The sequence below is a fragment of the Lepisma saccharinum genome, chromosome 2 (assembly GCF_977018435.1).
Source record: "Lepisma saccharinum chromosome 2, izLepSacc3.1, whole genome shotgun sequence".
Taxonomy (NCBI): domain Eukaryota; kingdom Metazoa; phylum Arthropoda; class Insecta; order Zygentoma; family Lepismatidae; genus Lepisma; species Lepisma saccharinum.
Genome location: NC_139230.1, coordinates 160492108 through 160780465, shown reverse-complemented (window position 1 = coordinate 160780465; position 288358 = coordinate 160492108). Strand labels below are relative to the sequence as shown.

At 37.5% G+C, this 288358-nt stretch overlaps 1 protein-coding gene across 2 annotated transcripts; it reads left to right on the top strand.

The window, feature by feature from the left end:
* Positions 1-76835: 76835 nt before the first annotated feature.
* Positions 76836-248631, top strand: LOC145984158 (uncharacterized). 2 transcript variants are annotated; one of them, XM_083117645.1, is made up of 2 exons: positions 76836-77201; positions 243725-248631. In XM_083117645.1, exons 1-2 carry the CDS (start codon positions 77195-77197, stop codon positions 245437-245439), a joined length of 1722 nt encoding a protein of 573 aa, XP_082973771.1. In that variant the 5' UTR covers positions 76836-77194; the 3' UTR covers positions 245440-248631. The 2 variants fall into 2 exon arrangements, with proteins under 2 accessions (XP_082973771.1, XP_082973772.1); XM_083117646.1 differs by lacking the exon at positions 76836-77201 and adding an exon at positions 94163-94212.
* Positions 248632-288358: the final 39727 nt, after the last annotated feature.

Sequence of the window (288358 nt, the reverse complement as noted above, 5' to 3'; positions counted from 1 at the left end):
CAGAGAGGCAATAGTAAGCACGAAAGAAATTCGGGCATTGCAGACCAATCTGCGTTGAGATGTAAAAGGGCAATGACAAAGTAATTTGGCAAACTTCGAGGGCATACTAAGTCCTCCTTCACATCCTTGTTCTGGAGTTTCTTCCCAAGATATTAGATGCCGTTTGATATCTTCGAGATTCCTTTCCTCTGTTCATTCGTATATTGCAAATATTTTCCGTCATTATGTATCCAAACGCTTTTTACAAGCTGTCACTACCTTCCATTCTCTTCATAAGCCTCTATGGAAGCATACATTTAAAAAACAGTATGAAACGTTCTCATCATCAAGAGAGCACAGGACATTCTCTTTCTTACATTTGAAGAGGATGAAACCAGCAAGATCGTCCTCTGCATATGGTTGCACTTTGCACTGCTATGAACTTCAACTAGGTGAAAATTATCTTCAGCTGTAGTGTTCTTTGTGGAATTTTCTCTTACTAAAATTTATGAATTCATCTTTGAGGAGCTCGTCTTCATGGCCCTACGTTGTTTTGAAAAAGCTGCACGTTTCGTGTTGGTGTTTAGAATGAAAACTCCTACAAGGAACCTTGATATACTGCATCGTAAGATCCTAGGCTATGTTTTAAGGTAAACAGAAAAAAAGCAACGGAGAACATACACTGGAAGTTTGGTCGAAATAATAAAAGTGTGAGAATGTTATCAATAACAAATTAGTAGAAATGTTAGTGAATGTCATGGGCAAGAAGTAATGTCCGTAAAATATCTCATTTTAATTAATATAATTTTCTTTTACTGTGTTACGCTCGTAACAAACAACGCGAACATACTCCACAGTACCTTTTGTACCAATTGCGAAGATGAATTTGAGTTTTTTTGTTTTAAGTCCACTTTATGCACAGGAAGGCTAATCCGAACTAGGCCTACAGTTTAAAGTGGGACCGGAACCACTTGTGCCTCCACCGGGTATCGTACCTGGATCCCTTGATTACAAGGCGACAACGTTACCACTACGCCATCGGGGAGGCCCCTAATTGCGAAGATGAAAATGAGTGGTGATAAGATGAATAGATGAAGGGACAATCACTAACATATATGGACAGCACTCATCACAAGTCCCACAAAGGATTACACTGACCATGGGTCCAGGCGCCAGATCCTCGCTAGTCTGCAAAACGAAGTCAAGGGAAGTGAGGTTGATATTTGAGTGTCTTGAGAACAGTGACCCTTTACACCCCTTGTGCACAAGCAAGCTAATCGGGATTGCATCTACTGTTCAAGGCATAATTTGAATCCGAAGCACTGAAGAATGCCCCAGCGAGAATCGATCTTGGGACCCTAGGGAAATGGATACATTTGGACCCATTAGCTGTTGCTTCCATGCGTATAGCACTCAATGCCTCGCTGCTACGTTCTTTGACATCTACATATATTACACAATTGTATCACTAGATGGAATTAGGACATTTTATCAACGTATGTTAGGAATTACAAATATTAATTCATAAAAATGTGTATGCAAGGCGATAAAACACGTGCCCAGTAACAAACCTGAAAATCAAGGATAGCTGAGGGAACAAGAAATTTACGGTTCTTGATAAAAACAGCATTTTATTATTATTATATACAGGGAGGTTATTTCAGTCATTTACTGCGAGACCGTCGGCCGCTCAGCGACCCTTTCATGCAACAGGTCTCGGCAAATTGCGTTACAGGAAGTCCGTAACAGAAACAGCTTGTTTTGTAATATTTCCACCTTTCACAATTACAGTTATAATTACAATTGAAATAAGCACATACTTTGTTGCAAGGATGCTGGAAAAGGTGTCCTCTCAAATACAAATATTTCTGGTACCTTATTTCTGAAATCTAATCTTAGATTAGACATCGCTACTTTATCCTCAGTTGTCGCGAGAGCGCCGGCAGCTTATCGGGGTAGTTGTCAGCCGCGAGAGGGCGCTTCATACTGCACGAATGCGACACCTGTCGGCAGTGATGCCAACTGTAGGGACATGTCCTTACGCATAGGGACTTTTCACTATATTTCGTAGGGACGTTGGGACAGATTTGTGAAATGAGGGAAAACGTAGGGACTTTTTTCAATCTTGGAAAATAACATTTTATTGTGTAAAGGTGCAAAGTTTACTCGCCAATCAGTTTCACTTTCTTCGTGCTCGGTTTGGAATGAATGGATTAGTTTATCTGGATACAATTTTCTGCCAAATTGTGCTTAATTAGGGAATATAGATCATTTCGAGAAACAATGTGTACATAACTTTCCACACTATAATCATGGAACTGTGCACGAAATGTTACACCATTTGTTTTGTGCAGGTCGCATATTCTTGATGAGAATGGTAAAGAGTTGATTGATTGAATTGTCTTATTTTATTTTTGGTCAAGAATGAGTATACTAATATTACCTATAATTTGTAAATTCTCTTTGAAAGATAACGTGATCAGATCAGTTCAGAGCACCTGTTATTTTCTGGCACTTTTAATAAAATCACTGATAAGAAAGCTAGCGGTGTGAGCCGGGGCCTCCGAGATGCGTATACTTTGTGTATACTCCGTATACGGGCCGCAAAGGATGACGTCAAAGAACTGATGCCGTGAAAAGATTAGTCGTGTGTTTTGGCAAAATACATGTAGGTATTTGAATGAGAGATTTGTACGATAAAGAGTTCCTGTAAATCTATTCATTTCAGAGTAAGAACAATAATTGTTATCGCAAATTAAACATGGTTGCCTCCTTATCATTTACAAGTAAATTATGCGTTTGTATGTAGTACAACATTTAATTAGATGTTAGAAAAAAATCTATGTTCAATCAGTGCGACGTGTACGACATTTAGGAATTTGTGAACATAGCTGAATGGTAATGTTAATTACATGAATGCCGACTTTGTAACTATTATATTACTTATTTAACACGAAAACATGTTGATTGTTATATAGGTATACGTCCGTTTTATTGCTCATACGTTGTCTGAAATTGTGCAGTTTAAAGTGCAAGAGTCACGTCTCTAACACATTTTCTTTCCAGTCACAGTAAAGGATATTCACTTAATTCTTCAAGCTATGTTCCAGTTTACAAGAATTATGTGCTTGATATACATGACGTGATAGAAATACAATGTACATTAATAGAATTTTACGACTTTCTTAAATTTTGTTAGCATATTTCACAAATACATTGTGGATAATTTTGGAAAAATCGATGATGGATGTTATATTTTTGCTTTGTCGATTATTTCTGTCAAAAACGGGAAGATCTTTTTGATTATTGCGATGTAGTTAACAAATTAATTATATAAAAGCGTGTACTTATGTCACCAGCATTTAAGGTATTCGGAAATGTAGACATGTTGTAGACAAGTTGCTAAAGTGAAAATAAAATATACTATGTAAAGAATAACGATTATTACATTTGCATAGTCAGTCATTGTGATTTCATGTAACACATTTGATTGATTTACATTTATGCTCTGTGGAAAAGTAGGAGAGCGAGATATTATCTCAACCTCTCAACCTGTCCTAAATATCGCAAGAACAAGGGGAAAATATAATTATCAACTTATATGTCAGCAAATATTTGCATGACATGATTTCAGTACATGTCCAGGTACAGTTAGAACTAAATTGTCGTTATTAGGGATGAATGAAACACGCTGATATATATAAAAACTTTCGCCTTATCCTGAAAAATAACTTGGCTAACTTGTCTAACTTGTCTCTTGTTTCTTACCATTATCTAGCATGCATACCAAAAAGGAATATAATTATAAGGACTTTAGAATACGATATTATTTTTAAAATAATCTCCTGATAGAGCATGAGGTTTATTGTATTCTCTTGCTTTTTGCTTTGGGCTTCTTATTTAAAGTAAGTTGCTTGCATGTTGCATTAATATTCTCAACGAGTTTAATTTTCCGTGTGATCGAAAATCCCTTTCCATAGGCTTGAATTACTCTTAGGTTATATAAGATTGCCATTCCTAGCATTTAGGTATTACGAATAGGTTAGGCTAGACGTTTGTTGCATTACCATTTGTACACTTTCTCTCTTTGCTTGCATGTTAAGATTTTGATGCGAAAAATATTTAAAAAAAAGTGTAACCTACAACCAAACGAAACTTGTGCATCCAAATATTTACCAGATTTCTAGAAAATTAAACATTTATCAAATTAGACACGGGAATTGAGTTCAGAAAGTTGGAAAGCTTATTTAATACGAAATTCTGATCTTACAAGCTCTTTCCTCAACCATCTGTACTTAAACTTTTACAAAATTATCTTGCATACATAACTTGGACAGTAAATTCTCATTCCACAGCAAATTAATAGCAATTATATACTAACGACGAAAATTCTTTACGAACTTACAGTAAGTTCCAAATGTAGGATGACATTTTATCTATATCGCCTATTTTCCATTGCTAATTTGAAAATAAAGGTACTTTATGCAGAACGGTAAAGATTGGATATTTTTTTTATCAATATTATTAACGTATTTTCCAATGTCATATAACATTTGAAACGTTCTTCAGGTGAAAGCAACATTCTGAACGAATAAGAGAGGACTATTCACTCAGAAAACTAAGTATTATACTCTTACAATGCACTTTGTTAAATGTTGTAAATGGACTATACTTGACTAATCCTCTGACATCACGAAAGCTAGTGTGAGGCCTGTACATAAGTATAAGTATCTCTCGGAGGCCCCGTGTGAGCGCTCCATTTCTTCAGCACAGAGTATTTTCTTCATATTTTTGGACCAATCTGCCAACTGTCTCTTTGCAGAGGGCTGTCATGTACTGTACCAAATTGAGTATGGAACTTCCGTGGATCCCTGTCACAGTCTAAAAACTTCATCTCAATAATAAACCCGTGTGTTGTTCGCGATCTCACAAACTGGTGCGTACGTCTTTCTGTTCTCCCGATTCCGACTCGTGATGTCACCTAATATAATTCCAATTTTCTCACCCAGCTGCAACACTGTCAGTCCAATAATAGAATTTTGATTAGATATTTCAATGGTATGATATTTTGTGCACCACCCTGTAGAAAAGTAAGGGAATATTCAAAGTTTCCATTGAATATGGATATGCCTAATGATATTACTTGCGAACACAATACAGGGTGTATCAGATTTCCCTTACCACCCCTTGCAAAATCCGCAGTGATGTATTTTCATGGAATTTGATATGGGCGATATAAAATAGGCCTAGGGGGACACCTTTTGGAGTATGTCACGGAGACGGCCGCCATCTTGGTTCCGCCATCTTCAATTCAACTTTTTTATTTAAAATGATGGGTGGGTCATGTGATACATGACCATAGGCTAGAATTTCGTCAGTATGTCAAATCTGAAATCAGATTTCAGGTAACCTCATTTGGTGAAAAGTTATTGGCAACTGAAAGTGATGTTTATCTGTTACAGAATGTGCTCCACATGTTGTCCGTGCTGGGCAATGCACGTGTGCAGACGCTTCCCTCAATGTCTGTGGACACCGAGCAAGGAATCTGGTGAAATTTGCTCAAAGGCGATGACGAAGATCACGAATTTTCACACCATACACCATAGCCTTAACGTGTCCCCAAAGGTAAAAGTTCATTGGAGTTAGGTCTGGTGATCGGGCAGGCCATTCAAGTGGCCCACGTCGACCAATCCATGCCCCAGGAAATTGTTCATCAAGGTACTGACGCACCTGGACCCCATCTTGTTGAAAAAACCTTGGACATGTACTATCTTCTGACATCAGAGCTGGTGCTGTCTGTTCCTGTAGCATCCCCAGGTATCGTTCCGCATTTAAATTTTCTTGAATGAAAAAAGGAAATTTAATTTTTGCCTGCTCACACCATAATTTTACCTGCACCGGTCATCTTGGAGGGATTTGTCCATGCGGGGTTGTCATGCGACCAATAGCGCATGTTTTGCCTATTCACCTCCCCATTTACGTAGAAGTTCGCTTCATCGGAATGGAGTATCTGCATAGCGAAGTTTGGATTTAGCCGTAATTGCGCGATTGCACACTCGCAAAATTGCACGCGGCGATCTGGATCGTCCTCGGAGAGGTGTTGCTGCATTTGCACCTTATACGGATGCCACTTGTGCCTCCGTAGAACCCCTGTACACTGTGACTCATAGCACATTGCATTGCTAAACGACGTGTGCATCGCAGGGTGACGTCGAGAAGGAGGCCTTCACTGCCGTAGCTGTTGCTTCATCCGTGACTGTCCACGTTCGTCTACTACGCGGTCTGTCCAAGACCGTGCCCGTCTCCTCGAATTTGGTTAATAACTGTGCCACTGCAACATGTGACACAGGTGACGTTCTGGATGACGCAGGTTGAAAACGGCAGCCACTGCACGGCACTTCTCCCACCCCACAGTTCGACGATCTGGATGCGTTCCTCAGTCGTTAACGGCGTGGTTCAGCACCTGCAACAAACAGGTAAACATCACTTTCAGTTGCCAATAACTTTTCACAAAATGAAGTTACATGACATCTGATTTCAGATTTGACATCCTGAAGAAATTCTAGCCTATGGTCATGTATCACATGACCCACCTATCATTTTAAAGAAAAAAGTTGAATTCAAGACGGCGGCCGTCCCCGTGATATAGTCCAAAAGGTGTCCCCCTAAGCCTATTTTGAATCGCCAATATCAAATTCCATGAAAATACATAACTGCAGATTTTACAAGGGGTGGTAAGGGACTTCTGATACACCCTGTATATTGAAAACATGTTTGAAATATTAATTCTTCGTATATTTGAATTTGAATTTGAATTTAAAATTTTGGGTGCGTCAGCACTAAGGCTATTTTGCACCCGTCACATTATACGGGGTCCAGCCCCTTATTGTTACACATAACAACTCTAACGTTGCATAACTAAAATTATAAAATACTAAAATCTTCTGACTTTGGTTAAAAGCTGAGGCTGTAAAGGAGCACTCAGCACAAATAAGGACAAACCACAGGACAACACAAACAAAATTATACTGGCCATGGGGCCAGTCGCCAGAGCCTCGTTAGTCTGCAGTCCAGGGTGTACTACGTGGAAGTGAGGTTGACTATTGGGTGCACTACGTGGAAGGAGCACCCCTTACAACCCAATTCTTCGTATATGTAAGGTTTGTTTGTTTTGTTGATTGAGTTGGTGTTTTAAGTCCACTTTATGCAGAGTAAGACTAATCGGGACTGGACATACAGTTTAAAGTGAGATCCGTTACACTATGTACCTCCACGGGGTATCAAACCCGGTTAAGATTTGTTCTTCCTGTATAAACGGGATGATGTGACAAGAAACGTGCTTATTAAAATCCAAATGACCATTGCGAAAATAACAGAATCATATGAAAACGTACTTCTAACAAATGCAGAATATTAAGAATGAAATATAACTCGTATACGTCTATTATTAAGAACTATGAAAGAAACTGCTAGAGAGAAGTGGAAAGTTATCGCCAGAATAATAATAATAAATAATTTATTCCCAGAAAGGCAAGCTGAATTTTCATATTGTCAAATAGATACGGAATTTTTATTTTAAATATTCCTGTAACGTATTTCCTGGACCAGTAATAATAATAATAATAATCGTTTATTTTAAGTGTTGGCACAGTATGAAACCTAATACAGCACAAAGTCAAATACAAAAGTATAAAGTTACACGAATAAAATACGTAAGCTGTAGAATAACATGACAACATAACAAGTTTTACACTTCAAGTTACAGTTTTCAACGAGATCTATTATATCTCTTATGCTAATAATTGTTTATTGTTATTTAATATTGTGCAATTAACTGTGTATTGTTCTAATAATAATAATAATAATAATATTTATTGAAGTGATGATAACGATTAAACAACCAGGTATATCACTGTCAAAATTGGTTATACAAAATTAAAAAATTGAATACATAATTATAAAATAAAACAGTGGATCCTACAATCATATACATCAACAAGATCAGATACTAAACCTCTGGCCTTGTTTAGGCATGTGAGAATTGAGATATACCTATGGGAATATCTGGGAATTTTATAAGCTATATTATTCAAAAAGGATTCACTGTCAACTTGGAAAGTTAATATCTTCTATATAAAATTTATCCTTTTCATTTTTCTTCTTTCTTCTAAGGAAAACATATTCAACTGTGTTAACCATTCAGAGCAATGTTGGTCAGAGTATTTTTTTTTAACTTTGTGCGTAATAACCTGATAAAAAGTTTTTGAAGTGATTCAACTTTTTGAAGGTGACTGGTTGCAGTCAGAAACCATAATTCATTTGCATATTCAAGAATAGGACGAACTATCGTTTTATACAAGAATATTAATGTATCTTCTTTTTTAAACACTTTCTATGAGAAAAATATATAACCAAGCATTCTCTTTGCTCTTTTCCTAATTTCTGAAATGTGCTCATCAAATATGAGAGAGGAGTCTAATAATATTCCTAAGTCTTTATGACTGTCGCACACTTGGATTTTATTTTCATAATTAAAATAGTTGGAGACTATATAATGAACTTTCTTAGTACATCTTAAAACTTTACACTTTTTCAAGTTAATTTCCATTTCATTAATCTTGCACCAATATGTCATTCTATCGAGATCAGCGACATCATTATTTGTTAAAATACTCTTAATTTTTTTTATATCATCTGCATATAGTAAACATGTGCTAGATTTAAAACATAATGTAACATCATTGATAAAAGCAGCGAACAGAATTGGGCGAAGTGGCGACCTTTAAGGTACTTCACAAAGTATTTCTTTCTTAGAAGAAGTAGTTTCACCAATCTTAACAGAGAAATTTCTATTTACTAAAAAGTTGGAAAACCATTTCAGAAATCGTGGTGATAATCCCATTTGGTCGAGTTTGTAAATTAATAGCTAAAGACTTACACTATCAAAAGTTTTAGCCAAGTCAATAAATAAAATATCTGTCTGGGATTGCTTCCTAATGTTAGATTTAAGAGAATCTATTAAATCCAATAAATTTGTAATAGTAGACCTTTTTCTAAAAAATCCATGCTGATTTCCATCAATATATTGTTTAAAAGAAATAGACAAATAGTCAGCAATTATGTGTTCAAAAACCTTTGCCATGGAATTTAATATAGTAATTGGTCTATAATTATTAAGATCATTGGCTTTTCCATCTTTGTTTTTAGTTACAGGTACAATAAACACATTTTTCCAGATATCTGGAAATATTCCAGAAGTAAGTGACATGTTGTAAATTTTAGTTAACAATGGTACCAAAACATCTTTGTTTGCTTTCAAAATAAAATTAGGTATGCCATCAGGACCTATTGAAGACCTGCCTTTTAGTTTGTTAATTGTATCACTTACATCCTTTTCCAAGATAACAGGTACATCAAATACGTTGGTGTATGAATGAAGATTAATATTTTTGAAATTTACATGACTACTTTTTGAGAAAGATTTGTGAAAAAGCTCACTAAAAGCATTAGCAATATCATATTCATTGAAAAGTACATCATTATCATAAATAATTTCGGTGATAGTATTTTCTCCCTTCTTTCTATTAAAATGAAACTAAAACGCATTCTTGTCAACATTGTTTTCTAAGGAGGAGTAGTAATGCTCCTTTACATTAGAATATTCCTTTTTACCACCTTTCCTTAATTGGAAATAAGTACTGTAATATTCACACTTATTTCTAAGTTTAAATTTATCGTGATTCCTTCTCTTTTTATTAATCATTCTCTTTAGTTTCCTTGTCATCCAAGGCAGTTGATTGTTTGTTCTTTTAACGTTTGAAGGAATATTGTTCTTTAATATTGCATACACATTTCTAGTCAGTTCCATAACAGATTGTTGTACATCATTAGATATTTCAACTATATATGGTAAATGCAACAATTCATTATAAACATTCACATAATCACTTCTGGCGAAATTAAGACATCTATAAATATTATTTTTCCTTGTATCTGTATTGTCTTTTTTAGACCTATCCAATTTAAAATAAAATGAGAACGGTGGATGAAACTTATCAATTTTAGATAAAGGATGTTCATTAAAACTAATGTTACAAGTGGAAATGTTAGTGAGTAGAAGATCTAAAACATTAAAAGGCAGTGAGGGGTCATACGATACATTGTGCTGAATTAGATTTGAAAGTGTTGCGATTTCAACATTTTTTTCAGCCTTTCTTTTAACATAATAATTAGAGCAATACAAATTTCCAGTAGCCCAGTCAATTCCACCAGCATTAAAATCTCCAACTAATATTATTTTGTTGTGTTTATTATTATAATAATAATAGTAATAATAATACTGACAATATTAATAATAACCTTTATTCATCGGGCGAGGTGCTCAATCACCTAACCTTGTCAGTATCTACACGTAGAATAATTAATTATTATCTAATTACATTATAATATATATACATGAGAAACGATTAAGATAATTCAACCTACCATGTGTAGGTTTACATAAACAAGAGATATACACTTGAAATAGCGAGTAATGATGTTAATATGAATGTTATTTATGTGGTTGGGTAAAAGAGAAACTTGAATTTTGAATTTTGTTGGTAGTACCATTCATATGCTACTTAATATGTGCTAATGTTCTGCTGTTGCTTGCGCAGAAGCATCTCGCTTAGTTTGCTTTTGAAATTATTAAAACAAACACCACGAAAACTGTCCAGTCAAGGGTCAAAGCTTCCCCTTGCCTCCTCTACACCCCTGGCCCTCCAGGGGTGCCACACTACTTCTAAGCTGCTCCGTCGACACTTCGCGCTCTGTACGTATGCGGCCGATTGCGTCTTCGATGGTGTATTGTGTACGGATTATTTGATTTTGCATTCATTATGAATTACATTGAGGAGCAGCGACCTACGTGCGGTAGTGGAAATGATGGTACTGCACGTACCTGGCGAACGGACATTAAGAAACAAAGTAAGGTAATCATTGGAAACGTTCACAACTTTTTCAGAAATCTTGCATATAACGAAGAAGCAAAGAAGAACATCAACTTTGCACAAGTACAAAAACTGACGGTAGAAGCTTGTGGGGTTTCTGAAAAGTCTGTAGAACTTATCAGCAGTATTTTAACTTCGGCAGAGGCTCGAGGTGTGAACGTTATCTTGGAGTCACCAACAAAGAGTTGCAAACTGGAACGCGAAAGCACTGAAATGGACGATTTTAACATTTGCTTTGATGCAGTAGCGGCGGTCTGAACAAAGATCAGCGGCTGCTGTCTCTCTTTCGCCTGCATTGTTTTTAAGAATTGTTTCCCCTTTTGTTTATTCAGTCGGCCCGTTTGTCGTTTTCGGTTTACATTTTATAACCACTTTCTTGAAGTGAAACGTAATATATGCCATTGGCCTTCCATCAAATTTCAAAACATGTGTTTGTTGGCTATTTTAAAATCTTGCAAGAATGAACCACCGCCTCGGTGGCACAGTTCAATAAGCGGCCGAATTTTGGTCTCCCCACTGAAGTTCACTGGGTAGAGGGTTCCTGCCTTTTGTCCTTTGTAAGTGTCCATTCACATTCATTAATGTTATCCAATCCTTCATGCTAATTGTCGTGATTGGTCAAAGAAGACATAAAATCGGTGCTAAATTACACAAATACACAAAAATTAAGCCAATTGCTATGATAGAATTCACTTTCAATGGCATATTTTTATGGAAACCTTTTAAAAGTTGATTGGTGTTAACATCCATACATGTTTGTTTCATATTGTCTTTATTTTCAAGATCGTAACCCCTTAATTTGATTCCGCATTCCCCCCAGCACCCCTAGATGATTAATCCCTATGCCGCCACTGTTATAAAGAGAGATAGTGATGATTCTCATAATGCCTCATAATGTTCTTTACGTTAAGTAGTATTTTCTAACATTTTTTTCGGAATTATTATTGAAAGTTGAAATTGTTTCTTATTGGCCACACTGTACGTGGATGGTGTGACCTTGACTGGACAGTTTTCGTGACCTTTACTATAGCATTCCTTGCTGATGTTATATTGGTTGGCAGTGAATTTCATTCGTTTTGGGTCTACACTGAAAAATATGACTTATTCAATGTGGTCGAATGGTGAGGAATAGCTATTTCATATTACTGAGCGTTGTGTCCATGAACGTTAGTAGTTTTTCGCATACCACTGGTTTATGTTGAATTTGAATACCGTGTATAATGCATGGAAAATGAGGAGCCTCCTCTTGTCCATAGTTCAAATGTTATAATCGATTAAGGTAGGAAGAATGTGATCCCGTCTAGTTAGGTTAAAAACATATCTGATACCAGGCCCGAACCCAGGATTTTTTTTAGGGAGGGGCCAGATCCGAAAATGTTTATATATGTATATATATATATGAAGGGGTCAGTGAGAGATAGTCCTAAACCACACGTAGACACTTTTGAGATACAGCCGATTGAATGTTTGGCGTTCACCCATAAATCAGCATCGTAATTTATGGACGCGGGATTGAGATGAGATATACAGTGGGAATATGATCAAAATGTCCATCAGCTATTCATTGATTCAGTCAAAAGAGATAAATTATATAATATATTAGTCGAGTTTGGAGTACCTAGGGAGCTTGTTAATATGATAAAAGTATGCACCAGTGAAACAGAAAGTAAAATTCGTGTGGATATTAATATGTCTGACAAATTTACAATTCATGGTGGGTTAAAAAAAGGAGATGCATTATCTCCATTGCTCTTTAATTTTGCCTTAGAATACGCTGTTATGAAGGTAAAATAATCTAACGAAGGAATATATTAAACGGTGTGACTCAGCTGTTAACATATGCAGATGATGTAGACTTACTGGAGGATGATAAAAATACAATTAAGAATAATGCTAAAATATTTTTCAAAGCAGCTAAAGAGATAGGTTTGGAAGTTAGCTTACAGAACCAAGTGTTAGGTAATAATCAAAATCTAATTACTGATAACAACTCGTTTGAACCAGTTTCCAAATTCAAATACTTAGGAGTAATACTAATAAATGAAAATGATATTAAAGAGGAAATAAAAAGCAGGCTTAATTCACGAAATGCATGTTACTTTTCTCCTCATAAACTTTTGTCGTCTCGTTTAATATCTAAGAAACTAAAAGTGAAAATATACAAAACAGTAATTTTGCCTGTAATATTATATGGATGTCCCTTACATTGAAAGAGGAACATAAATTGAGAGTATTTGAAAAGAAGATCCTTAGGAAAATATTTGGACCTAAAAGGGATGAGGAGACAGGTGAGTGTAGAAGGTTACATAATTTAGAAGTACATAATTTGTATTCAGGTCCAGATATTATTAGAATGATTAAATCAAGACGACTTAGGTGGGCAGTCCATGTGGGACGAATGGGAGAGGAAAGAAGAGTTTACAGGATTCTTGTTGGAAAACCTGATGGTAAGAGACCAGTAGGTAGACCAAGACGAAGATGAAGGGATAATGTTGAGATAGACCTAAAGGATACCGGTAGGGATGGAAAAGAGTATATAGATTTTGCTCAGGATAGAAACAGATGGAAGGCCTGTGTTGCTGCAGCCATGAACCTTCGGGTTTAAGAAGGAAAGAGAGTTAGTTAGTTAGTTATACACTGTAATGTGTTGTTAATCATGCATTAAATCAGTAAACTTTCTGTAGTTTTCAGCCTAATAACTTGGCGAAAAACACGAATGTGGCTTGTGACTATAACCGACCGAGAAGTTTTGCGATGTGTTAAGAACGTGATAGGGAGTTGGATTAAAAGGACCATGAATTTCCTCGAAAGAGAGCATATTACTGCCATGTTTTATTTACATGTTAATTATTATGTTTCATGTATAGAATGATTCACGATACATAAAATAATTTACGAATATTACACAGAACTAGCCTGATACACATTTCTCTCAAAACAGTTCTACGACAGTCAATCCACAGCCATGTATACCGTAGTCTCAGGGTAAAATTTTTATTTTGTAAAATGCAGGATTAGCAGCAGATTTTGGAGTGGGAAATTATGGCGTCTGCCTGTCATGACAGATGGTCGTGGTCGGTTTCCGGGATGGGTGTTCTAAGGTCGGAAATTTTCCGGTCTTTTCTCGCATAAAAAGAAACTCTGGGGCTCACCTAGCCTCAAATGAATGGGTACCTGGAGGAAGGCAACCCTAGAGGGTGGGGGTAAAGGAGGATGAAGAGTGGTGCTGATCGCATCACCTCCTAAATGGCTGACATCGAGAATGTGTGGAGCCCTACCTCTACATCCCCTAAATGCACCTTCATGGTACGGTGCTGTGTGTATATATAGGAACTTTACTTAAAAATGCATGCTAAATATCTATTGCTATTACGTGATAATCTTGTCGATTTTCCTTTGCCAAAATGCTTGAATCCGCAATTAACTTTAACCCCTTGACAGCCTCTCCCAAATGGAATTCTTGTACATATTTATTTTTATCGATTTGCTCTGGAGACAGTTCTACGTAGATTACACATTGTTATCTGATATTTATGTAGATGATTATCATGTTTACCTCTCCATTCCTGTCTTGGTATTCTTAAAAAATCCTTTATTTGCTGTTGAAAATTTTTCACTTTTCGTGCATGGTTCTGCAAGCCATGGACAATTAATAAAGTTATTTTGCAGATTGATATTTCAACAACATGAACCTGTGAGTAGTACGAAAAGGTAAGTGATATTGTTGACGGTTCTTCATCTTTTTGCGACGAAACTCTTCTTTTGGCATCATTTTCATGCCAGCCATAAGTTTTGTATTCTGGGCATTAAAATCTCTCGAATCCAAAATATTGAATGAAAGAACTATTCTTCCTCCCTGAGCAATTTGTCGTAACTTTTTTCTTCGACAAGCGCAGCAAGTTCCTTAAGTGGGGAGCCTGCTGCGTCTTCTTTGTTTTATCTGATACACAACGGCGTCCTTCATTACTAGCCATTTTGTTTCCTCTCGGTTCTACTGTGGGCAATTCAGCTGCCTTTTCCTTCCATGTTTTGGGATTTTGTGGCAATATTTCAGCTGGTCGGCCAAATTTTGGATGCAATAATGAGGCAAACTCAGCACGAACAGCTTACGTGAGAGAGAGTCACAAGCCACAAGAAATAAATAATATAATACTGTCGTAGGCTTAACGGCACTTCTCACTTAATGAAACACTTTTGAATTTACTTGCTTTTTACGACAGATACATCATATTAAGTTGTACTATGATCAGGGGATTGTAACAATCAATGTTTTATACACTTCATTAACTGTCGGCGGAGATAGTCATAAGCCACAGCCAACATAACCATAACTGTTATTCATTTATTACACATACCGAAGGTTCATTTGACCCTGAACTGCCAGTTGACGGGTGCAAGGAATCTTGACTATCACTATAAGAAAGATCTGACTCATTTTTTTCCGTCACAATAGTCATCAAAATCCATGTTTTCCAACAAGGAACGTTCAGTCGACGTGGCAGGTGCGCCCACCCCCGTGTGTCTTAGGACTATATCACTACACAGATTAACACCTTGTGGGAAGGCCAAGAACTTCAGTCGTGTATTATACTGCCATTCGATGGGAATTATTGCAATGTCTGTCAATGCCTGGACATTGTAATGTGACAAGGGTTTGACGAGGTACGAGGGATGTCACTTAGGGATGTAGCAGTAAAACAATGTTCAACTGGGTTTTACAGGTTGTGGATAGACCTCCTTGACTCGGCGAAGATGTAGGAAGGCGGACGAGCAAGGTACACGCACCTAATCGGGCAGCAATCCATCTGGCGTCTCGGACTCTGGTGACGACCCCGGCACTAGCGAGGCAGTTATCCCAGGTAGCAGGCGCAGGCTGTCATCACCTGAACAGTGGCGCGCGTCGACCGCGCTAACACGATAACGTTTGCACTCTCCTGGTGTTTCCTAGAAGTCCGGGGGTACTTATCCGACTCGCCACGTGCCGTGTTTCTGTTGAGCTTGTCAGAAAGAGCGACCCGGTAGTTGAAAGCTGGATTCTGTCTAGCCAGAGTAATTTTGTTATTGTCGCTGCCTTAATTGGGTCAGTGTGCTCGAGTTATTTGGTTTTTACTTTAAGCTTTTGATGCTCGTTCACCTTCCCATGACAAAATATACATTGCGTCCGACTTAAAAGTACAATAAAAGAACATTTTATAAGTTTTAAGTTTATAAGATATTTCCATAGAGTTTTTTTCATTTCTACATTTTGAAATTACCTTTCAAACTACGTAAACCTTAAGGTGCTCTTGGTTAAATATTACACGTAATGTTTTTTCTTTTATTGTACTTTAAAGCCAGACACGCTATATACATATATAAATACATGCAATATATATATATATATATATATATATATAATATATATATATATATATATATATAGAGAGAGAGAGAGAGAGAGAGAGAGAGAGCGAGAGAGAGAGAGAGAATTTACAAAATAGTTGAAATGTTTAATGTTTTTTAAGTGTTAGATTTTATTTAATTTTTGCGTTCTGTTAATAATTATCAATACGATTTCACGCTTATATCAGTCTTGCACTCGTGTTTTATCTTTATTTTGTATATGTTGCTAAGATCCGTACCCATATCTTTTTTTTTTTAAGAAGGAGGGGGGTAGATCCGAATACCTGGAACAAAGAGAATATCAGAAATGCTGTGAGGTTGATTGAATTAGGTTGCTTTTCTCTTTCTGCCAAGTTTGCCTAATCCCGACGACGAGGATGAGCGATGATACGATGAAATTGATGAAGTTACACACTCACAAAAACACCTACGCGCAGGTTGAGATTCGAACCAGGAACCCCTTGCGTCGAAGTGAGCTTTTATAACCGCTCTGCCCCGGTGGTCGGAGAAATGCTGTTGGAGTATTAGATGTGACCACCAATACTATGGCAATATTACAGCTAGAGATAAACGTACAATTGTAGAGTTGAAATTTGTGGTCCAAAGTAACAGAAAAAAATCAACTTACGGATACACACTCTCATGCCAACAACATCAAGTACACAGTCGTTTACAGACAAATGTGTCACACAGCGTACAGCTTTGTGCTTATTGTTTACATTCAATTCTCTGAGGTATTAAAATATTTATGTATTCCGCAAATTAACAATGTTTTCAAATTTCCTTTAATTTTCTTACACCAGCACCATTGAGAAGACATGATAATTCTGTTTTGAAAATAATATATTTATAAATTTAATGTTGCGTATTAGCTATTATTATTATTACAATAAAGAACATGTCTAAATGTAAGTTAACAAAAAGAAGATACATTTTCGTATCACGACTGCAGTTCGAAAAAAATCGCGACAGGGATTAAAAGTAATGGACTTTCCCGACTAAATCGCTAAATCGGACGTCTGGTAGCCTTGCATCAATGATTGATATGTTGATTGATTGATATGTTGTTTTAAGTCCACTTTATGCACAGTATGGCTAATCGGGACTGGACCTACAGTTTAAAGTGGGATCCGAACCACTTGTGCCTCCACCGGGTATCAAACCCGGGACCCCTTGGTTACAAGGCGACGACGCTACCACTGCGCCATCGGGGAAGCCCCTTTGCAGCAATGATTATAAAACTAACACTACCCAATGTTGCAGACTACAGACTTCTACACAACAAACACATTCATTTATACAAGAAAAACATTGAATTTTTTTACAAATTTGCAAATTGTTGATGTTTTTTTCGTAGCTTTTTATAGGTTCATATTTAAATATTTCATGGTTCTAGAGAGAGCCATGGCCCCCATGCCCCCTCCCCTGGGTACGTACCTGTCTCATACATTTGACACAACTTCAACTTTACGAAACTATTATCCTGTAGAAGTATTGACATATCAGGGTTAACATAAACTGAATGGTGAATAATCAACCAGTCGGAACGTTTCTTATGAAAGAAACAATGCAAACAAGGGAAAGCAAAAACACGAAAATATTGACGAAGCCACGACAAAAAATAAAACTTTGTAACGAAGATGAACAACCGTACTGGTCATATTTACGAAGTTTGTCAAACTTCAGAATCGTTTAATAGGCCACAAACCCAACATAAACAAAAAGAAGTAAAAAAGAAAAAAAGAAAAGAAAAGATGGAAAGCAATCTAAGCAAATAAACTGGCAAGGTTGAACAGACAAAATCTACATGATTTTATAAGATAATTCTGTAGAAGTTAACTTCAGGCAATTCTAGATCACATGATCATCCAATGCGCACAGAAATACATGTAAATTCTCCGTCTGTAGTATAAGTTAAAATACTATAATATACACTACATTACCGAATGTTATTTGTGTATTTGATAAGCCCGCATTATTTTTAGAACGAAATCAACTTTCTCAAAATGATTCATTGCACATTTTCCACTTTAAAAACAAAGACTTAACATACTCCAAATATATATATATAATTTTAGAAACACTGCTTATAAAGATTAAATTTTGTGGTATAAATTAAAGATGGTACGTGTAGTTTATAAAAAAATCGATTTGTTTTTGAACTAATAGCCATTGTGCTCTAAGCACTGGTGATAATACGAAGAAGTGACATTACCAACATCACGAATTACTTTACTTTTTTTTAGCACGTTTTCTTTCAATGGCTACTTTCAATTTAGTATTTTTTTATGTTTCCTTGCCATATATGTCATCTTTGATGTTCCTCCATAATAAAAAGGTTAATTTTTGTTTGATCTGAAGGAGTGTGGTATTCAGCTATACCTCATCATCCAATCCATCTGGTCAGCAGATTTTCCTCAAGATAGGTCCTCACATCATGGAAAGGAGCTATGCTCTGCTGGAATAAAACTTTTTCTCCTCCTCAAAGATCTCTCAAATACATGGCATGATTGATTCATGAGACGTGTTTCAAAATTCGATGAAAGTTCAAGAGCCGCTTGTCAAAGAGATTTTTTTGTAGACTGACGCAAGTTTCCAGTAGGTTCTCTCGTGGATGACGTGAACGTACGTGGTCTTCTGGAATACTGTATATTGACACCTTAAACAGTCCCATCACCTTCAAACTGATCTTTAACTCGAGTAATGGCGAGTCAGATAGTGTATCTCTTTAAGACTCCCTTCTAAACCATCTTTGCCCTTCACGTAGATTCTCGCGCTTTCAGTATCACTTAGTAAGACGTATTTCCTTAAAAATTTGGACTCATTTCAGCAATCTCGAAAGAATTATGAGCTGAATAATTGTGTATGAAATGTTTAGTGGTTTAGCGTATGCATGGATAACGCTGTATTTTGTGTTCCTCTAAATGGTTTTAGCTCATTTCACTTAAATTTCTGTAATATTTTACAAATCTGAATTATGGGCAACTATAAGGTCATTTGGTTCAACTATGGATTGCTATAAAAACAAGTCCATGATGAAAGCTTTTAAAGATATGACTCAATGTAACGACAGTTATTACTGTTCTATGAAAATGATCATATTTTAAAGTCTCTAGTTGCATTAGTATGAAGTGAACTTGCAATTTATGATATTGTTATTTGTTTTTAAATTCAAGTGATTTAATTTGATATAGTTCTACCTTGATTTCACAATTTAACCTGCTGTTTAAAATATTCGAATTTATAATGTTTTTCTTGAGTTTGAAATATTTTGTGACAATTCTTTAATTCCATAATATTTAATGTTTTGAAAATTATTTATTTGCTTTATGATGGCGTTTCTCACAGAAGCGTTGTAAATTTGAAGTTAAAATTTATTACATCTTTCTTTTCTAAGATACTGTGCGTTGAAATAAAATAAAGTTAAGTTCCTATGGAATTTATCTTGGTTGTTTCTGTCTGTGCGGTACACGAACCGCACTTTCGCTCGTCTTGCGTTCTTCATACCTAGACTGTACATAAAAAGCGAAGACACTTATCCATCACTTTCCTCTTTGGAATCTCCAAGACTCCGGCACAAGAGTCTCTTCTTCCTTCGCGGTTTTTCTGTTAGCATAAAAAGTTAACACCTCTCCGTTTACCAGCCAGCTTCACAAGTTCAAACACGGAACTGGAGCATTGAACCTTTCAGCTCTTAACAAAAGGCTAACGGTTGGTTGGTTCGTTGACGTTCAACCACGACAGGACTCTTAAAGGTAAGTGCTACACCAGCAGCCAAAACTTTATAAAGTGACTTTTTTTTTGTGGATCATCATTACAAGCTGTTTGGTGGACAAGGGATATATCATAAATCAACGAAGGAGTTGGATCAGAAGATTGAGTCCTCAATCCTTAATGCCTTTCCCTTCCTTCACTTCATATATTTTTGCTTAGTTTGGGTCTATTAATATAATAATACAATTACTATATTATCAGCACTGTAAGTTGCTTAATGTCTACAATATCTGCAAAAGAATGTAACCCATGTTCTACATGTTACAGACAAATCGCTAGTGAGTCCACGGTAGTAGGTGTAACAGGAATAACACCAAGATGGCCAAAGATGATTCTATAATTCCATGCTTCTTCGTCTCATCATTAATTGTTTTTATGGTTCTCTGTAAGAAAATTTGTACGTAACTGACGGACACGGAAATTTCGTAAGGGGGTCTCATGACTTCATTATTTAATAGTAGACTTTTCATAGGAATATTTCGATTTTTCATTTTAGAAAATCGGTTCAAAGGAGAGTTCTTACAGTTATAATCACCTTCTCCCACTTTTCTGAGCATGCCTATCCATCTTTTCGATGTGGAGGAGATGTATGCTGTTTACAGGTCTCAAATGTCAGCTTTCTGTTCGTAATAAGTGAAATATAATTTCAAAATATCTACGGAAAATATATAAACAAGTTTTTATCATGATTTTACATCAACCATTTCATTGTCCCTACTACGTCAGTAATTCTACGAACAGAATGGTAGCCAATTTTTTATGAAGTTCACACATAGTGGTTCGGATCGCACTTAAAACTGTAGGTCCAGTCCCAATTAGCTTCTCTGTGCATAAAGTGGACTTAAAACAACAATTCAATCAATCAATTAATCAATTCATGAAGTTCAGTCACGGGTAATCATTTTTTATATGGTTACATTTTGCAAGTGTGTTTATTATTGTTTTTTGCACATTACATAGATATTAATTCCCACCAAGATATAAACTATTAGGTGTTATTGGAAATATCCCTATATATCCATAACAAATATTTTTCTAGCTATATAACATATCCATATTTACAACTATTGCTCAAACATAGATATTTTTATTTTATTTTTGTTATTTATCGTCGCTCTTCTGCTACTTTTGGCTAATCGCGACGACGAGGATGAGTGATGATATGATTAAGGGACACTCACACTCGAACCCGAGACACAAACATAGACACATAATTATCATTATTATAAATACTTCTAGCAATATTGCATATGTTATGAATATGGAGAAACAAATATGCTATATGGAGGAAGGGAAGAGAAGATGTTTCACAAAGGATCTGCTGAAATTATCTACGTACAATTAAATTTTCAGAACCTAGAACACCTAGAACACCTAGAACTAAATACCCCATGAAGGAAACTTCCGTGTTAACATTCAATTAACAACATGTGCAGTCACTAATTAAATAATACCCGACCAAGCAGGTAACAAGTAATTGAATTAAAACAGGCTTCTCCAAAATCCAATGTTTATCAACCTTTGAGCGAGGTTTACTGGTTTCCTTTGCGGTGAGAACAAATTTAACGGTTCATGCTTTCCTTGAAGATCTATCCCTTCTTAATTTTCCTCGCTCCACATATTGCACCTTAAGACTGAATTTGGAGAACCGAATAGCTCTTCTGTTTCCATATTAGTAACTTAGGTAGGCTTTGGAGACTTCGTATCGAAAAAGAAACTCTGCCATGATGCCAGTCATGAAAAACTTTCGCATTAACATTTGTAATTGCTGATGTTAACTGTTTAATAATAACAACGCTATCAACGAGGCCAGGGTATGGTTGCAACTAGGGATGGCCAAATCCGGATTTTTTTAAATCCGGAATCCGGATAGTAAAAACGGAGAATCCGGATTTCGGAGGAAATCCGAATTTCGGAGAAAATCCGGATTTCGGAGGGTATCCGAATATCAGGGAATCCGGATATCGGAGGGAATCCGGATTTCGGAGGGAATTTGTGATCAGTGTTGTTGCATTAGTATTGTACAACAGTTCTTTGTTTCAGCCAAACATGCCCACATGCTCGATGGCTCTGTCGTAGCAGTTGCACTAGAGCGATATTTTGGTAGATTGGACAAGTTCGTGCTTCAGTTTGAGGCGCAAGCACTTTCTGACGCCGAAAAATATAATCATTTCCATCTGCTCCCTCAGATTACATGTTTCGGAGCTCAAACAATGAAATCGTATACAACACAAAATGTCATATATATATATATATATATTTCTTTCTGCTTTCGACCAAACTTTTTTGGCCGGACCCTGTGGCCGAGTGGTTAGCTCATCGCGCTGCAACGCTAGGAGTCCCGGGTTCGAATCCCGCTCTGGCTTGGTTGTTTGTGAATGTTCATTCATCAATTTCATCACTCATCCTCGTCTTCGCAAATTAGCCAAGTAAAACCGCGAAGTAAAATAAACTAAATCAACCAATCAATCGACCATACTTTTCTTGCTCTCATGCATGGATGGCACGGGGAAGAAGGTACGAAAGGGTTTTTCAGCACCCCTTAATTTTCGTCCGCATCTGCCATGGTACGTTATGTATGACTTACTAAAACTTTGTCGTCACATTGGAGTAACACCGCTTGTAGATAACAGATATTGATCGTAATCTGAAAGAGAACCCGCATTTGCTTTCCTCTATTAGGGGGAGGGGGGAGTCTCTACAATTATTAGTGGCTGTTGTCTTTCTTCCACCATTATTATTATATTTTTTGTTACAAATTTATTTTTCTTTTCTAAGACACAGTATATGGTCATTGGCCTGAATAAACAAGCTTTGTTCTTTTAAAATTACTAAACATGCCCTTGTAGTGGCCAAAACAAACAAAATTACATCTGATTGTTGCGGAACTGATCTCATGTACCAACTTTTTCTTAGCCTGTACCAATTATTTTATGGTCAAAAATGAAAACATAAAGTAGTGCAATCATTTCATAAAAGTAGGGAAACCTACTATATTACTAAGCGCAGTCGGCTTCTATTATGCGCGGCGCCAGAAAATTTTGACCGGCTGGACAGAAGCCAAATACTGGATTGACAGATATAAAGTTTCACACACGGATATTCTCTCGCCCTCTCCCGAATTCCTTTGTATTTCCTTCACCTTTTCTCATGGCTATTGTACGTCTTATTCTTCCCTTCCACCATTTTTATCTGCTTGTATTATCCCCCTCTCCTTCTCTCTGTGTTTTAAAAGACACATCTGCGTGCACGGGTAATCCGTTTACCAAATCTTCTGATTAAAATTCTCTCTATCCCCTCCAGTCTAGAAAAAACAGCGAAAATACCGATATTGTCACCTGTTGGCTATCATTCCTATCTTTCGATCACACTTTACACTATAGGTCCAGTCCCGGTTAGCCTTACTGTGTATAAAGTGGACTTAAAACACCAACTCAATCAATCTATCTTTCCTGTGTGAATCTGCATATGGCCTACCTACTTCTCTCATTTATGTGTCCCTTCCCAGATGCCCTTCAATTGCTCAGTGTGTACTTCGCTTTGTACTGTCATGGACACTTCTGGGTTGTGACGATTCCATTGAAAGTTAATGGAATTGTTATAACCCAGAAGTGTCCGTGACTGTACAGGGGATATTTTATCTTATCCCTTTAAATTAAGAAGAAATTTTCATAGCCCATACTTTATTAGTTGAACGCCATATTACATTAATTGATTTGATTTATTTGTTGTATTTAACTTCGCTTTTCTTCCACTTTTGGCTAATCGCGAAGATGAGGATGAATTGTAATAAGATGAAGCAGACGAAGGGACAATCACAAACACACATGGGCAGATCACAAAACCACAAAAAAAGCTCCACGTAGGTTTGTACTGGCTGTGAGTCCAGACACCATAGTCTCGTTAGTCTGCTAAATGCAGTCCAGAGTGTACAACGTGGAAGACAGTCTGGCATTGGATTGGTAGATTAAAGTATATTGTTAAATTCATGAGAAAATTATTGAAAATATGGATGAAAATCCGTTTTCTCTCCAAAATTCGCTTTCCCTCTGTAATCCGTTATTCTTCCAGAACCTGTTTTGCCTCCGTAATTCTTATCGCTCCGAAATCCGGATAGTTTGGCCTTCCCTAGTTGTTACATGGTAGTGGAGAAGTGCAATTCTGTCGATCAGCCATCTGAAATATTCCGAAACGCAAAAGTGCTTTTAGTGACGACAGAAACGGTTTCCTGACTTTAGGCCTGGAAGAAACAACTCCGAGACAACATGTCAATTTATGTTATTCTTTTATCAAGTAAGAGACCAAGTTTCAAAATCGTATAATATTACGGGCATAGTGATTAAATATTAGAATATTCAGACATTTGCCTATGATGAGGCCTATTATTAGTTATACGGAAATGGTGTAAAATTGTTTTACAGGGGTGTGTGATCTATAAGCTCACCAAAACACCAGTAAGCACAAAACGTGTGTTTGAAGTGTTGCATCTTCGCCGAAACTTAACTTTTTGCAATCTAACAATGTCCTCTTTTTTAGTTTGTCATCTGGTAACCCTAAAGTCGTTGCAGTATATTATTTTTTTTAAAGTTCTTTGAAATATAGTCTACATTATGTGCAGGATAAGCTATACAAAAGTATTCTAGACACTGAAAACAAAAGCAGCAACCTGTTGCCGCAGTAACACGTTCTGTGTGACTGACGCAAACAGGCACGTATCCAGGGGGCTGGAAACCCCCGAAATCCTACAAATATTTAATTTAAATAGTGTATAGCGGTAATAAAATGTACATCCGTAGCAGGATTAAATATTAGATAGAAAAAAGTTTAGTGTATAATAGAGGAACAAGATTATACTTTTATATTCTACAATTTAATCCAAAGAATAAATGGATCCACAGCTCTCAAAATGTATACTTTTCTTTGTGAGAGCTCACACAATGAAAACTTTATGAGTAAAACTTGCCCTTAACCTTTGAAGCCTTTTTTTAAACGGAATGTGTAAAAATTATAAATAACAAAATCCAATAACTGTGAATTTAGAACACTAACTGTACAAAATGTAAGAAAAATAATAGACAACACTTGTGTTGGATATTCGCTCATAAATAATAGACAACACTTGTGTTGGATATTCGCTCATACGGTGGATCAAGTAACAAAGTCTCTCCATTTGCATAACAATAATAACAACAAATTTGGATTAAAATTGGTTTGTTTTTAGTAACTTATAATAGTTATTATTATAAAATGACAATTATAACCGTGGTATAATAATTATTATTGTCATTATTATTTGTACTAATCAAGTTTTAACAGTGGCCTGTCTCCCTCTCTACAAATATTTCTGGCGACGCCTGTGCTGATAAGGATGAGCTCCCCCCGCCGAAATAAAATCCTGGCTACGTGTCTGGACTCAAATCAACTCCTAGGCACTTCCAAAAAAGAGACTAGACAGCAGCGGAAGACTTTCTGCTGCTCCTAACATCAGCAAATGGACCGGTCCTTCCTTTTAACCCCTCGCTCCGTCACACCTCGATTCCGGATCTCCTCGTGAACTGGCTGATGTATTTTATCGTATGCCTTTAAATTAAAACCATACATTATTAGGTAAACGACAGACTACATTAATCGATATGATTAATTTTTTTAAAATTTTATTTCGCTTTTCTTACTCTTGTGGCTAATCGCGAAGAAGAGGATGAATTGTGATAAGATGAAAAAAGGAAAATAAAAAAAACACAAACACAAATTTGCAGATCACAAAACCACAAAACAAGCTCCACCTAGGAATTTACTGACTATGAGTCCAGCAGACACAGAGTCTCATACTACGTGGAAGAAAGGCTAACACTTGGATGGCACATTAGAGTATATTCTTTAATTCATGGAACAATTATTGAAAACATGTATTCCCTCCGAAATCCGGATTCACTCCGATATCCGGATTCCCTCCGAAGTCCAGATTCACTCCGATATCCGGATTCCCTCCGAAGTCCGGATTCACTCCGATATCGGGATTCCCTTCGAAATCCGGATAGCTAATTTTCCTAATCCGGATTTTAAATTTTCCGGAATCCGGATTCCGGATATTTTTGGCCATCCCTAGTTGTAACACCCACTTCGAACGATCTGGAAGTAGTTGGTTTACCTTCTTGGTTTTCCAGCAGCGTCACGAAATTTTACGTATTTGAAGTTTTCATTTTACGTCGTTTTTGTGATTCTATAGGCTAATTGTAACAATGGAGACGAATTATAAGTAAAAGAAATAGCTGCCCAGGCCAGGATTCCAATCCGAATATCTTCGGTGCCGGTTCAACGAACTCGGCTATTTTCTTCTCATGTATCTGTTGAACAGCTGAGCTACACCCCCTCCCCCCCACACACACACACAAATAAAACATAAAAACCAAGTTTGGTCTGACTTGTCGTTCTTCCCGCGTAGCGTCTGTTTGACTTTACATCTGAAACGAGGAAGATTCCTACAAGACAACAAGGAGCTAATGGAAATCAGAGAAGCAGTGCTTTCGCACATACTGTTACCACGTTGCAGTTTCATCCACACCATTCAAGTCTTACTAAAAATGCTTCCTTTGCAAACTTTTTTTGACAGTGATTAGTATGCTGAACATTCAGTTGTGGATTTCCATGGAGCAGGCTGCGTTTCCCCACCCATCCCCAAACGTTGAGATGACAGTAAATAGGAACAACGCTACGTGATTTCCGGTAGAAGCTCAACGTTCCACAAGAGCGGGAAGAACAACAGGTCAAGCCTACGCTGTTTAGTGCAGAAGGCGGACATGTTGAAAGTTCAAATGTGGGTAATGTAATACAAAATTACTAGTTTTGTTCAACTTGGAAGGTTCTCTTTCCTCATCTGCCCATTTTAGACTGTTGGTTTGGGATTTTGAGGGAATGTCTGTGTGTATTGAAGTAATTCTTGTAAATCACCCGCTTAGCAATTTTAAATTCAATGGTGGGATGTCATTTGGGTAGCGACAGGTAACAGGTGAACTCCAGTATTACGTTTTCTGGATTGTTAGAGGGACGCGGATTTTAGGATGTCCCTAAGGAAATACATTTACACTTGTATATTTAGATCTGGAATACTTTTAAAAAAATCATCACGTGGGTGACTGGCGAAGGGGGTGTTTTAACACCATTCGCAGGGTTCTGATATGAATCAAATTTATAATACTTTAGAATACTTTACAGATTCTTGAAACGGAGTTGTAGTGACAAGTTATACAAACCGCGTATACAAACGAATCTAAAGCAGGCTTGTGCATCATGTCTGCCTCTAGCGTGCGAAAGTATCCTATCGATTTTCATCGATTGATTCGTTCTCAATCGAAATCTGTCACGTGTTGCTTATCATCTCAGTGTGAAATTTACCTAAGATTGATTTCACATTGTTAACTAATGATTGGTACATGCAGTATTTCAATCCAGAAGTTGACTTTTTGGAATCAACACCGCAATTTCTATCCTAATGGTCCATTGTCTTTTCGGAGGTGTGAAATAATATATTTTTCTAATATTTACATACTATATCCCAAAATGTTCGGAGTTCGTTATTCGCCTGTTTCATCATCATGCATTTTCATCGTCTTTATTATCCAATGGAGTTAGGAAATCGATGATAAATAACCATACATTACTTACTATCGTTATAATTTGCCTTCCACACTCCGACTGTTTCACTTGTACTAAGTCGCTACTAGTTAAATTTCTAAGAATTGCAGGAAGTAACGTTTAGTTTCGCCGAAAGAGTTACGCAAGAGATAAAGACTCAGAAAATATGATTCTGTAATGAATTTGACACTCAATGAACATCAAGCTATCAAGTCGGAAATGCGAAACCAGCTACCTTGACGCAAAAGACAAGCAAACATCCTCAACTTTCTCTCGGAAGGTGGCGGCTTGTATGTAAATGCAAATGTGTGTCAACGTGGTACGGGTGCCGCTTTGGCAATAATGTAATTTTCGCTTTTCCTGAACTCCGCAGCGCTTACTCGCCGCTTACTGTTGCTTCAGCCCCGCGCGCATCCTTCACAGTTAACATCTCATGTGAAAATTGGTGAAATCACTTTCCTTTGCCGCATAACGACTACCTGTTTTATCACTGTGGTTTCAGAAGGAAAGAAAATGAAAGCTGAATAATGTGGAATATATTGCTAACGACTTGCGAACTTGAAGATCAATGCGATACTCAGAGCTTAAACCCTTTCTCATCTCCAATCACTTCCTACTTTTCATTGCATTGTTTGGTTAACCCCTTCTTCATTCACCTTGTTTCTTGTGCTGGAACATATATCCTATTTATTCAACCGCCATTTCTTGACATTTATGTTCTATGTATTTACGTGGTTTCTACTTAACGGCGCCCGCCAAGACTTTGCTCGTTGTCTGTCATTCATTCATGCTGAAATGTTTCTCATTGTGGTTAATGATTATGCAACGTTAACCCTTAAGAGCTATTCTATGGAACACCTGTCGAGTGCAATGTGCGGAACAAAAGAGCAGCAAGTAATATTTGCTACATGTGAGTATAATCGTATTATTTCCAGATTTGAAGAACCACAGTTCGAATCCCGAAAGAGACACGCAGGAAAACAACAACGAGAAAGTAACAGCAGTATTAGAAAACTAGTGACTAACTTTCAAAAAAATATCGGAGCAAATGAAACATTATACTGATTTCAAAGTGGGGTACATTTTGCACCTCAAGAAAAGATTGGATTGATCTTGCCCAGGATAAGGACAGATGGAAGACTTGTGTTCCTGCAGCCATAAATCTTTTGGTTTAAGAAGGCTAGAGAGCTAGTTAGAGAAAAACTATTTAGAAAAACATAAAAGAATGTAATTCTTCGCTCGAACAGACTGTTTTATCAGCATCTTTCTTTATCGTCTAAAGTAAGCTGTAAAACAGCTGACACCCAAGAGTCATAATTGCAGGAAAGCAAAAAACAAGACTGGGATACAAATTGTACTCCGCTTGGCTTTGCAAGGGTTAACGAGAGTATGGATACTTCCTTCCTTGTTTTTCCCTTCTATCTCATCCCATTTCGTCCTCTAATGATACTCATTTTGTTTAACCGAAGGTTACAAGTAAGCAACGTTATCTCATCAGTAAATAACTGTTACATGTTATGTGACCAGGTTATGAGGGTGTTTGACTTAGAACAATACAATTTTAATTTTATCTTGTAACTCAGTTCGTTCCTTGTACTGCCTTTTGTCATCATTTGGGCTTCACATTGCATCGTAGAAAATTTGTAAAACTCTCAATGTTACAATTGTTGACGGAGAAAATATCGAATGATCTGATGTCTCTACTTAATTTAAACACAACATCAAATTACAGGCCAATAATCAGGTCGCCAAAAATAATTACATGCCACACCATGCTCATGTCTAACTTTGTAGGTGACGTTTATTCTGATATTCACTCTGATATTCACTCATAGTCGCACTACTGACTATGTTTCTGTTGAAAGATAATTTTCAGCACAATGATCCTCACAGACAAGAGGTGGAGTTTGAGTGTGGATAACGCAAAAGGATTCATGGTGGTCAATAGGACCATGAAAAAATTCAAGTATAATTCCTGGTTTTCAAGGCGAACTTTCCAAAAATTCAAGGATACAAGCAGATGTTTTCTCTATTCCAACCTTACGTATTACCGACTCTCACCCTCCCTTCGGCACACAAAGATATTAACAACGTAAAGGGTTTGTATGATTCCAATGTACCAAAAAAATTACCTAATCAACTTCAAGATATATTATTTTGTAATAATCTTCCGTTTGTCAGATAGATTGTTCTGAAAAAGACACTATAAAAGTTAACGGATTGAGATTTTTTCAAGTAGCTTTCTTTTTCTTCCCAGAAAGATAAAATAAAATAAAAGCTAACCTGAGAGAAACTTTCCTCAGGGCATTTATAAACATGCATAAATTTATTGGGATTTGGATGAATAAAAGTTGCAATTTTTCACGTCTACGGAGAAAAAAATGGGACTAGAGAAAACATCCGGTTGTACCTTTTTTCATGTCTGGCCAAAATTCACTAATAATTTCCAGAGCAAATAATTCACGCATAATTCCCGGAATTCAGGGAATTCCAATTGAGTAGCCACCCTGATATTGTGCAGCAAATTATACATATGTAATTAATTTTTCATACCAACAAGTAACTTTCTCTAACAAAACAAGTGTATTATTATATGATTTGTAGATAATTTTGGAAATGATATAAAGAAATGAAAATTTGTTTAGAAAATTAATATTTGGTTATTACAGTTCTCGTGAAATTTTGTTTTTAACGATTGTATCTAATCAGTATTTTTCAGGAATTTTGTACCAAATTAAGTCTTTCTGCAACCTATTTCAGGATTTTTTTAGCCTAATTTAAGGTTTTTAGAACCTATTTTAGGATTTTTAGAGCCTTTTTAGGTACCTAAAAGCACATTTTTTAGAACCTAAAAATCCGAGGTCTATTCACTACCTACAAGAGTTGTTAAACCTAGTTTTATTGTAGTGTGGACAAATTACAAAATTCAAAATTTATGATAATGATGATTTTTCTGAATGTACTGAAATGATTGTTAACAAGTTTATAATGGGAAAGGGAAAGAGGAGAGTGTAAAAACGATAGGGTGGCGAGAAAATACTTCCCAAACACAACTTGAGTAGTTTGCTCAGATAATTTTACTCAAAATTGTCTCCCCCTTTATTGAACGAGGCACAACATGAAATTCTCAAGAAAGGCAGGTAAAGTGTAGCACATACCACAAAGGAAATTTAATGAAATTGGTGAGAGCTATTTTGAAATACACAGAAATTAGCCGACTGTGATTGTCTTACCAGACTGCAAATATCGTTAAGAGAAGATGGAGTGTATTTCATCCATATTCCTTAAGACCACTTTGTTATGTAAACGGGTCTTTCAAGATGTTGTGTACACTAACGAACTCTAGGGTTAAATAAAAGAAGTAGAGATGACGTCAGGCGTGATCTGATTGGTGCTGCACAAGACGAGCTCGAGTGTTCAAGAGCTAACAGGAAGGCTGAAGCACTCGAGTTCTGGGTAGCACGCCGATCTGATACACTGCACGTACACTAGCGTTATTCATGTAAGGTAGAGTTCGTTAAGTCTAATTGGTATTTGGTATGTGTCTGTAATTTAACTTCGATGAATTAATGGAACGATAGAATGGTTCCAAAAGATTTTGTTAACCTTATTATATTTTTATATTTGGTTTCAATACTTGCAATAAAACTCATGTTAATATATAACTTATCTGTTTTTTTTCGAAACATGCTGGTTTTAATTGTAACATCTGTATTTTTCAATGAACATTCTCGAGACGCATAGGACTATCTATAGCATGCTCCACTGCGCGGTTACATCAGCCTCGTTTCCTCACGGGAGTTTGGTTTTCTCGAAGGAACCGAGGGTGGTGATAAGAGAGAGCATGGTTGATCGTGTGTTTTCAGAGCCATGTTCATTTGACCTTACATACCAGCTGTCGGTTTGCTCGGCTCGTTACATTGAAAAATGCCAGTATTCAATCTGTTCATCGCCAAAGAAAAGGAAAATTTAATTGGTTATGGAACAGAGGGGGGGAGATATGAAAATTAGAATTTAGTATTAACGTATGTTTCTAATTACAGATACACTATTTGCAATATAAAGAAAATGGATGGTGTGAATTCTTTATTAACCTTAGATCAGGTGGGAGACTCGGATCTCACGCAATATCGTGAGCCCTTTTCTTCAACTCGTAACAGAGACCAGCGATCTGAAGGTAATGAGAATAATCCTATTAATGTACTCGACCAAAGAAATGTAGAGGTACAACCTAGTTATAGGGTTCCTATCAGGACTTCCTGGGTAAATAGACGCCCTCGTCACAATTTAATACAGTTCTCTGATTCAGACGAAGAAGCTAGGCTTACTATTAATGAAAGAAGTAACAATAGTGTTATTTTTCCTGATGGTGTGTTAAGCAAGCTAACTAGTCATATTGCTCAGAATACGTTAGTTCAAGCTATTGCTGATGTTCCGCCCGTGGTATCCGAATCTTCGGATAATATATTTCAATTTTTGCTAGCAATTGAGAAAACTGTAGAAAGGGGTTTGTTTCCTTTGAGAGAAATCATGTTGTCAGTGTTAAATAAAGTGGGACAAAGATTGTATAGTTTATGGTTGACTTGTATATCGAAGAACAGCATGTGGCGAGAAGTTGTACGGAAAGTACTAGATACTCATGTGACGTCTTTGGGACGTGAGAAGCTCATTACGAACTATGTATTACGCAGGCAGGATAATTGGGAAGACCCAGTACAATTTTTAGAAACTAGATTAAGGAGAGCCCGAGTTTTGCAAGTTGCGTGGACAGATGCGGAATTTTGTGCCTTGTTGGTCGAAAGACTGTTGCCTAGATATTCCGAGAAATTTCTTATAATGAGTGAAGTTCCTGACTCTCTTGAAACATTCAAATCGAGTCTAAAAAATATGCAAAAACATCATGTTATTGCAAGGGAATTTTATGCGGAAAAAGGACAGGAAAAACTTGTTTCCTTCTCCTTGCCTAAAGACAAAGTTCCTATGCAATGCCGATTTTGTACAAACTTTAATCATAAAGAATCAAATTGTCCCCTTAAAAGACAGGCTTATATAATGAAGAGAGATCTTTCGAAAACTATAAATAAACAGGAGATGCAAGCTGTTTTCATTGACTGTTCTGTGGAAAAGGTACCAGTGTTGGCTTGTATTGATACAGGTTGATCTGAGAACATTATTAAAGACAGTATTTGGCAATTAATTAAAGATAAAAGAAAATTTCACGAGCATGAGGTAGATATCAAAGTTACCGTGGGTAATTCTTCCAGTTTACATCTTAATAAGAGAGTGACAGTTGGAGTTCAAATTAATGAAATGTCGTGGCCAGTTGATATGTACATTGCTAAAAACTTACCTGTAGACTTAGTTCTTGGCCTAAAATTTCAAGTTCGAACTGGAATGAATATAAAGTTAAGTGATGGTGTAGTGCAGTTAAAAAGCAGCAATAAGATTGTGCCAATTAAGTGGAATGGTGATAGTTTACTTAAAGGATGTACAATATTTCAGGAAAGTGTTTCTACTCCTCAATACTCAAATGGGCAGACGATTCGTCAAGCAAGTGGATACGACGACCGCCGGGAACAAGTTGGAGTCCGGAAAAGAAGCAGACCAGGAACCCGAGAACACTTTGGCAGGCCTAGAAGACATCAAGGGACACATCTGGGAATGCAGACTGCAAATATATGTTATTATGAGCAAGAACTAGGTAAGCTGAAAAAGGAATTTTCTGACGTACTTACTGATAATGATATAGGATGTATAAGGGATTATGAATATCATAAAGTTAAATGATACAACTCCCGTTAGAATAAATCCATATCCAGTAACTCGTGAGAAAAGATTAGAAATTGAATCAATTGTTCAAGATTTATTAGAAAAGGGTATTATAGAAGAGTGCCGAAGTAACTATTGTTCACCTTGCTTCATAGTGAAAGGTAAAAACAATAAAAGTAGGCTTGTTTGTAACTACTCTGAAGTCAATAAACATATACTATTTGATGCCTTTCCTAACACGGTGTTAGAGGAAAGTTTGATGTCAATTAGCCAAGGAAATGTTTATAGTGTGCTAGACATAAAAAGGGCCTCTCATCACATTAAATTAACTGAGGATTCGAAAGCACTGACTGCCTTCGGGACCTCCTCGGGATTTTACCAGTACACTAGGATTCCATTTGGTCTTAAAATTGGCCCTAGTAGCTTAGCCCGAATTATGTATAAAATTTTGGGTGACTTGAAAGGTAAAATTTTGGAATTCTATGCAGATGATGTAATTGTGTTTAGCCCAGATAAAGAGACACATTTGAGACACCTTCGAATTGTATTCGACAGATTTAAGCAATGGGGGGTCACCATCTCTCCTACTAAAAGTCAGTTTATGAAATTAGAAATTCAATATTTGGGATTCATTGTTAAATCAGGAAAATTATGCATGGACCCTGATAGAATAAACGCTATACATAAACTTCCACCTCCTAAAAATATGAGAGGTTTAAATAGACTTTGTGGGTTTCTCTCTCACTTCAGCCGATTTATTCCAAATTTTCATGAAATAATGGCACCTTTGTATGATTTAAAGGTTAAAGGAGTTAAATTTCAGTGGGGACAGTCTCAACAGTCTGCCTTCGACAAACTAAAGCAATGTATTGAAGATTTTGTAGTTCTGAAACTACCCGACCTAACTAAACCCTTCACAGTACAAGTCGATGGAAGCTTAAAGGGGTTCGGATGCACGTTGTTGCAGGAAAATGAACAGGGTCAACTAACACCTGTTTATTTTCATTCCAAACGGTTGAAAGAGAAACATAAATAAAAAACTATATATGAAATAGAATTAATGGGTTTAATGTTAGCTATCGAGAAATTTGGTTTCTATTTAAAATTAAGACCATTTACGGTTCAGATGGATTCTCTCAGTGTTACATGGATGATAAGAAGAGCTGAGAAATATCCATTGTATGCTAGATATTTAGAAAAGCTTTCCGAATATCAGTTTGAAATCTCACACATTTCCACCACAGCTAATGTTATTGCCGATTTTCTCTCACGCATTTACAACAGTCAAGAATTTGATACCAAAAATTTGGAACTTGAAGAATTGCAACATGTTAATTTGGGAATGTATTTTCATCCATTATTCTCTTTATCATTTGATTTGGAACAGAAAAAAGATAAAGTATTGTCCCGAATAATAGATAAAATAAATAATAAAGAATTGGTTCCAGATTATAAGTTAGTTAATAATATTTTGTACAAGAAAACTCGTGCAATAAATCAAACGTTTAAAATATGTGTGCCAGAACATTTACAAAATTCGATAATCGATTATTTTCACTCGAATGTAATTGGTGGATCCCATTGTTATTGGGTAAAACACTCAAGGAAATACAGTCTAGATTTACGTGGGAAGGTATGAAAAATCACATTCAACGATTTGTAAGTAGTTGTGATGTTTGCCAAAAGGCAAAGAAGAGAAATGTATCTGCGTCTAATGCTTTGATGTCAGAAATCATAAAATTACTCTTGCAACGTATCTTTATGGACGTAATAGGTCCGTTACCAATGTCTGGTGGAAATAAGTTTATATTAATAATGGTAGACGCAGCTACTAGGTTTTGTGTATGTCACGCAATGGCTAAGATTAGTTCTAAAATGTGTGTCAAATTACTACATAAAACATTTATGTTACTAGGAGTACCTTACGAATGTGTAACTGATAATGCAGCTTATTTTAAAAGTCAATATTTCACCTCATATTTATACTCCATGGGAATTCGTCATATTACAATTTCGCCATACCATGCGGCAGCAAACTTGAGTGAAAGATACATATCTACTATTAAAAGTTCCATGCGAACTTATATACACAACAGACAAGACAAATGGTCAAGTGTTTTACAAGAAATTGTCTTTAGTATCAATTCAGTATATCATGAAACCTTAAAGATGTCTCTGGCAGAATTATTTTGGGGTAGGAAGTTGTACTCTCCTCTAGAAGTTAAGTGGCAATTTATCTTGTCGGATGAACATCTTGAAAAACAAGATTTAATAAATAAATGGGAACTTGCCATTGAAAATATGGTTAAAATGTGGCAGAAGCGAGACAAAATGTATAAAAAAAAATTGCAGACATAAGATTTTCCGTAGGTGACTTAGTTTTAGTAGAGACGCATAAAATCTCTAGTCTTGCACAAAATATAACGAAATCATTGAGTATGAAATATGCTGGACCTTATCAGATAATAAAATTTCTAGGGGGTAATAGTGTTTTATTAGAAAATGTAAATGACTCCAGGAAAGTTCGTCGAGCTCATGTTAGTCAATTGAAAAGGTATCTGTCTCGACTTCACGATTAGAACTCCCCAGATTTTTTTTCTTTATCGACGTGCTACCTAAAACACGTGTCAGAACTCCTGGTGTTGCGTCTTATCTGTGTAACCATCTGTTACTTGTAGAAGTCTGCTGTATAGGCATGTCTTTATTTCAAGTTGTACCTGCCTAACTGACTCAAGGTCAGACTTTTGAATTCCTTTCCGGAAATGTGTTACTGAACGAAGGTTAAAGATTACGTAATCTAAATATCCAAAAACAATGTTGCAAATCCATTAATGATGTGTCGACACATACATTTGTAAATAATTTGTATACTAATTATTTTTATATGTGGAAAGTAATCAAAATAATATACATATGTTTGATTTATAAATGTTATACAGGGTGTTCATGCAAGTTACGAAGATACTCTTCTCGATTTTGTATATTTCAGATGGGGTCTGTACGCCTAGCTTTATGTCGCGACACACAACACCAGATTTATTGGAATAACGGCGCTGGCTACCCAGAACATACTTAAATTAGAATGGTATCATAACTAAGGTGTAATTTTTGTAAATTACCCCCGAGTGGGGGAGGTTAAGACCACTTTGTTATGTAAACGGGTCTTTCAAGATGTTGTGTACACTAACGAACTCTAGGGTTAAATAAAAGAAGTAGAGATGACGTCAGGCGTGATCTGATTGGTGCTGCACAAGACGAGCTCGAGTGTTCAAGAGCTAACAGGAAGGCTGAAGCACTCGAGTTCTGGGTAGCACGCCGATCTGATACACTGCACGTACACTAGCGTTATTCATGTAAGGTAGAGTTCGTTAAGTCTAATTGGTATTTGGTATGTGTCTTTAATTTAACTTCGATGAATTAATGGAACGATAGAATGGTTCCAAAAGATTTTGTTAACCTTATTATATTTTAAATTTGGTTTCAATACTTGCAATAAAACTCATGTTAATATATAACTTCATCTGTTTTTTTTCGAAACATGCTGGTTTTAATTGTAACATCTGTATTTTTCAATGAACATTCCCGAGACGCATAGGTCTATCTATGTCTATCCACTGCGCGGTCACATCAGCCTCGTTTCCTCACGGGAGTTTGGTTTTCTCGAAGGAACCGAGGGTGGTGATATCCTTCCCAATAATGAAAGTTATGAAATAGAAGAACTTTTGAATTTTTATATTTTACGAAGAGAAATACTTATTCACCAGGTCACTATGACCACCAAAACAAACGAAGTAAATGAAAAACTATACTATGTAGTACTGTAATGTTCTTACAATTATACAAAATCACGTTAAAAAAGTGCAATATTTATTGGGAAAAAATAATAATAATGTATACTGCTCCTAGAAAGTTGAAGTGTATGAATCTCATTGAGGAAATTTTGTTTCAGCATAGGCTCTATGGATCTAACTCGCCTGAAATTTGCAGGTAATCACCACAAAATACCACTCCTTGAAGAGAATTCAGCGTAGAATCTTCTCATGAGTTCAATTTCGGTTCAAAATTATGTTTTATTCTTTTTCATTTAAATATATAGCCAATACTTATGCACATGTTGTTTGAATCTGTTGACAAATTTCGACCTGTTAAGGTAATGTTCCACTAAAATCACTCTTTTTCACTTTACCCACATAATCACTAGTTTCAAACCCATCAAATGCTGCAAGCAATCCACATTTGTCACAAATGACAGCTTAGTCAACAGATGTCTAAATATGATCATTCGACAATTGAAGACTAAAATTGGTAAACGCTGTAAGTGCCACAAGGATTCAAACACCGTTTTCCACGTTAACTGTGAAATGTGCCATGCTTTATAATGTGGTAAACGTGGAATGTGGCTGGTAGCCCTCTAAGTAGTTCAAAGGGCGAGTAAAGAGGTCACTAGTGTGCACGTTCTTACGGGCTGATGTGAGGAATGATGCGTTTTCCCAACACTTTCGCTTTTAGCACTTACAACGTTTACCACTTTTAGTCCTCAACTGTTTACATTTTTTCTGACCCAAAACTGTCGTCGTGGGAAAAAATAACGATGACTTCCTCCATTTATTAATTTATATAAGATCCTGTATGGAGTAAACTGATAATTAAGCATTGAAAATAAATCTCAATGTTAGGCTTATAATGCAGAAAAGCGGATTATCGCCTACATTTTCATGTTATAGTCTATAAAAAAATGAGTTGGGCGACTTTTAAAACACTCTGTGGTTCCAAAAGTACTTTTGTATAGGTTTTCGTCAATTTCCACTGATGAAGTTTCGAGGATTTGTGGAATTTTCTTTATTGTAAGGTATTCATAGAATACGTGAGCTCTAAGTCGAGCGAACAATATTTTCACGGCAAGAACCAAAGAATCAGGCGTGAATGCCATGAGCAGAGTATGTGCACAGAGTAATCAAATCTGTTTGATAACAATAATCCATCTGGAAACTAAAGATTACAGATTCCATAATATCGTTTAAACACCTACCCAACACATGAGAAAGATACAGGGGACGGTACCGATATCTTGGTAAGAGACAAAGCACAATTGAGTTGGAAAAGTGACTTGAAATCGATTACTCTAAATATTTTCTTCTTTATAAAATTTGGGTAATTCATATGAAAATGTCCAATGTTGAATTGAACGGTCGCATATCATTTTATAAAATTTTAAACTTTGCACATGATTTTACCTATGTATCTGTAGTTCAGAACTGATAACCTGTAGCCGACCTCCATTGCGAAATGGTTAGCACAGCGCGTTACGTCTCCAAGAGTTCTTGGTATGGATGTTCTATGTGAGTGTTCTTTCGTCAATTTCATCATATCATCACTCATCCTCATCTTTGCGATTTGCCGAAAGTGGCAGAAAAGCAAAGTAAAGAAAAGCAAATCAATCAATGATAAATTAATTATTAATCGTACTACGCCATTGTGGATGATATGGAAACTGTCTTCTAAATATGCGAAGCAGTGCACGCTGCTACGAAGGCTGGTAACTGCAGTCGCTCCCCCTCCATGCAATCCCATTCTCTCTAACATGTTCAATGGTAGAGCCATCTTGCGTCACTACTTGCGCAGAGACTTGTTTTTGTTCACTTGCTGCAGAGATAACCGAGACAAAGTTATAGTTTGCAAGCCTCCTCCTTAAGGAAGAAGGCTTGATGTGGTGAGGAGGCTTAGCATAAAAGGCATTCATCCTCATGCTCATCTCTTATCTTACCCTTCATATCATCGTCGCTTGTTGCTCAAATAAAAGTACTGAGGTTTAACGTTTTAAGTTATTGTTTTGCTTAGTTATTTGTTTTATATCAGGGTGTAAGGGGTAACCTCCTTCAGTGGTACCGAAGAGTCAATCTCTCTTCACGCAGTAGAGCCAGAAACTGCATGCTTGATGCTATGGCGTCTGGACGCACTGCCAATGTAATCATGTGTAAGGTAGACTGTGCCTCTTCACTTGTGAGTACCACTTCACAGCTACAACTTGTGCCAATGGGGAAGTGATAGTAATTTTTAGATGTTTTGCACCTTTTTATTTATTCAGAGTTCAGCTTTTATCAATGCGGAACTGATTTTAGTTTATCTGTGTGTTTCAATTGATAGGGAGTTCATTAAACAAATATTTGTTGCTTGAATGCACTGTCTTTTGAATTGACGAATTTTGCTAACTGCTAACGGACGTATGACCTTTAACAGAAGGGGCAAATAGTCTGAGCGCTGACGCCTCCATTACAATTGTTAATAAACAAAGAAGCAAATATAATTTCCTACCAAACAAGGGCAGGCTACGTAAGCTACCTATATGCATCCATCTGTTTCAAATTAATATTTATCACTGCATTGGTTAGTTAGTATTCCACTACTGGGCCTTCCACTCTGCGTCTTATCACTTCCGGTCCATCACCAGTCCCCCTCCCCTTCTCTCCTTCATAGAAGAGAAGCGGCCTCTACTCTTCGGGAGCCACGTGCAATCATTGTTAATGATAAATGGTAAATTAGTGTACTTGAATTAATGTGCAAGGAATTGTTTTAATGTGTGTTCTTACAGGAGTTGAAATTCCACAGTTTCATCAACATTCCCCTGAATTATAAGAAGGCCAGATACCCAATGGAGAAGATCAAAAGAAGCGCTGCTCTGTAATGTGGGTTCTTGCCAGCTGAGAGTATCGGAGATGAAATAACCGGAAATCGAAAGATTGCACCATCTTGGCGTCAGTGTGTGTGTGTGTGTGTGTATGTTTGTGTAGAAGCAAAAGAGAAAGGCAGCCAGGAATAAAACCACCGATTTTCAGGCTAGAGACTTCTTCAGGAGGATCTGGTTCCCTCGTGAATATCTTCAAGTGATCCGGGGCGTCAAGGGAGGAACAACTCTTTCAAAGCAGGTCGGAATATTCAGTTTGGTGCGGACATGCCTCGGAATTAATTTCGTGGAATAATTTCTCTTTGGAAGTACTTCAGCTCTTCTTATGCGATTATATAAACAGAGAAGCACTTAAGTCACTCTTTCGGAGCCTTGGTTTCTTCTCTCCAGCAGCAACGTATAAAGCATTCCATTCCTTGAAGTATTCCGCAAAAAAATTGCTCCAAACATCATTTATTATGGCAACTGTGGCAACTGCAGCACAAGCATGCCGCCACTTCAATTTTAGTAAATAAATAGAGAGAGGGAGAGAGAGAGAGAGAGAGAGAGAGAGAAGGGACCGGCCTCCGTGGAGGAGTGGTTAACACATCGCTCAATGACACCAGAAGTCCCTGGTTCGAATTCCAGCGCTGCTCCACAGATCCGGAGACAAAGTGTACAATACATTTTCAGTGTGTGAGGAACTTAATTCACAGCCGTTTATAGGGAATTTATTGTGCCACATTTTGCCTGCATTTTTAAAAATATATAACGCATAATTTATAAGGAGCATATTCAGTTTAAGAGAAAATGACCAACGAATTTCAAGAAGGTGGTCTGTGATCCTGCAAAAGTTTCGAAAATGAATTTAGCTGGTTGATTCTTTTGGAAATATTCTGTAGTTGCACCGTTGTCACACAGTTTTTGTACCTTTTATGCGGGATTAGGATGAATAATGATTCCATGAAATAAATTAACAAGAAATATATGCTTTAAAACACCCTTGCCTTGTCAGGGAAGAACCTTCGGAAGCAAACACTCAAGGCACACCTCGGAGGTGGTTTCCTCAACAGAGTCCCAGATCAATAGCTGGTGACCATTTATCACCTTATGATAAGCGATTATACCCTTATAAAAGTATTTGTATGTGGCTATAAAACTGCAAAATTTTACTTCATTGAAGTGCTAGCTTTATTTGAATGTTGTGTTTGTTCTGTATAGCGACCCATGGTAGATTTTTAATGATCAAACTTTCTGACGGACATTCTTTCAACATTTTCTCCTTTCGTTACCAATAGGGAAACATTGATTATGGCTGTTGAGGAATTTATATTTGAAGCTTCCTGAGTTTGTTAACATATTAAGCTCCTGGATTTATAGTGTCATTAAATGTTTGTACCTTTTATCTAAATATGCAGTGTACTAGTATAAAAGAGAAATCTTATTCTGATAAAACAGGTGGACTGTTATCTTACATCGGAGTGACATAAAATATTGCCTGCTTTAATACCGCTAATTAAATGATAAAAAGAAATAATAACACGGGTGCAGAAAATGAAACTGCCAATCTTGTACCAACACAGTCTACATATTCGGATGATACAAGACAAAGCTGAAGTAATTCCTTCGAAGTGTTGCTTGAAGTCAATAGAGCAAATATGAGAAGAAGAGCAGGTACGTCCATTCAGTGTAACCAAGTGGAATTTCAATCATTTCATGTATGGTTCATCCCACACCATTTCAACAAATTTTGAATTAATTTGTTGCTTTTCCATTTTAAAAAAATATATTAATAATTTAACCAGTTATTTTTGTATCCCTTAAGTGTTCAAAACATTTTTTTTCACGGGGGAAAAATCCCATGAATATTTTTTCATCATTTTTCATCTTTGTGACACAAGGTAGCCATGACGGGGAAAGAAAACTTAAACCATATTTCATATATTTACTGTGCAGTGCCCGGTAAGCCCAAATTATTATTAAACATATGAGGTGCTTGGGCCTCCATTTCATCTCCCCAAAATCGAAAATTTTGAAAAAATCGAACGTTTGGCGCTCTGTAACCCAAATGGGGAACGGAGAAAAAAATCTGAAATTTACACGACAATGAGATTTATTTAGATTCAATATAATACTAATATTTGGTAAATTCGAATAAGAAAGATGTTTAAGATTAAATACAGCTAAAATTAGCTTCTTCACAATAACAGAGAAAGTACGTGGAGCTGGGAATTAAGAAATTTCGAGATAGTAGATAGGTATAAATTCATTAGTAATATAGATTTATTTTTAAAAGTATAATAAATATGAAACTATGCTTGAAATGGGGATACAGGTTTTGATTATTTTTTCCAAATTTTCAGTTTTGTGGAGATGATATGGAGGTCCAAGCACCTATATTTAATAAAATATCGAACTTACCTGGGACAGTAAACATACGAAATATGGTTGAGGTGTATTTTATTCCCTTCATTGTTACCTTATTCCCCAGAGATGAGAAATTATAAAAAGTTCCCGTGGCTTGGAAACTTCTAATATGAGAGCAGAGTGTTTATAGACAAAAATAAGGAGTATTATTTTTGAAGAAAATGGGTTTTGAATCATTACATTCGGGATTTCTGAACAGATGTATTAACAATTTTCATAAACATCTGAAAACGTTAAAATCACGATATGCAGCAAATTTAAAATGGCCGCAAGATCCAAACACGAGAGTGTAAAAATATTCAATGTTTGGAACACTTGAAGGATATAGAAATAAGTTATCAAAATATTAGGCTAATATTTTTAAAAATGGTGAAGCGACAAGGGTTGGTCGAACTGGTATGGAGTAACCTACTAACACAAAACACACACATAATATTACGTTTGTAACTTATTTCCAATTTGGATCCAATTTCCCACCGTTTTATAAGTCACAAAAATTGATAGACAAGTGTGATACAGGGTGCTTCAAAATTATGGGAACACCCGTTTAAAACAAATATACCTGTATACACTTGATTACATATTGCACAATATTGTATAACATTTAACTTACTGAGGATAGTATTGTATCACAATGTAAACGAAAAGAAGAAGAGGTAATATATGAAAGTAATTAGGTACGTAAACATTTGACCATAATGAAAGTTTAATGAATGCCATCTCAAATCAGTAACCATATGAAATATCGGAGTGTACCATGATCATATTTGTTTTTAAAATGAACAAGTTTTGGATTTATTTTGTTAAATGGTAGAATATGCAATACATACACTACATTTTGTGGATCAAGTGGAAATAAAGTATACAAATGTATGAATGATGAACTTATGATATTGGTGGAAGGAAAAACACATTGATACATCCTTGCCTGACCAGGGATCGCTCCTGGGACCTCGAGTTAGATAACGGTTTACGCTGACTACTCCTACCCGGAAACTGGCGTATACAAAATTAAAACGGGAATTAGGTACTCTCGAATGATATCTTTTGTTATATTTTATATATATATATATATATTGTTTGTGGCTTTTAAGAATTGTGAATCGCTACTAAACTATAGTTTACCTGATTCCTTGTGTCCCCCATTACTAAGGGTGATTTCAGACCGCAGCGAAATGCGGGTTTCACACCGAGATGACAAGCAAACAAGCAACACGGTACCTTTCAGTCTATAAGAAAGCATTCACAACGTATCTGGAACCAACAGACAGAGATACAAAAGACCGATAGCGACAAGATACAAGGTATTGAGAAAACCATCCTGTGCGAACACACGTAAGTGACAATCGACTTTTGCAGCTTGTCGTCCCATTTTGGAATGAAAGTTTCCATTTGTTTCTGAAGGTTCGTTTCCAACTGACATGATCCCCTTGTTGCTTGTCTCGTGTCGCTTGTATCTTCGGTCTGAAAGCTCCCGAAGTACATTACTTTAGAATGAAATCCTTACAAACTACGAATACGTTTTTCATATTTTAAATTAGTGCTCAGATGAACACATATTTTTTGTAAGAAACATACAAAACAAGACAGTCAAGGTATAAAATTTTGAGCATATTTCTAACATTATTAAAAACTATTACGTCTTGAGCGGAGAAGGCACTCTTTCATCATGCTGTTTTCCCTCTAATTCTCTCTCTCTCTCTCTCTCTCTCTCTCTCTCTCACACACACACACACACACACACACACACACACACTACCTCTAGTTACATAACCCCTACCTGACTATAAAGCAAAAGTATTGTATTCACTAATAACGGATATACTCTTGAACTTGCCTGTTGATAATACTGGGACTTCAGGTAATTACACCTATCTCTAAAAGACGGTTATGTAATGTGTTTATCAACTCGAAGGTAGTTGTGAACTTACTTGACTGGATACTTGACTAATAGACTGGAATTAACATAGCTTTCTGTCCAACATGCGGCTATATTATATTTTTTTCATGTATGATATAGTTGGTCCTCCCAAATTGAGTAGTGGTAAAACTGTCGTCTTGCAATCAAGAGGTATGGGTTCAATTGCCGGTGGGGCACAGTGATTCGGACTCCACTTTAACTGACAACCTACCGATGCCCATCCTCTACAAGCTCGCTGGGTCTACCCAGCAAACTCCCTCTATCGTTCAATGCAGTCTCTATGAAAATCCCCTTTAATTTCGTTACACCTTCTAAATCTTTACTTCTTCAGAGAGCTAAGTTTTCCTTACCATGCATACATTTCTCTCAACTCTGTCTACCTTTTCATACGCCCTTTCTTTCTGACTTCCATGTCAATCTCATCCCTTATATTACTCTAACATTTTTAATTATTTTCAAATCTAAATACAGTGCGTTCGTTCTGGCTCTGGGCCGAGATAGCGGGTGAACAACTTTGAACAACTCTTACAACAAAGGTTAGTACTCGTTATGGAATACAAATATAATTATCTACATGCTAAAAATAGGTGCGTAAATAAGCGAGACGCCACGGGACGAAAATGCCGGCATCTACGCCATGTCACGCCATGTGACGCGCTATCTCGGCCCAGAGACAAAACGGACGCACTGTATAACATCATATACTCACCTATTCAAAAATGTCCTTTTGATATAACCGATCATCAATTCAGTGACCTTACTAACCACTTACAAGAAACTCCTATAATACTATCTGACTCCATATGTCCGTCGACCTCCGTGGCGGAGTGGTTAGCACAGAGCGCTACGACGCCAGACGTCCTGGATTCGAATCTCGGCATGGGCATCGATGGTCTTTATGAGTGTCCCTTCTTCAGTTTCAACATATTATCACTCATCCTCATCGTCGCCAGTGGCAGAAAAGCTACGCTAAATAACTAAAATCACAAGACTCCAATTAAAAAGCTAAATAAGAATACTTAATCACCTAAATAAGAATGTACCAAATTATAATGGTAACAGTAATGAGTCTCGTTTATAACCCATATACTGACATCATGTTACAAATAAATACTAAAGTATTCTTTGTAATCTACTGTATTTTACTAATTACACTAACACTTTTATACAAATATATTAATCTTTAGTATGAAGTTGTAAAATGAAATTAGTTAATAAATAGCTTAACACTAGTAGGGAACCGACATTATGAGGAATTCACATCGTGGTTTATTGTAAAGGTATGAGGACATTAAGCGAACAGGTGTATATAGGTAGCGGAGGGCCCTACAGGAGTTCTCCCCCTTTTTTGAGGGGGGTCTTTTTTTTTGTTTACTGCAGATCCCGTCTCGATTCGCCTAGATCTCTGGAATTCCTAAACCCGAGCAACATAATTCTTCCATCTATCTCTATCTTGGACAAGATCAATCCAATCTTGACTATCCATTCCATTTTCATTCAGATCCATCTTAATATTGTTATTCCATCTTCGTGTTGGCCTTCCCACACGTCTCTTGCGACCAGATTTCACAACAAGGATCCTGTGACTTTTCTATCCTTTCCCATGCGTGTTACATATACTGCCCACCGAAGTCTACTTGATTTAATTCTGCTAGGCCTGTATAGAGATTATGCAGTTCAGTATTATGTAACCGTCTCCATCCACCGTTTGTTTAATCTCTTTTAGGTCCAAACATATGATTCTCTTTTAGAATAAGAAATCACGTTTTTACATTCATATGAAACTATAGTAGTATAAGTGTTTAAGAATGGAAGGAAAACACGAATTCACTGAATTAAGTCTGATTTTTATTTATTCTTTAGTATCATTTTAATTTGTTAATATTTCCCCAAAGTATTTGAATTTAGAAACTGATTTATATAAAAAGATAAAGGGCTCCCCTGTGCATAGCACCACGCCATGAAGGCGTATAGGGGGTGTGGGGGTAACGCCCCACACTTTCTTGATCCGGTCGTGAGTGGGGGTGATGTGATCAGCATCACGCCCCTGACCGCCTTTACCCCCCAGGGTTTCCCCCAGGTACCCATGTTATTCGACGCTGGGTAGGCGCCGGGGCCGCTTCCACCGTTAGAAAAGTTCCCGGATTTGAACCGGCCGGGGATCGAACCCGGGACCTTTAGCATGGTAGTCAGACGCGTTACTTTATATAAAGTGCTATCTATAATTAGGTTTTGATCATTAGCTAATGCTTCATTTAGGTCTGTAATGGTGTTTTCAGTTTTCTCTGTTCTAACTTCTAAACCTGTATCCCTTGCTACTTTTAAAAGTATGTTAGTATTATTCTTAACTGTACCATCACTGTATTAACATCATTCCCTAGTTTGTCCATGTCATCAGAACATGCTAATAATTGAGTTACACCACTGGCGTTCCAATTTTAAAAATAACTAATTATCCACAAGTTTCTATAGTCAACATTTCTAGCAAGATATCTCACACATAAATCACTATATTTCAGTGTGAAGAATATAATTAATGATTGCGAGAATGGGTTTATACTCGGAAGATCCACAAGTATTAACCTGTTAATTCTGGTAACAGATGCTTTGCAAGTTGTCGGAAACAACAACCAGGTGGAGGTGATAAAATTATCTAAAGTCTTTGATAGTGTCAACCACAAATTATTTGTACCGAAACTGAAGAGTTATGGATGTATATTTATATTGGGCTTATTTCGATATCTAGCTTTTGTGAAAATATTAAATCGACTTCAAAGGAGTCCCGTTAGGTTTCCGTTGATACCTCTTCTGTTTTTCATCTATTTGAATGGTGTCACGATAGCACGAGAGATGTAAATACATTTCTGCTAAATATAATTGTTATGCTACAAGATATCAAGATTTGCCAAGTTAAAGTCAAATTTTAATGCAGTGACAAATTGGATGTATAATAACCAGCCTTAAGGGCTATGCAATGTTCTTGTAAAAATGTACGCCATTGAGATTGCAGGGAGGTAAAGGTGGGAAAGATATATTTGTTTGCCATAAATGGTTTCCAGCTCAGACAGTGGTTGTGAAACTACAGGAAAGTAATGAAGTGAAAACCAATTAAAGTGCATGTTGACTTGATCTATATGGAGAAAAGGGAAATAAGTCACTTATTGTTAACAAAGGTGGAATTCTAATATTTTGTTTTGTTGAAGACTGGTTTTTAAATAATTCATATGTTGCTTTGAAATGAAAATCACAGAATATTTATAATTTATAATATTAATATTTATAATTATTCTGTGATTATTCATATATTTGATCTTATTATTGGTAAAACATGACAAATATAAGAAATTGAGAAGTGTGTGTGATAAAATATTTAATGTTATATTTGGAATATAAAGAAGGAAGCAAAGTACTTTTGTATCTTTATTTGTTAGATGTTGAACGTATAACATTGGTTTCGTATTATTTGAATATTAGAAATTTTCAACAAAATGTTATTTTATTATTTTTTAAAAAGTACTAGCTTTACTTTTAAATGTATATACTCGGCTTTCAGAGATAAACGACTGTGCATAACGAGTTCCACAACGTTTGGAAATTCTGAAGTGATGACGTTAATTTAATTTTTCAAATATGCATGACATAACATCGTTAGATTAACTCTGAGCACATTGAGAATCTTTTATTCTGAGAATCTTATTTACGTTACTTCGTTGGCTGCAAAAACGAAACGAAGACAACAGGGCGAATGATAGACATAAAAGTGAGTGTCCGATGGTGATAAAAGAAACATTGCTTTAAAAACAGGAACCCCCAATTATTATTTGAAACACACAGGAGATGTACTTCGTAAAAGTGTTGACCTGTCAAGAAAAGTGAAAAAATACGATCTCTCAAGAGTAAAATGAATTAATTAATTTTCGGGACGTTGATGAAGCAAATGAAAATATCAATAAGTGGTTCTCTAGAAACATCATTTCTCAGTGTTCAGTTAAAATTTGAAAATTTTCTGTTGTCTGGTTCTCGTGACCAAAGTAAACTTACATGGTTGATTGTTTGAGTGATTGATTTGCTTTATTTTACTTCGCTTTTTGTGCCACTTTTGGCTAGTTTACGAAGATGGGGATGAGTGATGATATTGATGAATTGACACTCACAAATATCCATGCCCAGGCCGGGATTCGAACCTGGGACCTCTGGCGTTGTAGCGCGATGTGCTAACCACTCCGCCACGTGGGTGGCGTAAACTTACCTGGAAAACGCTCAAACTTTCGTCAGGGTAGGAGATCGCCTTAAGCAAAAATGCGAGGTCGGCCAGGACCCGCGATTGAGTCCTAGTTGAGCCTACATTTTTTAATTAAATTTCTCCAAAGAGGTTCCGCTTTCGAATAATTTTCAGTAATTTCTTTCTTATTTCAGTCCGATGTAAACACATCATCCCTTGCACTGGACGAAATGCAGGACCGGATTAATGATTTCATGTAAATAGTGAATTTTCTTCTAGTGGCGCTTTAAGGAGTCTCACAATTCATGATCATAAGCGTATTTTGAATTTTTTCGTTGATAAAGAAAGGCGGTTTTGAAATCACTATGCAACCCTTATAACACGATTTGGTTTTAATATTTAAACATTTTTAAGCACATTATACATAAGGTGTTAACAAGTGTGTCACAGTTCTAAAAGTATTTTACCACGTGTTTTCCTTGGGCTAAGCATGCGTCAATATGTTCTATTCCATGTAGATCACTACCATAATACCGACACAGAATAACGTAGTTGTGAAAATGGTGAATTGCAATTGATGACTATAAGTGGTAAACGCTGTAAGTGCGAAAAGCGAAAGTGTTGGGAAATCGCATCGTTCCACACATCAGCCCGTAAGTATGTGCACACTAGTGATCTCTTTACACGCCTTTTGAACTATTTTGAGGGCTACCAGTCACATTTCGCGTTTACCACATTATAAAGCATGGCACATTTCACAGTTTAACGCCAGCGCCAGCGCCAGCCTGAAATAACTGGGGGGCTACAGATTTTGGAGTCATATACAAGAGTACTTTTAGGCACGAATCTTTTATGTCAATTATATTGTTTCTTTTCCTAAATAAGCCATTATTGAGTGGAATAATATCAGAGACTTACTATTCATGGGAAGAGTGCAAAATACACCATAGAAACTACACTCATTATCATCTCGCTGGTTATACGTATAAATACTACACAAAACACTATTTCTATGTAAACAGTGTGACTAACTTGTTGCTAAATTGAGAAAATGAGCTAAAGCAAGAAACTACGATAAGATAGGTCTGCTTTATGAGCAGCCACAACCTTTTTTAAATCCAAAGATTTTGCAAGCTCTTCAAAGGACGGAACAGATAGGGCACTGAACCTCTTGTTACCAAACCGATTTCGAAGGTTTGCCGCAAGCAACCGTTGATGGGGGTATGAACATTTCAATAACCAAAACTTATAAAGTTCGTAAAAGGAAATTTTGGATGTTCCAATCATTGCAAGCAGCTGCTGAAAAGTCTTTATTTTGACTACCTTTCAGCTTCATAGTGTGCTATGACTCCAAACTGTCCAAATCACAACAGTATACGGAGTATAAAGATAGTGCCAATTTTCTGAAGCACGAAAAGCTACAAACTTAATAAAGTAGGCATCAAATAAGCAAAAATACCTTTGAAAGAAAGTGTATTAATATTGGATTGATTTTAAGTCCATTTTATGCACAGTAAGGCTAATTGGGACTGGACCTACAGTTTAAAGTGGGATCCGAACCACTATGTGCCTCCACCGGGAATCGAACCCGGGACACCTTGATTACAAGGCGACGACGCTACCACTGCGCCATCGGAGAGGCTAGAAAAAGTGTAAATGAGGGGGGGGGAGAAATATCGTCCACTTAGGACGTGCCACTCTCAAGGAACAAAAATATTTCACTACAAATTCACCTCCACTATACGAGACAATATATTGACACAAAATCAATGAATATATGTAGTTGCACTGAGCATTTTGGTTAGAGCAATTTTATTTTATTTCAGAATATATTATGCTCTGAATATTGATCAGAATTGGATCAATAGTTTTACAAGATGTACTTCAAAGATTGATTCTTCTACACTGGATCAAATTTGGTCACTTTGACGGTGCTGCAGAAATTATTTTCTAACATCACAAATAATAATGAATTATCATGTAGGCCTAGGCTTGCGAAGAATTGCCCATGCATGCTGATTTTTACATCGCATGCAAAAATGTTTCCTTGATTGGATTTGTATTAAGATCCAATATATGCACAGAAGCTAATTGGGACGAGACCTACCGCTTATAGTGGAATCCGACCCACTTAATGATATGTGCCTCCACCGGGGATCGTACCCGGGACCCCTTAATTTCAAGGTAGCAGTATTGCTGCTAGATAACCAGGGCGGGGAGGTCCAATTATAAATTTTCCAATTCTTAACATTTAAGAATTAGTTACTTTTTGTACTCTTTGATTTCTTAACGTCGTATTTCTCTCTCTTGAATATTTGAAACTATACGAATAGATATAACGATAAAAACAATGAGAGAACATCGATAACACTCGTACAATTGTTGGTACTCGAATGAGGAACTAACAAACAGAAATGAAACTTAACGGCTCTTTAGATGTTGAACGTTGTCCTACTTATAAAAATTCATTTTTAACATCTGTTAGACCTATTCCGAAATATAGCAATACGATTTACGGAGGCTAATATTGTTAGCCTAATGATGTACACGTTAGCTGCATATGCCAACAATTAATGAACAATCTCACAACCACTGAATACGTCGTCCACTTACGAGGCAGGAAACAGATTTCGTAGCAAGTTTGGCTGGCACTCATGATTGGCCCATTACATAGTATCAAATGGTTAGAGGCCAGTAGCCACTGCTACCCAGGCATATCTGCATCTAACCCCTCCCCTTGATTTTAGAACACATCGTATTAAATTAATTTGCGATCTAACCAAACTAGAAAATGTACTTGAACACTGTACTTGCCCCAATCGAATTTTTATAATGGAGAATGGAAACTTAAACATCTTAAGTTTTCGATCAAAATGCGTCTAACCTGCTACAAACATATAGGGGGAGACAGGGGTACTGAAGCCCCCCCCTTCTAGCCCCCCTGTAGCGCCGTCCCTCATTATAATATGCATCAATCTTACGATAATACACAAATAAAGTGATATAAACCCGCTTTCCCTTTTCGTTTATAAAACTTTCCAATGTTTCCTCTGATGAGTATAAATCCATAATTTCAAAAATCTACGTTTCCTCCGATTTCCAATTACGTACGCCAGTTTCGATCGAAGAACCGTATTTTCATTCTTTATGGAAATGCATGGAACTCGACTGTGCAGCCGTACAGAGCAATTTTATCTTTTTTATTTTTCCTTTCAGCATGAAAAGTTATCTTAATTTTAAACGAGCAATGCTCGTGTACAGTTGATTCATCTGTCTGCGGTGGCAGGTAGTTGATAACTTAAGTAACGGGAATCTCACTAATACCTCGTTGCAATCAAAGAGTGCAATCATAGCAATCTTAAAGTGCAACGATGTTTAGACAACGCAATCAGTGTTACATAGAGTTGCAAGTGATTACCAATAATACAATGATATGAAACTGAAAATATAATTTATTACCTAGTAATGTTGTTTATCGATTACTTAATATTTTATTTTGTGAAAATGAAAATGCTATATCAAATACCGGGTGTTTCATAAATAATTGAGGTCGTCGTCGCCTTGTGATCAAGGAATCCCGGGTTCGATACCCGGTGGAGGCACATGGCACAGTGGTTCGGATCCCACTTTAAACTGTAAGTCCAGTCCCGATTAGCCTTTCTGTGCATAAAGTAGTCGTTAAACCATAATTCAATGAATCAATCATAAATACTTGAGGGGTTGCAAAAAATTATTGAAAGTAAAGTATTGAACTCGTGTAAAAGAAACCAGTCCAGAACGAACGAGGAACTCAAACAATTTTTTTAACACCTACAAATGTTCAATGTACGCACCACTGGTGACACGGCACGCATCAACACGATAGGAACGCAAACAGTTTGTGCGTGCATATTTCGTTAAGCTGAGAGATCATATCCCTTCTGCTAGGGAACACTCAAATCACCCACATCACTCACAGTGTTTTGTGCAATGTTTTGGTCCTCAAGATCACGGGACCTTACACCGTGTGACTTCTTTTTGTGGAGTTTCATCAAAGGTAGCGTATCATCAGCGATAGACACTATCGACAGGCCCATGTTGATGCGAGTGTTGCAAGAAGTAGACTTTCGTGTTGATGCGTGCCATGTCACCCGTGGTGCATATATTGCACACAGGGCCGGATTAACCTATGGGCAACTGGGGCAATTGCCCCCTGGCCCCCACCAAATGGAAGCTGTGAAGGTCCTCCACAAAAATATATATATATTTTAACCATCTGGCTATGCTTGTGAAAAATTACATAAGAAGTTGTATTTGAAAAATAAAAAAAAACTTCAATATTGTCGTATGTCTTCACTCTTCTGGATCCAATTGTAGCACAGCTCTCAGTCGATCTCTTTGTAGATATCTGAAGCTCAGTATACGTACTTCATACCATGGATTGATTTGGCTGTGGTGTGGCACACTTATTCAAACAATCAATTCTCAGATATTATTAAGATAATAAATAATCCTACGAAGTACATAACTTTCTTTCGTTAATAACATCGTATTAGAACTGAGTTTTTCTAGAGAAAAAATTGTGGAGATACAGTATGCGCCAAAATATACAGTACTGAAATTATGCGCCAAAATATACAGTACTGAAATTAAAAGACGAACATTAAATTGTTGTCATCTGTGAGTTTATTTATCCTGAAAGAAACGCTACATACACACTATTAGCGAGTTATAACTTCCTTTTTACTACTGAGAACACGAGCTGCTGGAGCTATGCCCCATCGACAAACGCACATGCGTGTTCGAGGTGCGCGAGTTTCAGTACTGTATATTTTGGCGCATACCGTACTAGCGATCTCTCTCTGTGCATCAGTGAACTACGGGACACCTAACTAGATGAATTTTCGGAGAAAAAGACAAGAAAAGTGTGTGTACTATACGTGTTAAGCCTTTGGGAATTTTATTGAAGAAAGTGTAGTAGTTACTACAATTTCCACAATGAACCTGTCGGTAATTGTCCAGTAGATGGACCGTGCACAGGGGTTTATCCACAATTGAGGACTAAAAGTGGTAAACGTTGTAAGTGCCAAAAGCGAAAGTATTTGGAAATCGCATCGTTCCGCACATCAGCCCGTAAGAACGTGCATACTAGTGACCTCTTTACACGCCCTTTGAACTACTTAGAGGGCTACCAGCCACATTTCACGTTTACCACATTATAAAGCATGGCACATTTCACAGTTTAACGTGGAAAACGGTGTTTGAATTACTGTGGAACTTACAGCGTTTACCAATTTTAGTCTTAAATTTTCCGTTTGGGGGTGTAAGTCCAAATATAGGGGGTGTAAGGGTAAATTTGGAGCCAAAATGACCATAAATTGGGCCTTTGTGAAAACTTCTAGAGGGGTGTTTTGGAAATTTTCTGGTGGTGGTAGCGGGGTGTTGGGGTTGTGTGAATAAATCACTGGCCGTGCATATGTAGTGACATATTTTCTCTTAATTGTAAATAATATCATTTATAATAAATTATGTACGTAAGTACAGTCTACTATTCCGTTCTGTGTTTCCGTCTGAAAGCCCTTAGTATTTACTATATATTGTAGTTACGGTGTTCACTCTTCATAAAATACTGTAGACATTTAGACGCAGAATTTTACTGCTGCTATAGCGCTATAAGTTTCGTCCTGTAACTTTATTTTACTGCGCTATTCTCCCTGCAAACCTATTTGCTATATGTTCGATTGTGAATGGCTACTGATTCTAAAATCAGGTCTACTACTTCAACTGCTGAAAATTGGTGGTTATCATATTGAGCTAATAAAGCTCCTAGTAAAAAATAATAAAAGAAAGGGGGTCCTCCACAAAACATTTTACCCAGGGGCCTCCACAAACCTTGATACGGCCCTGATTGCACATTTGTAGGTGATAAAAATATACTGTTTGAGTTTCTCGTTCGTTCTGGACTGGTTTCATTAACGTAAGTTCAATAGTTTACTTGCAATACATTGTAACCTCTCAATTATTTATGAAACACCTGGTATTTCTTAATGCACACACATGTTAAGTAGTTGACTTTAAATATCAACACCGATGGTTCCGGGTTCGAGGTCCGGTCTGAGCATGGGAGTTCTACAGTTTAAAGTGGGATCCAAACCACTAAGTGCCTCCACCGGGGTATCGAACCCGGAACCCCTTGAGTACAAGGCGACGACGCAACCACTGCGCCATCGGGGAGGCGCCATTGATCAAATTCTCCTTAAAACCATATTTCTAGTCTCGATTAACCTAGTTGAGTTTAAGTGGAGTAATAACAAAAAAAATTGCATTGTTGGTGTCAGATATTGTTCACATTCGTCTTCCTTCACATTTTCAATTTTTTCCTCATTGAAACTATTAATCTCGAATATCATATTATGTGAGACAGGCAACACCGTGTGTATGTAGTCTCAATTTAACTTGCGTATCACTTTCGGAATAACGGTACCACTTGAGCGTTTCTTTGATGTCGTTCTCCCATTTCCGATTATCATGGAACAGTCAGAAACGCAACGTTGATTATCTAAAATTCACTCAAATGCAAAATTTAACATCATTGCTATGTAAGGATTTCTTTTCACCTAGTAATATACTAAAGGATGCATACATCTGTTAGTTATATAAATTCAAATTCCTAATGTTGAAAAAACGGCGCGTTCAGCAAATTCATTCGAATATTTAGCGCTTTAAGTAGCTTTTCTGTCATTTTTGGCTAATTGAGACGATGAGGATGAAATGAAGGACTTGGGGTGGGGGGACCAGGTAAGTCAACTTTCTTGAAACTCCAGAAAATGAACTTTTAATTGCAAAAAGTTACTGAACATGCAAATGAAAAGGTGAAAAGCACATATGTTTTGATGAATGGAAGTGCCAAATGTATGAAATGAAAGAAATCATGTAAATTCCAGTACAGTATGCACATGGCATGAAATGACACCACTTCTTTGCTTACGGCAGAAAATTTACTTACCTGGTATTTTCCCCTGACCCTTCAATTATGATTATATGGAATTCATGGAGTGATTTTCGAAGATAATACCCGTCGTCGCCTTGTAATCAAGGGGTCTCGGGTTCGATTCCCGGTGGAGGCTCATAGTGGTTCAGTCCCGATTAGTCTTACTGTGCATAAAGTGGACTTAAAACACCAACTCAATCAATCAATCAATCGAAGAGAATACCGATTTCCAGGTCGGGACTTGTACCCGAAACGTTTGGTAGCGAATGCAAAATGTTGTCAAGTGCGTTCACCAATAAGGTTTTTAATAAGTAGCTAAGGTTGTTGACTCGCTCTCGGTTTGGGTTTCAAACCCTGGCTGACATTTGCCAATCATTTTTCTCGCCTATTCCAAATAACAAAGGCAACTTCCGGTTTTCTCCTCAAACACTTCCCAACCCTTTCTTATTCTCATTGCGTACAACTTACTTACTTAAACAAATTTAATTGAAAATCCATTGATTGATTGATCAAATTATTTTACGTTACTTTTATGCCACTTTTGGCTACTCGCGAAGATGAGAATGAATGATGATAAGAAATGGATGAAGGGGAAATCACAACCACAAGGACAGCGCACAACACAAGCTCCACAGATGATTATACTAGCTCTGAGTATAGACGCCAGAGCCTAGTTAGTGTTCAAAATGCAGAATGCAAAAATTTACATTTTTACATGTTTTTTCCTTCAGGCTAGAACACGGATTCTGAGTTTCATTCATGATGGAGGCTCATTTCGGCGCCTCTGATTCGACTTGAAACTGTCCGTCAAGTCACGGTTTATCTACCTGTTAGGAATTAGAGTGGACATTTAATGGTTTTGCCATTGTTAAGGAAATTTTTGTCGTACTTCACACTATTTTGCCTTTGATCTTGTAGCATCTGTTTGTTTGTTTAAATCTGATTGTTTCGTATCGCTTTTCTACATGTCTAGATAAATCATGATGATGAGAATGAATGATGATTAGCTCAAATAGATGTCTTAACTGGGTCTCGAGGCAAGAAACTTGGAAAGCGAGATAGCACTCAACCCACTCTGTCATCACCGTTTATCTTTAGGTTCTGGGTTCGAACCAGGTCAAACATGAAGCTTAACAACATGAATATGTGTGTATGTGTCCTGGAATTACATAAGATGATGTTTTGAGTCACATTATTACGGTAAAATAGTTGAGGTTGTATAAACAATCAAACAAACCAGGAAGATGAAAGTATACAAGTCAGGTCTGTTCTTGGTAACGTGTAATGAAAGGCTTGCGAATATTGAATACGATTATCTCTGTACTTTAATTCCAAGTGTTCTGAATGTCATTGCCGCAATGAACTAAAAATACCTAGACTCTTCTGTTTCAAATTGGCGGACTGGAAAGAAAATATTTTCAGTGTGTTCAGTATCGAACGTGCTTTTCATCCTATTTGAATGTAGTTAAATATGTTATAAGCAGTGTTTCAATACCTTTACAGAGAAGTCTCAAAACACTTCGCTGTATCTTAAATTTTTCTCAAATTATTTTGTTAACCTCTTACACAAGATGAATAGAGAGAAAACATAATCACGAATAACAGGTGAATCTTAAATTTAACTATGCTTACTTGATTTATGTTGTACACAGTAAGAGTAGTATTGGTAGTATTGTTTTTCATCTACATTCTGTGTAAATTTTTGTTATTTTGCGTCACATTTATTTTTCTCCAGGTTAATGATGATGAGGAGGATGAAATGGGCAATGAAAAAACACGCATCAATAACTTCCAATGAATTTAATGCAGGGCGCCTGACTCTGTAAAGCGTTTCACTTGACACTTCCTGATCGTGCACTATATTAACCTTACACTAAACTGTTAAATACTTGGTGAAATTCTAAGTTCTTTACAGATTAATCTGATCAATTACTGTCAACATTACATAATAAACAATCCTTTACGTGTATGCAAATAATATTTTTTTGCGTTACAATAGAGCTACTAAATGGTTTGATATTTTTCAGATTTAAGGCTTACCGAACCAGTTAGGCGAGTGGTTAAAGTGATGATCTCGTATTCAGGAAGTCCTGGGTTAAAAAATAAAACTTCTATCATCGCGGTCAAGCTTTTCCCGGACGGATTTGCGGACGGATGCTAGGATAGCGTACTTGACAATATTTTTTGTTTATTTGAAGTCCACTTTATGCACAGTACGCCTCAAGCGGGTATCGAACCCAAGCCACTTGATTACAATGTAACAGCGTTTCCACTACGCCATCGGGCAGGCCCTACTTGCCAACATGGAAGTGCAAATGTCCAGATGTAAAGCTGCTCCTTGTGGACCGAGGCAATACAGGATTTGACACAGTCTCGTCTCGTCTTGTAAGTGAGGAGACCTACATTGTCCTCGCTCTTGTCTCGATATAAAAAATCTAGGAAAACAGTGTTTTGCTTCCGGTATTCTGAAAATGGACATTAAAAGTACCTAGGTACATGTAATTACTGGTACGATAAAGTCTCCATGTAGATCCAACCATATCTATCTCAGTACAGTCTACAATATAAAGTGTGTGAGAGGGGTGTTACAAACTAATGTAACACTATTGGCACCAAAATTCAAATAATTAGGATATTTTTCTATACAATTAACTAAATTATAATTTTAATTGTATGTGTATTTTTATTACATAATTTCCATACGATTGAAGTTAATTTATTCAAATAATTTGCAAATTTATTACGAGGATATATACATCAATTTTTATAATGAACATTATTTTGATGTAAAACATAGTTACAAAGTTACATTACAAAATATGGTACTGAAAAAGTGCAAGAAAATTAATTTGCAGATTAGCTTTACTACCTACATAACGCAAATTATATAGAAAAGGGAAATTAATTTGCTATCTTTATGTTACATGAAGATTTCTCTTTCGATTGCAATTACTTTCGACATTCCAAGTACAATGGTAATGATTATACACAATTCACCAAGTGTAAGACGGCCAATGTGGTTTGCTGGCCGCAATTTTAAATCCGCAATTTGGATCTTCAGATCTTTTTGGGAACTTCAGAAACTCATAATGCAACTCTTCAACGTGTGTCATTCTTATGCTATTGCTTTGTAAGGTCAAAACCTAAAATGAATAAGCTATAATGGGCCATTTTTTTCCATCTTGATTTTTGCTTTACAAGTAATTGCATGGTTTCTGTTGTTCAAGATACATTCATTAACTATACTCTTTAGTTATAGAATAACACACCAGCATGGATAATTAACTAATGAAAAGAACACTGATATGTTTTGAATTAAGGTTAGGCACTTCAAACAACTAATAAGCATAATGAAACAAAACTGTTATTATGTTTATAAAGAATGACGTTAACCATCCACATACAAGAATTGTCATTTACTCCTTCAGTGAGAGGACTGTGATTGTCTTTTCTTTACTAGCATGTCAATATTCGCCTTGAAGTTGGATGATGCTACTCGCAGACAGTTTTCAAGGTGTGTGTTGGTCAGTCGATTCCTCAACTTCGATTTCACATTTTTCATTTTGGAAAAGAGCTGTTCGCAGACATAGGTGGTACCAAATAGAGATGCAATGAACAGGGCCTGATTAAACAGAAAAGAGAATTCTAATGATCTCACATATTTGAAGTGAAACTCCATCACAGCCTCATCGTCAAATGTCTCTCTTCATTCAGTATTACAATGCAATTCGATAAGTTCAATTTTCATGTTATCTGGAGCATCTTTGACATCTACGTGGAAAGAGGTGGAGAATATCTTAAACATGTTGTTATGTCACCTGAGGTCTTGAAATCATATAACGTAGCCACATCTAATCAGTTTCAACCACTGGATTGCATTGTTTTAATTTATTTCATTAGCGGGCCGCTAAAATAAAGCTAGCTGACCGCGGGTTGAACACTACTGCTTTAGGGAGGTCACCAAAACCATACAAATCGGCATGTGATGACGCAAACACTTTTAATATATTTATGCTCTCAATTTTGAAAATGTTGAAACCCTAAAACAGTTTTTAGGGCGACCATTCGAAAACCGTTGACCAAACAAAAAAATGTTTCTTACAAAATTTTGTTTGAAAATATGAGCTCTATCAAAAAAAGTGTCACGTTTACCATTTGAAATTTATAAAATTACCACAATAGACCCCAATCACACTCCAGTCACAACCCCCGCACCAAATTTGGTTTGGATAGTTTTATTGAATGAGATTCGTTCGATGTCTCAAAGTGATATGTTGCCATTCGCACCTTTGGGAATCATCCACCTATGGAAAGATGGACTGTTACGAAGAATACTCCTTAGAAACAGTTGAAATATGAAAATTACAAAATCGACTTCAATGATGGGAAACTATCATCATTGAATGATAAAGGATTCAACATATTTCAGGAATTAACAGCCACACTATCTGAAAGTAAATTTGATTTATTGATTGATTATGTTTACTTTACTTTGCTTTTCTACCACTTTTCGCTAATCGCGAAGATGAGGATGAGTGATGATATTAATGAAATTGAAATTGATGAAGGGACACTAAGAACACACATGCCAAGACCGAGATTTGAATCCGGGACCCCTGGGGGAAAGTAAACTTGAATGCTGAAAAACATTTGCATGTAATTTTCCATTATATACGACTTCGTGTTGTGTTATTTTCAGACTCTGAAACATAACCATTGTTTTCTTTATGTGTATTTTGTAAAGAAAAAAATAACGCTTGCTTGCACTAATCATAAGAATGATAACAATATGGTATAGACGTTGTTGTATTTTGTTCGTTGCTTTTCTACCTCTTCAGGCTAATCAGCATGATAATAAATATGGGTGATGGTGGTAAAACGAAATTGATGAACGAACTCTCACCATAGAAGACGCGTGTTCATGGCAGGACTCGTATGTGGAATCTTCGCTGACGAAATCGTGATTCGACCATTCAACGAGCTTATTTACCGAAATGACAAGAAAAAATACAGATGAGGTAATTTCAGTCAGAGTCAACATGTGATGTGATGCAGAATGATGTTTGCCTTCGGAATTTCTCAAGATTTCTAGAATTCCTCCAACATAAATATCTCGCTGTATCTATTGCTCAACTTCCTTGTGGATGAAGAATCGATCTACCTGAGGTTTTATATGCAAATAAAACTTGAATGGTGAGTTCTGAATTTGATATTTAAAAGTTTTTCACCAGATGATGAAAAAGTGACCAACAGAAACTATTTACATAGTCATTGCACTATGTTATACATCAGGTTCAATGGAAGAACAAAATAATGAAAATTTATAAATCCCATGAGGATCAAATGTGTAACTGAGCCTATAATTTTAATAATAGGCTAATTTAAGGAAGTGGTAAAGAAAATATGCAAAATTACAATGACGTTGTTGACCTGTTAGCGCAGACATGCATCCTTTTCTTGCGCTTACCCTTCATTTGAGAGAGATTTACCTCGATAATTTGAAATAAGAAATCTGTTGGTTGCATCTTCTCTAATGTATGTTTCATAAGAAGTGGAATTTCCGATTTGTCTAAATTTTTTTAATCGAATTACTTAGTATGAATTTTTTTGGGTCCTTGTAGAACCGTATGAACACCTCATCCATGCAGACCACTGTTCCTCAACCTATGGGGCGCGATCCACTGCTGGGTCGCAAAGGGGCGTTTGGTGGGTCGGGGAGTAAAGATGTACGCGGAACGTGGCAAATTTTATAAATCTGAAAATTAAGATTAATGTTTGAACCCTTTGTGCGTGCACCATACTAAAATTTCATCACAACAGGACAACCTGTTTTTGGTTTACAGAATTTCAAAAAAATCGATCGTTTGAAAAACTAAAAAAAAATACCCCTTTTTGTTCTCACGACGATAAAAAATATAAGGTATACTCGAAAAAAAATTGGTTACCTTAGATTAACGCAGAATTGAATAAGCTAAATTTTTATGTAACTCGTATTTTTGTAGGTCTCTGGTTAATTTTTAATTGGAGTCCAAACTCGAGTTTCTATAATTTTTAATCCGACAGTAGTCTAAATTGCTCCAAAACTGCATTCGCAAATATTAGTTATTAAGGTCTATATATTTTGTTTCAATTTATGAAATTGACTAGAAAAACATTAAACTGACGAACTGCGTCACACGACGTGTGCCACTCGACTGCATTTCCCAGCTGCAATTTTCTTGGCACGGGAAAGTTACCACGAAAATAGGATATTCGTATTACACTTTCTATTTGTCCGTGTGTGAAGTGTAGATAATGGATTCGTCGGAGCTAGGTTTGTACCTCATCGAGTCGCAAACATTCAAGGGTCATTGGCTTGGAGAGTTATTCTACAATCACGTGGCGGTTCATGTGATCGTTAGCAACAAAGCTGTCCTACACACTCACTCTGTCGCCCATCGTATATCTCTCCTTTTATTGATATTCCTCCGAAGGTATCTCGTTCCCCGTTATCACAAGATGGATGTTCGTCAAGAATCCTTTCGGAGACTGGAACCTGACTAATCCGTGAACAGCGTGTCGGCTGGTCCATTGATCATGGGTCCAGAAGACATGTTCTTGGCACCAAATCAAACAAACCTTCGGCTCTGGAGGAGCCACGGACGCCAAAGATGAGTTCATCTTGCATGGAAACTTCTCCTATGAAGCACGCCGCCAGCCACATACGAGTGTTCAGTGGAGCTGTAGCAATATCTACAGTAAGTCCACGTGGTATGAGAACCTATTCTATCAGTTTGCAGAGGATGGGCGTTGTTACTCTGAAAGTGTTTTGCATTAAAGTACCTATTTCAGCCTGATTATGACCTGCCTGAATTTCTATATTTTCCCTCCATCTCTAAAAATCAATTCCACACATCTCCGAGATTTGACAGATTTAGACATCATTAGCAGAAGTTCAACTTCTGCTCAATAGTGCTGAGTGAAATGAGGTTTCCACTCTTCCAATGTCACAAAAGATTTGCATCTATTCGAACAGGTGTCGTCTTATAAACACAATTTGTATGTCACTTGACAACGAATAATTTCATGACTTGTGTTACAGTCATATTTCTGCAGTTCGTCCTGTTTCTACGACTATGCCCGCCTGGTCACTAAGCCAAGTTTTCCTTCTTCTTTTGTTCAGAGATTGATTGATTGAGTTGGTGTTTTAACTCCACTTTATGCGCAGTAAGGCTAATCGGGACTGGACCTAAAGTTTAAAGTTGGATCTGAACCACTACGTGCCTCCACAGGCTATCGAACCCGTGACCCCTTGATTACAAAGTGACGACGCTACCATTGAGGAGGCCCTTTTGTCCAGAGAGTCCGTGAGTAAGAACCGTGTACCATGGTATATCTCGCTCCGAGTATCGAAAGCCCACGGGTATGAGCCAGTTTCCAAATTCCCAGAAAACATATCGAGTACTAAGTACTAAGCATACTTTCATTCCGGCTATGCACTGCGTCCAGTCATGCAGCCACTGTTGCCAACTTTAGATTCTAAAAGCACGCACTGCTGTAAGGAGCATTTGAGTCAAGAAAGCATTTATCCCATTAAGATATGTTCATAACTTTTAATCAATTGAAATGCATATAAATACATTTTTAAAGTTAGATTTTTTCCACGGTTGAATCTTTGTACAGGTACTAACACCCAAAGTATTGTCGTCTCAGCATCCGGGCGTGTTGAGTGTTGGACTCATCACGTTGCAACAGACTCAAAGTTCGAGTCCTCACGCGGTCATGCTTTCTTTGATTTTCTTAATTATTTTCATTTTATCATTATTCATCGTCACAATTTGATAATTATGGTAGAGAAGCGACGCTATGTAACAACAACAAAGCAAATGAAAAATACCGAAGGTGATACTCGGTTCGACCTCATCTGTATCTGCGGGGTGGTTAGCATAGCGCACTACGACGCCTGGGGTACCGTGTTCAAATCCCGGCCTGGGCATGGGTGTTCTTTGTGATTGTCCCTTCATAAATGTCATCACTCATCCTCATCTTCGCGATTAACCAAAAGTGGTAGAAAAACAAAGTAAAATAAATCAAGTAAAATACAAATTTACGTAAAGCGAGTAAATAGAAAGGTATTATAGATTTCATGAAAAATAATTCATCTGCTATATTGCTGAGTTGTGCTTTAAGTTCACGTAATGCACAGACAGGCTAATCGTACTGGACATAGTTTTTAAAGTGGGATATGACCCACTATGTGTCTCCACCAGTTATCAAATACATGCTTTGTTATACATAGATTTGTAGAACATTTTTTTAAATTGTGGTTGTTATAGTAGTTTATTTTTCGAAAAACTTACTTTGAGAAATGTTGCTCCAGTTTCTCTGTGTGTGGTGCGATTTTGTCAATTAAGTATCCGAATTAGTTGCTCAAGATATCCCCTTCCATTTTTGTAAAAGTATGGTATTCGTGGCTTGCTTAGAGTAAGGCTCTAGGGCACAAACATAGGTTGCTTTGTTTTCGTAAAGTCCATTTTAAAATGAATTTTATTCTCAATTTAGGTACAATGTAGTACTTTTCAACCACTACATTTCTGACATCACGTTATGCTTAACGCTAGAGCACGGGTTCAATAAAAGATCTCATAAAAAATCAATATTTTACAGTACCATAGGTTTTCGAGTATTCTCATCTATTTCAACAATGGTCATTCTCTGACGTTGCGAGTTATCTGTTCTAAGGACTGTAGTGATATTAACACGACATAAAGTAATATTTAGTTAGTATCGTCAGACGGGTGCTAATAGTCGGCACATTTTAACAAACGACGTAAAATAAAAAGAAGTCAAACCGAGAGAAGATTTACGATTTGAAGACCAGCAAAAAGACGAAAAATAAACTAAACACACCCATAATTCAAGGACCTCAAAAAATGGAGAATATGTGGTGGTTTGTTCAATATAATCACGAAATATTCTTATGGAAAAATACTGAATTGAAAAGCTACAAAATCTAACATTCTCTTATCTCAAATCCCCTGTGACTAAAATAAAATTGAAATTTATCCATGTCAACATTGACATTGGTGTAAGTAACATTGACACTCGGATTGAATGAAACATCGGCTTCCATGTGACTTGTTCGTTCTTCTGCAAATGCTGGGTAAAGAGCTGGCAGTCACCGATGCCTGTGGGCTTAACGTCGCTGCCTTGTAATCAAGGGGTTTCGAGTTCGATACCTGGTGGAGGCACACAGCGGTTTAGATCCCACTTTAAACTGTAGGTCTAATGCCGATTAGGCTTTCTGTTTGAAGTGCGTGTTGTATATTGTATTAGGCGCGACTGTTTGTAGACTGGGTTCTTCCGGGTCTTGTTACATTCAGGAGCGAAAGTGTTTTGTAAGTAGATATAGAACTTATTTTTCTCTATCTCGTGTTTCCAACTTAAAACCCCTTCATAAGTAGATAACGTTGGTCACATGTTAACATATTTGTCCACTGATTGGACGACGCAAATCTAAAATTCAATTCGCTATTAAAATTAACCGTTATGCCATCTGGTGGGACTTTCAGGAACTAGTCTAAGTAGGATACGTTGTGTTGAAGTCGTTTAAAGCATGGGGAATATGCGAAAGAGTAAGGTCTACTGTTCAGGTTTTTTTGTGCTCTAAATAGTTTTATGGGTCAGAACAAATGAAAAGTTTTCATGTATTTCCACCCCGTGAAATCAACAAAATGAAATTTGTAAATAAATCAGGGGAAACGTAATTGATTGACAGAAGATTGGCATGGGGAATAACACTGTAATTCGGCAAGGAAATTACGAAGAATGCACGAGTCTATTCACTTTTATTTTTCGAGAGATTGCCATGAAAGTTAAGTTTTAAATTGTACTTTATAAATAGAACTTTTCTCTTTTACGAAAAGTCATGCAGCGACTTACCCAATGCATTCATGTATTATGTATGTGTGAAATTTGGAACAGGTGCAAGTCGATTAAGAGAGAATATGAAAATAGTTTGAGAATGAATTAATGTCAAATGTAACCAGAAAAAGAAAATGGAAATGCTAATGTTGCTGCTTCATTCAGTACGATGTCCTTTTTCAGTGAGGATAGCCTGGTCATGAAATCGTGAATATTATCGCGAAAGAACTGCAACGATATGTTCGCAATTTTCTCCTACCAGCTTTTCAAGTATAGGCCAATTTCAATTTCTTTATTTTCAAATAATTTCCGAGAATTCCAGTTACAACTTTAGGTGCAAATGATACAGCACTGCTTTGAAGAACTAGTGCGTATACATTAGTTTCGTCTGTGTTTTCCTTGTTATTTTTGCCTATCATAATTAAATGCTTCGTTCTCATCACAGCTTCACCTTCCTTAGAGTTCCTGGAATTCACATCGCATTCGCAATATTTAAAAATATCGCGTAATTTAAACGATTCTCCTCCAATAACAGCCATGACAACACGCTGCTGTTTCGTACTACTGCTGAATGTAAACAAAGAGTTATCCTACTCAGAGCGGCCATATTGGAAGCGACACTAGCGCTCAGGTGGTAATTTTAATCACGAATTACCTGCGATATTATCAGTTCAGATTTGACGTATACAATGGCTTCCGGCTATGCTTCTGGCCTGCTTTTCAACACATCTGGAGTTCTTTTTCCACCGAAGCTCGTCGCAATGACAATTTATCTGGACTTAACACGAATGTTGCTCAAGTGTTTTGGAAATCTTACATTGTTCTAGGGTTACACAGATTTATTTGCCTACAAAACGTAATTATACGATTTTCCATCAAGGAACGTTTGACTACATTTTTAAACACTAAAAAGGTAAAGTTCCGCGTGCATATAGCATCGTGCCATGAAAGGTAGGGCCCCACACATTCTCGATCTCTGGCATTTTGCAGGTGATGTGATCAGCACCACGCTATGGCCGCCTTTAACCCCAAGTGTTGGCCACCGGGTACCCATTTATTTGAGACTGGGTGAGCCCCAGAGTCGCTTATGCGGTGACAAGGACAGAAAAATTCATACCTTAGATCACCCACCCGGGTATCGATCCCGGGTCTGCAGTCAGACGCACAATCGACTTCTTTTTCTACAAAAAAGGAAAGCCCCTAAACAGTAGCTTCTCCCGACACTCTCTTTCTCTCATATCACTTTTTACTCAATTCTCTATATCATTTCTTTCAAGACAGACAACACAAACATCCATTTCACAGCCGGGATTCGAACCTGGACCCATGGCGTCGTAGCGCGCTGCGCTGACCACTGCGCCACCGATTAGACCACCGCGGCTAACGATTTTTGAACACTACTATACTTAAATGAAACGCAAACATCTGGCCCCTAAAAAATTAAAATGAAAAGGAATAGGGGTGCTTCAGTTAATAGAACTACTAGCGAGAGTAGTTGACACACCCTCAAACAAAACATAATTTATATCATTTTCGTAAAAATTGAGACATCAGTTAGTGATAAACTAAGGATGCAGAGTAAGTTACTAACAACTGCATAAAGAATATCACACTTAATTACTTGCATGATAATACAGTCTATATATTTACTTCTTGTTAATTTTTTCTAGGAAGAGAAAGCAATGGAGCAAGGCACGTTTTTGTTAATATTAGTAGCCAGTTTATATTTGTGGAGATGTTTGTGGACGTACTTCACGCCGTGATTAACGACTTTGTGCCGACCAGGAAACCGAAATCTACAAAATATCCAGTGTGGTTTGACAATGAAGTTCTCCTGGTGTTAAAAAACAAAAAGGAAGCCTGGAATCTGTGGAAACATAGCCCAAATGTGCATACACAACAAACCTTCTGTAGCATCAGACGTCACTCCAAGTATTTACTTAGGAAGAAATACAAGGACTACGTAGACAAAATAACAGCACAGTGCCTTACCAATCCAAATAAATTCTTTACATTGCTAAATTCAAGAAAGCAAAAATCACGCATCTCCTTGGAAATCAAGTACAAATCGGAAACAGCCTGTGGAAACAAAAGAGTGCACTTATTTAACAGTTTCCTTCAAGAAAACTTCACCTCGCATGCTTCAACCAACCCACTCCCCGACGTGCAGTCGGTCTGTTCACACTCTCTATCCACTATCAAAACCTCTTCTCAAGAAGTTAAATCTCTCCTTGCCTCATTCCATACACCGCTCTTCAGGACCAGATGAAATTCCCACGATTTTCCTCCGTAACACTGCCGACTTCTTGGCTCATCCTCTTTCTCTCTTGCTAAATAGGTGCTTCTCTGAAGGCGTGTTTCCTCAGATGTTCAAGAAAGCCAACGTTGTACCCATTCACAAATTTGGAGATAAAAATAGTGCTACATCATACAGACCAATATCACTCCTGTCACCTCTGTCTATAATCTGTGAAAAAATCATTAAGGAGAGATTATTCAGATTTACATCTTTGCATATCAGTACTGGCCAACACGGTTTTCTTCCTGGTAGCTCTTGCTTGACTAATCTTTCTGTTCTCCTTTCACATGCCACTAGGGCTATTTCCAAAAATTCCCAGCTAGATGTGATATACTTGGATATTTCAAAAGCCTTTGACAAAATAAACCATGCTCTTCTTATTCACAAATTACGAACTAGATTTAACATACATGGCATATTTCTCTCCTTAATCCAGGATTATCTACACTCACGTACACAGCTTGTCACTCTTTCAGGCGTCTCTTCTGATTTTCTTCCTGTCTTGTCTGGGGTGCCACAAGGGAGCGTCTTGGGCCCTCTCTTGTTCATCCTATACATGGACGATCTCCCTCAAAGACTTTCCTCACTTCCTGTCAATATACTCATGTTTGCTGACGACTGTAAACTTTTGAACGAAATATCAACCACACAAGATCCTGTGATTCTCCAGAATGCCCTTTCCGAACTTGTCACATGGTGTAAGCAGTGGAATCTACAACTTAACCCGCAGAAATGTTCCTCCCTCACAGCCTCTTTAAAAAAGAACAAAATACATTCTCATTATATTGAAAACAATTATATTACTACAGTTGTGACTCAAAAAGATCTAGGTGTTATCATAGATGAAAAACTGAACTTTAAGGAACACATCGCAGCTACAACTAAAAGTGCAATGCGCCTCTTAGGCCTCCTCTACAGATTCACTGAAATTGATACTTCAACTTCTCTTAGCCTGTTTTTCAAATCATTAACTTCTCCGATTCTTGAATACTGCTCTCCAGACTGCTCTCCGTGGCTTCCAATACAAATCTTTCTAGTATGGATTCCGTCCTCAGCTTCTTTACCGCCATTGTTCGTCATAGAATTCCTTCTCTGCAGCATCTTCAGAAATCTGACATCCTGACTATTTTGAACATCCAGTTACTGCAGACCCGACGCGATATGGCCGATATGAAATTTTTCTATAAAATCATCAATGGAAAATTAAGATCTGAATTTCTGCTTCCAGAATTCAACTTTAGAGTTCCCTCTCCATCGACCTGAAACACTGAATTGTTCCACACCTCCACCGCTAGGCTTTCCCTTATACAGCGCTCTCTATTCCACAGGCTGCCCCAGTTCTACAATAAACTACCCACAAACATAGACATTTTTGCCCCTGAAAGTATTTTCCGATCTTCCCTAAAAATGAATATGTAAATCTTTGTTTGTTTCCTTGTTTATGTCTTATGTTTATATTTAACCTTTCTTGTTTTTACCTTAAACCATCTTGACTTGTTCTTGTTATTTGTTAGAGTTTTCCGTGTAAAGTGGCCTTAAAAGTGCTGTATCTGAAACTTGAAATAAATAAATATACGTAAAATTAGAATTTGTGTGTAAACAATTTTTGGACAAGTTACGCTTACTACTTGTTATATATAAAGAAAAAGCACGGAAATTTAACCAGAAGACTATCAAGGATCGGTCTGTAAAACCACTGCGCACGCGAGTTACCGAAGTTTAGGACAGAAAAACTCATCGACAAAGTACTCGGAACACAATTGTCAACCATGCAACCATTGTAGAGACGACCAACAATGATGGAGCCATCAGTACAAATGATGCGGAGCACATTAAGTACATTAGCGACATCAAATTTTGAAGAGTGTTCTCCAATACCTTGAATCGCAAGAAGCACTACAGGCAGAATGTACCCTACATAGCAGTTTTAAAAGGTACACGATTGTCAGAGGAGTGATCACGAGTGTTTCTAAAGGTACGCCAGTATCCAGTTTGGCAAACCATAGAGTGAAAGAGATACGATTAATGCAGAGAAGAGAGTGTGGAGGACATTACTATGCCAAAAATCAGAGAGATAGAAAAAAGATTAGTGGTGATGTGTCAAAATAGCAGGTGGTGGCATCATGAATCATGTTCTGGTAGATGAGAAAGTAACTTTAAACTAACATTAAAGTAAAAAATGCCGATATGTTAAAATAGTCATTCTGCTTTAAAACTGTATTTAATGATATTTTATGTACTCAGAAAAAAAAATGTTGTGTCCAACAGGCCTCCATGACTTGATCTTTTGGACACTTCCAATGACAACGTTTTGCAATGATTTATGTAATTACATGTAATGAACAACATCACTAACTGTTTCGGGAAGGTCCACCGTTGGAAACACGAAGTCCAGTCCGAACTATATCGAGTTAATATTTTAAAAATGGAAAATATGGATAGTTTGCAATTTTTTGTAAATTCCGCTTTGCTATTATTAATAAAATATTAATTAATAATATAAATATTGAGTAATAATTACCTATTGTTATGTATCATACACAGGGTTTCTCCTTAATATACAGTGGAAAATGCATTTCACGTTGAAACAGGAATCAAATAATAACAAGCCCTAACACAATTTAGCAACACTAAACATAATTTTTCCAAATCTTAATATTAGGAAACATAACAAAATATCGTGAACTGCTGCATGAGAAATAATTACTAAAAATGGACGCATAGTTGTATGTAACAAGAAATTTAACTGTGTTACGACGGAACATTTATTTTCAGAACATGTTTTCACAGAAATAATATGTATTTGATTATTGTCATATCTTGAGGTTACTCTTTGAAACTGCCGGCCCCGTGGCGGGATGGTTAGCACATCGCGCTACGACGCCAGGGGTCACGGGTTCGAATCCCGGCCTGGGCATGTTCTTTGTGAGTGTCCACATGCTCAATTTGTAACATTTGAAATCTAATTTGGAATATTGCGGTGTAATACTGATATTTTGACCACTGTGTAGGTTTAAAAACCATGTAAGTTGAACATATATGTTATCCCTGAGAAATGCAGACAATCGAATTTTCAGATGACCATGATTCTGCAAAATGTTTTACATGCTGCCAGCCTCTCACCAATTGGTAAAGGGGATGGATAGCGACTGGAGCATGATGCTGATAACATCACTCAAACCCCTCTTCTTCATGGTGTTACAAACCAGGGAAAGCTTTATTATAGCATGTAAAACACTATTCTTTTATACAAATTTAATGTTATTTTAGAATTTAGTGATTTAGTTGTCAATATTTAATTTTCACTTTTTTTTAGCTCTACCTGTTATCTGATATTAATGAATTCATATCCAGCGCTTTTATGCAGTTTTTCTCCCCTTATATTAATTGCGACAATTAAGATATGTGGTCAGTTCACGAGTGGTAAAATAAATACATTTAAATATCTTGCCTAAACCTAGTTTTCTAAGTAGAATCCTGTAAATTCTATTTTCAGGAAATTATTTACAAGCGAATATTGTAATAATTTTTGAAGGGGCTTAACCCAAATAACCCCCTTCAAATATGCCATGCATGAATACATGCAATATAACCACAATGTAAAATACCATTGCAGTAATGTAACTGAAATATTATGCAACCTTATGGAAATGTCTCTGTAATGTCGGTAATGTTACATTTACATGTTTTTGTAACATTATCAATGTTGTGTTATGTTCGCGGACATTTCCACATTACTGAAACTTACCCGAAACATTTCTGTAATGTTCTGCAATATTGCCGCAATGTTACAATGTTTCACAACTTATGTGTTGCTAACGTATCTGAAACCATGTTGTGCTGTATGGGCCACTGCACGCACTGTAAAGATAAACATTGAAAACAATATATAGATACAGTACTTTCGAGGTTATCAGTTCTCTTTATTCATCTTCTTTCGTTCACGAGTCCTGTGTGGTCGCCACATTAATTACTGTTCTTACTACACCACCCGCGTGCACTTGAAAACTTACGTAACCAAACGTGCCCCACGCTTTAGTTTCTGTCAAATGTAGAAAACAAAACACGCGAACTGTATCTCCATAAACAGGTTTATTTGTGCGTCTTAAGGTAAAGTAATAAAAGATAACATTTTTACGTCGGTGTCCCAACGAAGCTAAGTAAGAGATAAGAGCCCTAGGAGATGACCTTCAATATTTCAGTTTTGAAATGATATTGATAATGCTAGCTAGTAAACTTGGGTGGTCGTGTCCATTGCTGCCCATCTGATTTTCTGCCATTTCTGGAAAATCATAATGAATAACGATTAGATAAAGTCTATGAAGGAGCATGCGTGCCCATACCGGGAGTCGAACTAGGAGAAATGAGTGGCAAGTTCGTGGGTTCACCACTCCACACACTCGGCCACTACCACGTCTGGACATGACTATCGCTACCGAAAATGGAGGAGGAGATAGCTTTGTTGCAATACATAAATAAACTTAATTGATACTAGTGTTGGGCGATATCGCGATATTGAAAAAAATATCGTCCAGGCGATATCAACTAGACGATATATCGTCACGATATATTGGCGATATATATCGTCACAATAATTAGGCGATATATATCTCATGGAGACGATATCACCGATATCACGATACGAAAAAATATCATACTGTATCGTCTGTGACGATATTTTCTTGACGATATATCGCGATATCAAATATCCGATATCGTTCATCCCTACTTAAAACGAAAAACCTTGGCGCAAACAGTCCGTTGAGGTACTAATTATGAAATAACCTTTAAATTGCTCCATAAAATAAAATATTAAACCTCTATTATAACTTATATAAGCTCTGACAAGCAACTTTTCGTTGGGTATCGAATCTCACAGCCGCTGTTTTCTGGCTTTCTAGACCGAGGTCCGTTACTGTTACTTCCAGCTGCATTGTCCTCACTATGCTGGGTCAGCACCGAAATTTTGTTGGCTTGCACCAGGAATTGAACACGGGACCGGTCGAACCAAAAGCGAGGGCGCTAACCATTAGGCTTCGCAGGAGTTCCTGTTACTTCTATTGCTATTGCGATTAATATTGTTGATGCGGATGGCCTTTCTGACCAGAATACAATGGGTGCACATTGCGCAAACACCCCCTCGTACCAACCCACCTTGCCTGTCTATGCAAATACCACCGTACAATTCCAGTTAGGTCTATAACTTGTAGGGCAAGTTATGTCAGTTATTTTTTTCCAACATTTCAAATCTCCAATTTTCTCCCCGGGTTCGAATCCCGGCGTGGACATGGGTGTTCTTTGTGCCTCTTAATCAATTTCATCATCACTCATCCTCATCGCCGCGATTAGCTTAAATTTGAAGAAAAGCGACGCTGAATAACAAAAAATCAAGCCAATTTTCCCATATTGTTGCCCTTTTCAAAGCATCCCCCAATGGACGCCCTATTTGCAAACGGATTCGGGACTGTAGCCCCCTCATCCCCCATCTTTGAAATCCGAGCCTGGGTGCAGTGCAAGCCAGTGGCGCAGGAACGTGGGGGTACAGGGGTACGTTGTACCCCCCTAAATTTTTGAAGGGGGTACTGTACCCCCCTAAATCCGTAAATCGAGTTGTACCCCCTGTACCCCCCTTGCTAATTTGACAGCAGACGCAAGGTGAAAGAACCTACTTTAAGTTCACCCAATAAAAAAAGTGTATATTGTTTATAACTTATAGGCCTAAACATTATCTTCCTTACCACAGAAATTCAAACCATTCTAAACTTATTCTACTACATTGTGGTTGCTACTAGTTAGTTCATTGACCTAAGTTCTTCGAAACCTCTTTAAGGTGATGAAAATTGTTTAAAATGTATGTGGAACGATGGAATCAGATTTGCTCTCAGACAATCAAGCTGCAGACGAATGCTCCTTGCGTTAGGGGGGGAGGGGTACACTTTTCTAAAGCAGTGGTCTCGTCGATTCGAAGATAAGATACAAATCTTCATCAGAAGGGTATATGACTGATCCCATTTTCCTTTGAATATTTAAAATGGAATTTTCCAAAACGAAATACTTACACGAACGAGACGAGACACTACAGACCAACTTGGGGATACAATGTACTGCTGTACCTCACCCATATGTTTCATAACTTTGTAAGAGGGTGATAGGAAAACTATACTTAAACCTACTATATATTAAGAGATTTTGAAAATAGAGTTCCGATTAGCCTATCTGAATATGAAGTGAATCTAGAATAAGTTTCAATAACTTCTGAATGGAAACCGAAACAAAAATAAACAAAAACATGAACGAGAAGGACCTCGCCACGCAGGAGACAAGATGAGGCTGTGACAATTCTCGACTCATTGCATCGCGATATTATTCCTAGGTGAAATGAAATTTTTGCTAGACATTTAAACAGGGTTCAATTTGCGATATTATCAGATGAGGGGGATGGAATTATTTCTACCTATGTATTAAGTATACTTATAATTGGACATTAATTACTTAAAATCTAATTTTGGTATCGAATGCAACACAAACACAACGCCATTTTAAGTTATACCCTAAAGTTAAACTGTAAGAAAATTACATTAGTCAGATGAATGCACGAGATAAATTAAACTCACTGCAGGTTCTATTGGTAGATTTTGGATTGGATTCGCAAGGTCTTTGAGTGAGATGGGAATGTTTGATTGATTTATTTGGTTTATTTTACTTCGCATTTCTGCCACTTTTGGCTAATCGCAAAGATGAGGATGGGTGATGATATGATGAAATTGATGAACACTCGCATGCCCAACCTGGGACCTCTGGCGTCAAAGCGCGCTATGCTAACCCCTCCGCTACGGAGGCCGGCGAGGTGGGAATGTGTTTTGGATTTTCTTTGTAGATACGAAAATCTTTAACTGTGACGCACACATGCTTTTGCTAACATTAAAGTTTACCTTTTCACATAAACGAGAAATTGACATGTCACCGTAAAACATACGCATGTATCTGCATTTAATGCTACTCTACACGAAAAGAAACCTTGGGCGGTTCTTCATATTGTCCACCAAAGATTGAAACGAAAAAAAAAACCTTTTGAGTGTATGCCTTTCCTTGCTTCCTCTGACATCTGACGGATTTCGGTTTTGTATATGTAATGATAGTACTTTCAGTGCTTGAAGAGTGTCATTAGGTACAGCTAATTATATAACAAATAAATGCTTTGTCAAATGTTTCACAAATATTTCAAAGTTGGACTTTTTACGAGTTGATCGGGAACCATCTCAACTGTTTTTTTTAACGCCCTACAGATGTCTCAGTAAATACCAAATACATGGCTTCTAAAAGACATTGGATGTGGTACACATCTTCCATAAATTGTTTAAAGATATTTTTATGCGTATGGGAATTTAAAATTAGAATGAACTGAATAATGTGGTTTCTATATCCAGTGGGTGGGAGATTAGTCCTGGTTTGGGTGGCTCAAGATCCTCCTTACCCCCTTTAATCTCAACTTGCATTAAAATGAATAGATGTATCTTTGTTCGCAATTTTCACATTTCGAACTCCTGATTTTTCGTTCCGTTAAATTCAAATAAGCTCAGAACGAAGTCCAGAGCTATATATGTTTCAGAATTGTTATCTGGTTTTAATTTTTTTTTTAAAAAACATAAATTCTAAGAAAAACAAAGAAAAAAATAGTTATGCAAATTTTGCATTAAATAACAGGACATTCGGGTGTGCTGTTCTAAAATAGAATATTTCCCATGCCTTCACATTATACCTAAGTATCAAGGACGTATTTAGAAGGGGCTCCGAACACTTCCCCGAAAGACTTACCAAGAAGTAAAAGTAAATAATAAAAAACATAATTGTTTAGCATTTGTTATATAATCGATGGTTATTTCCGCTGAACTTATTGGAAGGCAAGCAATTTGGCTCATACGGCTTTGAAAGGTTCCAAAGATTTATGCACACAACTAATGATAATATCCATAAAATATTAATCAGAAACTTTACTTTTCGTTAATTGGATCTAACTTTTGTTTGTTATTCAATACATATTCAATTATTTTTCTATTTGACATTAAATTCCTTGCCAGGGCATTTGTTTTTATATAAATCTTGGCGATCTTAACTACATGCAAGCTAGATGCTGTTATATCTATATTCTTTTACTATCTTTTACCTATTCACGTAATAACAACAATACATGGGGCCTCCCCGATGGCGCAGTGGTAGCGTCGTCCCCATGCAGTCAAGGGTTCCCGGGTTCGATACCCCGTGGAGGCACATAGTGGTTCGGATCCCACTTTAAACTGTAGGTCCAGTCCCGATTAGCCTTACTGTGCATAAAGTGGACTTAAAATACCAAATCAAACAACAATACAATATTAATTAATTTACATATTTAATTAATATTTTAATTTAATTAAATATAATTATTATTATTTATTTTTATTATTATTATTATTATTGCAACACTTGGTTGGCCCCCGAAATGTATTTCTAGGTGAGTAGTATGTGTGTTTATATATATGAGAGGCTGAATTGTGTACCCCCCCCCCCCCCAAATGAAAAACGTTCCTGCGCCACCGGTGCAAGCTATAGACGACGACATTCTGTGAGCATTGTTGTTGCCTGAGTTCATATCAAAACATGCTTCCTCACGCCTACATCGCGTCTATTTCTTTATTTTGGTCCTCCTTGTCCTTTCAGATATTGTAGATGATACTGACGCAAAAGCTTGCGGGGCCATGTGGCGCAGGCCGCACGTAGAGCTGCGCTTCGGCGTTGGGTCTGCGAACCCCGTCCTTCGTCAAGGCTGGTTTTCGGTCTGATGGGAGCGGGAAGGGGAGAACGAGGGGGGCGAGGGGGAGATTGGACTCGGTGAAAGCGCGGCGTGGAGTTGAAGCAGTAGCTGGCGGGACAGCCGTCGGATCGCACGTGGTGATCGGGCCTTCTTTTTACTTGACCCGTGTTTTGTGTGGCGCGAGTGTTCGTGAATGCAGGATGGGTAGCTTTGTGGTCGTGATGGCAACTTCGTCGTGAAATGCAGCTGCCTTGTAAGGGCTGGTTCTTGCGAAGACGAAGTTTTAACCGTGTGTTTCCAGTTGACAAGACAGAGAGGAATCGGCGACACCTCCAGCCGAATGTCTGATTCGAATGCAACAGACTTCAATGCGTGCCTTCCCTCACGCTTCGATATGTGTTCATCGAGTGAATGTGTTTAGGCACGACGGAAGTTTTTCCCGTTTCTAAGGAGTGTAGGAGCGTCTCATTGTGACGATGGCAGGTGAGAATATTGTTTTTTGTTTACAAATAGCTACAAAACGAGTTTGAAAGAATGGTTATTGAAGTAAGCCTACGGAGCGTTTCAATATGTGCTACATATTTTGAACGTCTGGTTCCCTGAAGTTTCGATTAACTGTTGTAAATCATACAAAACATGACAGTGTCGTGACTTAGGCCTACCTTCAAGAGAGCAGCTGCATTTGCTTGGCTTTGAAAGCGCCATGTTTTAACTCCTTTTCTTCCTTTTTGCGTGCTGTAGGAATGTTGTTTGTCCACTTCTCTTAGGTCATCCACGACAATCTTAGCTTTGCCCGTAAGATCCGAACGTCTGTTCTTCCCTTAACATTTCTAAACAACATGTTGCTATCTGTTCACAGCTCCTATAAGTGTATTCGAATCATGATTTGTACAGATATTGGCGGTTACAAACGTTTACTTCACCTTGAAAAGAAATTCAAAACTTCCGGAAGCCGCCTTCGGCAGAATTTTAGCGATCAGCATGCACACAGCGTTTTCTAAGCAACACATAATATTGAGACAAGATGTCTGAAAGAATTGTTCGAAGAATATATTTTTGGAAGGCACCAATAATCGCAATTTGGATTGCATGTTCATGTAGGGTACCGATTGTAAAGCAAGGAACGTGTAATTAGATATGGTCAAATTTGTAATTCGTGGTTTATTGTAACGAATGGATATGCTCTTCAAGAAACAGGTTAGTGTGTGACGTTTTACGGAACGCTGCAGAGGTAGCGAGTTCAATAAGGCTTAATTGCTTTAGCACCAGTCACCTGGACTTCCAATTGTAAATTTCGAGATGATTTGCAACTGCATGATATATTTCTTTATTGTTATTTTGAAGTTTATGTTGCTGCGTATTGTTATTTTGAAAAATATACGAATCGAGAATTCTCAAAATTTGAAACGTAATGTGAAAATTCATGTTCGTTCGAAATGACAATGGTCGATTCGTAGTCGAAGAGTAAAGTTAGATTCACAAGAGATGGAAGGCTCAATTTCTCGGCACTTATCTAACCACTTTCAATCGCAATTAGTCTCAGTGCATCATGTTTTCCTTAACGGTAAATAAGATGTAGCTTTGTAACATCGCAATATTGCCTAGTTGCAGTCCAATCGTTTGTTTAACCGGTTTATTTTTGTCTTTTTGACGCATTGAGCTACGTCTAAAAAGCGCCTGTGAAAATGATCACGAAATATTAAAAAATTAAGTAGACTTTGGTCAAAACTCCTACCAGTACTGCAGGTTGTAACCATAGTGACGACCCTTCCCCCAAAAATATCAAGGGGGGGGCACAAAAATTATAATTGAAATTACTTTATAAGGGCATAAAGGTGGGTGTTTTATATTTATAGTAATATTTTTTATGGGTGCAGCAACTTTTCTGAGGGGGCAATGGCTCACCCTGGCTCCCCTTTAATTTCGTCACTGTAATTTTGACGTTTTCAATTTTGGGAAAATTACTTTCCACTCGGTGCCGTGCCAAGGTTTTTGGAAAAGGGCCTTACGTATGTTTTTTATTTTTTTTTATTTAAAAGATTACTGATCCAAATGGAGAAGGGGGAGTTATGAGTCCCAACAACCTCTCATTGGACACGCCACTGAATCATTATGTACACACTAAGCGAGAGATTTCCCGGATTTTTACGGGCCGATGGATTTATCTTCACTCAGGTTTAATTTGCTTTGCCCTCCTCTTTCATTGCGGTGTTCGCTTGCGTCTTGCGAAATGGTATGTAAACCAGAAACTACCACAAAAACGCACTCTACTGACGGATCCGTGCATTTGTGCCCATAAAAGGGGTTTCTTTGTTTATTCTCCTCTAAACTTTGACCACATCGTTATAAGTAGGAAAGTGATGTATTATTAACGTGCCAAGGCTACAGAAGTCATGGCTCATGAACCGTGAGGGACGGCATCTTCTCCTGGAAGGTTGGGGCGGAGCATCTTCCTCTTCAGAACATCTTCAGTAAGGTTTACGTATTTCCGTCTTTGGAATTAATATGTTTTTAATTCGGCATACTCCTCCTATGTTATACGATGTGGTTGTATAAACAATAGCATGGTCGATCTGATCAGCGCCGACCTACGTGGCAGAGTGGTCGCAGTAGCAAAACGCACTACGACGCCAGGAGTCCTGTGTTTCAATCCCGGCCTGGGTGTTCAATTTAATCATCGCCCATCCTCATCTTCGCGATTAGCCAAAATTGGCAGAAAGAACTAAGTAAAATAATCGATCTGGTCTAGGAGACATCAGATTTTAACACAGCCGATGCAGTGTAGTGCTTGGCATATTTTGAAGAATTGAAATACGTCGTTTTATATATTTATTTCTTTTTCGGAAAAGGAAAGTAAACAAATAAATATGTGAAAATATACGCTAGGCATCTTGTTTGCAGCAACCATAAGATCAACCATGGAAATATTCCAAAAACGGATCGGGGTATCGATGTTCTGTTTGGCAACAATGTAACAACTAGAAGGGTACACAAAGTAAAACAGGTGGTATGCAGCAAACAGCACTTTCTAGTGTTGTCATCTTCACATAAATTTCACCAATTTCCAAAAGTGACATGAGTGCGTGGCGAAGTAATATTAGCTACCTTAGCTATTTTCAACAATTACGATATATCCATTCATGATATCAGTGAGTCTACGTTCTTGTTCAATGCAGTATATTACCGACCCCCGTTATTACTAAAGATGCAGTACATATGTATATCCAGTTTCGAACGCACAGTAAAAATATGAATGCTACATTTAAGAAAGTAATAAAAATAAACTTTGTTCTGAAGTGGCAACACTGTCCGTCACTCGGCCATCACATATAGTATTTTACTTTGTGGTGGCTTTGTTTCTAAGCAGGACATAAATTTCTAGCCTGGTTTACGAAATATTTGTGGCGGTTTGTAGGCGAATCCCCCCCGTAAACTTCTGGGCAGCAGAAACAACTTCTGTTCCTAACACGGCAAACTTTGCAAGTAAAATCGATAGACATTTGTATTTCTTTTTCCTTGTTTGTCGGTGTGATTGGCTTAATGGGGAGCGACCATATGTTGCCAATACGATATAGCTATCCAGTGAAGATTGCCGCATATCATTTAGTTGGTTAGGATCGCTCTTCTTAGCGGCAATTCTGAATATATACAGTTCTATACAATTATTTGGTACAACACTGTGCTTAACGACCTTTCTTATCCATATGCGGAACGAACGTTAACGGATTTTCTGAAATGTTATGAATATCGAATGGAATTTTGATGAAGCAGTTGTGTATTGTTTAGAAGCATTTTTAGGCATTTCAAATTCAAAGAAACCGAGATGATAGGTTTATTTCAGGATGATCAGTTATATCCATTGAACTTTAAAATTTCCTTTATCGGAAGATACTGTGCCTTAATCATTAACTTAATCGAATTAGTGTCCCAAAAATATCATCAGTCCTTCCGCGTGGTTTGAGACCAAATACGTATATATATATATCGGTTTTCTCTCGCTTTTGTGTGACGTGAGTGATGATCTGATGAAATTGATCCCCGCGAAATATACACACACGCCCAGTTCTGGACTCGAACCCCGGAACTTAAATGGCAAGCTCTAAATTCGACTATTTAACCCGACTTAATATCCATGTCTTACCCAGGATTCAAACTTGGGGCCCTTGGCTTCATAGCGCACCATACTACTTTGCCGCAGTGGTCGACGACAGAGTCGGCATATACCGAGATATACCGATTCTGATTCTAAGGGTCTCCCCGATGGCGTAGTTGTACCGCAGTTGCCGTGTGATCAATGGGTTCCGGGTTGAATCGTGAGACATCGCACAGTGGTTTGGATTCAATTTTAAAGTGTGGGTCCATTTCTGATTGGCCTATCTGAGTGTAAATTGAACTTGTTCGCTTACTGGGCTAATAAGCCAAGTTAGATATAGATGAAAGATTAGTTTAGGGAGGTGATACTGTGCGTAACGCACAACCAGAATGTTTAGACTCATATTCGAGACTAGGTGTGTTGCTGTACACACTGTCGCAAACGGAGAATGGCTTGTATCACTGAAGGCTGTGAACATTTTCATCAGCTTCTTCCAACCCTTGATGTCTGAAGTTTCTCGTTGCGGTTACCAGGACGGTATATGGAAAAGTACTAACATAGTTGCGTAGTAACTTTTCTCTCGCAGTGTATACACCACATACAATTTATTAAAAGAGTGAAGAAAAGACGCGTCAAATCCTTTTCATTTCACTCTGCTCGATGTTGCGTGGCTCTCTTTGGTTCTGAAACTGTCCATACTGTTATCTTAATATTGCAACCGTGCTCAGGGTTTCTCATCTGTGATGTTTTTCATATTTTTGTTCCCTTTGCAGATTTCGGTGCCATAAAAGCCACCGAAAACAATGAGAAAAACACGTCCCCTTCATTACCAAATCCGTTATTCCCTCAGGGATGGGAATATCCATCCATCCACATTACTTTTTCAGAACGAGCTGTACGGTGTGTGCATTACCTTCTCTCCTTTGTTTTAGTGTCACCAAAAGTACACGTGCAATATACATTTACAGCATGTTTTCCTTTGTTCATGGCTGTTCTGCTGGAACTAACACTTGTGGTATGCGCGTACTAAACTTGGCAATCACAACTAAGTAATATGCTTGAGTAATGATTTCGTTTTCATATCGCAGTCTGTAATTGTGTGGAAAAAAGCTCCGATGTAACCTCGGAAAGTCTAAATGGCACGGTCTTTAACTTGGCCGATTGACCGAGAAGGCTGTTTTATTGCCTTTATTACTTGCATATTATTGTACTTTAAAACGTAACGGCCTATCTACGTGTCCCTAATTTTGTGATACCATAGTGCAGTGCATGGCTTTGAGACTTTTTCTGTTGTGTAGTTGTACAGTCACGGACATTTCTGGGTTGTTGTATAATTGAGTTTCATTGCCGTCATTACAACCCAAGATCGCCCATGACTGTACACTGTTAAATGTACAATATTCTACAGTTAAAAATTTCACAGTCTACCTGTTAATGTATTAAAACAGTACACAGCCTTTTGTTTTTCAATTGAATATTTTATTATGCATAATGATAAATATTGATTATAATCTACATTTGGTTGGTTGGTTGATTTGGTGTTTTAAGTCCACTTTATGCACAGTAAGGCTAATCGGGACTGGACCTACAGTTTAAAGTGGGATCCGAACCACTATGTGCCTCCACCGGGTATCGAACCCGGGAGTCTACATTTGCTTACAACATAAGTAAATATTTTTAAAAACAGAGTCATTCAGTTGAATTAATTAGGCAAATATGCTATGGTCGTTACTACTTGTACTAAAAAAAATAACAAAAACATTCAGGATATTTTTTTAGGTGACAGCGAAAATTGACTGTTTTGGGCCGTCATTTCTTCAGTCAATCTTTTACATTGTACAAGCAGTGTACTGAAATTCCTATAATAAGGCTACGTTGGCATAGTCCACTACCTCTATTTTAACAAATATTCAGGTTGTTTTGAAGTAGGTGATACAGTATAGGCTATGTGGTCGAAAATGTAGATTCGTAACACCGTATTTCTCATGGCAGTTCGATATAGTTTTTTTGCATTTTTCCTTATTTTTACGTTTGAGCTTCCGTGACAGTGCCTCGTAGACTAATCGTAGCGATGAGGCTGAATGAGCAAAATGATGAAGGGGAACTAACAAACGAATACTCTTGCCCAGGTCAGGACTCGAACCTGTAATCTTCGGTGGCGCGATCATGAATCGACTAATTCAAGCACAGAGCCACCGCGGTGGCGTCTACTACCATAAAGTTTGCCGCAATGGCGAAATAGGATAGGTGTCTCTAAATGTCGTTGGTTCGATTAAGGCACAGGGGGTTACAAAGTGTCATTATCCTTTATCTGGAGTGACTGAGGAAACACACCTCTTTTTTTTTCTTTTTCGGATGCCCGGTCGATTGATGTGAACCTGCTTGAAACCGACCGAGCACCATTGTAATTAGAATTCGAACCAAGTATTTCCATTTTATAGCACCGCATTTTAAGCATTCAAACCATGTAATTGACCCTTTGTAGATGGGGTTAACTAACTAACTATCTAACTATCGTGTAGGGTGATAGTGAGCGGGTTCACTGGAGAAAATGTAGCTGACATTTCCTGGCGCTACACGCGCAAACACATTTGATTTAGACCGTTTGTTTTGAGAGGAGGCCGAGTCTTAGATATTTTTTTAAACTTATTCATGGATCCCACTGATATAGAATGCATTAACTAGAGTTGCAAAAAAGTCGGCTTTTTTAAAACAAAAACTGAAATTTTGGCTTTTTACCAATTACAGCTAACCTATTTTGACTTGAAGTTAATGTTATGAGTTGACAGGTTTGTAGTAATACGTATATTTTACAACTAGCTAAAAAAAAAATACGTGATGTAGCAGCCAAGAGACAGATATTGGCCAATCCCGGTGGACACATATTGCATAGTGGTTCAGATACAATTTTAACCCTAGCTTACCGAGGGGGGAGTGGAGGGGTCTTGCAGTCCCACCACATCTATTTTTTAGATATTTCAACTGTTTGAAAATAAATTACATTTTTCTCTAGTATGTTCCCAATATTTCTGTATTATTTTTGCTCATAAAAACATAAATGTTATGTAAACAGGAAGCAAAATGCACTTGGTGGGCTTATCAGGCGCCATCTTTGAATGCGACTCTTTCAAGGCACTCATGCCAGTGACAGTGTACAATTAGTTGGTAATGATGGTAATTATTGTAAGTGCACTTCTATGGACAAAAAAGCATTAACAAAAAATTATTATGGATTTTGTGAGTTTTAGTGAATGATAAAATATATGTGAGACACTCATGCAATTGGTTATTATTTTTTTATTAATGCTAGTATTTTTTGTAATTATTATAATTAATAAATAACTGTACACATATAATCAGCAAAGGAAGAGTGATTGAAAGATAAAATGGTTTCTTGAATTTTAGTGATAAAAAAGAAGTGTGGGCCTGTGGGCTGACCCCCGGTATGTAATTTTCTTGTATGGCATGAGTGAGCTAGGGTTAAAACTAAACGTGTAGTCCTGATGAGCACACCTGACCATGAAATGGACTTTAAACAGGCTTTTACATGTTTGTGTCTCAATTTAAATGTTAATGCCATAAAATATGAAACAAGTGTTAATATAAATATATTCGATGTTTCGGGACAGATAAAAATCTTTACTGTTCACAACACATATGCAAAAGTGTACGTATTACGTGAATGTGTGTATGTATCCTGTTTAACAGAGCTTTGAAATGGAAGCGACACATGGCTCCTGGAAACCAACCCTTAGAAGTAAATGCAACATTTCGAACCAAAGCAACATAAGCTGCAAGTGTCGCTTGTCATTTGGCCTGTACCGTTTTCTCAGGAAACTTTCACACCGAAGCAACAAGTGACATGTGTCTCTTGGAAGCAGACCCTCAGTAATCCATTCAACCTTTTGAACTAAAGTGCGGCAACGAGCTAAACATGTCACTTACATGTTGCTCGGACTATACTGCTTTCTCAATGGCGTACATCGTGCCGTTTCAGTCTGTTGTTCTTACATGCATGGTGAATATTTTGCTTTATACTTATGGAGACTGTGTCGTTTGCCATCTGATACTTCAGTCAGAAAGCTCCTTTAAAGGCATCTCGGTCTTGTTTGTGCATGTGTGGTGGATGCTTGCTTGTAGACTGAATGGGCCCATGTCACTTGCCACTTCAATGTGACACCCCCCACTGCCATGTGCTGTTTTGGTCTGAATGTTCTCTAGACTTAACAAGATTGTTAGCTACTTCATCAGATTTTATTTAGCCTGTAAATCACAGAGAACAAATTGCAAGTACTATTGTTGGGAAAAGGTCGGCTTTTTGATAGAAGGTTCATTTTGTAATCATAAAAGGGGGTCTGGAGTGAAATAAAGTAATAATGTTGCCTTGTAATAAGGAGGGGTCTGAGGTTCAATCCTCAGTGGAGGCAGAGGGCTTCAGATCTCATTTCAAACTGTAGGTCCAGTCCAGATTTCTTAGATTCCCCCCCCCCATTTGTGGCCAGTCTAATTTACTTCTGCTTCAGTTTTAGTGCCAGTATTTGTCAACTGCCGGGCCGTTGCACCCAGGGGTTGACGACTAATTTGAATCTTAATTTTATATTTGACAGCAAGTCTATACATAATTGGACTATGATTATGCCATAGTTGGTATATTAATATTAATTAAGGATGCATATTAATTTCCATATAAACTTTAAAGATCAGAAATGTATTTATGAGTGAAATTATTGGGATCAGGGCATCGACTTGTAAGAAATAAATTTACTGGGCTCTGGTCTCACAAAGGTTGAGAATTTTGCAACAAGCAGCCAAAATACATCACTAGTTGCTGTGTGACCAGGTTTAGTAGCCATTTAACCAAATTATACGAGTACATGATGTACTGGAAAGCCAGAATACAAATATACATATTTTACTCAACACAAAATTTAATGTAGAGAGATTTGATACTAGATTTTCAAAAGGTAGAGCAGTATTTTCTTTTTTGCTTCATGTACATGTTCTTATAACAAATTCAAACATCGAATATCGTATCATACTAATGATGCTATTAGGTTTTATTAAAAACACATACAAAACTACTCTCTCTGAATATGTTTATACTACATAGATATATTAAATAAGCCTTCCGAGATATGAAGATAACACTCGGAAAGAACCACCCATTCAAAAAAGCCGGCTTCTTTGAAAACACAGTTTGTCTAGCTACGAATTTCATATTGTAAACTGTGTTTTATATTTTGAAATGAGTGTCTACTTTACAGTAGGGAGATAAACGGAAACCATGGAACAGGAAAAATACTGCCAACTTCTGTATTTTTATTGATTTGAGACACTTTTGTAAAAAAAAAGCCGAAGAAAGCCCAACAAAAAAAGCCGCGGGAAAAAAACAGGTTTTTTTCCCGAAATAAGCAGTTTTTTTCGATCATTTCCAACTCTAGCATTAACACCATGGAAATATTGCAAAGGTGAATGTACGATTTTAAATAGAAAAGCCATGAAAGAATCGAGGAATTTTGAAGCTGGAGACGTTAGGAAATTTACATATGCTTGTGGTACTCTCCAGAATCGTGGAATAGAGGACATTTTTCTATTTCCTGTAATTAATAAATATTTTTAGATAGTTTAGTAATATATTTTTAAGATTTTAAAGTATACCACGCCACGGATAGAATGTACTATAAAAAAAATTAATATTATTTTATATGAACCTTAGAGTATATTGGAAAATATTTTGTTTTGACAAATTGTGTAAAGTGTGTATTTATCCACACAGCTCCCCCCCCCTCCAATTTTCGCAACATGCCATATATCTTTTCACAAAAGTCCAATTTAAGTCTATTTCGGCATTACGATATAACTCTCCTCCCTAATAAAATTGGCCTTTTACCTTCCCAGGTGGAAAATCCTGGGAAACCTTAGTGAATTGGACCATTCTTCAATACCTACAGTAAACCGCAGTTTTCTGACGCACACCCTCAAATGCGCGGGGAGTTAATTATTTCTCAGAAGAGGTTGAATTTTCACATATGGACGACACTAGAATTACATTTTTTAAAATTTATATCGGATATAGCACGGATCCACGGTGAAATTCACGTTCCCTTCGACGTGGCATCCGAGCTGCAAGAACTAGCCGTGGATGACCGCAATAAAGGCGAGTGGCTTCCGCTCGGCTTGTCCGAAGGCTTGAGAGCTTGCCAAGTAACATCCATGTGGAGTACTTTATAAAGCGTTGACCTCTGGTAAAGGTACGTAGCCAGATTACTAGAAAGCACCTTGATATTCCATGGCGCATTCTTGAGTCTCGCTTCCAGGCTAGCCCGTGCTTGGATCGAATAGCACAGAATAGCGACCACATTACTTGGGGCCTCGTATTCGTTTGATCTTAAGATGTTTGTAAATGTTCAAGTCCACTGTACGCTTGGATAGGGACTGGACATATAGTTTAAAGTGTGATCAAAATCAATGCACAATGCTCTAATTCTTTGGAAGTGACATTGTCATGTTGATGTTTTTAAAATGCTCAATATTTAGTGTCGCTACAGTGTGAAACGGTGCCGTTCATTGGCTCGTTCCAAAGCGACATGTGTCGCCTGTCGCTTCTGTCTGAAATCTCCCTAACAAGGTACCCGATGTATACTAGGGGAAATTTATCGTTTGTAACTATTAAAACACACAGAAAAATTCCCATAACCAAATACATTGACAAGAAATCATAATAGCGAAAAAATTCAAGGGGCTCTATGTTGTCTTTGGCCGACCTCCATGTAACGTTCCTACCTTACGTAAACAGAGGGGCTTGTTCAGAGCATATAATTGCGACACTTGAAATATCAAGCTTTCTACATTTTCCTGGTTGTGGAGATTTATTTTCTTGAATCTATAAGATGAATTAAATGGGTTCGAATTATCGTAACAATGAACATTATTTGATTGATGCCATTTCTCTTCTAATTGGTTGGGAATATGGGCAAACAGTGTTATTTAAACATGTTAGTCTTAACATTCTCGCTTTATTTATATATTCGTAAGGAGGGTCAAAGTGTTGTTGCTATGGTAACATCAATACGTTTATCCACGGTGAATACCATGAGGCAGAGCAAAACAAAGCTACAGAAACAGAAGGAGCTCTCACGCTTTCTTGAGAAGTACAAAAGATCAACTTTCAACGATGAGTCAAAAGACTGCCAACAAAATACAAAATTAGGTATCCATTGAGAGACTTCTCTTGCAGAGAATGCTGCTGGAAAAGCGTAATTAGGACAGTGTATTGATGAATTAAGAACTAGTTTCTGTATACCGGTTTCTTTACTAGTGTCAAGTTGGCCGGGCTAGAAAAGCATTCCGTCTGCTAATGTTCCCTGTGGTTGGTGCTATATTCCAAGTACATTTATAATTAGCGGTAAGGTTTTACATTATGGAAATTCTCATAATTAGTTCCTTAGTGACGTTGGTAGTTTCTTCCTGCTTGCTTTCTATAATGGTGGAAATTGTATATGGCATGACTTTCATAAGTAGGGTTATTTGAGACTCTGATGGAATATTTGTAAAGTGGGATCCATGAGTATTACCGTGCAAATTGCCCATGACTATTTCCATTAATTTTTCGCTTACATCCTAGATGTCTTTAAGCGATGGATTATTATGAATGCTGCTGCAGAAGTTGTCAACGGATTGTTTTGAGTTTTCTTTTCATTCTTGAAGTTCTTATTGGGTAACATAAAGTGCGCGAACATGGTGATGGACAATTTGCATGGTAATAATACTCATGGATCCCACTGTACTACACTTTTTGTCTTCGGAAGGACAACGTCTTCGCCTAGGTGTCAAAGATCGCCTAGATTGAATTACGAAGTTTTTGAAGTACGTGCGTAAGTTGGATTAAATACTTTCTACAACCGCAATCAACCAGAGGAGACCTTGTATAATCGTTCATTATCACTTCTCTTCCTGATTGTTACGTCAGTTGGGATAGTTCTCAATGTGAGTAGTTTCATTTTATGTTTGAGCACGTTCTATCGAGGTTAGAGAATCGAAGACTTCTGTAATACCATCCCTTTTCGTGTTTTTAGTGCAGAAACTCGTGCTTCATGTAGATCAAGATATATTGTCGTTATTTTATTTCCGCTGAGCACCTAATAAGGAATAAAGCTGGAGGGAATAAACAGCTCCACTTAGCAGATAACGGATGAACCATATGGTGCTATGTAAATGTGAATTCCAAATCCGTATCAGTTAATTTTTGCGTTATCTTCCCCTTTTTGTGTGCATTCTACTCCAGGTGCAAATTTTATAACGAAATTTCGTACTAAGAAAACAAACTTTTGTTGATGGAAACTCCTAACGCGTACTTAACAAGCGAATAAGGAAAAAAATGTTGGTTGTTCTGTAATTAATTGATTTCAAAAATTGTGTTACAAGACTTATGGTCACAACCAATTTTCAGAGGGATTATTATTGTGAAATATTTTTTGTAAAACTCGAGAAAATCAAGTACACTCCTTTTCAGCGACTGTTTAACCCTGTAGAGAGTGTCACTTTGTGGACAGGAGTGTACAACCTGTCCAATAAAATTTCTCAGGACATTCAATGACTAAATCTTCTTGGAAATATAATATTCATTAAGTATATATATTTAAACCAGGCATTGGACTCACGTTGCACAAGAATGGCTGTGTACGTTAACTTTTAGCATTTAGAAATTGTGTTAGATGACAGAAGCCACTTTGAAGAAAACCATGAGTTGGGTTTAGAATTAGTCAAAACAGGAACGGTTGGTCATCGTATTAAAGAATGTTGTTTATTCATAGAATACTCAAGAACAACTGTTGGTTTCTAATTGTGCGCTGATCGACCCTTTCCAGGATTACACGTGAAATTAACGCTTCAGAAGGCGAATCATTCATTTGTGACAATGGCGCCTCAATCGGAGGGAAGTTGAATCTTCTGTAGGCTTCACTGACTCCTTTTTGTTGTTGGACGCCATGTTGCATGAGAGCGAGTGAGGGACCTTGAAAAGTTGCAGCTTCTCGTGGGTCTAACCTGTAATCACAGCCCGCTACAAGAGAACTGGGATCTTTTCTGTGTAAACCCTGACCTTGAATGTCGGGACAGATGCAGCTCTAGGGAAGACAGGTAAAATCACCTGAGAGATCAGCTTCGCGATTTCTTCCCTTGTGGGAAAGTTCCCTGTGATCCTCTGAAAGAGAAGGCCCATGGAAGTAAAAGCAGTTGTTAGTTACGCCGTGGTCTCTCTGGGTGGGATTCATTAAGCAGAGTCTCGCTGGTTCGAAATGAACTAGAACCTTATGGTTACTGTCGCAGTTGTTAACGGATACACCTCTAACAAGAAATTCCATGTGAAACCGCAGCAGGTCCTGTGCTATTATTGCTGTTGTTGGAACCGAAAACATGTGCCATAGAAACACCTACCCAATGACAATATGCCATGCGTAATTGCATTTTCCGGAAGCGAGTGTACCAAACTTCGTGTGGCTGCCAGCTGCAGAAGCAATTTCTGGTATTGGAATTCAAAATATACCACGGGGAAAGAGTGCTCTTGCTACTTTAGTTAGATGGTGGGCAGGCACGTATCTAGAAATATATTTCGGAGGAGGTCCAAACTAATGTTTCAGAAATAATAATAATGTAACGTTTGAACTAAAATAATTAAATTTTAATTATATTAAATTAAAGTATCAATAAAATATGTAAATTAACTGTATTGTATTATTATTATTGCATCAATAGGTAAAGAGACGGTATAAGAATATAAATATAAGAGCACGTATTCATTATCTACCTTACATGTAGTTAAGTTCACCAAAAATTGTATAAAATCAACTGCCCTGGCAAGGATATTAATGTCAAATACATACAGAATTGCATATTTATTCATTAACAAAAATGATGTTTTATCCAGTTGACTAAAAGTAAACTTCCTGATTAATATTTTATGCATATTATGTATCATAAGTAGTATAGTATGCATAAATCTTCTTTGGTACTGTCGTTCAAAGTCGCATGATCCCAATATAATCCTTGCCAATAAGTTCAGAGAAAATAAATAAGCATCGATTGTACAAATGCTAAACAAGTACATTTTCATTATTTAATATATGTAATTGTTAAGCCTTTCGGGGAGGGGGTCCGGACCCCCTAGACCCTCCCCCTAAATACATCATGGTGGTAGGGGCTGCTAGTTGATTGCGGAATTATGTACTGAGCTCTTTGAGAATAAAAGGTAAATGCTGTTCATAGGAGGATCACGCCTTTCTTAAAAGATAAGCAGGCATGACTTTACTGTTCTTCATTCTCTCTTTGATCTCTACAATGACACTGTCACATTCATATTACTACCCTAGGATTACATCTGGGAAATCCTGGCAAGAAATTCGGCACCTAAAATGTTAGGGTGTTTTCTGGTCGGAAAACTCGATGGACCTGTCAATGCTGCTAATTTCTATGAAGAAAATAGAACATGACGTCGAGATGAAACGTTTTTATTTTAACCATTTTCTTTATGTATGTACTCAGGGAATCGATTCTAGAACCAATTTTTTATCAGTAAGCATCATAACTCTTCCATGTTCCTCATAGGAGGTTGCGCAATTTCAAACATGTCAAGAGGGTTGATAGATTTGATTTATTTAACGTAGCTTTTTTTCCACTTTTGGATAGGAAAGTCATAGTATCCTATACTGTCAACATTCGCATTTTCCGTGTATTTAGTTAATCTATTCAAAATTAACGAACAGACCAGTTAGGCGAGTCATCACAGTTAGCTTCCTTTCAGCAGTACGGTCCCGTTCAGATATTTTTTTGTCTGTAAACCTTAAATGTTGCTGAGTATGTGGTGAGAGAACTTCCGCTTCTCGATCTGGTTCTGGGCCATTCGATTGAATGGACTTAGAGGATAAGGTCACATGAAACGTACCGAACTGACATGTCCATAATTGGTTTTGGCTTAATGTTTCAGGCCAGGGAGGTGATTTCAGCATTCGCTCATCGTTTGTGTGTGCTGTATTTTTCTAATTTTGCCCTTCCATCAGTGAAGTTATTTGTACATTCAAAGATTATTTCCTCTAGGCTCTCAATGAATTTTGAGCTCAAGAAGTGAATATGTCCTTAGGACTACTAGTTTCTTGTCCTTTTTTTCACTGTCTGGATGGAAGACTTCGGATTGGCGTAGCAGTTTGTCAAAGACTTCGGGACAAATGACATAGGGAAGGTCGTCGTCGAATCTTCAGATTTCAGATGAGACCTTTGATTTCATTTTCTCCATAGTTCCTTTGAATTTAGGTTCTTTGCGTAGACCATGTCAATTTTGGTGAGAGTTTCAAACGTCTCTTCTATTTGAAAATGACAGTATGACTGTGCCAAATGAATAGGATACCAAAACTAAAAGAGCATCGAAATGCGAATTTTTGCATGTCTCCCCATTTTAAAAACAAATCTGTCTATAGAATTGATAATTTCGTAAACAATAATTTTACATTTCAAATATATTTCTGTTGCTGCCCTCTAGTTACAACTCATTGCAAGACAAGCTTGCAATTGTGAAGTATCGACAGTAAAATATAACGTTCGCATGATATGTTAACTAATTGAAGTCTCGCTCATTTACTCACTGACTAATACAGTTTAAAAAATGAGCTCGTAGCAGGACTTTTATAGTGGCTGGGTAGAATAACATGTATTTCAGCGACAGAGTCGGCTGTGTCTTTACTTAAGCGTTTTTTCTTCAGTTTCACAGCCATTAGAGTAGTTCGAGATAAGAATCTCTGCGCTGGGTTCAGTGTTCAACAACTGGGGAAGAGGTAGGTGGGAATGGTAGGATAATTTGACAGCAATTAAACAGAAATATATTTCGTGTTTCCAGTTGTCTGTCATTGATGTGGCTAGTAAACACGATCAGGTAATGCACACAGGATCTTATCTGATGTGTTTGTGCTTCGGTAATTCAGGCAAGGACTCCAGTTTGTGGGAAATCATGGGCTTCACTGACTTGATTGGTTTACAATTACGTCTTTGCTAACTGCATAGTAGCTACGGCATTTGTAATAAAGCCGTAACTTGTCATATTGGTGATGAATTCATGGGAAATAAACAGCGGGTCTTTTTAAAAAAATATTCCTTTCTGTACCTGTGAGTTATATTTTTAATAGCATGCTTCGCTTTGTTTGCAAGAGCAGAATGTTTATTATTCCACAGCAGAATATTAGTAAGACACAACTTTCAGATTATTACCTACAGTTTGACTTTTCATCTGAGTAATGCTATTACAGATATATTTTATTAATTGCTATAAACGAGAACTGAATTGCGCTAAGAAGGTCGCGAACACCTCGCACGTGGATACTGCATTCAATAATTGGATTACTTTGTATTAGCGCACACTGAGCTAAACTTTGCAATTTGTCTTTATTCTCGCTTTCGGGTTCTTTTCTTTACTTGATTATGCCGTTATTTTCCAGGAAAATGGGGAGAATTTAAAATCTTTACATATGACTGAAACACGTAGGAAAAGTTTTATTTTCACACGCGTTAATGTACTTTTGTCGAAATTGCTGTCTGTAACTGTAGTAAGACATGCCATTTTGGAACTGCAGCTACAATATATTAATTGTATTGATGTACACACCGACAGCTCGTATTTTCTTTGCTATTGTAGTAAAGTTGATGCAAGGCACTGCTTTAGCAAAGTAAATAATTTTAGATTTTCTATAATTGTAATTTTACTTGTAATATCGTGGCTCATATAATGTAGCTATTTTATCACTAAAGTCAGTCATGTCAGGTTAGTTCGGTATTGGATATATTTTCTCTTAAACCAAGCTTTTCAACATCAGCATCCAGATTTCAACTTTCGCGACATTACAGCCTCACTTAACAATACGTAACTGTTTGCGAAGGGCTATTATTGTTAATGCGTTTTATCTTGGAGTGCGGAAGAAGTACAAATAACTTTAAAACCGCAACTTCTCATTAAATATTGCAGTCGGCGGGAACAAGTATTCAGTTTATTGCTATGTTTGCGAGCAAACTGGGTTTATGACGTTCGTACTCAACTGAACAAGCAGAAGGTTTCGCTTAGGTTGACGTCGACAAGATTAATGATGAAAGTGCGTTGCTCTTCAGTGGGAGACGTTCAACTAAGGAAGCGGGAAAATGTGGTCCTCAAGGGCGCACAAGAACAGTAGTTTTCTTCTACCTCGAAGGAGCAAGAAAACTGTGGGTAATATCTTTAGGTATCTCAGTGTCAAAGCTCTTTAATTTTTCATCTCATATGCGGGGGAAATTGTTCACGACTTTCTTGTTTGATTCGCTTTTCTTCTCCGTAACGTGTACTTGCATTGCTTGTCGTTTGACAAGACTGCATGAATGACTGAAAAAAAGGTAAGTTATCTAACTTGAGTTCGAATATTTTACTGTTTATATGTCTGCGTCATGCTCTCGTGACTTGAAGGTAGGCCAATTCACTGTGAAATGTTTATTGTAGTGAAATTTAGTGTTAAGTATAATTAAGTATTTTACATGTCTAGAATTTTTATATGTTCTAAAAAGTGACCATTTTAAGCCCACAGCTTTTCAGCTCTTCCTCCGATTCCTCGAACACTAATTGCGTAATGTTTTAATACCATTTAAGGACAGTCTATTCACATATACAAGTTATCTTGCTGCAAATTAAATTTTATTTTCGAAACCATATTGTTTGCATTATACCTCCCCACCATACTAAATACTGTTAATACAATACAAGATGGATTATTAAAAGTAAAATGTCATTTTATTCCTGTTTCCACATTGTTTACCATTTCGATTTTTCAGTAATATGCACGTTAATTTCCTAATTACTATTGCGTGTGTATGGGGATTTTCAAGTACATGTGGTTTTGATACTGCATTACACACCATGTTAGTGCGTCATTTGCCCTATTAACTTTCTGAAGTCCGCTTAATTAAACAGACTGCATCGTAAATATTTTGCGTACTTTCATTGCTAATAAAAGCAATTAGAGCGTCATGCACCGGAAGAGTCTCTGCGTAGTCAAAGCCGTAGAAAATGCTTTGACCTACGTGTCCACACTATTGCCATGCACAACTTCAGAATTCTTTTGTCACTTCAGTTGCCTGCTGCGTTGTGCGGACTCTTATGTAAATTGGTGTGGGTTCGTCAACCTCTGCGTTTGCTTCCGTCCATCACCCTTTATGTTATGTAGCACATAATGAAATAGCACACGCAGAGACTTTCAACATCACGAGTGTTGCCGAAGATTTGACTGGTTCTCGTTCATCGGTTCATTGCACAAGGATGCAGGAACAACTTTTGTCCTGCAATTGGAAAATAGTGTCATTTAATACCCAGCTCTTTGACTACACCCAATTTCATCGTTCTTGTTCGTTAATATTGCTCAGAAAGTCATATTCTTCATAAAGCTACAAACAAAAATATAAGGCAGTATTTGAATTTTGAGTTTGAACAATCCAGTGACACCTTCTAGTATTGGAAATTTACTTATTCATTCTGCCGCGTCTGTGTAAATAACAATTCAGGACCATATTAATAACAATGAGCATTTGTTCCATTTTAATATCAATATAGTCCTCTCTCTTATAGCTTCCAATCTATTTCTCATGTATGTATATATTTTTGACTTGGCTATGTATATATGTATATTGACATGAGCTTACGCACATGATATGTGCGTATGCATGTGTGAGTTTGTGTTTTAAGTCCACTTTATGCACACATAGGCTAATCAGGACTGGACCTACAGTTTAAAGTGTGATACGAACCACTATGTGCCTCCACCGGCTATTGAACCCGAGACCTCATGATTGTAAGGAGACGACGTCAGTACTACACCATCATGGAGGCCCATGTATGTATATATATGTGTGTGTGTCTACTCTTTCTACAACCCTAACCCCTATAACACGTATAATAAATACCTGCTTAATTTCATTCTTATGAAAATGTGAGGCCGTGCTCAACACTGCAGGGAGCCTCCCCGATGGCGTAGTGGTAGCATCGTCGCCTTGTAATCAAGGGGTCCCGGGTTCCATACCCGGTGGAGGCATATAATGGTTCGATTGGATTGATTTGGTGTTTTTAAGTCCACTTTGTGCTCAGTAAGGCTAATCGGGACTGCACCTACAGTTTAAAGTGGGATCCGAACCACTATGTGAGTCCACCGGGTATCGAACCAGGGGACACCTTGATTACAAGGCGAGGACGCTACCACTGCGCCATCGGGGAGGCCATATAGTGGTTCGGATCCCACTTTAAACTGTAGGTCCAGTCCCGATCAGCCTTACTGTGCATAAAGTGGACTTAAAACACCAACTCAATCAATCAATTAGAACCACTGCAGGAGATAACGGAACGACTAGGTGTACCCTGTATGAGCAGCTTCTCTGAGAAGTGGCATTTGAAGCAACCACATCTTTGAGTCTCTAATCGAAGTGCACCTCACGCTGCAAGAGAAGGTTTGTGACGTACGAGAGGTAGGAGTGTTGCAAAAATCGACTTTGAATGTTCGCCAAACACAGTTTGCAGGGTCATTTTTCTTTGCGCTACGTTGACTGCATCAATCGAACGGATGGTAGGGCTGACATGAAATGACAGGCTGGCGTCCGTCTAGATTTCATCATCTAGTTTCGAGACGTACATTCCCGATAGGCCCAAGAAATATTGTTGGAGGTATTTATGTCGTGAAACCGCGCAGATGATCTTCGAGCCCGGGTTCGAATCCCGGTAAGGTATTGTTGGTTGCATTCTCATCCGCTTCATAATCGTCAGTTATTCCGAGCGTCGTTATTTACATAACATGTGCATGCGAATGCTTATTTACCGGAAGAGAGAGAAAAAAAGAAAGAAAAAAAAACACGCTGAGTGCTGAATGATAGGATAATGTCCCTTGCCTTCCACACTTTTATAGCAGTCATCCTTTCCCAGTCCCGTCGGTGCCATTCGGATGTGAAAACACTCTTGTTTGGAGTGGTTAGGGTTTCCTACCATCAAAGTGAGTGACCGAAAGGACTTTCCTGTTAATTGATCATCTGAACAAATTGCCCGCAATTGGCAGCTATCATTTGCATCCAGGTGTGAATAGCTCACACAAACGGAAGCCTCTATTCCCACCTCCAGTAACGTGCACGCAACTATGTGATTTTAGATAGCTGGTTCATTTCAAAGAATAGCATTTTGAAGCAAGCTCAAGAATCATCGTTATTTTCATGATTTTTTTGGCCTTCATTGTGTGGTGGGTATCATAATTTTTTGGTACAGAGTTCAAATCCTAATCATGTGCATTTTAAAAAGAAACTTCATTGTTAATCCACACCGTCCAGATTAATTTCAAGAGGTAAAACGCTACGTAAAATAAGAGTATATGAATGTAATTTCTTTACCAATAAAAAAGTTATTTGTAGTAATAATAATAAAATAAGTATAAAGCGGAATATTTGTAGGGATAATGGGAAGATTGGGGATAATTAGTTGAGAGTAAATAGCGGACAAACTTGTAATAGCAGACTGTACGATATTAGCAGTTGATTTCCTAACGGTTATACATAAGTGTTGAATGTTCATGCTTTTGCCTGGAATAATGAAGGCCTACTTAGATATATCTATGTGCTGAAGATATTTCTATTTTGACGTCCATTGCAATTGTCTCAAGATAAATCAGGAAATGAGTTAGCTTTGTGTGTGAGCTTGGTCTACATCAAACTGTGGAATGAAGCTCCTCTTGAAATTCGAGCCAGCTTGAATGCTATCACATTTCCGACTTATACGAATAGTATTGTGGCTACCAAGGCTTAGGGAGCATTTTGTAGATATCTTCGGTTTACTTCAAGGGGGAAAAATCTGTTTACTTTCATCTGTGGACTTTATTTCTAATTAGGGTTGTTCCTATGAAAAACATGCCGGTCTTTCCTTACCATTCACGTTGTGCGCTTTACACTTTGATTTGACTTTCCAAATTTTCTTCAGAGTTTGGGGCTTTGGGTTCGAATCGAGGAAACTTCACTGTTTAACTTTTATTGCTTTCGACCTTGAATCTCCAGTTAACTATGGCTGTTCTCCAAGCATTTGTTTTCTTCTGTGCTTTTCCTTCAGCAGAAATGAACTACCAAAAATGTGCTCAGTCATGCACACCTTTTTTTTTTACTTTAGATTGCTCCATTTAAGTGGTAGATTCTCCGAAATGATCCCTAAGAACATACGAGAAGCCCAAGTACATAAGTTCTCATTGCCCATTTACCCAGCACTGGCTCTTGGATTTCATCTTTTGGCTTCTCCCCTCCCACCAAAGACATGTCAGAGTGAATTTGCTCCTTGTCGTCAGCGAGAACGTCTGAAGCCATTTCCGGACAATGAATTGTCACTAATGGAAAATTCCTGATCGACTCTTAACTCATCAGAACTTTCCCCAGCTTAGATTACCTTGCATCATCCTCTCCCCGGCAAGATGATGCAGCAAGAAACCCCATGACTGATTGGCTCGAATTGCCGCCATGTTTGCGAAGCTAGGCTGTGAAAGCAGACGTGGCTTGTGCCTTGCTGTTCGCTGGTCAATTTATCTTGGGCTACGCCTGCGGCAACTCCTGTTTTCGACAGGTCAGCAACCAAAAAGAGCGCATTAACATAAAAACGGTACATGGCAAGTTCTCCGGTTTTTATGCCAATGGGAATGCGCATGAATTTTTCTCTGATAATTCTGAAATATTCATTCCGGCGTTGGCAAACTGAAATATCAACTCTATTCCTCCCGAGCACAATGCACCCCTAAATCAAAGATGCTATGCTTGAAAATTTCGACCGTCTCTTGTGTTTTCAGCGATGCGACGTAGTGGTTCGAATCCCACTCTAGGTCCAGTCCTCGCTAGACTATCTGTGCAAAGAGTGGTTTTAAATCATACGTTTTGCTCACTCTTGATTGTCGTCGTGGTTCCTTTAGCGGTGAACAATGCTGCACTTCATTAGAAATGGGTGAATCCCAAAGTCGCTTTCTTCAGGGACATTTCCGGAGATCGTCTACCCCTGGAATCGAACCCGGATCTCCCGTGTGGAAGTCAAGCCCCACAGAGTGAACCACCGCAGTTCCAAAAGGATTTTATTGAGGAGTTTATATTTTACTGTAAACTAGATTTAAGTTTCATAATATTTCAGACATTCAATAATCTTATAGTGAGTTTGACTGTGTGTACTATTTTTGATTGACATATCAGATTGGTTAGTGACTATCACACCACTTCTGACAAGGAGAATTTGAATTCTTTACGTTAAAGGGGTTTACATACGTGTATTTTCTTTTCCAAGTTAACAAATTCTTTATACTGAATTAAATGTATCTAGGTTTTCACATTTGCCTGTTTAATTTCTTCCATATTAATAAAAAAAATCGGGCCCACCTCCGTGGCAGAGTTGTTAACAAAGTGCGTTACGACGCAAGGGGACTAAAGTTTGAATCCCGGCCTGGGCATAATTGTTCTTTGTTAGTGTCCCTTCATCAATTTCATCATATCATCGCTCATCCTCATCTTCGCGATAAGCCAAAAGTGTCAGAAAAGCAAAGCAAAATAAACCACACCATCATAATTGTATTCGTTATTCGTGTATTGTTGTGTTGTATGTATATGTTCGGACTAGGTGTGACCTTAGAGGATGTACAGTATGCCATATCTCCATTTAACCTTTGTTGGTGTAGGCGTTGATAAAATCAACGATTTGCCTCTCCGCTGAGTTACATGATGTAGTACATTGTACGGTAGTGCAATTCGCCAATTGCTTTACAACTATGGGATTGCGCAATAATAGTCCCGAGCGGAACCTATTGTATTCAAGCTGCAAATGGTCACGATAAAGGGGATGTGGATTGAATAGTTTCTGGCACCGGAGATGGAATTCAGAACATTCGGATTAGATTGGCGTGGCTGTCAGGTCGATTGTTCTGGTGTTCGATAACTGTGGGAGAGTGTGGCATGCGGTGTTTTAAACCTGTGCAATAATAGAAGTTCATATTCGAAGAATCAAAACCTCTGTCTATTGTCGTACAGCAAGCAGGATGCTCGATCAGATGCGGTAACACCAGAAGGAACCTTGCATGCACTCGGAATGTAATCTATTATTTCATCCGCACGCACGATTTTGTACCAGCACCACTTGAACCTATAAAATATGATGTGGTACATTACGGTTGTTCCAGAGACTTTGTTCTGGAATGTGTAGTACCACTTTCTCTTTCGTTGTCTACATATTAATAATTAGGAATTAATCATTATTTGTCACTGAACTGCCGTTCTCTTATAACAATCTGTTTAATGTGAAAGTTCGAATATTCAGAAAGTAATAAAAGAGAAATTGATGTCTGGGCTTAATAGCTCTGTAGATGAATATGTTATAGTTATATTAAAGTTTTAAAAGTTTTGAAGATTAAGTCCATTTCATCGTCCTTTCAGTTTCTTCATTTCAGCCTTTTTGCACGTGCATTTTATCTTATTTTACGTCTCTTTTTATGCCTATTTGGCTAATGGCAACGATGAAGATGAATAATGTGTAGATGAGAACACAGAAATAACATAGCAGAGACTCGAACCCGGAACCTTTGGTGACAAGATTGAGAGTTGAACAGTCTTACACCGAGCCAGCCAATGTTGTTGGTTTGGTGAATGTTTATTCGGTGGGAAATAAGTTATCAATGGAAATGTACCTTTTCTTGAATGTAGTGAATGATACACTGTTCTGAATTGAATGAGCATTTTTTTTAAAAAATAATATTTTTTTACTTATTGCGCGGCGATGAGACTTTAGAAATGCCAAGTACGACACATAACAGATCAACATACCTCTCGTATACATCCTTTTTCCATTGTTGTCCCATGTCAGACACATGCAAGGTTGAATTATATACAACTCTTTTGTCACCGTTAAATGCACAGTTGTAGCCCTTGCAGCACAAGATGAGTGAAATGCTGAGACTGAGATGGAATGCTCGAGATGGTTAACGTTATTCAATTGGAATGGACACCAAAAACTGATTCGTCTTGTTTGCATTAAGTATTGCTAATGAGATGTTATTCTCCTACACTTTCGCAAATCTTGCATGGAATCCTTTTAATTGTGACGAATGAAACTTCAATCGTAATTGCACATACTCATTGTCTTATACTTCCTGCTGTATTTAATTCTCTACAAATAGGTTCAATGTTTTCAGATGATACAATTTCTTTACTTATCCGCACGGAAATAATTCACACACATACACATACACGATGTATGTGTGTACATATATGTGTGTGAGTGTGTAACTCTAACATATCCATTAGTTAGAACTGTTAGAACTATGAACGATAATTTATACCTATAAGAGAAACACAGTCTTATCTCGTACCCCTGTCGACAGCTAGTACAAGTGATGCACAGTAGAGCACGGCAAATCAATTCACAGAGATGGGAATATTCGTAATACTTTTTGAAGATGTTAAATTGAAGTTTTCTTCGTGGAACCTACATCGTAGAAGTGCTTGCTCAGAAATCGAAACCGTGTCCGTTATTTACAAGGCTATAATTTTCAGGTTCTCATTCGACAATGTGAACCATGGTTCTTTTTGCAAGTTTTCGAGTATTGGCGGACGGTAAACTTAGACATCCATCAATTGGTTTTGCATCCATCATTGTCCACTATTGATGTAAACCGAGCATGCCAAACTCGCCGCCCTCTACTCACCATTCGTCATTGTAGCACACTTTGGTCATATATATTTTCCACATACATAATTGCACTAATTACTTCTTATTGAAACTAGCCCCGACTCGTATTTACTTTACAAAGTGACTGGCATATTTGTTCATAAACCTGCGCATCCTGATTAAAATTACCGCATTGCATTGTTTAGAACAAGTGTATGATCTGATGTAATGCATTCGCCATATTCTACTATAAAAACTTAGAAAGCATTTTGTATTTATTTTAATGAATTTAACACTGCTTTTGTCATTTCATTAGTTTGCTTATTGTAACATGAAGTCGACATTTTTTTTCAAAGGAGCATCGTATTTTTCTTGAAATATAATTAATGAATGAATTATTTGTTTCAATTTACTTCGCTTTTCTGCCACTTTTGGCAAATTGCGAAGAGAAGATGAATGGTGATATGGATGAAGGGACAATCACAAACACGTATGGACGACACAAGCCTCATAGAAGATTATACTGGCTGCGAGTTCAGGCACCAGAGCTTCGTTAAACTATTAAAACGCACCCAAGTTTTTGAAATATAGGGATATATTTTCAAACAACTATTTACATTAATAATAATAATAACAAGGTATTTTAGATGCGGGCCACACAATTTTAGTTTGATAATTAAAATTTCTTACATAAATTTTGAGTTCTAGATTGCTGATGTAAATTTTTCTCTTCTCCACGATAATAGTTGAAATGTTTGTTGTACTATGAAAATACTCTCCTCTCTGAAACAGACCTTAGTTGTGTTCCTTTCCATACACAGCGGTCCTACGCAGCAACACGTGCTGTATTGCTAGGTTTGGTTCGTTATATCGGGAAAGGCACAACCGAATTACCGCTACAGCCGGTGCCGTACGTTCCATGAATATTACGTATGTGAAGGTAAGAATGTCCCCCGGTCAAACACTCTGGGTGGATCTCTGCAACAAAGCATGAGAATACCCAAAAGAGGCTTCAGGGCTTGCGTGTTTGTGACACACATCCGGTGTCGAGTAGGTAGTCGGGTTGGAATGCTTGTTTTGCATGAATCCTCTTGCAGAAGGGCCACGGAGTGAACTGGATCTAATTACTTTGCTCCTGCCGGTGTCCTACTGGCATGACCAATTTAACAACGTTGCCGCAACGTTTCTTGACAGCTGAGTTCAGAAGTGGTGAAGTGTGCCCGAGGCGTTTATTAGACGCTTGCACAAGGTCTTTTGAGCAGTTTCCATCCTGGAATTTTGATGTTGGGCAATTGTAGTTCAGCTCCCTGGCAATTCCTCTTCTATGTCGCATGTAAGCTGCTAGTTAGCGCGAGTTAATTAGTGTGCGAGACCCAGCGAAGGATATGGAAGACATTCCTTTTCGGTAGTATCACAAATTTGAAAATCACTTGGATCATTGCCATTTGTTGGAAAGTAGATGCTGTTTTCTTATTTTCCAGAGCTCGTTATGTGGTAGATTTTCAATCTCAAGACCAACGTTCCCGGGGTCCATTTCATGTAATCACCACTCATCCTCAACGTCGCAATTGAATAAAAGTGACGGGGTGTAAGGGGTGACCTTCCACGTAGTACACCCAAATGTCAACCTCACTTCCACGTTAGTGCACCCTGGACTTAAGACTAACGAGGCTCTGGCGACTGGCCCCATGGCCAGTATAATTTTGTTTGTATTGTCCTGTTCTTTTGTCCTTATGTGTGCTGAGTGCCCCTTTACAGCCTCAGCTTTTAACAGAAGTCAGAACATTTTAAATTTTTTAGTTATGCAACGATAGAGTTGTTATTTGTAATGGTAAGGGGCTGGCCCCCGTATACTGTGACGGGAGCAAAATAGCCTAAGTGCTGACGCTCCCAAAATTTTAAATTCAAATTCTAGTCAAATAAAAGTGACAGAAAAGCAACGTAAAAGAACAAAAATGAAAGCCCAAATGTTGAACTGAGTAGTTTTCTCAGCGCACTAGAACGCCATGGGTCCCGGGTTCAAATCCCGGCCTAGCCGTGCGTGTTCTTTGTGAGTGTCCCTTCAGCAATTTCATCTCATCGTCGCGATTATTAAAGATGGAAGTAAAGCGACGTAAAATAGCAAGAATACAAACGCAATTTTAGATATAATTCTTGAAGCTTTCCTGGCGGCGAATATTGAAGAGGTTTTCTCGGGCAATCAGCCAGGTGATTTCGGGAAAGGCTTCGGAGCTTTCGAGAGCTAACGTCACTCTCATTTACAGGGAATGAGAGTGACGTTAGCTCTCGAAAGCTTGGAAGCCTTTCCGGAAATCACCTGGCTGATTGCCCGAGAAATCCTCTCGAATTATAGATGTTAAATTTGAAAATATTCTAAAGACAGCCGCAAAGATAATAGTAGTTAATTTGTGCATTGCTATCTTTACCCACTGTTCATGTATGTGGTACTGCTATGCTGATGAATAAACGGGAAGATGAAAAAATGGGTGCTATTTTCTTTGCAAACATCTAACGGTTGTTGATTTTGTGCCCATCTAGATTCCCCCGACTGGTTCATATTTATTTTCTTTAATTCGTCATTTTTGTTACATATACCTGCAGCTATTGAAATACGGTGATGATATTTTTCTTGGTTTGCGTCGCATCGATGAGTTTGATTGTACACTTTATGCACAGAAAGGATAGTCTGGACTTCAAAGTTGGATCCGAATCACTATGTACCTCCACCGGGTACTGAACCCTTGATTACATGGCAAGAACGTTACAACTAAGCCATTGAGGAGGCCCACGTCACAGCGATTAGGGTGGTAAGGTAAAGTGTGTCTTGCACAGAGCAGCGTGCCTTGAAGGCACATTTAGGGAATGGGGGGGTTCTCGATGTCGTTCATTTTGGAGGTGATATGATCAGCACCACGATTAGGGTGGATGGTTAATAATAAATGAAATTGAAAGACAAATTCGCAGAGGAAAGCTAGGGTAGAACTCGAATCCGAAATCTTCGCTTACGAAATTGTGAGTACACGTTATGTAATTCTTCTTTGTAGCTGATCAGTGGTGATTGATTCATGTTGATTTGTTGGCCTTTTAACCACTGTTTTTACTGTGGTTTGCATTGGTTAAGTCTAACATGTTCAGCAGATGTGGTGTCTAGACTGCTATGATATTGTTATTCACTATATTAAATTTAGTAATATTTGCAGAAGTTCTCAGCGCAGGAGATTTCAGAACTTAATTTCGTGCTCCTACAGACTTCAACATTGGAAGCATGCACGTTCTTGGTAAAAGTCATGATGCAATATAATCAGTACAGAAAAATAAAATGGACAATCGCGTTTATGTTTCAAATTTATGACATTCCAAATCGCCGTAGAGGCAGAAAGGCGTTTCTTCCTTCAGATATATTATTGACTCAGAGTGAGAACCATGATCTCATCACTCGTTTTGCATTTCGAAGAACACTGTGGTCGTTGAACGTTGTTCCAAGAAACAATGCCAGAACGGCCGCAACTTGAACTTCACAGACATATACATGTAGTTCGTCTAGTGGATAATTTCTTTTGATTTCAAGGTAAGGAAAGAAGAGTTCCTAGGTAAAAGTAGGTCTCATTTGGAGGATTCAAAACTGTGCGAAGACTTCTTGCGTCGCGCTCGGCGAAAGGATTCTTTGCTTTCACTGAATCATCCTTTCCCTTCGAGGCATTACTTCGCTCTCCACAGCTACTCCGCCACATTTCATTCTGCCTACGTAACGTCTGCACAAACTTTCATTTCGAAATTCTTAACGCCTGATCGATCTTACGAACCAACGGGTTCCCTCTGGTGTCACCTCAGGAAGGTCGGAGTTTGACCTTTCGGGTAGACGTCCTTGGATGACTTTCTGCATCCTTTCTTGTTTAAAGCAACATACTAAGGAGAGAAGTAAATATATTGTATTGGGAATTTATTGGCCAATTTAGCCTTACCCTTGCCTAAACTCGAACATTACAAGAGAGGTATTAGTGGAAAGTTAAGTCAGGGTAAAAACTAATGTTCTTGCACTTCTTCATCTTCTATTGATTGATTTGGTTTATTTTACTTCGCATTTCTGTCACTTTTGGTTAATTGCGAAGATGAGAATAAGTGATGACAATGAAATTGATGAAGGGAAATACAAATGAACACCAATGCCCAGGCCGGGAACTCTGGCGTCGTAGTGCGTCCATACCCACCGTGGCCGGCAAGTCAACTTCGAAGAACCCGTATGCATGCTGGGGTATAAGGGGTGACCCTTTGTGAAGGCAACCACATGCTATCCTCTATTCCACATAGTACACCCTATAGTGTATTTTACAGACTAACGTGACTCTGGCGTGTGAATTCACATCCAGTAAAATCCTCTGTGGACTTGCGTTGTGTCCTGTTCATGTGCGTTTGTAATTTTCCCTTCGTCCATTTTATCTTATCACCATTCATCCTCATCTTCGCGATTAGTCAAAAGTAGCAGAAAAGCCAAGTAAAATGAAACAATTGATCTAAACGCATACGTGATAAAATGAAACTATAAGTTCCAATTAGACGAAATGAACTACACTGCATTCATGTAATTGAAAGTCGCAATCATGCATGAATATAATGTTCTTTCCTGGAATTCACTTACCCCTTGGAGTCAGAAGAAGTATCTTAACTTCTATATAAAGCTGATTAAGGTCTGTAGCGAGAATTAACTTGCAGGGAGAACCGGGTCTAAAACGCCACATTTCTTTGAGACAAACTTCATACGCGAGTATTTACTAAGAATTAAATTCAATTGATTTAGTTAACTTTTTTTGCCACCCTTGGCTGATCGCAAAGATGATTGATTGTATGGTACAGGGACACTCGCAAGGAACACCCATACCCAGGCCGGGATTCGAACTCGGGACCTCTGGTGTCGTAGCGCGCCCTGTTAAGCACTCCGCCAAGGAGGTTGGCTAAATTCAATTGACCTATGATCACACTATAAAGCCTTGTTTCCGTGTTTAATAAAACGCTCAAAATGCTAACCAAGGCAGAATTTATTGTCAAATAAACACAACAAAAACGTGATTTTTCAACCTTATTGCAAGGTCTTCTTCAGACTCTGAACCAAATTCAAATGAAAATCAATTGACCCATGTGAATTTCGCAAATGTGAAATTTGATTTCAATATTTTGAAAAATCATAGGCGTTTGCAAGTTTCGTTGAGATTCCCTACTGACAAGTGCAATTTTGCTAAAAAGTTAAGTCCGCTAGAATTCCTTGGGAACGCTACTGACCCTCAAGTGCAGAGGCTTGCTTTTGCTCTCAGCAACGTTGCACGTTGCTCCGCTACGGCTGCAGCAACGATTGCGCTACTTTGTGGTGTTTACGCAATTTCACGGCGAGGAAAAAAATGTGTACAGGGAGAGAACATAAAAGAGCAAGGAAAATGATTACGGGACGTGTTGCTCCGGTGCTAAGTGGATGACCCGGCCCTTTGGAAGCGAGAGTTGTGCCACGCAAAGCAAAGTATCGAGATGACCAAACGAAGTGGGATAGCGTTCGTAGGCATCTCTTCGCTGGAGGAGGTCTTATTTCTCCCTCGAATTACGCGTGAAGTTGCAGCTAGAAAGAAGGGTCCTACCTTTCGATTTCTCGCTACGAGATTAGGTAGCTTAGCGAGGTTATTTCTTTTTTCAGTTCCTAACACAGAAACTGAATTTCCGACTAAGCCGTGTTAAGGTCGTTAAATACAATAAGACATGATGAAAGCGGGGCTCACGGCCAATGGATCAATCCCATTGCTGCTCCAACTAAGAAAGATTCCGTACTATCATGAGTTGCACGAATTTCTTTGAAAAAAAAATCACACCCAGGACTGCATTTCGCAGACTAACGAGGCTCTGGCGTCTGGACTCAGTCACTATAATTATCTGTGGAACTTGTGCTGAAAGGGTGTGTCTGTTGGGGGGGGGGGGTTTCTGCTCATATGCGTTTGTGATTGTCTTGGCCTGGGCATGGATATTCATTCTGAGTGTCCGTTCTTCAATTTCATCACTTATCCTCATTATCGCGATTAGCCAAAAATTGGTAGAAAAGCGATGCAATAACAAAAATAATTTCACCGAAGACACAAATACACACACTACTTATTTGATAATTGTTACAGATGCAAACGGAACTTCTGTATTTATTGTTTTTTCAATGTGTCTTGTTGATTGACAGAATTTTGCTGAATTAGAAGGCATGTAACTAAACGCACGTCCATGAAAATAGACGGCTGAGCAGACTTGCGCTGGTGCCATATATTGGAGAAGAAAAGCGAGGGCGGGACAAAAGTCTCTGGTTCCCGCGCACTGTGTGTCAACGTCAACCGGGCTGAGTTGCCTATACCCTGTCAGAGCTAACTGTAAAGCAGGGCCACGCATAGCGGCAAAGGATGAGGAGATCGAGTAATGAAAGCGCAGCGTTGCCAACTGTACGATCCTGACCGTACATGTAGGGAAATTTCATGGCATGTACGGACGTATGGTCCAGACCTTAGTCCGTACGGTAAATGCACGGCTTATCAAAATTTCCACTTGCTGTTTTATCCCTAATATTTCCCTAAGAAATTTTTAAACCAAGCTTACGGACCTGGAGACAAAAATACGGTCCGTACGGTATTTTCACTTGCAAAGTTTGCAACACTTACAGAGCGAAGCAGGGAAATCGGGTAACTCCAGTCGCACATTACGCAATCCCGTTTCTCTCACTGTTCATTGGTGGAGCCGTCCCGCATCACTACTTGCGCAGAGACTTGTTCTCGTTCCCCTGGTCTACAGTTAGCTGATACAGGGAATAGTTCGATCGTCTGACCGACCCCTCTCCGGGGCATACAGTTGTCATCCCTGACCTTTCGAGCAAATATTTGCTGTTTATATCACATGGATTAGAAAGAGCACTGTACAACGAGATCATTCTTTGAAACCCCCGAACATATGGGGGTTGTGCTTCGGCGTGACAACAGCGCGAACTTCTGCCACCCGCCTAATTTCATGGCCGTGCGTTTAGTGACTATGCCAGTGAAAAGTGATCGGAGAGGCAGGTGGAGAGTTACAGTGAATGTACCCCTAAATACCTTACAAACATGCATATGTATTCTAAGGGAGCATTTACTTATGTGCAATTTTTTTTCGAGGTGGGGTAGTGCGTATAGGAGCGTACTGGCCGATCCTGGGGAAAGAAAAGCAAGTGCGTTACGTTATTTTTGCTGAGGTATTCTTGGTGGTGGTGGGGACGAGGTATATACGCTCATACGTTAACTGTTCATTAAACCCATATTTATTGTAACTGACGTACTGCGATAGCAGATTTCTGAAATTCCTGCATCAAGTTCTCATCACGAGAAGTTTGCACGAACTTGACTCAACGTATCACTTCCTGGGTTATTTACAAAGCGCCGTAACAAACGACTGGATTTTTTTCTTCGGGTAAAAACTACATGGCATTCGTGATGCTGACGGCCTACTTCAATTTCAATTGTTCATGGGTGACAACCCAAGACTTTTTATTTTCGCACAGGCCTCTTCGTTGACTCTTCTTTTCATTCCTCCTCATATTAACTTCCCTGAAGGGTAGGCCACGTCCCGTTAGATAGAAATTATGCATGGGTCGAGCGTCATGTTCTGGTAGTAACGTGCAGGATTCTGAAGCGACAAAGGCATTAAGAAGCTCTCTATTTGCAGATGTTTCTGCTTTTATTTCCTTCCTTGTTGCTGATGTTCGCTCTCGCAAAATTGATGATAACGGTTTTTTGACAAATTTTAAAAATCTGAAAATTCAGATTTATGTTTAAAACCTTTCTGCCTGCACCATACTAAAATTTCATCACAATCGGACGATTTAGAGATTTTTTTTAAAAAAACGATCGTTTGCAAAACTTAAATAAAAACTGTCCTTTTTTGTTCTCACTACGATTAAAAATATAAGGCATAATCGAAAAACAAAATTAGTTAGCATAGATTAATTCAGAATTGTATAAGCTAAATTTTGATGTAACTCGTATTTTTGTAGGTCTACTGGTTAATTTGTAATTGTAGTCTAAACTCGAGTATCTATCATTTTTAATCCGACAGTAGGCAGAATTGTTAGGTTAGGAGGGCCAGTTTTAGAGTTCTTAGCATTTAGTTTTAGCTTTTGGTAGAAGCTGGGTGTGCTCAGCGTCGTAACGCGCCACGGAAGCCGGCTTCATTTATTGGATGGTGTGCCTTCATTTGTCAGGAGACACTTAAGTAACAACATGTCTTCCACGTAGTACATTTTGGGAACTACAGGGTCCGCCCATTCCCTTAAGACTTCCTTCTCTCATGATCCTCTCGCTTCTCATCGCTCAAGAAGATTCCGGGTTCGATACCCGGTGGAGCCACATTGCACAATGGTTCGGATCCCATCTAAACTGTAGGCTCAGTCCCGATTATCCTATCTGAGCTTAACATTAACTTAGACATTCAATTCGCTTCCCACGCGGTTAAACTAATCGTAAAAAACATTAATTTAATGCACACCAACCAATGACTTGAACGTACAGTCATGGACACTTCTGGGTTGTCACAGTACCATTAGATTCCAGTGTACCATTAGATTCCAGTGTACCATTAGACTATATTGATAAGTCTTTTCAGCGGTTTTCTTCTGTAACCTTCAGCGAAGGCCACGGACCGATCCTAGGAAGTTTTCTTTTTCATCCCACTTCCTATCTTCGCCGTTACGATGAACATAGCAATGCAAATAGGGATAATAAAATTCCAATAAAATTGTGTCTGGAAATCATATTGCTCTGGACTCCCTTGCATTTTTTTAAGAAAATGTAATTTGAATTCCAATATCCGGCATTTCCTGATAATTCCCATTCGCTCTCGTGTCGAAGAATGTTACAGCCGACCTCCCCGCCGTAGTTGGAATCCGTATTTCCTCAATTTATCATTCATCTATATCGTCACTATTAACCCAAATATGTTAAAAAGTGCGATAAAAAAGTACAAGAACAAAAGATGGAATAAGTAAGTTTACATTAGAACCTAATATTTTATTATTAGAAAGTTTTAAAAGCACTTTATGCTCATGTAGTCACTGGACTTAGAGTTTAAAGTGGGATTGGGACCCGAGACCATTGATTACAAGGCAACATCATTGCAACGGCAACATCGGGACGGCTCTGATTTTCTTGTCTGAATATGTGGTATCTACGTCAGAAAATTTACGTATTTAATGCGTACATGTATTTTTTTTAATGTTAAATGCTTCTGTACTAATCGGTGTTAATTGCGACAATGGGGACGAATGGTGAAAGTAATAAAATATAAAAATGAATATAAACTATGAACCTGGAACCCCAGCTTTAGTAGCGTCATACGCTAACCACTCCGCCGCGGAGACTAGTCTGTACTGATTTCACACTTTAATCTTTATATTTTTTATTTATATATATTTTCGAAACAAAATTGTGTTCCCATCTTCGCATACGCATGTTTTCGTGATGTGCTAAATCAGTAAAAATAGTAAATAAAACGAACTTAGCATTCTCACCTAGTAGCAATATTAGACTTTAGTCTAATGATCAGAAAGAGTTTGAACTGGGTTCCGCCTATGTGTTTGTGTGTGGCCTGTTGCTTGTCACGAGAATAAAAATAAGCCTCTACTACCGCAGTGGCTATAAATATTTGATTCTGAAAAGCGCAGCTCTTACGGTATTCTCATAAAACGATAATGTTTATTTCTAGCACTACTGCTACGATGTTCTTGTTACGTCTTGATGTACTTTTGTTTTTAGTTTCCACCGTGTAAAATAAACTTGATTTTGTTCCTTTATGCTCACAGCTGTAGTTTCAACGCAGATAACCTACCCAAAGTTCACACTCAGACTGTTGTTTCCATGGTGCTTAACTTTTGCATGTTGTCCTGCTATGGCAAATATGGGTATTTTATGTCACGTTCTATAGCTAGTTAATAGTCACGATAAGGTTGAGCAGGTGATATGTCAGCGACACAAAAGAGAGTGTTGATATCCTACTGCGATATCTCAGGATTTACTTCATCGAAAGAGAAATCACGGCAAAGAACTGTTATCTATCGGGTAGTACATTTTGTTGATATATTGTCACTAACTTTCTCTGAGCGAATTCAAGTACAAGATTGCCTTAACTATAAAGTCAAAAGCGAGACTTCATTTTCAAATCTGTTTGACGCTATCAGAAACAAACCTCCAGTTTAAACAGGAATTCGAAGCACAGAAATTTGATCATATCTGGAAACCAATCCGGGGCCCCTCGTTTGCAATATTTAAATGATAACTTTCTTCATCACAGAAACCATCTTTTCGTAATAATTAATAATCGACAATTTTATTTTATCGACTATATTCTTGCTACAATTTTTAAAAGTGTACGGCATTAAAAGGAAGAACATGGTTATTATGTATTATTGTGTTTTAAGTCCACTTTATGCACAGTGAGGCTAATCTCGACTGGACCTACAATTTATAGTAGGGTAAGACCCACTATGTGTTCTCCTCCGTGGCCGTGCGGTCTAAGGCGCTGTGCTTTGGGCTCAGACTGCGGGACGGCATAGGTTCGAGTCCACCTTGGTTCAGTCTCTGGGTTCTCGGTCTTTGTATAGGGCCGGTGGCAACCCACCATCGTGAGAAAATTGGGGAGCTACGAGTGAGTAGCGTAATCCGGTCTCTGAAATCTCCTACAACGGCTGAGGGTTCGACGTGCTATCCACACGTCACCCCAATACCGGTTGAAGATCTCCACGCCTCTAGGTAGGATCGTGGGAGGGAGACTTGCAGTTGGGAGATAGGCCCAGGTCCTGTCGAGGGCTGTCGAGCCATGGGTTATTATTTAGACCCACTATGTAACACCACTGGTAACACCAACAGGCATCAAACCAGAGACCCTGCGATTTCAACGCGACGACGCTACCATTGCGCCATCGGGGATTTCACGGACGTTTATTGCACTAAATCAAGATGCAAAAGAGGAAAAGTATTTGAACTAGTTCCTTCAAATTTATCACATACCACTCTAAGTATGTCAGTTTACAACTGTGTATAATTAATACAGTATTGAGAAGTTATTAGATGGTGGATGATATGAAATACGATACAGTCATTGAACTATTTGATTTTAATAAAGAAACGACAGAAATGTCTTTTTTTTTAAATTTCAAGTTTGTACGATCTTGAACATATTGTAAAAAGTAAAAGTGGTTCAAACGAATGATAAAATTAACAGAATCGTCAATAGCTCCACAGAGTACTTCCCCCCATCCAGAAATATTTATACCCCAGAAATATTTTCAGCCAGAGAGGCGTTTGTAAATAACAAAGGCGAACCTCTCCTACAAATACTTCCCTGAAATCTTTTCAAAGGAACTGCACAGAGATTCAAGCTGACGCTTGTAAGTTCTTATCAAACTGCCGGAAAGTTTAATAGGCGCTTTCATCCTGTGATAAATTTCCTTTTCGGAAATCTCAATCGCGCATCTTGATGAGGCACCGAAGTTCTCTATAAGGGCAAGATCTGTCTTTTTGTTCCTCGTCACTGCTAGCGGGTCCTGTTGAATGCAACAAGAAGGTACGCCATACTCTGATACACTACTTTAATTAAACTTCCCGTAAGCACCATGTTTTGTGGCAGAACTCGCCTTAATATTGATCGCGTCAGGAAGAAATAGCCGAGGTCTCTAAAACGAAAGACAATGGATGAGCGTCTTTGAAAGGTCGTAAGTTAGCAGCCATAAGGTAGCTGATGATTCTCTCACACCATCTCTGATCTCGTTTATCGCACTAAGACAAGTAAGACATTTTCAGATATATTTTGCTCTTTACGTTGATTCGTTTCCAAGGTGTTGCTTCCGTTGCAAGTGTGACAAGCGTGAAGTCCACGCGTTGTTATAGTTTTAGTAAAGGCTACCAACCTATCACTTCAACTCCTTGGTTTTGCAAGCTTCCAATAGTTATATGCAACTCTTCAAGTTATAGAGTATATCCTGTAGTTCTTCTATGCCATTTTAAAAATAGTAATATATTTATATTTTCTTGAGACATGTTTTTACATATTTTTAAATAAAAATTACACCAAACAGTCTTTTCGTCCTTTCTAACACTACATCAGGTAGCATTTAATCAGTTTAGCAAAGTTTCTTCTATCGGTTGTCCAAACTTCATCTAAATAATATTTTCTAAGCAGAGTGCCAGTCCAGTTCAGAGAGGAACATCTGGTGAACTGTGCCAAAGAAAAGTTACATCTGGCAAGAATAGTGTTCTTATTTTTCCATGTTTCACTGTTTGATTAAAACAAAATTGAGTCCTTTTATGATACGTCTACTTTATTCACCTAGATAATCAAAAGTCTGTCCCATTTATAATTCCAAGCTCAGCACGGTAATTTTCGTTGGATAACCAACATTTCGACCGTAAAAGTGTCCTGATTTTTCCCCTGAATCAAAGGTAGTGAAGGTAAAACCGCTGGGAAAAAGGAAGCATTGTTTCTGGACCCGCTACTGTTGCAAATGAAATGGAATTTATCTATGACAGAAATCGAACGCTTACCATTGTCATTGCAATTGCTGAATTAACTAGCCTACATTTTCCTCTTCATTCCAGTTTAATTTAAAGCTTACCAGTTTAAATATTTCAAATTTCAATTCTTTTTCTGATACTGGCATAATAATAATAATAATGAACAACATCGTTTTTTCTTAAGACTAAGATATACATTAAAGCTGTGTTTTTGTTTATAATTATAATATTTGACATCATAACTTTTAAAGAATAGTTCAGTCGTTCAAATTTAAACTCATCCGAGGGTCCTATGTAGGAAGCACTTTCTCGCAATTTCCAATTTGAAGTAAAAGAAAAGTTGAAATTTCACATACAATTAATTGTTTTCTTTTCTGTATCCGAATAGGAGACCTCACAGCAGAAAGATATATTTTTTACCTACTTCTAAGCAGAAATCAAGGTTAGGTGTCCAGTATTGGTGACTTTCCTCTAGACTTCTTACGCAAGAATTTAAAAATGCAAGATTATAAGGTAATTCTGGAGGTGAAAAACAATTTTAGAAATTGAAATATTGACTCTTGCTTTCCTACATTCTTACCTCATTGTATACTAATAGCAATAATTATTATTTAAATCTGCACTCTTCACCGTTGCACTGCAGCAATGAAACTTTCTTAAAGAAAAAATACACTATATCGCAAAGAGGAAATAGCTTGCTCAAGTATTTGCTAATTGTGCGTGGTGGTAACACATAAAGGTGCGTGATGTGGACTTTCCATAGAAAGTGGGATATGTAGCGTTCTCATGCAATATGGTATTTTCCTTCCGTGTAATCTGTTGCCGCGGGAATCGCGGGGGGATAAACCGTTTTTGAAAGTTCTCCCTTCCACCTTGAGAAATAAATGTAACGAATTAACTCCTTTTGGCTCGGTATAAAAAGAGAGAAATCAGTGTCATTTGTAGCTAAATGGCAGAAAGTTTTGAGGTCGATCTCTTCTGAATCTTCAGTAAAGATATTGAAGCCACGGCATGCATTAATGGATGTTACGTACCGAGATGAATACGTTACTTGTACTTGGGTCGTAAAAGATTTCGTAATTTTTTTCACGCTAAAAGTCGACGACCTGCTCTATAGTCCAGTGACGAAATTTTTTCGTCCTGCCAATAACGTACTGAAAGTAAGACTTTTTTTTTTATTTTTATGTTCATACCATAAAGTATATCAATTTAGTTAAGCTCATTTTCGTGCCTTGTAGATTCCAATTCGAAGACTATCGAATTACTAAATAAAATAGTATCCTATTTAGATTATAATGATTTCTTTTTATCGTAAAAAGTTTCCCTTTCAAGTTGAAATTTACAAGAAACTTAAACTTGGATATTTTGTTAATTAATGAGGTGGACCTTGAAATTGTTATCGTTTGGCTTAGGCGTAATAAGTAATTTTATTCTTGAACTACTGTAGTTGCACTACACATCTCTAGTGATAAATGGAAATTGTACAACCTATCAACATATTCCTAGGTATAAACGCAGTGTTTTTTCCGGTTCATTACATAAATAATATATAAAAAGTATGTGCTAGCTTCTTGCTTCATTACAGAATGGAAAGTTTAATCTCTTTTGCAAGCACTTCACGCAGCCGATATTGATTTCCACCAAAGCTCTCGACCAGTATCCTTGCATTCGGTATCTTGCAGAAAAATTGTATTTGATCGTCGTCTTCATTTAGTTACCGCTCTTTCTAGATAGATATTAAAATCTAGAATCGTTTATTTCTCATTATTTAAAACAAACTTAGTTTATGCAATATCCAAGGGTAGTAAATACCAATTATGGATAAATCGTTGATTGTAATTTCCTTATTTTATTTAAGTACGTTACTTTCTTGGAATCTCAGTGATGAGATCGAGAATGATTTTGTGAAATTTATGAACATACACGTGCTAGGATCCAAGTAAATAGAACTAAATCGTGAGTAAATGCTTTAATTTATTTCATACATCCATCATTCATTCTCCTCGCGTTTAATTGATATATGCCAATAAAGGAAATTACCAAAAGAGTAATCGATTTGAACTGTTGAAGTTTTATTTTTCTTTCAGACCTTCGTGTGTATATATATACATATACCTACATAATCGAAAGACATAATGTGCCACTGGAGAAGCATCGTTGTGTCTCATATTATTGCTGTCATTTTCTGTCAACTGAGAAGGTGCACGAACCAATCCACACCCAAACTTTTTAATGAAAAATCAAACCTCTCTCACTGATTTTTTTTTCCGCGTTCAAAAACCTGGAGTGGCAAGTGAGGGGAAGGGGCGACATGAAATATTCAACTAACGAGAAGGCTACAAGGGTTCCAATTGGTCTGCATTGATCGTTAATTCTGATTGAATTTGTCCTCAATCATTTCAGGCGGAGGAAAGAACTTTCGCCTTTCAGAAAGGGTACAGATTTGGCATTCTCTTTCTGTGGTAGTTTAAGTTCTCCAGTCTTCAATTATCCCTGTCGTGGTTAAATTAACGTATCATTGAGTTATCGTGCAGCCGACGCAAATTGGGCAAATTGTTCTATCACCTTGCTGAATTCCTTTTTATGATGCATTGCGAGATTAAATATTTTACAAGAAGAGCAAAAAAGCAGAGGACAATGTTTGATCCTTACTTTAAAATAAATAAAAAAGATGAAAGGGGCATAAAATATATGCCAATAACGGAAACGTTCCCCGCTCCTGTAAATCGAATGCTTAACCGAACAATCAAGTAACAGTAGTAATAGAAAAAAAACTGTGTGCAATACGTTCCAGGGATGTTGAAGCAATTAATTAATAACCAGTACGTTTGTGGCACACTGTCAGATTTGTTTTTACTTTTTGTAATTCATTTATATTTAGCCGTCCTCCATGGCGGAGTGGTTAGCACAGCGAGCTACGACGCTAGAGATCCCAGGTTCAATTCTCGGCCTGGGCATGGGTGTTGATAAGTGTTCCTTCATCAATTTCATCATATCGTAACTCATCCTCATCTTCGCGATTAGCCAAAAGCAGAAAGCGAAGTAAAATAAACGAAATCAATCAATAATTTATATTTAGTGCTCTATACTCAGGATGCAAAATAACGAGAGAAGAGGGGATGGAGGGGAGGATGTCGAGGAATTACTACAAGACTGAAGTAACGGTGGCAAAGAGTAAAATAAAAAAAATCATCATCACCCAGACATAATTTTTATATCCGCGTAACAATATAATAGCGTATTTGTAACCAGTCAGTCAGTTAAATTTTCAAATGTATTTTACTTATGCAAGTAGTGATAACTTAGCCTCCTTTTAATCAAGAATCACGGGTTCGATACCCGGTGGAGACACATAGTCCTTCGGATCTCACTTTAAAAGTCCAGTCCCGATTATCCTATTGACTCCCTTAAAGCAAAACATTTTGAATTGGACGTGAAATATATAACACATAAGTTTGCATTGCTAAATGGACAGCTGTAGGTAATGAGAAAATATGTATTAATGAGTCTAACGAGAAAGTTTGATCTTATAAAAGGTAAAGTTATTCATTGTGCATTTCTATTGTGGCAATAAAGGCGCATAAGCACACAATATCGATTTCAGCCATACTAGATGAGATGTGATGAGCACCACGCTGAGACATGATTTGCCCCCCCCCCCCCCCCCAAGGTATCATTGAGTTGAGGCAGAGTGAGCCCGAGAGCCGCTTTTTGAAGCGAGATTGTCGGAAAAATTACTACCAAAGATCACCCAATCCAGGAACCGAGCATGGTTCTCGCGCTTAGCCGTCAAGCTTCTTAACATTTCCATCACCACTTGTCAGTCGATTCAAATGTTGATAATATTTTGATCTGAACTAGCAATGATATAATTGATTTATATTTGCACCTCCTTTTAAAACTATAAGCTACTCTTATATCTGTACTTGAAAGAGGAGTTTCGAGATGAAAGCAGCACCAATTGGCAGAAAGAAGTGAAGAAGTACTACCTTCTCATTTGCATTAATTTTATAGGTAATAATCCAGTATTATACCATATAATCATACGTTGCTGACTACTTGAAATTCAAAACTGCTCGAGATGTACTTCATGGGTCCAATTACGAGATCCCATTGTGTATTGAGTTGAATGCGTATGAGGCATTCCGTGAGTGCGTCATATCAGATGTATGCCATTTATGCAGTGCATGCGTCCCAAATGTGTGAGCTATTCTCTCATCTCCGTTTCACAAAGGAATTGCCGATCTATGTGGCTTAACCGTTAACATTGCTCGCTGCGGTAACAATTCTCCCGCGATCGAATCTCTGGTAAGGCTTTAGGTTCTGTGTATCATTTAATTCGCATAGTACCGTTCAATCGCCACAACGATGTGGGGGAGATTAACTTGACAGTATAGTTCTAAAAATATCATGTAATTAAACTCAAGTTCTGGAATTTACAATAAATCTTGTTGACCTCAGGCATGCACAAGTATCAATTCATCTAATCAGGAAATTAAGAATTAAAATCCCTTTAATATCTTCCGAACCCATTAGAGTACGGAATAGACTCGCTGCATCCAAGACGGATCTAATTAATAACCATCTTTGCAAATTCCAGATTAATTCTGGTACTTTGCTGTCCGTTACTTAACTATTTAAAACATCCAAAGTTTCCAAGCAGACAGCTTTTTACAGCTGTATGTATGCAGATGAGCATGTGTGTTTGTGTATATAAACTTGCTTTAGAGGCTATGTACAAACGGCGTTTATATGTCTGTTAACTTACATCGCCCTTCATCTCACGGCAATGATTTCCCCCACAAATTACAAGAACTTACGGAACGTTGGTTACTACCTCATGGCAAGTGGGCTTATCTCGGGAACCAAGCCCTACAAAATTATGGCCTTAAGTATTACGTAGGACTAATTTCTTCCTCGCAGCTCTATTAAGCGTCAATTAAATGGAGATGAGGAGTAAATTAGGTATCCTGCGTTTTAACTTAATGAACGTCGTGTTTCTAGAGAGGAAATTGAAAATACTAGTCTAAGATAAACTTCTACCTGAAACGCAGATGAAGTAGCAGTCAAGTTTTCATGCATCGCTTTACCCACTCATATACACTCATCAAGGTCTAGCAAAACCTTAACTTTAATTTGAATGTAAGGACGTTTTTAATTTTTCTATCCCCACTGAAAAAAAAAGCCGAAATACAATTATATCCACAGTGGGCATTTAGGTCTTCTAACATACCATTCACCGTCCTTTCGTCTTCTGCTAACAAGGCCATGTCGCCAACAAATCTTATATCTTTCCTGTTCTAATTACCGCTTTCTTATTCGGGGATGAATAATAAGTGTGTGCGTGTGTGTATATATATTGATTAATCATAATAGCAGAGGTATTACAGGTCAAACGCTATCACAGACATCTATAGGAGGGTGCGAAATCCTGGGGACACAGGGGGGATTTTCCCCTACTAACAATCTTAACCTCAACCCCCTCCCACCAAAAAATTCCGTGTGGGAGAGATTTTTTGTTGCATCAACAAATATTGAGCAATTAGTTTTAACTTGAAATATACTTTACCAAGGATAACATCGAAAACACACACAAAATAGTATAATTGAGAGTGTTGAATGCTTTCTCTCTCTCTCTCTTTTTCAACAGATCTACACCAATAACATTGCACGCACAATAAAAGTAAGACTGCAAGACAAATAAGTATGAAATCTAATTAATTTATATTAATAGAAGCAAACACTAAACAAAAACGTATACATAATAAAACTACAAGTATTCCAACTATTTTGTAATTTGTTGACATCTTTAGCCATTTAGTAAAGGATTTTTTTCTGCTACTTTATAAATATCTGATACATATAAAAGTAACAAAGTCATTTCTTTGTGTATTTAATAATGTATTTTTAAATATTTAGTAATTCACTTACATTTAGTAACATTACAAATATGTATATCATATAATAATTTGTATATATAAAATGTGTGTGTGTTGAAGATATTCCTCCCTCACCAGTCTTCAATGATTTCGCACCCTGCTCTAGTATTACCCGTGTTTCAAATCTGGACTTCTTAGTGCTACTCTGTACTAACCTTTTAGGCATCACGACAAGCAATTAATAAATGTTGCTGTCAATACTTTTTTTATTTTGCCAGGATTTAACGTTCATGCTTTTACTTGATAGTTGATCTGAACTCTGAAACCCTTCATGTGGAGTGCAGGATTCCCGGTTGGCATTTCACAGACAATGTCCGTTTGCAGGTTCCTCTCTCCATCTTGTTATAAAGAACCTGCTTGCAAGGGCTTGTTTTCTTGACACGGTAGTTTCTGCAAGACTAGCCATGCAGACAATAAATTTCGTTCGTCCATACCGTTTGGTTTGATGGTTACCCAGAGGCTTGGTAAGCCAACGAAACAACTAGGGCGAACATTGGCTTCCATATCATCTCCTTTCTTCGTGCGGTGGTGCATACACGTGCTACTTTTGCCGTGGTAAGTGATCTACGAAGCGTGACTTTCCATTGATTTACATCCTGTGCATATCGATTATTGCAATACGCGAATTTTATCTTTCCATTTGTTTAATATGGAATGAAAATGAAAGTTTTCCCATGATTGTGACTCCTCTGTAATTTGAATGAGAATGGTTCATTTTGGTTCCTGCCTCAACCATTTTCGTTCACTTCCATTTTCAGCAATGAAACTGCACATTTTATCATTTTGGCAGTGATCTCCCGGTGTTTTATTTTAACTGTGCTACTACATCGGTGGAGGCACATAGTGGTTCGGGTCCCACTTTAAACTGTAGGTTCAGTCCCGATTAGACTTACTGTGCATAAAGTGGACTTTAAACATCAAATCAATCAATCAATTAACTACTACATTTATGAGCAGAGTTAGGATTTTTAGGTGCGCACCTTTTTTTCGTAGTGAAAGTGAGACCTCTCTGGAAGGACTCAGTGTGTGAAATGTTGCCTCAACGTGAGAATGGAGCTAATTTTCCAGCACCTTTTTCCCCTTTTTTGATAACCTTTCCCCTTCCCTCCCTTTTCTGGGACATTTATCTATTTTCCTCCTTTTTCGTGTTCTTAATCACTTTTCCTCCCCTTTTTTTGTCCTTTTACTGGTGATGTTAAATATATTTCCTCAGCAAATCATTGAATGTTTATTTTCTTTTTTCGCGACACTTTTCTCTTTTAAGATGTTTTCACATTGTTAACTGAAATTGAATGTATTTAAACTGTGCTTGATTGTTGCCTATTTGAAATGAACAATGGAAAGGCAGCTACTGATATGCACCAGATTGCCGTTATTTTTTTTAAGATAGAAGGAAGAAGGAAACGCAGTTTGGTCTTGGAAGCAGTGAAGCAACAATGTGTTTCTGAAGTGGTGGGTTTCACATTTCATGTGTGCGCAGTGGACAGATATTGTTTGTGGATGTAAGTTCCTTACCAGCTTTTTCATTCTGTTAGATCCTATTAGTGCATGTACTTTACCATGCCGAAAGTGCCCAGATCCCGATTTCTCAGTCTGGCTCAAGAATTTAAGCACGAGTTCATAGAAAGTGATGGAACTGTTACTCGATGCACGGTTTGTGATACGGGAATCACATTAGATGAAAAACACCAGGGAGATCGCATCCAGCAACATATTTCCAGCTCTAAGCATCAAAAGAACAAGAATCTGGAAGGAAGTAAATCTCGGTAGCCTCTCTTACACAATGCATTTGAGCAGTGTTCTTCCAAGAACCAAAATTTAAAGGAATTTAATGTTGACTTGTGTGCATCTTTTACACAGGCGGGGATTCCACTCAACAAGGTGAATCATCCGGCCTTGAAAGGGTTCCTTGAAAAGTACACACGGTTGTCAGTGCCCGATGAGAGTACGTTAAGGAAAAACTATATTGAACCTGTGTATGAAGAAACTGTTCGTAAAATTAAGGTGAAAATTCAGATTGCGATATAGGTGTCATTCTGGATGAGACGACAGACTCAATGCAACGATTAGTTTTGAACATTTTGGTTTTTCCTCTGACAGGTGAGGAAGTTAAGCCCATGTTACTAAACATGTATGAGTTGCAGAAAACCAATCCCAGTACAGTGATGCAGTCATTTATGGATTTCTGTCAAAAACTGTGGCCCGGTGGAATTCAGTTCGAAAAAGTTGTTCTTGTAGTTACTGACCAGGCTCCCTACATGCTTTCGGCATTTAACCAATTAAAGCCGTTGCTCCCTAAGTTAAAGCATGTAACTTGTTTGGCTCATGCCCTTCATAGGGTTTCTGAATCTATTAGGAACGAATACAACATTGTAAATGAGTTCATATCTGATCTGAAGAAAATACTCCTTAAGGCCCCGAGTCGCATTCTTGCCTACAGAGAAACTACCTGCCTGCCCCTGCCACATTTCCCCATCATTACTCGCTGGGGATCATGGATTGAGTGTGCTGCATGTCTGTGTGAAAATTTTGAAAAAATTAAGGAGTTTGTGGTTTCCCTGGATTCAACCGACGAAGGTGCAATTTCCAAGGCACAGCAACTTCTCCTCCCAGACAAGATAGATGATTTGCAAAAAGAACTATTTTGTGTACATTCGTACAAGTACCTGTCGACAGCCATTAAAGCTTAGAAGAACAAGGCGTCGAAAAGGAAAAACAATGGGATATCTTTACTACTGTGAGGGGGCAGTTAGATGGTTTTGCCAGAGACAAACTTGAGGCTAGTCTTGACAAGAATCCACAGAGTTGCCATTCCGAGTGAATACTAAGTTTTCCCCACTTGTTTCTATGGATGTAGAGAGAAGCTTCAGCTTATATAAAGATATTTTATCTCCGAAAAGAAACAAACTCACTTTTAAAAATTTAGAAATGCTTAATGTTGTAAGGTACAACAGCTTTGTGTTTTTCCCAGACTCTGGTGAATAACTGTAACACAACCTATGTGTGTGATGTGTACACAGCTTCGAGTGAATAGCTTACACTAATAAAATAGGATGGAAAGTTTTAATAAGTAGTATAATTATCAGCACCTTTTTTTTTGCCCGAATCAGCACCTTTTTTGTCACTTTTTGGGTCTTATTTTAGCACCTTTTCCCTTCCTTTTTCCCAATGAAATTTTCCCCTAAAATTCCTAACTCTGTTTATGAGCGTCAAGTATCTCTGTAAATCAAATATGGAAGAAAGAGCTTTTAAACAACTAGTGGAAAACTTTCAAAGGTCGTACTTGGAATTATTACTAAAGCAACAAAGTGCTTTTTCCATTAGTCCGGAACCCTTACAAGTAGGATCCCGTTTGTACTATTCTTGCATAAATTTCTCTACCAATTTTTTCACTCCTGTTTTCATATAGAATTCTAAACGGCATATTACCAAGATTTCTCCATACATTGCTTATTTAAACACGATTTTACATGCACAACTTCCAAGAAAGTTTTGAACTAGACTAATTGCTTTTTTATTCCAGAGTGGACATTTATTATTACCTCTTATCAGTTCTTCAAAGCTTCACTGGAAGAAGTACTTACATAGTTATTTATTTTTAAAATCAAAATTTATCCTAAGTGAAAGGAGTGTGAACAAACATGATTATGCTGATTTTTGTCAGAACTTACAGTCGACAAATTGTTGCGAGTGTCACTGTTGATAATAAAGAAATATTTAATTTATCCTGAAAAACGCGCATAACACTTCTTACTGCAAGAATGTTAAAGAGGTATTAATTAATGATCGTTAGAAAAATGTTGTAACAATACTCAAATTCTCGCTCTAAACCATTATTTTGTTTGCTAACTAATTTAGCTAGGAACGGAAAAATACTATATCTTCTCATTCTTAGAATACCTGTTGGCCGTCACAGAAAAGATTCATCCTTCAAATTCAACATTATTGTGGGTATTGTAACATTTTGTTGCAGATGACAACAAATCTTCTGAATTGTAAATAGACAAAATGTGAATAAACTGACTATTGTCTTCTGAACATCTATCTTTACCATCGTCTTTTGCGAATGGAATCTGAGCACTTCTTCCTGGTACAGAATAGTCTGCTTTGTTCTCGCTGTCAATACCCGTGGACTAACATGTGTTATTTTCCTTTTCAAGAAAGTTCCCATGGTCCCAGACAAACGTTTGAAGAATAGCGATTCGAGAAAAGCGCAAGTTGTGTTCTAGATTAACTCGCATTCTTTTCCGAACTTTTAACAGATTTATCTGAATGTATTTTTCGTGCCAGGAGTTCATTCGTGCAGAACGAAAAAATTGATAAATAGCGTCTGGAGAAGTAAGATGTTGAAAGGTGGAGCATCAGTTCTTGCTTGCTTTCCCCCAACGTAGTCCATTGATTTCAGCAGAAGGATGACTTAGTCAAATCACGTATGAGTCCTTCACTAGTTTCACGTCTCTGTACGTGTGAAGTACGGCTATTTGATCTTTCAGTTGGCGCAGATGTGGTTTAATCCCAAGAATAATAATACCCAGAAGATTCTCGACTTTGGCAAGCCAACTGCATTCCCTTTCTTTCTCCTTCAAGAAGGCGATGTTTTGGAGTCCATACAAATTGAAAAATCTTCTTGGTACATGTGAAAGAGACGGACAGCGGCCCTTCTAGTAAGTAATAGTCAATTCTCAACACGTATGACGTATACTTTGAATTCACATCAAGATTGTCGGCCAACAGTTTTCACACTGAATAAGGAATTTAGTATATTGTTCTGCTTAGTAATTTATCATTGCTTGTTAGAATAATGCCCAAGGATGACGACAGAAACTAATAAATATGCACCCTTTGCTGATTTTCCGCTTCCTTCCAGCATGCCACGTAAAATTAACACAAAGTTATGCATTGAAGTTGCTAAATCAGCCTCAGAAATCAGTTAACGCAGCAGTAACTCAAGCAAATTGCTTGAACATTTAGTCTTCGTACACAATTTTGTAACTTGTTCATAAGTTTGCAACACATTTTCACTTAGTTCCAACGGAGTTTCGAATACGTAGAGCTAACGGCACAATTCGTGTTTCACTGCGGAATGACAAGCATTTGCTTAACACAGGAAAATACAACAAATGTAACATTCTGAAAAAGCCAATTTGCCCCAGATAATTGATTCACTTTTCTGCACTAAACACACGGCCATGAAATTAGGCGGGTAGGAGAAGTTCGCACTGTTGCCACGTCGGAGCACAACCCCTCCCGCCCCCTCCGGGTGTTCTGGGGTTTAAGAGAATGGAAAATCTCGTTGTAGAGTTGTAGTTATGGGACTCCATTTCTGGGGCCTGTAACGAACTTCAGTTCACACGATCACCAGCTCTGTATCGAATGTGACTCGAAAGTGTCCGGAGAGAGGTCTGTCTGACGCTCGAACTAGGCAACGCAGCACGGTCGACGTTGCCACACAGTGCGCGGGAACTAACTACTCTTCTCCCGCTCTTGCTTTGCTTTTCCCATATGTGGCACCAGCACAATTCTGCCCAGCCGCCAATTTTCATGGCCGTGCGTTTTAACACAGTAACACTACTATGGAAATAGCACTTGACGCAGACAGAACCTCTCCCTTACGCCCACCACGTAAATACCCCGCAATACAACAAGCCTATCTTACTGTGTGCATTTTAGCTACATAACTGTAGTCTAAATCTGAATTGAGAACAAAATGCCTACTTGTACATTTATTGAATACTATTGAATATAAATTACGCTTTTTTAAATGCAACTATATCCTTTAAAATGTTGAATTTTTCAATATCAATAACATTGGAAATGCAAAAGAACATATCACAAGTCAAAGATAATTTACATTGTTTATAAGTAATGTTTTAGTTCGCTTTTGCACGGTATTGGATCTAATTATCGCAATTTTTATTCTTAAAAATAAATTGTGTAATATGGGCATCACAAGCAACAAAGTAGGCAAGCACGCATTGGATTTGAAGTAACCAACTTCCATTTTTAAAACACCCACCCATTATTATTGAACATTTCGACGAAATCAATATTCCATTTGTAATGAAAGATGGAAGGCTAGTAACTTAAATACTTGTTGAGTGATTTTGAGAGCTTGTTGTATTTGTTAGTGTGTGACAAGACGGCATGAATAACTGATTTTTTTTTACTTTATTCTGTGCTCGTTAGTTAACAGTTCGTAATTCTGTAGTGGTGTTTCAAAAAAAAGAATTACGTGGATAATTTTCGTTTTCACAATCATAAGAATTTGTAAGCCAACCTTTATTAATATGTTTCCGAAAACCCCGCTATTCAAATCTAAAAGAAGTTATAGCTACTTTCGAACCCTAATTTGTTCACGAACCAACTTGGAACTTTTATCATTACATCAGAACGCCTAATTTCCTTCAGTGTAGGCGTTGTTGATGCAACGTTGGTTTTCAGGATTGAGTAACTACATGTTAAGAGATATAAGGATATTTTCGCAAACTCTGACTCTCTATCGCTGCGTTAAATACACCTATAAACGATTTGCAACGTTAAAGGAATCACAAGAAAAAAATGACGTAATATTGTATTTCGTAACCGTGACGAACGTTTCCAGGCGAACCTGCGGTTTTGAAGAGATCCAGGGGAAAATAAAATTGTGTTGGCATTGACATGGAGCGTCATGCTTAATGAATTCCTCAAGATGAAATCTTTTAAAGGGGACGAGAGAAGTCTTACGGAATGTGGGTCAATGTTACGTGACGAATACCAATTTCCATCAAATCTGTGTTCGAAATGAGTTACGTCTTATTAAATCAAGGACTTTCGCCGAAGTTGCATGCACACACCCGTCATCGTTGTTGCCGAAGTTCATGCAACTACAATGAGCATCTTCGCTAGGTTAAGTTCATCTTCAAGCTGGGTGAGATTTTACTGAGGGGGAGGAGACATCAGGGGTTGCTTTGCCACTAAACCTCAAGTATCCCTGCCGACAAAGGCAAATTTTCATCCCTCATAAGAATATGCCACGTTCCAATATTTTCAAACATAAAGTTGTTCATGAACCAAGTATAGTTCCCTATCTGGCGTAGAACTACACCACTTCAGTGAGTATACATTCGGTTTGGTGCCGAACGCGTTAACGAGTTCCGGTCTGTGATTGTCCCTTCATCAGTTTCATCCGTATCGTCGCGATTAACCAAAGTGGAGACAAAGCGACGCTAAACAACAACAAAAATACACGTACGTTCAGTATGTATGCTTTCATGTGATAAAAAATAATAACAGCCTACTTCCAGGAAGCACCAAGCGCTGATGTGGTAGCTCTGCAACATAAAACGTCAGGGGTCCCGGGTTCGAATCCCGGCATGGGCATAGATGTCCTTTGTGACTGTCACTTCATCAATTTCATATCACTCATCCTCATCGTCGCTATTAGCTAAAAGTGACAATGCTGACCCATTCGGGATTGAGTTGGCCATTCTAACTTGTATAGACTACTGTGATGACCTATCGCGTAACTTGTGAATGGTAAGAACCGTGGATAACTTATTTGAATTCTCTCATCAGGAGGCGGGTTTCGTAGTTGAAACTGCCTGCTTTCTATGCACAACGCATAGAGGAATAGAGGGTAAACTATTTCTGTATTAAACAAATATTACAGATTTGTTAGTTCCAGACTCAATTTATCGTGCGATCGGCTATTTCACGTAGTGGGAAATACTTTTCACTGTAACTAGAAAATCTTTCCATGAACCGTTATTCTTCAAGTGAAAGTTGCAACGTACAGCATTGCTGTACCACAACATACAAAAGGCGAAGCAAGGTTTGAAGTTCTAGCATGCTGTTCTTCATTCTGTGTTTACACTATTCAGCAAACTAGATTTTGCTTAGGACCTTTAAATGATTATTATTTTTTTTAAAAAAATCTACATTGCTTCTTGTAAGACAGTACATGTAAGTAATATTCAGTGTGTAATTTTTTGGCTTTGAAATTTTTTTCGGTTCTACCTAATTCTTTGCATTCCTTTGGGCTAATCACGACGATTAGGGTGAATGATGATTGGGTTAAATTGGAAACTTGAAAATACGCACCTATGGGATTACGTCGGCCCTTTCTGAGGACACCAAAATATCAACCTCTCTTCCAAATAACAGCCTGGACTGCATTTTGCAGACGAATGAAGCTTTGCTGTCTGGACTCTCAGCCAGTATAGTCCTCTGTGGTGCCTGTGTTGTGTCCTGTCCATGTGTGTCTGTTGTTGTCCTATTATCAAATTCATCCTATCATCATTCATTCCCATTTTCACAATCTGCCAAAAGTGGCAGAAAAGCGAAGTAGAATAAAGTAACCAGTCAGTCAGTCTAGAAATACCCATGGGCTGTGTATTTCTCGAAGGCAGAGACTCGAACGCAAGACTTTGAGCTGAGATAATTTAATTTTTAAATGTCACTTTTCTGACACTTTTTAGGCAGTCGCGACGATGAGGATGAGTATCGATCATTGGGTGAAATTGATGAAGGGACACTCGCAAAGAACATTCATGCTTTGGCCACCAGGAGTCGAACTCGGGAACTTTGGTGGCGAGGTCGAAAGTATATGCCATTTAACGTACTCAGGCTTCGAGCTGACTTGTGCGACTTGTTCAGACACACCAAGAACCTAGTTGTGTGGTTTATTTAGAGTCAGGTTATACGTGTTATTTAATGTTCAATACGTTATGTTTTAAAATTGTTTTAATAGATTTGTTCCCTTTTACATTTTATTATCTTGTTTTTTCGAAACGAGATCTAGTCTGAAATTTAGATATCGAGCCGAGCTCTGGATTGTAGTTTAGACAACGCGATGATTGATTTATTTGCTTTATTTTACTTCGCTTCTTGTGCCACTTTTGGCTAATTTGCGAAGATAGGGATGAGTGATGACATGATGAAATTGATGAATGGACACTCACAAACATCCATGCCCAGGTCGGGATTCGAAACTGGGACCCCTGGCGTCGTAGCGCGATGTGATAACCACTCTGCCACGGAGGCCAGCATAACCCGATGAGATCTAGACTGAAGTTTAGACAACCGGACGAGATCTAGAATGAAGTTTATTCAACCGGACGAGATCTAGAATGAAGTTTATTCAACCGGACGAGATCTAGAATGAAGTTTATTCAACCGGACGAGATCTAGAATGAAGTTTATTCAACCGGACGAGATCTAGAATGAAGTTTATTCAACCGGACGAGATCTAGACTGAAGTTTAGACAACCGGACGAGATCTAGAATGAAGTTTAGACAACCGGACGAGATCTAGAATGAAGTTTAGACAACCGGACGAGATCTAGAATGAAGTTTAGACAACCGGACGAGATCTAGAATGAAGTTTCGACAATCAGATGAGATTGAGACTGGAGTTAGACGTCGATCCGTCATTGATACTATAGTTTGGATAACAAGACAGGACAAGCCGCTAAACCAACAACGTATTCAGCTTGGAGAATAGGGATTTCGACGCAGTTTGGAAACTCTGTATTTCGATTGGAATTTTGGGGAGGGGTTGTTGGAGGAAGGGGACCGATGGTAATGTATGAATAAGTGAACTCATTTAGTATTCACGAGTAGCAGTTGCACGATCCGTAAGGAATGGCTGACTGCAATTAATGGATGATAGATGCACCTGTGGCCCTTTCTACAGTATCCCCGAGGCGAATCCATAGTCGGAATGGAAAAATGTCTAGAAAAGCCCGGAGAATGGAAACATGTTGTGATGCAACAAGCTTCCGGTTCAATCGCTGACGATCATCGCTTGATCGAAACTCCTAGTGACGACGAGTGTCTGTGCTGTGTCTGCAATGATCACAGGGTTGGGTTTCTTTTCGGTAGTTCTCTGTGCGTGTCGCTTTTTTTTTTTTTTTTTCCTCCCAACGGTTTTCAGCCACCATTTCACTGCTTGGGCGCAATGCTTTGGAGGGTTTATTTTCACTCTCTGAGCGAATGACCCTGCGCCGAAGGGGAATGTCTGCATAACCTCATTCTCCTCTTGCAGCTGCTGGGACGGGCATTTAGAATGGGGACAGAGAATGAATCCCGTCAGTTTTATTCTCTCTTCAATGGTGGAATGAGAAAGGGAGATCATACGAATCACCCTGACAAACGCAAAGACTAACGTGAAGTCTCAGCTGCCTGTCTCCTTGGGGGCAACATTTGCATTCATGCATGTCTTGAGGCTGGATGCAGACGTATTCGCATGGAAGTAATTTTGACTACGGTTCTAATTGATTCTTTTTTCTTCGTTTTTTTTTTACTAGACGCCACATTCGCAATTTGAGCTTGTACTCGACTTGACTACAAACCTTATTGTTTGTTCATCAAGCCTTCAAATAGTTGGTGCTGGAAATCAGTATAACTTGTACGTCTTGCAGATTTCAACTTCACTTTTCGGTTTCTTGTTTTCAGTTTGATACATTCATTGCAGATGCCAATAAAGGCTAAAAAGAATTCAGGCAATGCTTAAGAAAGCAGTCTTGTAATTAAAGAGTTCGATCCCGGTGAAGGCACATTGCACAATTGGTCGGGTACCAATTTAAACTGTAAGTTTGAGCATAAAAGGAACTTAAAACAAGCTTTTTTTGTCCCGAGTTCGATACCCGATGGAGGCACATAGTGGTTCGGATCCCACTTTAAACTGTAGGTCCAGTTCCGATTAACCTAACTGTCCATAAAGTGGACTTAGAATCACAATTCAAATTAAAACAAACTTCGATGCTTAAAATGCAGTAATATATTCGTCATGGTTTTCTAAAACTTAAATTTTATGAAAATAACTGCGAAAATCTAGAATTGAATAGATAAAATCTTTGTAATCACAATTCGCAATCATTTCTCAGATTTTTACTGTTTTCGAAAATGGCCTCCCCGATGGCATAGTGGTAATGTCGTTACCTGTAATCAAGGGGTCCCGAGTTCCGTACCCGGTGGAGGCTCGTGGGGTTTGAATTCCACTTTAAACTATAGGTGAAGTCCCGATTAGCCTATCTGCGCATATAGTGGACTTAATACTCTGGAAGTTTTTACTTTTGCTTACATTCTCTTAAAAATTCAATTTTACATAATTTTTCTACACCTTGCTTCTTTTTGTTGTGTTTTATTTATTGGTTGTGTCATTCAATTATGCGACCAGAACGTAAGAGAAACTAAAATGTCTACACTTCACTTATATTCCTGAAAGTGGCTTTTGCGTCATAGTTTCACTATTACTATTTCATTTTCTGCTCACTTCTTAACTTTAATCTTGATGTGGCAAATAACGTGGAAGAAGAAATAGACGAAATTTAGTTCTTCTACCTAGGGATGGATTCAAGACTTGTCTTGCCACGGTTAAGAATGTTGTGGTTCTTGGACAGGACAGGCCTCATTTGAAAGTACAAATCCACTCAAATTTGAGCAATAAGCAACAAACAAACTCTGTCCAGGAATCGTGGAAGAGCAAATAAGAGACAATGCAGTAAGTTGCACGACGCTTGTTGCAGCGAGTTTCTCGGCCATTTTGAGGTTGAGGAGAAACCATGAAACTTGTTGAACAAATACAATGTACGTGTGTTCGTTAAACAAAACAACACTAGAACGTCCTTTATGTAAACTGGCTGCAGAATTCAGCTGCATGGTTTAATTCTATTCTTATTAAGCCAGCCTTCGTGACGGAGTGTTAGCACAGCGGGCTCGAATCCCGGCATTTGTGTTCTTTGTCATAATATCATCCCTCATCCTCATCTTTGCGATTAGCCAAAAGTGGCAGTAAAGCAAAGTAACGAAATTAATCAATCTACTATTTATATGAAGTTATTGAATGTTTTTAGTGACTATTTCAGTACAGAATCGAAAAAACGATGATGAAAACCAAGAATATGCGAAGAGAATGAAAACGAATGTAAAAACATGGTGAAAGCTCAATAGAAAGCTAAATAGAACAATTGCTTATTGAATGGAATATTAAAAACTAAAAATTACCCCGGCTGTGAATTAGCAGAAGATTCCGAGTTCGAGCCCTGCAATGAATGTCCCTTTAGAAATTTTATCTCATCAGCCTTCATCTTCATTGTCACAGGTAGTTTGAGACTGAAAAGCTACGTAAAGTAAGAAAATACAAAAATTCAAAAGGTTTCATATGTGCACGAAACGAGCTCACAATGTGGCCGTTTCTATGTTTCATTAGCATCGCAAGAATGACTGCAAAAGAGAAGTTCACCATTGTGTAAAATTTTTTGAACACGAGCTTTAATTTTGTGGTTCACTCATCCTCGAATAACTCCCAATATTTTCCCACGAAAGCCCAAGATTTTTTTTTTATAAATAATGAACCTTTATGAACCGTATCAGGCACAAACTCTGGCTCCAACTCGATAGACGCTTTAACGATAATGAGAAATACGTGAGATCGTCTGAGCAACTAGTTTTGCTGAATTACACAACTTTCCAGAGTTGATTCTGCAGACGTAGTTCCGATTACAGGGTAGCTGAAAATGAGTAAATCCGGAGATATCTGTGTCAGGAAATTAAGCGAGAGGTCACTAATGTTGTGAACTTTGAGACGGCGATAGTGTTTGCAGGCAGTTCATGGAACTGAAAGTTGGTGAATTGAGATAGAGTGAAGGATCCAGGATATAAGCACAGGACTATTTTGAAATTTTCAAATCTAAATCCAAGATACGCCTTTTCGTTGAGGATTGCTATATTATTTTAAAGGTTCTTTTTTTAATAATTTATTATCTTGTTTCTGAATTTCTTCGATACAACTTTATGTGTATGTATATATATATATATAATATGCTTCATTTTATAATAATATTTCTGCTGAACTTGTTTGTGAACAATTTTTTTCCAGTTGTAAAGTTTCGTATACCAGATGCGGTTTTGAAGTTATACCGTCAGAGAAATCAAATAAAAGAATGTGTGAATATACAGATCACTGCACCTAAAAATTAACTAAGTTTGACGAGCTTATTACTATTGTTATTTATTTTTTTACGCATATTTGTTTGAAATCTAAATTGTCCTCTGCATTCGACAAACATGAAAGATACACATGGGGGAACAACTGCATCATAACATAAGTGACGATATTGTCAATTATAATTGTGAGACTTTATTTATTTATCATTATTAAAGCCTTTGTTATTAGTAATGGAATGAGTTTTAGAAAAGGATAATATTTTGTAATTAGTCAATTGGTTCCTTGACCAAATTCTTTTATTGTAACCCCGTTAACGATGATGAATGAATGAAAAGGAATGAAGTAAGTTCTAACATTGACTGTTCGTTGCAGAAACACGGGAAACAAATAACCTTTTGGCCAATCTCTAGATCGGAATTTTTTGAAAATTTTGTTCTCGTTAAGTGGTAGCTTCTTTCCTTCGTTACAAATCAGTATCCATGCTGCTTATTTCCGTCACATTCAATTTAATAATAATCATACTTCTGCGTTATTGTAAAAACTCCTTTACAACGTAGCAAGTTAACTTATCTAGTGTGTTTTCATGTGACTGGACAACGATATACTTTGTAGAAATGAGTATAAAGTAAAACACAGACGTTAATTGGTGAACATGTGAAGTGCGAGGTCACACCCATTCTTTTGGTGTATTTCTGTTTGACAAGCTATTTGCCCCAAGGGATGAGTTCAGTGTTTCATTTTTTGCTGGATTCTCATCGAAACAGGAACGTGAATGTGTGACTCATTGACAGAAATATTGATTTTGACCCCGTCTCCCTTCCCATTCTTCCGCGACAAACGAAGGGAAAATTTCGTAGTTTGGGAACCAATTAACTTCTCCAGAAAAAAAAGAAAACGAAGATTCAGTATTTATTGTTTAACATGTGTACTGTACATATGTACTGCACTGTGCAGAAACTCCACAAATGGATTGACTTTGAATTATTATAGCAAAATATATAATTTAGCTACAACTTGCTTGATGTGCCTGAAGAAGTTCTTGCACAGTAATGGTACATTTTGATTAGGTAAATTTTCTATAGAATGCCCAAATCTGTCTCGTCTCGATTTCACAGAAGTCTAGTCTCGACAAGTCTTGAAGGATCTGGTCTCGTTCTCGCCACAGTTTATCCAAAGTCGTCTCGGTCTCGTCTCGGAGCGATCTTTACTCTTTTATGCGTTCACATTAAATTATGAAATACAAGGTCAGAAAGTTTCGTACTTCCGAGGATTGAGTTGATAAAAACAAATTGTGGAGGGAAGCTTATACTCTCCAAAGAAATACACCATCGCAGTCTTGAGGGAGCGGGTGACGGGCATAACGCCCGATTCACAGAATTTGCTTTACAACTTCATTTATTTATTTATTTTTTTGAGAGCTTCAGTTTTCAGGTCGTGTTCTCCATTCTGTTTTTGCCATTTGTGCTCCCAGACAGTTTTCAGTACATAACCTGCATTCTGGAGTTATGCCTGCGGCCTTTAATCAAAGAAGGATGCCATTATTTACGGGTTACAGATCTCTAATTTCCCAACCAACTTGAAAGAAGTCTCTTAGCGTGGCACGCCGTAGGGAACAGAGCCCATAAGAAACGCTTCTGTTTCTCCCTCCAGCTTTTCTGGGAAGAAGTCGCAGTTCCATGTCGACGGTCCGAACTGGCTGCCATGTGTTCCCTCGAGCCTGTATTTCAGTGCCTCGTCGCTAACGACCATCTACTTTAAACACGAAAGAAAATTCGACTTCTTGGGTCGCCTGAAGACTCAAAAGTAAATCTCTGCAGGGGACAAGAAAAACTTTTTTATGATACAAATGTGTAATTTAAAATGCTTTTTTATTTACGTAGACAATTTATTTACTCCTGCACTTACAACTTCCTTCCGCTAGCGTAGTGGTTAACGCTGTCGCCTTGTAATCAAGGCTTCTCGGGTTCGATTCCTCGCGGGGCTATCTCCATGGCCCAGCTCATTGAGTGGTCGAGTTACGATTTCATCATCGACGGTTTGTATTAGAGTCCTCCCATGTTCTCGAGTATGGGGTTCCTTCAACAATCGAATTATTTCTGATCTTCGTCGTCGTGATTGTCTAAACGGCAGAAATACGTTAAATGCTGGGGCATACTGTTGCTGCATGCTGTTATAAACAACGTAGTGGTAGGGAGGGCAAAAACTTCAGGACATTGTTTTGTAGTTGTAACTGGAAGAGCACGTAGGGTCGCGAACTTTGCACCAAGTTGGATTGATTTAAATCAAGATTGAAGTCACTTTAAAGAAAAGAAATATAGAATTATATACATAAGGAGTTTGTAGATATCAGAATCACTTGTGGTGATAGTACATTAGTACATTAATCTCGTACTCGCGGTAGCCGAGTCATTAGGGCGCCTGAGTACCATGCAAGAGACCCGGGTTCCATCCCCAGCTGGGAATTTTTCCACCTGTTCAAGCGGCTCCGGCGTCCACCCAGCGTCGTATAAAGTGGGTACCTGGAGGAAAATCTGGGGGGTAAAGACGGCCATCACATCGCATCACATCACATCACCCTCAACTTCGGCCGTGATTAACTGGGGCCTTAACTCCGCACCCCCTATACGCCTTCATGGCGTGGTGCAAAGCACAGGGAGCACTTTACATTAATCTCGTAATAATTTAATGGTGTTTATTAGGCTTTAAGAAAGGAAAAGAGGGGGGGGATATATGTACTTATGGGTGAAGCTTATTCGAAAGGAAATGTAATATGTAAACTGTAAACACACTTAAATTTTTCTTGATTTAAAGTTCAATAATTTTTATAGTAAAAAAATAGTAAATATTTTGTGTAGAATAAATATACGAAATACTAATCATGTTAAACCGTAAATAGTGTCATTATCATTAAACTGTAAATAAACATGGCAGGTGAAATTTGCAAACTATCATTAAATAGATTATAAAAATATTTTAAGTTAACATTTATAGAGTAAATCCAGAATGTTTTATTTGCACTGGAAGAAATTACTGAAATTATTATAGTTTCATTAACACACTCAACAAGCATTTCCATAATAATGTCACGGATACAGGATCAGAAAAATGTATATTTACATAGAATTTTGATTTGCTTCAATCAAACTGTTCAAATATTTTACAGAACAGTTTAGCAGAAAAAGCCTTTCTATAAGAAACATATATCTACGAGGTGTCGAAAACATGCAAGTAATTTTAAGCATGCTTTTTAAAAACATCAAAAAATCGATTTATTTAAAAAAATCAAATCTAAATAAAAAAAATCATCAAAAATGATTTAACTCGATCGAGATGCTTTCCTGTAACCCCCGGGTGCCTAAGTATCTCGATCGAGATACCTTGTTATGCTCGTAGTTTTTACGTTATAATGTCGCTATTTTTGGCTGGAATTGTGTTTTTCTTCTTTCATATTATTGTTAACACATATATTAAACAATAATGACTCTTGCACGTCTTGTTCTTTCATAAAAAGGGGAGGGGGTGGCGGGAAAATGGCGGCTTGCTTTGAAACTGAGTCAGTGGCGCATATACATGTCTTTTGGGGGGTACAAGTCGTGTTGTATTGTTCATATCATAATAGTGCAGTTATTGTCTTGTTCCTAACACTTCAGCGATTATTTCCATGTGTATTTTGACAATGTCCTGTACTATTTTGTCGGGTTGGGGGGGGGGGCGAAACCCCCATTTTTCCAAAAAAATCTTGAATTTTCCAGTTCCTCCCCTCCCCTCCCCTCCCTCCATATATACGCCGAATGTGCATAAATTTTATATAGTCTTAATCTATGGTCCATTCCGTGTCTACGGCAATTAAGCTCTGATCAGTCATTTTTTAAAAACTCTGCATTTTGCTCAAAATACCTGGCGAGAGAGGTTCGAATACCAAAAGGTTAATAAAATAAAAATCATGATTTATATCCACCCTGCTTCACACCAAATGTTCCGAGTTCGGGTTTCGGTCTGGGCACTAGCGTTTCTTTATACTTTCTTAGTCATTTCCATATTTAGAGAAGTATTAAGAAGGACTTGAAATTTAAACTACTGCGTCGGCATGCTGGGGGTGAACTTTTCTAACGTTGGAAGCGGCGCCGGCGCCCATCCAGCGTCGAATGACATGGGTACCTGAGGGAAACCCTTGGGGGTAAAGGCGGTCAGAGGCGTGATGCTGATCACATCACACCCACTCATGACCGGATCAAGAAAGTGTGGGGCGTTAGCCCCACACACCCCCTATACGCCTTCATGGCGTGGTGCTAAGCACAGGGGAGCACTTTACTTTTTTCTTTTTTTGTATCGGCATGCTGAAATAAACAACGTAGTGGAAGGGAGGGCAAAAACTTTAATCGGAAATCCAAGTCAGGACTTGATTTAGTAGTTGTAACTGGAAGAGCAGGTAGGCTCGCGAACTTAGCACCGAAGGTTCCTAGTTCGAATTTCGGCCTGGGCATGAATGTTTTCTTCATCAATTTCATGTAATGGTCACCCATCCTCACGGTTACGATTAGCCTTAAGAGGAGGCAGAAAAGCAAGACGCTAGTTTGATGCGTGACAGAAAACCCTGCCAAAATGTGATTCATTTCATTGAAGCAGTTGACCTGAGGGTACGTTATGGATTGAATGTCAAAGAACGTGGTGTGTGTGCATGTAGGCGGAAAGCTGGAATAGAGAATAAGAACAGGTAACTAGAGGCCAAACGGAAGCGGACGACTGGTCAAATACCGGAATTGCAAGAAAACGTAACCTTCGGAATGACATTTTTCTTTAAGTCATCTTGTTGCTGCAGAGAGCTTGTTTCCAAGTTCCAACGAACCAGCAGTACGCGAAACGGTCAATGTGTGTTACTAGATCGTTCGTCAAACCTAGTGGATTAGGGGCAATTCCGCCCAAACGAGCCGGTTTAGCTGCCCAAGCTTTATGCATCGTTGTGCTCGGTACGTTATGTAGTGTATCGTGTCTCCGAGCAGCACGTGTTTCACGTTGCCCTGGAAACCGCGGCAGCGCGGCTCCACTCTGGTGTTTAATGTTGCTTCATGCCCATAGGATTGAATTTGGTACACCTGCATTTGAAAGCTCTTCATACCGTTCCGATTTCCATCAACAGCTGGCCTGTTCAAGTTTTCCAGAATCGAGAATTTCTGTTTTGTCTCGCTCTGAGGTTTGCTTCTCCTTCGTTAAGTATGCATCAGAGAGAGTCTGGATGTGATTGCGTCCCGAGAAATAAAAGTTGTGAACAGTCAGGGTTGGGAAATTACGTGTGGAAAATATTTCTACTTGCTGTGTGAAATTCGCGTAAAAATAAATCCACAGATTGCTTGCTTGATTTGGTTTATTTTACTTCACTTTTCTGCCACTTTTGGCTAATCGTGAAGATGAGGATGGGTGATGATATGATGGAATTGATGAAGGGACACTCACAAAGAACACCCATGCCCAGGCCGGGATTCGAACCCAGGATGCCTGGCGTCATAGCGCGTTGTGCTAAACATTCTGTCGCCGAGGTCGGCGTTGCCTAAAAATCTGAATAATGTAAAATTACGAACTGTTCTAGGTCTATTTCTATCGTGTGTGTTATTTTATTATCTACCATTTTTAGGAGAGGGTAAGAGGTGACCTTATCAGCAGGTACACAAATGCCAACCTCTCTCCCACGTAGTGCACTCTAGAATGCACTTTGCAGACTAACGAGGCTTCGGCATCCAATCCACGGCCAGCATAATCCTCTGTGGGTTCGTGTTGCGTCCTGTCCATGTGTTGTCGAGATTCTAGATTATGTTAGGTTAGGTTCATTATGTGTTTTATTCTTATTTTACCTTGCTCGTCCTTATCGGCTCAGCCCTAATATATGTATATGTATGTATGTATATATATATATATATATATATATGAGAGAGAGAGAGAGAGAGAGAGAGAGAGAAAAGTTCGAAATACACATTAGCATTGTTTATTATTGTTCTACTGTACAAGCTTATTTACAGGGCGTCACTGCTTATTATTTTGAGTACATATGCTACAGTGTGCACAGAATCGTTAAAACCATGATATTTCTAACAGAACAAAACCATAAAATGATGCATATGTTATAAATACAGTGAACTCTTAAGACGAAGTATTATATTCATGTGACATTATCTCTGCACACATTCATAGACTTTGGCCAACGTTACGAATAGCTAAAAGTGTGAGAGGAGCAAGGCAAAATAAGAAAAACATACATAATGGATTACCTTCAATACTTATCTTATCAACAAAGAATAGAAAATTGCTACTGGAAAACAAGTGAATATAAAGAATCGGTTGATATGGTGGTGATGGGGGGTGTTTCCTCACGTCTCAATGTATTGATGTTTCTGCTTTTTGTGAGATCTAGGTTAAATATATAAGAATAATAATAAGGAAGGAATCCTATATTCATCGTGGATTGAGGAAGGCCACCGTACCATGAATATTCATTCCACACAGACGACGACAGCAGCGTGGATGTGACTTCATTAAACAATGCAGAAACGCCCATCCTTTGGCCTTTTGATAGGTAACGCCCGTGCTTCAAGGCGTAACAATGGACATCCTGGTGCAAATGCAAGGATACTGTTGTATGTTCGTGAAGGATGGTCTGCTACACAGCATACAAACTCTGATGCAATGTACCCTTTGGCCTCCCCGATGGCGCAGTGGTAGCGTCGTCGCCTTGTAATCAAGGGGTCCCGGTTCGATACCCGGTGGAGGCACAAGTGGTTCGGATTCCACTTTAAACTGTAGGTTCAGTCCCGATTAGCCTTACTGTGCATAAAGTGGACTTAAAACACTAAATCAATCAATCAATCAAAGCAATGTACTCTTGAGAACTGAAGGAATTTATTGGTATTGATTTTTAAAAAGCTGAAAGTTTTGTTCATAAATACGTACATATTGAGAATATGGAGGATCTGACATTGTAAGTGCGTGTATACGTAAAGAAGTCATGACAGTTAAGGGAATAAATTGATATATTTTTTAAAAATTTACTTCTCTCTTCTGCCACTTTTGGCTAATCGCAAAGATGATGAGTAATGACAAAAACACCCGTGCCCAAGCCTAGATTCGAACTCGGGATGTCGTAGCGCGCTGTGCTAACCACTCCGCCACGGAGAGTGGGGAATAGTTAGGGGAATTAAGTGAAGATGGAAAGCGGATGAGTTGAAGAAAATTGTATGGTGTAACTACAACAGATACTTTTTAAGGTTGAGTATTGTTCAAAACGTCACAGCTTTTCAGATATTGTTCAATTTATGTTTGGACATTTCTTACCTTTCCTGTGAATGAATCCGATGAATCAGCAGATAAGTAATTGATTAAGTAATTGCTTAAATATCTGTTCATTTCGTATCGATTATCGATAAACACAATCACACGTGAGCCACATGTACACTTTTACGTTCCTTATACAGGGAAGTCACAAAGTGGGCGTACCCCCCTGTATTTTCGACACTACGATGGTTATGTTTGAATGCTTGATATGAACACATACCTGATGGTTTAAGTGTCCGGAACATCGGTATGAAGACAGTCTTTTTCGTAGCACGGCCGAACTCTACGCCACATTGTGGCACACTTCGTGATGCAAGTGTGAATAAGGCCCTCTTCCGGGCGGTGACGTTCCCCTCAATAACGTTCTGAAGGGCCTCCAAGGAGTCCCAGAGGTGGTTAATCAATGACACAGGTATGTGCTCATATCAAGTAATCCAACTATTCAACTAATCTTAGTTTCAAAAATAAAGGGGGGTACGCCTACTTTGTGACCACCCTGTAGATAGAAACCTTACTTATTTATCTTACTATTGCGTATGGTACCCGATAGCGTTGTAGTCCTGGGTTCGATTCCCGGTGGGAGCACCAGTGGTTTCAAGCCTTCGTCCTACCTTCCAATTAAGAAACTCCGGAAGTCAAAGCTTACGAAGCTGCTTTTGCGCGACACGTGGTCAGGGCATCGAGTCCCATCGCCGCTGTTATCTTGCCTTAGAGACCTGATCCCGCTATTAATTCCTTCCAAGAAGCTCCCCAATTGTCCTCACAACATTTGAATTTCGGAGCTGTCACCAGGTTTCCGATTAAGTAAATGTGCATAAATTGAACTGAAAACACCTTTAAACCATTCTTTGTTTAAACAAGGCATCGCCAGGCCAGTCTTTTCCATTTTAAACAAAGCTTTTGTATGCCGGACCCAGAGCAAGCAAACCCCATCCATAGAAATTTCGAGCCAGGGTAGAACCTCAGGAAGGGAGCAAATTTCCGTTGCAAAGCATTCAGCGAGGTCCTTTACCTACCAGTGACGCAGTTCGAGTATTATTGCATGAGTCATTTCCTGCGAGTACCGGAGTAATTGGAGAAGGCCTCTTCCAGGGAAAGAGGGAAGGATCCAGGGGGAAGCTCTTTCTCGCCTATTTTCTTCTCCTTTTCCGGGCACTTGGTAGCTTTTCTTCTCCGATGGCGACGGTGGGAGTCGCCCAGTTGATGGAAAGCGTCGAAAAGAAAATGTTAACGTTTGTTGTGTGGGTGGAAACGAGGCCTTCCACGCGGAGCCAGAAAATTAAGGTTTTCTTCTTCCAGTTAGGCAAGAGACGTCTTCGCACAACGAAGAGATTTTATGGGATGCAGCTGGCTCCCTCTCGTCGCTGATTTCAATGGCAAAGGCACATGCAATAATTACATGGCATTTTCTGTTACGAGTTCAGCAGCTATTTTCGGAGTGCAAGGGTTGACTTTCTCGGCATGCACTCAGAAGTCAATCTCTCTTCCATGTTGTTCAATCTGACGCGGGCTAACGAGTCTTTGGTGGTCTGAGCCCATAACGAAAATACTCATCTGTAAGGTTGTGCGTTTTGATGAAGGAATTTATCTCTGTATTTATTTTAAATGAACTTAAAGCAAGAGATATATCCAAACTTTTCGTACGTTCAGGGACTTAATCAGTATAGTGTAACAGGCGCAAATAGCCTGAGGTTCCTGGTTCAATACCCGGTGGAGGCAAACAGTGGTTTGGATCCTACTTTAAACTGTAGGTGCTGTCCCGATTAGAGTATCCGTGCGTAATGTGTACTTAGAACATAAAATCAAGCTCAATAAATAGCTTTAGAGCATACGGGACAATAAATGCTAAAATCTCTCTAGCAAATATGTTCCCTGTACCAATCTGGTTATTATTTTTCAATATATATAGTTTTGTTGTAATGGTTTCTCCTTCATTTATTGTCAAGGCCGCTCGCATGATTTTTCCGCAAGGGGCAGCACTGCTTGAAGTGGGAGTGAAGAGAATTCTCATGAAGCATCCCCAGCACTAAGATAACTAATTTGCATAGACACTTAATCTGCTGTCTTTCACGGCACCTCTCGTCTATGTTTTCATGCTACAATTTCAAAATTTGAATTGTATGAAGTCTTACCAGATATCCTGGGGGGGGGGGGGGCAAGTGCCCCTGGCACCCTCTGCGGGCGCCCTTGGTTGTTGTTATATCTCAAAATGTATGACACGTTGTATATTTTATAATCCAGTCGCGGTTGCATCAAGGAGGACGAGTGATCGCTCTGCCGAGATGTCTAAAGCTAACAATAAATCTTCAATGAAATACGTAGTAGGCGAGTCGGTGACAACTAAGAAAGAGGTTGTTAATCCGCCACTGTTTCCAGAGTTATCGTATTTGATGAGAACACAGAGATGGACAGAAGTGATCGCATAAGTAGGTTTAATTTGAGCACCAGGGATATTTCAAATACAGACTTCATGCCAAAACGATAGTGGCGGTGTCATGGCGAGGGTAGTCACTTCCCTTTTGCTGCCATAAGAAGAAATAATACCTTTTTTGACTCTTGATAGAGTTTCAAAGTTTTTCTGCAAGATGTGGTACCCCAAGGTACTGAGAAGCAAAATATGTAGTGCAGCAACCATATTGTTCAGATATTGTAATCATTTTCCCCTTCGCTATTGCCGTTGTATGTGTAAAATTTCATTGCACTGCGATGCCCATATTAGGGTGAGTCATCTGTTCTCATTTTCTAGAAATGCATCTTGGAGCCAATTCTATTTAATTTAGTATATCAGTATTTAAAACTGTCTTTAATGTCACTAGAATGAGTTCATTCAGTTAAGAGCTGCAAAGATGAAAATGAGGAGAGGTTGTCCAATACTTGCCATGAAGCTCCGATAGAACTTCGCACAAAGATCAATAAGAATTGTAAAACGTGGTTAGAAACGATGTAGAAAAGAATGTAATAAGGTTTCTTGTGGGTCCTGCCATTCATTTATGGCAGAAAGATTTACTTGTGCGAGAGGTATGTTGAGTTTCCTCTGATATTATTCACAACATAAGTTAATTGAAATTACAAGAGAAGGGAAAGAGTTGCATTAAATGTTGAAAATGGCAACCGGAAAATTAGATTGTCACAACTTGACACACCTCAATAAGTTGCATGGAGTAAGACGAGAGTTTGCTGTCCAGTTTGTGAACATCCATGAAATTTTAAGCCATATCATGGTTGGAGGAACTTTACACATAAATTACACGGAGGAATGCTGCCTTTTCCTAGAAAATAAGGATCGAGACAAAATGGCGCGGCTATAATTTTCTGTCCACGTTGAACTTCCGCTACACCGTACATCGTACAGGCTGTTTTTGGAGGAAGATAAATACTGTAATTCCTTTGTAATCCCTACATTACCATAATAGGACAAGAATGGTAACCAGTGGAATTATGGCGCAAGATAAAGTAGAACACAGCAGGCCTTGATCACATAGAGTTAGCTTCTCAGTGCAGAACACGAACATCAACACCTAACTTCTTGCACTAGATCCGGCAGCTTTCGTACTCTATTTCCAACTGTTACTTGAAAATTGATACAGATATATATTTATATATTTATATAATTTAATAACATAGGCACAAAATTTAGAATTATCACTTTCTTGTAATTTAATTTGATATTTTGAGCACGACTTAGAGATTTGGGCTGAACATTCTTTAAATTCTATTGAAATGCTTACGCTATACGAAACTACTTTGTTCCGTACGGCATTTGCTGGCCATGTATAAAGTTGATAATTGATTATTATTATTATTATTATTATAATGTATTACTTGTTGTGGGGTTACAACGAAAGCCATAATTTTGGCTTTTACATATCTACATAGTGTTAGTGCCATGTGGTTCACGCTTAAACATAAACGTGTTATAGAGAATTTAAACGGATTGCAAAAACATTTCTACAATAATTGCGATATTATAGATTATAAAAATACAGGGACATAATAATATATATTTGAACATGCTTTGCGCTAATAATCAATACGGAATTATCGGCCCACGTGGCGGAGTGGTTAGCACATCGCGATATGACGCCAGGGGTCCCGGGTTCGAATCCCGGCTTTGGCATGGATGTTTGTAAGTGTCTATTCATCAATTTCATCATATTATCACTCATCCACATCTTCGCAAATTAGCCAAAAGTGTCACAAAAAGCGAAGTAAAATAAAGCAAATCAATCAATCAATACGGAATTATGAATACCTATATAATCTGAGTTTGAGTTGGAAAACCTTTATTGTACTTTGATTTTTCCTGTGATAAAGTTAACAATGTGTGTGTCGTTTGTCTACGTTCGAAATTCACTGATTTTTTTTCCATTTAGTTTCCTATTTTTGGTTTTCTTTTTCATGTGGCTCGATTAAAGAACAGTTTATGACACTCTCATCCTCTTTAATTACAAACATCCGAACTCACGGGTTAATGTTACGTTTTCCCTACCACTTGGAAACTGGAAATTTAGAGAAAAGTGTATTCAGTGTCGCGGCAGCTGTTGAACGGAAGGGGAAGATAATTAAACAAAAAACGGACAGTTTGTTGGCACAAAATGAAAGTTTAACTACATTTAAAGTCATTAGTAGACTTTCCGACGGAGTTTGTTGTGACGTTGATACAAACACACGCACTTAATTACTCCCATTTTTACAACACGTGGAGCTGAAAGTTTTCATCATTAACTCATTACACTGACTATAGATGTCTGTACTAGTCTTGTCATGTACATTTTTTCAGAAGTGATGAAATTTGTGAAGTGCAACAATCTTGCTAAAATTTAGTTTTGCAGTGTTGTTTTCTTGATACACGGAAGTAGTTATAGATATATTTTGGCAGGGTTTAGCATGGGGTTCAATTTCAGGTGGAGTAATATTTCAGTGCTTAGGACTTTATTTGAACTACGATGGTCAGTTATTACTAGCCGCTGCGGACTTTCATATTCAACATTTCAATCCAGGGCGAATAATCTAAGGCAGGATTTTCCCGTGGATGTCACTGCATAAGTAGCTTGGATATTTTTTTCAGCATGACATCACATAGGTACTACTCTGAGATAAGATGGGTAAGGGGTAATAGCGGTGCTGATCACACCACATCCAATGCGGTTTGAATCCATAATGTGTGGAGTCATAACCTCCACGATCACTATGTACACTGGACCACAGTACAATACATTGAGAACAACCTTACTTTCTACTTTATTAATAATTTAACGTCTCTTCATATTGTTTTGTTCAGTGTCTTAAAACAAAACTTTCATAGTTTCTACATAATAAGCTCCTATTTGCATGTACAATTTCTTATTCACGTATACACACATGTAAAGTTACGTATTTGGGTAATTCGTTCCTTTCCCTCATTTTTGAAATATTGGAAATTGAATCTTAGTCATTATATGTTGATATTTTTAATAATCAAAACTGTTTCCTGTAATAGGTATGCCTGGTGTAATTGAATGGTCTGATTTTTATGTGAAATTTATAATTTAGTCATGTTATTTAATAGTACGAGTAGGGATACGAAACGTAGATAGCACGGCTATGGCTGAGTTTTTCGGTTTCTTTTGTCCTCTCACTAACATGAAAGTGCAGTGTATATACATCTTGTGGCTCTAGTCAGCACAAAACAAATTTTCAAATATATTACGGCTAGTGCTTGTTCAAAGATTGTTCATTTTAGGACACTGGCCAAGAAAGCTGAAAACTGTACCCCATGTAATATTCTGTTGGCTCACACGTTCATGTTCACTAATATTTGATAGACAAAATGACCCTAACGGGAATTGAAATTTTGGAACATCTAAATGAAATCGTCGGTCTATTCAAGTAACGTCATCATACTAATGAGAGAGTATTGATAGTTTTTGTATGTAAGTATGCATTTCAAACTCAGTATTCTATAAATTCTATTTTTCATTCAGAATACAAAATTAGTAATGTAGACTTCGTCACTTCATGTACCTCCAGTTTTCATTGATCCAAACATAAACAGGACAAGCATGATCTTTATGATTTCAATGTTAATTTCTCACTTGCTTGTCAATGTAACTAACGTTCAGGAAGTTTTTTGTACAGTAATCATTAAAATTTTAAAACTTTTGAAAGCATTCCGGCATATACGCACTTCATTTCATTGTTTTAAATATCTAACCAATAATGTACTTCTGGTAATTGAGAATTCAGGTGTTGAAATTTGCGTGTAAACGTGAGGACGTTTCACTCTTCACGCGATTAGCAATAGTGGCCTTGCAATATTCTACATTGACACCATTCTTGAAATGTTATCCTTACATGCATTATCATGCCAAACATGTATTAAACATAAGAGTGATGACACAAGCCATTGCATGAATTACCTAACCTCGCTATGTAGATGTTTCCCTGTCACACCAATGCCATTCAGGTATTGAACCTGAGCCAAAAACCGAACGTTAAAGTATGAACTGTGATCTCCATGGATCAACCAGTAAAGTATTCAGCCTCATTCTGGACTTGGAATTGAAATGGTAATACGTAGAGCATGTTGAAAACTGCAATTCATCATTACAAATACTAAATTGCATGTGTTATTAGGTCGATGATTTACGCACGCTGGGCAAATAAATGCATAACCGTCCTTAGTCTTCAAGGGAATTTTACTCGACTCGCTTGGAATGAGTTGGAGAGCATTACTAATATATATATATATATATATATATATATATATATATATATATATATATATATATATATATATATATATATATATATATATATTGTACTTCGACTTTCTACTACTAGGTTAATCTGATGATGAGGAATGATGATGTGAGTAAATAGGTGATGGTACAACCATACAGTGAGGCCTAAGCCCAGATTCGAATCTAAGACCTGGCGCCACAACACCCTGCAGTGACTTTTCCTGCACAGATCTCGTTAGAATTACTTTTTTGTGTCCATAGCTGACTTCTAAGGTATACTTCAAAAAAAATATTTGGGGGGGGGTCAACATTTTCATCACTGTGTTCGCTCGTTTTGTTAAACGAAATGATAACGTACTGGTAACGTCGTCGCCTTGTAATCAAGGGTTCGATACCCGGTGGAGGCACATATTGTTTCGGATCCCACTTTAAACTTGAAGTCCAGTCCCAATTAGCCTATCTGTGCATGAAAGTGGACTTAAAACAAAACCTCAAACGAAATTTTAGAATCAAGAATGTAACAAGAACTTCAGAAAAACGTAACTGCAATTGAATTCCCGGGCGACCTCTGTGGAGGAGTATTTAAAGTAATGAATTACGAAGCCAACCAGAATCGGATATTCAAATTCTGGATACAGCATCGATGTGTTTTCGTTTCGTGGGTTAATTCCTCCCCGATGGCGTAGTGGTTACATCGTCGCCTTGTAATTAAGGGATCCCGGGTTCGATACCCGGTGGAGGCACATGGCACAGTCGTTCGGATCACACTTTAAACTGTAGGTTTAGTCCCGATTAGCCTGACTGTGCACAAAGTGGACTTAAAAGAACAAGTCAGCCAATCAACGTCGCGGTTACCATTGTTCCAGACTATGGTGAAATTTATAAGTGCCACGAAACTTTAAAACTGTCAGGAATTTTTTCTAACCTATTCATTGTTTGTGTAATAATTTGGTAAAAATAAGGACTATTATAATAATCGATATGAACGAAGAATATGATCCTGGAAAACACGCACACATTATAAGAAATAACACTACATGCTGGTTTCGAAGTTGCGATTCATTTTGACAGGACCGAAATGTCAGTAAATTATGTATTACCTGTTAATATTAAAGCAAGTAGTAAAACTACGCATTGAAGCAGCTGAGACGGATTCACATTACTGGTTTAGGCTCTCCTCTTGGTTAGGGAAACTGTATGGTGGCCAACGTTTGTTGGTTATATTACTGCTGACGATTGCACAGTCTAGGCGCCAGATGGGGCACGTGTGTTTCTAATTAGTGCGTTTGGAAGGAAAACTCGTAACGAGTACAAGGAACCAGGTTGGTGAACCGATTACATTCGGTTCAACTTAGTATAGGAAAACCCTCAAACGCATGGCGATGTTTCTTTGACCATGATAGCAATACTTTGGTAGATAATTATTTCTGGCGGAACCCGCGTGAATATTTTTGTGATCGATTCTTCGGCAGACGTTTTGCTTTGAATCTATTGTTATATTTATATTTGTCAGGTATATAATCGTAAACAACTACATTTAATGTTGTTTTACAGTTAAACTGTGTCGTAATTAAAGTACTAACTAACTCTCTTGCCTTCTTAAACCCGAAGGTTCATGGCTGCAGCAACACAGGCCTTCCATCTGTCCCTATCCTGAGCAAGATCTACATACTCTTTTCCATCCCTACCAATTTCCTTTAGGTCCATCTCAACATTATCCCTCCATCTTCATCTTGGTCTTCCTACAGGTCTCATACCATCAGGTTTTCCAACAAGAATCCTGTAAACTTTCCTTTCCTCTCCCATTCGTGCCACATGGCCTGCCCACCTAAGTCTTCTTGATTTAATCATTCTAATAATATCTGGACATTAATACAAATTATGTACTTCTAAATTATGTAACCTTCTCTACTCACCTGTCTCCTCATCCCTTTTAGGGCCAAATATTTTCCTAAGGATCTTATTTTCAGATACTCTCAATTTATGTTCCTCTTTCAATGTAAGGGACCAAGTTTCACATCCATATAATATTACAGGCAAAATTACTGTTTTGAATATTTTCACTTTTAGTTTCTTAGATATTAAACGGGAGAACAAAAGTTTATGAAGAGAAAAGTAACATGCATTTCCTGAATTAAGCCTGCTTTTTATTTCCTCTTTAATATCATTTTCATTTGTTAGTATTATTCCAAAGTACTTGAATTTGGAAACTCTTTAGCTGCTTTGAAAAATATTTTAGCATTATTCTTAATTGTATTTACATCGGTAAATAACTACGATTAATACAAACTGATGATAATGTTAATTCAAGTCACTTGCAATATAGATCAAATCCCTCGCCGGTTAATCTTGAGATTTCTTTTGTTGTCATTCCAGGTCAGTCCACTATTTTGTCAATTTCCTTAACTTGTCCTCTTCACATTCCCGTGACAGTTCTTGGAAGTCGAACACACATTCAGACAACAGCAGTTATAAATTATTCTTCACTATATCAATCGATATGATAAAATATAACTGAAAAATACTGTTCCATATTACATGAGTTGCAATTACAAGTCCTAAAGGGCTTACTTTATTATTTCACAATTATGCACGGTATTAGCTATTTTTTCGTGATTTATTGTGGACAAATATACATATCTTATTCCCTTCTCTCGCGGTGCACTTTAGAAGGCTCTATGCATTCATGCAAATACATGGTAGTTAGTATCCTTAGGTTTGTTAGTTTGTGTGAACTGGAAGTTCACTTCATACTCGGATACGTTAGTCGGGACTGGAGTTACAACTAAAGTGAAATCCGAACCGAACCACTTCGACTTCCACGGGGAGTCGAACCCAGACCCCTTGACATGGTGACAGCGCTACCTCTGTCATCGGGGAGACCCTATTAGTTTCTGAAATTTAATATATAATATTATGACAAAGTATACTAGAAACTTTATATATTTGTTTGAATTTTTCTTCGTATAGCGAACCGCGACGATGAGAATGAGTAACGACAAAAAATTGATGAACACGAAGCCCGGGCTGGAATTTTCCAACCTGTTCAGTGGTGGCAGGAGTAAATTTTCTTGCCTTGTCGAAGTGGTCACTACCAATTCCAAATTTAAATCACGAAATGCGATCGCGCTCTAGCAATTCATCAATCTGATCCAACACGTTGTCGTGTTCTGCTGCGGATACAACGTCCCTCCTCAATCATGGCTGATTCTGCCTTCGAAGTGATGTTATGCAATTCTCTCGTTAACAGGTAATGGATGAAAAAGTGATCAGTAAGCTATAGAGAGAGCGTAATTTGCAACGCGTACCACTCTTTTTTTCTTTTTTTCACAACGAAGTAGTACATCTAGACTCCAGAAACCCCCTCCCCTCCTCACACAAACATATGGAACTAGTTTCATTTTATTGCCAGTCGTTGAATAGCTTCAGGTCAAGCGTGAGACTCACATGCAGTACCATTCGCTTTGATTTTTTTTTTATTTATTTTCCTTCATGATAACACTCAGGCAATTTAATTTAACTTTTAACGAGTTAATCTGAAAGCTCACAATTGACAATTGTCTTCCAGCGTTCAAATCGTTCGAATGTCGCAAACTTTGCAGCAGGCACTTTCGACCTATGCAGTTAGATGTACAAAATTTCTCAATAAATTCCCATTACATTGAAATCCCTTAAGCTTTGTTTTTGCAGCAATGTTACTGGGTCGTCTTTCCGGTGGTCAATACTAGCTGCGTTTTCACTGTATGTAATCCTATCGTTAACTCTTTCCTTACCGTTTACGGGTCATGCTGGAATTTCGCTGTTACCGCGGCCTTTTAAAAGTAAATTTGCTTGAAACGTATGATTACACTTCGAAATATCCTGTTACGTTAGCTTTGAGTTTGAGTGGGTGTTTTAAGTCCACTTTATGCACAGAAAGGCTAATCGGGACTGGACCTACTGTTTAAGGTGGGATCCGAACCACTGTGCCATGTGCCTCCACCGGGTATCGAACCCGGGACCGTTGATTGCAAGGTGACGACGCTACCACTGCGCCATCGCGGAGGCCCCCATGTTACATTAGCAAAACGAAGTGACCCTAGTTTTGTTCGTTGGACGCCAGACCTTTCTTCTAAGTCAACATTATGCCTACGTTTTTCAGATGTTTGAGGTTTTTATTAAAAATCTATTGTTTTTCTGCTTCCATTATGCTTACCTAATAGTCGAATTACGTTAGAAATAAACTAACAAAAATATTATCCAAGATAGTGATAACGTTTAAAATACTAGTAGGAAAAATAACATTAATGCAGTAATTGTCCTTCATTTACGTGAGGAAAGTTAGTTACTAAAAGATGGCGTCATATACTCGTATTCTTTGTTTGTCAAAAGGAAAGATCGTACTTCCTGTTTAAAACTATGCAGTTACTTTAAATATATTACTCAATTCCGTAAAGTGACGTCATTATGAAGTGACGCACCGGCACGTCATCGGTAAGTAAGAAAAACCTGAGAATTTGGACGTGGTAAGCTAATGGATTAAACGCTGTTGTGAAAAACTGCCTACTGACAATAATAATTATCCGCAAAAAGTCGGCCTTTGTGGTGCGCACTGCGACACCAGAGATCCGGGTTCGAACCCTGAGTAAGGCATACAGTACATATGTCCCATCATCGGTTAATTAATTATTCTCCTCGCCGTAATTAACCAAAAGGCAGAAATTAGGCGTAAAATAATGTAAGTAGAAACTAAGAATTTTTTCCGCGTTAATGTTTGACTACTTGTTTGACCACTGTATGCCTCCACCGGGCATCGAATCCGCGACTCCTTGATTACAAGGCAACGACGTTACCGCTAGACCATCGGGGAGGATGACTGTTATCAAGATAATTTACTTCATTACCGTAATCATTTACTCAGTAAAGGAAGTTACAAGAACTAAATTATAATATTCAAAATTCCAAGTAAAACAATATTGCTAGTGTTATCTCGAAGTAACATATAATCAGCATTCTCCTACTTTTTAATTTATTTACGTATTTTATTGACATGTATACTTAACGCCTAATATTTGTACAGTTCAGGTAAACCGCGAAAATGATAATGGGAATTTAATATTTTTGTAACCGTGAATTGCTCATTGAGTTACTACTTGTGGTTAGGCCCAAGTCACGAGCGAAAAGATAAAATTATTTTTGATTGATTGCCCTTATGTTTATCTATAGTCGCCTAGGTTCAACGCAGGAAATTTTTATTTTCCCATGAAAGAAAATTGCTAACTGATGCCAACTCAACAATTCAGTTTTCATTTTTTTCGCCTATTCTGAAAAGTGAGTTTTCATCATCCACTCCTTTTTCACATAATTTGGCAATATGCCAAATTACGGTGCTGTCTCATCTTTCTAGGTGAGGTTTTCTTTCTTTTTCTCTTCCTTCCGGTCATCTTTGATATATGTGGCGAGCTGCATCGAGCTTCGAGAAGGGTCTCAGATGGTCTCCTTAATTTTGGAAGGAATTTGTCCATCCCCGTTTCCATCAAAGGCGAAGCACGTTTACATAATCCAAAGTTTATTCCTTCCTCCATTCATATGTGTCTATATTTAAATTAACTCTTACACGTTGTTCCTTTGTCGATATTCATATTCATTTGTTCGGTCAGGATATATTTAATATTGTTATAGAATTACCATAATAAATTGAAATTCCAACAATTTTACTATGCCCATGTCTTATCATCGATATTGTGTGGTAAAAACCTTGCCCTGATACTTCGCGTCGGAGGTATTTTAAGCAGAATATTGCAAAATTCAAGTCTAATAAGAGAGGAGTAGAGAGAATGCTTTAATTAACGGTATTCAGTTACCTACCAGTAAGGATAATAAATGGTAAGGATGTTTTAACGATTAGATAAATACGCTAAATTTCTCCTGACTAACTCTCTAGCCTTCTTTAACTCGGAAGTTTGGCTGCAGCAACACAAGCCTTCGATCTGTCCGTATCCTGGGTAAGGTCAATCCAATCTTTTCCATACTTTTCCGATTTCCTTTAGGTCCATCTTATCCCTCAGTTTCTCTTGAGTGAGTTTAAATATATATAAAAAATAGTGTCATGATTTTTACTTTTTATTTTATAATTTTGTTTTCCAAGCTAGTTTTATGTATGATTTTATTTGTCGTAATCGTAAGTTAGTTCAAGCTTTGCAACTTAATCATGAAATCGCTCATTCTTGTTATTCATGGACCAAATATGGCTAACAACTCTAGTGTTCCTGCAGGCATTAACCACCTTGTTTTGTGAAAACATCACTAACATTTTGGTAAATACTCAATTCTTTTCGTAGCAGTGGTTTAGAGACTAATTGGGACTATGACTGTTCTAAGAAAAACCGAACCCACGAACTTCTGATTATTAACTAACCTAATTATTTGGTAGGAGATTGTCTTGACATTTATGGTCTCTGTGATTTGCAGGTTAAACAATATTCAAAGTGCAATTTTGCCACTGAATGTATGTAACCACTAAACGCTTCTATAAGTTTGAATCGGATACATTTGACTTTATTTAGTGCCGATTTTCTGCCTCTTAAAGTTTAATCACGGTACCTGAAATAATTGAAACATAAAAGACAAATAAACATCGATCGATGTCTTGACAGGGTTCGAACCCAGAACCTTTGCTTGCGAGGTTGTGAGTAAACTGCGTCGTCGGTCACAGAGTTGAATCTATTCCATCGTGCATAAAAATACGATCATTGGCTCCCTTTTATATTGAAATACACTAATTATTACCGCATATATTTTTAGTGGAATTATTCCAACTGGACCAAATTCTGAGAACTTCATGTGCCCACATTTTCCCACTATCCTTAATCCTCTTGGATTTTTTTTCACTATGTAATGATGTAATCCATCAGCGTAATTACTTTTCAATCCGTTGATTGCGTTATATTTTCACATTTCCGTTTATGTAGGTATTTCATGGAAAGGGATAAAAGGTTTCAATTTCTACTACACAGCTTTCCCGGCACGTTTAAAAAAATGTTGTGCTGCATGGTACTTATTCAGGTTACATGTAGCATCCTTAATTGGGTACGGATATGGTTATATTCAACTGAGTCTTTCGTTTTCTATTCCAGATGCTTATATTGCATTTTCGCTTGTGTCTGTTAGTTGAAATATGGCAACTCCAGAGTTTCCATGGAGGTACGAATTTGAAATAGACTTTGTAGCTGCACCTGTTACCTCACCACGATCTGCAATTACAATCCTTCAGCTTTAAGGTTATGAGGTGTGCACTCCTTATATGGCAGACAATGTAAATTCCTATAAATCTGGCGGAGCATTTCAATTAAGTTCTGGAATAATTTTGATGTCGCACGTCCTGAACTCTCTGCAGCGATTTCATAGAGTTTGCTTGGTACTTGACACCATTCGGTTGATTTGCCCGCGAGTTTCCTCTCGTCTTCTTGCAAATGCCCTGTGAAGAACTCGAATTTCTAGATATCTGAAAATACCATTCATATCAGTCTTCCTTCGTTTCAATCTATGCTTTAAACTCTGAAAATACACATTAACCACGCTGTGACAACGATAATCACAAATAGGGTAACCTGTTACTATACTTGACGTACCCTCTCTTCTGTACACCTTTATATCAGGCTGTTGTTTGCCGAATGCTAGTACAGGCTTAAAAAATATGTTGTATTTAGACTTGTGAAATTGAATTACTTCTCTCCTATCTCGAGTTTCCAATTAAAAACATTTAATAAGGAATCAAGATAACCTTCAATAACATACATAATTAATTGTGTGATCAAAAGCTCGTATTTAATAAATTTGTGATTACTGATAAAATTGTGTGAATCTATGCTAGTGCAGCCTAACGAGGCTTTGGCGCCTAAACCTGAAGCCCAGTCTTTAGGTTGGTGACTGTCCATTTATCCATCTCATCGTATCGTCATTCACCCCCCCCCCCATCGTCGTGACTAGCCAAAAGTGGCAAAAAGAGACGTAAAATGACCCAATTAATTAATCGGTACTTCTAGATTTCTTCTATTTCGGTTTTATTGTTATCTAATAATTTATTTAAAAAATATTTTCGATGAATTGTCTAAAATATTATTGATTGATTTGGTGCTCTAACTTCACTTTATGCACAGTAAGGCTAATCGGGACTGGACCTACAGTTGAGAGTGGACTCCGAACCACTATGTGCCTCCACCGTTAATCGAAGCCGGAACCCCTTGATTACAAGGCGACGACGGGGAGGCCGAAATTGCCTTCATGAATGAAACATAGTAACATGAAAATATAGAGGGTATTTGCATGAGGCAAATATCCGGGAAACTGCTAGTATAAATTAAGTCCGTTTGCGGTAAAATTTCAACATTTTTCGGGTAAATAATATTACCTCTCTTTTAGTAGGCAAAACATCTGCGCCGACCTGATTGTATCATCTTTGGGGAACAGAACCGTTAAAATGAAGAAGCTGACATTTATATCCTATAGATACGAACCATGGATACCGAATAGTCACACCTTCCTCCGAGAATTCGCAGCAAAGGGTACTAAGTTCGAATCCTGTATAATGCGTGGATATTTAATCGTTCCATCTATGTAATCACATGTATGTGTATCCGGTTTGGTTTGACGCAAATTGTGCCAGACTGACTGGAAAATGATACTTTTGCTGTTGACTTACTTATTTGTTGTTTTGTATCATTTGGATAACTGCGGCGGGTAAAGTAAGAGACCGAATAATAGAGATGAGTAAAGCGATAAACACATTGCTCTATTTCCGTTTTTTTAGGGGTTTCGTACCAGTGAGCAGTTGAACAATCTTCTATCTTCTATATATATAAAAATGGATGTATGTGTGTTTGTTCCGGCATACCTCGCGAACGCCTTGAGCGATTTCAACCAAACTTGGTACACGTATCACTTGAAATCTGGAAAGAAATACTGTGGGGGTGACACACCCCTGGCACCCCTAGGGGTTGGGGTGGGAAGGGGTGACATGTAAAAATAATCGAAAACGACCGATATTAGTGTGGAATCCATAGTTGTCGGGGTCACTAAGATGAATAGTGACACTCCCAATGCCGTTCAACTCCCAAGACACTGCTGGCACCCCTAGGGGTGGGGGTGGGAAGAGGGACATGTAAAACGACCGATATTATTGTGGAATCCATAGTTTTCTGTGTTGCTAAGATGAATAGTGACACTCCCAATGCCATTGAACTCCCAAGACACTCCTGGCACCCCTAGGGTGGGGGTGGGATGGGGGTGGGATGGGGGTGACGTGTATAACGACGGATGTTAGTGTGGAATCCATAGTTTTCGGGCCCGCTGAGATGAATAGTGACACTCCCAATGCAGTTCAACTAAAAATTCATTTTACACTATAGTTAGAATTCATTATTTTCCTGTCTAATAGAAGATTGGGATAAATAAATACCCGAGCAACGCCGGGTAATCAGCTAGTATGGAATAAAACTCATCACATAGGATTCCCAAATCGGAGTTTCAGGGCAGTAATCCATACCATAGTAGTGGTTGTCAGCTTGTATGCGAAAGGTTTCCGGATTTCGATACCCTTGGGAGGTTCATTCCAGATTTATCCACATGAAACTGGAGATTCAGTAGCAAGTACCTTTGCCAGTCATAGCGGAGATTTAGCCCGTGATCTCGTGAATATAAAGAACTTTTTTACTGTCTGACGATCTGACTGTGCTTCAAGTGTTACGCCTAGAAGCCGTCCATAAGACGGCATGTGCACTGAAGCAGTGGGAAGAATTCGTCTTTTCGTTTTCGTGTTGACCTCAACTTCCCGTTTTTTTCTAACAAGGACATATCCTAATGACACTCATGTTTTACTACTGTGTAATATTTCGTAAGAGAAGGTAGGAAGGAATCAGAAACGGTGTCATGGTATATAACTCCTACAGTTTTACCCGAACAAGAGAAAGTCTGCGCGTGCAAAATAAGGAAGAATGCATATATCTGTCTGTTGCGCATTTTAAATGTCTTGGTGTCCTTAATTTTAAAAATAAATAATTTTGCATGTATATTTTGACAAGATAACCAATATTTTATTCTTATTTCGTCTAGTTCATATTATCAAGAGTAGACTATCATAGCTATTGCTCACCTGGTCTGCTTTTAAAATTCGTTCGTTTAGATGATATTACACACTTGAGTGTGGAATCTTGCTTGGAATATATTAAAATTTTATGTTCTACATATCCGTTTCTATTGTACTTCACCTTTCTACTATTTTCAGCTAATTGCAACGATAAATTGTGATTAGATGAAATTGACGAAATAACAATCACAAATAACACTCGTGCCTACTCCGGGACTTAAACTTCGTAAGTTTTGCTACCAAGATCGAATGTACCGAAGCTATATTGAAATAATCTGATGCCGATGGAAGCTTGTGAGTGCGAATACTAGACACTATTCATATAGATAAGACAGAAAACCAAAATTTCCGAGACTCTTAATAAGATGGAAATAATAATAGTAGGATAAGATCATCGAAGTTGCTCATGGAATGCACTGCATTAATTAGAAACAAGAATATGGTCCCCACCTGCCCTTATTTATCCACTTCATTGTCATCAGTAGGGAACGGAACTTTATGTGCTAAAAAACTCAGAAATATTTATTTTTTATGTGTCATAAATGTTGAAAATATGTGATAAAAACAGGAAAATATGTGACAAAAATAAAAACATTTGGGAACAAAAACAAACTATAACATGCATTTTAAACACCTTAAATTAGTTTCTAAATGATTACCTCTTAGCGAGCTATTTTTTGGAAGAGTTGCAGTGGATCACCATAGTTCTTTCCAAATTCTCCATTGTAAATCTGTGACGATTATCTCTAAAAAGCATCTTATATTGTGAGAAAGATGGCTCCACGTCACAAGAAACAATTCTTGCATATTTGAAGCACGAAATGTCACTAACGCTGAAGTTTTCCAAAGCTTCCTCTTCCTCTACTTCACCTCCTTCCAAAACACATGCAATTTGGCACAATGTTTGAAAACCTTGGTTTTTCCCCAAAAATTCTGTACATTTAGACATTTAGATCCAGTGAGTTCTTTCAGTTTCGTTTCTACTATACGGACTTCACCAATGGAAGCTGCCAAAGTGTTCGCGGACGATTCAAGCTTTCATATGGAATTAGAGAGAATGGACAGGTTTGTTGAGATGTATGCCAATTCGACTTTTAAGGAGGGCTCCATCAACAGTTCTTGCAGAATTCTTCTTTGTCGAGATCATTTACAACAGATACAATTTTTTTCAAAGTTCTGGGCATAACATCTGCATCGCGTAACTACAGGTGTAGGGGGAAGGGGAACCTCAGGACATTTTTGTTTAAAAATGTCTATTCTTCTAGGCGACTTGATAAAAACTTTCTTCCCATTTGAAACCAGTTTATCGACATTGGGATAAAGAGCTCTTATCTTTTCACATATTCTATGCAACGCATGCGCCACACATGTAACGTGCACCATTTTGGGGTAGCTAACGGCAAGACCACTGCATGTAAGCTGCAGCATCTGTCAAGAGAAGAACATTGTCAAATTTTATGTCTTCTGGCCACAATAGCTGCATTGCTTCATTAAAAAGCCTTGCTATCGTTACGTGTAGCCAGCCCCAGCTACTTACAGCTATTTTCTCCCGATAGGATCGTAGGCGAGGTGCCAGAAGTCTGCCAGCGAGCGTTTTCAAAGACAAAACAAACCTAGCACTCTCGATATGAAAGAGGTGCGGAGAATAAACATTTTTCCTTGGAGGATTTCGAGGTAGATGAAGTCAACGAGCGATTTTATGTATTTAAAATGAAAATTCGCAAAATATGTATTTACATACGGAAAACTGGAAAATATGTGTTTTTATGTAAAATAAAATTTGCTGTGTTGACATATAAGGCTATGATAAGAATTTTGGCAAAAATGAGGGTCTCTATCTTATCGCAGAAAAAACATTTATTTACCTAAAGTTCCTTTCCCTAGTCATCAGCAACCAATATATATAAAAAAAAATTAAAAAATGAGTTTTCGGCATGCTCCAAAGTTACTTGCCTTACTTTCTTCATCATAGCTGTTTCTTGCCAACTGAACTTTATCACTTCCAGAGCTCCGGAAATATGCGTACGTGGCCGTATGTTCTTATTGGATAATTTCTAACTCTTCTGCAGTATATTAGATGATAATTTTATTTTACACTCAACTAAGATCCAATTTCTAAATTTCAGTTTACATGTTTCGTTCGAAAATCAGAGAGACCCAAATTTAATATAGAGACGATTAAAACGGTACTGTGCTTACTCTCGTTCCGCTTTCCAACCATGCATGCCTAGAAATAAAAAGCAGGTGGTTGTTATATTACCATAGAATGGTTATTGTTCCATATAATCGAAAGCACTATATTTATTTTAAACGATGTCTTATTTTTTCATTATTCCACACGGATATGTAAATGGACATTTGTTGTAAATATTTTTTGCATAGAAATTAAACTACTGTTTTATCTTTTTCCAGGTAAGTCGACTTCGTCGTGATTGCATCAACCCATAGAGTAGCCCTTATTCCGTTAATAGGAATTCACGTGAATGTTTATTGCATCTGAAACGTCGTCTCCAGGTAAAGAACATATTTTTTTTTTATATTGTGCACCGTGCACTATTAGAACACCTAACATTGATAGTTGCTAATCCAAGTCCATTTCATGTGAGGTGACTTCTAGAAGGGATTGGATCAGAATAGTGTATTCGCCATCGTAAAAGATATTTTTTTTTATCTGACATCTATTTTGGGTTTTCCTCTTTAACACTATACACTTTTAACATTTTCCAATGTAGAAATATATGTAGTTTGGTAGAAAGTTTGCTTTTTAATTTCGGAGATTCGTAGGAATGAATTGTTTGAATTCGTATGAAATGTAGTCACATAATTAGTCGGATAATATCACTGAAGTACAAATGCTTCGATTCTTCATATATACTCGTATATTTATATAGCAAATTCCAAACTGGAGTTGTCTCTCTTGTAGTATAAAATGCTCTATTTCATAAATATTTGAGCATGTTATTTATAAGTTAGTGTCTTCATAAGATTTTTAGCAATTCATTCCTTAATATAGTAAAATATTTGCGTTCAAAATGTTCAAGGGAGATATTATTGGAAATCTCTTCGTAATTGATACTGTTCTTCGTTGTAATATGTGGAAACCGTTGGTCCGTATCTCAAATTCTTACGAGTTCATTATCCCATTCAATTTATTAATTCATTCTTTATCGCCAAAGTATGTAGTAGAAATTCTAGTGAATTCATAACTTTAGGAGGTTTAGCTTTCAAACCCAATCAACCAAACAAGGAAAGTATGTGTACATGTTACTTTTACTTTTAGTAAAGCCAGCGCAGTAGCTCACAGATTTCACTGCAGTACCTTAGGGATCCAGATTTGATTCGGGCCGTTCCAAGGCGCCGTGAGATTTATAAGACATAAATTCTGCTGACATGACCTTTTTTCCCGCGTTTTCCCTGGCATCAGTCCTTAACCTCCTTCTTTCCTTCTCACCCGTCCCACATTTCTTGTTTCATTTATTTTCCGCATGTGGATGGAGATTTGATTAGTCAGTCAAGGCAGTTGTCATCATTATTTTCCTCGCGGGAATTTTGATTCATTATCGCAATCTAGAAGTAAACAAACTGATAATCATGAATTAGAAAATGATTTTTTTCCCTTTGTTTGTATTTCCTGGATATCGCTTATGTCGGAGAGTGCGGTATATTGAAAGTGATATTTATAGTTACTATTCGATTCAATTTTAATATAGTAAAGTATGGTTAACTTTGGTAATGTCCAAATTGGACCACCTAAAGATGACACTGTTGATGTAAACATAGCCCTCTCTTGTGGGAGACTGCAGCATACTAACATGTTTAAAATATAATGACACAAAGAAATACAGAAATAGTAGCTTATATTAAAAGTTATTATCCTTGTTTCACGATTGATTAGTAACATAATATAACAAACGAAATATATTTTAAGTATTGTCATTCGTAAATTTCTTGCTCGCTTGCTGATTACGAAGTCCCATTGTTATTTTATTCAAGGCTATGCCAGCGATAAAAGTGATTCGAAAGTGTTCAAGTACTTTCTGAAAGAAAAAAAGAAATAGCGATATTAAACATCCTCTTCTGAAAAAGTAATATTGATAGTTGGAATGAAGCTTTGTTTGTTTGTATCTGTATATTCACTGCTTTCAAGTAGTACATTTTCAAGGTTTTAGTTAACTCACCAATATTTATTGGTGCAAAATTCTTGAAAGCTCAGTGAAGCTCCTTTCCGGGAATATAAATGCGATATACGTGATTTACAGATCCTGAAGGAAGTTGTTTTCACAAAATCCGAAGTGAGTTATGGATCTCGTAGGTGTAGCCGAACAAGGAATGATATAAATGTGTTATTTCTGCTACAGCTGTTCGAAACAGGGCTTTGTGAATTTTTTTGATGGTACTTGCGAAATTGCGTTCATTTCTTGAAGAAAGGCTGCAGGCAGAGTGAAATTGGAAAAGCTCTTTGTGCATCACTCGCCGTAAGCGCAGAAATTTGTAACAGGGAAAGAATATACCGACATGAATACAGGGTGGGAACGTTGTTTTGTTCCTTATGAATTACGGTACATCATACAAGGAAAGATCAACGACATAAACCGATTTGATAAAGTGAATTGTTTTCAACGATAGGCGAGACGTGTGTAGCTTTGATTTTTTATGTATGCTAGTTGATATGATTTTCTGTAAAGAATATTGTGCCCTTGGCCTAATCGAAAATTTCCATAACAGACTAAAAAAACAAACTATTCACAACGGATGTAAAACGCTATATTAGTAGAGAGAGATTATTTTTCTAGTTGTTGTTTTAATCTTACCCGATGCGCAACGTTGTGGCAACGTCCTTGCCTCGTAATCAAGGAATCCCGGGTTCGATATCCAGTGGAATCACATAATGGTTCGGATCTCACTTTAAATTGTAGGTCGAATTCCGATTAGCCTATCTGTGTATAAAGTGTGCATTTTCTTTTACAAATATTATGTATGGGAATGGTAAAGCAGTAAAAGTGATTTCCTTCAAGAGTGCATATGCATACTAAATTTAACTGCAAAACAATTTTCAATCACATAATGTATTTCTCACATCAAGCTTATGGACGAGAGATAGTTCAAAATAATAATTACAGCTTTTATCCGTGTGTATTATACACATCTTCCCTTCAACCCAACTCAGCCTCCCAGATGGAGTAGTGATTTCTTCGTCGCCTTCTAATCAAGTGTCCCGGGTTCGATAATCGGTGAAGGCTCATCGTGGTTCGGATCTCACTATACACTGTAGGTTCAATTCCGATTATCCTATCTGTGCATAAAGCTTGGCACAGCACATGACAGACCGGCACATGTAAATTTATTTAAACGGAATCATACGGTGAGTAACACATTATTAGTGCACGGTTTGGTTTGTGAGATATCGGTTCAGTTCGCACAAGAGTGGAACGACCGGGATGCCTTCCTGAGAGAATGGAGTAAAACTTAGGTGACAAAATGAAGTAACCGTGAATATAATAGAATAGCATAAGCTGACGGAGGGGTGCAAGCAAGAAACGAATAGCTGACGGGACGGTGCAAGCAAGAAATAAATAGCTAACGGAACTGAGTAAACGCGAAGGGATTGGGCGAATCAACGGAGTAAGCGCGACAAAATATTATTTTGTAAGCAGGCCACTTCGACACTTCTTGTTTCTTGAGAGTACACCGCTGGTCACAAATTGCGTTCCACACCGGTGTTCCCGCATCAAATTAGCAAGTAGACACTCACGCCAGAAGGTTGGCGCCCTCGTAATGATCCCGACCGCGGCGTGTTCGTTCTATTGCCTTGATCCAAATAATTGCAGCTCAATGTTCACACGCCTCTTTAGCATGGCGGTTCTCCGCTCCAGCGGCGTCGTGCCTTAACCACATCGATTGCATCCATCCACTATACCTGCTTCTCCATTCACTGATAGATTTACCGGTGTTTTGATTGGATTTCCATTCGCGAGACTGTAACCAAGAACAGAAGTCATTAACGTTCTTCTGCTCGTGCTAGATTCGAACTTTCTAGAGGAAGCAGCTCATCGTCGAATCCTGCCATTCTAATTAACTAAAGCACGCCAAATTGGCTCTGCGGGGTTCTGATACGTAAATTTCATTTAGGAGTGACTGACAGAAGGGGAAGGCTGCCAGTGAAAGTGGAACGCTCAAATTCCATCACTTGCGCCGCATACCTTTTCCTTTCTGAAATTATTCTATATTTGAGAAAGTTTTAAATACACCCAGTGTGAATCCATCTCTCGTCGATTCAATAGTTTCCTCATGCAGTTAATTTCCTTACTAACAAACCTTACTATGCACAAAGAATGTCGTAACTAAAATTTATCCATACACACATACGTACATAATCTCAGCACCTCGTCAGAATTCGCATGAACTTTTTTTTTTACACCTCTAAAATTTTCAAAACCAACTTTTTTATAGTAACTTTGGAACTAAATTGACTTTCTCACCCACCCAAAACGCCCTGGAAACATTATATGTTTGGATGTGGTTGAAATCTTGCCCCTTACTTTTGTCTTGTCCTCCACAATCCGTTTTAGTTTTTACCTTTGTTTGTTGCATCCAATCATCATTGACAATTTTCAGTTGCGCGATTATTCTGAAGTACTTCAGCAGCGTTATGATATAACTGATTTCTTTGTACATTTGTTTTGTATTTTTTCCGATTCTGTACGTAGTTTACTACTACTAATGGAAATAGATGTACCTATACTTGACTAGAACTCGATCCTGACACATTACATTAACAGTTGCAAACGGAAAGTGACAACGTTGAATTAAATCTAGAACTCACCATTATTATTATTATAGCTGATTTGTTGTATACCGATCATTTCCAAAGAATTATGAAAAACTGCATAATTAAGGTATAATATGAAGATTATATATAACAATCTTTAATATGAATGTATTATCTTCCCTGTCAGTCGTACTTGCATTAATCAGCTCACATATACAACCGACCGTTCATCGGTTATAAACGAAAGGAAAATGTCAGATTCGGAGAAGTATTGTGATTATCTGATTTTGAATGTACATTGAAACATCAACTGCTTTCCTTCTAGTCAAATCTAACTTTCCTTGTCAGATATGCAATCTTAAACGAATTTCACCTCATAAATTTTAAATCACAAGCTTGGAAAAACTAGTTTGTCTGCAGTTTAACAAGCAATTTTATCACAGACACAATTTATTACTCTTTATCTCTCTCTCTGCAGTTAACCAAGGAAAAGTAAGAACAAGATTTTCTTCCCATTCTGTTCCTGGGTTCTTGTCATACAATTCAGGGGGAAGAAATAATAGATTGCACGTGTTTTCACGACTCCTTTCCAGTCTATTTATATTTGGCCCATTCTCTAAAAAGACAGGCTGAGCTATGTCAGAGCCAAATTAAATTGGTTCTCACTTCGTCTGCAACCTCTCGGTTAAAGGTTTGCTGCATCTTTGAGCTGCGTTAATTAATTCTTTTCCCAAAATTTCTCTCCTTTCGAAAAACTGCTCTAATGTCCCAAATTCTGAAAACTCACATATGTTTAGAACTCTTCTACGGTATTGAAATGAATCTTCGTGTGGTTTGCTTTTGCTGCTGTAAGTTATAATCGTATGCAATAGTTTCGTGGCATCGCAGATATCTAGACAATATCATAGCGGATTTTCGCAAAAGGATAAATTTTCGGAAATGTGTTTGCTGGTACAAACGGCAAGTTAAGCCCATCCCTTCGACCTGTGACGCTACAGAATAAAATCTTGTAGAACACCAAAGCAGCTGCCCAATCTACACACGTAAGCATGTAAGGAACCGGATTAAAACTGGACGAAAAGTGATAATGTGAATATGTCGGACACCTGATATTCTGAGCATCGAAGAGCATTGTAGATAGATTGTGTGAATAGACACACTCGTTTGAATTACGGTGTTTTGATTATATAGTGGAAAGGTAGATTATATCCTTGATAAGGCATGAAACTTTCGTAAACCTATATGACAGTGACATTACATCTTAAAAAGTAAATTTTAAGTTTGCACTGCAGCAATAAGGAAGAGAAACATAACTCAATTTTATAAGCAGTTTGTTCCTGAGCATTATATTTGTCATTAAATAATAATTGAAAACGGAAGTGAGTGTTAGGATTATGGTAAGAACAGAACACGTTGTTTTCTTTCATCTGTCTTATCGACTAAGCTGTCGTGGATGAGATTTTTGGCAGTTTACCAGTGGTACAACTTCGTCCTTTTTAGATCTTCTGTATAAAAGGTCATGTGGCAACTATTCTATATTTACGTATGTTACACAGTAAAATTAACACATTTGAACACATATTTGATCAAATTCGGGTTAAAATATATATAAGGGTGCGCAAAAATAATTCCAAATGTACTCGGTGTTCATAATGATGCAACTACGTAACTCTTGTAAGACACGTTTTGCATGTTAATTTGGCATGTGAATATAGCGTTATAATGTTACCAAAAAACGTACCAAATATGTCCGAAAGTTTACAGCACCTGCCGAACATGCTATGTGGATGTGTTCAAATTTGATTTCTTCAAAATTTTCCAAAAGTACATTTCCGCAAGCTCTAAAATATTCAGAAAATACTATAATGTTAAGGCAGTTCAACAAGTTTACGCATGTCGAAGCTTTGAATGCTGTTCCTTACCGAAGCATGTGTAGAATGCATTTTCGTATCAACTACTGGCTTGATGGAACGTTACTGCGGTTTGGAAGATAATTGGAAAACGAGATTAGGGAGGAGCGCTGAGTTGCCATTATTAGCTTTCCTCACTGCGCACAGGGAACACAGCATAATGTGATGAAGATAGCGCCATGCAATTGCAATTTCAATGAAGCTTTCACGTGAGGAAACCTGGTTACAAGCCATTGTTCAAGAGTGACTATCTCGCGTTGAAAAGAAAAGAATACATCGCTGATCACATATTGTTACTGAACGATTCTGCACTCTTTTTTTTAATACATGACATTATGATATTTCCGTTGATCTTTCTCTCATTTTGTCAGGAAGAAAAAGCAGAAGTGTTCATTATCTGACATTATTTAGGATAGAAAACTTGCCTTCAGAGTCATTACCTATTGTGTAATGCCACTTTAGTGTACAGGCTCAGGCCTGATATTTATTGTTTTCACTCTATTTGGTTGTTAAATTTTTGTGAAAACATGGGATGATTATGAAGTAAAATAAGGAAAAGCTTGTGTGATTCGAGCACTATTATTCTGCAGAGTATGGTGACCAGTAAAATGCACCCTTTTGTTGAGCGATGGAATCATATTGAAATATATGTACCTTATATAGACTGAGCATTGGAAATATTAGTGTAATGACAGTTTTTAAGCTGAAGCTGGCCTACATCAGACTCAATTATTATAACAGGTATGTGTACAGCAGCTATCATCGCTTTTTGGATTACATTCTTACAATTGTGTACATTAATTAGATTATTTCACAAGTGGTTCGACTCCCACTTTAAACTGTAGGTCCAATCCTGATTAGCCTTACTGGGCATAAAGTGGACTTAAAACAACAAATCAAATAAAAAATAGACTATTTCATTCACACGTATGTTAACCTGTGGGCGATTAATTAATGTTTGCCTAAGTATAAACAAATCCATCTTGATGCTGTTGGTTATCCAAATTGATCACAAGGGTTGTTTGAATGGTGTAGCCTTAAATGTCAAAACGCTGCAATACGCATAATTCCATAATTGAGATTCAACGGATTTAACATGAGAAAGACGTGAAATGCAGTTTTTTTTTCTTCTTGGTGTGTACACATTTTGCAAATGAATCAGCTCACTTTGTAGAACGATTCATTGTCACACAAAGTACAAAGACCTTGCATCCACTCGTTACAAACCCTCCAGGTGCTTTTGGCACAGTTGACTCCAGCTCTTAAACCAGTTTAGCTTTTTACTCTCCACAATGAAGCATCCCGTGAGAGTCGTTTTACATAAAGCTTGGATATAGCATTACAGAAATGCTTTGCATGCAGTTCTTTGGTGGTCGCAGATGAGTTTTCGCTCCTACCATTAGCCAACCGTGCTCCTCTTGCATCTCTGTGTTCTAACAACACTGATGGTTGTCATGCTTCATACTTGAATTTCAATATAACGTAAAGAACTTCAGAAAGGTTGAAACTGAAGCAATTTAATTTATGCTCTTGTATCATCATGAATTTTATTTTCCCTTCATCTTCTTCTAAACATCGGTTTCTCCCACCGGAAAGCAGCACGTGTAATGGGGATAATGATTCCGACGTGGGGTGGGTAACCATTTCAATTTCCAGACAGATATCCAAACTCAATGATTTTGAAAATGATGGTGAAGTTGATGCGTGTAGCGGCAGCAAGATTCGATTAGCATCCCTATGGGGAATTCCACGTGTAGAAGCAGATGAGGAAGTCCTTGCGTGTACTACTCCCATAAGTTTCATTTCCTTTGTGTTTTCCGATGCCTTCTTTTGCTGATCTCTGGTGAAGGACGATGAAGAGAGGATCTGATCTTGTATTAAGAAACTTCTCCGGAAGATAGCTGATGCTTTCTTTTGTTGTTGGGAACAATGGGCAAAGCTACAATGATTCCACCTATCAGTGAAGCTGCGACCTCCTCGTGCAAAATTCAAGAGTTAGAGAACATCTATTGTATTTTCCGTTAACTTAAGCCAAAAATAATGATTTATGTTGTGGTGCAGCACATAATAGGGCCGGCTTATGTGGTGGAGTGGACAGTGTAACACACCACAACGCCAGAGGTCCCAGGTTAGAGCTCTGAGTAAGACATGGTGCATGAATGGTGCATGCCCCATCGTCCATTTCGTTTAGTCATCATAGTCGTGATTAACCGAAGAGGTAGAAAAGCCATTGTTAATACCAAGAGGTAAAAGAGCGACATAAAATAACCAAAATATAATAAAAAACATACATCTGCTCAAGGGTCAATGTTTCCCAGGAAGTTGTCATTGTGTCAGACATAAATTCCCACAGATTGTACCGGAAGAGACTTATAACTGTCTCGCCTCGACAGTAAAAAAGTGTCTTATCTCAATTTCGCCTAGATTTTTTAATACAACAATGTAAATAAAAACTTTGAGACAAATTAAAGACATTAAGTGATTAAGTGTTGATCTATGAGAAATCAGTCTTAGATCTTTCACATACATTATATTCTCATGTCTGCCTCGCATATTTTCTCACATCGATTAGTCTTGAAGTGTCTTGTTTCGTCCTCGTCCAGATTTAATAAATCCTGTTTCCCTGTTTCGTGTTAGTAGTATATCTTCAGTTCCCATCTGATACTAACATACGCTACATCCTACTGTACTGCGCTCAGTGTAGCAGTTCCACACTGAAGACCCACGTCTTGTGCGGCTATCAAACCCGTAATTGGATGCCCTGGACATGATAACATTTAGATGCATAATATTATCGCAATATTTCGGACTGATGCATCTGACTTTCCTAATGGTTGATTTAGAGCGAAACATTATCTCTCTTCTATTCTTGTTTTTAACATCCAACTTCTTGTATGTTGATCGATTGCATATTTTTTAAATATGGATTCCAATCTAAGGAAAATAAATGTACATAAGATCATAGTAACATATAGAACTTATTCGTGACGAGGTAAGTCGCAGTGTAGATGTTAGTGTTATATAAGATTTTTGTCTGTTATTTGATACTTTTCCCATTTGAAAAATAGGCCTCCCCGGTGGCGTAATGGTAATGTCGTCGCCTTTTAATCAAGTGGACCCAGTGGAGGCACATTGCGCAGTTGTTCTGATCCCACTTAAAACTGTAGGTCCAGTCCCGATTAGTCTATCTGTGCACGAAGTAAACTTAAAAGAAGAACTCAAAACCATCTGAAAACAAAGGCAAAACATTCTTACTCTACAGTACATCTGATTTGATTTTAACTTCTTGAACTGTAACAGCGCAAAGCATTGGGACGGTTAATCGTGTATGAAATAAATATGCATTTGGTCGCAACATACCGGTTGGATATAAATTCTCAAAGAAACATGAAAACAGAATTTCCAACAAACATTTTAAAATGAACTTCCGACAAAGTTTGTTTGCATGAATCGAATATACATGTAGCTAACGGAATAGTTTGTGTAGAAAATAGGGTTCGTATCTCGTATCAGATGTTCTTGAAAGTAGCATCTCGCTTGACCAGCTCATTTATATCGGACACAAAATAAATTACACAGGCTTCAGGATTTTCCTTTTTGGATGCCCTAGTTTCTTTGTATTGTCCTTCGAACGGGATTCGGGTTTGATAGCTCTGCTGTAAATGTGGTCTTGCCAATTTTGGTATGGTTGAACTGGAGAAATTCTCGAGGCTCCTACTGTGTCTCGGACTTCGAAAAATAAAAGCAACAAGAGGAAATCAATAATAGATGTGTGTATGTGTTTACACATCAGAGGCCATCTAAAATATATGATTGCCTGCTCCTTCAGTGAAAGATCTGTGCTCCTTCACCACTATGTATTCTACACATGAACCCATATGAATGCACGTCATCAATATACACTTGTATATTAACTTTTTCTTCACTTCCATGACCTAAATATTTTCAAAAACGCAATCATCCACAAAATTGAAGGCTCGAGTTAATATTTCAGTGCAGTAAAATCTTTCTCGTAAAGCTGATTAGTAATCCTAAATCCCCTATTTAATTGGTAAACCTTAATTTGTCTCTATTCGGTTTTCTCCCATTTACAGCTTGGCTCGTTTATTCTCTGAATTTCCAAATGAGGTCTGAGCTTTGTGCATATTTTGTGCGTTTATTTGCTGCGATCAATTGCGCTGGATGAATATATGTGTAACTGAAAGGTTTTGATTTGAGCAGAGATGCTCCAGTGGAACCGTTCTACACGATGACCAATTATTCCCAACCCATCATGGCATGTTAGGAACGGGAGATCTGTCTTGTACGTTGTAACTGACAGCACCAAGCATTCTGCCTCCGAGTTCTAATAGATGTGACTGTAGGCAACCATAATTCAAACACACTCATTCCCATTCAATTCCACTCCCAACTGTATTGATTAGAATTCAACGTTCATGTTTCCTGCCTTACGCTTTTCGCTGAGTGCTCGCGTCTGAATGTAAATTGAAAGAACTTTGTCCATTGTATAGTGTGACGATGAATAAAAATATCACAAATTTATGAAATAATATAAAAGTAACACTGCTCCTGCACGAATTCAAATATCCCTTCTTTCGTTTCTCATTCATGCTGATTTTACTGTTCAGAACTTCAAATGAGAAAATAATATGTATGTATGTGTGTGTGTGTTAACTATTATGCTTGCTATCAGCAAGGTAAAAAAAATGTTCGGCCGTTTTATTAACAACTACATTACCGTATGTTTCAGTGAGTAAGGGCTCTAAATGTACACCCTACACCTGGATATTTACACCTTTGGTTCTGCTTTGCATTACCGAAATAATTATCTACTCTTTCCATATAATCCGCCTCCAGGGTTCGATACCCGGTGGAGGCACATAGTGGTTCGGATCCCAATTTAAACTGTAGGTACACTCCCGGTTAGCCTTACTGTGCATAAAGTGGACTTAAAACACCAAGTAAATCAATCAATCATATTATCTGTCAAGGAAAAAAAAACATTTTTTTAATACAGAATGTGATCTTCTATTTCGAAGCATGGTATAGATTATATTTGTACATATGCTTTCTGTCTGTCTGTTGTGTGTGTATGGGTGCACTAAAATAAATATTATTTTATGTTTATGTAATCACATTTACAATTCTGTGCATCAGTAAAGCAAATTCATTTGAAGAATTAAATATTTTAAACCACATTATTGCAACAAACAGCATAATGTGATAGCAGGGAGTGTACCAAAATGGCATGGCAAAAGAGTATTTGAGTTTCCATGCTGGTATGTGTGCTTTTCTTATTTTGCATAGTTTTTTTTTTATCCTCCTTTGGCTAATCGTGACAATGTACACGAATAACGATTAGATTAAATTGATGGAGAAACTAGCAAATGAACATCCATCATTAGACTTGAATTCGAAATCTGAAACTTTCGGTGACGAGATCGTGAATTGACCATTCAACACACACACCCACTAAGTCGAATCCATGTTATGTTATTCATATTAGGAGAACTTTGAAAACTATATTTCGGGAATAACTCCTAGAGAGTGTGTCAGCCTGAAAAAGATATTACGGTGCAGTTACCAACATTTACACGCAAGCTTTTGAACGCGGCCAGTCCTATGGCACTCTTTCTCTCAGGATTCAGCACACAAAACCTGTTAACCCTTAAAAACGTTCGTGGGAATCCAGCAGAGGTTTGCATGTGGTAATTCCCTCTCTCGTTGGCGAGTACGTGCGCAAACCGGAAGGACTGACCAAATCCAAGCTTGCTGCTTGCAATGTTGGGAATTCCAGTTTTCCGAGAGAGCGTTTACCTGAACTCAGTTTCGCCTTTACAGACACAGTCTTGAACGCACGCAAACATGTGATGAAAGAGAGAGAGAATGAGAATCGATTTATTTTTTTAACAAATCACAAGTCATGCCTTCGAGTGTGTGTTAATTTCGCTATTGACTCACAAGTCGCTGTGGTTACATCTGCACAAACGTTATGCTAAATCTTATCTCCCCCCCCCCTTAGTTTTGATTCTTTGCCCCCCAAGTTTTGGAACCCAATCGCCGCTACTGTGCACAAATATAAAGATATAGGCTATAAAATGAAACTTTGGATATTATCACCACTGTTCAAGAGCTTACCGAAATGTAGACTTTGTTTGAAACTATTATAACCTAAAACTAATAAGAATATAACTATAGTAGTTACAATCGAAAATTATTTTAGTAAAGTGCTCCGAATATTGAACTGTTAATTGATTGATTTGCTTTATTTTACTTCGTTTTCGTGCCACTTTTGGCTAATTTGCGAAGATGGGGATGAGTGATGACATGATGAAATTGATGAATGGACACTCCCAAATATCCATGCCCAGACCGGGATTCGAACACGGGACTCCTGGCGTCGTAGCGCGATGTGCTAACCACTCCGCTACGGGGGCGGGCTATTGAACTGTTAACAAATTTGCTAATATCATTGATAGTTCTTAATCGGATTATATGCCCGCACAAGAAAAGGATGGATTTGAGGAAAACAAAATATTCTTACATTAAAGTTTTCGTTTTTGTTAACAGTGCTGATCATTTTCAAACATTTTCGGTGGAGACACATCCATATCAGAACATTTGTTTGAATTCCCACGTGTTACAAAAAGGTTTTATTTCCCCTTCTTTGTTTTGTAAAAGTCAACATGAGAAACGTTTGTTTAGTGTAACTAAACACAAGTAATTCTTTTCGGTAAAATTGGTTGTCAGCAAGGAAAACCTCAAACAAAACTTTGTTGCCGATGGCTTGTGTGCACTTGGTTAGAGGAGCAAAGAAAATTAACATGAAAGCTAGCCTGTTTGTTTTAATCATTCTTCCGAAATATACATTTGAAACGCCTTTCTTTTTTAATTTCAGATGTGACTTTGAACTTTATAATTTAACTGTCAGATGCAGTGTTCTTCATTTAATGTGGATGAACAAATGGAATAATGGAATAATGTATAGAAGCAGAAAGCACTCGTGTCATTTTTATTAAGATTGTCTGCTAATATGCTTCAAAATTACTTTTGTGTTATTTGAAGAAAATGCCATGAATATAGATCGCAGATTTCACGCTTTTTAAAGTTCCAATCTAATATAATTCCTTCTACCATCCTCGTTACCTCATTCCTCTAATGCTGCAAACTCGGTGTTGATCAGTTGTTGGAATCTATTTTCATGTATTAATACGATTTAAGACTGAAAGGAAACGTTCAGTACACAATGTATACTGTGTAGTTATCTTTCTCTTTCATTTTCATTCTCACGGTATATGTGTGCGTGCACAATTTAAAATAAAAAAAAAATAAGAAAAAAGGATGTTGCAGACATCAGAATCACTTTTGGTGAAAGTACATTATCTCGTAATCATTTAATGGTGTTGACTAGGATCTAAGAAAGGAGAAGATAGGAAACAAAATATATGTACTGATAGGTGGAGTTCATACGAAAGGAAATATAATATGAAAACTGTAAACAGACTTAAATTTATCTTGATTTAAGATTCAATCATTGTTATAGACAAAAATGAACATTTTGTGTAGAAAAATACAAATTATGTTATACCGTAAATAGTGTAATTATCATTAAACAGCTAATATTATGCAAACTATCATTAAATAATGTCAAGATTCAGCTACAAAGACCATAAAAATATTTTAAAATTTCAATTCTAGAGTACATCTAGAATTGTTTATTTTCACTGAAATAAATTTTCTGAAATTATTATTGTTTCGTTAACACACAGACAACAGACATTTCCATAGTTGGTTCGCTTTGATCAAACTATTTTTACAGGGCAGTTTACTCGAAAAAGCCTTTCTATATATATATTATGGTGCCAAAAACCATACAAGCAATTTTAAGCGTGTTTTTTAAACAAGAAATAAAATACATTTAAATTCTAAAAATGCGATTTAAATAAAAAATTATCAAAAATTATTTTTAAAATAAAAATCATAATAATTATCCACCCTGATTGGAATGTCGACGATAAGTACGCGTCCATTGTTCGAACATGGGACACCTGATTTTGTAGCGCATTACATTAACCACCTAGGAAAGAGTTGGAGATCATAACTTCCACCTTCCTCTTAGTCTAGCTTTAAAGGAAATGACAAAGGGCAGAAAGAAAAATGTAGCACTAGGTACTTCAAGCAATAAGTCCTTAAAGACAGAAAGAAGTCTTTACAGTCTACACTCTTCTTACGACATTTGAACATGCCATTACACACACAGCCTCCATGGGCGCGAGTTAAGCTATTGGCTCACGATCTCGTTACCCAGGGTTCCAGGTTCGAGTTCTGGTTCTGAGCATGGTTGTTCCTTTGAGAGTGTCCCATGAGTTTCGTGTAATCACCATTTCCTTGTCGTAATTATAAACGAGAAAAAAGTGTCATAGAAATAGAGAATTACGCCACTGTATTCAGTATTCCAAGCCCTTAGGATTACAATTAAGATATATTTTTAAACTGAGAAGGAAGTGCCCCTGCAAGAGTTAACCTTACCAAGAGCCCTAGGACAAACTCAACCTTGATTGTGAAGTTACCGATTCTCACCTCAGACACCGAAAGATACACGTTAAGGTTCCAAGCGAGAAAAGGTATGAACAAACCTAATTTGTATTCAGAGAAGAGCATTTCCCCTTTTCACCATAACTTCCTTTGGTAAACAAGGAAGTTCGGAGGCTGCAATCGTCAATCGTGCGTGCAAAACAAGGCAAAATTTCAAGAGGCTCTACAATCCGTTGTTTTTTCTGTGACGCCAGAGACTCGGGTGACTGTCTTCTTGCTCTTGGCTGCCGAGAGTTCATCGACTTGCAAAAGCACTACAGCAGCCGTGGTGCAGCGGGAAAACTTGCTGGGAGCAGAGAGAGAGAGAGAGAGAAAGAAAAGAGTGGACTGGGATGTGTCATGTGATCTTTCACCGGAGGGCTTAAGGTGGAGCTTCAGCTGAAAGATGCGCGTTCGGATCTCATTTTCTAATGGAACGGTTTGTCCGTATGCTGTAAACAACGCTGGTTTACGTTATGTTGGTTTCATTCACTTTCATCACTTTCATAGAGTAGGAAGTTATCTTTCTTCTACATCTATGGGTCGTAACGTACCTGAATTAATAATAAAAACGAGAAGTCATTGTAAAAAAGAGGCGGGAACGAGCTTCTCAAAATGGAATTGTAAATCTGCCTCTCATTTCTTAAATAAAAGCTGTCATTCAATGCAGGATCTTTGGTGTAAAGATTGTGATGTCGTGAAAACAAATTTCAGTAAATTTGTTGTTATCGAGTAGCTGTGGTTTGTATTTTTTATCACGGCCATGCGGCTCTCGGTTGGCGTAGTTGTAACACTGTAACGTTTAATCAAAAGGTTTTTGGTTAGATTCCTGATGAATGCACAGTGTTTCGGATAGCGACAACCCGAGTGTATTATCTGAGAATGAAACTGACTTAAAAACTATTGTAGCTGGTCCTTTTGTATGACTGTCGTTCATTATACTGATCAGTTGCATGATGCAACAGCTAGAACATATGTATTAATCATGCGGTAGGAAACTGTGTAACTTTTAGACAGCTTGGAGTAGGGAATTACGATTGATTGATAGATTTGTATAATTTTACTTCACTACTTACATCTGCTACTTTTGGCTAATCACGAATATGACGAATGTTGACGAGATGAAGTAGATGAAGGGACAATCACAAACACACATAGACACAAAACAAACCCCAGAGAGGATTTTACTGGCTTTGAGTCCAGACGCCAGAGCCTCGTTAGCCTGCAAGAATGCACCCCGGAGTGTAATACTTGGAAGAGATGTTGATATTTGGGTGCTTACGGAAAGTCACCTCTTGCGCCCCTAGGAAACTGCAAGATGAATCCACGACAATCTCAGGTGATAGAATCCGTATTACTCACGTTTAGTCAAATATCTATGTCCTAAACTTGGGTGAATCTCGTTGAAGACTTAAATTGGTAGTCCATAATTCATAATTGCTTAAGATGGTATGCAATTTTTACAGCTAATTAAATATACAGAATATATGTCAATTGTACCAATTTTACGGCTTAATGAAAGGTCACACATGTGGTACGTGTTGTATTTCAGTGGCCTGGTACCCTTTCTAACCTGATAGTTCAGTTGCAAGAAATTATTTTTTTTTAAAAAAATACGACACTCAAAGTGGGAATATGTCCAAATAAATTGAAATAGAAACAACTAGGGCCCTATTTCATACAAGTACAAGAGTAGCGCATCTAATGCCGAATCTCACTGTCTGACTTTCTCACCTGTAAAGACAAAAATAAATCTCATGACTTATTACGTAGGATTTTCAAGAGCCACGGTTTTGCAACTCCAGTGTTGCTTTTGTGGCACTTTCAACCCATTGACGTATTCACCAGTCTGTGCGTGTCACACGTTACATATGGGACAATACCACATGAAATGTACTTGAGTGATAAGTAACGACGAAACAATTGTTAGGAGGCATGTTTTCGCCCTTTAAGCATGCTTTGTACTACTTGCAATTAGAACAAAAATCAACAGAGAATGCAAGATTTTCCCTCGAAACTTCAAAACCTAATGATGCTGTGTACGATTTTGCACGCAGGATACTTTCGATTTTTCATCTAATATGACACGTTCACATGTGTAAACACGATGCATGTGAAATTCAGCTACCTTACAACCGGGATGATTGTCTTATATACTCGATTTGGAGTTCCACTTTCGACCTCGCTAGTCGATCTCTGTGTTATATCACACTTACAACTTTATAAAGCCTATGAATTTACAGTTAGTTTCTTCATCCTTCGTCAAATGGGCGAGTTCTCAATCCCTTAAAATATTTTATCAAATGTTAAAGAATCAAATCATAGTGTCCTGAATAGTATAGTTGTTAGGTTTTAATCGCTAAAAAAACCTAATGATCATCGCTAGAGGCAGCTTCTACCAATCTCATTTGTAATCAAGAGTACATAGTTGTAGCAAACATTATTATTATGTCCAGTATTATTTATTTAATGTTACGTTCGCTTTGTTCACAGACAGGATAATCGAGACTGGATACTCAGTTTAAAAATATCGAACCCAGGCCCTCTTGATCACAAGGCGACAACGTTACCACACTGCATATATCCATCCAGTATTCCATAGCTTCGGTGGGCGGTAGTCCTCGGTTCGATCATCGTTTATATAATGCCCATTTTATGCTCGGATGGGCTAATCAAGATTGAAAGTACATACAGGGTGTTTCATGACTCCCTCCTGGATTTCGGAAGTCTGTTGCTCGGAGGCCAACTCAGCCACGAGGATGAGAGCATGTAAGTGAAGAAAGTAAATATCAAAGTTTTCATCCAGGTAATAAACAACCTGTATTTATAAATATAACGCCTATATATTAAAAAATGAATCAAATTAACGAACAAATAACAGCAATGCGCAATCAATTACAATTTAATCATTTAATTTATCAAAATGTTTAAAAAAAACATAATGCATATAATCATAAAATACATTCGATATTCGACCATTATAATAATCTCACAAACTTCTTGTGTAAATCAAAATAAATTTTAAAAAAAATAAATAACTTCAACCTGAAATCAAACCTGGGACCTTTTAATTCCAAAGCGATAGCGGAAGGAAACTGGGATATATAGCCTCAAGTAGGAATTTTTTTTTCGCCCCAGCTTCTCATAAATGGGTACAAATCTTCACTACAATTTACAGTAGATGGGGAATTTTCGTCACCTCACCTCCACTCCGCCATGTGCACCTTCATGACACGGTGCAACGCACAGGAATAGTTTAACCTTTAACTTTACTACCAGCCTTCAATAGCCTCAATGCTTAACATTTTCAAAGATATCCTGAAACAGTGTGTGTTCGATTCCTCTCCCTTCCTCTTTCGTATGGCCGTGCAAACAAGCTGTTTTGCATTTTCGATTCCCACTAGTGATACTTCATGTGTTGTTCTTTAGGCTGTGGGTCCTGTTCCGATAAGCTCCTCTGTGTACAAAGCAAACTTAAACGTTGCCAAATTTCCAATATATAAGCATATATAAGGTAGCTTCAATATTACTGCAGGCTAACAAGGCTCTTACAACTGTTTTCTTAAATCTGATTAATCTAGACGGTATAAATGAAATTGATGAGAAAAAAGGTATTCATACCTGAGACAAGATTGGAACCCAGAACCATTGCTTTTTCAGCTTGCTATGGTAATTGCCAAACCACATAACCACAAACTTCCTTGGTGGCCCATCGGGTTGATCTGTTGTCTAACGATCTCGCCACCGGAGGTTCCTTGTTCAAATCCATGCCCGAGTATAAGTATATTTTTGTGAGTGTTCATCATTAATTTAATCAAATCGCCACTAATCCTCATCGTCGTGATTATCCGGTAGAAAAGAGAAGTAAAACTTATACCAAGGTGTTCAACACTTTGTAATTCGAACACGCAAGAAGACAGTACTGACTTATACTCCTAATTAGCAAACAATGTAGTAAAACTAAACTAAGTTCATGTTTAAATTAGTTCGTTATAGTCAAGTGTTTGCTAATTTTAAGTTAATTTGCCGGTACATACTCCCACCTTGACTCATGGCTATTCAATATAGCCCATATCGGTGGTCAAGCGTTTATGTGCCCTTCTGGGTTCGAATTTATGTCTAGTCACGGGCAATTTTGTTTATACTTTCATTCACTTTACGACCATTACCCACCCTATTTAGGTGGTTACCTTAGAGCCATGTACTCTACATATTCAACAAACAGCAGAAATTTTAAATTGATATAAGTTACCTTCAAGTTGATATCACTTGCAGTCTCAACTTTTCATAATGCATGAGTAAAACTGTTATTGCAATCAGAGCGCATTAAAAATATTTGAGACATTTTGTGAATAATTGTCGGTATCAATGGACGATTGATTCATTGATTTGCTTTATTTTGCTTCGCTTTTTGTGCCACTTTTGGCTAATTTGCGAAGATGGGGATGAGTGATGATGAGATTAAATTGATGAATGGACACTCGCAAACATCCATGCCCAGGCCAGGATTCGAACCCGGGACCCTTGGAATCGTAGCGCGATGTGCTAACCACTCCGCCAAGGGGGCCGGCCAGTATCACTGGAGGAATATGGATTAGTTGGTTTCACAAACACGTAATACATGCTTGGAATCTGGGGAGACGATAGTACAAAGGTAACCCTATCACCATTTTCGTTCAGTCTTGTTTCCACAAACGCCAATAAGCAAAGGACAACATCTACTTCGCATGAACTTAATTCCATTCCTTAAAGCAATACAGGTTGTACGAAAAAGGAATGAATATAGCGATGGGCGATTTGTCATATTTTGTGTTCAAAGCTCTGGGTAAACTTGGCTCTTTCGATACAACATAGCCAGCCATGAAGTTGGTGCATTTTGTTATTCTGTACTGTAATTGAAAGCCAGAGAACACGCTACCTTTTTCATTGCTGTGAAACAATTGTTAGCGATTTATCAGAAAAGTCTCGTTGGCTACTTCTATCTTTAATAGAAGACATGTGCGTAACACATCACAAGCGTTGCAAGGAGCAATAAATCCCCCACTGTTACAGTATTGCATGTCACAAGTGGCTGGAACTTCTTGTAGCAAAGCCTTGTGTGTCCCCTCCCTCCCTCTCACTCACTCACCAGTTATGCTTTTTGTACTCTTTTCGACTCTGCTTCCTTCAACGCACACATACACTCGTGCAGGGGCCACTGACATCACCGCCTTCTGCTGAGTTACAAAATGGCTTCAAGTCTGGATCTCATAATCGTTTTCACTTGGCTCGGAAGGAGGCCAACGTTTGCCTCATGCTTTTACTTCAGCTGCTGGTTTTCAAGATTATTGTGTTAACAGGCCAACCGCTCCGTAACGTCTGCGAATTTGATGCTCTGTTTATACTGAGCGTAAAACCTAAACTAAGGGAGCTTTTTACTGTTCTACTGTACTGTTTCATTAATAAGCCTTGCTAGTGGTAATGCAACAGATGCAGCGGATTGCTGCATTCAATTATATAATGACCAGACTGTCGGAGGGGCTTAAAGGAGGGTGGACGACGCAATTAGACACGCTGCTAACTCAGATTTTATCATAAAACTAAGGACGACGCGGTTTTGAATATTTATTTCTGCATCCAAAGCAACGGGCATCCGCAGAAAATTGCACAAAGAAGGGATCAAAAATCTAAAAGCTGTGTTCTAAAGTAGGATACTTGACTCAGCAGGCGTGTTTTGGCCTCATGGACCGGTCTTGCAACAAACCCTTGACAGAAATATAAAAATATGAATATCATTAATTAAAATAATGTAATGAAAATATTCAGTGAAGACATGGAATGAATAACAATAGAGTGTAGCAAATCAACACTAAAATTACATAATAAAAACATCATATGGGTTAACTGCGCAAATTAATGCAGTCTTGTATTAACATTTATAGAAACTGATAGAATTAGAGTGGGACACATTTAAAAGGAAAGAGAAGAAAGAGTTATGTAAAAAGTAATATAGAATAAAATAAAGATGAAGGAAAGAGAAATGGAAGAAGAGAGAGTAAATGAGATAGAAGATAGAACACTGAAGATAAACATAGAACAAGAAATAATTAAAGTTTAGAGTAAGTAAGTACGTGAAATAGATAATATACGACTATATATTATGTAGAGGACGTAGAGCTAGAATATTCCATATTTCAGGAGGATCAAGTGGAACTCCTTGACCCTTCTTGCGGTCTCCCATATCCAAAGCTGTTAGAGCAAGAATAGTGCTTTGTATGATTATAAATACGTTCGGTAAGAATTATGGAACATTTCATGTCGAATCGCTGGAGGATTTAAAACGTTTGAATGTCCCACGGTGAATAACTTTTTCAACAGTGAAGCTCTAAGACATGACTTTGTGACTTGTAACATGTTCTGCTTTACCATCAAGTACTGTGAGGTAATAAAGGTATATGTTGCCATTGACGATGCCCGATTAAATAAGTGGTGCATTATATCACGATAGTGTTTACATATAACGTATGCGGTAGTAAAACTATACGGGTATGCATTTCTTGATTTTCCATATGTGATTCTTCCTTCTAAATCCTTAAAACAGACATACTGGGATTATCGCACAGTGCAAATGAAGTTCAGTGTGGAGTCATTGCTTTCACTAAACCGTAGATTAATTTTGCGCGGTGCCTCGTTTTACCCTGTTTTCGAATTGATTGATTTGCTTTATTTTGCTTCGCTTTTTGTGCCACTTTTGGATAACTTGCAAAGATGGGGACGAGTGATGATATGATGAAATTGATGAATGGACACTCACAAACACCCATGCCCAGGCCAGAATTCGAACCCGGGACACTTGGCGCCGTAGCGCGATGTACTAACCACTCCGCTACGGGGGCCGGCTTCGAATTTATTTAATTAGTAATATGAGTACACTTTCAACTTTAATTGAATACAAAAATCACGTCTTCCTTTCTCCATATATTTTAATTTTTTTTTCTGTCAGAATTTTCTAACCTATCCGTAATGAGATTTTCACCTCTTCGTCGATAAAAACCAATAAATACAAACAAGAGAGTTTGTTCAAAAAATATTGTTTTGCCTGTGAATTTAATTTGAAGAAAAAATGAAATAATTTTGAAAAATCATATGAAAATGTAGTGCCAGAACTAATAAAAGATGTCAATGTGATACACTGCAAATGCGATTTCTGCTCCACTGGCTGAAGTTCTTGTTGATGCTACAACTTAATTTAGTGACACAAGTGTTGCATGACTGAATTGTAGCAGCTGTCGATGCCTGTTCTGCCCTAAGGACTGGTAGAAAGAGTCATTTCACTTGAAGTGTGGAAGGTCAAACAGATGTGGCAGGAATTAACATTCCTCTTGTTTGTTTCTTTCTTCTTAATGTGTCCAAATGAGACTTTTCCCCCCCTTGAAGTAGCAAATGAGGCTGTGTTTTCTTCAGTTACACTAGTGGAAGGTTGATAGTGCAGAACTTCTGGTGGTCTTGGCCTCCATAGAAGAATGGTTAACGTGACATGCTATGAAGTCAGGTTGCGGTAATAACGTTGTATTGTGTTTCTTGCGCCTCCCTGATGGTGCAGGGGTAACACTCACACTTTGTAATCAACAGGGTCCTGAGTTAGATCCCTGGTGTAGCCACATTGCGAAATGGTTCGGGTCCTTACTTTAAACTGTAGTCCCAGTCGCGATTAGTCTTTCTGAACATAAATTTGACATAAACGTTTACTTTTGGCATTGTGTTTGTTCTTTCATATATTTAATCTATTCACCGCCCACCTTCATAGTCTTGATTACTCTTGAAAGGAATAAAGGTGATCTAAGACATGAAGAAATACTTTCCTATATTTGTATTATTTAACGTCATTCTTCTACCTCTTTGGCTCATCACTACGATGAGGATTATTGATGAACTGATGAAATGGATGATGGAACCAATACAGTGACACATCCATGCCTTAACCAGAGTTCGAACGTGGGACATCTGAGTTCATGTCAAATTACGCCCACTGCGCAGCCACGAATTATGGCGACAAAAGATACAATGCAAAGTTAATGAAATAAGCTTCAATATGATACCCATTTCCTCCTTCCCTATTATCCTTTGTTAAGATCAATAAGTCGAAGATGAACAAGTGAGAAAATTATTCAATTTGTTCCATCGTTTGCAGATGTCGAAGTGATTACCTTACCGTGTCTTCTAAAATTAATGCCACAGACCAGATGGTGAAACTTACTTTCAAACTCCGTAAATATGTATAATGATACACTGCTGCAGAGCACAAGTAAAATTAATCTCAGCTTGATTTAATGATATGTTATTCAGTAATACGTTATGTGAGAATCCGGCTTATTCATAGCAAGTGTTGATGAGGTGGCACCGGAAATAAAATATCACATGTAAACCAGAGTGTAGTTTAATTTTGGCTATCCGTGAGGTAGTGCTTAAAATTGGCAGAGATATTATATCTTGGAAATTGACAACCAGAAATGGTTCGTCCAATGGGTCCCAAGGGGAGCAATGTATTACATATTACAGTTACGAGTGTTGGACAAAACTAAACTGTGAATATATAGAGGCTTTTAAAGCATTATATGATAGAGACATTGTGTGTGTGTGTGTGTGTGTTGAGGGAGGGAGAAAATAAAAAAGCATCATTAGCTTGTTATGTCTCGATGCCGGAGAATATGAAAGCTATTTTATTTGATCTGTTTATGGTGATTCATCTCTTTGAATGCATGGGCACGAATAACTATGAGCATCATAATAACTTTACGGCCGGTAACTGCGTAGGGAAACTAATGATGTTCGAATCTAAATGTGTACTCCATGAACTTCACAGGTGATTAGCTCACAGTACGTAAAGAGTCGAATGTTGCATGGCAAATCCGGCCAGAGCTCGCAACGATTACGAATGAGGGATCAGCGGTCTGTAATTAACGGAGTTGCTTTCATACAGTGACAATGGGACAGATCAGTAGCTTCACGTGTTTGTTTAAATACGCGTTTGTGGGGATAATTTGTGTCTAGTATTTCTTCCGCGGGTTGTCTAGAAAATTAAGCTGAAAGTGTAATTATGAAGCTAATCGTGGTACACAAACTTCATTGACGTGCTTTGGGTTGAAACTAAGACATTCTTAATACCTATAAACGTTTTGACAATATTATGAAGTTATAGTGGTCTAATTTCAACATGCCGACATCCGCGGCAGAGTGGTTAGCACAGCGCGCTAAGTCACCATGAGTTCCGTGTTCGAATCCCGGCATGAGTATGGGTGTTCTTTGTGAGTGTCCATTCATCAGTTTCACATTCTCACTCATCCTCATAGTCGCGATTAGCCAAAAAGTGGCAGAAAATCGAAGTAATATAATCCAAATCAATCAATAAGTTATATAACTAAGACTAAAATTCTCGCTTTCTTAAACCCGAAGGTTTATGGCTGCAGCAACACAAGCCTTCAATCTGTCCCTAACCTGTGCAAGACCAATCCAATCTTATCCATCTTTACCGATTTCCTTTAGGTCCATCTCAACGTTATCCCTCAGTCTTCGTCTTAGCCTTCCTACAGGTCAATAAGCTACTCAGTAGAGTAAATTTGATTTGGATTTTTTTCTTCAAATATCTTGCCAAACTCTCGGGTCTCGGCCTCGTCATGTCTCATTCTCGTTTCGACAAATCTTGAATTGTGTGATCTCTGTACTATCGCTAGTGGTAATCTACTTCAAACTTTTTCAGCCTTCGTTTCCTAACTTACCGTAAGGAAGAGACAACTTATTTCCTAGTTAAGACTGTTTACTGGAGACTAGCGAAACTCTCACCGCAGAGTGAAAGTGAAATCTATATATGGTTGCTGATTCGCAATGCTCATTCGAGTTCACACAACTTCACGACTCCTGCACTGATCTCGGCTCATTATAGCACTCTTGAACTGATCAATCCGGAAGAACAGCGCCTACATAATTCCAAGAGTTCATGCAATGTTAGAAGGACGAAAGCGAGGGAGAAGGAACAGAGGAAAAGGTGAACCGAGCTTCCTAATTGCTCACAAATTTGCAACGCCTGATACGGTCCCCGCACAGACCTTGGAGCACGGTAAGGATTTTGGTCCAGAGAATCCTCTCCGTAGTCGTGAAAACCAGATCCCAAATCGAACGTTACGAGGGGGCGCGGGGGTGGGTGGGGGGGGCGAAGATGTGGAGACTGAGACATGGCGAAAAGGGTAACATTAAAGAGGAATGCACACAATTGTTCCATTCCGGCACGAGACTTAAGCATTCAATGATGCTCCTTTCCTTCCTTTTATCTGAACAAAAGACCAGCGCCAGGCATTTAATTGCAGAGTTAGACAATGGGCAAGTTGCGCACCTTTTCTGTTACACCAACAATTTCTTGAAAGCACAATACTATTTTTGTCTTTTCTGCGAGATTCTTGTTTAATGTTCGTTTTGCATAAAGGCATTCTTCATGCCGCATTGTTAAAAGTGATACGTACTAGATACTATCTACGCGTAGAGCAGCCTTTTCAAGAATGTGAAGGTTTGTAAAATATTTTGATTAATGAGAATAAAATCACGGAAAAACAAGTAATTCAAAACACACTGTTATTTGCACATGTAGATCATAATAAATAATAACTAAGTTATTAATTTCGCCTGAATTTTAATCTAAATTCCTGTTTTAAACTGAAGCAAACACAATTGTTAGATTGCATTAAACATTATTATAAGTAGTAATAGATTTTATTTGTACTGCTTAACTGAATACAGTAGTACATGAAATCTGTAAACACATTAATAAACAATTTAAGTATCGTAAATGCTGTGAGCTTGATTGCCTTTAACATTGACTTTTGTTGAGCTTGATGCGGTCACAACTAATATTCGTTGCGAGTTGGTTCAGCAATTTGGTTGAATTATTCAATAACTGATATTGGTCGTCGAAACTCAATTTATTCGAACGGTTTTGCAGAAGCATACTTTAATAAAATTAGGTTTCAATATAAAATACCGTTGCCATTTTCTTTAACTTTGTTTCTATCTAACGTATCTTCCTTTAATTTACACTGAAAACTGTTATTTGTTGAAAGTAATATGTGTGGGATGTTTTGGACATTCAATTGTTAACTGGTATAAACGAATGGTACGACAGAACTTAAATTATTTTATCACCTTTTCCGAAGTGAAGTGGGGAAATTAAAATGGCTACTTGAATATGCGAACCAAATGCTAACTACTCACTCAACTTATACGGTTCATTATAAAGTGAAATCAGAAGTGATCTTACTTTCTTTGACCATTTATTTCCTGAAACCTTAAAATAAAAACTTCCTTGGGAAAGATAATTTAGATTCGTCACATCCATGTTACTTGTAGACATTTTCTGGAATAGATTATAGCAAGATCTAACTTACGTATAAATTGTTTCAAATAAATATAAGCTTGGACCCTGCTTTGCAAGTATCCACCTACTAAATGTAGTATCTACAACCTTCAACAGTAATGAAGTGGTGGCTGCTTATTCTTCAAAGCTCCTAATGCTACTCTTCTTCAAAGTAATATATTCTTACCTTGTTTTCATAATAAAAGTAACATGCACAGATAGATATTCTGCATCGCATTCAAGCTCTTTCTCAAGAAGAGGATACTGTACAAATTCCATAGTGTATCCTCTGCTCTACGTTGATGCAACGTAGGAAGTCACAACTTTAAGTGGACTTTCACTGGAATACGTGATTTGAAACTGGAATCAGCGCATGCGTTACATATTTTTTTGTTAAAATTACATAATATTCAAAACATTCTTGTGCAGAAACTATAAAATTGTCTGTTTATCAGTATCAAATCAGGTACCTCCTGTGATGAATTTATGTTCTTTGGGTTTGATATTTTAAGAAGAAATTAACTGTCTAAGTTAATTTAAAATCGATTTTGATATACGTATGGAAGATAAACTACAAATAACAGATTTCACATTGTGCACAAATAGATACGGCGTTATACATTTAAATTACTTCCATTTTTTTCGGTAAAACCATATATAAAACCCTGTTATCTCAATGAAGGAATATGGTCCTGATTTTATTCGACATTTAAAAAACAAGTAGCAGTTTCATACCGTATATATACAGTATGTATAAAGTAAGATGTAATATTTGTTACTAGGCTGTCTTATCAATTTATATAAGTGTATGTTATCGAAGAATTAGCACTACTACTCTTCAGTTAGAAGAAAGAAGTGCGCATGAATATAACATGATGCATTTATGTGCACATGAACATTTTTTCTGGAGTAGATTTAACAAATAACCGCGTGTATTAAAAGACAACCATCAAATTATATTCGCACATGGTTTATCCTCAACGAAATGATCATTTTTCTTGAACTTAAAATGTAGAAGCACTAAGAGAGACACTACCAATTGTAACAAATTATTTTTCCCACATTTTTGTTAACTCCATCAAGCTCACTTCTACGACTGTTTTTCTCGACGGTGAGAGTGGGAATATCTTGAAACTGCTGAGAAATGTTTTGTTCACGCTTCTTACCAAACTTTGTGTCTTTGTAATTTCTTTCATCTTAACTGCATGACGACTCGGGGCTAAGAAAGCCAAAACCGATTGTTTGAAACTGAATGATAAGTTAGACTTTTGCTTTTCCAACCATGTCTTCTAGTTTTGTTTCTACAACCTGCAACATCCAACATGCTTTTTGGGGTTCTCAGCACGTTCGAAACCAGACAGCAATGATTCGAGAAATTTCTGGACCACACAGAACTACAAGGACATTTCCGCAACTTTTTTTTTTTACTTTCGGTTTCCCTTTCGGGGAGATTTATGATATTGGTGTTCGCTGTTTAAAGCGTGTATCCTTCCTCTATAAACACCGTGCCCATAGAACATTGTTTTTCCCTTGCATTTTCGAGGATTTGAAAAACCACTTGTGGGATCAAGATAAAATGCAGTGGCTACAGCCCTATCGGAGAGGGGGCAGAATCGGTTGATGAAACCAAATAGATTGTCGTTTACACTCGCATGGATGCTTCCTGGGTAGAGGAGGAGTTCCGGCTGTTTTTAGAGAAATAATACGGTATTATTAAAAAAAATAAAAATATGAAGCAATATTTCAATTTATATCCAGTATAATTGCTTCCACCTTCTCTCTTCACCTCACGAGAGTTTGAGAATTCGTGTCAATTAAAAAGTTAAGGAAAATCTTATTTGCAGTTCCACGTATGTGTAATATACAAAATAAAACATCTTCCTCAGCAATCCAAATCCCAAAAGTTATCATTTCCAGAGAACTAGTTAAGTTTACTTGAATTCTACAGAGCAATGTGCTTTTGTCAAATCTGAAGAAACCTTATGTAATGTTGCCTAGCTGATCAACATTTTTTTCTTAGATTGTGCTGCAGAAAAAGAATGTATGAATTGCAAGAATATAGGCAACGGGCGACTCTTTACTGCAATAACACAAATCCAGGTATCTCAGGGTCTTCGGTACTCGGTAATGGAAGGAGTTTTACAATAGGCAGAATTTCGGATCTGCCATCATCCTAGAGTGACCACCTGAACTTCGTGAAACTAGCTCCAGTTGAGATCTCTAATTACAATGTATTGTATGTGGAATATCTGCACCCGTTGGCCAGAGGCGAGTTGGAAGGGGGAGGCCATTTGAAAAAACGAGAGATCTCACTGGTTTAATCACGTAAATAAAGAAATTATATAACTGTACATAATTTTCTACCACGAATATATTTCACTTTTTGAATTTACATACTTTGAAGATACCATATTATTCATATGTATCTCGGTAGCGCACGATCTTCAGGGAGCGGGTCCACTCTCCAGTTCATACGTTTTTATGACGGAACTAATTTTACGAGGTCCATGGAATTCGTCTTTCGAACGTCATGACCAAATATTAACAATGTATATAAGATAACTTTGGGAATAAATATTACACATTTAATTTTCTTTTGTATAAGTTATATATGTGAAACGGGAACTTCCATTTTTTCCCTTGCCCTACAAAAATTGTGTTAAGTAATTTAGTAATTGATGTATCAAAATGGAGGAAATATCACATATCCTATATGTGCTACTTATTTATTAGTAAAACATAATTTGATATTCGGAAATCTTTCTTCATAATCCTGATGTCGAAAACATGGTGACTGGGTGTGAATACTCGCAACTTAAAACTGTGAACAACGCGAACGGCATAACAAAAATTGCCCGAAAGGAATGCAATATTCTACTCTGAAGTTTCGTATTCAAATAAAATATTTCAGAAAGAAGAGGAGCAACAGCGTAGCTATGGTCAACACAACGTGCATTTTGCATTCTATTCTGCATGTTTGTTTGTGAAACGAGTATAGCATGCAGGGTGCTCTGAAGCAGAATGTCATGCATGATACTTCGGTGAAGTCATTTGGCCCCACTTCTACTAATGTTCTAATTAAATGGCTCTGCTTGCAGGAAGATTAACGGATCGAGCTAATATGTCCTCGTACTTTTTGCATATTACCTCCTCCCCCCAAATGTGTTTGAACCTAACGTGCCTTTTACGTATGTATTGCGGTCAACTCCGAGTTCACATATGATCGAGCAAGGACATGAGAAAGTTAATTTCATGTAACGTTAATTGCTTAGTGCGGCAGAGGAAGCCGACTGATTATTGCTAACAATATTAGCTTCTGCGAAGTAGGATGTAGCGTCCTATTTATGGACCGATCGTTATCGAGACTGGCCATCAAGAAAGCGAGACCGTACAGAAACTACAGAGCTCAAGGTTAATATTTTCTGTGGTCGAAGATAAGGCACGAAAAAAAGAAAGTAAAAAATCGCATTCACATTCTTTGCAAGTGTTCACGGAGACTTTTATGTATGCTTTTTCTTCGCTGTTGTCCGTTGTGTTCGACACGCATCCTACGCTCCTCTGCTAAGATCGTAGAAATTACTAAATATTTTGAAGTTATTGCAGGGTGTTGAAACGGTTCTTTTGATTTTAATGAGCACGTCTTACATTATCCGTGTTTTATGATTCGAGAACTTGTACACTTCCATTACACTGGAGCTCGTATGTGATTCATATGTTTTTTCACAATACCGTCATCAATGTTTAATATTTCTTTCCAGTCTGCGGGATGATTAAAAAATAACAATGAGAATGAGTATCTCTCTTCACAAAATGAAGCCGACATTTTTTGACATGATTGATTGCGACTATTAACGCCGATTTTTCTCTCTTGTGACGTCGGGGCAATGAGTATTTTTGGGTGATTAGATTTAAGAAACACAAAATTACTCAACGCACCCGGCAAGTTAACCCCATGATTGCATTGTTGAAACTAGTTAAATTCCTGCACACACCTAACTGGAATATCTGATGGGGGGTGAATATCAGAAAATGTAATATTAATTGCATAGTCACCAACATCATGTTGATATGTAAGTAAACAAGTTAATAAGACCACGTAAAAATGTTGCTCAGTTGTTTATAGCGAATATTTTGCATTTCCGGTTTGCTATAGATAATGCCCGAATTCTACAATACGCATTCATATTCATTTCTGATGTGCGTAAAGGCTAATCGGGACATAAGTATAGTTGCAACTACTTCGGAAATATACCTGCTCACGTGAATCAATTCGGCTCTATTGATCAAATTCAGGGTGACCCAAATAAAGCTATACCCATAGTGGCTCAAACAAAACTATACCAAATGAAATGATCAAGTAAGCACAGTTTTATTTACTGCAACTAGTGTCCAAGACATTGCCTACAGCAGGTGTTGGAAATGACCGCCCTCAGTCCGAAGGTACCGCCATTTTCATTTGGGCCATTATGGGTATAGCTTTATTTGGGACATCCTGTAGCTTTAGCACAAGCTTGAGTAACTCACTTTTACTTATGGAGACCAGCGAGTACGAACTTCCCGCCTGCACACTGCACCTCAGCACAATACATCAGAACAGAAGGGGGAGACGAGTGCGTTGAGAGATGCAAAATACTGCGGGGAAAGGCGACATACTTTTCATGCAACCAACTCTTATTCTTCTGCCATGATTACAATGCGACACTGCACTGTTACTCACGAATCACGGTTTCCCACTTCAAGAACGAAACCGACTAAGCCTGCTGCCTCTTTCACTCGCTCATGTCCGTCCTTCTCACATGCCTAGGAGAGTGAAGCCTTCCCTGCACATTGCAACGAACCATGGAGACGTGGGGATAGAGGCTCCACTTATTCACAATCTGGGCCATTGTGGAGGTGATGTTATCAGCACCACTTTCGGCAGACTTTACTCCCAGGTACCCATTTGTATGAGAGGCTGGGCGAACTCCATAGCCATAGGGACATAGTCTGAAAAATTTCCCACTGGGAGCACCTATCACAGGAATCGAACCAGGGTATCCAGCATGGCAGACACCCTGCCGACTTTTTTCAGTTATTGTAATACTGATGTTTTTAGGTGGGTTTTTTTCAATTTTTTTCTCTTATACACAGAAAATTAAGTACCTCAGATGTATTGATGCACCAGGAACGTATCGATTGATACACTAAAATATGTTTTACGGCCCGTGCGATAAATTAGATTTACAGTCTGATGCATTTTTGTATGTTGTCCATCATATGATGCAAGTGATTATTTCTTTCAGTCGAACCTTATCTTTTTGGTCATCAGTAGCTTTATGACTTTGACAATGGCCATATTATGCTTATCCTTTTCCTTTAGTCTTTATCACAACTCATAATGATAGAATTATGATTCTTAGCAAAGTCAGTTGATGCATTTTAATGCTTCTTTCTCGCTGATACACTTCAACTTTTGGTTTGAGCTACAGCCATTATGTATTTTTTTTTGTTTGTTTCAGATGATGCATTTACTTCTCTGTGTGTACAGTTTTCCAATTACTTCCTTTTCTCTACAGTTCAACATCCATATCTTGACCGGGATTCGAACCCGGGACGTCTGTCATCGTAGCACCCCGCGCTGACCTCTTCGGCGCGGAGGTAAATGACTCTGCAGGGTGGTAATTCACCGGGAATTTCTTGAATTACGGGAATTATGCGTGAATTATTGACTCCGGGAATTATGCGTGAATTCTGCTTGATTTTTTTCCTCCGTAGACGTGAAAAATTGCAAGTTTTATTAACCCAAATCCCATTGAATTTATACATATTTATTATTGCCCTGAAGCAAGTTTTTCACAGCATAACTTTTATTTTTATCGAGGAAGGAAAATAAAATCAAGCTGCGTGGAAAATCAAACAGAATTCTCTCAATCCGTTTGCTTTGCTAGCGTCCTTTGCAGACAGACGGAAGATTATTGCAAGTTATCTTAAAAAGTATTAGGTAAATCTGCAATTCTTACACAGTTAACAATTTTTCGTAGATTAGCCATCCTGTAACACTTGTGACTTGTGTTTGTATATGTATTTGGAGTCTGAGATGTGGAATGGCAAATGTTAACTCCGCACCTTCAATTTAATATTTTAAATATACGATACCGTTTAATTGAATTCATTTAAATTTATTTGATACATTCGATTCACGCAGACTCTTTGTATTGTTAATAATATTTGGGTGTGTCTGTGTGTGGGTGGTGAGAGGAGGTAATAAGTAAGGTTCAAATAGAGAAAACCTGTGTTTGTACCCTTGAATATTTTGAAAGTTTGCCTTAAAAACAGGCAATTATACTTGAGTTTTATCATGATTCTGGAGTGGCCACACTGCTCTACCACCTTCTATCTGGGCATGGAGTTAAATTTCGAAATCTTTTGCAAAGGAAGTGAAGCTTTATATGCAAAAATTCGGCACTGACAAGGCTACTAAGAGAGCCGTATCTCCTTTGTGGGCATATCCTCCCTTCACAAAATTCGTGGTCACGCCAATGTTTGCTGATGTGCTTAATTTCTAATAAGCAGCGCCCGACATGGTCAATGAATCAGCAGCATGTCCTTATCCTGGAGTCAGCTGCAGGCAATGGCCGATCCAAGGAACGTTACGCTCTTTTGAACTGCGAGGCAAACAAAGATTAAAAAGAGAAGGTCTTCATTTGAAAAACAAGCACTTGCTACACTCGAGCTGGCGATGTGTGTCGGTGCCATCAACCCAAGTCAAGGGCATGTTGTGTGCAAGAGACCGGATATCTATGGTAATTCTGTGTTGGATATGCGTCTTTTCTTTTCGTAACCTGCATGCTTCCTTTTCGAACGTCAACTCCCCATGAAACATATTTCAAGACTCCCAGCTGTGAAATTCTCGTTGTACAGTCACCAGCAATAAAAATGGGACACCTAGGTCCTGAAATACACGCTTCCCTGAAAGGCGTTATGTGTGTTACCTAACTCTACGGCCGTGGTAGATTTGCAATTGAAAATTTGCTATTAAAGTCCACTTATCGCCGTAGAATCAGGTAACATATTGATGAATGAATTGGGAGCATAAAGGTAGAAACATCAATTTTCCTAAAACATCGCTCTAAAGCTCGCAAGTTGAACGCTCGTTCTCCCCACATTCCACCGGAGGCAGAGCCGAGCAACAAGAATTTTCCACTCGGTTCTGCAGTCAGCAAAGCAACGGTCCTCGCCAGCGGTGAGTGCACCTCCACTGTAAATTTCCATCTGCATCCAGGGATACCCCAGGTGTACAGCTGGTGGTGCAAAGTCCACCAAGTCATGACTCAATTCCAAAGTATAAAACCCCTCGAGACGGTAAATCGATCTCTTACTTCGCTCCACAATTACCAGCAAATTGATCAACGAGACGACGACGACTGCCAGTTGAGAGATCGCGACTTTACGAGGCGGCAACAAGCAAGAAGCCCAAGATGCAGTCCAGACTACGGAGGAACATTAGCCAAAGCCATCCGGAGCTGCACTCCATAAAATCAAGTCGCCGAATTTGCCTGCCGTCTCTTATCGCCCACCTTCGATCTATCCAGCGGGCACCTGTCACCATACAACCGTCGCCGACGCCAGAAGCCGAGGGCCAGACCTACAGCAAGGGGTGAGTAGCGTTCAACATCACAGGCTCCCAACGATCCTTCATCAGCTTCCTTAAGGGTAGAGGTGGTTAGCTAAATCAAACTTAAAGACCTATCTTATTTATCTGAGCTACGTTCCGGCGTTACTCGATCCCTTGCCATACCCGACGTCACGCTACAACACCTTGCAGGGAAGCGAGTCTTTCAGGATCTAAGTGTGCCATTTTTAATGCCGGTGACTGTACTGACTTTATATATATATATATATATATATATATATATATATATATATATATTTGATAACAGTAACGCGGCATGAATCCAAAGGACCTGTGTTCGAACATCGTGGATGTTTTCAGCAAAATCATACTTGCAGTCAGCATGTGATATACAGTCACTTAAAACAAACAAACAAACAAAGATAGGCTGACAAACGCCTGCGTTCTCCTGTCCCGAAACAATTGTCATTTATTATATTTCTTTGATTCAATTTTATTTTACGTCGCTAATCGCGACGATGGGAATGGATGATAAGATGAATTGTATAAAGGGTCAATCACAAACACACATGGACGACACAATATGTGTCTCAGAGGATTATAGCCTACTGGCTGAGAGCCCAGGCGTCAAAGCCTTGTGAAGGGTCACCCCGTTATTCTACATCCTGTGTTGTTTTAAGTAATGAAACTATGTTGGTTCGAAACATGCATTCTTCTCTGCTTATTAACGTCATTATTTCAATTCATTATCACATTGTGTAATACAGACCGAATGAAAATGGTGGTTGACAATTCGCCTACATTTTCTTTGACCGTTGGGTGTACAATACAGAAAAAAAAATATTAGAAAATGTGCATAAAATTGTTCATTTCGCCGACTTCCATGGCGGAGTGGTTAGCACAGTGCGCTACGATGCGAGGAGTTCCGGGTTCGAATCCTGGTCTGCACATGGGTGTTCTTTCTCAGCGGGCCTTCATCATATCATCACTCATCCTCATCTTTGCGATTAGTCAAAAGTGTCAGAAATCGAAGGAAAATAACTCAAGTTAAATGAAGTTGTTCATTTCAATAAGAAGGTTGTGCTTCTGCAGTTGGAAACCTGATTTTTAGGAGTTTGCAACCTGCTTGAGCTTCATCAAGAAGTTGCAAAGTACCACAAGCCCTCCGAACTAGTGACAACTATTGACCACGACACCATTTGTTCTGCTTCCGCATGAGCATAAGCTTCAATCGTGAAGACTGGTAGGTTTCAGCCGATCCTTCCAGAACCGAAATACGTAAAATTCTTCCTTAATGTTGTTCTTTTTTAATGATACACTTTCATAGTATTTATGAGAGATGTGGGCTATTTCTTATCACATTCTCACTTCAATATCTTACGAAATAAACTACAAGAGCCGCCCCCCTCCCCCACACACAGTACATTTTGTTGTCCATTTGAACATTAGAGTATTATAAGATAGACCAGATTTTCAACCTAGCATACAGGGGCCTCCCCCATGGCGCATTGGTATCGTCGCATTGTAATCAAGGGGTCCCGGGTTCGATACTCGGTGAAGGAATATAGTGGTTCGGATCCCACTTTAAACGGTAGGTCCAGTCCCGATTAGCCTTACTGTGCATCAAGGGGACTTAAAATAGCAATTTAATCAATCAATCAATCAACCAACTAACCAACTACTGTGTGATTCCACCGGGTATTGAACTCGGCGCCCCTTAATTACACGGCGATGACGTTACGCCATTGACGACTCTTGAAAGACATTAATCGTTCGTTTTGTAACCACGTGACTGAACTGAGTTTTGCTTTGAACGTACTGAATGTTTAGATGGTTACTTTGCAAAATAAGGGAATATGAATTATATCCATTAAAATAACAAAATGTGTTAATGTATCACTAAGTTAGGCTATTAATAGATGTGCCGGATAGGGTAATTTTACCGATAAATCAAAACACTGAAATGCGTAAATCGAGCGATTTGCATACAGTACCGATTCCTATTCTTATTTTATTTATTGGCACAATGTTAGGTTTCACCCGAACACCATAAATCCGCACCACGAAAATACATAATACACTAATATACATTTTGATCTTTTCTGGTAATGAAATATGAATAGATTTTCTCAGGGTGTGGAGCAGGTGAGTTATGGAAATTCGAGAGTTTTCACCATATACCATTCCTCAAGAAGAGTGGCTTTAAATCTGAAAGTCTCCGAATTTTTTTTCTTCAGAACTCAACTTGGCTGATATCCCAAGAGCACTGCTCGCTATGCTAACAAAACCATTCTTACTCCAATACAAGTTCCAGCAAAGCAGTGAACCCCCTCCCTCTTTCACGTCCATAACATAATAAGTGATGCAAGTTGTTGAATCCTTTCTCAACCTGCCATTGGGTACCTCTTAACTTACACTAAAACTCTAGCAGCCCGGCGTTTACTGTGCAACAGATTGTGTTGTGTTCGTTGGGTTTAGTCACGTTACCGTTATTGCCTTCAAAGGTTTCTTTTAGCGTGAAGAGTGTATTTTGCTCTTTGAAGGACACTTGGAGGGGAATACAGAGAAAAGTTAGCACATAGTTTTAGCTCTAAAGTACTAAACAAGGCATCACGCATTACTTTACGAAAAGTAAATAGCTGGTGTCCCTTGGTGAGAGAAAATCTCCAAGAATACTGCTTTCTAAGATTTTTCATTTCTCCGTAACAGGTGTGTGCGCGTATGTATGAATGCAGTCTGTATTATGCAACAGAAAGATAGAGAATTGAGTAAAGAACAGCACGAGATACCGAGAATCAATACAGTACAAGCGCATGGACCATGATGAACGAATTGGCTTTGTGTTTTTCTATACTTGGACCAGGGTTGGCCCGGGTGGGCCCAGCCCCGTTTTCCAAAGATGTTTTTTTTTTCTTCAGAAAAACCCACCTTGAAAAAAACCACCAAAAAACTCACTCAAAATGTGCTTTTTTTCAGAAAATGTTTTAAATTATTGCTTTAAATAATTGTGAGGTTCTAGAATTGTCAACAGTTTGAGAAAACTTGTAAAATAAAGGCTTAGCCAAGCTTATAATACTCAAAATAATTCACGCGTTACAAGTCACAGTGGGTTTTTTCAGGATATTTTTCTCAAATCATGCTATAAATAGACTTTTAACAGAAATAATACGCACATACTATATGCTAGAAACAAAAATCATGAGGTTCTGAAATATTTAGATAAAACATTGAACGAACAAAGCTTATAATTTTGAAATGTGGTAGCTATATCAGTCACTTCCGTATGTTGGCAAGCCACATAGTTTCCCCTGTGACGATCAAATTTTACAATAAATTATTCCATGTATAAAACATTACAAAGGAGAATTGAGTTCATTTTATTAATATGTCGTGAAAGTAGAATAAAGTTAACTGTGGTATAATTAAACCAAACACTTTTCAAATGATTCATTTCATTTCTCAAAATTTAGTATATGTGCAAATGTTCTGTTTTCTTTCCAATGCCTGAGACAGTGACCCCTCCCTCCCTCCAGTTCAGTACATTGATTGAACGTTATGAGTAGACCTTGGATTTTTAGGTTCTAAAATGTGTGCTTTTAGGTTCCTAAAATAGGTTCTAAAGATCCTAAAATAGGACCTAAAAATCTAAAGTTAGGCTCCAAATATCCTGAAGTAGGTTAAAAAAACTTAAAATAGTTGAAAATTCCTGACAAATGCTGATTAGGTATAGTCACCGGCAATGAAAATGGGACACCTATATCCTGAAATACGCACTATCTTGCTTAACGTTGTGTGTGTTGCCTAACCCTACGGCGATGGCAGAACATACCATTGGAAATTTGCTATTAAAATCCATTCTTCGCCATATAGTTAGGAAACAATGTAGCCTCCCCGATGCTACAGTGGTATCGTCGTCACCTTGCAATCAAGGGTTCCCGGGTTCGAGGCACATGCTGGTTCGGATCTCACTTTAAACTGTAGGTCCAGTCCCGATTAGCTTTACTGTGCATAAAGTGAACTTAAGACACCAACTCAATCAATCAATAGTTAGACAACAATCTTTTTTCATGTTATCCGCAGTCAAACTCCGCAATTTTGTCTGTAAGTATTATCTTATATGTTGAAAATAGTATTTTAACAAAAACATAGTAATTGGTGCAAACTTCAATGCTGAAATGTTAGTTTGCAAGGCGTGAATGCCACAAAGCACCAATGTGACGCGAAAGTGAGTAAGACCACACAGATCAGACCACTCTGGATTGTACAGGTAACAGTGTAATCTCCCTTTGTCCGTTTCCTCATCTCTCCTCTCATCTTTTATCCTTCTTCCCATTCCTTCTTCTATCCACATCTGTCCTATCTTTTCTTCGCTCCTTTACTTTTCCTCTTCCCCTCTCTTTTCTCCTCTCATTTGTTGTCCCTTTTCGTTTCCTCTCTCCTCTTTTACTTTGTGTAGCTTCATCAGCGATGAAATACTAGAAAATAGATTTTCTTTCTTTCAGAAGTATTTCTTATTTGCGACAAATGTAATACTGATATTTTTTTAGAGTTTTATACAATAATTCTTGATTTTATTCCTTTCTAGTATTTCATAAATATCTATTGTGCATCCCTGAAATTGAGCCTTACTTTACACGCAACCCACCAGCGCCTTGCGTAATTTGGGTTTCCTAGTTTAAAATGTCGTTGTCCTAAAACTTTTGAGAGACATTGTACACCATATTAGCAGAGAGAGAGGTCATAGATTAATCATCAACCCTTTGTTAAACAATACTTTTAAATAACCTGATATCAAGGAATTTCTTCAGCATTTTCCACGTTGTACTTAGGGCTGTGTTCTCTTACCTCCAATTTTCATAATTTTTCATGCTTAACCTGCATGACGTCTTAACCTGTATTTCGGTTCGCTTTGTATTTTTAGTTGGAAGGTCTTTCCTTTATCGAATTCCGATAGTCGTTACACTTTACCAGGTTTTGTAACTCGGAGACGTCCAAAGTAGAATATAATCATATCAGAGTGGACTTGTGAGGAATGTAGGTACAACATTCTGACTGTCCAGGTGTATGTGATTCACGATTTGGCCATTCTTTCTTGTTGCAATGATTGTTCTTGTCCCATTTCGCACAAGAAGCAGAAAAATTTAGTATAGCCGAGCTGCAAATCCATTGAAGTCCCATCAAATACGACCCCCCCCCCCCCCCGTCAATGCGATTCAGCCCTCCACCGAAAGAGAATTGACGTGCGTCATTTTGCGATCATAAAGGTTAAATTGTTTGTTCCCACCTTGTTCGAAATCATTTGAAATATTGTTTTACATACATTACTTATCACAGAAAAAATACCTAAAATTCCGAAAAAGGAATACTTAATGTCATTGTACAAAAACTGTGGGTGATAGAAAAATTTTGAGTGCATATTTGAATTCAACGTAACATTTTACATTAGATACACGATGGGTGTGGGAAGAGGGAATAGAGGGGAGAATTGATATGCAGATGCTAGGGGCCATACGTGCCAGGCTGGAAGATATTACCAAACAGAAAATTTTGGCAGAATGCGACGCAAAAATATCGTTAACATCGGCGAAAATAGTAGATACGGATCGAGAATGGGGAAGGAGGAACTACGTAGATTTGTGTGGGGCAAAAGAAAGGTCAGGATTGGCCTGGTTCAGACTGGGGGGATGGGCACAAGTTAGACTTAAACGGGAGGACGGGAGCGTAGAATGCCCGTTATGCGGCGAAGACGAGACGAAATTTCACATTCTCCTTCAGTGTAAAGAAACAGGGGAGGCAAGACAAAAATATATCAGGGAAATAAATGAAGATAACATTGAGAATATAATGACAAGCGTTATTAGGAGGGAGAGACCGAGAGGGGGGGAGGCGCAAATACGGAATCTGGGAACTTTCCTACACTACGCCTGGCTAAAGAGAGCAAAGAAGCTCAGTGGGGACAGCGAACATGTGTGAAAGGGGGGAGGGTACCAAATAAATAAAGTAATAAATATATTTGAGAAAATTTAGGAACCACTCAGGTAACAGTGCAAGTATAGGGAAAGATTTGAAGTGAAATAGTGTTTGTGAACTCCCAAGCAGTGTGAAGGTGGAAGCAGTCTAAAAGGAGGAAGGGTGTAAGGAAAGTGCACGAAAATTTTTAACTTGTATGGTATGTATAGCTGTAAGGCTCATACTGAAATAAATTCTATTCTATTCTATTCTATTCTTATTCCAATGGAGACGTCATATTTGAGAGCTTGTGACGGTTCATTCTCAGGGGCACATTTGAGCAAACAAACTTCATGAACTTCAGGTAGGCTCAGTCAGAAGATCTACGGATTCTCTCGCAAGGCTGTGAACAATGGAAGGAAAAAGAGATTGGAGTTACAATGGCGGTAGGAAGCAAAGAAAATAGGCACGCATGCAAAGCACGCATCGAACTCGGTTCTAACACGCAACGTGTTTTTGAGAAGTGAGGAAGTAAGTTTGCATACTTAGTGGTCGAAACACGTGCCGAGGCCGTGTGCGTGACTTACCTGTTAAGCTGCAGGGCATTTTGCTATCAATAGCCAACCTCCATTGGATATCAGTTTCTTACTTTTTCATAATTTATTTAAGGTAGAAATCATGTTCTGCACTTCCAATAATTGAAGTGGCAGTGCAAAGAAAGCCTGTGGCAGGAATGATACACGAAACCTCTGTAATGCATGTGTGCACATTTTTCCATTGTATTTAAAGTGTTAACCGATCTGTGAGCTCATTATAAAAGAATTGTTAAAATAGCAATTACTAAATTTTCGCAGCATGTCCGTGTTTTGACTTGACTTTTTTATGCTCTTTAACTTTTCACACAGTAAAGTTTCATGCAACCAAACTGCTACCATAATAAAGAGAAGTAACATAACCAAATTAAAGAATAAAAATGCTATTATAATAATAGAATTCGTAAAATAATTATATATTCAACTTGAATAAAAACGCATATTTCCCACATGATAAAAATGCAAGATAAAAACCCAATTCCAATATAATTTCTTTGAGACTAAATCCAATTACGATTTATAATAGAATATCTTAAGGTAAAACTATTCGTGCGAGGTATTTTGTTGTATGTTAGGACACTTAGAAGAAGCACTACTAACATACCGACTGCTTCAGATATACTCCCTCTGTCCCATAATTATAGTCCTGTATGCCAAAATGGTGACTTTTTATTTATGTTCTTTTGGATATTTGATCGGTAAATTTGTACTGATCCTTGAGTAATAATGTTGTATGGTTCATTCCCGTGTTTAATTTTCTTCTTCTGTATACACCAATGTCACAATTTGCCTATCGGACAATTATTATGGGACAACAAACAAAAGTGTACCGGACAATAATTATGGGACAGAGGGAGTATCATTTTTGAAATGATAAACTCATGCGGACTTTATTTTTGGGTTGCTCGCACATTATTTTAAAATGCAAAAGCAAGACTTCGCAATCATTGAATATATTAAAATGAAATAGCTGGAAAATTACATTTTAATTATGGCCACAATTTAAACATGTAAACTCTAAAATATAGGTAAAACATATACCTGCTCTCACTAAAATGTATTAAGTGCTGAAACTATTTCCGGTAAATAACACGGATGAACTATGTCAAAGTAATCGGTTTTGAGTTAGAATTAATCCAATCCAATAGTGTACTTACTGTTGCTGCATCTCAAAACTAAGTGCAGATTATATGCATACATTTTTGTTTATAAATTCACTGAAATTAGTGTTTAGAAACTAAATTAATGTTGTTGATGAAGTGCAAAAGAGCTACGCCTGGCCCGCCCGCACCTCTCGTATCACTATTTCAGCATACACGCGATCACAACATTAACGTTTGAGGAAAGAAAACTGCGATGTAACGCCTGGAAGCGCCTTTTTACAGAAAGCGAAAGAAGAAATTCTTGATCCTTTCACTTCATGCTAGGAGAAATTTTGGATTATTTTATTAAGCTTTTAAGTTTCTATTTACAGTATTACTCAGTACTACCGTTTTAAGTTTCAGTCAACACTTACGTCAGAGAACTAACCAAAGATGATTCAATTGGACAAACAGAAGTGGAATGCGAGGTAAGAGGGACAAGGCAACCGTAGCACAGTTACCCTTGATCATCCATTATGGTGAACAAACCGGTATTGGGAGAATGACTTTGCGTGTGCTGACGACTCTGCATTATTCAATTTACTTTTGTCATGCAGTTTATTCTCCTAATCTTTAGTAGCCTTAGCTGTCCAGTCTGTAGGGCGCCTGGCTTCTATTACTATGCTGGAGACCCTGTTTTGATATTCAGATTTGATGATGATCAACCTGCTTGAACGGTTATGAGGTGAACCAAGCTTCTCAATACCTGGACGACCCTCTTGGGCAAAGGTGGTTGTAACATCTCCACAATGGCCAATATCGAGAACGCGTGCAGCCCTACATCTTTCGGCAAGGTGTAATGCACACATGCCCGTTACTTGTTACAAACATTTAAAGGCAAATCATTTCAGATAGTTTCAATATTGGCCTGCCCGAAAATCCAATCTTGTATTTGTAGTTAAATGTGTCTATGAAAAACTAAAAATGCTGACCAAGGCAGTAATTTATTTTATTAAAAACATAAACTAAACGTAACGTTTCAACCTTCTAGCAAGGTCTTCTTCAGACTCTGTATCAAGTCTGACAAGAAGAAGACCTTTGTTAGAAGGTTGAAACGTTACGTTTAGTTTATGTTTTTAATAAAATAAATTACTGCCTTGGTCAGCATTTTTAGTTTTTCATAATCATGGAAACAAGGCTTAATGGTGTTTTAAATGTGTCTAATATACTGTTTAACAAGCAATAATAATAATAACATAAAACTCTTAATTCAATGTTGAGGAGAAATATATATTATCAGCGGAGATGATGTTTTGGAGCTTATTTAATATTCTTTCTATTAATTATCTGTTCCAGTGATATACAACACATATACTTTGTTTACCAGCGTTACGCTGACCGCTCTGCTATGGAGGACGGCAAAACTCATTAATTTTTGTTTGTTTTTAAGTCTACGTTATGTAGAGATAGGCTAATCGGAAAAATCATTGATACATAAAATATTTATCACTATGTAAGTTATGACATCCGCACAGAATTTTGCTTTGCACATGGGATATACCGTATAATAGTTTCGCAACTTTTAGAGAGCTGTAGATTGTAGTAAATATATTGCTTTTAAATAAATTTTAAATTTTGGTAGCACGTACAATTTGACTGAAATAATTGTAAACAATATTCCATATTCATAGTTACATTACATGAGAGACAGATAAGGACGACATGTGCAATTCATTGATTGTCTATTACTTCCATTATCAGGTTATTTTGATATGCACCACCAAAATTTACAAATTTTCAGTTTAGGTTTGCCAGTAGAGGATGAGAAATTTCCTTTTCGTTCATACACACACCTTGAATACCACCTTTAACTGTAGGTCCTATCCCGATTAGCCTTTCTGTGCATTTGTTCATCGTATCTTCTATTTCGTCGCTCTCTGTCCATCTTTGGTAATCGCAACTGATGGCTAAGTTGGAAGAACGCAGAGAGGTAAACAATCGTGCTCTGAATTCGAATAAGTTGCCCTAACCACCACATCAGAAGTCCAATTATGTACAAATATACATACATAACTTTATTACTTTGGTAGAAACGTGGTTATTTAAAAGAAAAACTTGTGCCAATTATTTTAAAGTAAGGAGTGAGTTCTTTAACTCTTGTAGATGATAATATGAAAACTGGAATCAATGAGAAAGGTTTGATTGGATCTGAACCTCGGATGGCATATTTTGAAATGCATCTTGGGACAGGATTGTGATGTGCTTTATCTGCCAGAAACGTATCAAAATAGTAAAGCAAAATCGTGTTGTGAAAGGTGAAAGCAATATTGGCATGGAAGTGAAAGCCCCGTAAACGTCTTCGTCTTGTTGACTCCAGCGCCTGCCGAACGTGGCAAGCAGAGATCAATACACACTTGACCATAAAATCCATCCCTCGGACAACGGCGAAATAAAATATCACCTGCGAGCAGAGAACCAAGTTGTTCCTCGGATGTTTAAGGAGAGACTGGCTGAATGCCTGCAATTTCTGAAAATTATCATCTCCGAAGCATTGCAATCATTTACCTTACCAGGAGTTTTTCTCTCGGGAACGGCGCTTATGGACTCTAATACGACTTTCACTCGTTCTTGAAATGTCTTTATTCTCGACAGTCGGACATATATTGTATGTTCCTAGAGAAGTCTGTGCTCAACTCAACGTCTCTCTTTTTTCAGCACATTGAATATGTGCACACTTTTCATGATGCGGGAACTATCTCCTTGAAATAAAAGCCGACCTCTGTGGCGGAGTGGGTATTGCAGCGCTCTACAACGATAGGTGTCCCGGGTTCGAATCCCGGTCTGGGCATGGGTGTTCTTTGTGAATGTCCCTTCATCATATCATCACTCATCCTCATTTTCACAATTAGGCAAATAGCAGAAATGCGAATTGAAATAATTCATATCATTCAATCCTTGAAATAAAAATACAGTGAATAAAATGTCAATAAAACGTCATTCTTGAGCTCATCCATTCATTCATAAAACTAATACAGAGATAAACCCCTTACCAAGGTACATCGTATCGCTAAATTATCTATACTTATGTATCAGCCGAAACATTATAAGAGGTATGGAGGTCCTCAACACAGCAAACAAAGGGCGGTACAACACAGTTCTGACCGTAAGTTCAGGCGCCAGAACCTCGTCGGCTGCAATGCAGTTTGCAGGGTGGTTACCACCATAGTCTGACGCTCTGTGAAACCAACAGTCCTGGCTTCGAAGTTTTGCAACAAATTATATTTGTTTTTATTCCCAGGCTTACCCTAGAAACGAAAAGAAGCGATATATGTACTCAAACCTAACATGAATGTATACGGGTTAAAGTTGAGTTCGAAACGTCTTAACAGAAAGTTTGGCTAACTTTATTTTTCTTTATTTTAATCAAGTGAATTTGTAATTTATTTTATCACCCTGTCTCAACCTGGAATAAGCAATTCGCATGAGTATACGGTATGAAATAATTATATATACACACAAAATATAACTATAATGTACTGGGTGAGCCAAATTCAGGTTACATAGGTGAATGGCCACTACGGTCGCCAGACCTAACACTTCTTGATTTACTTGTGCGGCACGTAACGGCAGACGTATTGGCCAACTGGGAGCGTCGAACTGATGCAAGCATTCGAACAGATGGTGCGCATATTGAACATTGAACTGTAACTACTACATATCAATCGTGTCTGTATGTAGGTAGGTATTTGTTTTCCTATGTAGCCAGACTTCTGCCTCACCCCGTAGTATCAATTTACTACGCAGTATTAGACTGACTACAATTACTAAACCCACCTTCTTACAATTTGCTTCATAAACTGCGATGTCGTGATCGCATTAACATGCAGTGAATGGTAGATGGCTAGTTGCCTCAGCTGAGCGTACGAGGGAAAGGTGGAGTCGAAATGAGGACTGTCTTTCCGAGACATTCTGCAACCACTGTAAAAGGTGAACGGAGAGAGAGTTCAAGTAATCCGGATTTTCTCAGCCTCCCAGGTGAGAGGATATCCTGGCCCTTAGTCTTTTCGTGCGCCTTGTCACCGCTCGTCTTACTCCCACTGCCATGATCCCTTTATTGTTTCAACATCATAGTGGATTTGGCATTTCTTCTTCTCTCTAAACGTCGTGTTCGATTTCCCGTCTTACTTTCGAGTTTACAGTGCAGCATTTGTAATAATGTACTTTGAAATATAGCTGTAGCAAAAAAAAATGTTTGTGGCACTTTAGTTCATGGTTTGTGGAGATAAATTATTATCCTTTAAACCCTTACTTGATTCTCCTCTACAGAATATCCAAATTCCTTTCTCCTCAAGCTATCGCATGTGTTCGGAACAATTCATTTGGAAGTAATTACTATCTCATGTAATGTGGTACTGTAATGTGGTAAACAGTGCTTTGTCTAAAACGGAAACTTGAATTTTAAAGCAATACAGGGTATTCCGCTTAGAGGGATCGAGAAATAATTTACAATTTGAAGTGTAAATAATGGTTTATTAACACACCTTTTCACATACTCTCTCAGAGTTTAGGAAAATGGTCACCTGGAGTTGCCCTGCAGACATCTAAATGGTCCACATTCTTACCGTCGCGTGTCTGTTGCTCTACTGAGTACTGTCAGTGTTGCTCCCGCATTGCACATTGGCCCACATGCGCAAGCACGTGTATTCACTATTGGTGTATAAACTCGGAGAGTTTCTGTATTTTGTAAAATGAAAATCACAATAATATCTTCCTCTGCTTTTAAACGGTGAGCATTTATTTCTCGCTCCCTCGAAGCGAAACACGCTCTATATTGCGAACAAATGCTGTTTTTCAGTAGTATAATCAAACTATTTAAATAAATAAAAAGTATGTAATTCAAATTGAATGGTGGTTACCAATACGTAACTCTAGTTCAGGGAGATATCTCACCGAAACGACAAGCGACACACGTTTACGGTTGATTGATTGATTTGCTTTATTTTACTTCGCCTTTTGTGCCACTTTTGGTTAATTTGCGAAGATGGGAATGAGTGATGACGTGATGAAATTGATGAATGGACACTGACAAACTTCGATGCCCAGGCCGGAATTCGAACCCGGAACCCCTGGCGTCATAGCACGATGTGCTAACCACTCCGCCACGGAGGCCGGCACACGTCTAAGGGAACGAACTAATAAATCACAATGGTGCAGATCGTAGCGGCTAGGCACACTGCATAGTATTTTTCATTACCTTGTGTATATTAAGCTAATGAATGTTCTACAATTATGTGACTGTCGAATTTGTTTTTCTTCCGAAAGAAAATGTGCCTATGATTATGATAATCACAAGGAAACACTGTAAATATATGACGATCGAAACTAATAGCAAATTAAAGGAATAAGTTCTGACTTCTCATCAAGTAGATAATCTATATTTACAGTTATTATTTAATGAAATTTTGTGATAAGTAAAGTAGAATCTAAATCATTTTAAGATGATCAAATCGTGAATCTCTTTATTAATGAATTTGGACACTTCCTGTACGATAGTGAAGAGACATTTCGCAAACTTTCAATACCCACCTCGTTATTGAAGGATAAATATGTAAGGGTGATTTTTTAAAAAATAAGTTCTCTATTCCGTAGTTTGTAGTCAATATTTCCCCAACTTTTCTCTTTAAAAATCCGCTTCTTTTTTTTTTCTTTTTTTTTTTAGCTCTGTGCGTTTGGGGAAGGAGCTGTGGATACTGAATGTGCATGTGTGGTACTGTGTGCAATAACCACACATATTCCTCAGTCATAAATATTTACCCAATATTACATTTTACGGTAGTTCCAAAACTGCGATCGTTGCCTCGAAAAAAAAATGCCATCCCGTGTAAATGGTCTTGGTTTTATTACAACCAATAAAAAGTAGCCGTGGCGATCGAGGTACTATAATTTAAAACCTGAAAAAATAAATTTTTAATAAGAGACGTGACTTTGTGTCGGGTGATCATGTTTCACGTGAAAATCGTACGTTTCTTTCAAATTATTGAGTACGTACCTTACTCTTGCTTTCATTTTATTATTGCCGTATAATATAGAGATATGTATATCAAGTTTTCGTTGCTAGAAAACCAAGTATCGGCGCTTGTGAATAAACCCACAAGAGATGTGGCGGAGTACTATGATTGACCCAACTGTGAAAACCATTAATGTGGTTTGCAACGGCATTAGACTCGGTAATGAGAATCGGTCGAGCGGTTTCTGATTGGCTTAATCTAGTTCCAGTGAAAGGGCTTCATTTGCCACGACCATAATACCTCCAGTAATACTCTTCACTGGGTCTGGGGATAAATTTATTACACCTTTCGAAATTTCACTCAAACAAGTACAACCCAGATCAGTACTAATTCTACTGAAACCATTGCTTTGCTGTAGAATCCCACAAAGTGACATCTCAAGTTAACTGAGATTTAGAAGGTGTTAGAAAAAGGTACTATCCTGTTAGTAGAATTGTCTCTGTATCTGATCTCTATATATCTAGGGTACAATAAATCCGAGGGGAGAGTGAAAAGTTTTGAGCCCCACATTGAAGGAGTGATTCTATAGGGTAGTTAAAATTTTGGAGGATGTAAGGTTTGAGTTTCAGGACACACTGTCCGAACTTTTATGAAATTCACATGTTTTCTTCTAATTTTTTTGTCGGGTTGAAAATGAATGAATTGTCAGAAAAGAGATTCGGTACCTCTGTCGGCAAGGCCTCACTGCACAGGCTGCTTTGTTCGAGTGTGGCTTCACCGCACTTCCCCATCCACCTTATTCTCCCGTCAGATTCTCATCTTTACCCTTCTATGAAGAATTCACTTCGAGGACGTCACTTCCACACGGACGAAGGCGGTCATTCAGTGGTGTGAGACTCAGGACAAATCATTCTACCAGATGACTGTAAACAAATTGCAACACAGGATGCATAAGTGCATTGATCTGGGGGGTTCTTATAGAGATTATGTGATTATGTAGAGAAATCATAATGAGAAACTGTAGCTCAAACACCCCTTCTCTGCACCAAAGCTTTTCACTCTCCCCTCGTACATTATCGAGGCCGTTGTTAAGAGCGGAGCTCTGGGCTTGGATATGGGATAAGGCATGCATGATTCATTTTATCAGTTTGTATCTTGACATCTTCCAAAATCTAACCATTGAATTACTTAAAGGGACTTTCCGATGGTGTAACGTAGTAGGCACATGCTGATTCGGATCCTACTTTAAACTCTAGGTCCACTCTCGAGAAGCATATCTGTACGTAACCACACTAAATGTGTTTCATGGTGTGGAGTTTCAGAAAATATTTATCTATTCAGAAACAATGCGCGTATTCATTTTTCCCTTGCATTACAGAAACAAAACAAAAATAAAGAAACTGCAAAGGACGTTCTTGTGTGATCAGCATTGCTCAACGCGCACTCACGGGTAGTACGAGTACGAAGTGAGAAGTTGAGATGTTAAATGAAGCGCTTTACCAAGATTAGTTTTTAATTAATATGCAAGCGTACTGCTAGAGTTCTGCAAGTTACACGGTTTCGAAAGAGGCAAGAGCGCGCTCGTTGCATGTTAATTTTCTTCCAAAAGCGGTGAAAAAACCTTAGAGGCTTTCTTTCTCGGTTTATGCAGCCAGACTATACATGCGTAATGTTCACGAAGACCATTTAAATTAGTATGTAAATAGCATTTGTAAAGGCGTTAGAGGGGAATTTCACCTCGCAATTGTAGTTCAACACGGTCTTTCTGTGAAACTTCTGCAGTAAAACCTTTAAGTTCCCCATCAGGTCCGGCGTTTATTACCGTATTTAGTTCTGTTGTTCAACTTAATATTCACTTTGTACAACGCTCAGTGACGCCTGAGAAAACCGAGTTGCCGTGGAATCTCGTTACGTTTTTTCTGTTGCTGGTCACACTAAACGGGACAGTGGTGTGGTCACTTCTTACGTTTTGCTGCTACTATTTGAGAACACTTCTGCGTTGATTTAGTGCCACTTCCGTGTTTTTATTGCTACTTTCTGCATTAATTTATTTTGGACTTGGTTCATCTCATTCTCCTTTCTTAAAATACCGAACCAGTGTTTGCCATAGGCCTACTAGCCAAAATTTGGCAGAAAAGAGACACAAATAAAAATACAAAATTCGTATGTTCAATTAACACCCTCTGTGTTCTATTCAGCTCTTCTCAGTAAACCATTTTTATAATATTTGAAGCAACCAGTTGTGCAATGCACGTGAGCATTGCTCTAGTTGATCTCGGATCTTAATTGTTTTAGTTTTTGTTTTAAGTCTACTTTATACACAGATAGGCCAATCGGGACTGAACCTACAGTTTAAAGTGTGATTCGAATCGCTATGTGGCTCCACCGAACTCGGAAACCCTTGATTACAAGGTTACCTCTTTACCACTACCCCACCGGGAAGACCGAATACAGAGCTTAATGTCGCCTCAAGAAGATTTAAAGCAGATGTTCACTACGCATATTTATAGTGTAATCGTAAAAGGAGAGAGAGAGAAAGAGAGAGAGAGTCAAAGTCAGTGAGTTTGGCTACTTACAGATATCCAACTAACGAATCCTTTCTTCACATTTCAATCTTAATAAATCAAATTTGTAAGTTATCAGACCGCAAACTATACCTTAATCGTTGTAACATTGTATTAACCTCTGTACCAATGTATTAACCAGTGTATCATACTTTATTGTGGGCCGGGGTGTAAGGAGCGGCCTTCTTCTAAGGCGGCCAAAAGTCAACCTCACTTCCACGTAGTACACCCTGCACTGCATTTTGCAGACGAACGAGGCTCTGGCGACTGGCACAATGGCCAGTATAATTTTGTGTGTGTTGTCCTGTATTTTCTCCTTGTGTGTACTGAGTGCCCCTGTACAGCCTCAGCTTTTAACGAGTCAGAATGTTTTAATTTTTTAGCTAACGACATTTAGTTATTTTAGTTATGGTACAATTCTGTTCTTATAATGTTTTCGATATGGTAATGGGCTGGACCCCGTATAATGTGACAGGTGCAAATAGCCTTTAAGTGCTAACGCACCCAAAAAAGTACAAATGAAATCAAATGAAATTTATTGTCTGTCTTGTAAATAGTTTTAATAGTTATGCCTTCACTATATATACACACTGTGTATATACCGGGTGGTCCAAAAGTCCCGAAACGGTCACATATCGTGAGAAATACACATCGAATCTGAAAACTAAAAAATACGTGTTCAATAAGTGAAAGAAAGCTATTCAATGATTTCACACTTGATTCCCCACCCCCGCCCCCTGGGTGTGGGGCAACTGTGAAATTTTAAATGCAAACCTCCATTTTGTATTGTAGAATCGGAAAGAGGACTTCATTCCGAGTCCAACGAGCTATCAACCATCCTCCTAGCTCAATTAGGAACGGAGATATGGCGATTTGAAAAAAAGAAGGAGCTCTGCCCCTAATTGAGCTAGAGTGAAAGCAATTGCAGAATCGGAATCTGCACGTCAAGACCTTTCAATAGAGTATATGGAAGGGGGGGATCAAGTATGATATCATTGAATAGCTTTCTTTCACTTATTAAACACGTATTCTCACGATATGTGACCGTTCCGGGAATTTTGGACCACCCGGTATGTACCATGCATTCTTCATTTCCTGGTGGTAAAGCTAAATGTTGTAATGGGAATGTTAAGACTCAGAGTTCTAGTGGAAGTCGTTCCCGGGTTCGATATCTGATAGAGGCACATAGTGGTTTGGATCCCGATTAGCCTATCTGTGCATGGAGAGAACTTGAATCAAAAGTTAAACTCTAGTGGAAGTTTTACTTTGACTCGCACTTGAAAATGTTCGCACCTCATTGATTGTACTGATTAATCCGCATTGAATTAGGACATTTAGAGAATCTCATTGCACACTACCAACAACATATATGCAGGATCTTTAATCTACAGCTTGAGGAAGCAGGTAATCTTCACTATACTATAAGGTGTGAGAGCCATCCAAGTACTTTTATAACGCTCAGTGCTCACGTGCGTGATACAGTCATATTTCCCATGTTACTTTATTTCAGGATGGCTACTCACCGGAAATTCCTTGAATTCCGGGAATTATGTATGAATTATTGCCTCCGGAAATTATGCGTGAATTCTGCGTGCATTTTTCTCCGTAGACGTGAAAAATTGCAACTTTTAATAATCCAAACCTTATTGAATTTATACATATTTATAAATGCCCTGAGAAAAGTTTTACACAGTTTAGCTTTGTATTTTATTGATACATGTGATTTGATTTTATATATGTCAGTACTAAATATCCATTAATTGATCACATTGGTAAACAAACTTATTATTTTTATTATAAATATTAAGTTCATAACATTTAAATCTCATCATACAAAGAAGCAATAATTTCCTTAAAAATATTAACCCCGGCTTAGTAGTCCGAATTTTTTATCGGCACTAACAATTCATACATATTTATAAATGCCCTGAGGCAAGCTTTACACAAATTAGCTTTCATTTTTATGAGTAAGGAAAATAAATCTTCGTGGAAAATAAAACAGAATTCTCTGAATCCGTTTGCTTTGTTAGTGTCTTATGCAGAACAGTCTATCTGACAGGCGGAAGATTATTGCAAGATAATGTATCTTGAAGTTGATTAGGTAAATTTGAGTTTGAAATTCTTAAACAATTAATTGTTCTTCGGAGATTAGTATATCCCGTAACATTTTTGACTAGTGTTTGTAGATGTATTTCGAGTCTGTGTATACGAAATGGCAAATGTATGCTCTTCACCTTAAATTAAATATTTTAAATATATATGCCGTTTAATTGAATTCAATTAGAATTTTTGGTTACTTTGGAATCACCCATTTAAATTATTGTTAATATATTTGTGTGGGTGGTGAGACGTGGTAATATGCAAGGTATAAATAGAGAAAACATCTGCTTGTACCCTTGAATTTTTGGAAAGTTTCCCTTAAAAACTTGAATGTTATCATTTTTTCAGAGTTTGTACATAATGCATTGAACGGAAGCAAAAAGAAGAAAACCGAAAGGAAGAAAATGTTTTATCTCCTTTTATCTCTCATTCGTGAAGCTCTAGTAGTAAGCAATACATTTTTGAAGATATTCCTTCTTCAACGCTGATGTGCATTTTGAGCCTGGGGTGATTGGAAAACTAGCCAAAGTGGCTTTTCCAGCGGAAGAGATAAGGAACATGGAATGCCAAAACGGCTCTACTTACCTTTGCAAGTTGCCCAGTAACTTCTCCTTCGGGGCATGCGACAGAGAGCCGAACAACCACCTCAGCTTCGTTATTTCTGGAATCTTGGAAGTCGTGTCGCAGATTTATTCGTGCCTGGAAGATTCCTAAGCAAATAAACTTAACTCTCCTCGTTCTCGAGTGTTACGAAAAGACGTTGTTGTAAGGAAAGATGAAGTTAGTTCTAAAGCAATAAATTGAGTGAAAATTGGGAAACTCCAAACTGTAAATTACTTGTAAGATGATGTGATATAAATAAGGCGTCGTTGAATCAATATCTAGCAAAAGTATTGATATATTTTGTGTTTTCACCATTCTTACTCTTAATTGTTAACTAGAAATATTGATATCGGACTTCGAATTATTAAAAATAAAGGGTTACCGTCTATGTTCATTAGTCATTACCTTCATCAGACAATTTTAACATGTTAGTCGAAAGTGTCTTCGCGAGGGGTCTCTGATTACATTCCCGGCCAGGGCATGGGTGTTCTTTGTAAGTGTCCCTTCATCAATTTCATCATATCACTCATCTTCACCGTCGCGATTAGCCAAAGGTGGCAGAAAAGCGACGAAAAATAACCTAATTCAATAAATCAATCAATTGCATTTTATTGATGCATGTGATTTGATTTTATATATGTCAGTACTAAATATCCATTAGTTGATCACATTGGTAAAAAACTTTTATTTTTATTATAAATATTAAGTTCATAACATTCAAATCTCATCATACAAAGAAGCAATAATTTCCTTAAAAATATTAACCCCGGCTTAGTAGTACGAAATTTTTTATCGGCAGTAACAATACATATTTGAAAACATGAAAACTTAATAAATTAGTAACTCATTGCCATTTGAAACAAATTCAAGTAAGAAGGGAGGATTCGAAAATTCCAGAAACTGACATGCATGTTGTGACCCGCAATAAAGCAGCAGTACAAATGCTTTTGAAACTCAGTTTACTATTTCCACGCCATTGGGAGGAAGTATTACTCTCCGTGAGAATATGCACATGTGCTGAAGTAGGATGGGGAGCACCCTTATCACTTTCCCCATGCGTGTCCATACAGCGTACCGTGGAAGCGTAGGCAGGTGTTCTTTAGTTCTGGCCTAACTTTCTAGTGCACTGTTCACATGGCCGAGGTGGGTCATTAACAATTAACTTTAAAATGGGCTATGCCCGCATGTCTGTACGATGAAACACGTGAGTTTTGTATTTGTATTTCCTCCCTCTGTAAATGTATTTTCTATATTCTCTTAAAACTGAAGATATATTTCTGCATTATAGCCTATAACTGGAAATACAAGAAATTAATCGAAGGTGAATTAGTTATTCTTCCCATACATTTACATTTGCAAATCGAACTCCTCTCACCCCAGTGGTGAAGTGGTAATGTCATCGCATTGTAATCAAAGGACCCCGGGTTCAATGCCCGGTGGAGACACACAGCATTTGGATCCCGCTTTCAACTGTAGCTCCAGTCCCGATTAGCCTACCTGTGCATAAAGTGGACTTAACAGAACTCAAACTCAACGTTTGCAAAACCACAATTATAAATATTTTTTTAAATGATACATCTAATATATTTTTGAAGGAGTTTTAACTTGATTGTTTATTGAAGTGAAAAAAATTCAACGCTTCTCTTGTATTGCGTATTTAATATCAGATTATTGTCTTTCACATGTCTTGTCGTTAGCATTTATGATAGTGAATTGAATACTTCAACGTAAATTCATCATGTAGATTACTTGAATTATTCAGAGAAATCCTCAGGTAGATTACGTAATTTAATGTATTATTTTCCTGTATTAAATGAATTCGTAAGTCCCGTACTTGATGGGACCAGAAATCTGTCGAAGGTTGGAGGGCAGACCAGTTAGAACTTCGGGAGAAAATATTTTTTCCAGTCGTTCTATTATCATAAAATGTAACATTTTATTTAGATCCGCATTTTCCTTGACATTCAGTGAGATGAATTGAGATGAAGTGGTCAATGAAATTTAATCGCGGGTAATTAATCATCCATCATTATCTGTGTCATCAGACAAGTTTTACAAATAATGAACTTTGTGGCTTGATTTTGCTACCTGAAATACAAAACTTGGCATCGAAATAAATTTACGATAACGAGGTATTCATGACATGCATGTTCGTTCAGGGAGGAAATGTAGGATTATTTTATTATAGTTCGTGAGTTTGTTCCCAAGATCATATCTTTTAGTTATAATTCTATCTAAATTCTAGATACTATTCTTGTACCAACTCCCTTGTAACCAAATAAGATATGTGCAGATTTGAAGTATTCACGTATGTACCTATCGTTGAGTTCATTGTAACCTCGATACTTCGAGAAGAAGGGGCTGGGGGATACGTTCTGGTGGTTAGACAAAGGGCTACGTAGTAGAGTGAGTGGACTCTGAGTAGTGTAACGCTTGAATTACTGTCTGCGCTAAGCATTTCATGCTACCTGAGCATCGTTGGTGAGGATTTTCTGAAATAACAAAAACTGTTCAGAATTCTGCAGAAGATCTCCCATTCTCTTAATGAGTTCTGTGGAACAAAGGTTCTTTGTAACGGGTTTACAAAGAAAGATTCTCCGTGCTTTAAGAATCGAGATTGGGTCGGAATTTCTTAGTGGGTTCTTGAATAGGAACAACCAACCAACAGTCTTCGCAATAATGCCCCGAGCCGCGGAGTCCTATTGTCATTGACACTTTCGTTGCCATGTTCCCTTTCTCCTTAGGATCGGATGATCCTGAATTAGCACTTTCCTCCAGAAAGAACACGTTGAATGGATACTCAAGATTTAATTTGATGTCTTTAGGGGAGATCTCTGATTTCACTGAGACGAAATTATGCAGGGGTCAAGCATAAATGATTATCGATGCCGTAACGCCTATTTTGCACGCAAAAAATCCCTGTAGCAAAGGCGTGGGACAGTTTTGAGTGCTATCTTGGGACGTTTTATTGACGAGTGAAAGTTGGAAAAAAAAGAGAGAGACAATTAAAGAATAAGAGAATAAAGTGTATATCGGGTAGTAACACTAGAGAAGACTATACAAAAGGACACATGATATTATATCTTCTTATCAAAGGGTCCCTGGTTTGATCCCCGGTATAGGGGAACACAGTGTATCGGATCTTACTTTAAACTGTAGGTCCAGATCAGATTACATAATCTGTGCATATAGTGTACTGTCAAAATAATATTGTTGGTATTATCTCCTATTGGTTCCACATATATAAATAAAACCTCAATTATTTTCCTCTGAAAGTTTTCTATAGATGTATGTTTTCGAATTAGCCTATTTAATTTTTACCTAAGATTTGCCATTCCCTATATGACTTGCAATACTAATATTGTGTTACTGCTACAAATTAGCATTTTTCTTCATTTTGTTTCGTACTCCAAATAATGGAAACAATTGTCAGTACACCTTTTTACTATTCACCACATATTTTACCATGTTCTCTGCTTGCGACGTACTTATTGTCATTTTATATCCTATGCCGTCTGTCCGTGACGCATATGTGGGCCATTCACGCTTATGTATATGCTTGTCCATCAACAGCACTATAAGTGCCATTTCAGTCATTACTGAATTTCTCTTTCATAAAATTGCTTACTCGTATTACTCTCTTTGCTATTGTCCACATGTTGGTATCTACGAAAGAGTTGTTTGCTGTCTAAATTTCCAGTTAAAAACAGCCATGTTATTAGATGGAGTGTCAATCACTTTATTATTAATACAATTTACTATCAGAGGCAAGCACAATAACCTGAAATTTTATGCAGCTAGGGAAGAAATGGAGATTTCCGAGAGACTACTAGCTGATCTGTTTTTGTCCTAAAAGGTGAAGATACGTAAAAAAAGGAATCGCAACTGAGGAAGGTATTTTAGCATCATTGGAAAAATTAGGATGAAGTGTAAACTGCCAGCTAAAATTGCAAACTGATGTCGGCTACAATTACTACTGTTGCTTCATGTAAATTGTGTAAAATTTGCATACTATTTTTTTTTAATTCAAGTAACTAATATGAAATTTTGTTTTTTTAATATTTGAAACAATATCTTCAATATACGTCGGAAAAGTCATAACCGACAAAGTGCCTGATAAATTCATATGCGGATTTGTAGGGGCAGAGAGGATACTAGAAGACGTAAAATCGTCAAGTAACATAAAAATCGGATTGTGGTCTACTCCCACTTCTTTTGATGTCTTCAATGTCCATCGATCTTTCCTTGGAGTCTAAAATTAACCAATCACCCACTCCGAGACGTCCAAAGCCAACAGTGAAGTTTCAATGAACCAAGATAAATTGTGAAGGTAGCGTAACAAGCAACGAGGCACACACTGTACAAACCACCAGGAAATTTCTGCTCGCGGATATGACTATATCGACACCTGGTGACAGTTGACGAAACTAGTCATTAACTCTGAGCGCATCATGAATTAATACAGCCACTGTAATCGCCAGTGTAACTAGAACATTGAGAATGATTTATTTCATTTGCCCGTCGTGGTCAGGCGGTCAACGTATGATTGCACATCAAGTATGCTGGCATACACTTCTGTAGTGGTTGTGTTTGATATAATTTATTCACGCATGTCATTTCCGCCATTTACGATTAACTTAGGTTATTTTTACATTGAAATTTTTACGTCTATCAGTCCAAAAATCTGTCAAACCTGGCACGTCATTTCTCGTCTTTCACTATGGAAAGAGCTACAGATACATTGCAAACCAGTATCACTTGCAGGTGACGCTTGGTGTTCTGTCTTTGTATTCACAATATTTTGTTTTCTATTCGATTCAATATCAACATTTTCCACGTGAATTATTTCCCTAGTGTAGAGTGCTCATTTCCCCACAACATAGCAATCAATTGGTTTCTTGTTAGCTTCCTAGTGATAGAACATATTCACCATACGTTAGATCCTCTACAAGTGGGCAAACAGACAATATTTTCACATCTCTTCATCATTACTAGTAGCGCTTACTTCAATTTTTTGCTTCTGTGGGAGAGGGAGAGCAAGATTGGCACAAACGTTATTTTATATTTATGTAAAAATGTATAACATCAGAGTTCTTGGGGAATTTGGGGGAGAGTACAGAAAATGAGTTTTCCTTCCAAAAGTTAACTGGTTTATACAGAGAGATTAATCGGGCCTGGATGAATTCTGAGAAAGAGAGAGAGATATTCTCTGTAATCCAGAACACCGAACTTCATTGGAGAAGAGATTGAGCAAAATTTCGTTACAAATCGGTAAACTCTGCCACAATACCATTGGGGATAACCTGAAATCTAACCTCGACTACAGAACTTAACGGAGTTACTGCTGCTAACGTGTCCCGTGTAGGAAATGCTCCCGGATGAAAATGGGTGTCCAATTTCAAAGAGCTGTTAGAAGCGGAGTCTCTTATGGACGCTTGGGGAGCTTTCGTCCCCATACATGTTGAAAACACCTAATGAACCTCACGTATGCTTCCAGCGAGGATGTTGCTATTTGCTTGCATGGCTTAAACGATCGTTGACCAAGATAATACCCTGCTCCTCGCTCGAGTGCAAGCGGTGGTACGCATAGATGGAGTTGGCTGTTATCGTTGCGTTAAAGGCAGACTTCCATTATGTTTGTTTTCAACACAGAATATGCACGAACATCGAGCTTGCATAATCTACTGAGTAAAGAGTGCACAGCAAAAAATCGCATTTAGTCAAGTATTAAAATAAGAACTATCGAAGAACATCACAACAAGAATGAGTCACGAAAGTTAGAGCATTTACCATTGGCCTTGCGACTGTTCTCAATATGGAGGAACCCTCGAGGCTTCGTCGATGAAACCGGTTATGGCATTGGTAAATGGTATTGCCATAACGGACAGAGACAATATAATCTCTAATATTGTTAGTTAAATATAAATGGCGTTAGAAGTATTTTGTTTGAATTCTGAAAAGACGTGGTTTATGCCTTCATCTGTTCTACGCGTTCTCCATTGATCATCGTCGCTAAAAATCTAGAAACGTAGATAGGCGTCACACATTATTAAAGTATATAATACTAATAATCATTGTTGTTAATGTAGAAACTTCCGTTTAGCCTGTCTGAGCATAAAGTGGGCTTAAAACAAGTTTTGCTCTTTTTATATTTTGAAATTTCTTTAGTGGAGTGGCTTACCTATTAATACTTTAGAAGCTGATCAGTGGTGATTGATTCGTGTTGAATGGTTGGATTTTTAACCACTGTTTTCTTACTTTTTACCACACCTTACATTATAATACTTTGCAAGTCAATTAAACTTATTCCTCTAATATTAATAGCAGTAAATTGAATACTTCTGTCATGCTTTTAACAGCCACTGTTTACAATTTTGGAGGAGGAATCTAACAATTTGCAACAAATACTGATACACAATTTAGTCGCGAAGATTTAGATGTTGTCCTGATTGATTGATTTAGTTTATTTTACTTCGCGTTTTGTTCCTCTTGGCTAATTTGCGAAGATGGGGATGAGTGATGAAATGATGAAATTGATGAATGGACATTCAAAAACAACCAAGCCCGACCGGTATTCGAACCCGGGACCCTTGGCGTCGCAGCGCGATGTGCTAACCACTCGGCCACAGGGTCGGGCGATGTTGTACTAATACATGGAATATTTAGTGGACATCAAACACATCGCACGGAGCGGTCCCCGTGGCGGAGTGGTTAGCACATCGCGCTATGATACCTGGGGTCCCGGGTTCAAATCCTAGTCTGGGCATGGATGTTTGTGAATGTCCATTCATCAATTTCATCATATCATCACTCATCCTCATCTTTGCAAATTGCCAAAAGTGGCACAAAAGGCGAAGTAAAATAAAGCAAATCAATGACATCACACGTGTAAGAACCCTCGTGACAGTCTGGAATTTTAATCTTTATGATTTTAAAGAAAGTCGTCGAATGTTCGTTTTGTGTTTTAACATTATTCTGTCTAAAAATTAAAGCTCGTCTTATTCTATTGTATCTCAGAAACAACTTGTTTTCCAAAACCTTTCCCGGTACTCATATTCTAATTTCTGAAAAGTTAGATCTAATTCAAAATTCGTACTAAGGCAATAAGAAATTTTCATGTGGATTGCATTCGCCGTTGCCTACTTATTTGGAAAGATTCATAGCGTCAAAAGCCCATTTTCTATTCTATACGAGGCCTCCCCGATGGCGAAGTGGTAGCGTCGTCGCCTTGTAATCAAGGGGTCCCGGGTTCGATACCCGGTGGAGGCACATACTGGTTCGGATCCCACTTTAAACTGTAGGTCCAGTCCCGATTAGCCTTCCTGTGCATAAAGTGGACTTAAAACATCAAATCAATCAATCAATTCTGTACGCGGACTGCGAACAATACTTACTCAGAATATAGAAATCTGTGTGTTTTTAGAAACTTACAGATGATTTAGAAAAGTCAGTTCCGAGATAGACATATGATCCAAAGCAACCATGCTATTGAGTGGAAACAAGAATATATTGATAAACATACACAAAAACATTAGTGTCATTCATAAAGGCAATTTGTATGATTTTTGGAATACGTCTTTTATCTTAACCATTTTTGATTACATAAATATATAATTAAATATAATCGTCAAAATTCGTAAATATGGAATTCATTACTGATTTCTCTTATGACAGTGATGAATAACTGCATCAAATTGCCTGGCTTTTGAGTGCACAAATGAACGTACTGTCTTCACACCTGACGATTTTTGTTACACTTTTATGAGATAGTGTAGATTCCTCCCCTTTCTGCATCTCGTCCCATACTCTCAGTTCATGACTATAAATTTTATGGTACCGAGAGTTATGATACCAGAACTGAACGAGTTCTGAACAATAGACATCAATTCGAATAATGATCTGTGGATTAAAGTACCTGCAATTACTAGTTTCAAATTAGTACACAATAAAATCTCAGATAATACCGCCTTTCGTTGGTTTCGCGTAATATACATACGGGCAAAGCCCCAAGAGTATGGGGCAATGCGAAAATGGTCATATCTCCCATTTTGGGCAGCGTGATCAGATAAATCTTTCTAATTGCTGCAAAAGCTGGTCGTGTGTGTATACAATAAATGTTTGCTGAATGTCTTTATGGATGTTTATCGCTTTCGATGGTCATTGTAATTTTTCAATTACCTAGTAATTTAATTTCGCCTTGCCGCGTTCGGGTACCGCAGTGGCTGGAGTTACATTATGGAACGAGCAGGAAAGCATTTTGTAACAGAGTGAAGCACCCAGCACCAGTTTTACATTTTCCATTGTTAACTTGTTTATACGCAGATTTCATAGGGTAACCAGCATCGAAAAAACAAATGCTTTTGTTGTTGTCTAGTTCTTCTTTTGTTCTTGAATTATTTCCGAACATCTTCCTCTCAACTTTAGACTAAAAAACCCTCACCTCATTTCCTTTAAATTAACCACTTTAAACTGTTCGTTCCCAAATCCATATTCATAGAAACTACACAATTAGTCAATGATCCGCACATAGAATCAATTAAAACATGTAGCATTTAATTCTTAGGTTTTCACGAAATTTAACTAAGTAGTCAAAAATTTATACATCCTGTCAATGGCCAAATACCTAAGCAGTCTGCCATATGCTGTGCTGTCTTATTTAACCGGGAAAATATTATATAATTGGTCCTCTACTTTGAAAGAAATTATCTAAAATTATTTTACCGAAGCTAAAGAAATGAATCTCCAACAAAGATTATGTTGGTATTGAAAGTGGCTGAGTTTCTTCCTGGCCTAACTTATCATATGCTTTTCGGGTATTTTTGACAGAAATGTTCGACATTGATGAGAAGTAATTTCCATAATCTTGATTTGGCATTTCATAAAACTAGGTTTTCAAAGTTGTATGCATATTATGAACAAACTTGTCCCAGGAAAACACAATTCTTCTAGAGAAATATAAAATACCGTTACGATAGAAAGAAGGCAAAATCGGAAGAGGAAAATGAGATATCAGAGATTGTTTACAAAAAAAATAAGTAATTAAGCAATTTCTTGTCCGTATAACCTGTCGGTTAATATAAATGTCGATACTTTGTTATAATAAATCAGTTACATCAACAATTATGTGTTTACTTCAAGATATAAAATACCATTTATTTTAACTGCTTCTTTAAGAACACATTCTGAAGATGTGCCAGTGGTAGCACATTGGAATGCCAGGAGTCTTAACTTTCGAAGGCGTACGTGTTTTTGGAGGGGGGATCGTTCCTTCATTCTCGTCGTCGCGATTTACACGAGGAGGTTAAACAGCGTACAGGAATTAACATGCTAACAGAAGCTTCGTATCCTTCTAGCAAATTTTATAATCCGTAGCGAAACAAGCTGTTCCCATAAATGCTTTTTAGTCACGTGGGTTCTAAGAGTTTCTAAGACTTTAATTCGATATCAGAGATAACAGTTTATTAATGACTAGTCACAACACACTTTTTCTCGTGATTTTACACGAAAGAGGTATTCCGCACTCGACTGGAAAGATAATACCAAGATAATTATATTTAAACTGACGTGTTCCCTTTTCTAGGGAATGCCATGTTCGAAAATTGAAAGAAAACTAAAAGTCGACGTAATATCGGAAGCTTTTTTTACTTACTGAAGAATGTTTGAAAAAGGTGAATAAAAATTGCGGTGAACAATTTGCCTTGTACTACCTTTAAACCAATTTGCCTTGTACTACCTTTAAACCATGCAGTGTGTATATCTTTTTGGTTTTGTACAAAATACTTGGATTGAGTACGGTCACGGACACTTTTGGGTTGTAACGATTCCGTTGAAAGTTAATGGTAGTGTTAAAGCCCAGAAGTGTCCGTGACTACAAGAAATCAGTTCAGGACCAGAATAGTGATTTGGATATCCTAGTAAGACCTTCCCTGGAAGGATGCTGCGGACTGAAATTTCGGAGAACTTTTTAGAAGTGTCTTAAGGTCAGTGTTGACTGCAGTTAATGTTCTTCATTTGTTACGAACGGTTTTCCAAATGGGAGCCGTGGGCTATCATTTCGCATGCCCTTTGTGCCCTTAGGCTTTCACACACGTGACTCCTAGGTAGAGCCATCGCCCCGTGTGAAAATATCTTTATATGTGTAAGGCTAATGCATACGGTTGGGTCAATTACGAGCAGTGAACCATCAACGGTTTGGGGAAATGGCGTCAGCGTAAAGTTACGTGGGAATAATATAATAAAAGAGAGAACTTAAATTCTTCACTACACTGTAATGTTACCAAGTAGCATTAAAATGTATATTAATGGAAATGATGCACTAATTTTCCAAGTTATTCGCCATTATCTCACGTCTTTGCAACTAATGTTTGGCTACTCTAGCAACTAGTATACCCGGTGGAGGCACCTAGTAGTTCGAATCCCACTTTAAACTATAGGTCCAGTCCCGAAGCCTATCTGTGCATAAAGTGGACTTAAATCAAAAACTCAAACAAAGTCAAGCCACTCTAGCAACTCGCGTATTTCCATTTTAGATATGTCCTAGGTACGAATAGCGGCCTGTATCTTCTTTGTGAGTGTTCCTTCATCATTTTCATCCTATCACTTATTCTCATCTTCGCGATTAGTCAAAAGTAGCAGAAAACTAACAAACTCTCTAGCGTTCCTAAACCCGAAGGTTTATGGCTGCAGAAACACAAACCTTCAATCTGTCCCTATCCTGGGCAAGATCAATCCAATCTTTTCCATCCTTACCGATTTCCTTTAGGTCAATCTCAACGTTATCCTCCATCTTCGACTTGGCCTTCCTACATCTTACCATCAGGTTTCCCAACAAGAATCATGTAAACTCTTATTTTTTTTCCCCATTCGTGCAACACGGCCTGCTCACTTTAAGTTAAGACATGAATACAAATTGTGGAGTTCTAAATTAAGTAACCGTCCTCCTTAGTGACCGTGCGGTCTAAGACGCTGTGCTTTGGACGGCATGGGTTCGAGTCCGCCTGGGTTCAGTCTCTGGGTTCTCGGCTTGTGTATTGAAATGGTGGCAACCCACCATCGTGAGGAAATTGAGGAGCTACGAGTGAGTAGCGTAACCCGATCTCGGAAATATTTTATAACGGATGGGGTTCGACGCGTGCTGACCCCACGTCACCCCATTACTGGTTGAAGATTGTGAGAGGAAGACTGGCAGTTGGGATATAGGTATAGGCCCTTCAAGGGCTGTCGAGCCAAGGGTTATGTTAAATTAAGTAACCTTTTTTGTAAGAAAAAGAGGCAGAAAAGCGAAGTAAAATAAACCAAATCATCAATCAATCAATCCATTTTAGAAATAAATTTTAGTTGTAAGTAACGTATCCTATTATAGAATCTAGCATATGCACACCAAGCTGTCCACAAACGCGACACTCGGTGGGCGCGTGGGAGGGAAGCCCCAAACCGACATGAATGCAGCACTCAACTGCCTCTCCATGACGGCCCAGAGTGGATCAAACCACCGTGTTTCGTCACTGATCAATGCAGCAGCAGCGGGTGTGGAAACAAGCGGGCCTTGCTCCACTTTGCTTTCTCTGATTTGTTACGTAACAAGGTTGTCCAGGCAGATGTACTGTTTGGCTGCTGGAAACGCTTTAATTAAATCGCCTCGCGAAACAATCGCTTCCCTTGCTTATCTGCTCAGTCACTGCATCCTCCTCTTTCACAGCCAAGGACGCAATGGCAAGGTCTGCGGTTTCATTTGACATCGCCTTCCAGCACTTCCATCCTATCCTCCTCAAATGAGATTCCATTTTACCTTTTTTCCCTTGCGAATATTGTAGTGTCTGCACGTGATATGTCCCTCTACAACTTCATTACAAAGTTTGTTTCTGCTAATTATTAACACCGAGAGACCCGTGGTCTGGTTGCAAATTACACTTGCGGTAAATTACATGCGACCACTGAAGTTCTCCTTCTGCAGGCTGGGTAAAAACTTAAAAAATACGCAATCAACTTTACCGATTCAGTCACAATTTAAAATTACCATATTTTATGGCTTAAACTAACATATGGTTAAAAGTTTGCTTTTAGTCCATCTTATGATCATGTAGGCTAATTGTGTGTGGCCCAAAGGTTTAAAATGGGATCCGAGCCACTACTCAATGTGCCTCCACCAGAAATTGAACCCGGACCCTTTAATTACAAAGCGACAGCGTTACTTACCACTACGCCATCGAGGAGACACTTTTAAAAATCTTACCACGGCAGATCTGTGTGTTGCGCCGTCTTGAAGTAAAATTTCGCAGATATGCGACAGTGGCTGCAAAAACCTTGTTTGTGCAATTAAATTGTCACATTGGGATGGTTCTATGTAGTCTATTTTCTTGTTGAATATTTGTCATAATAGCCTTAAATCTTTAGTGCGCTGTTTTAAAATTACTCATATACTTGTGAAATTATAATGTTTACACACATTTTTGGGTTGTATAATGTAGACAATATGCCTGGTGCATTGCAGATGGACAAGAAGTATGATTTTCATTTCCTTTTTTTTTTTTTAAGGTAAAGTACAGCGAATATTCTTGCCATCCATTTCGATGAAATCTTCCTTGCAATAGCTTCCCACATTCTATAGTTTGCTGCCACTTGTACCTGGCTCGCCATTTCACTGACACTCAATACTGTCTAAATCTAGCAGATAAGTACACTTTCAACCCAACAGGTCGCTTACAATGAGTTTGTTGCTGCATAAGCCCAGATCGCATTGTTTCAACAATCGCTACAACTTACTCCCAACACACATGGATTGAAGGTAAGGTAGAAGTCGCTTGTTTCTTTCCTCTAAACTGCTCCAAATAGACATTGTTGAATGTTTTGTTCAGAGGAAGAACATGTGTACAAAATATTTGATACCTTGTCAATAAAGGGACCAAGGAAGATGTTTTTATAAAGGGGGTAGGGGAAGAATGTAGGCTGAAAAACTAGTCAATAAAGGGACCAGAATGGAAAATGTTTTTATAAAGGAAGAAGAAGGGAATGTGGGCTGAAAGAGGGGAAGAAAGGGAAGTCAAAACCATGTAATGCTGGTGGAAGATAATTATCAACACTACTGTTATTTATTCCATGATCCGTGTTTAAAAATGAAAAAGGACTTCACTTTAAAATCCGGTCTCTAGTAATTACCCCAAATATTTGTGATATTTTTTTAAAATTTTTCTTTTTGTACCATTGCTTTTGTTATATTTTTCTTGAAAATGTACTTGACAGTGCACAAAAATTGACTCAAATAGCAGATTCTTACATATCGTATGGCTAGATATGTTTCTCAAAAAATATGACGCTTGAAATAGCTCGTATACTGTTGAAGAGAGTTGCGGTTCTACCCGAACTATCATTTTATTCTCGGGAATAGTCACAAAATGTGAAAATTGTTCAATTTCCGTATGTTACAGCAAGTTGAAAAGTGCCCATAAGTATAACGAATCTGTACAAAAATATATATTTATTCAGTTTATATCAGTACAGTTTTACCGATACACCGTCGTGTTGTAATCGCTCGATAATAACCTACAGAAAATCTACGTAAAATTCTCAGATGACCTGCATCACATCCATATTTGTGTCGACTCTTTTAACATACCAGTATAACACACGTGACTTTAGACCAATTAAGTCTCTTCCTATTTGTTTTAGAAGTACCTACCTTACCACCAGCAAAGTAATTTCCTTCCACAAACGATGAGAAAACATACACTTCTTTCCAGAATCACATAATCAACAATGGATCTGTAATAGTAATTAGTTCACTAGCTTCATTCATTCCACATATTCTTCTTGGCCTAAACATGTGTTATTAAACTTTTCTCCTGAGGTATTTTTATTGCTCTTACAATGTTGCGCATGGATTTGCGGTTGCAAAAAAAAGGGAGCAACATCTTAGTTTTATGTTACTCTCAGACAAAGAGGGTGAATTTTCAGAGTCTCTTTGGATCAGATAATGCCTGTAACACTTTCCAGCAAAGCAGAAGTGTTAAAGCACATGGCGGAAGCGAATAACGAGAATCGAAATGTATTCATGGACTGGCATAAGCAATAAATTTCTTTTTTCCCTGCGTAAGAAAAGTTGAATAATGTTAATTTTTTCCTTCTGCAATTACATGTGAGAAATTTTCTCGTCGTAAAAGAATCGTTTTGAATTAATTGTTGAAGGAAGTGCCAAACATCCTGGAACTTCCAGTGCAATTAGAGTTGTGAACAAGAGTGTAGCTTAATACATGCAAGATTTGTATCAACCTATGTATCGTTAGGTGTTTAAAGACATTCCCTACATTCTGTGTTAGTGCTACTACTTCTGATTACATTGAAATCCTTGGATTATTCTTGTTTAATTAGGATTGTCATTTTGACATATTTAACAAACAAAGTTCGGAAGGTGAAGGAACCTCAATCAGCCTCGACGTCTATTTCCATCTAAACCGATAGTCATATGATTCTGATATCTGCTAAATTCTGCTTTTTCCTATAGTAAACAACAGTCAGGAAGTCGATTCGAGGTGATGACAATGTATCATTGATTGAGTTGGTGTTTTAAGTCCACTTTATGCACAGATAGGCTAATCGGGACTGGACCTACAGTTTAAAGTGGGATCCGAATCACTATGTGCCTCCACCGGGTATCGAACCCGGGACCCCCTGATTACAAGGAACAATGTATCATAGTGGAATACTGGAACAAAATTAATCTGATATGTTTCTTGCTTTTGTTCTTTCCTAGTTGAAAGAGCCCTTAAATTTCCAACAACGACTAAGGAAGTGAAAATGAACTGTCGTCTTCTTTATGTGACTCGAGAATCAGGTGGTCTCGATTGATCACAAATTTCATCTGAAACTGAGGCTCAATCTAAATTTCCATTTACGCAAACATATACTTTTTAATAGTGCCTTCAGTAAAAACCTATAAATGATTCGAATACATCAACGTCGTCATTTGAATAAGTGTGCACTTTACGTCTCTCATAACTTGCTACACACACCTTCACGACTGTGTTTCATGTCAATATGTTAATGTTTTAGAATTCGCAATTCTTTATAAGCTCATGAGTAATTTCCTACCCTCTGCAGTGTTATATGGTATTATTACTGCCAGACAAGTTTATTGTGATTAAGATAAAAACGAGAAGAAATTGTTCGTCTTATCTGCTACGTATTCTTGACATCCATGTATTGGCAGTCATTCCCGAATTTCACTTTCCTTTTAATATTATGTGACCCAATTCGGTTCCTTACTTTTATCATGGCTATTTTCCTGAGTTGAATTGTTTTTAAGTTCACCTTATGCACAGAAAGGCTAATCGGGACTGAACCTACAATTTAAAGTGGGATACGAACCACTGTACCTCCACCGGGTATCGAAGGATATTCTCCTAACCATAAACATAACATAACATAAATAAAACATTGCATTGCAAAGTTACGAAAACAACGTTTTATTTATTTTCTGTTATATTACTTCTGTGTTGGAGGCGACCTTTTTTTATTTTTTTATTTTAGTAGTAGTAGTTTTCGTTTACTCGTGAAATGGCGTATTACGTCTAGTAACCAATTGAGAGTGGTATACGTTTGTTGCACATCAGGTTTTAGATACATAATAAAATACAAAGATACATACACAACATATTCGTTCACTTTATTTCACGAAGGTATAACATGATCACAATTTCATCCCGTGCAAAAACATTTCAAAAATAAATTTGGATATTGCCTTTCATATAACCAGAGTTCGTTAATTTAATACTTAGTGCTTTAAGAAGCCTTATAATCGATATCATAGGATATTTTTAAATATTGCAATCAAAGCATAATTGATTTCAGAAAATTAGTTGTATTTTTTCTTTAAAATTGTTTGTCTTCCTTAAATTTTGCCGAATTGGCGGACGGGGTTGCTTGATTGTCAAGTCACTGTTCTCGTCATGGCGATTAGCCAAATAGAAATATGGCAGGAAGGCTAAGGAAAATAAGAAAAATACAAATACAAGAAGTGCTTTTGAGTTGCAGCAGGTACGTATAAGCAAAACGTACAGTATATTCAAATAAAGGAAGGAAGGATTATATTCACTCGAAATGGTCATGAAGAATTATGTTCTGAACTTGGACCCGTACCAAGTGAGAACGGTGAAATCAGGGTTATGTTACAAGTTGAATTTTCCATATATCCAATTCGCTTGTATTTCGCATACATTTTTGTGGCAAGATGCGAAACGAAATCGTGCAGTAATTTTGAATTTTCGCTGAAAACGCACTTACTAAATTTTATCAACAAAATTGTACGGCACTGTTTTCTGACTCTTCATACAGTGAAATTTGTATCGACCAACGTATAAAGTGGGGCAAAAGGCAACTGACAGATAATCGCCTTCTGTGTTTTCAAATTTGAGCCCCATAGTCTCTGAACTGATCTAGTAACATCAATAATTAAGCTTTTGGGACAAGTACAGCATTTCGGAACGAACTAATTTATTATCTAGTTGCGGAAACTTTTCCTTAATTCGGAGATAACTGAAGGTTTCCCTTCTCAAAGTTGATCGTAGTCTTGTGAGAAATAATTGTTCGAATTAAGACGGGAGTAAGATTGATGAAGGAATCCACGACGTTTGAGGAAAGTTATCATCCCAGAAAAAGATAGGAGGCGTGAAAGTGAGCGAGCACGTGACGTCATACATAGCTTACATTGAAATGGGAACGGTATTTCCTCAAACTTCATTACAGCGTGACATTTGCATGATGCAAGCGATCAGTCTCTCTCTAAGGCTCTAGGGATTCCCTCCACAGCTCCATGGAGGAAGAACGCAAAGATCAGCATTCTTTCGGTATCTGTGAAGATGCTGCTCAGGTGAAAGTAGCTTCCTGTGATCATGTGTTGGAGCTGTCGTGATTCTCAATTGCTACACCGGTTCTGATTCATTTGTCTTTAGAACAGGACCTCCTTTTTTGTATCACCACCTCCGCCACACTTCGCGAGTCCGCCCATAACTCAAGCACCGGTTTCACCAATTCAAATTGCAACGCGTTACATAAGGACATTCGACTTTTTCTTCCCAAACAATGCAAAAAGACGCCTTTCGGGTGGGGACTCCGTTGTTTGGGAGATGCGCTCATTCCACTCACACGTGTTTCCGACACTGGCGAGGTGAAGGGACCTGCTAATGCAAGTGCTCTCACCGTGAAATAGAATTCTTTTCCCTTTACCGTACACTCTCTTCGTTGCTTGATAACTTCTCGACAAAGAGCAAAGGAGCATATGCTGGTGGCAACTTATTCTGGTTTCGAGAACTGAACAGTAGGGTGGAACGGAAAAAAATGTTTATAAAAAAATTCTAATAGTGCGGAAAAGTTGCCTGTTGATGTAAAAAAAGACAAAAATAAAATTTGATGGTAATCAGAGCATGTCTTGAGGTGCCGCAAGTATGATAAAGTTTCAGAAATTTGAAAATTTTTGCTCTATTTTAACCTTTTTCTCTAGTTTCTTATTTGCGTATAAAAGCCCAAATCAAAACGTTCGTACTTTTTATGCCTTTTTATTAATAGAACAAACGTTTTGGGGGGGTTTTAAGTTTACAAAAGTAAAGTAATCGACCGGATGAAAATTAAACGAGAACGATCAAAGAACCGAAGAAAATGCATTCAAGACAGTCAAGGTCTGATAACCGAAAATAGAGGATTGTTTTTCGATGGAAGAAAAGACAAAACAATTATTCAAGAAAAGAAAGGAACTAAGTTTTACAAAATGGTTACTACGGAAGAGCACGTTTTGCTAATAGAAGAACCAAACTCAAAGTTTTTAGGTCATGTAACACCAATATCTGGTACTGGAAAAGACATTGCAGAGAGCATAATTGAGTTTTTACAAGATAACGAACAACTTGTGAATTTTACCGCGATTGGATGTGATGGAAACCGTAAATACTGGAGTCAATAATGGTGTGATATCGTTGTTGGAAAACAAAATAGGAAGATCACTGCAATGGTTAGTTTGCTTGTTCCATGGTAACGAACTGCCTTTATGCCACCTTTTTTGTTCTTTAGATGGGAAAACTAAGGGCCCCAATGAGTTTAAAGGGGAACTAGATAAGCAACTGCAAAACTGTCATGAGTTTCCTGTGGTACCCTTTTTACCAATTGAAAATAACCTTCCCTCATTAGAAAATGTAAGTGATTTAAGTACAGAACAGAATCTCTTAATGGAAATGTGTATTGCTGTATGTAGTGTAAACTGCTCGTTGGATTTATCTTTGAAAAACCCTGGAAACTTGCTAATTCCAGATGGCTTACATTAGCAAATTGAATACTTCGATTGTATGTGGCAACTAAAAATCCTACTAACAACCTTCAATCTGGTTGAATTTATTGTAAGTAAAACTTTATGCACCTGTGTGGTTTAACATTAAGTTGAAACCGTCATGCTCAAATGGTTCTAAACATCTCTGGAAGCTTATTTCTTAAGTCATGCTATCTAACTACTGATCTTAAAGAAATAATAGATCCAGTTATTCAAAGAAACTGATACTTCGCTGCTGCGGAAAATATTATTTTGTCCATGCTATATGATGAGCGCAAACATATAAGTGAGCTTGGTTTGCGCAGACTTCTAAAAGCAAGAGCAGAGAGTAGAGGTGGTATTAGAAAGCTTATAATTCGAAGCTAATTGATATGATCCCATGGAACGACATTGAAATCACAGAGCCCCCAATGACAAAGCATATTTCCAATGATTCCCTTAAACAATTAATTAGGGAAACATCAGAATCAACTGTTGTGGAGAACCCATTAATTGACTTTCCCAGGTTTCCATGTCACACACAAGCCGTGGAAAGAGCGGTTAAACTAGTTACTGAGTCATCTTTGTCTGTCTGTGGATCATCCTCAAGAGAAGGTTTTATTAATGCAAAAATTGTATATCAAAAGAATATGCCAACATTCGATACAAAAAAAAAAACAGTTCAATGTGTCAACGCAGTGAAGAACAAACATCTTCAAATGTTGCGAAATTATTAATCTTGACAAGGATTTAAGTGGTTTAAATTTTTTGATCTCATTATGAGAATTTTTTGTATACATGTACGAGATGATAAACCATTTACCTTGTTTCATTTTATTTAAATTACTGTAACATGTGTTAACAAAGCATAATAAATTGGTAAAAAATTAGAAAAATACAAAAATTTGCCCTAAAAACTATTTTTATTGTGTATAATATTTTGTGCAAAATGTTTTTTTTTTAAATCTAATAAGACTTAAGATTGTTACTAATTGCATTATTTCACAGTAGATGTGTGCAAACTTCAGAAAAATATACACAACCAAATTTTGAATTTATATTAATTTTTTTTTTAAAAAAATCACATTTTTAGGCTCTTTGCGGCACATCAAAACGTTGTAGTAGAGCAATGATTTTTTAAATCTTTTTTTTCTGAATCTTGAAGGGAACTTTTGGCCGCTATTAGAAATCCTAAATCGAAAAAGAAACACGTCATCATTTTGCCAGTTTTCGTTCCAACCTACGTGGACTATAAAGCATAGTATTCTTAACGAAAACTTTTCTGCACTTTCCTCTGATTCGTGTTATTTAGCATGAATCAACAGAACATGTGATCCTGCATGTAAAGAAAGACATGCAAGATTATCTTAAGTTGTACACTTGATCATGTGGCTTTTTCAATATATTTCAGGTAACTCACGAAATTATCTCATATTACGTCCTGCATCAAATTATGAGTGGTAAATGTGTAAAGCACATCAAGTTTTAGAAACACAATAAAGCATAAAATTACAAATATCACTTAACGTATTTTTGTATTATCGATACAACCAACACATGATATAACAACGTTGCTTCTGGCACTCTAAATTAAATCCCAAAATTCACTATTATTTTTGTTGGGAGAAATGAAGTAGTTATTAAAAGTATATTTATTTGCATTTGTCAATAAGCCATGTACGCGAGCTTGCAAGGTTTTTATAGCCTAAATCTATGTAGATTTTAATTTTAGTGATTTTATTATGTGGTCGATTACATTCTGAATATCTGCACTGTTACGAGAACTATAAACTCCCATAAAGTTTGATCTAGTTCCCTACTAAATAAAAAATAAACACTTATTTTCATGCTCGCCGACTGCGTTCAGATACTCAACACGGAGTAGTGATTTATCTACCTTATCAATTTTCTCAACAGAACTGAATTTGTACTGACTGCCCAGATGAAAAATTCTGTATAAACCACTGAACCTCCGCGGTCCGTCCAGCAAATAATTTGTAAATAATATTTTTTTCCCTCCTAACAGAAAATTCTACTTTAATTGCATAAAATAGTGTGCCTGAGAAACAGTTTTATAAAGCATCATTTAATTGAGTATTCAGTTATGGTATATACTTTTCCGTCAGTTAGATGTTGTTAATTCCGAACATGAGCATCAGGTTTTAAAGTGTTTATGTATATTCCGATATATTAACCTTGCTCAGTAATTATTTTCCAAATATATTTAACATGTATAAAAATATTAAGACACAAGATGAAAAGTCAGAATATTGCTACTTGGATAAGACACATGTCAGACCATTCATTAGTTTGAATAAGTTCATACATAAAGGACATGTAGTTAGTACAGTGCAGGCACGCCCACACACAAAAAATCGAAAAGTCATATTGATGTAACTTAGATTCTTGTGCTACTGCAGCATCAGTAGACAACACTATCTGAGGATTTAATCGTAGTCGTTTCTGTGTTGCACATACTCATACAACAGATAAATATATGAAGGTAGAAGTGTTTACTTATTCTGTAAGAGGCGTGTTGGCAAATGAATCCATGTGTGTCAAGAGATTGTGTTTTCGCCATCTATGAAGGAGTGGCACTTGAGCCATTTGCCAGACAAGCCAGGATCATTTAGAATGTTTGTCGGAACACCCTGTTGAGGAAGTACTCTGCACGTATATTGGAGAATGAGACTTACCTTTGGTGTTATGAATTCATACGGTTTGTTTTATCTGCACATTGGAAAATGTTAGCCTATAGTACTATAACATTGTGCAATCGCGCACTGTTCAGTGAGTCACTTAATTATTTAACTTGAAGTGTCGAATAGTTTCGTAAATTTGATCGCTAATGGGGTCTTGTTAAGAGAGCGAGAAGAAAATGTCTGCAACGATATGAAATGCCTTTGCATATTTCTTGACAAACTCATTTGAAAAGTCTTGTTAGTTGAAGATCCTCTGAACTCTTTTGAAAATTGCATTCGCCTCCACTGCTTCACCGGCGAGGCTCGCACTGTTAGATAATATCTAACAATCCTGAATGTATCGTTATATCTAGGTATCCTGATTGTTGCTGATGGTGTGGATGTGATATACCTCTACTTCTACTTCCTAGTCGAAACAGCCCCTTTTATTAGTATCATTCGAAGCAGTTTCTAATGACACAGGAAGCTATATGCGACGGGAAATAAATAAATTATCATTATCTCGGTGATCCTTGTAGTTTCTTTCTAAAAGATGTTTCGAAGATTGTGCGTTTTGTTGTTGGTTTACATTACCATGTTATGCCATCATATATTTTTTTAGAAAATATACCACTTTCTGTTTGTGCTGTTTCTTTTTAATATGCAAATATAAACTAATAAGCACAAACAAGTGTGAACACTCTTGCTCATCTCATCACTGGCTCGAGAGATCTCGGGTTGACAAAATACCAAGATTTCTACCATAAGAAGTTATTACTTTATTTAAAAATAGAGAAATTTTAATTTTTGAATGATGAGCTAACAGCGCATAGGCTTCTGTGAATTACAGAGGCGTGGTGAAGAATCAGCCCGGAAACCCGTAGTTTCGTAACACCGAAACTGAAAACATGGAGGTAATCTAAAAGTGTAAAAACTCAAACTTGAGATTCGAACACCCTTCTGTCAACCACTCTGATTTACACATTTGTTTGTCTTATTAATATTAATAACATTTTTCCTGTACTATTTTAAGGATGAATACAATTGTTTGTGTATTGACATATGTGAATATATAACAACAAATTCAAGCAGAAATCCATATTTTGCAAATGCCTACACGTGATAATAATTTACTGGAAAATACTACAAATTTTTGGTTCGACGTCGCTCACCTCTTAACTGATTCTTTTGATGATGTTTTTTGTATCGTGAAATAAAGAGAAATCCATTAGATTTTTTAGGACGGTGAAATTACTAAATGTGCCTTTGTTGCAAAGGCTAAATAAATTTTCTTAAACTTTGGTTCCTCATTCATATTTTCAGAACATATTCATGCTTTTCCATTTTTCATGTATACCGTATCGACTAAAAGGTGAATCGTGAAGTTTGATAATTAACATGTTATCTTGTATTCAAGATGCCGCAGTAGAGAACTTACTCAAACAACCCTGTAGTTACATTCGTTATGATCTGGCCAGTTATCAAACCGGAACAATATGAAAGTTCAAGTCCCATTACCATCCAAGTTCCTGGCAAAGGCATACACAGTCTACCATTTATCAATTTAGCTCTGGGCTTGGATATCAGATGAAGGCATGGTTGGTACGTTTTAATTGTTTTTATCATCAGATCATTCGCAAATTAAGCATGTAAATTAAATAACGTCCTCGATGGCATAGTGGAATAGCGGTCGCCTTTAAATCAGATGTCCCGGGTTCGAGGCACATCGCACTGTGGTTCGGATACTATTCAAAATGTCGATCCAGTCCCGATTAGCCTACCTGAGTGGACTTAACGAAAGAAAAAAAAACAAAAAACAACAACATACTAATTACTTACGAGATGGTGGTCGAAACGTTACAGAAGGCTCTAGGTTCAAATCCCAGACTATTTGCATGGATTATAGCTCCGCTAATCAACATCAATCATTCATATCGTCACGATTAGCATAAGGACGCAAAAACAACGTGAGGCGATTAAAATATAAATTAAAGCACATACTGGTTATGTAAAAACAGTGTGTTTATGTGGAAGAACCAGAAAACATCAAGGTATATATATCTATGGTGAAAACTCCAACGATTTTTCGCTACAAGATAATAGAAAGTGTAATCACAAACAGGATAATTACTTACTTATTGTTATCCTGCTACTTGGGAAACTACATATTGAAATATCGCAATGAATTTTTAATCACTTAACACTACGTTCCCTGGCACTGCATTTAAATACGATCGAATCAAACTGAAATCTCTAATTGGTTTTGCGAGCGATCAATTGTCCACAAGCGAACTTTCCAGATGATCTCCCATTTTGCTTCCCTTGGGTTTGCAACACTGCTGTTAAGTGCACATCCTATAATTCTGCTCCAACAAGAGAATTCCATTTCCTCCTGGCTTTGCCAAATGAGTGGATTTGAGGCGGGACGAATTTTGCATTAGTCTTTCCAAGTTTTTAAATAGTTATTTTCGAAGCGTCGACTGAAAGTTCTGCGCTGATGGGCGCTGCAGTCGTATTGTTTGTTCAGAAGCGTTTCGAGTAGGGCCTTGTCTTCAAAGGCATTTTTGCTCCATTTCGCTTTGGGAAGTTTTTACCGTCGGGAAACGTTTTTGCAATGCATGCGAAATATATTACTGCATCGGGAATGCTTTGTGGTCGAAATGATCAATAACTCAGCGAAGTTGTGCCACTTCTAACTGCTATTTCCAGCAGCATTTTATTGAGGAAAGGTATAACGTAAAGAATAATTTAAGGACAAAATATGAACTGTTACATTATTGCTCTAATTCCGTACAGAATACAAATTATATTTCGTAAAACAAAGTTAAATAGGAAACTGGCCGTAAGCATAAAGGTGTTGTTGGCCACTGAACATTACAATGTACTCGTACTATGAAGGCACTAAAGTGTGTGAATGTGTTGTCAATCTTGCTCATATTGGAGGTGGTGTGATCAATACCACACTCCACTTGCATTTGTCCCCCCACCCCAGCTTCCCCTGCACTCATTGATGGAGACTAGGAGGTTAAAGAAATCCTTCCTGAAGTCACCTATCCAGGGAATCGAGCCCAGGTCTCCACCACACGTTCATCAGTTAATATTTAAGAAGGATTGGGTCTCAAAAAGTAGGTGGACTTAGCTAGTGCTTGCTAATTGGTTAATCCGTTAATTTCTTTAGTCACTCGTTCAGCCCGTAAGAGTCACGGTTAATGTTATTTATTTCGTGTTTTGTGCTTATCGATATGAAATCAGTCTGAATTATTATTCATAAGGGCACATTTGTCTTTATGAATGTCGATACGCCTATGTGACTCACTGCGACTTGAAAGGGGATTGCTGAGTGAACATTTGGCACAGTTGTACAAAAAGGGGCCTAGTACATGAAGAGATAATAAAATATGGTTGCACACAAAAAAAATGACTTCCTTCTGGCGATTCAGTGCCTCTTTTGTTTTAATCCCATCACAAAATTTTGTGGACGCATCTTGCATCAAAGAACCTTTTTGTGGTTTCCCTTATCCATGATCCGTTAATCTCTAGAAGATCATCTGAACAAAACTCTCCCTCTAGTCGCCTTATCTCGAAGAGCCACACCAGTTTTCTCTTTGAAATGAAGCACTCCATTTGTGGAAGAGTGAGTCAGATGTATTACGCGACCAACTCGTCAAGAACGAACTCTATTTCTACCTACGCACAATGTGCCTTGATCTATAATGTTCGACTTTCGCCGACTGATGCAACTGGTTGGATCTTTTCCGGATGGAGAGTGATATTTCGAATTAATCATTTGTGTTAGTCCTTGACTTTAGTCACTATTTTTCAGTCATCTTGATTGTTTGAACACCATTTACTGAGAACTTTATTTACCATTATCTGTTAAACTCTGGCTTATTGTAATTATTTCCAAGTAGAGAAGGGCTGCAGACTAACTTTTTTTTTTAAAAAAAAGTCATGGTTCTCATTGTGAGTTTCTTAGAGTTTGAAGGTAACCAATTAAAAGTTCCTTTTCCATACAAAAATGCACCAACGCCTCCTGGATGGAACACACGGACTGTCCATAGGAAGTCACTGGCATAGTTTCTTAAAGTGTTCAAACTCACATCTTACAAAATCAATTTTCTTACACAACTTCCAGTCAGCAGAGATATCAGTGTTAACCAGTCAGTTAAATAACAAAAGTATGTTGTAAAAACTATAGATTTTCATATGATTACACGGGGTGACTTCCACAATGGATTAACTCTGTTGCCTTGTAATCAATGGGTTCCTGGTTTGATATTCGGTGAAGACACACCTCACAGTAGGTCAAATCCCACACGAAACTGTAGGTCCACTAAAGATTTGCCTATCTCAGCATCAATTGGACTTAAAAGAAAAACTTTCCTGGCACTTGGCATTGTTCTTCACTTCACGTAAGTGACCTTCATAACGATCTCTGTTATGGCTTAAGAAATCTTCAGAATCACAAATTGAATACTTGTATTGGATAATATTATTTTTGTTTTGTAGGCAAATAACTTAATACTGACATCACTTGGAACAGAATGAATCTGCCATAGGTTTCACATTATCATTCCAATTTATACAAAACATCTACATTTCTCTTCGACTCGGGCGTTCAGTAATGCTTGCACCAGACACTTACTGATTTGATCGTTTCGCAACAACGAGGAAAGGTATAACGCGAAGAGATTAAAGGTATATGATTTCGAAAGGTCTGTTTCCGGTACAGCACCAGTAGCCAAATCGAAAAATGTTTAACTACGTCGCCTCTCGCTTTCTGGAATCGTTTACTCTGAACCAAAAGAGGAATTTGCCTTTCATCGCAACTTCGACCACGAAGAAAAGTTATCTTAATTTAGTCCATGTCCTTCGAATCCCCTTCAGATAGTCCTCATGCCCATTGTGATAGCCTCTTTCACACTTTTCCTCTTTGTCTCCTCCCCCTCCCCTTTCATGAATTCTTCATGATCGTTTCAGAATAAAAGACATTTATATCCTGAAGTACTTTCGACGGCCGAGTTGTTTCATTATTCAAAAGAAACTTTCTTATACAGCGAGGCTACTTTGGGGTTCCTTCAATGAAGGTAGAGTTATCAGTTCTATACGAGTCTTTTTAAAATTGATTTGTGTGCTTTTCACACATACTTCTTGCTAGGGACGTGATACCCCATCACTGTTCTATGTCGCATCAATCGTGGGGAAATATTAAACTACTTGCATAATATAATCATGAAGTTAACAGTCAATATGGTAAATTGTAATTCTCCCTGAAAGAAATAGCTTAAAACGACGTGTATATATAATTACAAAACTCGCTGCAAACCTTTTAGTAAATTGTAGTGAGTTGTGCAAATAAACCATAAACCATCCAACGATAGTTAACCCTGCGTTGGTGGCGCACGGTCTCTAGTTCCCGGTGTGTGGTTTTAACGTCATTTTTTATCAATGAATGTTTTGTCAACACCCTCCCTCTGTCTAGCTGAGATTCTAACCTTCCTCTTTTACACCACGATTTTGTTTTCAGTGTTAGTAAGATATTCGAGCCTCTAGGGAGGGTTCGTTGAAGCCTCTTGCTGTCTAAGTGCATGTGCCACTAAGGCGTACCAATTTTTTTTTTACTGAAAATCCGGTCTGCCGTTTCGTGCCCAACTATCAAAAAGTGCCTTTTTATAATTTCATATAATTTCAACTTTTATAGTTTTATAGAATCTCAATTGTTGAAAAGAAAAGATATAATCATAAAAATTGAGGATTTGGCGTTTTGGACCATTAATTTAGCACCTTGCGCGACCATCGACGTAATTTTTCTCACGCGACCCACGAAGGGTTAAGTAAAATACGTGATTTTTATTAATGTCAGTTCAGGTTCACATGCATTGCCGTAATATTACTAAGATGATAGACATTATTATTTTGTCGGCTTTTCATTAAAGGAAAAGTAGTGCTTATGGAATATATAGTTAATATTATTATTAACGGGTTGAAATTCTAATTCTGTTAAATTTTGGTTAGATTCTATTCCACAATGCGGTGCAAGCGGTGAATTTCCTCGTAAGTATCCAAATGTCAACCTCACTTTCCTGTAGTACATCACTGTAAACTGCATTATGGACGGCAAAAACGAGGCTCTGGCGTCTGGACCTTCAGCCAGTATGTAGGGTTGCGTCTTGTCCTATGTCTTGTCCTTGTATGTGCTGAGTGCCCCTTCACAGCCTCAGTTTTTAACCTGGATAGGAAGATTTCAGTCCTCTGAGAGACTTGTTGATTTTTCACGGGTATTAACAGCCTTAGTGCTGAAGGACCCACAATTTTCAATTCAATCGAATTCCTACATTTAATTGGTACATGTTTTTCCGCCTTTCAGAATACATTTGAGGTTTATTATATCTGTGTGTGTGTGTGTTTTGTAGTCTTATATTTTAACTGGTGTTATTAATTGCATTTGTCACTTTTGTTGTTACTATCGATAAATTAATATATTGTTTACTATATTTTTTTATTTTCCACATGCTTCAAAGTGCTTCCTTAAATGTTCATTTTGAATGGACCAAAAAGAAAACAAATTACGTGATCACTCGGCTTAACGCCTTCCCTTGTTATCCATCCTCTTGCCAACGTTTACAAATGGCATTTCACATTTTATCCGTGTGGAATATTTTGCATAAGATTATAAATGTACCCATGTTTCTACCTCCTTTCCCATAATATATTCATTCTGGATGAAACCACGTCGCTGGTCCTCATTTACGGTAGGGTATGTCTTCGATTCATCTGATAAAGGCTTAAACCATGTTAGCCGTTAACATTCATTGACATGTTGGTCCTTGTCGAAGATGACCCTCATTAACCTCGCAAAGGTTTGATCATCTTGGTAATTAGGGACATCTGGTGTGCGGTTTTTGTTTGCTCATGATTTTCATCAGAATATGTAATAACTTGTGGACCCAGCAGCTGTGTTGGTGCAGGTGTGCATTGTTCCTGGCTGCGTTGGGCGGTTTAGGCTCCCACAAAGTATCGTTAAGCTCCAAATATGAGGGCTGCATCTTAAACGCAAATTATTGTTATTTGTAAAAAAGAGGAGTTCTTATCTTTGCATTGCAGAACAGCATTAAGGTACATGAGGCGAGGGAGTGATTGCATTCAAGCACATATTCTTAATCTCGACCATAGTGAAAGTGGTGTGATGTGTATCACTCTTCAACCGCTTTAATCCAAAGACGAGGATAGTCGGTATAAAATAATTAAAAAAAAGTGTTTTTCTTGGCAAAATGTAATCCACGTCTCCTTTTGTGTAGCTTATGGACAGACAGAGATTCGAACCCAGAACTTCGGTAGCCGAACCACGTGTCGAGTACTCAACGAGGCTTGACACCGGAAGGTGAGAATGGTCAAATCTACTGAAGCGGATAGCATGGATTTGGAACCGGGACAGCATCATGCTGAACTCTAGCATCATGCAGATTGCAAAACTAGCAAAATATATTTTCTTTTCAAAATTCAAATTTGTTTTCTCTTATTGTACAACGGCGGCGTTTTTTAGTGGCAGGGAATTGAATCCAACTAATTTAATTAGAAAACATGCTTAATACACGGTAGGTTGCGCACTATGCTTTTCATTGCTGCTTCTGTCGGGTAGTGTGTTCCTTTTTCTCGCTGCCGTATGTTGAGTCAAAAAAGGATTTAGTTGCATATTTTCAAGATCGCTTTTGAGGAGCGTTTGTGCAAGACTAAGGGCATTCTAGGACAGACTCAGGGGTCACTTTGATGTTAACCACGGGAAGTGAGTTGAAGCAACTGGAACCTGTCTATCTACCTCGACGTCTTAACTACCTCCACAGACGATAGTGTTCCATTCATTTTCAACTCTGTTTCGTAAGTTAAGAAACAGTAGAGATGTGTCTTTGTCAATAATCCAGGAACATTTTTATTCCTGGAAATACATTTGGCTCCATTTCAAAATCAGGCGCTCCCTACCCTGAATATATTCCGCATTAGGTAAAATCCTCATCACTGGAATTTGAGATCAAATTGACATACATACTGGTCGAAGCTGATGTCAGGGCAGGCCTTTTTCCCTTTTATTCTACAGAAGATTATGCATGGCGGAATGGTTATTGTTACCCGTTGCTACAACAGACCTCGGTTCGAATCCTAGGAAATTTTATTGAATCCCTCATACATTTCATCAATTCAACTTTCTTCCTCATTATCGTACGGTTACCTTAAATGCAGAAAATGGGAAAAGTCAAAGTACAAATACGCTTAGGATTTCTTATTTTAAGACATTATCACACTACTATTTTCCATTCGAATATCTCATTCATAAGCGGCATATTCCGCAAGATTTACCTCCACAGTTTGGTTTTCATAATTCTGAAATAAAGCTTCAATGCAATCAACTTTATTTTTTTTATTGAAGAAATTTGCCTCGTTTATTTGTTACGCATTGCACAGAATAAATACAGAAATTGAGGAGAAAGAGGAGAATCATTAGGAATAGAGAGAGAATACGAACTAATTTTCTATTTTCCGAGGTGCCTGTAACAATGTGTTTTTTTTTTTCATAATCTAATAATTACAGGAAATCCACGAATCACCACGTGGAATTAACAAGGAAACACGTTTTAAATGCGCGAGATTCCAATTCGTTATAAAATACCACACCCATGTTTGTTTTCTCGTTATATTCATCAATGCAAAGTGATAAACATGGTTAAAGCAACATGTATATAACTTCGTGTTTACTTACTGAGAAGGTAATCAAATCCATTTCGAAAACTTTTCGTGCAAGTACGCTTCTTTCTAGATTAGACATTTGAAATGCATAAAATAAGAACATAGTCATATTCTCTCTCTTGGTATAATGGTGCTTTTTCGAATGTCAGTGGTTCGTGAAAATATACCCACAACTGAAATGCACAGAATCACATTCGATGGGCTTGGTGTGCATAAAATTGATAATTAATGCCTGTTTGAAGTGACTATCTGATCTGCGCGATTGATTTATTTTCGTGCATTAAGCAAAATAGTATCTAAAAAAAACCTTTGATGCGTTTATGTGTAACGATTCTCACAACCCTCTTCAATACAGTAGACTATTGCTGTTGCCTTGTAATGTAGAGTCGTACCTGGTGAACATTCCGCTTTAAACTATCGAGTCAGTCCCGATGAGAATATTTTAAAATTTATTTTCAATAGTGAACTTGAAATCGAACATTGATTTTTCTATCGTTTCTCTTGGAATGAACTTCTTTTCATTCACAATAAGCATTTTATGTACTTTATTGCATTACTGGAATTAAAACAATATTCATTTTATGTGTCAGTTTGTCACTTTGGGTTATTTGTGCAGGTATTTGATCATGGTTGTCCAAATTATTTTCAAATGACAGTGAATATCAATAGATTCTACATGTAGTTACTTGGCTACTTACAAGAAACTATCTACGTACAGTGACCCGATAATATAAATGAGACACCAAGATCCTGAGATACTCCTTCCCTGCAAGGCGTTATGTGTTACGGCAATAAGTGGATTTTAATGGAAACTTTTCAATGACAACTTCTACAACCGCCGTAGAGTTAGGCAACACACACAACACCTTGCAGAGAAACTAGTACTTCACGATCTAGGTGTCCCATTTTTATTGACGGTGACTGTACATGCGGGATAATATTGATTATCGAATTAGAATGTTAGCTAACTTTTAAATTTTCCTACTTTAGTTAATTCACATGGGCATATCTTAGTTTATACTCCAACACTAACTATCTTACCCAATTACGAACAAATCAAAACCTTGGAAACACCCAATAAAGGATGGTAACATTTCTATACTGCCTTAGCACCTAGGAAATGGCAGTTTTCATTCGAGTGTTGGGAATGCCACAGGAATCCAGTGTGAATACTTCTATCTGTTGCTCAAAATTTTAAGATGATTAGCATGTGCTGCCATTCCGGCATGTTGCAGTGTGTATCAAATATTAATAAACATCGGAATTCTATGTTCTTCACTTATTGATATAGCTTTAGCTACATGAGGTCTTTCCCATTTTGATTTTGCAGTTGTGGTTCTCATTAGCGCACAGTTTCTATTTTCTTAATAAGTTCACGGGCTTTTTTACTTCATAGTACAACTCCTCTTAATGAAAACATTTTATGTATGATATTCTGGTTTAATGCAATATTTTATTATATAGAATATTTTACGACGCTGTGCGTTGAATCTTTGAAATGAACATCAGTATAATGAAGTCATGATACCTTCAGACATGCATTGCTGTAGTTGCTGAAATTATGATTTACGTTGATATTCGATTTGTGAAATTTGAATTTTTGATCACAGAAATTTGAATCGTTATTACGGATCAATTATTTCTTCATTTAGACCGCGTGTATATGTAAACCACACTGCAGTTTGAATTCTAATTGTTTAACAATTTATGTATTTAAGACTGAATGTAATTGTATTTTCTACACTTTGCATATATTCTAATGCTACGTATTTATTTTTCTCGTTTCAGGATTTCAGAACTGCTGTGCGAAAAATTCGCTTGGGGCACGACCTGTTCGCAGAGCCTTCTATTTGCTAGGATTCTGGAGTGTTCTGATGGTGGCCCTTTTCCAGCTGGCAGGTCGAGAAAACACAGTCCCAGCCCTTGTTGACAGCGTAAACAGCCGACTGCTCTTACAGAATGTTGCTGACCCAAGGACACCAAGAACAGAAGCGAGCGCCACCACCGAGAATGTAGTTTTCATGGACATGGAACCTATCGTCGATAAATCTCCCAGTCGCTCAGATGACATGATCGTCCAAGATATACAGAAACGCATGGCCAACTTGCCCATCGTGTATTGGAACAAACACAAAAACAAGCCGATGTTCTTCAAAAACGAAAGTTGCGCAAAATTTCCCAGCATATATGATCTCCAATTCAATAATGTATATTGGCAAAGTCTTCATACATCGAACGGAACATTTCAACTTTATGGAGCCTATTATGATGTCCGTAAGTTCAGCAGAATAGGACCTGCGGTACGAATACTAGGTATGATAAACCGAATTGAGCCAAAAGTGAAAACGTTCTGTCAGTTGTGGTTTGAATCTTCCAGGGAACCTGTTTTCACGAAGGTTCTTGAATATAAATACATATGGTATAAGAAATGGGGAAACTATAAGCAAGGTATCTACCAGCCATATTTAATAGCTTGTCAAATTCCTGCAAAGTATCACAAACAGGTACCAGAGTCTGTTTCATTGGTTGAGAAACCCTGTGACATTGCCACAAATAATTTACGTGTCATTTATAACAAGCCAGAAAAGAAGAAAGGTTTCGCTGTGTGTGTTAAAGGTTTAGATTTTCTTCATGAGGATCTGTCTGTTCGTCTTGTGGAATGGATCGAACTTCTCTCAATTCTTGGTGCTGAGAAAGTGTTCCTATATGAGCTTCAGGTGCATCCCAATATAACCAAAGTTTTGAATTATTACGAACAAAAAGGCATGGTAGAAGTTACTCCATTGACACTTCCGGGTGGTCAACCGAATGTACCAGGCTTCCAACATCTGTACCTTACAAAGAAGGTTAACCACAAGCGACAAAACGAACTAATTCCTTACAACGATTGTCTCTACAAAAACCTGTATACTTACGAATATATAGCCCTTTTAGATATTGATGAAGTTATAATGCCTGTAAAAACCATGTCTTGGAGAGAACTAATGGACGAGGTTTTGCCAAAGGCACTTGCTATTAAAAATGAAACACGCGCATCATACAACGTCAGAAATGTATACTTTTTGGACGATTTCATTCATTCTCATGGCTGGTTCAAAAATATTCCTCGATACATGCATATGCTTCAACACGTCTATCGTAGTAGGAACTTTACTAAACCTGGACAATATGTAAAGTGCTTCCATAATCCTGAAAGAGCCCTAACGCTCCACAATCATTTCCCACTTGCATGTTTAGGCTCTGGGTGTACTTCCTACCCTATCAACACAACTGATGCTCAATTGCAGCATTATCGAGCAGATTGTGTGAAAACCTTGAAGAAGTCTTGTGAAGAATATAGAAAGAATAGTCTTCTGGATACTACCATCTGGAAGTTCAGAGAAAAACTTGTTGCTAGAACTACGGAAACTCTAATAAAATTGGGTTTCTTTGGTCATGGAATTCGAAATTCTATCACTCAACTGGACCCAAGTCTTTCGGATTCAGGTTCAGCTAGGACGTGATTCACACCATACATTGCTCAATCATTATTGTTTAAGCATATCCAAAACTAAGCCATCATTAAAAAAAAGTGTGGAACATACCGTCCTTTTCAAAATTTAAGTTGCACATCATTTCATTCTTAGTGTTGCACGTTGATAAGGAGTTAACTTTTCTCTTCAGTAAGTGCATCCAAATACTATTTAATATTTTCAGATTTTGATCGTCATGGAAAATTGGCAAACGCAAGAACGTGTGTGTACATAATTGTGATGTTGATGTGCAGAAGGATTTATCTCTCGAATCAAACTGCTGTTAGTTGGACACATTTGTGCTTTCAAGTTTTTTGAAGAAAACTATTGAGATAATTGAAACAGATTTTTGTACTCAGTGTATATTTGCAGTATAAACAAATATCTGTCTTCCTACTGCAGTCGTTAAGGTCATGATATACAAAATTTTCAAAATTTGAACTAATTGACGGATGGTGTTTATAAAGAGAAATAATATCTGTGATATTACTGTGCTGTAGGAATATCATGCATGCCGCTTGAACCTTTTTTTTTAAATTGAGCTCAATATAGATAGCTAGTGTGGAAGAATACACTAATCGCATTCATGCAAAAGATTCAGCATATGATTAATGACTGTTAACATCTTCTTCAGGTGTATTAGTTGCTGTTCCTATTGAACAAAGAAGTCACTGTTATCTAAGTCCTTTTGTATGTACATTATCACACAATACTTCACTCAATATTTAGTCATGATTTCAGGAGCATCTGTATTCTTCCCGGTGATTTTGTAATATATCCGCGAGAATCTTCTTTGCTAGAAAGAAAACTAGGAAGAGTGCCATTTTTTTAGTCATTTTGGAAACATAAGTGTCCAATTTTGTTTCCTCCTTATACTTTTTTTCCTGTGTGCCTGGCAGACTCTCTGAGATACACTCTCAGAACTGTGTTACTTTCCTATTACTATTTGCATATAGTAGCAATGAGTGCGATGAAAATGTAAAGTTCGTGTGAACTCTTATATGTTTAAATCGTGCTTAAGTGTGCAATTAACTCTTACATATAGCCCAGCGTATTTCGTGAAACATTTTGTACGGTCGACAGTATGTGAATTAATGTTGTTAGTCTCTTATTTTTGTAAAAGGACACATTCATTATTTTGTTTTTAATGTATCACATGTTTGGAACTTCAAAAAGAATGTTGAAAGTATTGATCATGTATTAACTCAAGAGGTACTATTGACCACACAGTAGTAGCCACAATTTCTTACATATTGATGTTATTACCCTTAGTTACTGACTTAAACTTTTTTACATTACATAATTTATGCCACGAGTGTGTCTGTTCAGTCTTCCAATACAAGTCAGATAATTACTCTCTGGCTTTATCTTGTAAGACCCTTTTCTGAAATGTGTATGCATGTGTGTTTGTGTTATTGAATTATGGTGTACTTAATTACAAAGACATTTGTTTAATGACTGGTTTGTATTCAGCTTATAAAAGAAAATTTGTACATAAAGTGTACGTAGAAAGATTAAACGTTGTATAAAATGATGGACCTTAACAAGACTTATATTCGTATCACAGCACCGTAATGATTACAACATTTAATTGTTTTGTAACATTTCATCACAATTTTCATGATTTTGGGGTATTATTATGTATGCATTAGTACAATATACATTTTTTTCAGTATAAAGAGAACACTAATGAAAGTGGGCATCACTCCAATATCAGAGTTCTTGCAAATAACAGTTTATGTAAGTAAGCACATTCATACAAATCTCTTCTGAAATTTGTTAATTGTTTGCTTATGGTGATGCAGATCATGAAATAGTGCTAGTTTTTTGTTGTTGTTATTCAGAACAAACTGAGTAATCGCGTATTCTACTTTTTAACTTTCTAATATTGGATATTTCAAAAATATATCGAAAGAAAATTAAACCGATCATTCTTGGCATATAGTCACTGTGTTGCTTGTGGCAATAAAGTGGTGAATGCATTTTTATGGAAGTTTACGTTGCTAAAATTAATCATCCGGTGTTTTTGTTAACATTTCTTTATGTTTGCCTTAGTGAACGGTGCTGAAATCAGGAAACTTTCTTTGTATCATTTAGAGATGATGTTAGACTAAGATTTGATTATTGTTCATGACAATAGAAAGTCAAGAATTTTAGATGCTATACTGTTATGTTGGTGAACTTTGAAAAGGATTCGCAGTTCTCACTGGCATATTGAGACATGAAGGTGAACTCTTTTGGTCTTATTGATGTAACTGAAAATTATAGAAAAAAATCTTACTGCCATTTTACTATTGTTACAAGCAACGAAAGCTTCCAGGTTTTGAACCCTTAAGGTGAAATTAAATGGAATAACTCTTTATTGGGAAGTTCTTACTAACTGATCGTTTCGTCAGAAAGAAATTGAGGGCCTCTCCGATGGCGCAGTGGTAGCGTCTTCGCCTTGTAATCAAGGGGTCTCGGGTTCGATACCCGGTGGAGGCACATAGTGGTTCGGATCCCACCTTAAACTGTAGGTCCAGTCCCAATTAGTCTTACTGTGCATAAAGTGGACTTAAAACACCAAATCAATCAATCCGAAAGAAATTGAAATCAAATTTAGCTGAAAATTTGAAGCAATATGTTGGAGTGATTGGTTTCTTTTAGTTTTCTAAGTTGCATATGTATGCAATTGTTATTGGATTTTCTCTGTGGTTAAATATCCTCAGTCATGTAGTGTGTAGTATCTTCAAAATACCTTGTACACTTTCTGTTGAATTTGCATTTTTTGCCTTCTTTCTAGACTTCCAGACAAGGAAAAATTTATTTTGTGTTATAGAAAACTATTTTGTAAAGACAGAGTTTGCAGTTGTTACTATGTTTTCTGGTAGGCAATTAAGCAAGAAGCTTAAATAAAGACTGAACAGAACTTTGCTGAAATAATTCGAATAAGATTTCACGAAGTATACATTAATGAACAGAGGCATTTGTTCGATAACTATATTTATTAAAAAAAATAAAAGAGATGAACAAATAGATTAGACTCTGTCATGGAACTTGAATATTCCTGTAATCTACTGTTATAAAATGTCGTGAATGTTACTTCAAGAATCCACGTACATCACACGCCATTTTGTTTTGAAAGCTCGTCGTGTTCCATGGTGCTTGTATCAAATTGTCGAATTTTAGTAAAGTACTTCTATTTAAAAATATGTAATTTTATTGTTTTCATCACCCTCTCTTTGCTGGTAGCGGCCACCAAGTGTGAGTGTGTGTCTGTGACAGATAAGTAAAATTATTTTATGCAAAGGTGTTGCTGCTGAAAATATTTCATTTTGTGTTGGATTGATTTTATTGATGTCGAATGTTCACGTTTCAGTTATTGCACACTGTTGTGTTGTATTCATAAAACCTTGGGCTTTTCAAGTGCCACGATGTAGCAGTTGCAAAATATAGTAATATAGGTTCCCTGATCATGCACAAATTATTTTCTTCGGAATTAAATATTATGAAGAGGGATAACTTTTTAATGCATGTTACTGAAACCTTCATTTAGAGATGAGGTTAGATTTCTTCTGATTTACATTTTAGTTCGATAAACGGCCGTGATTGTGAATTAATAAACCCTCCGGTTTTAATTTATTATTCGAAATAAACTTAGATTTAAAGAACACTTACTTTAAATTAGCTTCTCCTGTCGAATTCATCTACAGTACAAATACATTCTTGTGACATCGATTAATTCATATTTCTGTATACTGTATATTTTTAAATATTTAAATATCCAGCACTCGTGATTTATTGTTGAATGGAAACCTACGCACAGGAAAATAAATACATAAAACCTCTAACTCAGACCAAATGTTTAAGTGCATCATTGAGAAAGATGCAGGAATGTGCATCAAAAACGCATCAATTGATGCATAAATGTGCATCTCGACAGGAATAAATACTCACTTGCATCATGTGATGCACTTTGATGTTACTTTTACGATATACAAAAATGCATCAAACTGTAAACCTGATTCTTCGGAGAGGTCATAAAACACACTTTAGTGTATCAATCGATGCGTTTCTGGTGCATTAATATGTATGATGCATTTAGTTTTCTGTGTGTGTATGCAATTTGAAAAGCACTTACTCAAAATGAAGCAACAGATATAATTCTACACAATTTCAAACCTCTATATTTTCTCAAATCTGAATAAGGGCCAATGTATGAATACTGAGTTGATGTAAGTATGTAGCTGTGAAGAAATATTTGGTGTAAAAACACATATTCAAATACACCTTGGAAGAAGAATGAACGGGATCGCCGCATTGTACAACTTAGTATCCCGTTGAATCATACATATAGCCTAACAATGTATTATTAAAACCTATTAAATACGTAGCGCTAGAACGTATTTCGAAGGTTAGGCTATAAAGTAAACTTGTATTTTACATTTATTTTCGAGGCTAGGTTGGTTGTTATCCTACAATATTGTTATTGATGTGTTTTTAAAAATGGAAGAGAAAGACCATAACTTTCCTTCACCCAGTAAAATTTAAAATGTATATTTTAAATCCTAAATCTATATTTTGATGTAAGATATAACAAAATATTTTTGTAAAAATATAAATATTGATGAAAAGAACTCTTTATATTGGAGAGCAATATTCAAATTTAAGAGGTGAGCCCAAGAACCCACCTCTTCGTTCTCTTCCCCAGGCGGCTCGACATTTGAACATTGTCTTCCAACAAGGTAAGACAATTTTCCCACTTTCTGATAATATTACCCACATCATTAGTTTCTTATTCATTACATATTTGTAGTACTATATGTCCAGAAACTAAATGCTCGGTGACTGTGGCCAAATCTGGAACTAACGACGGTATGAGAAATTATTTACAACATGTAACAATGCCCCTTCACAATTACAATACTTGAGTTTTGTCACAGTAATGTAGACGAGAGAGAATAAGTTGCCACAGAAGTCTAGTTCTGAGTTGCAGACTTCGTCTATTCCAGCTTGTAAAAATAAACTGGTGTATGTTAACAAAGTTTGCAAGATTGCTGACGATCCTTAAGATAAAATTTCAAGTTAGTTTGTTGGAATGGTAAAGTGGGAAGGTGGTAAAGGCCTGGACCAGTTGTCTGAAGATCGCAGTTACGAATATCTTTTAGAGCCGATTATATTTTTTATTAAGTAGAATTAGTGTATTGTCGACATTTATAAGAAGCAAAATACAATAAATCTAATTCCTCGTCGATGCCACTTAGGATGTGTTTCTCGTGAAGTTTCTCCAATACTAAATTACTACTTACAGGAGGCAATAGAGTGGACAGAGATATATCGGCGAAAATCTTAACCCTTTGAGGTAAAATATGAGTAGATTGTTTTTAAATAAAATAGAACAACAATGACAACCCATATACCCAGTGGCGTAGAAACATATCGCAAGGTCCTGGGCGAGATGAGAATACGAGTCCCCAACCTCTTCTAAATTTGAAATCTCAATTAGGGATGGCCAGATCCGGATCCGTTTGCCCATCTCACATGAGCGCTTCTTTAGTAGTTTTCGAGATAATCGATTATATTGTTTTTCACATAAAAAGATGAATTGAGAAAACTGCTCATTGTATTTCACATATTTAAGCGTTTTCTGATAGCTAACAAATAAGTGGTTCGTTGAAAAAAAAGTTTTTTTTCCCAAATAACAATCACATGTAAGTAACAGGTGAGTCTAACTTACAAGTGGTGATAAAAAAATACACTCTTAGTTTACCAGGCAACGTATTAATAACAATATAAATTCGATTATCTCGAAAACTACTAATTTTCGGCCAGTAGTCAAATTTATTGCGCGTGTGCGCGATTTGTAATTAATACACTTACAAGGGAGGTTATCTAAGTGTCCCCCTCCGATTTCCATGAAATTTGGCAGGTGTATAGAGGGGCCCAAAGGAAGAACATGTTTTTGTGTTTCAGCTAAAAAGCTGGTTTATAGTCAAGTGTCAAGATGAGGAGAAATTGAAGTGGGGATCTGACCCCGAAACCACGTAAATATGGCATAGGAAGAAACAGGGGACATAGGGTCCCTCTATACACCTGCCAAATTTTTAAAATTTTATTTTAATTTTTAAAATGTAACTGTAGAGCAATTGTATAATTTTTGTATAACATTTCTATCTTGTTAAATGTGTTAAAGGTTTCATCCTGGAATGGAATGTCTCACATTTATGTGTTCCAATTTCCAATACATTCGAATGAATACATATTCGTTTCAATGGCATTTACAAAATCACCTCTGACATTTTATGTTAAACAAGTAAGATTATTTTTGTGCACGAGTGTGTTAGCCGATGCGTAGCAAATTATTTTAGGAACAACACTTGAAAAAAAAATCTTGTAGGACTAACTAATGAAAAGTTTCTTTGCAATCGAAGATCATAATACCTTTTAAGGTGTGGTAATATTATAATGGGATTGAGATACGAAACTTCCGTTTGGCCAACCCTAATCTCAGTGAGACTCAAAACAAAATCTTGAGAGAGAAGTTAGCAAATTATCATATTTATATAATAAATTATTGAAGAAAATTATATTTAAAAATTTCACTCACTCTAATAATGTCTTTCTTTGTTTTTCGGGAGCTGAAATATGAAGCTGTAGGAAGGAAGTTAGAACTGTTTATTATATTATCCATTGCCTTCTTGAAATGCAAACGACCAAAGCATTTAAATACCTCGCACTTGCTTCGTGGCAGTTGGAGGTGCTTTATTGTTAACATATTAAAATAGGGAATACAAGGTCAGAAAGAAGAAAATACAAGACAAATTGCTTTTTATTCGAGAAATGAATAAATGGGTAAAAATGTCCACGCAAGATATCGTGATTTTTTGCGAAAATGTTACACATTAGAAATATAACAATATTTTTTAATTTTTCCGGGCCCCCTTATGCTTAGAGCCTGTATGTTACGCCCATGATTTGACGTATTATAACGTTTAACTAGAATTTAAAGCCAGATAAAAACAGAATGTTTTAATTTTATTGCCTACAAAAATTAGCCTGTTCCATCTTTTTTCCCCTTACTTCTATTTAATACATTTCATGTATCAACCTCATGAGACGCGATGTCTCGGGCGGTTGCTCACTTCGACCACCCCTTGATACACCACTGCATATAGACGGTGTTAAAAGGCGGAGCTACTGCGGAGCATGCGCACTCGTCTGGCTCCCCTCGAACATCCGGTTACGCTTACGGTGCTATCCGCGATTAAAATTACCACCTGAGCGCTAGTGTCGGTTCCAATATAGCCGCTCTAAGTAGGATACATCTTTACATTCAGCAGTAGTACAAAATAGCAGCGTGTTGCCATCACTGGTATGGTAGACAATGTTTAAATTACGCATTATTTTTAAATATTGCGAATGCGATGTGAATTCCACGTCTCTAACAAACGTGAAGTTGTACCGAGAACGAAGCATTTAATTACGATATGCAAAAATAACACGGAAAATGCAGACGAAACTATGTATACGTATTGGATGTCTAAAGCAGTGCTGTATCATCTGCACGTCATGTTGTAACTGGGGTTCTTGGAAATTATTTGAAAATAAAGGAAATGAAATTGACCTGTACTTGAAAAGCTGGAACAGGAGAAAATTGCAAACATAGCGTTGCAGTTCTTCTCGAAAGAGAAAAGCTGGTTTAATAATAATATTCACGATTTCATGACCAGGCTATACTCACTGAAAAAGGACATCTTACTAAATGAAACAGTAACATTAGCATGTCCACTTTTTTTTCTGGTTACATTTGACATTAGTTCATTCTCAAACTATTTTCATCTTCTCTCTTAATCGACTTGCACCTGTTCCAAATTTCACACATACGTAATACTAATAATACATGGACGCATTGGGTAAGACGCTTCATGACTTTTTGAAGAAAAAAAAAGCTTTATTTATAAAGTACAATTTAAAACTTTATTTTCATGGTAATATATATTTATCTGTCGAAAAATAAAGTAAGCAGACTCGTGCATTCTTCGTAATTTCCTGGCAGAATTACAGTGTTATATCCCCCTACCAATCTTCTCTCAATTACGTTTTCCCTGATTTATTAACAAATTTCATTTTGTTGATTCCACGGGGTGGAAACACATGAAAACTTTTAATTTCTAATGACCCATAAAACGATTTAGAGCGAAAAAAAAAACTGAACAGTAGACCTTACTCTCTCGCATATTCCCCATGCTTGAAACGGCTTCAACACAACGTATCCTACTTAGAGTACTTCCTGAAAATCCCACCAGATGGCATATCGGTTAATTTTAATCGCGAATGGACGATAATATGAAACGGCAAAGTGGAGATTCTTTTACAAGGAAATAGCATGTCAGCTGTGTAGCATATGGTTGCACAGTTCGATCGGGAACAAATTTATTGAATCAAGTATCACTTCGTAGGTTTCCGAAGGACGTAGAGACACGAAACCTGTGGATACAAGCAGAACGAAAAAAGGATTGGTACCCGTGCAAATTTGTACGACTTGCATTTTGTTACAAGGATGTTGATCGCTTATCTGCGTATTGTGTTGTGGTGAAAAGAACGCCTCTTAGTAAGGTTTCAAACCGAAGCGACACACGATAGCAGTAGTTCACACCGAAGTGACAAGCGACACAGGCCCATTTAGTCTATAAACAAGCATATACCGCAAATGGGAAATCAAGTCTCAGGCGGCACAATACACGTCATTGGGAATCTGAGCGACAAGTGCAGCTTTTCGTGTCCCTTCGGTTCGATAAATTTCATTGATAACTGAGGATTCACTTTCAAGTGGCACAGAGATTACACACCGAAGCGACAAACAACGGTCCCTTATTCTAAAGGGAACAATTCACCTCGCATACGAGTACAACAGATAGAGGCGATAAGATGCATAGTACTGAGAAAACAGACCAGTCAAAGCGACACGTGCATTTTCTCGTGGTGAATTAGTTCGAAAGGAAGCTTTCAGACTGAAGTGATACGTGTCTCGGTGTCTCTTGGAAACCAACATTAAGAAATAAACAACACCATCGGAATTAAAGCGACACTACAAATTGCAGGTGTCGCTTGTCGCTCGGACTAGGCATTTTTATCAATACCGTGTATCGTGTTGCCCCGGCCTGTTATTTGCGCAAGCGTTGTGCATGGTTTTCTTTAGATCGAATGCTTCTGTGCGAAATTCCGATATAGCTTGTCGCTTCAGTCTGAAAACTCCCTTGTTGCTTGAAGTAAATTCGTGCAAGTGAAAGTGGCAAGCCATATCATAGGTTTTCCCTAAATCCCTCAGGCGGAAAGGCGAAGTTGAAAGCACACATATTTACTAGCATTTGTATGTGTCATCATTACTTCTGCAGATTTGTTGGCAAGGATTGACTTAAGCAGACTTTATAATATAATAACATCACTAGTTCTATGGAATTTTCTCTTTCCCTCACTTTTCCATTTACAAAATAATTGAATATATCTAAACTTTCGTACGTTTTGAGTTCGTCGTGCGTGGGCTATACAACTGGCGGCCACAAAGACACGTCATGTTTTAATAATCTGCTCTGACGTTGATCATACGACGATTCTAGACGTCCACTCCTTCATAGTAGAACTTTAACACATACCTTTCTTGACCATCGTCGCACAATTGATGAAAACAAGCGCTCATTTCTTACTTCGTATGCCGGTGAATCTGTACTGGAAACAACGGGGATTGGCCTAAACCGGAAGTTTCTTGGGGACCGGGAAAGACCTCACCAATGTTTATGTTTACATGTTTAATACTCCTTTACAAATTCTTGGGCACCCTACGCCGGACCCTGTGGCCGAGTGGTTAGCACATCGCGCTGCGACGCCAAGGGTCCCGGCTTCGAATACCGCTCGGGCTTGGTTGTTTGTGAATATCCATCAATTTCATCATTCGTCACCATCTTCACAAATTAGCCAAGAGGCACAAAACGCGAAGTGAAATAAACTAAATCAATCAATCAATCGGGCACTCCGCTGCAAAACAACCAAGGATGACGTCATACTGCTGAGAGAACCTTCGCGTTGACCGTGTGAATTGTGGGCTCAGACAGATATCACGAAGCTTGCCAATTGTAGAACTGCGCATGCTCAGCTCGCAGTCTTCTTGGGTAGACTGTTGAATCATACACGACATGGGCCATTCTATGTGTGACCGAATTCTAAATGTCCTCTTTTACAATATGTAGAGTTAACAAGGAAAAATTGGTAACAGTTCCATATCGCCACAACTTATTTCTTCATTTTTACAGAAGAAACTACTTACGGAAATGAGTTTTTGTAGCATTTTCAAAGTTCGTACAGGTATTTTCTTTCATCTTGGAATCTATTTCACCGGGAATTCATGTATTTTTCAAGAGAAATATCTCTCCGACGCACAATTGCCGTTGCTTTTATTTCCTTCCTCTACGTGAACCTGATGTTGCGTACGTTTGATGACGTAACCCCCTGTCAGTGTTTCAAGCCACTCCGTTGTTTTGCAAGAAGATGAAAAAACGAAATATACATTCCTGATATTACTACGACCCCAAATTTTAACTATGTTTGCCTAACCTAACCTTACCATGAATGGTTTGTGCGGCATTTTTCGGTTAAGAAGGTTTGTGACACTGCATACCCACTGATGATCTCCGATCAAAAAAACAGTGAAGCTATTAATAGAAAAAGGGGCCAAGCTGTGCCCGCCATATTGTGTGTTACGTAAGCAAAAATGGAAGAACAATAATTACTCACTTTACAATCAAATCATGCGAACAAGAAGGATAGTGACTTTTATTATTATTATTATTACCTTTCACGTTTCTCTTGGCTCATCTCATTAGGCTGGTTTTGTTCACCTGGTACCAGGGTTGCTCACAGGAGGAATTAAGGCGTAGGTTGCACCATATAGGTTGGGGGGGGGGCTTTTTCACTTCAAATAATGTAAAATTCAACATGTAAAAATTTTACACCTTAAATGCACCATATGTAATCCATTATAAATGAAAGAAGAAAGTGTTTAAGGGTATTATCAAAATGGGGGGAGAAATATCCAACTCTTACAGGGGTGGATTGTGAATTCAACGTTGGAGGGGGACAGTATCCAACTCTAGCTCTTAGATTAAAGCGGGTATTTTAGTTAGAGGGGCATTGAGCGTTAAATTGATGGGGATATCCTATTCTTGTGTATACCATTGTCTTAGACTGTCGCGGAGACTCTGGTGTGGAGACTGAGAATTATTTTTTTGGAGGAGGCAATATCCACTCTTCAATATCAACAGTAAGTCTGAAATTGGCATGGAAATTTTGGTGGTAGGATTGAGTATTAAATTTAAAGGGGGAGATAGGAGTGTTAACACTTCATAGAGTGTTAAATCTTAGATTATCAAGGGATTTCTGTAGCGAAGAGAGAGAGAGAGTTCGAACATTAAATTTTGGAGACTGTATTTACCGAACACACACATGTTAGTGCCTCATTGGGAACCTAAAAAAGAAAAAAATCTGGTATCCACACGTTCTGGATCCCGAACGTGCCAAAAGAGAAGCTGGAAAGGACTAAATATCTCGGGATCCTAAGAAAGTATTGACACCCAATTAAATTAATATTCTTGATAGCCTGCAAAGAAGTGGATGTAATTTTCTTTCTCGCTTCGCTCGCAATAGCGTGTTGGCGCTTTACTAAGGTGAATGTGAAGTTTTATACTGTAGCTGCATTACAAGACGTAAGTGATATTCTCGATATTCATTAATAACATCGCTTATTAAAATATAATACTTAATGTTGGTATATGCTTAATTTAAAGCAGGTGCATCATTTGGAACAGGGAATATATCGATTCTGCATTTGTAACTTCTTGTCAGGAAATGTTTACTTTAACAAGTTAAATTTGCACTGAAGATAAAATTCACGTAATTATTGTTATGTGTTACTAAAATAATTATATTTACCCCAAGAAAACGGGGGGAGGGGGAGTTAGTTCTTTGAAAGAGTAATCGTTTTATATTATCACTCCGAGCTCAAGAATTTCCAGCTAGGGTTCTGTAATGTTTCGTGAAACAATAATTGAATAGGTCATACGGCTGGAGCATGTTATTTGGTTTGCCAAGGTTGAATTTTCTATCTTTATCTTAAGTTGTGTAACAATTTGTCTAAATTAATAAAATTGTGACTTTTATAAACACACTCACAAACACTATTTATATGTATATTTACACCAATCAATGTGCTAGCTTTAAGTTTTTTTCGAAAATCGAACAATTAAAAAATATTTAACATGGTATTTCAATAGACATCAATTATTACGTATTCATCGAAACTATTTTGGGCGGATAATAATGAACGATTTTAGGGGCGGTTTCGAGTGATGGGCACCCCCTGTTTAGGGAGGAGGGGCAGATCAAGTATAGTGTTCAGTAAAGCTAAGGGAAAAGGTTACTTTCGGTAGACACGCTGTGCTAATTATACACTTTGTAGGGATTACGATATGGTTTCTATCTCTATTTCTCTCTCTCTCTCTAGAGAGAGAGAGGTAAGAAAGAGAGAAAGAAGGAAATAAAGAACTTTCTTTCTTTCCTACTTTCTTTTGCTTTCTTTCTCTCCTTCTTTCTTTCTTTCTTTCCTTCTCTCTCTTTCTCTCTCTTTCTCTTCCTCCATTTCTCTCTCTCTCTCTCTCTCTCTCTCTTGAATATGTGTGTCTCTCTCTCTCTCTCCCCCTTCTCTTCCAAAAAGAGAGAGAGAGAAAGAAAGAAGGATAGAAAAGAGAAAGAAAGTAAGGCGAGATGGAAAGAGATAATGAAGGAAAAAACAAGGATAGAAAGAAAGAAAGAAGGAAAGTAGGAACGAATGAAGAAAGATAGAGAGAGAGAAAAAAGAAAGAAAAGAGAGAGGGGAAGATAGAGAGAGAGAGAGACAAATAATTGATTTTGGTGGATGCGCCATCGCCCGGGGGGGGGGGCACCCCTGGCGGGTCCTGAACCTTAATCACTTCTATCGTTGATGTAATTTTGCCAATGTAAACTTCCAAACTTAACTTCCACAATTTTGTACTTTATGAGAAGTTTATTTTCAATTGTATGTACATGTTTAAGCTCACAGTGTTTCTTCCACTTATCCTGGCGATGAATGGCATTACACATATACTCCATACACCTATATTTGAACTGCCTGTGCCTTGTAAGACTTTTTGGCATATCTGTTCCCTTTCAATTTACGTAGTCAACAAAGGTAAGCTTTAGACAACGAAAACTTGAGAGTATTTTACAATTACCCAGTCAGTCGTAGCACAGGAACACACACAAGAGAAAGAAATCGTGCCTGAAATCATCCCAACACTACAACTGAAGTCCGCATGTCGGAAGTTCCGAGCCCACTCGGAAATACCACAAAGAAAACACCGGACATTGTATAAGCATGGCTCAATTTCATGTTTGCAAGCATAAAACGTACAAAACTGCTCAGGCTCACTGCCATTGTTTGAGTCTTATTCTTAACAGTTTGCTTGACTAAACTTGTATTCATGAGAACAGCATCCCCCCTTTTCAAATCGATTCGAAAGGCATAAGAGGTGGTGTTTCATTTCAACCCCCCATCGCCGCGATCACTCACAGGTAGGCAGAAAAACTGTACATAATAACCATAACTAAAAATCAATATCAAATCAATAGACCTAGAATTTTGTCCCCCCCCCCCCCAATAAAAGATTCCCATGACGGGTCGTGAGTCCCTCTCTGTGGGCACCTCTGGACGTACGGTAGGCGTATTTACAGACCCGATAGTGCTGCAGAACCAGAGGTATATAAAGCTTTCTTATTGGCTGTGTGCACCGGAAGTGTTTATGTTCCGTGCCCATTGTTCCTTGTTTCTTCGTATGGAAAAATAAGACTCGTGGTTATATAGTAATAAAGTTTGTAATCAGATTGTCGAAATTATGTTAAGAAATATACGTTTATATAATAAATATAATGTTTAAAATGACATACATAATTTTCTCAATTGCCATTTGTAGTTACAATGTTTGCACTGATGTGACTTTAAATAGAAAAATCATTCACTTCAAGATGAGTTCTGATTTCTGTCTTCTAAATCATTGATTTAAATAATTGTGCTAAAATATCAACCTTAGTATAAATGGGTTTCCTATCTTGTTGGGATGGATATTTGAAATCTACACTGGAAATTTGAACCCTGCCATCTAGCGTTACCTTGAAGGAACGCTGCATTAACTTCCGGAATGGCAGCCAATCAGAAGCCAAATATCGCTGGAGGTTCTACAGTACTATAGAGTTTGTAAATAGGCGTACGGTAGCAACTGATGGGTAAGGATGTGTGTGTGTCTGCTTTATATGACTTGTGTGGTTTATTATAAATTGTATATAAGATGTGTGTATTTTACAAGGTTTCTACACCTTAGCAAGTAGATACAAGATAGTGTGTGCGGAACTTCAAGATTTGTTTGGAGCAATGAATAGAACCAGGACAGTGGTCCAGACCTATTATAAATAGGCATTTATGACTGCATTACGCAATTGTACTGATACATAGAAGAATTTTTAATGTTAATTCGAGAATTTACATTGGAATGAATTATAATTGATGCAAAGGTCCCGGCATGGCATTCTTTGAGAGTGTCATTTCATCAATTTTATCCTATCTTTGCGATTAACCAAAAGTAGCAGAAAAGTGAAGTAAAATAAAATCTATCGATAATCAAATACAAAGGAAATAGTTCTCAAAATAACGCCTAAGCTTAGCTGCTCAGGAAATGTCAGCCAACCACTACTTCATGTAGGTAATAACGTATGTCATTTACTCACCTACGTTTTTGGGCTCTATTCCTGGAAATTATATTGTACGACCTCGTCTATAACTAAGTACTGAATCGTTATATGTTTCCTCGTCTCCTGTATGTAACACACTCTCTGGGATATGACAGTTGATTACAAGCATTGAACAACAATTTTGTTAGAATTCTGTGGTTTTCAAGGAGTTTTATCTTAAATTTAGCACATAAAAGTGTCAGAGATATTATGAAAAAACGTCATAATATCATCACACAGTTTTGTAAAACTAGTTTCTCTCAAATATGAGCAAGAACGTGTTTGATATTTTTCGAAAAATCCTCTCCAGAACGCCACGCCTCAAAATAGCTTGGTTGCAATTTGGGTTATTGCATTTTGAAACCACATGTTGCACAAAGTAGTAACTAACTATTAAAACTTACCTCTGTCCGTAGAAATAGGTTTCAAAACAAATAATATGGCTCCCCGATGGCTCAGTGGTAGTGTCGTCGCCTTGTAATCAAGCGGTCCCGGGTTCGATACCCGGTGGAGGCACACAGTGGTTCTGATCCCACTTTAAATTGTAGGTCCAGTTCCAATTAGCCTTACTGTGCATAAAGTGGACTTAAAACACCAACTCAATCAATCAATTCAAAACAAATACCGGCAGAATTTTTTTTGTACTGCTTGTTTTATTTTTTTGACTGCAATAAAATGACATAAATATTATTATTGTGTTATTAGTTATAACAATTATGAAAACAAATTACTGATTTACATTTATGAAATAAAAAATAGCTCCTACGTTGTTCCTCTATAGCATCCAACACACGTTACTGAAGAATAATTCTTTCTAAAAATAATGAAAATTGTGCGCCCAAAAGAAGACTGGGAATGTCTCGCAATGTAAGAACAAGAATGTTCAGTTCATAAAAGCCGAGAAAATATTCCAATTATTCTTCTGTTTTCTGCATTCACAGACATCCTATTTGACACCATACAAGTATTAAACTCTTCTGATGCATTAATATTTCGAATTTTGCCAAGCTAAATGACAGATATGGACCACTGTGCCCAGGGGCAAATGGATATCTTCTCTTTTTGCTCGAGCATAAGCAGAAGTTCCCCCGAGTGGTGTTTGCCAATTATTTCGTACTTGAGGGATTACTTTGACCTTTCCGGCCTCGTGATCTATCTTCCCCTAATGGCTGCCATGCTATTAGAGACATGATTACTTAGTTTCTTATACGAAAATGGAATGTGGAGTGCTGTTCAAAGATGCGTGCATGCATTCACCACCACGACGACCTGGCAATGTTCGGAGACGGACATCCATCAAGACTTTGCATTGCCTTGTATTTGAGACACACTGAATAACTTAGTTGGTAAGAAATGTTACACACAACTTTACCTTAAATCTAGTTTCTACCAATGCAGAAAAAGTGAAGACTCCCAACATAAAACAGCATTCAGCATCCCCAATTTACATTCTTATCAGTATAAGTTCTTACCTATGGGGTGCAAGAACTCCCCACAGGTGTTAAACCACATCATCAGCTTAGTGTTTAGCGGTGTCGACGAGAAAGATGTTTCCATATATGTGGATGACATAATTCTCAGTGCAAATTCAATCCAAACATTGCTTAAAATAATAAGAAATGCATTTACTACGATTAGAGAAAATAAACTGAGACTGAACATCGATAAATCAAAATTTCGATATCAGAAAATATGTTGCTTAGGACATAATGTTAGCGGCACGGGTTTTGAAATTTCTCCGAAAATTCTGGCTTCAATCACCAAATATCCCACTCTGAAATGTACAAAGGACGTTCGGAAGTTCTTGGGAATTTGCTCGTTCGTAAGAACTTACATTTCTGATTTCGGTTCACATACAGCTCCACTTTTGAGACTCCTTAAGAGAAACGTAAAATTTGTATGGTCACCAGAGTGTAAAAACTCATTTCAGTGCTTGAATGAGATAATTGTAAGAGCACCCGTTCTTGCTCCTTACGACCCACAAAAGCCTAATTACTTATTCACAGACGCCTCAAGAAATGGGATAGGGGGTGTGTTCTGTCAGCCCTCCGTCAATGAACAGGGGGAGACTGAACTTCACCCTATCTGCTTCTCGAGTCCTTCTTTGAAAGAGACTGAGAAGAAATACGACACTTTCTCTTTAGAAATTTTTACCTAGTTTATTATACGACAATGGAATGTGGAGTGCTGTTGAAAGATGCGTGTATACATTCACCACCACGACGACCTGACAATGTTTGGAGACGGACATCCATCAAGACGAGCAAAGTCGAGAATCCTGCCTTTCAACTAACTGTATGGCATTCGTAATTCCGAAGTGCTAATTCCACAGATGCATAAGCTTTCCATCTGTCCCCAGCCCTGACAAGATCAATCAACTCTTGATCATCCTTATTAATTTTGTTTAGGTCGGCCTTTTTGGAAAGTTGTACCTCATGCTACCTAATATTTTGTTTCCACTGAAGTTGTTCTTACAGTATGCATTTTTATACACATTTTCTGCTTATGACGAATTTCAATATATTTGTACTTAATTTTCTTATTTTATGTCACTCTCCGGACGCTCTAGGCTAATCGCGACGAACAATATACTGTTGTTCACACCCATGATGTACTTGTGTGCTGCACGTATTTCGATGACTATAGCGGACTTCCTCTATAAATTGTCATTGAATATGTTCTGCATATTCGAAATTATGCCATCACAATTGAGTTATCATCGCGGAGCACCTAACGAGGTCATCGATCATCTTTTAGTTCCTGCCGTTCATTTGTTAAGTACTACGAATTTTCTATGTCAAAACCCAACGCAAGTTAAATCTTATCAACAGTTAAAATAATTGCAATACGTGAAAATATCATTGAAGAATGAAAGTATCGAATTGCTTGAAATCTTAGAAACAGTTGTTTACAGGCAGGAACTTTTTAGGCAAAATAAACCATGAGCTTAAACATTTTCAAAACTTTTGATTATCTTTGATCAGCTGTAGGTCTAATCAATTAAATATCCAGCACCAGCACTTTTGAATGACGGCGAAATAACAGAACTGGAAACATCAACGAAATACCTATTGGTTTGTTTAATGAGAAGTATCATCAGACCTAAGACATTTGAAACAATTGCCATCTCCGAGTTATGTTTGAAGTGCCGACCTGGACATGAATGATTGTGTCAATCGTCAAAGTTTGCTTTAGGCCTACTCATGCTCAAATAGGCTAATCGTAAATGTGCCTACACCTTAGTGGAATGCGAACCACCGTCCAATGTTTTCCCATAAGGATCGAACCCGGGACCCTTTGGTTACAAAACAACACCGTTACATTACGCCGTCGGGGAGGCCCTTCTGTTTTCAGCTTTGTCAATTTAGTTTAATCATCGTTCATCCTTATCGTTGCCATTACCACAGCGAAGTTATGCAGATTTTTTAAAAGAGACTGTGTTCAAGTTTAGTGACTTTTTAGATTTTCTAAAAACGTTAACTTGAGACGAAGAAAAACGCACCTCAGAAAGATACTAAGTTTATTTAATTCTACTTTTACAAAATCATTACTGATATACGCAAGCCTTAAATTGTTTCGGCTAAAGTTGATAATGTAATTTTGTCTTCTGTTCTTTATTGTACAGTACCACTCATCAGAAATAGGACAGATTGCCCTTTTCAGAATTTGAAATTGCTTTTGCTTCGTCTTTTAACGCAAACATTGCTAGCTTTGTTAGTCAAGTCCGGTTAGCTTTATTTCAAGTCAGTGCGTCGTCTGATATTTTTATAAAGCCTGCGAGAAGAGCTACATGCCTTAAAGACGCTCAAAGGGAAGTTTACGAAAACAACAGAAGATAAAGTTTTCTGGCCTGGCTCTCTAAGAATGAAAAGTAACAGGAAAAAGGAAAGAAATAAAGCAACGTTTCTCATCGCGCGAGCATGAAAAAGGGAGAAAAAACTAATGAAACGATGAAAAAAGGTTGATAGGAAATGAAAAATAAAAATAAAAAACAACAAAGATACATTTCGGTAATTGAGAAAAGAGAATGGAAAAAAAGAATATTGACAGAAAAAGTGGGAAAAACGGGGAGATAACTGTTTTGTGTTTCTCCAGATGTAGGTCGACCAGTTCACCTCACGACCTCTTGTTTCATGTGAAAGAGTAGTTGCAGGGTGCCCTTTGGGGAAGGTAAATATTTTTTAATATTTCCTGTACCAGATGCGGTGTGCAAACTCAAGTTAGTAATTAATTCCTGCTATCTAAAGTGTGTTTCGAAAAAGGCACGTAAGTCACACATTGCGATTTTATATTGCTTTTATTTAAGTCACACTGAATCAATTAAAGAAAATATTACAAGTATAATGTTACTATAATGTGCTCGTGCAAATATTGTAAACAGTGATGATCCAACAATTGTATCACATTTGTAATGTTTGCTATTAAGAGAATAAACTTTTTTTTGCATTTTTTTTTTTTTTTTTACTTTTCCAGATCAGATTAGATATTACACATGAACAGCAAGCCGAACTTTCAAATAGTGTAGTGGTTAGAATTGTCCTTTCCAATCAAGAGATCTCGAGTGGCTTTCTTTTTAAAGGTTCGTCCACTTAGCTGTCATGAAATTTATATACCTATAATTCATATTAACATGTAGGTGTCAAATGTTTTCTAAGTATGGAATAATTGTTTGTATTGTATTTTTAACTTTCCTTAAAACACATCGGAGTTCTGTCTATTAAGTGATGATAGACATGTTAATTGACTCTAGGGTCGGCTTTAAGTGGAGCGAGCAGAGCTACCGCGCCAGGCGCTAAATTTATAAGAATTAAATTTTTAACATGTGTAAAAACAGTAGGACTGAATATTTAAAAATAATAATATGTTGACTGAATAATTCTGATTGATTGGAGGGGCTATTGACGATTGTTTCCTGTTGATTTTTCCCGACATATAACATTAATTATGAATATGTGGCACCAATATTAAGTGTGGAATGTTGAGATAGGCGAATGGTTTCAATTTTGCTGAACGCGCCGTTGTAATAGTTCCAAATATGTAATAAAATGAAACTGAAATGCCGTTATATTTATTATGCGCAGGTAAAAAATAATACAAATTCCTATCTAAATGGCTCAAAATGGCGGTACACTTTGCACAGCGCGTAATCAAATATCCCGGAAACCGAACTGTAATCTGCATCATCAAAATATTCATTAGTCTTGTAAAAACAGAGATAAGTTTTTCTGCAAGTGCATCAGTTCAAAAGATATACTCTTAAAAGTGTAATTTTTGTACACTACTAATTTTATAAGAACAATAAATTCATGTATTAAACATGAATAAAAATCTTACAAAATATTATCAGTAATTAATTTAAGGTTATGAACTTACATAATCGAAGAATAGCCAAATAAGATTTCATTTATCTTATAAAACTTCGCTCCTCCGTGATTGGACTCATTACTCTATACGTTTTGAGTTTTTGATATCTTAATGCTGATTAATTTAGTGTGTTGTTCTACAAACACAACACAATGTGTTTGAATCACAAATAAAATACTGTGTTAACCCCCTTCGGTATCATATTTTAACTGTTGAATATTTTATCAAGTTCTTAAGGATAAATAATTTTCTATCTTCCAAATGAAAATATTCGATGAGAAAAGACAGTTCAAGTGTCGGGTAGCATGTTGATATAGACGGTCCGAAATATGCAAACGTGTCCTTTTCTACGAAGCCAATTTTATTTTTATTTCCCGTTGTCACTTTCATTCAACAACTAAATATATCAAATACACACATATATTTATATTTCATTTTTTTAACACAGCTTTGAATACTTTCTGCTTTTTCACCATCAATTGAAACAATAGCTATTGAAATATGCTACAAATATATTTTTTAATGTTCTTATTTCATCTCATTTGATATCATTGCTACCTTTCTCTCCATAACGTTAAGATTAAAATTAGATATCTGGAGAAATTAAATCCTTTCACGAAACTCCAATGTGTTTGAGGTTTGGGAGGTAAGCAATTGAGAAATGCTATTGTGTATGCGACATATCTAAGGGAACTTGATGGCGCTACAAATACGGTTCTTGGAAATAATATTCCTTATCTTTGTTCTCTCTTTTCACCTCTTCACCATTTTTAAATAATGCAGTTTAACCTGTTCTTATCTTCTTTCAAGAAAATACACTTTCCAGCCTAATTGTTGTTGGTAGTTATAGGCCTACCTCTTTTGCTTACAGGAAATGCTGGTTAATTTAGTATGGTAGCATTGAAATTCAGATTCGATTGGCCACCTAACGGAACCTTAAATCTGCAAATAATAGATACAGAAATCTTCCTCCATACCCATTTACACAGCGCACAGGCTAATTTTGCTCGTCACACAATACGAGGATAAACTCGTTACCTAAAACAAAATTGAGAACAACCCCTTAATAAGAAAATAAAATAGGTCTGTTAAAAACTTCGTAACACAATTTTTAAAACCATTTAATTATTCATTACTTAGAAAGAACTAAAGCTATACTACTTCCGGTGACTAAAATATCTTTACCTATTACAAATTGAGGATGTAAAGGTACACTCAGCACACACAAGGACAAACGCAGGACAACACAACTCCACAAAGGATTATCGTAGTCGTGCACCCATGGGACTATTCATGCGTTCCCAGGTCATGCTTTACACCCTGGACCCTATATAAAATCGATTGATTGATTGAGTTGGTGTTTTAAGTCCACTTTGTGCACAATAAGGCTAATCGGGACTGGACCTACAGTTTTAAAGTTGGATTCGAACCACTATATGCTTCCACCGGGCTATATAAAATCGACCTTCATAACATTTCGACTACATTATTTCAAGAAGTCTTTTCTCGTCAATATCCAAAATTATCAATTTGCAGAGCACAGCTTCCTTAATGAATAGTACGAAACTGACCATTTGCCGGCCACCTTGGCGTTGTGGTTAGTAGAGCGCGCTACGACGCCAGGGGCCGGGGGTTCGAATCTCGGCCTCGGAATGAGTGTTCGTTATGAGTGTCCCTTTATCAATGTATCTTCCCGATTAGCCAAAGTGGCAGAAACGCTAAATGAAATAAACCAAATCAAGAAATCAACTAATCATTTGAGTAGGTCCCCTATCCCTGCCACTTTGGTGTTTGCGGCGTCCTTATCAACACAACTGGTGGCAACAGAAACATTTTGGTAAGACGAACTTGAGAGATTTTGTCTGCAAAAGACGACAGTTTGCTGAAACATAAATTAGAAATTCTTGCAATGCAAAATAGTATTGAAGGACTGGTAATTTTACTCAGTAATTACACCTAATCAGGCCGAGTGATCCACTCAAGATCTACACCAAATTTTCAGGTTCGAATCTAAGCCTGTGCACGGATATTTGTTTCCGAGAGTCCCTTATTCAGTTGTATATGGCCATCATTCATCCTCGTCGCGGTTAGCTTAAAAGTCAGAAAAGCGACATAAAATTAGAACAATTGAACTACCAAATCAATTATTCAATTATGTATTACATTTTATTTTATTTTTGTAATTAGCGTCAGTTTTTTTGCTTCTTTTGGTTAATCGCGACGATGAGGATGAGTGATGGTATGTTGAAATTGATGAAGGGACACTCACAAAGAACACCCACGCCCAGGCCGTAAGATGAAAGAAAGTGTTGGATAGGTTAGTTTGGTGCCCAACGAGGCAGGTTCGAATATAAATCGTCAGCGTGGCGGCGTGGTCAGGACATCGCACTGCAAAGTCAGAGGTACCAGGTTTGAACCCTGGTCAAGGAACGGGTGTATTATTGTGTTTCTCCAAGCATCAGTTCATCATTCGTCGTCGCGATTAACCCAAAAGGTGGAAAATCGACGTAAAATAACAAAATTAGAAATCATAAAAGGCCTGGATATTTGATTGTGTTTTGTCCTTCGTCTATTTCATGAAATCAACATTCATTCCCTTCGTCTCGATAAACCCAGAGATCGATAATTAACGTACCAACAAAAAATAAAGTGAAAGTAAAAAATTGAATCTTACAAAAGTGCAAAAAACATTCCAAAAACAGTTGGAGAAATAAATTACTTAGTTCTTGCGGCACATCGCTCTCGTGTACCTCATCTTCCAGCACGAATCCACAAGAGCCAAAATGGGCCACTAAATTTATAGTAAAAAAACCCAATTTCTACTAGTTGGAAACGTCAAGAAGTTATATTGCGTTGTTATTGAATTCCACGGCCTTTATGGCATTTGCAGACGATGATGCCACGAAGCTTCAACTTTACGCTAAACGAATGGGCCTTTTTTAACGTTAAAGTGCAAGAACAAAACGTAATGTGAGCTTCGGGCTTGTCAGTCACTCAGAAAGAGCAGAAGCAGCCCGAGTTTAGTACGTGCAATAAACCTGCGCGCTGTAAATGCATTTATCTGCGAGAAACATAAAAGCTAAAAATTGATTGTTGTTGGCTGGAATTTATGATCGCGCAACACGAGGCTGATTAGCAGGACTGAGTGTCGTTGAGGAAACCCGCGTGATATATCGTTGTTTCAATGGTTCATATTACTTGCAGAGTGTTGTAGGGAATTGGCCCCCGCTGCAGATTTTCGTACCGCTTTGAATAGGTCGTAAACTTTCCGCCAGGAATATTACGCCGACTCAAAAACTTATCTTCAATATACGCTGCATTTCAGTTCAAAAGATGTTCGAAGTGCACAAGGGAGCCCTCTGGATTTTTCTCAGGGGGAGGGGCAGTTATTATTATTATTATTATTATTATTATTATTATTATTATTGCAATTATTCAATTATTTTTGTTGTTAAATTTTAAGAAGCCATAATTCAAACCTGATACTGCATGTTAACTTTTAAGCCATTATTCAAACAAACTAAACTGGAAAAAAGAAGTTTTATTTCTCTCCTCTTCTAAGCCACAGGACAATCTAAACGAAAAAAAATTGCTTCACAGAATATATCACATTATGAAAAATTTACATGAACATATTTGAGTATGAGAATATTGTGAATCAAAACATTTTAACACTTCCCCTTACTCAAATATGTATACTTTACATACATGTGACCATAATTATTTTATACCTAACTGTGATACATAATTGTCATGCACAATTTTAGATACAGGCTTTGTTAACAAATCTGCTATCATATCATTTGTTGGTTGATAAACCAAATGAAAATCTCCTTGTTGAACAGCATCCCTAATATAATGATGTCGTACATCAATGTGCTTTGTACGCCTATGGTGCTGAGAATTTTCAACAATTTTTTGAGCACTTAAATTATCATTAAAAATTGTAATTGTCACCTTAGTATCAATTATCTCTGATAACAAATTTTTCATGAATTGTGCCTCTTTGGCAGCATCACCCAAACTATAATACTCTGCCTCGGTACTTGAGTATGCAACTGTTCGTTGCTTCCTTGATTCCCAATTTACAATTGAGCCTCCAAATTTTACAACTAAACCACTGTATGACTTACGATCTACCAAATCATTAGCCCAGTCAGCATCTGTGTACACTTTTACTTCATTTCCACCTTTTTGAAATTTAAGTTTATAATCTAGTGTACCTGCCAAATATCTTAAGACTCTTTTTGCTGCAACCCAATGTCTTACATCATAACAATTATTGAATTGACTGAGTTTACTACAAGCAAAAGCAATATCTGGTCGCGTACAAACTGCTAGATACATGAGACTACCTACCAATTGCTGATAGGGAAATTTGGTTTCACATTTCTCTGCTTTTTCTAATTTTACATTTAGCTCCATGGGAGTTGAAACAGTTTTGCAAGTATTCATACCAAAACGTGTAAGTAACTGTTTAGTATACTGTTTTGAGATAAAGTTAGAGTATTCAATTTCTTATTCCTGTCAACCTCCATTCCTAGACAATGTCTTACTGGTCCCAATAGTTTAACATCAAAATGTTCTTTCAGTACATGGATCAACTTTTGTTTTTCACATGCATCTTCACTAAATACAAAAATATCATCAACATACAATGCTACAATCATCTTTTTACCCTTTATACATTTTGTATAAACACAAGGTTCACATTTTGATTGATCATATTTCATTTTGATTAATACATCATGTATTTTCTGATTCCAAGCTCTACTTGCTTGTTTTAGACCATACAAACTCTTTTTGAGTAGACACACTTTATTATCAACCTGATAACCTTGTGGTTGTTCCATATAAATTGTCTCATTTAAATCACCATTCAGGAATGCAGTACTTATATCAATATGATCTATGTCCATATTGTATTCCACACCAATAGCAAACAAAAGTCTGAGAGTAGTGTGTCTTACAACAGGTGCAAACGTCTCTTCATAATCGATACCGTATCGTTGCGTAAAGCCCCGTGCTACTAATCTAGCTTTGTATCTATCTACATCCCCATTTACATCTTGTTTTACTTTATATACCCATTTACATTTAACTACACTCTGGTCTTTTGGACGATCTACTAATTCCCAAACTTCATTCTTCAAGAGTGATTTATATTCATCATCCATCGCTCTCTTCCATTTGGAATTTTCTTTGCATGTTGTGGCATCTTCAAAACTTACAGGTTCCTCAAAACTCATAAAGGATGTGTCGGATAAATCATAATCACCCATCCAAATTGGTAATTGCTTATTTCTAACAGGTCTACCATTTTCTTGTTCTACATTTTGAAAAAAATCACTACCTACATTAGAACATTCAGCAGTTTCTGAATTTGTTACTTCTGATAATTCGCCGACATTACTATCAACACATAAAGTGTCACTTGACTTTTCTTCAGATTTCTGTCTAGCACCTACAATATTTTGACTGTCATTGTTTTTAACTTGTGATCCACTAAATGGTATCTGTACAGTCAGAGGTAAAATTACATCAGAAGACATGTCAGTGTTGACATCTGTCTTATCGACACATGACCCTGCAACATTTTCCAGGAATATAACACTTCTTGCTTTAATAACCTTACCAGAATTAGAAGTATCAGCTAATCTATAACCTTTTGTAAACTCACAGTAACCTACCATAATGTATGGCTTCGACTTACTATCCATCTTTTTTCGTTTATAGTCTGGTGTCAAAACATATGCTGTACAACCAAATACACGAAGATGACTTAGATTAACTTTATGTCCTGTCCACATTTCCTCTGGAGTAGCATCTTTAATTGCAACTGTAGGACAAACATTCTTCAGGTATACGCCTGTTGAAATTGCTTCAGCCCAATATCTCTTACTGAGATTAGCATCATGAAGCATGGTTCTAGCCTTTTCTACAACTGTTCTGTTTAGTCTCTCGGCAACTCCATTTTGTTGCGGAGTATGTGGAACACTGGTCTCATGGATTATACCATGTTCACTGAGAAATGCAGAAAATTTCTTGTTACAGTATTCTGTACCATTATCTGATCTAAGTTTCTTAATTTTTAAATTACACTGATTTTCTACAAAAGCTTTGAACTCTACAAATTTTTCAAATACTTCATGCTTAAATTTAAGAAAATATACAAAACTCTTGCGAGTATAATCATCAGTAAAAGTAACAAAATATCGTGCACCACCCCAACTTGATTCGGACATTGGTCCACAAACATCAGAATGTATTAACTCTGGTTTTTCTTTAGCTCTTTTTGCCACTCCCTTGGGAAAGGATGCAGTTTTCTGCTTCCCCTCAATGCAAGGGATACATTGTTTTGGGGTGTCATCATGAAAACATACTCCATCAGCTAAATTATCTCTCAAAGATATCATTCCTTTTAGATTCAAGTGACCTAAACGTTTATGCCATACATCTTGTGAAGCATTAACTGACAACATAGCTACTGTCTCTTCACAATTTTCAAGAGAATTGACAGTAGTATTGTTTAAATTCATCATGGACAAATTTTCAGCCTGGTCTAACTTATAAATGCCACCTACCTTTGTTGCTGTAAATTTTGGAGTAGCCTTAATCTCAATATCAGATACATTGTAACCACTACACCGTTTGTCATCGAAAAGCATAACATAACCTTTTTCAGTAACTTTGTTAACAGACAACAAATTAGCAGTAATATCTGGAACATACATCACTTCAGATATTAACTTCTGCACATTATTTTTAAGTTTTACTTTCACATCACCAATTCCATTACTGATCACCTTTTGATTATTTGCAATGGTAATTTCAGATGATTTAGAATTTGAATAATTATCAAACCAATCTTTACGTTTACTCATGTGTGAAGTACACCCTGAATCTAGTAACCAGTCATCATCATTAAATATTTTACTGGCATAAGCACTGTGGGTAGTCAACAAAAACGAATTATTGTGTTGCGAAGAACTTGGTCCTTGCTTCGTAACTGTAGGTTTCTTCATCCGCTTCTTAGACTTCTGTAGTTGAGGACATCTAGGCTTTATATGGCCTTCCTTCTTGCAATGATGGCAAATAGGTACAAATGGACCCTTCTTCTTATCTGAAGCTAAATATGCAGAATCCTTGGAAACATTTTCACTTCGTCGAAAATCACCCAGCATGAGCCGTGACTTCACAAACTTGCTGGTAAGTTTCGTCTGTGTTCCTTCAATACCCATTACCAAAGGATTAAACACTTCAGGCAATCCAATCAACATAATTTCGGCGATTTCTTCATCATCGACACTGCAACCCACGTCCGCCAACTCTTGTTGTAATGATATGATTTCACCAAGGTACAAGTCCATTGAAGGAAAATCTTCATAACGCACTCTGGTCAGTCTTCTTTTAATTGCTAAGCGCCTACTTATACCTTGATTTTCGTAAGCTGCCTTCAAATTATTCCATGCTGCCTTTGCACTTTCAGCATTTCTAACATGTGGGTAGCAAGAAGAATGCACGCACAAACAAATCTTGGCATACGCTTTCTGGTCTCGAACTGGATCCACTGGAGTAGCAGCTTCGATACAGTCCCATAAACCACTATCGATCAGAGTTAATTTCATTACGAACTTCCACGTGGCGTAATTCTTAACACCTTCCAGTTTTTCAATGTTTGGCTGTCCACTATTAATCACGATTGGAGTCGTCATTGTAGTATCGAATTTGTTTCAATTTTCTTGACACCGTAATTTTCGTACAAAAAAAATTACATTGCACAAATTTCGATTCAAAGCTTCACAAGCACTACATACATTATCATATCATGTGATCAGTCATGAGTACATCACAAAAATTTACGATAAAATTTTTCACTGTGATGAAGGAACGCCAAAGTACATTGCAGCACAGTTCATGAACACCTGGGCTGGGCCCATAACCTGTTAAATTTTAAGAAGCCATAATTCAAACCTGATACTGCATGTTAACTTTTAAGCCATTATTCAAACAAACTAAACTGGAAAAAAGAAGTTTTATTTCTCTCCTCTTCTAAGCCACAGGACAATCTAAACGAAAAAAAATTGCTTCACAGAATATATCACATTATGAAAAATTTACATGAACATATTTGAGTATGAGAATATTGTGAATCAAAACATTTTAACATTTGTGGTTATTATTATTATTACCACTGCTACTACTGCTAATATTTTTTAAATACATACATTTGAAATTTTCATATTCTATGTATTTATATAAAATTTACATAACTGGATATATAACATATTAATTCATGTAGGATAAAAAGCTGTTTTATAGATTCTCGTATAACTTGTAAGAAATCATTTCAGTGTTTTGCAGCAAACATGTATGACCTGAAATGTGATTCAAATGGAACATTGTAAGTGTAATAGTTTTTAACCAGTGAAGTTGCGACTTACGCATGACTCTCCGATATTTGTATGTTCTTCCATTCATTTTACTTGCCATTTTTTACGTTTGAATAATAATAATGATAATAGTATTAATCATAACAAAGACATGAGATGTGAGTGAATGAGAAGACATCCAAAGAATAAAGATACCACTTTACCACTTACTTGTCGATATAAAATAATTTGTACTTGTTAATTATGGAAAGGAATAGATTGATTGATTGAATTTGAAATTTTGGGTGCGTCAGCACGTAGGCTATTTTGCACTCATCACATTATACGGGGTCCATCCCCTTATCATAACTCAAATATAACTCATATAACATCACTGTAATGTCGAGGGACTAAAATATTCTTCGGTTAAGAGCTGAGGCTGTCAAGGGGCACTTAGCACACATAAGGACAAAACACAGCACAACACACACGAGGATTATACTGGCCAGAGCCAGAGTCAGAGCCAGAGCCAGAGTCAGAGCCAGAGCCAGAGCCAGAGCCTCGTTAGTCTTCAAAATGCAGTCCAGAGTGTACTACGTGGAAGTGAGGGTGACAATTGAATATTCTACATGGAAGGGTCACACCTTATACCCCTGGATAGGAATAGAGTATAATAATCGAAGAACTCCGGTAACTAGTTTTTTGGTTTGCTTACTTGCTAAATTCCTTACGCTAATGTTGCATAGAAAATTGAACTTTTTGGCTGGATAGCATAACATTCCCTTTGCAGGTCATTAGTTTTCTTGTTGGTTACTATCAGACTTCTGAGGTTCCAGTGAATCTAAAGCCAATGGAAATAGTAAGGTGTGCCTCCAGGAAAATTAGTGTGCAGAATTCCATGAGGGACCCCTTTTTAGTCTACTAGCTTATCTTTCCAAGAAACCAACTTTATTATTGATATTATTATTTAGGATCTTCCGTAGATTAAATCCTGAAGGCAGAAAGGAATCACAAGCTAGAAACTATTGCCGAGAAAAATATAAGTGAACCATGGCAACTTTCTCTGCAATCGCACGATTATATGGCTGACACAACAATTTTACTAACGGAACTTGATTCATTGATTGAATTTATTTATTTATTTTACTTCTCCTTTTTGCAACTTTTTGATAATCGCGAAGATGAGGGTGATATGTGATAAGTTGAAATGGATGAAACGACAATCACCACCACGTAAAGGCAACACCCAACACCCATGTGCCACAGAGGATTATATTTGCTGTGAATCCAGACACCAGAGACCAGCGCTACTCTGCACAATGCACCAGGATGTACTACGTGAAAGAGACGTTGACATTTGGGTGTCTTCAGAACAGGGGTTCCCATCCGCCCAAGGCTAATGGGGCACCCCCAAATAGAATCATGTCATGCGTCCCCCCCCCCCAAAATCATATCGTAATCCCCACAAAGTATTTAATTACTACAGCGTGTCTTCCGAAAGTAAATTTTTCTTAGCTTTACTGAACACTATAGTACTTGATCTGCACCTCCTTCCTAAACAGGGGTGCCCATCACTTAAGCTCGCCCATAAATTCGTTCATCATAATCCCCCCAAAATAGTTTTGATGAATACGTAATAATTTATGTATATTTGAATGAAATACCATGTTAACTGTCCATATTTTTTAATTGTTAGATTTTCGAAAAAATAATAAGGTTAGCACATTGATTGGTTAAATGTATTAAATTATGTAAATATGCATATAAATAGTGTTCGCTCAGTAAAGAGCCAAACACGCACTCTCTTAACACAGTGAAGCGAACAAGAAAATTTTTACATCCATTTATTTGCAGGCTATCAAGAATATTAATTGAATTGTGTTTCAATACTTTCTTAGGATTTCAAGACATTTAGCCTTTTACAGCTTCTCTTTTGGCACGTTCGGGTTCGAAAATTATGTGGATACCATATCGCTAAATACAGTCTCCGAAATACAATGTTCGAACGCTCTCTCCACTACAGAAATCCCTCGACAATCTAAGACTTAACACTTTATCAAGAGCTTTCTATCTCCCCATTTAAATTTAATACTCAATCCTACCACCACAAAAACTCCCATGCCAACTTTAGACTTACTGTTGATATTAAAGAGTAGATATTGCCTCCTCCAAAAAAACAATTCTCAGTCTCAACACCTGAATTTCTGCAACAGTGTAAGACAATAGTAATACACAAGAATTGGATACCCCCTCAATTTAATGCTCAATCCCCCTCTAACTAAAATACCCCCCCCCCACGTTCTAAGACCTGGAGTTGGATACTGTCCCCCCAAAGTTTAATTCAGAATTCCCCTTCAAGAACCCACATGCCAATTAAAGCCTAATATGTAAGAGTTAGATATTTTTCCCCACCCCAACCATATGCTTACAGGTCGAAACCAATTGTAAGGCAATAATCAAAATCTAATTATTGATAACAACTCGTTTGAACCAGTTTCCAAATTCAAGTACGTGCTTAGGAGTAATACTAACAAATGAAAATGATATTAAAGAGGAAACAAAAAGCCGGCTTAATTCAGGAAATGCATGTTATTTTTCTCTTTATAAACTTTTGTGTCCTCGTTTAATATCTAAGAAACTAAAAGTTAATATATACAAAACAGTAATGTTGCCTTTATTATTATATGGATGCGAAACTTGGACCCTTACATTGAAAGAGGAACATACATTGAGAGTATTTGAAAATAAGATCCTTAGGAAAATATTTGGGCCTAAAAGGGGATGAGGAGACAGGTGAGTGGAGAAGGTTACATAATTTAGAAGTACATAATTTCTATTCATGTCCAGATATTATTAGAATGATTAAATCAAGAAGACTTAGGTGGGCAGGCCATGTGGCACGAATGGGAGAGGAAAGAAGAGTTTACAGGATTCTTGTTGCGAAACCTGATTGTAAGAGACCAGTAGGAAGATAATGTTGAGATGGATTTAAAGGAAATTGGTAGGGATGGAGAAGAGTATATAGATTTTGCTCAGGATAGGGACAGATGGAAGGCCTGTGTTGCTACAGCCATGAACCTTCAGGTTTAAGAAGGCTAGAGAGTTAGTTAGTTAGTTACCCTTCGATAATATCCTTAAACACTTTCTTTTGTTCATGTAATGAATAAATTTGGTGCATTTAAGATGTAAATATTTTACATATATTTTGGGAAAATATATAAATGTTGAATTTCATATTATTTGAAGGGAAAAAAATCTCCCCAAAAAATCTGGATGCCTCAGCCTGCGCCATAATCTCACCCTGTGGGCATCCCTGCTTCAGAAAAGGCCACCCCCTCACACCCCACTAACGGAGTTTGCAAGCAAACCTTTTATATATTCTTAATATGACTGATTGTACTGCAGTGGTGAACTACCAAAGTAGGTCAGCTACGTCGGAGTAACATATCACTTCATTTACTCAAGGAACGCTTGCAGTAAAATTTCTCCACTCCCGTAGGGAAGATAGATCTAGTGAAGAAAGTAGCACTTTCTCCTACAACCATATTCTACTGTTTTATCTGTCAATCCATTGGATACCTTGCTATCACATGAGTCTTAAGTTGTTTCATTTCTAATTTACTTTATTAGTCTTGTTGTCAACTAGGAGGTATAGCACACTAGATACTGATACACAAGTATGCTTTACTATTATCCCCAAAAGAACTTGGGTTTTCAAGATACCAGAAATAAACTTCACACTCCTTGCAACCAGCGCATACACACAATGTGCATTCATGCTTCCTAGTTCAACAGAGTGCACCGTCCTTACACACACACACACACACACGCACTGACACATGTAAATATACATATTTGTTCGTTAATTTAACTTGACACGGCAAGTTTTGTTTGTTCTATATCGAACTCACCACACAGGTGAGAACAGGAGATTAATGACTGGCTGCTTGCCACATGCTATAACTCACAGAGCGCTGGTAAAAAATTGAGTCCGTTCTGATAAGGGTTTCAGTGTCGAAATGTCATGAAAAAATGTCCTGGTACTTAAGATAGTACGTAAATTATTTTTTACATACTCTGTGTAATGATAAAGCACATGTAAAATCTGGTAATTGTAAAAACAAACAAAGCTCTTTTAAGTATATGTTATGCTCATGTAGGCTAATCAAGAAAGGATTAATATGTAATTTGCTTCCAAAAATCTAAAATTTAAAATTTTCAAAATTTTAAATATTTTTCCAAAAATTTGATTTTTTTTAAAAAAAAGGGCTCACCATAATCTATTTTTCCCCTTTTCTCTTTATATTTTCTAGCTAGATACATCCTTAATGCGTTCGTAGAGTTCGCTGAACGTAATTTCTCCCTTAAGGCAAAACTTTATTCTAGAAACTACTTTTACACAAACATCAACTGCACAGCTGTCCACTGTGCATTAGGTTGGGTCATATTTTTTCAAATTTTAAATCATATAGGAATAAAAAGTTGCATTATCAGCATATGACATTCGCACTCGAAGTGATTTTTATTATACATATATTCCCCAAAATATAAATGAGTCCTAAAGTGGACTTTGAGTACAGGGGAACGACAAGAGGGTGAGGGTGTCATCTGCCTTCGCCTTACTGGACGGTGAATTTGCGTACCGTGCAGAATCCGAAAAAAAAAAAAACCTGCAAAGAAGCCGAGGGCGCAGGTAACCGCAGTCATTTTTGAGGTCAAGCAGAGAGCTGGCAACTTTCCACGTCGAGTCAGGTTCGAACCTCAAAATCGGCCAGAGGGAAGAGAACCTCGCGTCGGGGACATACCCCCCTCCTCCCTCCCCCCGAAGGATTTTACAAACCTTTCCTTCACGCTTTATCCACACTTAGTACTGGCAGTTGTGTAGTTTTACATGCTGTGGTAGAACTTGTGTGGGTCACAAGTGGTGGTTCGAAATCAGTGGCGCAACCACAGAGGGGGCATTGCCCCCAACCTTGGTCGGATATGAGTTCTCGGAGGGGGGGCAAATATTGACGGCCAAGTGTACCTGCAGGGGTAAAATTGAACGTGTTAAAAAAATAATTCAAATCGTTTGTTCGAACACAAATGCTTTAGCACAAACTTCTACCCCCCTTTTTTGCGTAATTTATGAGGATAATAACGTCTTTGATACTACCATTACTAATAGTAATAAAATGTTGGTCCTGGGTTCGAATCCCGGCTTGGGCATGGATGTTTGCGAGTATCCAATCATCATTTCTATCATGCCATGGCCATCACCCATCCCCATCTTCGCAAATTAGCCAAAAGTGGCACAAGAAGCGAAGTAAAATAAAGCAAATCAATAATAATAATAATAATAATAATAATAATAATAATAATAATAATGTTATAACAACATTATTATTAACATTATTTGTATTAACATTATTATTATTATTATTATTATTATTTTTATTATTATTATTATTATTATTGGTACGTTTATTCTGGTAATTCCCCCCGAACAAAAATTCGTGGTTGCGCTTCTGTTTGAAATGTTTCTTTTCCATTAATAAGTTTGAAGAAAATATTGATCGAAGACAGTTTGATACACTCAAGACATGTTTCAAAAGTTCTTTATGATATGTATATATCTTAATTATTAACTTTGAAAAGTCAGATAGATTTTTTTAACACACACACACACACAAATCAGAAAATTTACACTTTGGGGTTATGTTACAAATGTTAAGCCGTTCTTGGAAATACTCGTATATGTCACACAGCTTCACTATACACGAAAGTGATCGAAAATATTTTCCTATGCCATTCATTACATGTTTCAAAGTAATTTTTGATAGATTTATTTTTCAAGTCTTGATTTATGTACAGTCGTGGAAAGAAATACTTCTCCTACAAGACTACTGGTATTAAGGCTCTATGGGGGAAGTACTTTTTTCCATGACTGTACATATTCCTTTTGGCTGTCATTTCGCCAAGTTTAACATTTTTTAAGAAGCAAAGCTGACAATTCTGCGGGTTGTGTGTCCTATCATGTGTACTTCATTGATACGCATCCACGACGTAAAAGACAGAAAGTCCTGCCTTCAGGTAGTATGTACTATGTACGCAAATTCTATGACGCCTGCCACTTTCAGCATCGCGCGTGTTATTCCTACCCCTCATTACCTTCCCCCGTACTCAAAGTCCACGAATTTTGCTTGTACGCATATTCTCTCAAGAATCCACGTAAACGCTATATATTTCACTTTTGTTATTAATTCTTTCACTCTTAATAAAAAAAATGTTTTTGATATTTTCATGTATACTCTACTGAAAAAAATATAAATGCGAGAATAGTAGAAGTTGTTCATTACACATGAAGAAAAGGAAGAGCGATAATAGAAATGCTCAAAATGATCAGAAATGTAGTAGGATCGCTCCATGTCAAATCATCAACCATCTACCACGTCCCGTTCCACTTTTCACAAAATTTGTCAAATTAGTTCCCTTAGCTCCCCTAAGCATTAACGTAATTTTTACATGAGGAAAACATATCCATTTCCGAATTATGGCATTTTAATATTTTCTGATTTTTTTAATAAACAGGTTCACTCTTCGTGGATTATCACTGCTTCTCAATCAGAGACAGAGCTCCAAAAGGACTCCTTTTATAGTTCTTGGAGCCGTGCATATCATGCCAAGGTCAAAATTTGAAAATTTGAAAATTTGAAAATATTTGAAATTTTAAATATTTTTCAAAATTTTGAACACATTGTTCAATTTTATCCAATATTTTAAAATTTTGTCAATATATTAACGGAGTTTACTGCATGTAATTTCTCTTTAAGGTAAAATTTAATTCTAGAAAAGAACAGCTGTTGTGCAGAATTTTCTAGACTTAAATTCTCCCTTCGACTCTTCTGAACACCAGAAAATCTCACCGTGCTTTACACCAAAGCGACAAATTATTAATGATGTAACATAACACATTCGCAGAGAATTGTATGGAGAAAGCGGATTTTTTTTTGCTAACCTTAGGGCGGTAGCGCTATGATCTACAGTATTTATCTTTCTGGGACAGAACTCTGTGTGAGTATTACTTCAGGATGCAATAACACGTTCGCTAGTTTTGCTGTCATAGTTGAGGCAAAACAAATAATCTGTGATAAAAGAACGTAACACATAAAAAGCCAGTTTTTACTAAATTTTGCACGGAAGCCTGTGAGCACGAAACGGTTTGAAACACTGCTGCATGCAGTTTGCAAATACCGGAGAGAAACTAACGTAAGCGCCAGAATATTGATCACTTCAACATTGACAATTGCATAAATATTCATTCACTGAATTTATATTCCTCACGAGTGAAATAATCACATGCATATTAAATACCTCATCGCAAGCACGAAAACTGGGATTTCATTGTTTTGGGATACATGCGTACACTGTAAATAACAAAGAAGTCTTATATATTTATAACTTAAACTGACGACAAAGAGATCGCCCCCAAGCTCTAGTAATGCATCACTTACCAGCAAATTTTTACTTTATCTCATGTGGATATTTTACACAATATTACAAAATGCAGATCCTAATTCTATGATATTCCTTCACTGGGCTCTCTATGAATCTTGTGCAACAATTTTTCTTACTACCCTTAATGAAAATATCATGGAAAATAATTTTAATTAACGCACTATGTGAAAATTTTGCGTGAAAAATAAAATTTGTTGGCAATGCGTTTTATGTTATTCGATAGAGAATTATGTGCTCTACAAAATAGTGTGTTTAGTTTTTTTATGCTGATATACTTTTTGTTCTTTTCAGGTCATTAAAGTGGAGTGTCAAGTAGACAAAAAAGAGCATTTTCGACACCTTCTGCTGTTTGCGTTTTAATCGAGGTGCCAAAGCCACAGACGCTGCTCGAAAGATTTGTGAATTGTATGTCGAAGAAGCGATGCCTCTTAGGACGGCTCAAAATTGGTTTAAGCGATTCAAAGACGGCAATTTGGACCTCAAAGACTGAATCAGCTTATTCACGAAGAACCACGCCAAACGACGAGAAAATTGGCAGAGATAATGGAATGCTCCCACAGTACCATAGAGCGTCACCTTCACTCGATGGGAAAGGTTCAAAAGTTGGGCGCATGGGTTCCGCATGCTTTGAACGACAACAACAGAAATCAACGAGCCACGATCTCCGCCGGTTTGCTTGCCCGTCATCGGTCAACTCATGGACACAAGCAGCAATTCCTCTACCGAATTGTTACCGGCGACGAAAAATGGTGCCTGTACGTCAATATTAAAGCAATTTTGAGCTTCTTCGCCATACACTTCACAAATCTCTGAAGCAGCTTCTGTGGCTTTGGCACCTCGATTAAACGCAAACAGCAGAAGGTGTCGAAAATGCTCTTTTTTGTCGACTTGACACTCCAATTTAATGACCTGAAAAGAACAAAAAGTATATCAGCATAAAAAAAACTAAACACACTATTTTGTAGAGCACATAATTCTCTATCGAATAACATAAAACGCATTGCCAACAAATTTTATTTTTCACGCAAAATTTTCACTTAAAGAAAAAACGCCAGGACTTATAGGCCAACCCAATACATACGTATCTTCAACATTGTGATTAATCTACGGACATGGGAAAATGACTTAAAGCAAATTAAAATCAGGTAGGTTAGTTCCAACCTGGAGTAATAATAACGTAATCCATCAAATTACTTATAAGCATTAACTGAAGTGAGATATTAAACAACAGTGACAATTGAAGCACAAATAGAATTCAATAACAATCTAAAATCATAATCGAATTAGATGACATGTTTCCTAATATATTTATTTAGATTTTTGCTGCGTACTTGTCTAATATACACAATTTTGAAGTTTAGATTTCATTCATAACAACGGTATCAAATATATGTTGATATTTGCTAGTTTTTCCCATACTGTAGTATGTTCATTACCAGAGTTAGGATTTTTAGGTGCGCACCTTTTTTTCGTAGTGAAAGCCGTTATTTTTTTTAAGATAGAAGGAAGAAGGAAACACAGTTTGGTCTTGGAAGCAGTGAAGCAACAATGTGTTTCTAAAGTGGTGAGTTTCACGTTTCACGTATGCGCAGTGGACAGATATTGTTAGTGGATGTAAGTTCCTTACCTGCTTTTTCACTCTCTTAGATCCTGTTAGTGCATGTACTTTACCATGCCGAAAGTGCCCAGATCCCGATTTCTCAGTCTGGCTCAAGAATTTAAGCACGAGTGCATAGAAAGTGATGGAACTGTTATTTGATGCACGGTTTGTGATTCGGGAATCACATTAGATAAAAAACACCTGAGAGATCGCATCCAGCAACATATTTCCAGCTCTAAGCATCAAAAGAACAAGAATCTGCAAGGAAGTAAATCTCGTCAGCCTCTCTTACGCAATGCATTTGAGCAGTGTTCTTCCAAGAACCAAAATTTAAAGGAATTTAATGTTGACTTGTGTGCATCTTTCCACTCAACAAGGTGAACCTTGAAAGGGTTCCTTGAAAAGTACACACGGTTGTCAGTGCCCGATGAGAGTTCGTTACAGATAAACTATATTGAACCTGTGTATGAAGAAACTGTTCGTAAAATTAAGGTGAAAGTGTCAGATTGCGATATAGGTGTCATTCTGGATGAGACGACAGACTCAATGCAACGATATGTTTTGAACATTTTGGTTTTTCCTCTGACAGGTGAGGGAGGAAGTTAAGCCCATGTTACTAAACATGTATGAGTTGCAGAAAACCAATGCCAGTACAGTGATGCAGTAATTTATGGATTTCTGTCAAAAACTATGGCCCGGTGGAATTTAGTTCGAAAAAGTTGTTGTTGTAGTTACTGACCAGGCTCCCTACATGCTTTCGGCATTTAACCAATTGAAGCCGTTGTTCCCTAGTTAAAGCATGTAACCTGTTTGGCTCATGCCCTTCACAGGGTTTCTGAATCTATTAGGAACGAATACAACATTGTAAATGAGTTCATATCTGATCTGAAGATAATACTCCTTAAGGCCCCGAGTCGCATTCTTGCCTACAGAGAAACTACCTGCCTGCCCCTGCCACATTTCCCCATCATTACTTGCTGGGGATCACGGATTGAGTGTGCTGCATTTTTGTGTGAAAATTTTGAAAAAATTAAGGAGTTTGTGCTTTCCCTGGATTCAACTGATGCAGGTGCAATTTTCAAGGCACAGCAACTTCTCCTCCCAGACAAGATAGATGATAATCTCACTGCGCTGTGTACATTCCTACAACTACCTGAAAAGGAAAAACAATGGGATATCTTTACTACTGTGAGGGGGCAGTTAGATGGTTTTGCCAGAGACAAACTTGAGGCTAGTCTTGACAAGAATCGACATGTTTTGGAATTTGCCACTTCCACAGAGTTTCCATTCCGAGTGAATACTAAGTTTGCCCCAATTGTTTCTGTGGATGTAGAGAGAAGCTTCAGCTTATATAAAGATATTTTATCTCCGAAAGGAAACAAACTCACTTTTAAAAATGCTTAATTTCGTAAGGTACAACAGCTGTGTGTTTTTCCCTGACTCTGGTAAATAACTGTAACACAACCTATGTGTGTGATGTGTACACAGCTTCGAGTGAATACATTAGACTAATAAAACAGGAGGGAAAGCTTTAATAAGTAGTATAATTATCAGCACCTTTTTTTTGCCCCAATCAGCACCTCTTGCCCCTTTTTGGGTCTTATTTTAGCACCTTTTCCTTTTTCCCGAATGAAATTTTCCCCTAAAAATCCTAAATCTGTTCATTACCGTTATCCTTTCACACACTGCTCTTATGCATAAATGGCCTTTCATCTAGTTTAAATATCATCAGCATACTGAGTAAATTATCGAGTGGTAAATGCAATGATTTTAATAAATATATTTAATAGAAATATATTTTAGTGAATTTAATTTTCTACCTGAATATTTCTGGTGCTTATATATTAGATTACAAATGACGGATGTATATTCTAGCAAGGGTCGTATAAAAGGCTTATGTAGTTGTACAGTAAGAGGCATTTCTGGGTTGTAACCAATGTAGTGAAAGTCAATGATTTTATTACAACCCAGAATTGCTCGTAACTGTACGTACATTGTGGTAAGAGAATTCTGAAAATGGTTAAATTGATCTTGGTTTTTGGATTATGGGTGCATTTTACAATTTCACTGAACTTGATGTTGATGTTAATGAATCAAATGTTCCCTAAAACAAAAAAGTACACGTTGTGGTATTTAGAGCGCTTTCAACAGAGGATCTCTTTGTACGTAACTATTGAAACTGCAACACTTTTAACGCAAATTAAGTGCCGTTTTATCCACTGCTTTCTCTTTGATCAGGCCGTGCATCAATATTTTAAGCTATATTTTGCTTTTTGCTTGCTCTTTATCTCCCTGTGCTTTGCCCCAACCGCAGCATTACGCACTGCATACCCTCTCATATAATCTCCACAGCTAGGCAGATTCCATTTACCGTAAATATCAACACGCATAACAGCGCAGTGAGATTATCTTCTGTCAACGTGGGATTTATTGCCCGTTCCATATTAGCGTCATTACTCCATTACTTCGTGCTGCGACCGCTCCGCTCCTACGATATCGTTATTTCATGGTGAGAGCTGGCTGTGGTGGGATCGTGTGACGCTTCATAAGCTTTCTCCTGCGTTATAGTTCTATATTAACACACACACATAAACCCGCATGTGTTCGTGGCTAGGTATTGCTCAGGAGGGTAGCAACCCCTTCCCCATGAGACCCGAGGCCAAGTCTATCCTGCCGCTCTCCGTGGCGGAGTGGTTAGCACCCCGCGCTAGGACGCCAGAGGTCCAGAGTGTTCTTTGTGTGTGTCCCTTCATCAATTTCATTATATTATCGCTCATCCGCATCTTCGCGATTAGCACAAAGTGGCAGAAGAGCTAACTAAAATAAATCATATATTTTTTTAAAAAAAAGCCAAATCTTTCCTGGAGTTGAATTTTGTTTTCATCTCACAAAATTTGCTTCATTATTATTCCTTCCTTTTCTTGCCAGAAAATTCCATGAAGTGCCAATATCCGCAGCGGAGTGGTTAGCTCAACGCGCTATGACGCCAGGGGTCCCGGTTTCGAATCCCGGCCTTGGCATGGGTGTTCCTTTCGGGGTTTCTTCAATTGTACATCATCACTCATCCTCATCTTCTGGATTAGCCAAAAGTGGCAGAAAAACATAGTAAAATAAACCAAATCAGTGGCGGCGATTAGATGGAGAAGGCAGTTCCCCCCACTTTTTTGCTCCACACTATGGTTTCTTAATGCTAACATTGTCAACTGTTCTTGCCCCCTCCCCCTAGTTTTGACATCCAATCGCCGCCACTGAACCAAATCAATCAACCGATCTAGTAGTTAAATATAATATTATTTTATTCCTTGATAGAGAACAAAGAATTATCGGAATATATGAGTTTGAATTTGTTTGTAAGTCCACTTTATGCTCAGAAAGGCTAATCGGGACTGGACCTACAGTTTAAAGTTCAATCCGTACCACTGTGGAATGTGCCTCAACCGGAAATCGAACCCAGAAATGCTCGATTACAAGGCGACGACCTTACTACTACGTTTATTGGAATATATGAAATCATAAGTAGTATTTCAATAATTTTTATTAAGCAATATTGTATATCGTCGTATGATATTCGGTTTTCAGTTTTGTTCCTCTGAAGAGCTTGTCTGGAGTCACGTATCTCCAATTTACTGACTTTTTCAGAGTCAGACATTCCTAAGAATACAGTATTTCCTCTCTCCTGTAAATTTGATATATAATTCCAGGCACACATTTTTCCAAAGACACAACCTGATCATATAATTTTGAATCATAAAAATTCATATCAACCATTAAACTGCAAACTGCAACACAAATTATTATAGAATCTTACGAACATAATTTAGTTTCACTTTTTCACGTGATACCTAGATTGCTGAAACTTGTCTTAACTGGGTTCGAGTCTTTATCACGTTTGGTTTCAAATGTTACAGTGACTTGTATATTATGAGGTCTCTTTCTTACGTGTGTTCCCGTTTCGCCTAATGATTTATCAGTGCAAGGTCTTATGATATATGACGTGCCCGGCATTTTAAGCTAAACGGATATTCCTAATCTAATTTAACCGAACTTGTTACCGCAGGATATTCTTGTCTTAATACATGTAAGGCAAAAAAACTTTTGTAGTAGTGAGAAAAATTGTAATTTTCTTGTAACAATATCTCTTATCATCAACGATTTTTTAATTGCATTTTTCAAGGTGGAGCCTTATTGATGAAAAGTGGCACCGTCCTCTTGACCGTCCCATTCCTTCATGGGCTACAAAGATATTCTTTGCAACACTTATGTTGCACATGTTCATATGTGTAACACATGAGGAAGAAAGAGACTACAAACTTTTTTCTAATGAGAAAGATAAGTTTAGAGTAGGGCGGTAGGGTAATAAACGTCGAAAGTGATTTACACCCCTTTTTCCAACGACGTACTGCTGCACCGAAGCTCACTCTTTCCATGCAATTGGTGTTTTGAAGTTCCTCTCAGGTCTTCTTATGTTCTTATGAGTAAGGCACCCTACACCTCGGATTGTAAATCTTACATATTGACCTTGGTAAACCAGTTGTAAACTTCATTGCTCATTTGCTGACCTCACGAACTTTATCCCATACTTACAAAAGCGAAAGTTTCCATTATTTTTCATTTTAGATCTTTCTTTTCTGCTTGGTTCCATTAGTAATATTCAAGTTAACATATACAGTAGTACATTTTCCTTGATTTTGTGTAAATGTAACGTCCATTTTATGCATTAAACTGCATTAAGGATTCAAAACTCCTTGGCTGTTGAAAAACATGTAATACTTACGCATTGTAAAACCAATGTTGTCAACTACAGGGAAATTACACAACATACAGATATTTTTTTATCACAGCATAAGGCTGAGGGACGAATTTGGCTGTAAAAGGCCATAAAATAGGTGCCTCATTAATTTTTTTGAAAAAGTGGGTTCTTATCGTACCATAAATTTGTTTTTACGATCTTTTTTCATGATACATGGGTCATTATCTAATACCCAAACCTACAATAAAAACATAACCATGGCCTTCTTTCTTCAGCGACGAAGAAAGCATTTTAGCATTCTCGCAGAAACATTCTGAAAGTGCTGCCAGTCATTAAAAATATCCTCATCCCACATTTGATTCCTGGAGAGAGATTTGTACATCACTTTAACTATGAGTGCAGTAAAAATGAATGTATCTCCGAAAAATTGGTCTCAATCCAACATTTGGCAAATGAAGAGTACGGGGTAAAATCCTGATAAGTCCCAATTTATCGATT